This window comes from Ornithorhynchus anatinus, chromosome 14 (assembly GCF_004115215.2).
Source record: "Ornithorhynchus anatinus isolate Pmale09 chromosome 14, mOrnAna1.pri.v4, whole genome shotgun sequence".
NCBI lineage: Eukaryota > Metazoa > Chordata > Mammalia > Monotremata > Ornithorhynchidae > Ornithorhynchus > Ornithorhynchus anatinus.
This window is the reverse complement of record NC_041741.1, coordinates 23085105-23352333: the sequence shown is the minus strand read 5'-3', so window position 1 is coordinate 23352333 and position 267229 is coordinate 23085105. Positions and strand designations below refer to the sequence as shown.

Below are 267229 nucleotides of genomic sequence, written 5' to 3'. Positions count from 1 at the left end.
CGGCTTCCTCCTCTCGCCCCGTTGCCGCTTCCGCACTATCCCTCCTCCCCCCCCACCTCCTTCCCCTCCTTCGAAGCCCATATCATTCGCCTCTACCACCCACTCCAGTTACTTGTCGCCGTCATCTACCGCCCTCCCGGTCCCACCTCCGACTTCTTCAACCACCTTGACCCCTTTCTCACCTTCCTTCTCTCTGCCCACTCTGATCCTTGGAGACTTCAACATCCATACGGATGTACCCGACGACTCCTCTGCCGCCCGCCTGCTATCCCTCCTCGACTCTGCCGACCTCCTCCTCCACCATACCGCGCCCACTCACCGACTCGGTCACACCCTTGATCTCGTCATCTCCTACCGCTGCACTATCTCCTCACTCACCGACTCTGAAATCCCTCTCTCTGACCATAACCTTCTCACCTGCCTCATCTCTCACACTCCCTCCCCCTGCAAGTCTTCGCTACTGCCCCACAGAGACCTCCGCTCTCTCGATCCCATCCGTCTTTCCAATAGCATCTCTCCTCACCTTGCCGCCCTGTCCTCTCTTCCCACTCTCGACGAGCGGGTCTCCACTCTCAACTCCACCCTCTCTACTCATCTCGACTCTCTCGCCCCCCTTTCCCTCCGCCGCTCTCACTCCACTCACCCACAGCCCTGGATCACCTCCTCCATCCGCCTCCTACGCTCCTATGCTTGAGCTGCTGAGCGCTGCTGGCGAAAGTCCAAGCACCGAGCTGACCTCACACACTTCAAATTTATCCTTTCCTGCCTTAACTCTGCCCTCTCCTCCGCCAGGCAAAGCTTCTTCTCCTCCCTCATCGACACCCATGCCCGTCACCCCCGCCGATTGTTCCGGACCTTTAACTCTCTCCTTAGGCCCCCTGTTCCTCCCCCTCCCCCATCTCTCACCCCCAATGATCTGGCCACCTATTTCCTCACGAAAATCAACACGATCAGGTCTGAGCTCCCCAAAGTCACCCCTCCGCCTCTCCCCTCCCCCCCAACAACCCCCTCCCCTACTTTCCCATCCTTCCCTGCAGTATCCTCAGAGGAGATCTCCTCCCTCCTCGCAAGTGCCACCCCCTCCACCTGCGCCTCGGACCCCATTCCCTCTCACCTTCTTAAAACCATCGCCCCTGCCCTCCTCCCTTCCTTAACTTCTATTTTTAACCACTCAATCTCCAAGGGCTCCTTCCCCTCTGCCTTCAAACATGCCCACGTCTCCCCCATTCTTAAAAAACCCGCTCTTGACCCCACTTCCCCCTCCAGTTATCATCCTATCTCCCTACTACCCTTCCTTTCCAAAATCCTAGAACGAGTCGTCTACAATCGATGCCTAGAATTCCTTAACTCCCATTCTCTCCTAGACCCCCTCCAATCTGGCTTCCGTCCCCTCCACTCTACCGAGACTGCTCTCTCTAAGGTCACCCATGACCTCCTTCTTGCCAAATCCAATGGCTCCTACTCCATTCTGATCCTCCTTGACCTCTCTGCTGCCTTTGACACTGTCGACCATCCCCTCCTCCTCCATACCTTATCTCACCTTGGCTTCACGGACTCTGTCCTCTCCTGGTTCTCCTCTTACCTCTCTGGCCGATCATTCTCGGTCTCCTTCGCTGGAGCCTCCTCCCCCTCCCATCCTTTAACTGTTGGAGTTTCTCAAGGGTCAGTTCTTGGCCCTCGTCTGTTCTCCATTTACACTCACTCCCTCGGTGAACTCATCCGCTCTCACGGCTTTGACTACCATCTCTACGCAGATGACACGCAGATCTACATCTCCGCCCCTGTCCTCTCTCCCTCCCTTCAGGCTCGCATCTCCTCCTGCCTCCGGGACGTCTCCACCTGGATGTCGGCCCGCCACCTAAAACTCAACATGAGCAAGACTGAGCTCCTCATCTTCCCTCCCAAACCCGGTCCTCTCCCAGACTTCTCTATCACCGTGGATGGCACGACCATCCTTCCCGTCTCTCGGGCCCGCAATCTCGGTGTCATCCTTGACTCGTCCCTCTCGTTCACCCCACACATCCTATCCGTTACCAAGACCTGCCGGTTTCACCTCTACAATATCGCCAAGATCCGCCCTTTCCTCTCCACCCAAACGGCTACCTTACTATTACGGGCTCTCGTTATATCCCGGCTAGACTACTGTGTCAGCCTTCTCTCTGACCTCCCTTCCTCCTCTCTCGCCCCGCTCCGGTCTATTCTTCACTCCGCTGCCCGGCTCATCTTCCTGCAGAAACGATGCGGGCATGTCACTCCCCTTCTTAAACAACTCCAGTGGTTGCCTATCGACCTCCGCTCCAAACAAAAACTCCTCACTCTAGGCTTCAAGGCTCTCCGTCACCTTGCCCCTTCCTACCTCTCCTCCCTTCTCTCTTTCTACCGCCCACCCCGCACGCTCCGCTCCTCTGCCGCCCACCTCCTCACCGTCCCTCGGTCTCGCCTATCCCGCCGTCGACCCCCGGGTCACGTCCTCCCGCGGTCCTGGAACGCCCTCCCTCCTCACCTCTGCCAAACTGATTCTCTTTCCCTCTTCAAAACCCTACTTAAAAATCACCTCCTCCAAGAGGCATTCCCAGACTGAGCTCCTCTTCCCCCTCTACTCCCTCTGCCATCCCCCCTTTACCTCTCCGCAGCTAAAGCCTCATTTTCCCCTTTTCCCTCTGCTCCTCCACCTCTCCCTTCCCATCCCCACAGCACTGTACTCGTCCGCTCAACTGTATATATTTTCGTTACCCTATTTATTTTGTTAATGAATTGTACATCGCCTTGATTCTATTTAGTTGCCATTGTTTTTACGAGATGTTCTTCCCCTTGACGCTGTTTAGTGCCATCGTTCTTGTCTGTCCGTCTCCCCCGATTAGACTGTAAGCCCGTCAAACGGCAGGGACTGTCTCTATCTGTTGCCGACTTGTTCATTCCAAGCGCTTAGTACAGTGCTCTGCACATAGTAAGCGCTCAATAAATACTATTGAATGAATAAATACTATTGAATTTACAATCCTCTACACTATAAGCTCCTTGTAGACAGGGAATGTATCTATGAACTCTGTTACCTTGTACTCCTTAAAGCACATATTACAGTACTCTGCACACAGTAAACACTCCATAAATACCATTGATTGATTGATGTTAAAGTCTGTCGCTCCCATAATAATTATGACTATTATGATTTCTATTTCTCAGACAGTGAAAAAGGAGTTTATAAAAAGCATATAGGAAAGAAAGGCTGTTCATTTAGAGTTAGGGAGGAGTTCATTTTGTCAGAATGATCAAGGTGAAGTGTTAAAGTCAATGGATTAAAACATTTTTTGTACTCAGGGCTCAGTAAATAGGACTGACTGATTGATATTTGATCAGTATTGAATTGCCTTTCTGTCTCTCGCCATTTCCAGATACCCCAGACTAATTATCATTATGGTATTCATTAAGTGCTTACTATGTGCCAAGCACTGTTCTAAGCACTGGAGTAGATACAAGTTAATCAGGTCATCCCACGTGGGGCTCACAACCTTAATCCTCATTTTACAGATGAGGTAACTGAGGCACAGAGAAGTTGGGGGCTTGCCCAAGGTCACACAGTAGACAAATGCTGGAGCCAGGATTAGAACCCATGTCCTCTGACTCCCAAGCCCGTACTCTTGCCACTAAGCCACACTGCTTCTCTAAATCAGACTAAATCATTAGGAAATTGGCTTTCATTATTCTAGACTTAAGTATTGAAATAGCTCCACTTAACCTAATATCCAAAGTGATTAATCATACACTCCGATGAGAAAAGAATCTTCAGATTTTAAATCAACTTAGATGCAAGGTTCCCTAACCAATGCAAACATTCCCCAGCCTGATTTAGGTTCCTGCAGGCTGCAAATGCACTCTAATTACTATTGCTAAATTGAGAAGCAACAGAGACACAGCCTTTTGCTTCATAGAGAACAAATTTAAATTAGACATAGTTCATCATAACTGAAAGAAGAGATGGAATAGGTTCCTGTTCAGGTAATAGGTCCAAAGAAAAAGCAATCCATGGTTCAATGCCAATCCATTAGTGTCCTTCACTGTCTGACCACTGGTCACTCTCCACAGACTAATGGAATGGCTGCCCCAATGCTGTGGAGAGTGGAGGGAGGTGCTGTTTCCAATGAGGTCTGACTGCACGGCTGTCCATTTCCTGGCTTTGTTTTCTTTCATTTCTGCACACGATACCTGAAAGGCCAGTGTTCCTAAGGGATTACCAGGTTTACTCACAAAATTGTTCCACTTTTTGGCAACCCCATAAGAGAAGAAGAGCATCTGTGGAGGGGAATTAAGTCCAGCAATAAGGCACCGAGGCTGTATTAAGCCACAGACCACCACTCTCCCCACCTTCAGATGCCTTCATAAAATATTTCCTTCAAAAGGTGGAAATTTCCTACTCCCTTCTATATCACCTATGCACTTGGTTCTCTACCCTTTAAATATCCCACCCTCAGCACCTATGAACATATCCATAATATATTTTAAGGTCCCTCTCCCACTCTAAACTGTAAGCTCCGTTTGGGCAGGGAAAGTATCTACCAACTCTGATGTTACCACCCTCTCCCGAGTGCTTTCCACAGTGTTACGCATGCAGTAAGCACTCAAATATTATGGACTGATTGAGTACAATACCATTGATAGTCATAGACCCTGCCCTTGAGGAGTTTACAATCTAATGGGGAAGATAGACAATAAATAAATTGCAGATTAGGGAAGCTGCAGAGTACAAGTTCTTTGGGACTAGTGGTCAGGGGAGTTTAAGATGGCTTAAAGGGTACAGACCCAATTGCCAAGTGATGCAGAAAGTAGGGGAATAGGAGAAATTAAGGCTTTATCTGGAATGGCTTCCTGGAGATATGATTTAAGTAATGTTGGTATTTGTTATGCGCTTACTATGTGCAGAGCACTGTTCTAAGCGCTGGGGTAGACACAAGGGAATCAGGTTGTCCCACGTGGGACTCACAGTCTTAATCCCCATTTTACAGATGAGGTAACTGAGGCACAGAGAAGTTAAGTGACTTGCCCAGAGTCACACAGCTGACAAATGGCAGAGCCAGGATTTGAACCCATGAACTCTGACTCCAAAGTCCGTGCTCTTTCCCCTGAGCCACGCTGCTTCTCTAGAGCTAGGAAGGTGGAGAGTGTGGTGATCTGTCACATATTCACTCAATTGTATTTATTGAGCACTTACTGTGTGCGAAGCACTGTATTAAGTGCGTGAGAGAGAGTATGCTTAGAACAGTGCTTGGCACATGGTAAACGCTTAACCAATATCATTATTATTATGATGTAACAATAAATGGACACAATCCAAAGGGGGAAGGAGCTCCAGGCATTTCCCTAATCCAGTCAGGATACGAGTGTTGTGAGTTCAAGGGAGAGTTTTTTGTTTTGTTTTTTATTTTTCATAATAGGGTAGATATGGACATGTTTGAAAGCAGTGAGGAAGGCCCTTTGGAAAGTGAGTTGTTAAAGATAGTGGTCAGAGAGGGAAGAAGGGAGGGAACAAGTATTAAAATAAGATGTGAAGGGATGGGGTTGGAGGCTCTGAGGCCAGGGTTAAATTTTGAAAGAAGACAGGAGTTTTCCTCTTGAGATACTGCTGGAAAAGTTGGGAGATTTGAAGGTTAAAAAAAAAAAAAAAAAAAGGAAAAAAGAACCATAAGATGGTACTAGATGTTGCTTCTCTTGCTTCTATTACCCTGTCCCAACTACAGCATAAAATACACCCTTAATGAATTATGGCAATTCTCCCCTCTCCTTTCATTCATTCTGTCATTTATTGAGTGCTTACAGTGTGCAGAGCACTGTATTAAGTGCTTGGGAGAGTACAAAAGAACAGTCAACAGACATTCACTGCTCACAGTGAGCTTGCAGTCTAGAGAGAGAGACAGACATTAATATGAAGAAATGAATCACAGTTATGTACATAAGTGCTGTGGGGCTGGGAGGGGGGACAAACAAAGGGAGCAGGTCAGGGCAACATATAAAGGAGTGGGAGAAGAGAAAAGGGAAAGAGAAAAGAAGACCCCTTGGAGAAGATATGCCTTCAAGTGGAGGAGAATAATTGTTGGATTGAGGAGAGAGGGCATTCCAAGCCAGAGGCAGGATGTGGGCAAAGTGTCAGTCCGAGATAGACGCGATCGAGGTACAATGAGAATATTGGCGTTAGAGGAATGAAGTGTGTGGGCTGAGTTGTAGTAGAAGAGTAGTGAGGTGAGGTAGGAGGGGTCAAGGTGATTGAGTCCTTTAAAGCTGATGGTAAGAAGTGTGTTTGACGTGGAGATGGATAGGCAACCATGGAGGTTCTTAAGTGGTGAAACACGGACTGATCGTTTTTATAAAAAAGTGATGGAGGCAGCAAAGTGAAGTATGGACTGGAGTAGAGGAGAGACTGGAGTAGGCAGTTTGGATGGAGAGAAAGGGGGAGGATTTTAGCATTGTTATGAAGGAGGAACCGACAGGATTACCTGAGATTGAAAGAGAGAGAAGTCAAAGAAAACATCAAGGTTATGGGCTCGTGAAACAGGAAGTATGGTGGTGCTGTCTACATTGATGGGAAAGTCAGGGAAAGGGCAGGGTTTGAGTGGAAAGATAAGGAGTTCTGCTTTGGACATGTTAAGCTTGAGGTGATAGGAGGACATTCAAGTAGAGATGACTTGAAGGCAGAAGGAAATGTGAGACTGCAAAGAGGGAGAGAGATCAGGTCTGGAGATGTAGATTTGGGTATCATCCACATAGAGGTGGTGGTTGAAGTCATGGGAGCAAATGAGTTCTCCAAGGGAGTGGGTGTAGATGGAGAATAGAAGGGGACCTAGAACTGAACCTTGAGGGACCCCTCCAGTTAGGGGGTGGAAGGCAGAAGAGGAACCCACAAAAGTGACTGAGAATGATAGGCCAGAAAGATAGGAGAACCAGGAGAGGACATTGTCAGTGAAACCAAGGTTGGGTAATGTTTCCAGGCAAAGGGGATGGTTGACAGTGTCAAAAGCAGCAGAGAGGCCAAGGAGGATTAGGATGGAGTAGAGGCCGTTGGATTTGGCGAGAAGGAGGTCATTGGTGACTTTTGAGAGGGCAGTTTGTGTGGGTGAAGAGGTTGGTAGCCAGATTGAAGAAGGATAAGGAGAGAACTGGAGAGGAATTTGAAACAGTGTATGTACACAATTTGCTCAAGGAACAGTAGGAGGGAGATGGGGCGATAAATGGAGGGAGAGATGGGGGTAAAGGGAGGGTTTTGAAGCCACTGGAAAGCAAACGGTTGAAGATGGCTGTTAGGGAGGGGGCACGTGTTTTGATAAGATACGAAAGAATGGGGTCAAATGCACAGGTGGAGGAAGTGGGACCTTCCTATCCTAGTGTCTCCACTTCCTATCCTAGGCTTTGCTTGTATCCATGAGCCTGGATCCATGGCCTTCTGTGCCCTAATCCTACCTCCTACCCCTGCTTACAGAGAGATAAGCTTGTATTTCTTCCTCAGAACTCACAATAGAGGTAGGGGAGGATTGTGCAGTCGGGGCAAACTGTGTGAGTGAATATGATATTTGTCCACATTTGTTTGGAGCTAGTGGATGAGAATTCTAGAGGGGTGTGGGGGGAGTCTTCCTTTGAAGTGTGGTGGTGCTGCGGTCCATTTCCTGGCCTTCATCTTCTCTCACTGCCCGTGAATGATACTTGAAAGGCCACTGTTCCCCTGGCAGTTATTTGTTGCACATCTGTTTCAAAGGGTGGGACCGTTTTTGATCCGGATCCAGTCTTATTTTTAAAACAAGATATTGGCCTTGTCTTCCAGAGAGGGCCATGTGGAAAATTCACAGAGTGGAATTTGAGATGAAATTCAGCAGCAGGGGATGCAGCTTGGGTCACAGCATTGCTACAAGAAAGAGCACAGGCCAGGGAATCAGAGGACCTGGGTTCTAATTCCAGTTCCACTTATCTGCTGGGTGATTTGGGGCAAGTCACTTAACTTCTCTGTGCCTCAGTTCCCTCATCTGCAAAATAGGGATTCAGTACCTCTTCTCCTTCCTACTCACTCTATAACCCCTATGTGGGACCTGATTATCCTCTATCTACCCCAGATCTTAGTATATTGCTTGGCATAACAAACATGTAAATACCATCATAATCCAGAATTTCTGACTCCTCAAAGTCTATTAGACATCAGTATGCTTCAAAATAAGATATTTTACATTAACACAACTTGGGCCCACAGGCTTATAAACTGAGAAAAAAAAAGTTAACATAACTATTTTTGATTATAGGGTATTTGTTAAGTGCTTACTATGTGCAGAACACTGTTCTAAGCACTGAGGTAGACACAGGGGAATCAGGTTGACCCACGTGGGGCTCACAGTCATAATCCCCATTTTACAGGTGAGGTAACTGAGGCACAGAGAAGTTAAGTGACTTGCCCACAGTCACACAGCTGAAAAGTGGCAGAGCCGGGATTCGATCCCATGACCTGACTCCAAAGCCGGTGCTCTTTCCACTGAGCCACACTGCTTCTCAGACTATGGGGTAGTAAGAAAGATAATAAAAATTTCCTGTAGGTCAGAACAGTGTGATTTGCATGACAATCAAGTTCTTGTCTTCCCAGGTTGTCTGGGTTTCCTAATAATTCTATTTGGCAAAAGCAACCAAACCCTCATGGAACCACCTCCTGCTACCCAGCTGGGAGGAGCCCTTCTAAGATTCCCCAAGAGTGACAAGTGAGGAGCCATGAATGAGCAGAGGCTTATCATCATTATCAATGGTATTTATTGAGCACTTACTGGGTACAGTGCACTTACAGTACAACAAAGTATGTAGACATTCATCTGTAAAGTGGGGACGGAGACTGAGTCCCATGTGGAACAAGGACTCTGTTCAAATCAGTTTGCTTGTAACTGCTTTAGTGCCCAACACATAGTAGTTGCTTAATACCACACATTCCCTGCCCACAGTGAGTTTACAGTCTAAAGAGCTATTTAAAGGGACACTGATGATCCCCCAGTCTCACTCTGTGTTCTGCACACAGTAAGCATTCAATAAATACGATTGACAGTGCTGAGGACTTTGACCCATGGCTGGCTGCCTATCAGGGATGAAAGCTTGCCTTAACCTTTCCTTCATCAGATCTGACATTAGGCCGCTTGAAAACATAGCTCTCCTGGGCTCTCCTGGGCTGAGTTATCTGCTACAATAGTGGGAACTGTCTGTTTACACACACAGCTGCTTAAATATACATCAACATTTCCCTTTTCTTTCTGGAAGATTTCCCCCTATGTCCAGGCTCAGACCTGGCTCAGGTCTGCTGGACATATTCCTTCTTCTTTTGGCTTTAACGGTATTTGTTAAGTGCTTACTAAGTGCTGGGAACTGTATTAAGCACTGGGCTGGATGCAAGCTAATCAGGTTGGACAGAGTCCCTGTCCCACATGGGATTTGCAGTCTTAATCCCCATTTTACAGCTGAGCTAACTGAGGCACAGAGTAGTGAAGTGAAGTGACCCATTCAAGGTCACACAGCAGACAGGTGGTGAAAATGGGATTAGAATATAAGTCCTTCTGAGTCCCAGGGCTGTGCTCTTGCCACATCTTAGTCTCTAATTCCTCAATGTTACATCTTCCTCCCTTTTGAAACTTCTCCCTAAAATGGCCACACCACCCTCTTTGGATGAGGAGAAAGCTGGGGCCTTAGTCCCTGCTGTGCAGAAAACTCATTAGTAATATAAACTATTTTCCATTTTGGTTTTTTTTCCCCCAGAACAAATGCTGTCCCCCAAATTTGCTGCATAAAGGCAGAAGCTAGAGTGCCTACTGGGAAATCCAGCACTACCTATAGATCCATCTCCTTTTCCAGTGCTTAGTAAAGCCAAAGTATTACTTCTACTGTATTAAGATGTTTATTAGCAGGTCATATCAAAGATGGGGGTACAGCAGGCAAGCAAACATGAGCAGGGGCATGGTATTTGGGTTATTTCAAAATCAGTGAATCAGAAAAGGGCACATAGACACTCTCTTCACTGTCCTTTCTCTTGCCATGTAGTTTTGGCAGTGGTCAGGCAACATGAGATGGGCGGGGGGTGGGGAGGGTGATCTTGTTTAGCCTGCCTGGGACCCATTCTTTACTCTCACCAACTCAACCTGCTTAAGCAGCAGCATGGCCTAGTGGAGAGTGCACAGGGCCCAGAATCAGAAGGACCTGGGTTCTAATCCCAGCTCTGACAATCATGTGCTTTGTGACCTTGGTCAAGTCACTTAACTTTTATGTGCCTCAGTTTCCTCAACTGTAAAATGGGGGTACCTGTTCCCCCTCCTACTTAGACTGTGAGCCCCAAGCCAGACAGTCTCTGACCTAATCTTGTACCTACCCCATCACTTAGAACAGTATTTGACACATAAGCACTTTAACATTTAAATAATAATAATAATAATACTGTCAGTCTTCTCATGGCATGCTGGCCCTCTGGAAAAATTAGTGGTATCTGACACTGTGAATTACAATCCCTGAGCTCCATGGTTACTTCACTGCCAGGGCTGTGGTAGGATTCCTGGGGAGAGTGGAGGAACAGCCTAGTTACCCTGATTGCCTAATCATTAAAGCAGTTAAAGAAATAAGACAGAATTTGCTTTAAAGTATTTTGATTTGATTTGTGATGTTGTTGAGGGGGAATGAACTGATCAAAAAAAGGACTTGAGATGAGACACCTTCCTGCCACTAAACATCAGAACCCAGGCCATGGGGGAAGAGAGGAGTGATCACACACCAGGGCTTTCCCAGCTCAGGGGAGAAGCCACCTGCCCCACAGTTTAGGCTCCGAAACAAGTCTGAGGAAAAGCTGTTCTCCCTCCGTCTCAGCCCCCTGGCCTGGCCCCCGAATCGTTCCCCGGCTCCTGAGGAATCCTGTCTGTCTTCCCCACGGTAGAACCAAGCCTACAGCTATTGTCATCCTGGCCCAGGAGCCCACAGAGATGATGGTATCCTGGAACCACTGCTGAGGCGGATGGAGGCCCAGAGGGCAGACAGCCACTGTGACCCTGTTCCCAGCTAGGCCTGAGAGGTCTCCACTCACTTAAACAGGAAAGAACAGGCCTGGGAGTCAGAAGGACCTGGGCTCTAATCCCAGATCTGCCACTTGTCTGCTTTGTGACCTGGGGCAAGTCACTTCACTGGGCCTCAGTTACCTCATCTGTAAAATGGGAATTAAGACTAGGAGCCCTGTATGAGAGGGACTGTGACCAACCTGATTAGCTCATAGCTACTCCAGCACTTATAGTGCTTGACTCATAGTAAGCATTCAAATACCACCATAGTTATTAAGCAACACCAGCAAGTGGAATACTGTGGAGTGAGCAGGCTGAGCATCAGGAGCTAACAGTTCTTCTCCACTGGATAGAGTCCATAAGTCATAACTGGGCTACTCGCTAAGCACCTGTGTGTCAAACACTGTACTAAGAGTTGGGATGGATACAAGATCATCAAGTTGATGATCATCATCAGTGCCTGTCCCAAAAGGGGCTCACAGTCTAGAGGAGCAGAACAGGTACTAGATCCCCATTTAATGGATGAGGAAACTGAGGCACCGAGAATTAAAGTAATTTGCCCAAGGTCACAGAGCAGGCAAGTGGCAGACCCTGCTTTAGAACCAGGTCCTTTGACCACCAGCATGCACAAAAATAATCTCAAACGGTAATACTCCTGGCCGGCGGGCACTCAGAGATGGTCGGGGGAAGGCCATCAGGCTGTTGGGCAGCAACTGCAGTCTCGCAGCCCCGGGAAAAGTCTCAGAGACAGGGGCTTCTCAGTTTACGAGTCACAGGTGCAAGTAGGAGCTCAGCTTCATCTCCGTTGATTAGTCAGATGAAATGCCCTGAAATGATGGGCTACACAGTTGCAGCTTCCTAACAACCAGCCAGTGCAGCCTACAGAGGCCTAGTGAGGGAGAAGAGCCTAGTGGAGCCATACCTCCTGTTCTGTGGCCTTCCAGATTACCTTTCAGCCCCTTCCCAGCACAACATTGCTATTACGCTATTAGAAAAAGCAGCATGACATAGTGAATAAAGTACAGCCCTGGGAGTCAGAAAGTCATGGGTTCTAATCTCAGCTCTGCCACTTGTCTGCTGCATGACCTTGGGTCGACTCCCGGCTCCGCCACTTTTTAGCTGTGTGACTGTGGGCAAGTCACTTCACTTCTCTGTGCCTCAGTTCCCTCATCTGTAAAATGGGGATTAACTGTGAGCCTCACCTGATTACCCTGTATCTCCCCCAGCGATTAGAACAGTGCTCTGCACATAGTAAGCACTTAACAAATACCAATGTTATTATTTCACTTCTCTGGACCTCAGTTACCTCATCTGTATAATGGAGATTGAGACAGTCTCATATGAAACAGGGACTGTATCCAACTCCATTTGTCTCCACCCCAAAGCTTAGTACAGTGACTGGCACATAGTAAGTACTTAACTAATGCCATTGTTAGTATTAGGGACCCACTGCCATCATCTTCAGGGCTCCTCACCAGGTTCACCCTTATGCTCAGGTAAGTCACTTCACTTCTCTCAACCTCAGTTACTTCATCTGGAAAATGGGGATTAAGACTGAGCACCCAATGAGGGACAGGGACTGTGTCCAACCCATCTCCTAGTACAGTGCCTGGCACCTAGTAAGCACTTACTACTAATACCACAATTATTATTTCTCCCCCTCTAGAATGAATGCTCACTGGGGGCTAGAATGTGTCTGCTAAGGTGGACTCTCCCAAATGCTTAGTACAGGGCTCTGCACACAGTAAGTGCTCAATAAATACAGTTGACTGACAATGTTGGCACCATGTTGTCCTGTGTGCAATAGACTAGTGGGAGGAAAATTGAAGGCATGGAAGCTTTATTATTATTATGGTATTTGTTAAGTGCTATGTGCCAAGCACTGTTCTAAGTGCTGGGGTAGATACAGGTTGTCCCATGTGGGACTCATGGTTTTAATCCCATTTTACAGATGAGGTAACTGAGGCATAGAGAAGTTAAGTGACTGGTCCAAGATCACACAGACAAGTGGCCGAGGTAGGATTAAAACCTACATCCTGACTCCCAGGCCCGTACGCTTTCCACTATGTTAACCATGGTGCAGAGGGTTTTACGCCAGAGCTTTGTCACTGGAGATTAAGGAACAGATCGAAGTTGTATTGTGAAGGAGCCATGATAGGCATTGGTGGCAGATCAGCTCAGTGACATATCACATCAGAATTGGGGGAGGTGAAGATAATCCTGGCAATTACACTGAAACACCAAAAAGAGTAGGAAGGAGTAGGGAGAGGGAAAAGGCAACAAGGGTCAAAAGAACTACATATACTTGGGGACTCTTTGCCTAAATCCTATCCAATGACCACCAATGACCACCACCACACTTGAAAAAATCAGAGTTGAATGCAAGGAAGGGTAAAGGAACACAATTATTTGATTAAAAAGAGTGCTCTGCACACAGTAAGTGGTTAATGAATATCATTGATGACTCAGGTTACCTGCTATTATAATTATGATATTTAAGCACTTACCATGTGTCAGACACTGTACTAAGCACAGGAGTGGATACAAGATAGAGTTGGAGAGAGTCCCTGTCCCACATAAGGCTCACAGTCTTGATCCTCATTTTACAGATAGGCTCAGAGAAATTAAGTGGCGTGCCTAAAGGCACACAGCAGACAAATGACAAGAATTGAGATTAAAACCCAGGTCCTCAGACTTACAGGCTTAGACTCTTTCCATTAGGCCACACTGCTTCCTCTGCTCAGAATTGTGGTATTCATTAAGCATATAGTTAGTGCTTAATACTACTGATGAAAATGATCATGATTATGGTTTTATTTTCTTTACTCTCATTCAGTGTAAATCAGGTAGGTAATGCCACTAGTCTCTCCAACCAATGCTTAGGAGAAGCAGCATGGTGTATTGGATAGAGCCCGGGCCTGGGATTCAGAAGATCATGGGTTCTAATTCCAGCTCCCACCACTTGTCTGCTGTGTGACCTTGGGACAAGTCACGTTGCTTCTCAGGGCTTCAGTTCCCACCTGTAAAATGGGGATTGAGACTGTGAGTCCCATCAAACAAAAAAACTCTCCACTATTGGCTTCAAAGCTCTCCATCACCTTACCCCCTCTTACATCACCTCCCTTCTCTCTTTCTACAGTCCAGCCCACACCCCTCTGCTCCTCTGGTGTTAGTCTTCTCACTGTGCCTCATTCCTGCCTGTCTCACCATCGACCCCTGGCCCACGTCATACCTCTGGCCCTCCCTCCTCACATCAGCCAAACTAGCTCACTTCCCCCCTTCAAAGCCCTACTGAAATCTCACCCCCTCCAGGAGGCCTTCCGAGACTAAGCCTCCCTTTTCCTCTGCTCCCCTCGCTCTACGCCCCAAAGGACTTGTCTGTATGTACATATTTATTATAATTATATTTTTATGAATGATGAGTGTATCTATAGTTCTCTTTATAATGATGCCACTGATGCCTATTTACTTGTTTTGATGTGTCTCCCCACTTCTAGATTGAGAGCCTGTTGTGGGCAAATATTATCTTTATTCATTGCCGAAGTGAGATTTCCAAGCATTTAATACAATGCCTGGCACGTAGTAAGCACTTAATACCATTATTATTACTGTTATTAACAGAGTTGGTAGACATGTTCCCACCCAACAATGAATAGGGAGCTTCCTATATTCAGTGCTTCCCAGAGGAAAAGAAAGGTTATGGAGAATGGCAGGATCCCATTGGTTACCACAGCCAGAATCACTGTTTAATCAGTATTACAGTTGGAGAGAATACTAACAAATATAAAAGTTTACAGAATTATAATTTGCTGAGACTGAAAGCTTCAGTTGCAAAGCTCAACAACCTAATTACAAACATCGCTCATCAAATGTTTCTCCACATAAACTATAAACTTCAGACTTTTACTAGGAGGAAGAGAATGGAAAATGCTTAGACTATATATAATAACCCCATTTAGCTCAGTTTAACATCATTTTTGACCACAGGTATTGCTTAAGCAAAGAGAAACTGAACTCACCACATGGAGAACTTCTTCAATTGACTCAAATCAGGCCAGATTACGGAGCAGGAAAGCAGACCCTGGGAGGAGTCAGAACTGTACACCAGGTAGAAGTTTCTCCCAGAGTAATTCCTGAAGAAAAATTCCCAGGCAGGAGGGAGTAAAACTCTTCCACTACAGCCAAGGGAGGAAAACTCTCCACAGAATACCCCAGTACCTTTTGGGAGATAAAGACAAACCAGTTCCTTTATAGCCTAGATTCCATAACCTTTCTTATCATCCCCTTTTCTGCAATTCTTCTGCCAGCTTTTTAGTGAGGCCTGGTTGAAGAGCTTTTAAAGCATACTGCTTTAGATGTGACTTCACTACCTCCCACCTGCCTTGCTTTTATCACAGGGAGTAAATTAACGAACAACTCAGCCCAGCTGATCAAATTAAAACAATACAGAGAGAAGAATGAGGAATGAAAGTGAAGCCTGAAACATACATAGGCAGAAGACACTTGTCAAAAAGTGAGGCAGAAGTAGGGTCACTTGATCTTCTAGTTGCTTAACATTTGTCAACAGAATGAGGCTCTGGGTTTATTAAGTTAATATTGGTTATTTTACCATCAATGTCTTGTGCCTGTTACTTTAAATATCATCCTTTGCAGTGCAACTGGGGCTTAGAACTGAGAGAGGAACTGAGTAAGGCCAGCTGAGGATGAAGTGTGATTTCTACTTAGTGTCAAAATCAAAATGTCCTGATGTGGCATACTCAAAAGAAAGTACCACAACCTGAAGGAGTTCTGGTGTTGCAGATGATCAATTTTAAAAACAAGAAGTGGTTTCTTCAAGATCATTTGATTTTTCCAATATAGTCTTGGCTTTAAAAATCAAGATTTACTTTCTCTAGGCCATAAAAAAATTCCTTAAAACACCCCTGTTTTTTTCTCTTTCCAAGCCAATGAACTAACCTAAATTTTCTATCTTATCCCTGTTCTCTTTCTAAATGTGCCATGAGCGTAAATCATCATAGTGACAGCAAACGGACAATTATTTTCTCTATTCTATCTACGTATGTTTATATTTTTTCTGCTGCTAAAACTGCACAGTTGTTTTTCAGATTATCATCTTTCTCTGTAATGTAAAATTCAATAAATGAAAAGTTTCTTTTTAATGCCTTTCCATAGGGAAATCTTCCTTATGTTTTTAACAATTTTTTTCCATGAAAATATTCATGTCTCCCAGAACAAAGGGCTTCCAACAACAGCATACTGAGTCTGTAAATCTATGTAGATGTGAAATTATCCAGTCTGTTTCAGGATAAATAAAAATTGATCATTTTTTATCCCCAAGTATTTATTTACCTCTAGCTACCCAGGAGGGGTTTTTAATTCAACCAGCCAAAGGAGAATTTATTCTGCTGCCAGAAAATCCAATAACTGAAGGTGCGATACATTAATATTCATTATAGGAAAAAATGAACAAAACGGACATTATTCCAGGGAAAGGGTGTAGGATGAAAGTTATAAATAGGAATGCCAGCTATGTTCTAACCCTGAAAGTAGAATAAATACCTCTTGTCCTACTAATGCTGCAGTTGAGTCAAAAATATGTGAAACAATTACCCTAATTACTTCCAATTTTCATTAGGAAAACTCTTAGTCAAGCAACCATTTACTGAGCACTGGAATTACTGTGTAGGTGACAGGTCCACGTCTAGGATAAGCAGAACCAAGAGTACTGTGCAGAAGGAGCTCCTGCTTTCTTAGTATACCACCCCCGAGAGCATCCTAGCAGCATAGCTGGACTTTCTGGAGTTCTGGCCTTGGTCCCCTCCCTCTGCCTGCTATCACAGAGCTCTGGGGGCTTTTTTGCAGGACTGGAGAATAGGTGAAGTGACTGTGAAGTACTTAAAATATGGGCAGGGGGGAATTGGCTTCTTTGGTATTGGAAATAGAGGAGGAGAGAGTAGAGCTAGGATTAGATATGAGGAAGAAGAGGAGGTGGAGGAGGAGCAGGAGAAGCAGAAGGAGGAAGAGGAGGCTGGTTGAGGGCAGTAGTAAGATGATAATAAGACACATATTTTTTCTATATTCCCAAGCACCTAGAACAGAGCCAGGAACAAGATAGTGCTCACCTAGTACAGTGCTCTGTACACAGTAAGTAGTTAACAAATACAATTGATTCCTTAACTGATATTATTAACAGTAATAATAATAATGTTCACTACAGTGAGCACCCTCCTTACTGTCTTAAGGGCAAACTCCTCCTTGCCTTCATTTTTAATCTCTAGCTTTCCATCTAATCGGTTAAAATTAGATTAGAGAAGCAGCGTGGCTCAGTGGAAAGAGTCTGGGCTTTGGAGTCAGAGGTCATGAGTTAGAATCCCAACTCTGCCACTTGTCAACTGTGTGACTGTGGGCAAGTCACTTAACTTCTCTGTCCCTCAGTTCCCTCATCTGTAAAATGGGGATGAAGACTGTGAGCCCCACGTGGGACAACCTGATTCCCCTGTGTCTACCCCAGCGCTTAGAACAGTGCTCTGCACATAGTAAGTGCTTAACAAATACCAACATTATTATTATTATTATTATTAAAACTAATATTGGTATTGCCCATTCAGCCAACATCATATTTTTTGAACACTTACTGTGCAAAGAACACTGTCCTAAGCACTGGGAGAGTACAGCAGAGCAGGTAAAAACAATATCTGCCCCCGAGAAGTTTTCCATCTAATGGGGCAGTCACAGTCACTAAATAATTTTAGATACAAGAAGGTAAAGGAAAAATGTAGGCGAGTAAATGCTTCAGTAGTCTGGGGTGTAAATTGATATCTGCAGACGTGTTCCTGGACAGTGTAGAGGCAGAAGGGTGTAGTTAGTTCGGAAGTGAGAGTTAAGAGGAGAAAACCTGGGGAGAAGGAGGGAAGAAGCAGAGATGAATCTGAAAATAAACTTTGGTTTGGAAGATGGAGACAAAGCCCCATTGTGCTGCTTCTGCCCCAGGCTTATGGAAGCATTAACCCTGCTAATGACTAATATCAGAGACACAAAGAAAATACCAAGGATGGCAACATTGAAGGCCATATTGATGCAGAGGTGAAATCAAAGAATCAAAAGAGACGGAGGAATCTTATTCCTGCAGCTGACTCCTTCCAAGGAACCATGTTTCCCAGAATTTTCTGGAAGATCAGGCACCCTCTGGCAGGAATTGGGTTAGACCAGTCAATATACTGGAAAGAGCTTTTAAATTCAGCACTTCTACTCTACTTCTCATTTGCTTTCCCATACATTCTAACATACAGTCTGTGACTTCCTTCCTCTTTATTGTCAGCTTGTAGATTCACACATTTGGGGGCAAGAAAGTTTGTGCGTTCGTAGAATTACATGTATTTATGGAATTTTGATACTGCATTTAAGGAAGTATATATAATTAGAGAAGTGTAAACATGTGAATCTAATCTGTCTTTCCTCTCCCTCTCTCTACAAAGTTTATTAAACTCTCAATCTTTTTTCCTGATAAATCAAAATAGGGGATGCTAAAATATATAATCCCAATCAAGAACAAAAATCAGACATGCTGTATAGGCCCATCAAAGAAAAAAACAAGATTAAAATCTCCAACTAGGACATGGTTGAGGGTTTCATGAAGACTCCAATGACCACAGCTAAACTAGATACCCAAACAAGACAAGGATGAGATCAAAGGGATTTAATCTGTACCACAGATTGGAAAAGAGCACAGTTGAAAATACCAAAGTCAAGGGTTCAAAAAGTAATCTTTAAAACGGATGAGGTTCAAGACTGCCAGGATCGAGCTAATGTTGGATCACTAGAAAGCTGGTTTACCAAATGGCTGGAAACAGAAATTAGTTTAAAATAACCCTCAAGAAATTAGCCCTAGCCTCAGGTAAAGCTTAAGGTGTGATACCTACTTTACCACATGGGAATCTCTTCTGACTGGTTTTCAGGGCAGCATTCAGGCAGTCAATGCACATCACAGCAAGGGAAAAATTAATCCCAAATTGAATCCGCTGCTTTCTCCCAGATTCTCCCTCAGAAGAACTGAGCCCTACCCCAGAGGTCTCCCAAGACCTCAGTAGTTTCTCGGAAATGGAGGAAAAACTTGAGCTTACATGAGGTTTGTAGTCCATCAATCATCACACTTACTGAATGTTTACTGCATGCACAGCACTGCATTAAACACTTAGGAGAGCACAATTTGCTTCCTTACTTCTATCCTTGAAATTCTCTTGCCAGGCCTGTTTAGGATTTTAAGCACCTTCCACTGGCTGTGGCCTTGTGCTCTAACAGACTAAAGTCCTGTGCCTCCATCTTCTTTGGCAGGTTAAAAATAGTTGGAACATGGCCACATGGTGTAATGGCTAGCATTCTGGTCTCTGAATTCAGCAATCTGAGTTCAAATATCTGTGGGACTTTAAGTTTTTGAGAAGCTGCATGGGTTAGTGGATAGAGCATGGACCTGGGAGTCATGGATTCTAACCCCAGCTCGGCCACTTGTCTGCTGTGTGACCCTGGGCAAGTCACTTCAGTTCCCGGGCCTCAGTTACCTCATCTGTAAAATGGGAATTCAGTCAGTGAGCCCCACTTAGGACAGAGACCATGTCCAACTCTATTTGCTTGTATCCACTCCAGCGCTTACTACAGTGTCTGGCACAGAGTAAGCGCTTAACAAATACCACAATTATTATTATTATTATTGTTATACTGCTGAGAAGCAGCATGGCTTAGTGCGCTGAGCTCGGGCCTGGGAGTCAGAAGGTTGTGGGGTCTAATCCCAGATCTTCCACTCGTCAGCTATATGACCTTGGCCAAGTCACTTCCCTTCTCTGGGCCTCAGTTACCTCATCTATAAAAAGAGGATTGAGACAGTGAGCCCCACATGGACAGGGACTGTGTCCATCCCTACTGGCTTGTATCCAACCCAATGCTTAGTACAGTGCCTGGCACATGGTAAGTGCTTAACAAATACCACAATTATTATTAAAATTATTTCAGGGCTCTACACCCAGTAAGCACTTTATTAAATACTACTGGCCCCCAGGGAATGCACCTTTACAACCATGAGAAATACTCCCCAATTTAGTAGCCACAGAGTCAAATCAAGGAATAGTACAGAGGCTCATCTTGCCTCCCAGTGCTACTTTCACACTGTGTCATCCCCTCCATCCCTCGCCTTCCCTTCAGTCAACCAACCAATCAATCAATGTTCCCTTTTTGAAATAGGAATCAGGTCTGTTTCAATACTCTTGTTACCTTTCTCCAGTTCTGGGTAGAGTTATTTACCCAAAGTAAGCCCTTAACCAATATCACCAGTAGCTTGGTAGTGGCGTGGAGGAGGGTAGAGAGAGAAATTAATGATAATAATTATGGTATTTGTCAAGTGCTTACTCTATGACAAACACTGTTCTAAGGGCTGGAGTAGATACAGGTTAATCATGATGAACACAGTCACCTGTCCCACATGGATTCAGAGTCTAAATAAGGAAGAAGAGGAATTGAACCCCCATTTTACAATCAGGTGGATCCCACTGTGTGGGGTTCAAAGAATACTGCAACACAATTAGGCCACCAGCATCAAAACCAAGCTCAGCTCATCACACCCTGACTGGGCAGGACATGTGAGGAGAATAGGGAGTAAAGTCATTGTCAGTAAACAAACTTGCCTCTCCTACCTGTAATTCATTTTAGTGTCTGTCTCCCCTGCTAAATTGCAAGGTCCTTGAGGAGAGGGATTTATGTCTACCAACCCTATTGTACTGTACCCTCCAAAGCACTTAATACCATGTTCTGCCCACAGTAAGTGATCAATAAATACCATCAGTTGAACTCCTATTTTAGAGGTGATAGATTTCCCTTGGTTTCCTTTCTAAATCTGCAAGAGTAAACCTAAAGCTAGACCTCCACTAGCCAGTAAGGGTCATAAATAGCATCTCTGCTACAGGCAGGTCCTGAAATTCCAGATCTTTACAAATAGCTAAAATAACACTGGAATGCATGCAAAGATTGAAACCCAAATAAGCAATGGACACACCGAAAACCTGGATGCATTATACAGATTCAGAGCATGACTACGCTTGGGATCCATTCAATTCTGCTCAGAGTGGGAATGTGTGGGAATGTCCTGAACAGGTGCCCCTTTTCAGGGAGGTACATAGTTCCTGATCTGCCAACCTAACAAACACAATCAGGCAGAATATGAGGAAACAAGTGAGAAGTACTTCATTATTGAGAGATTGCTACCCCTAGAAACTGCAGGAATCTTTTTGAATTGAGAAAGCAGCATGGTCTAGTGACAAGAGCACAAGCCTGGGAGTCAGCAGGACCTGGGTTTTAATCCCAACTCTGACCCTTGTCTGCTGTGTGACCTTCGGCAAGTCACTTCACTCCTCTGCACCTCAATCACCTCACCTGGAAAATGGGATTAAGACTGTGAGCCCCATGTGGGAGATGGACTGTGTGCAACCCGATTTTCAATTATTACTAAGTGCCGTCGAGTCGTTTCTGTTCCATAGCGAGTCCACGGATATACTTTCTCCAGAACATCTTGTCCTCTGCCAGAGTCTAATGGTTCTTCCGTTATTGTTGTTATGGTCTCTATCCATCTAGCTGCCAGTCTGCCTCTTCCACACTTTCCCCGGACTTCTCCTAGCATTAGTGTCTTCTCCAGAGTACAGCTGCTTTTACCTCAGCATTCTGCCTGAATCTGTATACTGTGCCTGGCACATACTAAGAACTAAGCAAATACCATTAAGGAAAAAAAACTGGATTGCTGGAACTAAAGCTCCAGCAACCCATGCTCTTCACAGAGCAATAGCATCCACCTTGGACCTGCAGGGTTTTCATAACTGATGAACTGGTGAACTCTTGAACCCAAACCATATTGATCACCACATCACCATCACACCAACTATAATGATCAATATTATCAATATTGAACCATATTGATCATTATCAATCAGTAAATCAATCAGTGGTATTTATTGAGTGCTTACTGGATGCAGAGCCCTGTACTAACCCCTGGAGAGAGTACATTACAACAGAATCAGTAGACATGTTTTCTGCCCACAGTGAGCTTACAGCCTACAGAAAGAAATGATGAGGGGTAGGGAGGGAGAAGAGAAAGAGGAGGAGGAGGAGGAAGAGGAGAAAGAAGAGGGGGAGGAAGGAAAAAGCGGAGGAGGACAAAGAAGAGGAGGAAGAATTCTGGATGCAGTGCTGTCCATCCTCAGCTCTTGTGGAGTGGAGCTCCTTGTAGCAGGAAAAGTGATTTGTGCTTCAGCTGTTTCATTATTATTATTATATTTAAGTGCTTACTATGTGCCTAAATCCCACCTCCCAAGATCACCAAACCTAGCAACTAGCATGACCTCATCTTAGTTTTCACTTCAACATTCATTTCAACACTGAGAAGCAGTGTGTTCTAGTGGATAGAGCCTGGGCCTGGGAGTCAGAAGGACCTGGGTTCTAATCCTGGCTCCGCAACTTGTCTGCTGTGCATGGTCTTGGGCAAGTCACCTCACTTCTCTGGGCCTCAGTTACTTCATCTGGAAAATGGGGATTAAGACTCTGAGCCCCATGTGGGACTTGGAATGTGTCCAAACTGATTAGCTTACATCTACCCCAGAGCTTAGTACAATGATAAAAGCTTAACAAATACCAAAATAAAAATCTAAAGTTGAAATAAAAGGGGGGAAAAAAATCACCTTGGCATAATTAAATAATGAAGAGAAGTTAGTCAGTCAATCATATTTATTGATCACTTAAGCACTTGGGAGAGTACTACATAAGACACATTCCCTGATCACAATGAGCTTAAAGTCTAGCAAAATGATCATTTCAGGAGTGACTGGTTTTTCCCTCTTTTCATGACCATGAGCCCCAAATGAGACATGGACTGTGTCCAACGTGATTAGCCTGTACCTATGCCATCACTTAGTACAGTGACTGGTACACAGTAAGCACTTAACAAATTCCATAATTATTATTATTATCTTTCATGAAGCACTCAGGACCAGAGTGTGCTCCAAAGGGCCAGAAGAAATGATACAAAGATGCATCTAAGACCAAGCTCCAAACATGCTCCCTTGCTTGGTAATAATTATAATAATAATAATAACTGTGTTATTTCTTAAGCACTTAATATGCACCAGGCACTGTACTAAATACTAGGGTGGATAAGAGCAAATTGAGTTGGACACAGTCCCTGTCCCACATGGGGCCTCTTAGTCTTAATTCCCACTTTGCAGATGAGGTAACTGAGTCACAGAGAGATCCACAGAAGACAAATCATGGAGCCAGGTTTAGAACCCAGATCCTTCTGACTCCCAGGCCCATGTTCTATCCACTACGCAACATTGCCTGGGTCCTTGCAGCTCAGGACAGATGTAGCAAAGGAGAAATGAGGTAGGTGAGAGGTGGTCAAACTAGCTAGTGCTGGCCTCTTGTTCACAGGCTGTTCCTCAGGGAAGCACCATGGCGTACTGGATAGAGCACAGACTTGGAAGTCAGAAGGTCAGGAGTTCTAATCCCAGTCCTGTCATTTGTCTGCTGTGTGACCTTGGGCCAGTCACTTCACTTCTTTGGCCTTCAGTTACCTCATCTATAAAATGGGGGTAGAAACTGTGAGCCCAACAACAACGATTTGCTTGTATCCACCTCAGCACTTAGTACAGTGCCTGGCACATGGTAAGTGCTTAACAAATGTAATTTATTTTCCTCCTCCCCTGGCGTCCCTGCACAGCTGCAGCACAGAGGTGAAGATTAGTGTGGTCACTGAAACCATGCAAGTAGATGAGAACCCTGAGAAGGGAGTGTAAAGGAAAAGTACAAATTGGCTAGAACTAAATCTGAGAAGCAGCATGGCCTAATGGAAAGAGTACAGGTCTGGGTGCCAGAGGGCCTCAGATCTAATTGAGGCTCCACCATTTGCCTGCTGTGTGACCTTGGACAAGTCATGTGCCTGTGCCTCAGTTTCTTCATCTGTAAAATGAGGGTTCAATGCCTGCTCTCCCTCTTCCTCAGACTGTGAGCCCACGTGGAACAGGGACTCTGGCTGTGTCCAACCTGATTGTCTTATATCTTGTATCTACCCTAGAGCTTAGTACATAATAAGTGCTTAACAAATGTAAAAATAATAATTATACTTTGCAGGACATCCGCCAGTGAAAGGGGAATTGGAGAAAGAAACCCAGCAAAGGAGACCAAGAAAGAATAATCAAGGAATATATAGGATGAAAATCAGGAGACTACTGTCTGTGAAAACCAGAGCTGGAGAGTTTCTAAGTGCGAAGATAGTGAATCCTGTTGAAAGTGGCAGGATCATTAAGGAAGACCAGGACAAAGAAAAGTTGTGAGATTTGACAGTGGAAACTTTAGTGAGTGCAGGTACCTTGGTAAGTTCAGTCTCAGGAGAAAAAATAGGGAGAAATTTAGATCGAAAGGGGTTTAGAAGAGTTGGCAGAGTTGAGGTAGAAGATTCAGAATCAGATTCTTCAAGCGAGAAGGGGAGGGAGCAGGCGGGTGATGCTTTTGTGCAGTTTGCAGCTCCGAGTGAAGTGCAGAGTCAAGAAAGGAATGTACTCTCAAAAGAGAAAAGTCCCAAAGTGCATCCGTTATTCCACAGAGCTAAGGTTTTAGGACTTCCCTCACAGTTTGGCAAAAATTCTCAAGTTACTGTCTAGCAATTGTTAAATGGAGCCCTTACTCGAAATCCACCAGCTGTGCCCCATTGGCTTTGACAGAGAGAAGTCACTCTATGATAAGTGAGACTGCTCAGTAAGGCACAATAATACAACCTCCCTTTAAGAAAAAATGAAAGGAACCTCTTTGTTCTTTTTCCTCTGTGCTTAAAATTCGCAGCGAGAAATATTTCCAAACCAGTGGGTGTCACGTTTTGTGTTTTTTTTTTTCCGAGCATTGTAAGACATTCCTAAGACTAAGGTGGAAGAGTGAGCATTTATGAATATAAATGGAAAAATATGACTGAATTATTCATTCAAGCATTTTCTTGTAATAATAGTTTTGTATTTAATGGCATAGAATTATTTAGTAGTAGTAATGATAATTATGGTATTTCCTAAGGGCTAATTATGTGCTAAGTACTAGAATAAGCACTAAGATAGAAGATTATCAGATTGCACACAGTCCCTGTCCTACATGGTGCTCACAGTCTGAGGGGGAGGGAGAAGAGGTATTTAATTCCCATTTAACAGATGAGGAAACTGGGGCACAGAGAAGGCGAGTGACTCATCCAAAGTCACCCAGCAGGCAAATGGCAGAATCTTGATTAGAACCTAGGCTCATGTTCTTTCAACTAGACCACTTGGCTTCCCATAGTAATAAAAGTAGCAGTAGTATTTTATCGTATGTGTGAAGTGCTTACTATGTGTTAGGCACTGCACTAAGCACTGGGTAGATACAAGCTAATAAGGTTGGACACCATCCCTATCCAACATGGGGCTCACAGTCTTAATCTCGATTTTACAGAAGAGGTGTCTGAGGCACAGAGAGGTGAATGACTTGCCCAAGGTCACATAGCAGGCAAGTGGCAGAGCTTACTATGGATCCAAGCACTTAGTACAGTGCTCTGCACGTAGTAAGTGCTCAATAAATACAATTGAATGAATGAAGTAGAAGTAGCACTGATATTTATTGACCAACTAGGCGCAATGCACTATTCTAAACACTTGGGAAAGTACAACGAAGCAAGAGACACATTCTCTGCCTACAAGGTGACTTGTCTTGTCGTATGCCGGCAAGTCGTTTCCGACCCATAGTGACTCCTTGGGCTCATCTCTCCCAGAACGCCCCGCTCTCCATCTGCAATCGTTCCAGTAGTGGATCCAGAGAGTTTTCTTGGTAAAACTCTGGAAGTGGCTTACCATTGCTTCCTTCTGCACAGTAAAGTCGAGTCTCCACCCTCGAATCTCTCCCTTGCCACTGCTGCCTGGCACAGGTGAGTTTCCAGTTGTAGCAGATGACCTTCCACCCGCTAGCCACTGACCCAGCTAGGAATGGAATGGGTAGGCCTCTGCTTGACTCTCCCTCCCATAGCCAAGACTGGTAGAGGACTGGAAACTTTCCAGGTGCAATCCTGAGTGGGTCACAAGGATATACTCTCCCTCTAATAATAATAATGATAATAATGTTGGTATTTGTTAAGCACTTACTATGTGCCGAGCACTGTTCTAAGCGCTGGGGGAGATACAGGGTAATCACGTTGTCCCACGTGAGGCTCACAGTTGATCCCCATTTTACAGATGAGGTAAGTGAGGCACAGAGAATCAAAGTTACTTGCCCACAGTCACCTAGCTGACAAGGGGTGGAGCCGGGATTCGAACTCATGAGCTCTGACTCCCAAGCCCGGGCTCTTGCCACTGAGCCACGGGAGTATCATTATTTAATACAGAATAACACCTAAATTATGCCCCCATAAAGGGGGCCTATCTTATGTTTAAAGACTTCCAGAGCAGATGATGGATGACTTCTCTCAGGAATTCATCCCAATTCATCAGAAAATTTTTCCCTTTGGCCAACTAGCCCAAATATCTCCTGAAATTCTTTCCTTTGTTCATCTGGCCCAAACATCTCCTGCTACGATTTGCTTCCTGTTCCCCTGGTTCTGGGGTTAATGGACATGAAGAATACCTCCTAGAACTATGTGACCCCTCTCCATTATCTTTTCTAGTCTACACCATTCCTTCTCTCCTCATCTTCTTAGGGGCTCTTTCTTAACCTTCTGTAGACTGCAAACTCATTATGAGCAGGGAACGTGTCTGCTAATTCTCTGTATATGGTATTTTCCCAAGCCCTTAGTACAGTGCTATGCACATAGTGAGTGCTTAATAAATTCGATTGATTCATTGATTAACTCTTTAAACACTTTCGTGACATCTGAACCCTCTTCAAATTTTCCAGGTGCCCCATTTGTAGAAACCATTGTTCAGGGGAAGCATAAGTGGAACAAAAATCAGGAAGTAAAAAAGTGGGTTGTTTGTTGACATTTTAAGGGCTGTTTATCATCAACATTACACAATCACCTAGACAATTGAACCTGGGTGCTACAGTATATCAAGATAATTTCTTCCATTATACTTCTTCTCATCTCATTCTGCTCAAATCTCTCATCAGCTTAGGTATTTTTACTTCCATTTTCTCTTCCTCAATTCATTTTCAAGCATTAAAAAAAATTTGGCTAATGGTATAGATTCAGCTCGAGAACCAAATCCCAGGAACAGTCTTCTGAAAGCTTCAAGAATGTATTACTCCTTTTGAGACATGAAGCATCATGGCTCAGTGGAAAGAGCCTGGGCTTAGGAGTCAGAGGTCATGGGTTCTAATCCCGACTCTCCCACCTGTCAGCTGTGTGACGTTGGGCAAGTTATTTAACTTCTCTGGGACTCAGTTCCTTCATCTGTAAAATGGGGATTAAGACTGTGAGCCTCATGTGGGACAACCTGACTACCTTGTATCTCCCCCAGCACTTAGAAGAGTGCTTGGCACATAGTAAGCCCTTAACAAATACCAACATTATTATCATTATTATTATTATTGTGCCACACACACACACAAAGTTCCCTTACATCGGAAGGGTTACTAGTGCTTATTATGTTCATTAGCAAAGATAACTCTGGTCTAATCAGGTTTCTAATTCATATGTAGAAATCAACCCTCAGAAATTAATATGTTGCCTTGCAATTATTCAAACCCCCATAATCGGATTTGTCTTTAATTATATTTTCAAAAAGAGATCAAATTGGAAAGTGATAGGTAATCTTGTCAGGTCCAGGGCATTCTTGACTTAAGAACAAAACAGCATTCCTCCAATTTTTTTTTAAAAAAAACCCTTTTGGATCATGTTTTAGAGAGGCAGACAGTACAAACCTAAAAAGGTTGCTTAAGAGTCCCTGTTTTGCTCAATTTCTTCTCTCTGATTGCATGTTGGGTTGAATTAAAGCTAAAATTCTGCCATGGGTTGGAGTAAGAGAGCAGATGTAAAACTATCAGGAGCAAACTGGCAACAAATGTCACCTCTGCTGATATAATAAAACGATTTATTGGTTCAAGGTTCTTCTCGGTTAGTAAATATAAAGAGATAAAATAAAATGGGCTCACTTTCTAAGAACTTGGATACCATTTTTCAAACCCCCAAGCAGAACTGGTGAAGGCTACACTTAATTGGTACTTTATCATTGCTTCTCCTTCTTACTGCAACGTCATTATGATGGAAATCTGGAGGCGCAAAACTGCAGGGCCAGAATCGTCGTTTTTTGGTTGTTAAAAATGATTGAGAGCTGGCTTTGTCGGGGGCTAACATCCGGTCTTATTTGAAGGCTGGTAATGTGGGCAGTGATTCCCAATTGACCCAGCATGGAACTGCTGCCACATCCGCTCCTCTAATTGGCATCGCGGCGGAGAATTGCTGTCCTTTGTTTTCTCTGGGCTGCGTGAGGAATTGGAAAGATAAAACACCTTCATGACAGCCTGCATTTATCAGAAAGGAGGTAAACAAAGTGAACCCAAACCAGTTCTTCCAAGGAGAAATGACAATGATGCTTTTTTTTTGCTGCTATGCTTTTTAAATAAGTAGAACAAACAGAAATCTGAACATCTTGGGCAGGGAGGGGTGGGGCTGAAAGGAAGGGGAAAGGGAGAGGAAAAAGAAGCTGGGACAGAGAAAGGGGGAGGGGGAGAGAGAGAAGGCGAATGGAGAAAGGAGGTGGGGCAGGGAAGAAAAAAGGAGAAAAACTGGGGTGGCTCTAGGGGCTGTGGACCATCGGTCTGGGGTGGTGGGGGCAACCGTGCCCCCTCCTTTCCTCCTCCAGACCTTGCGGGGAATACCTCTCCCAGCTCACTTGACCTCTTCCAGCAAGTGAGATGGACATATGGCCCAGCTCATCATTTTGTTCTCTAGGTTTTTAGGTCCCCCTCATCAGCAGTCAGTCAGTTAATCAATCAATCGACAATCAGTGATATTCACTGGGTACTTTCTATGTGCCGAGCATTTGGGAAAGTGCAGTACAATGGAGTTCATTCATTCAGTCATTCAATCGTATTTATTGAGCACTTACTGTGGGCAGAGCACTGTACTAAGCACTTGGAGAGTACAGTTCATCAACCAAGAGAGAAAATCCCTGCCCACAACGGGCTCACAGTCTAGAAGGGAGTTGGAGTTGGTAAACCAGATCCCTGTCCACAAGGAGCTGATGAGCTACGTAAGCCATTTTAAGCCTATCATGAACAATGCTTACATTACACTTGGAATGACGGATCCGGTTGCCCCTGAGCCTGTAGGGTGGACTTTGGACACCACTAGGTTTAATTCTCAACTATTTGGTAGTTGGATGTGGTGGGTCCATTTCATTCCAGGCACAATACCATTCCTTTCCTCTTTTTCTAGAAATAGCAAACTCCAAATCAGTAAGTAACAAATTATGATGTTCTCATTAACTTTATTAGCTTGACAGTAGTATACAACTACTTAAACTTGGTGCTGATTCCACCCATTTGTCCATTACACTTGCGCATGACATATCTTTTTTACATCCTCAGGTGAAAAAAATTACCTGTTTATTTATCTATTTAATGTCGGTTTCCCTGGCTAGTTTGTAAGCTCCTTGTGGGCAGAAATCATATCCACAAACTCTGTTGTTCTCTCTTTATACAGTCTTGTCTTGTCTTATGCCATTGAGTCGTCTCAGATCCATAGTAACACCATGGACACATCTCTCCCAGAATGCCCCACCTCCATCTGCAATCGTTCTGGTAGTGTATCCATAGAGCTTTCTAGGTCAAAATACAGAAGCCTCGAGTCTCGCAAGCCTCAAAATAAACTCGAGTCTCCGCCCTCGACTCTGTCCCATGCCACTGCTGCCCAGCACAAGTGAGTTTAACTTGTAGCAGATTTTCTGCCACTTGCTAGCCACTGGCCAAGCTAGGAATGGAATGGATCTGCCTCAGTTTGACTCTCCCTCCCATAATCAAGACTGGTAGAGTACCGGAAACTCTCCAGGTGCAACCCTGAGAGGGGCTACATACAATAGGAGCATCATAAGTGATTGACTGCCTGTCTTTTCCCCACCATTCAGTTTTTGTTTGGAAAGTGAAACCAAAATGTTTATATGAGATAACCTTATTTTATTTTACTCTTCTTGGGGAATTATTTTCTAACGATGCAAGTCCAGAGACATTGCTTAACACTATACGATGAACACTCGCAAAATGCTTTGAAAGGCGTAAAACACACATAGCATATCACCATTGTCAAAATATCAAAGAAATGAACAACAGTGGAGAAAAATGACTGCAAGCAACTTTGACATTTAGCATCGCTGTTAATGCGCATATTGTTTTCAGTTTTATTAAAATCTCCCAGTCAGGCATTGGAAAATATGTGCTATAGGGAACTTATTTCTGGACTTTATCAAAGCCACCTCACAATTAGTTGCAAACCATTATTCCTTCCTTTGAAATTCACTATAATAAGACTATTCAGAAACAGCCCTGATAGTCATGAGAATGTAATGTAAAATTTCAAAAAGCTCTCTTTTAATTGCAAATAAGGAAAAAAGATTCTTTTGGAAAGGTCAAATAAATTAATGTTCCCTCTGGAAATTCTTCTATCCTTGGATGGCTGGCAAGGATTCCCACCACCCTTCCATCACCCACTGATGGATGGGTGCATGGATGGATGGATGGTTGGATATATGGACCCTAGAGTCTCTTACACTTTCCAGCATCCATACAGCTCCTTCTTCCTGGATAGCAATCATGGTGCCATCATGGAATTAAGTTAAGGATCTGCATTGGCAGAAATCCGCCATCATTATCATTATTATAATTTCATCTTCACTGTATTTATTAAGCATTTACTATGTGTCAAGTGCTGTTCTAAGCTCTGGGGTAGATGCAAGTTAATCAGATTGGATACGTCCCTCCTTCCAGTGGGATTTACAGTCTAAGTAAGAGGGAGAACAGGTACTGAATCCCCATTTTACAGTTGAGGAAACTGAGGCACAGAAAAGTTAAGTCACTTGCCCAAGATCACTTAGCAGGCAAGTGGCAGAGTTGGGATTAGAACCTCAGCCTACGTTCTTTCCACTAAGCCATGCTACTTCACATTAGCTATCATTTTATTCAGTCTTAAGAAAACAGTGGTTGGGTCTAATTCAGAATTCTGATGGTTTTCCATCTCACAGAAGGGTTTCTCCTGCAATTAATCAAGAATAAACAGCTACTTCTCCTTGACTAAGTTACAACATGATGAATAATTCCTGCCGCCTTATTGTTCACTCTATGTTTTGTCAAAATTAATGGTCCCAGCAATATAGAGTACCAAAGAGATTTTTTTCAGCCTTTTTTATTATGACCACCAGGAAAAAGCAAGTAGGACCTTCTGTCTTGTAGTTTGTGAGAGACTCTTCGGCAGAGAATCCCAGGAAGTAACCATCCTTTGCTCAGCTAAGAGTGAATGGGATCTATATCCTTGCCAGCAACTGGAATGCCCAACTGAGCTAAGTTGAAACACTAGAACCATAAGAAGAAAGAAGCAACTGTCTACGTTGGGCATACCCAAGAATACCCTCCTCACAATATGTACTCCCCAGAAATATGTCTGCTTCTAACTTGCTGATGCACCAAAGTGCCCGCAGCTTCGCCCCTGAAGTTACCATCACTTGCTGCAGGGAGATCAGTTTCCTCCCCTCCCTTTGCACCTCTCCCTTCCCCATTTCAAAAAACGTTTCTGCTCTCCTCCCCAGCTCCAGCCCCCTCCCTCTGTCTCCTCTCCCACACTGCAGTATTTTCAAGCCAGGGAAGTCTGCAGTGCCACTGCCAAGTCACCATCTTACCACAATTTGAGAAACACATCGCAGGTGTATTGTGGAGTTCCCCTTTACTTTCCAGAGCATTAGAGGTGATAAGGAACCTCTGAAATATTTCCCTCTCCACATTAGTTTGGTTTGTGCATTTCCCAAGCCTGCTTCTATAGCAGCTCTTCATTCATTCAATCGTACTTACTGAACGCTTACTGTGTGCAGAGCACTGTACTAATAGCTCGGGAAAGTCCAATGCAGCAATATAGCAATACAGCTCTTAACTGTTTTCCCTCTCTACATCGTCACTGCCATCAATTGTTGAGCACCGACTATTTGTCGAGTACTGGAGGAGGAGTTGGCCTTCATTGTGAGGACGACACTGCCTACCAGGAGACGGCATCTGGGAGCCATCTTTGAGAAGACTACACGCCTGGGAGTCAGAGGACCTTGGTTCTAAACCAGGTCCACCACATACCTTCATATATTCAGTTATAATTATTGAGTGCGTACTGTGTGCCGAGCACTGTCCTAAGTGCTTGTGAGGGTACACTATAACCGGCTGTGTGACCTTGGGCAAGTCAGCTAACCTTGCTGCACCTAAGGTCCATTATCTGTAAAATGGGGTTTCAATGACCACTTTCCCTCCTACTTAGACTGGGAACCCCAGGTGGGACCTTACTATGTTGTATCTACCCCACTTCTTAGAGCAGGGCTTGGCACCATAAGGAGCTGTATGGATGCTGGAAACTGTAAGAGATTCTAGGGCCCATATATCCATCCAGCCATCCATCATTGGGTGATGGAAGGGTGGCAGGAATCTTTACCTGCCATTCAAGGACAGAAGAATTTCCAGAAGGAACATTAATTTATTTGAACTTTTCAAATAATTATCATTATTATTGTTAGATTTGCTTAAACACTTGAATTTTTGTCCATAAAAAAACCACAGTGCATCTTTTCTGGCCTCTGCCTTTCAAGGGAGCATTGCCTCGAGACCTATGGCTAAAAGGGACAAGATGTTGTCATATTGGCAGCAGGGCCTGATGTGACAGTCAATCGAGATAACCTATCCTTAACTCAGTCAATTGTATTTATTAAGTGCTTGCTGTGTGCAGAGCACTGTACTAAGCACTTGGGAGAGTGCAATATAACAATATAACTGGTGCACTCCCTGCTCACAACAAGCTTACAGTCTAGAGGGGGAGACAGACATTAAGATAAAGAAATAAATTACAGATCAGTATATAAGTGCTGTAGGGCTGGGAGGGGGATGAATAAAGGGAGCAAGTCAGGGCGAGGCAGAAAGGAGTGGGAGAAGAGGCAAGGAGGGCTTAGTCAGGGAAAGCCTCTTGGAGGAGATGGGCTTTCAACTCCCCCAGGGAAACAGGATGACATGCATTTACTTATGGCTGGTCCCTGCCAAAGGGAAAACTCATCAGCATGAGTGACATCCACTCAACCACAGGCAAGAAAGGTAGGTTACAAGAGGAGAAGCTAGCTAGATGATGGAGGAGAGCCACCTTAGAGAGTTAGTTGGGAAGATGCACCCATGAGGACCAGCAGCAAAGGTCACCCTTCATCCAGAAATGCTTATCTCATTCATCCCACATTGTGAACCCTGTCCATTTTGCCTTCACAGAGTCACTAAAATCCACCCATTCCTCTTCATCCAAACTGCTACTACGTTGATCCAAGCACTTATTCTCTCCCAACTCAATTACTGCATCTGCCTTCTGGCTGACCTCCCAGCCTCCTCTCTCTCCCCTTTCCGTTCATACTTCACTCTGATGCCCAAATCATTTCCCCAAAAAATGTTCAATCCATGTCTCTCCTCTCCTCAAGAACCTCCGGTGGTTGCCCATCCACCTCCACAGAGAACAGAAGCTCCTGACCGTTGACTTGAAAGTACTCGATCAGTTTTCTCCACCTTATCTTACCTCGCTGATTTCCTATTGCAACCCAGCCTGCACACTGCAACACCAAACTACTCATTCACCTTGGTCTTACCTACCTCACCGCCAACCCCTTGGGCACATCCTCCTTCTGCCCTGGAATTCCCTCCTCCTGCATATATGACAGAACACCACTTTTCTGTCCTTCAAAGGTTTCTTAAAATCACATCTACAAGGGGTCTTCCTTGACTTAAACCTCATTCCCCCCACTTATTTTCTCTTCTGCTTCGCCTATGCATTTGGATCCATACTCTTTAAACAGTTGATATTCACTCCACTCTCAGCTCCATAGTACTTATATACATGTCTGTAATGTATTTTATCTGTCTCCTCCTCAACATTGTAAGCTCCTTGTGTGAAGGGAACTCATCTATCTACTGTCTTGTATTGAAATCTCCCATGTGATTAGTACAGTGCTCTTCACAAAGTAAGCATTCAATAACTATCAGTGACTGATTGATTGACTGAAGGCTGTTGTTTTACTACTGTTTTTCATCATCAGTCAATTAAAGGTATTATTTGAGCACTTACTGGGTGCAGAGCACTGGAGTAAGTGCTTGAAAGAATACAACACGGGAGATTTGGTAGATATGTTCCCTGCCCACAAGGAGTTTACAGTCAACAGACACATAAGGAAAAGTTATACAAAAGACAATGATAAATAGGACAAGAGCAGTGGGATTCCTTTGCAGGCTCCTCCTCCCTCTCCCATCTACTAACTTTAGGGGTTCCTCAAGGGTCAGTTCTTGGCCCTCTTCTGTTCTTCATTTATACTCACTCCCTTGGTGAACTCATTTGCTCCCACGGCTTCAGTGATCATCTCTATGCAGATGACACCCAAATCTACATCTCCTCCCCTGTTCTCTCCTCCTCCCTTCAGGCTCAAATCTCCTCCTGCCTCCAGAACTTCTCCACCTGGATGTCTGCCTGCCACCTAAAACTCAACATGTCCAAAATTGAGTGCCTTATCTTCGCTCCCAAGCCACGTCCCCTCCCTGACTTCCTTATCACTGTGGATGGCACGACCATCCTTCTCATCTCACAGGCCCTCAACCTCGATGTCATCCTTGACTCAACTCTCTCATTCACCCCACACATCCAATTTGTCACCAGCGCCTGCCGGTCTCACCTTTACAATATTGCCAAGATCCACTCTTTCCTCTCCATCCAAACGGCTATCGTGCTGGTACAAATTCTCATAATATCCTGGCTGGATTATTGTGTCAGCCTTCTCTCTGATCTCCCTTCCTCCTGCCTCTCCCCATCCAGTCTATTCTTCATTCCGCTGCCCAGATCATCTTCCTCCAGAAACGCTCTGGGCACGTCGCTCCCCTCCTTAAAAACCTCCAGTGGTTGCCTATCAACCTCCGCACGAAACAAAAACTCCTCACTCTGGGCTTCAAAACTCTCCATCCCCTTGCCCCCTCCTACCTCACCTCCCTTCTCTCTTTCTACTGCCCACCCCGCACGCTCCGCTCCTCTGCTGCTCCCCTCTTCACCATCCCCCGTTCACGCCTATCCCACCGTCGACCTCTGGCCCACATTCATTCATTCATTCAAGAGTATTTATTGAGCGCTTACTGTGTGCAGAGCACTGTACTAAGCTCTTGGAATGTACAAATTGGCAACAGATAGAGACAGTCCATGCCCATTCACGGGCTTACAGTTTAATCGGGGGAGACAGACAGACAAAAGCAATAGCAATAAATAGAACCAAGGGGATGTACATCTCATTAAAACAATAGCAATAAATAGAATCAAGGGGATGTACATCTCATTAACAAAATAAAGAGGGTAATAAAAATATATACAAATGAGTGGACGAGCACAGTGCTGAGGGGAGGGGAAGGGAGAGGGGTAGGAGTAGAGGGAAAGGGGGGGAAAGGAGGGCTTAGCTGAGGGGAGGTGAAGTGGGGGGTAGAGAGACAGCAGAGGGAGCAGAGGGAAAAAGGGAAACTCCATCTGGGAAGGCCTCTTGGAGGAGGTGAGCTCTCAGTAGGGCTTTGAAGAGGAGAAGAGAATTAGTTTGGCGGAGGTGAGGAGGGAGGGCATTCCAGGACAGCGGGAGGACATGGCCCAGGGGTCGTCGGCGGGAGAGGTGTGAACGGGGGACAGTGAGGAGGTGGGCAGCAGAGGAGCGGAGCCTAAGGGGTGGGCAGTAGAAAGAGAGAAGGGAGGAGAGGTAGGAGGGGGCAAGGTGATGGAGAGCCTTGTAGCCTAGAGTGAGAAATTTTTGTTTTGTGCGGAGGTTGATAGGCAACCACTGGAGGATTTTAAGGAGGGGAATGACATGCCCAGAGCATTTCTGCAGGAAGATGATCCAGGCAAGGGAATGAAAAATAGAATGGAGTGGGGAGAGACACGAGGAAGGAAGATCAGAGAGAAGGCTGACACAATAATCCAGCTGGGATATTATGAGAGCCTGTACCAGTAAGGTAGCTGTTTGGGTGGAGAGGAAAGGGCAGATCTTGGCGATATTATAAAGGTGAGACCGGCTGGTCTAGGTGACGGATTGGATATGTGGGGTGAATGAGAGAGCCGAGTCAAAGATGACACTGACATTGTGGGCCTGAGAGACGGGAAGGATGGTTGTACCATCCACAGTGATAGGGAAGTCAGGAAGAAGACATGGCTTGGGAGGGAAGATAAGGAGCTCAGTTTTGGAAACGTTGAGTTTTAGGTGGCGGGCACACATCCAGGTAGAGACGTCCTGGAGGCAGGAGGAGATACGAGCCTGAAGGGAGGGGGAGAGGACAGGGGCAGAGATTTGGGTGTCATCGGCATAGAGATGATAGTCGAAGCCATGAGAGCGAATGAGTTCACCAAGGGAGTGAGTGTAGATAGAGAACAGAAGAGGTCCAAGAACTGACCCTTGAGGAACCCCAACAGTTAGAGGATGGGAGGGGGAGGAGGAGGCCGTGAAGGAGACCGAGAATGAACGACCAGAAAGATAAGAGGAGAACCGGGAGAGTATGGAGTCCGTGAAGCCAAGGTGAGATAAGGTGTGGAGAAGGGGATGGTCTACGGTGTCAAAGGCAGCTGAGAGGTCAAGGAGGATTAGGATAGAGTAGGAGCCATTGGATTTGGCAAGAAGGAGGTCATGGATGACCTTTGAGAGAGCAGTCTTGGTAGAGTGGAGGGGACGGAAGCCAGATTGGAGGGGGTCCAGGAGAGAATGGGAGTTAAGGAATTCTAGGCAGCGAGTGTAGACGACTCATTGTAGGAGCTTGGAGAGGAAGGGTAGTAGGGAGATAGGGCGATAACTGGAAGGGGAGGTGGGGTCGAGAGAGGGTTTTTCTAGGATGGGGGAGACATGGGCATGGCCTACCGCTGTCCTGGAATGCCCTCCCCCCTCCCTCCTCCCAACTAACTCTCTTCCCCTCTCCAAAACCCTACTGAGAGCTTACCTCCTCCAAGAGGCCTTCCCAGACTGAGCTACCCCTTTTCCCTCTGCTCCCACTGCTCCCTCTCTGCCCTCAGCCCTCTGCTCCTCCCTCTTCCCCCTTTACCTCCCCTCAGCTAAGCCCCCTTTCCCTCTGCTCCTCCCCCTCCCCTCCCCCTCCCCTCAGCACTGTGCTCATTTGTATATATTTTTATTACCCTATTTATTTTGCTAATGAGGCGTACATCCTCTTGATTCTATCTATCGTGATTATGTTGTCTTGGTTTTGTCCGTCTGTGTTCCCCAATTAGACTGTGAGCCCGTCATTGGGCAGGGATTGTCTCCATCTGCTGTTGAATTGTACATTCCAAGTGCTTAGTACAGTGCTCTGCACATAGTAAGCACTCAATAAATACTATTGAATGAATGAATGAATTTCAGCTCCTCACAGCTCAGACCAACAGTCAGAGAAGTCACAGCCACAGAAACAGGGGTGACCTTCCTATTGTTCTAAAAGTTGAGAAAGACTCCGTCCCACCACTGCTGCTTGAGTCGTTTCCAGGCTGGAGCAGGAGCCGATGGGAATCCTGGTGGCCTTGGGAAGGGTCAGCTTTTCTCTCATGCCCCAGAGATTGCAGAGGGAGTTAAATAACCCCTTATCAGACAGGATAACTTGCCCACTGTGCCACACTTTCTCAAATATTCTTAGAGTTTAAGTGCCCATCTACTAATGCAGAATGAACCAGTAGTTCTAGCAGGAAAATGAGCCTATTGTACATTTTAGAAGCTTAAAGGCCAAAAAACAAAGACTACTCAGGGATACTTTCAATTATTTATATTTGAATATTTAGAGATTTAGAGAGATTTAGAGACCTCAGGCCCTGATCTCTCTCCCTCTCCGTAGTCTCACATCTCTTCCTGTCTTCAGGACATCTCTACTGGTGTGTTCTGTTGTCAACTCAAACTTAACATGTCCAAAACAGAACTTCTTATCTTCCCACCCAAACCCTGTCCTCCCCGTGACTTTCCCATCACTCCAGAGAGCAACACCCTCCTCCCTGTCTCACAAGCCTGTAACCTTGGCCTTAACCTTGACTCCTCTCTCTCATTCAGGCCACGTATTCAGTGTATCACTAAACCTTGTCGTTTCAACCTTCACAACGTTGATAAAATCTGCCCTTCCTTCTCCATACAAACTACCACATTAATCCAAGTATTTATTCCATCCTGCCTTGATTACTATATCAGCCTCGTTTCAGCTCTCCTTGCCATTAGTCTCTCCCCACTCCAGTCCATAATTTACTCAGCTACCCAAATCATTTTTCTACAAAAACATTCAGTAGATTTTTCCCCAGTCTTCAAGAACCTCCAGCGGTTGCCCATCCACCTCCACATCATACAGAAACTCCTCACTATTGACTTTGAGGTACTCAATCATCTTTCCCCCCTCCTACCTTACCTCGCTACTCTCCTACTACAACCCAGCCTGGAACACTTCACTCTTCTAATGCCAACCTACTCAATGTACCTCGATCTTGTCTATGTCAGCGCTGACCTGTCGCCCACGTTCTGCCTCTGGCCTGGAATGCCCTCCCTTTTCATATCCACCAGACAATTACTCTCCCTACCCTTAAAGCCTTATTGAAGGTACCTCCTCAAAGAGGCCTTTCCCTAAGCCCTCCTTTCCTCTTCTCCCACTCTGTTTTTCGTTGCCCTGATTTGCTCCCTTTATTCACCCACTACTCTAGCCCCACAGCACTTATGTAGATAACCATAATTTATTTATGTATATTGTCTGTCTCCCCTTTAGACTGCAAGCCCACTGTGGGAAGGGAGTATGTCTGTTATACTGTTATATTGTACACTCCCAAGAGCTAGTACAGTGCTCTGCATACTCCATGTACTCAATAAATATGTCTCACTGATTCTAAAGATGCAAAGAAAAAACAGCTGTATAAATCCTCCCATCTTTCTGTGTGCATGTATGTGTGTGTGTGTGTATTCTTCTGAATTAAACAATTTTCTAAGGAGCTCACATCATTCCAATCTTATTTCTGCAACTAAATCCCCTTTTACACTCCTAAGTGCTAAGCATTTTTAAAGATGCTTCCAACATCTATTCTGGCCTATACAATGCCTTTAGAAATGTCTGTAATTTGATTAATATAGAACAATTTCAGGATGAGAGCCTGAATGGCTTGATTAGGAATCACTGATAGTCTAGAGTGAATTATTGTTAATGATTTATTAGCAGTTGCTGCTGACGCAAAAGGAGTTCCTGTTGCAACTGAATGAAATTATATGGGAAATTGCTTTTCTATGGAAAACTAGATAAACTTGCATAATGGGAATACTTTATTGAAGTAATTTATACCCAGAGAATGACCCAAAAGATAATTAAATTTATCACTCTCTCAACATCTAATCATGCTTATTTTTCATTTTCGTAACTAAATTGACCAACCTTATAGCCACAAAAATCCATAATTGTGTTTCTCAGTGATTCAGCATCTGCTACTAGTAAGTCTATTACATTATTGACCAAGTATTCTCTTCACTAGCTTATAAATCTTCTGGAATTTTGGAAATCAAGCAATTTTATTATTCTAATTCAATAAATAATGTTTCATGTTCAAGTTTCCTTTTTTTCTTCACTTTGGATCCCTTGTCAAGAAGTCATGCCTTCCAAAATGATCTATTTGATGAGCTAAAGGGAGGGAATTGAAGGGTGCTGTTCTTTCCTAGCATGGGAGTGGCATTCTTGCAAACCCCCCAGAAAAGAAACATTCCCTTTATGTCCTCACGATTGGCTGCAAGGCTCTCCTCCATCTGGCCTCACTTATCCGGCCTCCCTCGAGGAAGCAGCATGGTGCAGGGAATAGAGCACGGGCCTGAGAGTCAAAAGGTCATGGGTTCTAATTCCGGTTCCACCCCTTGTATGCTGTGTGACCTTGGGCAATTCACTTCACTTCTCTGGGCTTCGGTTACCTGATCTGTAAAATGGGGATTGAGATTGTGAGCCCATGTGGAACAAGCCCAGTCTTTGTCATAGGCCCAGACTAAGCCCCCTTTTTCCTCAGCTCCCTCTCCCCTCCTCGACTGGCTCCCTTTGCCCTTCTCCTCATCTCCCTGCCCCACAGCACTTATCTATATATGTACATATCTATAAGTCTATTTATATTGATGCCTGTTTACTTGTTTTGATGTCTGTCTCCCCACTTCTAGACTGGCAGCCTGCTGTGAGCAGGGATTGTTTCTCTTTATTGCTGAATTGTACTTTCCAAGCACTTAATACAGTGCTCTGCATACAGCAATCACTCAATAAATATAATTGAATGAATTGAATGAATGAAAAGGACTGTTTCCAACCCGATTTGCTGGTATCTTCTCCAATGGTTAGTATAGTGCCTGGTACATAGTAAGCACTTAACAAATACTGTTATAATTATTATTATTATTACCTATTATTACCTATCTGCTCTCTTCACCCGCTATTCCTCAAGGCAGTGGAGCTAATGCTGCCATTACATTCTAGCCAGAACTTGACGCATATATTACATTCTAGCCAGAACTTGACACGTATACCCGCTTTATGGCCAAACTGAGTGTACTCTAACAACCAGCACTGGGGTATGCCCAAGAGCTTCACTGGGAACATTAAAATGTGTAATTTAAATTACTTCTACCTCCCTTAGATGATAATAATACTAATAATTGTGGTGCTTGTTAAGTGCTTACTATGTGCCAAGCACTATACTAAGCACTAGGGTAGATACAAGATCATCAGATCAGATGCCTATCCCATATGGGGCTCATGGTCTCTGTCAGAGGGAGAACAGGTATTAAATCCCCTTTTGACACACAAGGAAACTGGGGCACAGAGAAGTAAAATGACCTGCCCAAGGTCACACAGCAAGCAGTGGAAGGCAGGATTAGACACCAATCCTCTGAGTCCTAGGCCCAGGCTCTGTCCACTAGAACAAGCTGCTTCCACGTGGCCTAGTGGAAAGGACCTTGCAAACCTGGTGTGGGACAGAGATTGTGTCTGATCTGGTTATCTTGCATCTACCCCAGTGCTTAACACATAGGAAGGGCTTAAAAATGACATAATTATTACTATTACTGTCCAATGAGACAAGGATGAAGAAAATAGTCAGCTCATCGTCAGGAAAACTGTCAGAAAGAATGTGGTGCCAGTATCCCATCAGGCTCCCAGACCAAACTGAAGGCCTACAAATTGCTGTGAGACAAAGATCTGCCACAAGCACAAGTGATTCCTATTGCAGTTTTGCGGCAACATCCCTTGCGGACCACAGTCAACATCCAAAGACAAGACAGGATGCCAATCAACGCGATCCTAGAGCAAAGTCAGTCCACTGAAGCTACCCTCACCGGAACACGGTTCTGAAGAGTGGGATAGAAAGCTACCCGAACAGCTGCTGGGAGGAAACCAGAAACCAGGAGGAGGAAAGGAAACACTCCTTAGAAAGATTCTAAAAAAACAAAATCTTAGGCAACACTGCATCTCAGCTGAAAACTAGAAGACAAATGTCACGGACAGACCAGTTGAGGAACACTGCAATCCAGAAAGGAGCAGAAGCTTTAAAAGGATCATGACACTAAAGGGCTGGAAACTGCAAACACAACTGCACTACAAAGGGTAGGCTTAGAGTGTGAACAGTGTGTTCAGGACTCCGGTCCTTCATTAGCCTTTCCAGACCCACCAGAATCTCTAAATGGATTTCACAATCAGTACAGTCATCTTCAAAAGTGAATCATTTTGGGGGGAGGGAAGAGTTTCTTAGAAGATTTCTTTGTGCAAAATGAGAGTCCCTTATTTTCTTCATACAGACTGCACCCTCTGCCCCTTAAGTTAACCAATTCTGCCCTTTAAATTAGACAAATGTATTATTTTATACACCAGAATATTCTGGGCACATGAACTATATCAGGGCATTGTGAATGCAGTGGGAAGGTATCTGAAAGGCACTTCCCAGAGGCATTTGTGAGCTGAGTTCCACCTCAAGTAATTTCAGATAGTAAATCCCAGATTTTCCAGGCTCCTCATAACCCACCCCTCCCTCAAAGACCCAGTGTCCTAGGTCCACTGAAGAATCACTCCTATAGATGGGACAGGCCTGGGGAGACAAGGAAACTCCTATCCTCTGTCTAGGCTGAGAGTGAGGAAGCAGCGTGTGGAAAGAGCACTGATCTGCGAGTCAGAAGACCTGGGTTCGATTGCCAGCTCCACCATTCATCTCTTCTGTGACCTTGGGCAAGTCACTTGACTTTGGAGTGCCTCAGTTCCCTATCTGAAAAAATGGGGTTCTAATGCCCATTCACCCTCCTACTCCAGATTCTATTAACAGTCATCAACCGCCGCCCTCGCCCCCAGTCCTCACCTCCAACTCTTTGGACCATTTTGATCTCTTTCTCACATTATTTCTCTCTCTCCATCTCTGTAGTGATTCTCGGAGACTTTAATATCCACATAGATGTTCCCGATGACCCTTCTGCTGCCCGCTCTCTATCACTCCTCAACTCCAATGACCTCCTGCTCCACCCTAGCTCGCCCACTCATCAACTTGAACACATACGCGATCTCATCATCTCTAGTCACTGCATAATCGTTACCCTCACCAAATCTGAATTCCCTCTATCTGACCACAACCTCCTCACCTGTCTTCCCTCTCATACACCTCCTCCCCACAAATCTGTGCTGTTCCCCCACAGACACCTTCGATCTTTTGACCCCATCCAATTTTCTCAACTCATCATATCTCATTTAGCCTCCATACCCAAACTATCTTCCCTTGATGACGAAATTGACACTCTCAACACCACCCTCTCTACCAAACTAAACTCATACGCTCCCCTAACCCTTCATATATCTCGTATCACTAACCCCCACCCCTGAATCACCTCCACGGTCTGCTTTCTTTTCTCTTGTGCACGAGCCGCAGAGCACTCCTGCCAGAAATCAAGATATCAGGGCAACTTCATCCACTTCAAGTTTATCCGTGCATGCTTTAATTCTGCCCTCTCCTCCGCCCAGCAGAATTATTTCTTCATCTTTATTGGACACCTATGTCCACTGCCCTTAGCAGTTATTCCAGATGTTTAACTCCCTCCCCAAACCCCCTGTTACTTTAACTCCCCCATCTCTTGACCCCAGTAACCTGGCCATCTACTTTATTGAGAAAATTGAAACTATCTGGTGGGATCTCCTTAAAATCTCCCCTGCCCCTCCCCACCCCTCCCCACTCCTGCCCCTTCTTCAATACTTCCTTTTCTTCCAGCAGTACCTCATGAGGTGATCTCCTGCCCTTCTCTCAATATCCACTCCCTCCACTGGCATATCCAATCCCATCTCTTCACATTTTATCGAAAGACTTGCCCCCTCCCTTTCTCCCTCCCTAAAAGCCATCTTCAACTGTTTGCTCTCCAATGTCTTCTTCCCCATTACTTTCAAACATGCCCATTTCTCCCTATCCTAAAAAAACCCTCCTTTATCCCCCCAGCTCCCTCCAATTATCAGGCCATCTCCCTCCTACCAAGCTTCTAACATTCTCTTCTCCAAACTCCTTGAGTGAGTTGTTTACACCCACTGTCTCAAATTATTTTCCTCCAAGTTTCTCCAGAAACAGAAACTGTCCTCTCAAAAGTCACGAGTGATCTCCTTCATGCTAAATCCAACAGCTTCTACTCCATCATAATCCTCCATGATCTCTCAGCTGCTTTCAACACTGTCAACCACCCCCTTCATCTGGAAAAATCCAAACTTAGCTTCACTCAGACTTTTTCCTAGTTTTCCTATCTTTCTGGCTATTCATTCTCAGTCTGTTTTGCAGACTCCTCCTCTGCCTCCCACCCCCTAACTGGGGGGGGGGGGGGTGTCCCTCAAGTTTCAGTTCCAGGTTCCCATCTATTCTCCAAATACACCCACTCCCTTGGAGAACTCATTCACTCACATGACTTCAACTACTACCTCTGTGCAGATGATTCCCAAATCTATATCTCCAGCTCTGATTTCTCTTCCTCGCTGCAGTTTCACATCTTCTCCTGCCTTCAAGACATCTCCATTTGGATGTCCTGCCACCACCTCAAACTAAACATGTCCAAAACAGAGCTCCTTATCTTCCCACGCAAACCCTGTCTTTCTCCTGACTTCCTCATTACTGTAGATGGCATCACCACCCTTCCTTTCTCACAAGCCTCTAACCTTGGTGTTATCCTTGACTCTTCTCTCTCATTCAATCCACATATTCAATACATCACTAATTCCTGTCGGTTCCACCTTCAGAACAACGTTAAAATCCACCCTTTCCTCTTTATCCAAACTGCTACCATGTTAATACAATCACTCATCCTACCCCATCTAGATTACTGTATCAGCTTCCTGTCTCTCCCCATTCCAGTCCATATGTCCCTCTACTGCACTTAGAACAGTGCTCTGCACATAGTAAGCGCTTAACAAATACCAACATTGTTGTTGTTGTCTATCTCACTGCCGACCTCGTGGCCACATCCCGCCTCTCACCTTAAACACCTTCCCTTTTCATATTACCCTCCGGCCCACCCTTCAAAGCCTTACTGAAGGCACACCTTCTCCTGAAGGCCTTCCCTGACTAAGCCCTCTTTTCCTTTTCTTCCACTCTCTTCTACATCACCCCGACTTGCTCCCTTTATTCCTCCTCCTGCCCAACCCCACAGCAAATGTATATGTATAGCGCAATTTATTTCTGTATATTAATGTCTGTCTCTCTCTAGACTGTAAGTTCATTGTAGACTGGGAATGTGTCTGTTATGTTTTTATATTATACTCTCCCAAGTGCTTAGTACAGTGCTCTTCATCCAGTAAGTGCTCAATAAATATGATTGATTGATTTATGGATTAATACTTGGACTGTGAGCCCCATGTGGGATAATGAGAAGCAGCGTGGCTCAGTGGAAAGAGCATGGGCTTGGAAGTCAGAGGACGTGGGTTCTAATCCTGAATCGTCCATTTGCTGTGTGACCTTGGGCAAGCCACTTAACTTCTCTGTGGCTCAGTCACCTCATCTGTAAAATGGGGATTAAGACTGTGTCTCACGTGGGACAACCTGATTACCTTGCATCTACCCCAGGGCTTAGAACAGTGCTTGGCACATAGTAAGCCCTTAACAAATACCAAAATTATTCTCATTATTACTATCTGATTATCTTGTATGTAATTCAGTGCTTAGTACAGTGCCTGAGGGTGAAGATCATGGGCTGCCTTGGGGAATATCACCAGGAAACATTTGTCTCTGGCATGTCCTTAATTGTTGAAATGTAAGTTTTCAAAATGAATCCACTAACAGTTTCTGCTACATTCCTCCCTCTTTGAGATCACGGATAGTATCTAATGGATTGATTTGAGTGTCTGTCTCCCCACCTGGACTGTAAACTCTTCAAGATTGGGGAATCTTGTCTAACTCTATTGTACTTTCCCTACTTTGTATTTTGAATCTAGTCCAATACTTAGTTCAGTGTTTGGCACTTAGTTAGTGCTTAACATATATTATTATTATAGTTGTTGTTGTTGTTAAGGAAAAAGGTCTGGGAGCCACTACGCAGATTTTAAGCTAACCTTTCCTGGACAAAATTGAGGGGGTGGGGTGTGTGTATGTGTGTAGATAAAATAAATGTTTTAAAAAATGATGGCTTGCGGGAACAGAAACTAACGAAATGTGCTCTAGCTCAGCTGCAGCATACTCTCTAGTTTACATGTATGCAGAGTTAAGCTTTTATTTAACTTTTGCTCTGAGCCACTCAACGGCCCATAAACAATTTTAGCAGGGGAATGGTAATAATGGTGCTATTTTGGCAGTCTAGCCAAAAAGGTAACAGAGCTCTGGGAATGATGAGCTTCTGAGGAATTAGCCTTTAAGGACTAACAGTCAGTGTTCTAAATCACAGTTCCTAGGAGATTCTGACCAATTTTAAGCCCTGAGAGAGGAGGAGGGTGATTCCAGTTAATTAGTCAACCATAGGTATTGAGTAAACCATAGATACAGAGTACTAAACTGGGTGCTACTGGACCAACAAAGGAAGAAGATTTGATCACTGCTCTCTGGGATTAAAAATTAACCCTGATATTTGGCACAAATCGGTCCCCATAAGCAATAAGCCAAGTAATTATTTTCTTCATATCTTCAGTGCAGCTTTATATAATGCTTATTGAACAATACATACTTTATTTTTGTAGACTTTTTTGAGCTATTTTATAGCGTGGAACCCTGCTCATAATAGAGACAATAAATCCTTGTTTCATGGAGATTATAAAATTAATTAAAATGGGATAAAATAAATGACAAACAAAAATTTCATAGAAAATAACTTGTCTGCACTGCTGAAACAAAGTCTAATGACATATTTTAAATACAAACAGTTTGGTTATTTGGATTATTATTAGATTCAGTTCAATTATTCTTCTTACATTCTGCTATACTTCCTGACTCTAATGTCATATCTTACCAACATCCTGCCCCTAGCCTAGAACGACTTCCCTTTTCATATCTGACAATTACTCTCCCTACCTTCAAAGCCTTAGTGAAAGCACATCTCCTACAAGAGGCCTTCCCTGCATAAGCCCTCATTTCCTCTTTTCCCAATCTCTCTGCTTCACCACCAAATCCCTCAGCCCCACAGCACTTTAGTACATATCCATGGTTTATTGATATACATTAATGTCCATCTCTCCCTCAAGCTTGGACTGAGCGCTTACTTGGGAGAGTACAGTATAAGAGAGTTGGTAGAAATATTCCCTGCCCACAGTGAGCTTACAGTCTAGAGGGTCTTTGAAGGTGGAAAGAGTGGTGGGCTGCCATGTATGGAGGAGGAGGGAGTTTCAGGCTAGGAGGAGGGCGTGGAAAAAGGGTCAGCGGCAAAGTAGATGAAATTGGGGCTATCTGTTGCCGAACTGTACATTCCAATTGCTTAGTACAGTGCTTTGCACATAGTAAACACTCAATAAATACTATTGAATGAATGAATTGGGGTAAAGTAAGTAAGCTGGCGCTAGAGGAGCAGACTGTGCTGGCTGTCTATAGTAGGAGATCAGTTAGGTAAGGTAGGAGGGGGCGAGCTGATTGAATGCTTTAAAGTCAATGGTAAGGAGTTTCTGTTTGATGTAAAGGTAGATGGGAAGCCACTGAAAGTTCTCGAGGAATGAGAATACATGGACTGAACTATTTTTAGAGAAATAATCCATGCAGCAGAGTGACATATGGATTAGGGTGGGGTGAAACGGGGGGCAGAGAGGTCAGCAAGACGGCAGATGCAGTAGTCACGGGGGGACAGGATAAGTGGTTGGATCAATATAGTAGCAGTTTGGATGGAGAAGAAAGGGTGGATTTTAGTGAAATTGTGACTCGATGATTGATTGACAATCAATCAATGAATGGTATTTATTGAGCACTTATTGTTTGCAGAGCACCGTACTAGGCACCTGATAGAGTACAATGCCATAAAGTTGGGAGACATGATCCCTGCCCTCAAGGAATTTACAGTCTTGAGGGGGAGACAGACGTTAAAGTAAATTGCAGATAGAGGAAGCAGCAGAATGTAAAGATATGCACATAATACTTTGGGGGTAGGAGGTGAGGTGAACATCAAAGTGGTTAAGGGGTACAGACCCAAGTGCATACGGGAAGCAGAAAAGAGGGCCAGTAGGATGGAGAAATGAGAGGATGGTCAGGAAAGGCTTATTGGAGGAGAAGCTATTTTAGTAGTAACTTGAATCTACCCCATTGCTTAAAATAGTAAAAATCCGAGCAGTTTAGTTTGGCTATACCGAGGAATTCCAGTATTCAAACTCAATCACCTTGCCCCCTCTTACCTTACCTCGCTGATTTCCTACTGCAACCCAGAACATTCACATCCCTCCTCTAACAGCAACTTACTCACCATCCCTCCATCTCTTCTATCTCCCCGCCAACCCAACGTCCAGGAACTGCCTCTGGCCAGGAACTCCCTACCCCTTCATATTTGACAGACCACCACTCTCCCCCTCCATCAAAGACTTATTCCCGGAGTAAGGCCTCATTTCCCCTACTCCCTCTCCCTTATGCATCACCTAAGCACTTGGATTTTTACCCCCCGCCTCGACTAAGCATCACAGCATACTGTATTTATCTTGTCTTATGCTGCTGAATTGTTTCCCACCCACAGCAACAACATGAACTCGTCTCTCCCAGAACGCCCCACCTCCATCTGCATTCGTTCTGGTAGTGGATCCATGGAGCTTTCTTGGGAAAAATACAGAAGTGGTTTACCACTGCCCTCTTCCACACATTAAACTTGAGTCTCCACCCTAGACTGTCTCCCATGCCGCTGCTGTCCAGCACAGGTGAGTTTTGACTTGTAACAGATTGCCTTCCACTCGCTAGCCACTGGCCAAGCTAGGAATGGAATGGGTAGGCCTCTGTCTGATTCTCCCTCCCGTAACCAAGACTGGTAGAGTACTGGAAATTCTCCAGGTGCCATCCTGAGAGGGTAGCACATTATGTACCTATCCAAAATTTACATTAATGTCCGGTCTCCCCATGTAGATGTGTAAGCTCCTTGCGTGCAGGAAACTCGTCTATCAACTCTGTTATAATGTACTCTCCTAAGCACTTAGTACAGTGCTCTGCACACAGCAAGTGCATGATAAATACAATTGACTGAATGACTGATTGAGTCAATCTCTGAGGTCTTTTCCCTGTTCTTCTATCACCACTATTCACTCATTCAATCATATTTATTGAGTGTTTCCTGTGTGAAGAGCACTGTAATAAGCACTTGGGAGAGTACAACACAACAATAAACGGACACGTTCCCTGCCCACAAGAAGCTTACATTCGAGAGGGTGTCACCACCACCACCAGTACAATTCCACTTAACCAGCCCCATCCCTGACCCACTTCCAATGAGTTTCTGGTGACACTCTCCAAAAGAACTCCAGAGGACTGAGGTGCCAAATGAAGATAAATCTTGAACATCTCTTTTCCTGTCTGAGGATCATAACTCTGTGGAGCTTTGAGTCCTGTTAACTTACAACCTAAAAGAGCAGAAGATAGGTGATTAATAATAAGAAAGAAGAGAAAGAAGAAGAAAAAGGAGGAGGAGGAAGAGGAAGATGAGGAGGAGGATAAGAGCACTTAAGTGCTTAAGAACACTGTTCGAAGCATTGGAAGACATAAGTTAATCTGTTTGGAAGCAGTACCTGTCCCACATGGGGTTCATAGTCTTCACCCCTATTTTACAGATGAGGTTACTGAGGCACAGAGAAGTTAAATGACTTGCCCAAGGTTACACAGCAGACACGTGGTAGAGCTGGGGTTAAACCCAGGTCCTTCTGACTCCCAGACCCATGCTCTATCCACTAAGGCACACTGTTTCTACTAAGCTATATATATGATAAAAAAGGGCTAACCTTGCTAGAGAAACAACAGCTTTAAAAGAACTGACAAGTCCTAGTCTAAATGACCATTGGCTCCCCTCCCCTCCTAGTACATGAGCTCCTCCCTCATTTATTTATACGTGCCAGCTAATAATTGCATTATTAATAGTGATAATAGTGTTAAGTCCTTACTATGTGCCAAGCACTATAATAAGCACTGGGGTAGATTCAAGATATTCAGCAGTCTGCCAATCTTTCATTCAATTCAGTCATATTCATTGATTGCTTCCTGTGTGCAGAGCCCACTTGGGAGAGCACAATAGAACAATAAACAGATGCATTCCCTGCCCACAAAGACCTTACATCTGCAGTTCCTTTCTCAGCCTTCAGCTTCCAACACCTGTATTCTCCAACAGGATCAAAAGAAACCCAGATTAACTATTTTCACCCCCAAATCCGTCCATTCCATGAATCTGTATATATATATAGAGAGAGAGAGTTTAGAGATGTTGGAGAGCTGAAGACAGAGGAAATATATATATTTATTTAATTACATTTTTATAATGTATTCAATTATATAATTATAATCAAATAAATAGATTTATTTAATTATATTTATATGATTTATTTAATTATATATTTATTACACATTATAATATATTATAATGTATAATATATTATTTACATGATTTATTTAATTATTTATTTAATTGTTTATCATTAAATAATGTTGAATTATGCATATAATTTATTTAATTATATATTATATTATATAATTATATATTATAATTATATATATTTCCTCTGTCTTCAGCTCTCCAACATCTCTCACCCCAAATATTCCTCTGGATTGTTTCTTTTCCATGCCAGGCATTTTCCCTTTACCAGAATGATTATTGGCGGAATTAACTAAGCATTCTGAAAGAACTAACGGTCAGGTGTTGTGCCCTTTAACCTCTGTAGAACCCAGGGCTTCTTTCTACTTGTGTCCTTTAGCCAGCTCTTTATGCACTCCTGAACCCTGTTTTCCAAAAAGGAAAGAAAAACAAACAGTAGCCAGAGGGACCTGAGAGGAGTGAGTCTGGGAGTTCACCTCAGAAAACTGAGGGGGTCGATAGCTGATGTTGTCACTGTGGTGAGGACAGCTACGCTTGTCAGAATTCAGAACAACCAGTGAAGTATCCATGTGGGCTACAGAGAGGTCGTGGGAAGACACATCCCCTCCAAGAGGCCTTCCCAGACTAAGCCCCACTTTTCTTTATCTCCCACTCCCTTCTGCATCGCCCTGACTTGCTTGTTCTCTTTGTTCTTCCCCTCCTCAAAGTCCCACAGCTCTTTTGTATATATCTGTAATTTTATTTATTTGTATTGATGTCTGTTTATTTATATTGATGTCTGTGCCCCCTGCCCGCTAGACTGTGAGCTCATTGTGGGCAGGGATTGTCACCGTTTACTATTGTATCATACTTTCCCAAATGTGTAGTAAATTGCTCTGAACTCAGTAAGTACTTAATAAATGTGAGTGAATGAATGAATGAATGAACAGTAATCTGATCACACTCACCTTCCTGAAGTCCAGGCAGAACTTTCTGGACCAGACCAGTTTATGGCCCAGCACCACGGAGATCTTGACTTGCCAATGGCCTCATTATGTCAAGGTCAAGCACCTTACCAATTTCTCTTTTAATATCTGCTGAAACCTTTCCTTTTGCTCCCTATGGGGATGATTTGATTAACTAATCAGTTAACCAATCGATCATATTTATTGAGTGCTTACTGTGTGCAGCGGACAGTACTAATCACTATGGAGGGTTGGTAGACATGGGTCAGTGGAAAGAGCCCGGGCTTGGGAGTCAGAGGCCATGGGTTCGAATCCCAGCTCTGCCGCTTGTCAGCTGTGTGACTGTGAGCAAGTCACTTCACTTCTCTGTGCCTCAGTTACCTCATCTGTAAAATGGGGATTAACTGTGAGCCTCACATGGGACAACCTGATTACCCTGTGTCTACCCCAGCGCTTAGAACAGTGCTCTGCACATAGTAAGCGCTTAACAAATACCAATATAGAGAAGCAGCATGGGCTCAGTGGAAAGAGCACGGGCTTTGGAGTCAGAGGTCATGGGTTCGAATCCCTGATCCGCCACTTGTCAGCTGTGTGACTGTGGGCAAGTCACTTAACTTCTCTGTGCCTCAGTTACCTCATCTGTAAAATGGGGATTAAGACTGTGAGCCCCACGTGGGACAACCTGATTCCCTTGTGTCTACCCCAGCGCTTAGAACAGTGCTCTGCACATAGTAAGCGCTTAACAAATACCAACATTATTATTATTATTATTAGACCTGTTCTTTAATAATAATTATTATGGTACTTGTTAAGTGCTCACTATGTGCCAAGCACTGTTCTAAGAACTGGGTAAGATACGAGTTAATCAGGTTGGACACGGTCCCTGTCCCACATTGTGTTCACGCTTTAATCCCTGTTTTACAGGTGAAGGAACCGAGGCTCAGAGAAGTGAAGTGAGGTCACACAAGGTCACGCAGCAGACAATTGGCGGAGTAAGGTTTAGAACCCAGGTCCTTCAGACTCCCGACTCAAAGCCAGGCTGTTCTTGCTTACGGTCTAGAGGGAGAGACAGACATTAAAATAAATTATGGATAGGGACATAGGTACTGTGGGACTGAGGGAAATGAAGAGTACAAATCCAGATGCAAGGGCGACACAGAAGGGAGAGGGAGTACGGGAAATGAGGGCTATGTTGGGGAAGATCTCTTGGAGGAGATGTGATTTTAATAAGGCTTTGAAGGTGGGGAGAGTAATGTAGTTGGTTGATTAGACTCTCAGGTCCCAGTCCAATTCTGGGTCGGGTTGGTTCTTCCCCTGACTCGGAGGGGGGGGGAGAGGGGGGCAAAATAACCATTCAAATTCAAGCCTCCTAACAGGACTCCTTAACTCCTCTGACCACTGTAGTCAGGAGAAGCACCTCAGGCATCTCCTCTTCCCCCTCCCTCAGGGTACTGGTGAGTGGTGAAAGGATTAACTTTCTGAGGCTGTGTCCTTTAACCCCTAAAGAATCTTATTTAATCATTAACCCAGGCCTATTCCTACCTCGTTCCCTAAGCCAGGCCATTACTCTCTGGCATTCAGGTTGCCACCAAGTCCTTTTCCTCTGCAGCATTTTCCAAATCCACTCCTGCCTCTCCACCCACACAACCATTCCCCTGGATCAATCCCCTGGAGCCATCTCCCAACTAGAGCACTGCATTCGCTTTCCTCCCCCACCTCCCTGCCTCCAGCCTCTCTTCCCTTCAGTCCACTTTAACTAGAATGGGCTGATGGAAGCAACTGTCAAAAAATGGCACTCGCCTTCACCAGGCCATATCGTGTCACCCAACAATCACCCTTCACCCCTGTGTATTTCATCAGTTTTTCAGATTCCACTCATTTATTCACATATTTTGTTCATTTTTCGTGTTTAGTATTTGCAAAGCACTGTACTAAAAGCTTTAGAGACGTCAATATAACAGAGTTGGTAGAATCACCTACCTCTTACCTCACCTGGATACTCTCCTACTATAACCCAATCCACACATTTCACTCCTCTAATGCCAACCTTCTCACTGTACTTTGATCTCGTCTACCTTGCCCCCATCTCTCGACCACATCCTGTCTCTGGCCTGAAACGCCTTCCCTCTTCATATCTGACAGACTTTTACTTTCCCCTTCTTCAAAGTTTTATCACACTCACCTCCTCACTGTCCCCCGTTCACGCCTATCCCACCGTCGACCTCTGGCCCACATCCTACCGCTGTCTTGAAACGCCCTCCCTCCTCACCTCCGCCAAACTAACTCTCTTCCCCTCTTCAAAGCCCTACTGAGAGCTCACCTCCTTAGCCTTCCCTGACTAAGCCCTCCTTTCCCCTTGCCCTACTCCTTTCTCCACCGCATTGGCTTGCTCCCTTTATTCATCACCCTCCTAGCCCCACAGCACTTATGTAATTTATTCATATTTATTAATGTCTACCTCCCCTGCTAGACTGTAAGCTCATTGTGAGCAGGGAATGTGCCTGTTGTATTGTTCTATTGTACTCTCCCAAACACTTAGTACAGTGCTCTGCACACAATAAGCGCTCAGTAAATACAATTGACTGATTTATTGACCGACGGACACATTCCCTGACCACAACAAACTTACTGGCTTCTCATTCTCAGTAATCTGATATCTATGTTTTCCCTCTGATTATTTGTAAATTATTTGGATTAATGTTTTTTCTCATTCATTGGATTTTGACTTCCTTGAGAACACTGGAATGCCCTCCCTCTTCATATACAACAGACAGTTACTCTTCTCCATTCTCAGCCTTACTGAAGGTATAACTTCTATCTTTAACCACTCACTCTCCAATAGCTTCTTCCCCTCTGCCTTCAAACATGCCCATGTCTCCCCAATCCTAAAAAAACCCTATCTCGACCCCACCTCCCCTTTCAGTTATCGCCCTATCTCCCTCCTACCCTTCCTTTCCAAACTGCTAGAACGAGTCGCCTACACTTGCTGCCTTGAATTCCTCAACTCCAACTCTCTCCAGGACCCCCTCCAATCTGGTTTCCGTTCCCTCCACTCTTCTGAGACTGCTCTCTCAAAGGTCACCCGTGACCTCTGTCTTGCCAAATCCAATGGCTCCTATTCTATCCTAATCCTCCTCGACCTCTCAGCTATCTTTGACACTATCGACCATCCCCTTCTCCTCCACACCTTATCTCACCTTGGCTTCACGGACTCCATCCTCTCCTGGTTTTCCTCTTATCTTTCTGGCCGTTCATTCTCGGTCTCCGTGGGCTCCTCCTCCCCCTCCCATCCTCTAACTGTAGGGGTCCCTCAAGGGTCAGTTCTTGGCCCTCTTCTTTTCTCCATCTACACTCACTCCCTCGGTGAACTCATTCGCTACCATGGCTTCAACTATCATCTCTATGCAAATGACACCCAAATCTACATCTCCTCCCCTATTCTCTCCTCCTCCCTTCAGGCTCGTATCTCCTCCTGCCTCCAGGACGTCTCCACCTGGATGTCTGCCCACCACCTAAAACTCAACATGTCTAAAACTGAGCTCCTTATCTTCCCTCCCAAGCCCTGTCCTCTACTTGACTTCCCTGTCACTGTGGACGGTACGACCATCCTTCCCGTCTCTCAAGCCCGCAGCCTTGGTGTCATCCTTGACTCAGCTCTCTCCTCCATCCCACACAACCAATCTGTTACCAATACCTGCTGGTCTCCCCTTTATAATATCGCCAAGATCCGCCCTTTGCTCTCCATCTAAACGGCTATCTTACTGGTACAAGTTCTCATAATATCCCGACTGGATTATTGTGTCAGCCTTCTCTCTGATCTCCCTTCCTCCTGTCTCTCCGTGCTCCAGTCTATTCTTCATTCCGCTGCCCAGATCATCGTCCTGCAGAAATGCTCTAGGCATGTCACTCCGCTCCTTAAAATCCTCCAGTGGTTGCCCATCAAACCCACATGAAACGAACACTTCTCACTCTGGGCTTCAAAGCTCTCCATCACCTTGCCCCCTCTTACCTCTCCTCCCTTCTCTCTTTCTACTGTCCACCCCGCATGCTCCGCTCCTCTGCCACTCACCTCTTCACTGTCCCCCGTTCACACCTATCCCACCGTCGACCTCTGGCCCACATTCTACCGCTGTCTTGAAACGCCCTCCTTCCTCACCTCCGCCAAACTAACTCTCTTCCCCTCTTCAAAGCCCTACTGAGAGCTCACCTCCTCCAAGAGACCTTCCCCGACTGAGCTTCCCCTTTTCCCTCTGCTCCCTCAGCTCCCTCTCTGCTCCCCCTCCACCTTCTGCTCCCTCCCCCCTTTTCCCCTTCACCTCCCCTCTGCTCCCCCCTTTTTCTCTGCTCCTCCCCCCTCCCTTTCCCTCCCCTCAGCACTGTGCTCATTTGTATATATTTTTATTACCCTATTTATTTTGTTAATGAGGTGTACATCCCCTTGATTCTATTTATCTTGATTAAGTTGTCTTGTTTTTGTCTGTCTGTCTCCCCCGATTAGACTGTAAACCCATCAATGGGCAGAGATTGTCTCTATCTGTTGCCAAATGGTACATTCCAAGCGATTAGTACAGTTCTCTGCATATAGTAAGCACTCAGTAAATACTATTGAATGAATGAATCAATGAATCTTCTCAAAGAGGCCTCCCCTGACTAAACCCTCATTTCCTCTTCTCCTACTCCCTTCTGAGTCCCCCGATTTGCTCCCTTTATTCACCCACCCACAGGGCTCAGACCTTCTATCTCTATTGTACACACAGTAATCTGCACATAAAATAAATGCTATTGATTATTCAATTGAGATGACCCCTGATGACCCCTCTATGATTTATTTCCCTGTGTTTTAAATTAATCAAATGTTTTTATTGAGCACCTACTGGGTACAGAACACTGTACATCAAAGCAGCAGTAATCAATCGTATTTTTTGAGTGCTTCCTGTGTGCAGGACACTGTATTAATTGCTTGGGAGAGTAAAATACGACAATATAACAGACACATTCCCTGCCCACAACAAGCTTACAAGTCTAGAGGAGTAAAGGTATTTATCGAAAACTGGCTGGGTTGCAATGCATTCAGCCCTTAGGAAAATACAGCAGGAATAAAACACCTTCCCTGTCCACTAGGAGCTTACATTTTAAGTGCTTGGGATAGAAAAATAGAGGCAAAAATAACAAAAGATTGGGCAGTGTCTGTGGAACTCAGCCCCTGTACTTGAATTCTTCTCCAAGAACTCTCAATTAATTCCCACCTAGCACCGAGCCCAACAATTGCTAGGTTACTTGTCCAGTCAGATACCTCTTCTACACTGATCCACCAAGGGGTTTTGGGAATGATAAATGGCTAACGACATCAGGGAAGCTAACCAACAGAAGACTGTGGTCTTGGTCAACATCTGGACTGGGATCCAAAGTGACAAGAAGAACTGAATGATCTCATTTGCCTCAATGAAACAAATGGCCCAAGAGTGTTGCTTTCCTCTCCATTCCATTGACAGATTTTTCTAGTCAACTATATTTGTGTTAGAAATACATCCACCAACTCTCGTGCTGTTGGCCTTTGGAGGCGTATCTCAAGTGTTCCAGCCTGGAGGGAGGCCCATATGTGAACATACGTGCCTGCTCTCATGACCCCAAAAGCACACCTGCCTCCCAGGGGCCATTACCATTTACAATCAACTTTGGCATCAGCCAGTATGGAGGAAGGTACCCATGAGATGGAGGAGCGCAGATAATAACTATAATAATAATTGTGGTATTTATTAAGTGCTTACTATGTGCCAAGCACTGTGCCAAGCACTGGAGTACATACCAGGTAATCAGGTTGGACACAGTCCCTGTCCCACATGGGGCTCACAGCCTTAAACCCCATTTTACAGATGAGGTAACTGAGGCCCATGAAGTGACTAGCACAAGGTCACACAGCAGACAAATGGCAGAGCTAGGTTAGACACCACATCTTCTGACTCCCAGGGCCATGCTCTTTTCACTAGTCCTGTGCCCTCTCAACCTCCCATCCTCCCTGCCGTGGCTGCTACTTCTGTTCCCAGGGCCACCTCAAACAAAAGTGGCAAGGAGGATGGCCGGTTTTGGCAGGAATATTGTGCCCCAGGTTCAGTTTAGCCTGGGGGTGACTCAGAATCAACCAGGCGAATGTAGCAGTTGATGGATGGTGACTTTGCACCACCTTTGCCAACCTGCAAGAGGAGAAGGGCATCTTTTCCTCAACCCCTCTGTCCCCTGCTTCCCTAAATCCCTGGTTCGGAGATGTTCAGATAGTTCCAGAAACATTGGTTTGCAGACATTGCCAATTTCAATTTGCAAGGCAGTTTTCCACTGAGAACAGGGGACCATACTTTTTCCCAGGGAAGGAAAGGAATGTGGCTGCAGGAGGAGAGATAGGAGCACATAGCGATATTCCCTTTAGGGGCCTCATCCATTCTATTCATGAAACGGTAGGGTTCGCGTTCATCCAATTGGTAGTTGCTATTTGCTTTAGAAATGTAGCCTCAGTTCAAATAAACAGCATAAGCTTCTTTATTTTCTTGGCCTTTCCTCCCTATTAGCTCTAGTGTTATTTTTATCGATATGTTTCATTTCTATTGAACTGATTTTAAAGCCCAGTCAGGGATTGGATAGTAGAAAGGAAAAAGGGAAGGTGGCAATAGGTTTACTCTAATAGTTCATTATTTAATAAGAAAAATGATTGTAAATAATAATAATAATAATCGTGGTATTTGCTAAACGTTTACTGTGTGCTAAGCACTGTATAAAGCACTGGGGTAGATACAAGGTAATCAGATCCAACATGGGGCTCACAGTCTAAGTAGGAGGGATCCCAGGTATTGAATTCCCATTTTGCAGATGAGGGATCTGAGGAACTGAGGGAACTGAGAAGTGAAGTAATTTGACCAAGGTCCCCCAGCAGACAAGTGGCAAAGTCAGTATTAGAATCCAGGATCTCTGATACCCAGTCCCGTGCTCTTTCCACTACACCACAATTGCTCCTCTGTGTATCTTAGAAGGCCTTTCCTGGTAAGCACCAACCGCAATAAATCTGCATCGTGTTCATAGTTCAAATGTATGGAATAATTTAAATCTGGCTTCGTTCTTATTCCAGCGTTAATTCAAAACATGTCAAACAGGGATGAGGACTAAGAAGGAGATGAAAGCAGAAAATCAGATGAACTGGGAATTTGGTTTACAAATATCCTGCAATAAATGAGGCAGAAAAGAAGAGGGATACAGGCCATAAGACTATGTTATTGAATTGCCAGAAAAAGAATGCTTTAAGGCATGACGATTTCAATCAGTGGAATTTATTGAGGGCTTGCTCTGGGCAGAACACTGTAATAATATTAACAATAATTATGGTATTTGTTACGTGCTTACTACGTGCCAGACACTGTACTTTAGCGCTGTACTAAGCACTCAGGAGAGTATGCTAGAATTAGGTGATGGACATAATCTCTGCCTTGGAGAAATTTACAGACCAGTGAGGGAGAAGTCTCCGCTTCTACTCCTAAAGTCTTACCCCTCCCCTACCCCTAAGAAACATTTGGGAGTGGAAATATTTCTTTAGCTTCACTCACGAATTCAGAATTTGGTCATTTTCTGGTACCCACATTTCTGGGTTTTCATTCCTTCCCTGTTTCAGCTAGTGCCTCCTCTTCTGTGATTCCTCTTGGGACCTTGGGTTGTCACCCCCTGTGATAGGGGAAGGGCCATTTAATGTTTAATGTTGGTATTTGTTAAGCACTTACTATGTGCAGAGCACTGTTCTAAGCGCTGGGGTAGCTACAGGGTCATCAGGTTGTCCCCTGTGGGGCTCACAGTCTTCATCCCCATTTTATAGATGAGGTAACTGAGGCACAGAGAAGTGAAGTGACTTGCCCACAGTCACACAGCTGACAAGTGACAGAGCCAAGGTTCGAACCCATGACCTCTGACTCCCAAGCCCGTGCTTTTTCCACTGAGCCACGCTGCTTCTCTATGGGTAAACAGCAATGAGGCTTTGGGCTGGCCAGAGAGCTGGGATTAGCAGCCTGGCCTAGTGGATAGAGAATGGGCCTGGGAGTCCGAAGGACCCAGGTTCTAATCCTGGCTCCGCCACTTGTCTGCTTTGGGTCCTTGGGCAAGTCACTTAACTTCTCTGGGCCTCAGTTCTGTCATCTGTAAAATGGGGATTAAGACCGGGAACCCAATGTGGGACAGGGATTATGTCCAACTTGATTAATTTGTAGCTACCACAGCACTTAGAATAGTACCTGGCACAAAGTAAACATTTAAATACCACAATTATTATTAGCCAGCCTTGCCCCATGGCTTGGAGCCCAGAAGGAACCGAGAAAAATGGCATCGCTTAGTGTAAAGAGCATGGATTTGGGAGTCAGAGGACTTCCATTCGATCCCAGCTCTGCCACTTGTCAGCTGGGAGAACTTAGGCAAGTCACCTAATTTCTCTGCACCTCAGTTACCTCATCTATAAAATGGGGATTAAGACTGGGAGTTCTAGGTGGGACATGGACTGAGTCCAAGCTGATTATCTTGTATCTACTCCAGTGCTTAGAACAGCGCCTGGCACATAGTGAGCATTTAACCAATATCATAAAAAGCAAAAAACCAAAGAACTTATCTGTGCCTCAATCCCTTCATCTAAGAAATGGAGAATAAAACTGTGGTGAACCTTGTATATGGAACATATTCAACCCGATGTTTTCATATCTACCCCAGCACTTAGTACAGTTCCTGACATGTAGTAAGTGCCTAACAAATCTCAGGAGCAGGAGGAGGAAAAGGTGGAAAAGGGTACATCATTATTGCTACTCTTTTTTTTTTTTGCTTTCCTAGGAAAGAAGAAGGGAAGAGATAGGGTTGCTAACTGGCAGGTAAACTCTTGGGCTATCAGTAAAAAGGACCAAAAATCGGTCCTGTCCATACAACCCATACAATGATTCGATTCTGTCAATGATCCTCTTCTCCTTAATTCAAATATACTCTCCTGAGTGCTTGGTACAGGGCTAAATACAGTGCCTGGCACACAGTAAGCACTTCACAAATACTATGATTATTGTTATTACTATAGTGCTCTGCCCAGAACCAGCCCTCAAGAAATTTCATTGATCGAACTTATTCATGCCTTAAAGAAGCAGTATGGTTTAGTGGAAAGAGCATGGGCTGGGGAGTCAGAGGTCGTGGGTTCTAATCCCTGCTCTGCCACTTGGCACCTGTGTGACTTGGGGCAAGTCGCTTAATTAACTTCTCTGGGCCTCAGTGACCTCATCTGTAAAATGGGGATTAAGACGGTGAGCTCCACATGGGACAACCTGATTACCTTGTATCTACCCTGGCACTCAGAACAGAGCTTGGCATATAGTAAGTGCTTAACAAATACCATCATCATCATCATCCTGGAAAAATTATCCAACCTCAATTTCACTGACACTGTCCTCTCCTGGTTCTTCTGCTAACTTTCTGGCCTCTAATTCTCAATCTCTTTCAGGGACTCCTCCTCTGCCTTCCACCCCCTAACTGTGAGGGTCCCTCAAGGTTCAGTTCTGGGTCCCCTTCTATTCTCTGTCTACACCCACTCCCTTGGTGAACTGATTCTGTCACATGGTTTCAACTACCACCTCTTTGCAGATGATACCCAAATGTACATCTCTGCCCTGATCTCTCTCCCTCTCTGCAGTCTTGCATTTTGCTTGGCACTTAGTAAGGGCTTAACAAATACCATCATTATTATTATTATTATTATTATTTCCTCCTGGCTTCAACACATCTGTACTTGGATGCCCTGCCATCACCTCAAACTTAACATGTCCGAAACAGAACTTCTTAGCTTCCCACCCAAAGCCTTTCCTCCCACTGAATTTTTCATCACTGTAGACGGCACCACCATCCTCCCTGTCTCACAAGCCCGGAAACTTGGCACTATCCTTCAACTCCTCTTTCTCACTCAACTCACATATTCAATCCATCATTAAATCCTGTCGGTTTAACCTCCACAGCATCCCTAAAAATCCACCCTCTTCTCTCCATCTACTCTTAATCCAATCAGTTATCCTATCCCCGCTGGATTACCGTCAGCCTCCTCTCCTACCTCCCTGCCACCTACCTCTCCCCACTGAGGACCAGAATTTACTCTGATGCGCAGATCATTTTTCTACATTCGGTAGAAACATTCAGTCCATGTTTCCCCCTTCCTCAAGAACCTCCAATGGTTGTCCATCCACCTCCGCATCAAACAGAAACTTCTCACCACTGGCTTGAAAGCACTCAATTATCTCACCCGCTCCTACCTCAATTGGCTACTCTGGGGGGAATAGTGTTTGTTAAGGGCTTACTATATGCCAGGGACTGTACTAAACGTTGGGGTGCATACAAGCAAATCAGGCTGGACACAGTCCCTGTCCCACATGGGGCTCACATTCTCAATCTCCATTTTACAGATGAGGTAACTGAGTCCCTGAGAAGGAAGTGACTTGCCCAAGGCCACAAAGCAGACAAGTGGCGGATCTGGGATTAGAACCCATGACCTTCTGATTCCCAAGTCAGTGCTCTAGCCACTACTCCATGCTGCTTCCTCTACTCTCCTACTACTCGGCTCCTCTAATGCTAACTTTTTCACTTGATTCTATTTATTGCCATTGTTCTTGTCTGTCTGTCTCCCCTGATTAGACTGTAAGCCCATCACAGGGCAAGGACTGTCTCTATCTGTTACCAATTTGTACACTCCAAGTGCTTAGTACAGTGCTCTGCACATAGTAAGTGCTCAATAAATACTATTGAATGAATGAATGAATGAACTGTACCTCGATCTCGCCTTTCTCGCCACCAATATCTTGCCCATGTCCAGCCTCTGTCCCGGAATGCCCTTCCTCTCCAATATCACACAATTACTCTCCTCTCATCTCAAAGTCTTACTGAAGGCACATCTCCTCCAAAAGGCCTTCTCTGATTAAGCCCTTCTTTCTTCTTCTCCCACTCACCCTGACTTGCTCCCTTTATTCATCCCCCGCTCCTATCCCCACAGCACTTAGGTATATATCTGTAATTCATCTATTTATATTAATGTCTGTCTCCCCCTCTAGACTGTAAGCTCATTGCAGGCAGCGAATCTGTCTGTTTATTGTTACATCATTCTCTTCCAAGGGCTTAGTGCAGTGCTTTGAACACAGTTAGTGCTCAATAAATAGGATTGACTGACTGATCCCAGTGTCAATGACTATGGCCAGGTCCTGCACAGGGGTCATGAAAAGAGGAATCCCATTTGTTCCACACCGGGGCCCAGAAGCTCAGCTTCTCAGGGGAAAAAGTGTCTTCCTGCAGATTCCTGAGCAGAACCCTGTGCAGAGCCCTGTGCTTAGTCCTGTCCTGGACCATGAGCAGAGCTCGTTCTGAGCCTTGTACTGAGCCTGTACTGAGCTCTGTAATAAGCCTGTGCTGAGCCCTGTGCAGAGCCCCTTTGTGAGTCCTGTGCAGAGCCCTGTGCTGAGTCTCCGTTGAGCCCTGTGCAGCTAAATTTTCAATCTCTCAGATTAAATGATAATAACAATAATGTTGGTATTTGTTAAGCGCTTACTATGTGCAGAGCACTGTTCTAAGCACTGGGGTAGATAATGAGGTACAGGGTACATCACAGGGTAATGAGGTTGTCCCACATGAGGCTCACAGTTAATCCCCATTTTACAGATGAGGTAACTGAGGCACAGAGAAGTGAAGTGACTTGCCCACAGTCACACAGCTAAGTGGCAGATCAGGGATTCGAACCCATGATCTCTGACTCCCAAGCCTGGGCTCTTTCCACTGAGCCATGCTGCTTCTCAAATGAAATACCTGGCAGATAAATGTCAGAAAAAGCTATTCTTAGTCCAAGGTGCCTAAGGTGTCTCCCTGATGACATTAGGCACTTTGAAAGGAACATCAAAACTTTGAGCTTGGCCTCTACTGAGTGCAGAGCACTTGTAAACTTGGGAAACAAGTTTTACAGCAGAGATGTCCAACCCCATCACCCACAAGGAGTAACAATCTTGTAGGACTGTTATCCTTCCTTGTCTTTTGCAGACCACTAGAAGACCCTGTAATGCATTGTTTGACTGTCAACTCCTGTGTTTATAAATCAAGAGATCTTCAGTTTATTTCTGACCCCTCTGAATACATGTTAATACTGTTTGAAGGTTTTTTTTTCCATTTTTAACTGATTTATAATCAATCAATTATAGTCAAACCTCGTGGGCAGAGAACATGCCTACCGACTCCGCTGTATTATACTTTCCCAAGCCAGTGTACAGTGTTTGGCATACAGTAAATGCTCAATAAATACTATTGATTGATCAACTATGGCATTCACTATGCAGACTACAAAACACTAAAGATCAAAAAAGGCCCCCAAGGGTTTTCCAGAGCTGTTGCTCTTCCTAAACTGTGAAATTTATTTCCAGGGAGTGAAATGGGAAAATTGGGTTCAGACAGAGCTACCAAGTGTGTGTTCTAATCAGGATGTCTGTGGATTATAAATCAATTTTAAAAAAGGGAAAAAAACCCTCAAACAGAATTAACATGTGTTCAAAGGGGTCAAAAGTAAAATGAAGATCTCTTTGTTTATAAACACATATTAGAGAAAGGCCATTGAAAATTAGAGATCCTTTGGCCTCTCCTCAATATTACTGTTAGGTTGGCAAGAAGTCTGTAAAGACGTTCACTTATAAATGGCCTTGAATCCCATAAATGAAGATTACATTCACTTCTTGTGGGCATTTATCATAAATAAATGTCTCTTAATTATAGTACTGTGAGTCTCATGTGGGACATGGACTGTGTCCAACCAAATTATCTTGTATGTACCACAGTGCTCAGTACAGTGCCTGGCACACAGTGCTGAAGAAATACCACTTTTTTTAAAAAAGCAGTCTAAGAACTTCAACACAGGTGAAGGTTGCACTAATATAAATATCGAGAAGGATGAGAGGACAGGGGTGGGGAGGGGGAAGAAGTAGGAGATAGCATCTGTGACAGAAGGGACACTTAGTACAGTGCTCTGCACACAGTAAGTTCTCAAAAAACACGATTGAATGAATGAATGAATGAATGAACACTTTCAGTGATTTGTGTTTATAGCTGTACTTCCTGGTTCTATTTTTTGGTTGCATCATTCACATTACTCAAAAATAACTAGACTATCAGAAGTGTGATTTATCTTGGAATAACTCCAGAGTAGAATCTCCCTTAATAATCACAAAGATTTAGGAAAACCTTAGCAATCCAAAGTGAACAGTTTGAGCTACAAAAAGGACACCCATGTCGAAATCAAGAACCACATCTGCAAATGTTACCGTTTTAGCTTATGTGGTCCAAATTATTTATATTCGCGAGAACATTAGCAGAGTTTGGAAGCACCGGCCCTCCTGAGTGCTACGTGGACAGTTGTTAAATCCTGATTGAGATGTGGAAAAGTTATTTCTGTTTTGTAAAAGCCAGCTCGAAGATTAGCCAAGTGAGAATAAGGGAGGTTTTTGCTTTAACATGCTCTAGAAAACTCCTCTGTTTTCTACTGCAGCATTAGCCAGCTGCTGTCCCTGAAATAAGATAAAGAAGTTCTGTGTTTATATTAACCCTCATCTGATACAGTGTTTTGTTTAGAAAAAGAGAAGTGGGAGAAAATAATAGAGATTTTTGTATATTCCAAACCCCAAATAAACCCCCGTGGAGAATGAAAACCTTTGTTCAACGCAACTCTGGTCCAAGAGGACAGAACTAATTGCACAGCCTTATATAACAATGAAATTCCTAACCTTTGGCTGCAAGGAACTCCAGCAGCTCGCTTCCTCTTGTTTGTTAGCTCTCTTCTCCCACTACACCCCAGCTCGCCCTCTTCCTTCCTCCCATGCTGAGCTATTTACTGAGCCTCCTACTCAACCCTTCTGCTTCTAATCCACTCCTCCTGCCTCTCTTCTGGCCTGAAACTCCCTCTCTGATTGCATTTGGCAGCCTACAGTTCTCCTCATTTTCAAAACCCTTCTGAACTCACTTTTCCAAGAGGCTTTTTCCGATTGAGTTTCTCTTTCCCAGATTGGGTCCATCTACCACCCGCCCTTAGCATTTATGAACATTTTGACATATCAATTTTCGCTTATTTATTACCGTTTACTATTCATGCTTTCAACAATCATCGTGTTTCGGGAATGGCACTGTGAATTTCATATCTTTTTAGATTTAGATGTCTGTGAGAGCAGGGAGCACATCTCTTAGTGGTACTCGCCCAAGTGATTAATACAATGCTCTGCACAGAGAAGATGCTCGATAAATACTACTGATTAATCAGCTCATTAAGAGGAGTCCTGGAGAATTAAAGGGAGGATAGACAGCAGTCAGCTTTAAGGGTGAAACAAGGAAGAAATACCACAAAGCATTCACAATGTTTCAGTCTTAAAATTATCTTTGGTATTTTTAACCTGCAACTTAACTTACTGTATTTCCATTTTGTTTAATCGATCAACTACAAGTAGCCCATAAACATCTTCTGTGGGAAGAGCACTCTACAGAGTGCTTGGGAGAGTATAATGGAGTGAAGACATAATCCCTGACCTCGTGAGTCTTACAGAAGCAGCATGGCACAGTGGATACAGCACAGAAGTGGAAGTCAGAAGGTCATGGGTTCTACTCCTGGCTCCGCCACTTGCCTATTTTGTGGCCTTAGGCAAGTCACTTCATTTTTCTGAGCCTCAGTTACCTCATCTGTAAGATGGGGATCAAGACTGTGAGCGCCACATGCAACAGGGACTGGGTCCAACCCAATTTGCCTGTATCCACCCCAGCGCTTAGTAACAGTGTTTGAGAAACAATAAGCCCTTAACAAATACCACAATTATTATTATTATTACAATCTTGTGGGGGAGATGGACACAAAATAAATTACAGATAGGAAGAAGAGACTAGAAAGATGGATAAGTGAAGGAAGATGTAGTTGAATAAATGCGTAAATAGCAGAGTCTACGTAAATGGGTCTGCAAAAGTGTTATGGGGCTGAGTGGGAAGGCATGACTGGAGAGAAGAAAAATTAATCAGGGAAGGCCTCCTGAAGGAGGTGGGATTTTAGAAGGGCTTTCCGTTTGGGGAGAGCTGTGACATGGCAGACTTAAAAGGGAAAGGAGTAGCAGGCAGAAGGAAAGACTCAGTCGATCAAAGGTACTTATTGAGTGTTCACTGTGTGCAGAGCGCTATTTTCAGTGCTTGGGAAAGTACAATACAATAGAGTTGGTAGATGCAATCCTTACCCTGAAGCAGCTTGCCTTGGTGGAAAGAGCCCGGGCCCGGAAGTCAGAGGCCTGGGCTTTAATCCTAGCTCCGCTACCTGTCTGCTGTGTGACCTTGGGCACATCACTAAACGTCTCTGTGCCGCAGTTTCCTATGCTCCTCTGGACTGTCAACTCGTTGTGGGCAGGGATCATGTTTACCAACTCTATTAGATTGTACCCTCCTAAGTGACTAGTATAGGGCTCCACACACAGGAAGTGCTTAATAAATATCATTGATTGATTGATTGACTGATGTCCTCAACTGCAAAGTGGAGATTCCCAGACTCAGCCTCCTTTTCTTCATCTCCCCCTCCCTTCCATGTTACCTAGACTCATTCCCTTTGCCGTTCCCCCCCTCCCAGACCCACAGCATTTATGTATTTATGCATATGTGTATATGTGTATATCTAGACTTCTATTTATTTATATTGCTGCCTGCTTACTTGTTTTGATGTCTGTCTTCCCTCTTCAAGACTGTAAACCCGGTGTGGGCAGGGATTGTCTCTCTTTATTGCTGACTTGTACTTTCCAAGCGCTTAGTACAGTGTTCTGCATACAGTAAGCGCTCAGTAAATACGATTGAATGAATGAATGAAGTCAATATCTGTTCTCCCTCTTATTTCGACTGCTAGCCCCACGTGGGAGAGGGACTATGTCCAACCTGATTGATTTGTATCTATCCCAGGATTTAGAACAGTGCTCGACACATAGTAAGCACCTTCTTTAAAACGATATTTGCTATGCACTTTTTATGTGTCAGGCGTTGTACTAAGCGCTGGGGTATATACAAGATACAAGATATCAGGCTGGACACAGTCCCTGTCCCACATAGGGCTCATTGTCTTAATCCCCATTTTACAGATGAGGTAACTGAGGCAAAGGAAAAGTTAAGTAACTTGACCAAAGTCACTCAGCAGACAAGTGGTGGAAGTAGAATTAGAACCCGGGTCCTTCTGCCTCCAAGTCCCATGCTCTATCTACTAGGCCACACATAATAAATACCATAAAAAAGGAGTTTACAGAACGTGAGCAAAAAGTCAGAGAGAAAGTAGACTTGAGAATGAGTCACAGGGAGTTGCTTAATTAAGAGAGGAACAAAGAGGGTGAGTTGGGGTGTAGTGGGAGGAGACAGTAGATAAGTAAGAGGGAGAGAACTGATGGAATGCCTCAAAGTGGATGGTTAGGAAATTCTGCTTCGTGTGGTGAGAAATGGGGAGCCACTGAAAGGCTTTTGGGAGTGGAAAGATGGATATGGAATGACCAGGGCAGCAGAATGGACTGGAGTTGGAAGTGAGTGGAGGTAAGAAGACCAGTGAGGAGACTGACGGGAAACAGATGAACAACTGGACCAGGGGCTTGATGTCATGTGAGCTTTCTGAGGGCAGAAAACACATCAGCCAACTCTGTCGTAGTGTACTCTCCCAAACACTTAGTACAGTACCCAGCACATCGTAAGCACTCATAAATATCACTGATGATGACAGAAGAATCATTGCTCAGTCGGGAAGACTTCAGAATTGAGAAGCTAAATAGAAACTCCAGGAGGAGAAAGAGAGGAGATTTTTTCCAAAAGAAATCAGATATTGGGCAACTTTCCTTTCTTACTGCTGTTGCACCTTGGTGAAGGTACTGGTAATAACAATGATGACACGATAATAATGGTGGTATTTGTTACGCACTCGTTATGTACTAAGCACTCTTCTAAGTGCTGAGGTAGATCCAAGATAATCAGGTCGGACTCCCTTGAACACCACATCACTGTGCGAAAAGACCAAGCTACAATGATTGTCTTCTAAACTGCAAGACCCTAGACTGTCGTCCAGACTCCTAAATTCACTGTGAGCAGCGAACATGTCTACCATCTTGTTATGTTGTACTCTCCCATACACTCCGTACAATGTTCTGCCCACAGTAAGCGCTCAATAAATACCATCGATCGCCTTTGGCAACACAATTAGCATGTCTTTCTGAAAAGAACATTGGATTGTCCTCGTTTAATAGCACTGCCAAATAAATTCCAGGGTTTCATCTGTGGTTTGCTTCCACTAAGTTGGGGTTTAATTCAGGGTGTGAGTGAAATAAAACATGTCAGGAACTAATACCGATGACTCAGTAGGTGGCAAACTTCTCTCTGAGATACAGCATACTACTCTGTATTCCCTTAATGCCTACATCACGTTAAGCACTGTGCATTTCAGCCCAAACCGCTTGGGCTCTTTATCCAGTGAACTAGTAAAATGATATCTTTAGGTTCCTTATGGCCAGTTCCTTATTGCTACTGTTTCTTCTAGGACCCCAGGCATTTTTATACAAGTAGGAGAATAGAGGTTGATGCTACTGACAGCACGGCATATTATCTCCTTTTTAACTTCCCCACCGGAGTCATCACAGTGGGCTGTTCCTGGGGAACGATCCTCTGTACTGTATTTCCCCAGAGATGGCTGCATTACGGTGGTGGGAAAAATCAAATTTCCATCCTAATATCGCAAGGCAGTATGGAATTAAAGTGTTTCTGTAAAGTCAGGTATTCAGGTTTTTGGTTTTGTTGGGTTTTTTTGAGAAAGCTTCCCTTTCAGAAACAGAAGGTTGCCGAGTCCCAAAAGCTGGAAAACAGACCACAGAGGGTTTGGGGAAAAGGAAAGCCAGATACATGCTTTCTCAGTGAAGTTCTCTTATTAAAAATGAGTTTTAGTTTGCTTTTTCCCCCAGATTTCTACCTCCGAAGTCATATTATTCACATCTGCGGGGGGAGTTGAGGGAGTAGGGATGGGGTCTGCCTCCTCGGCTAATGGTGCAGGATTATTTAGCTGAAGGAAATTCAATGTGGGTTCAAGACTGAGGAGAGCGGCATTTTCTGCTAAAAAACACTGATTAAAACTCAGAATTTCATCTCCTTCTGATGGCCTCCACTGTCGGGTCAAATGGGGGCATTTGGCTAAATGGCTGGATCTTCCGGCCACCCTTAATTTTTGTATTAAATTTATATATGCATGTATTTATTTCAGGGCAAAGGAAGGCAGATGGGAACAGAGTTAGGGAGGGGGAGGGAACAAGGTGAAGTGACAGAAGAAAGGATGGGAATGTGCTGCAGTAGGGTGGATGGAAGAGGAAAACGATATCTTTTTTGAGGGATCATAAAAGCTTTTCGGAATCCCGCCACCAACGCAAGTTCTCTCTCAAGCCTGGCCCTCCCTTTCCCCTCATAGTCGACAGCCCGTCACTCTCCTCACTTTCGAAACCCTCCTAAAATCACATCTCTTCCAAAATGCCTTCCCCGACTAAGCCCCTATTTCATCAGTTGTGTCTATTGAGCATTTACCGTGTGCAGAGCACTGTACTAAGCGCATCGAGTGCTTGAGAGAGTACAACAGAGTTTGTGGACATGCTCCCTGCCCACCAAGAGTTTACCATCTATCATCAGTCTCCTCCGGTGGGTTCACTATGCATTTAGCCGGGTACCCCTTAAGGACTTTAATACTCCCCCCAGCCCACAGCACTTCCGTCCAAATCCTTTTATTCTATTTCCCCTCCCCTGAATATATTGAAGTGTCTGTCTCCCTATGTAGACTGCAATCTCCTTGTGGGCAGGGAGCATGTCTACAAACTCTGTCGTACGCATTTTCCCAAGCATTTAGTGCAGTGCTCTGTATCTGGAAAGTGCTCAAAAAATATGATTGAATGACAGTTTCATCGATTGACTGGTTCTGAAAGCAAAGTGTGCACCTGGATTGGTCTCCTGCTCGGTGATCAGGGATGGAGGGGTAGGAAGGTCACTGGGGGCGTGGAGCTGAGAGAGTGACCTAGGGAGGAGGGTGACTTGGAGGTGGAGAGCTGGGGGGGTGGGGGAGGGGAGACTGGTGGAATGGGGGGGTGGATAGGGGGTGATTGGGGGACAGGGGGAGGTTGGGGGCAGAGGGCCACTGGGGGAATGGGGAGAGGTTGGGTGGGGGGGGTTGAGGGGGACTAGGGGACAGGAGGAGGTGACCGGGGCTACAGGGGGGTGACTGGGGGATGTGGAGACGTTGAGGGGTGGAGGGTGACTGGGGAGGGATGGAGGGTGCCCAGGGGATGGGAGTGAAGAAGGGGTGACCTGGGGGTGACTGGAGACCAGGGAAGGCTGGGGGAGTGTAGGGTAACCTGGGGGGGGGGCGGGGGGGGAGGGAGGCTCGGATTGGGGGTGCCCAGGGGATGGGAATGATGAGCGTGGCTCAGTGGAAAGAGCCTGGGCTTGGGAGCCAGAGGTCATGGGTTCGTATCCCAGCTCTGCCACTTGTCAGCTGTGTGACTGTGGGCAAGTCACTTCACTTGAGTTCACTGCCTCAGTTCCCTCAGATGTAAAATGGGGATTAAGACTGTGAGCCTCATGTGGGACAACCTGATTACCCTGTATCTACCCCAGCGCTTAGAACAGTGCTCTGCACATAGTAAGCGCTTAACAAATACCAACATTATTATTATTATGAGGAGGTGACAGGGGACCAGGGAAGGTTGGAGGGGGGTGGAGGGTGATTGGGGATGAGGGGCGCCCAGGGGATGGGAATTATGAGGGGATGGGAGTGATGAGGAGGGGACTGGGGACCAGGGAAGGTTGGTGGGGGGAGGGTGATGATTGAGGGTGGGGGGCGCCCAAGGGATGGGAGTGATGAAGGGGTGACGGGGGGTTGCCTAGGGACCAGGGAAGGTTGAGGGGGTGGAGGGTGATTGAGGATGGGGGGGCGCCCAGGGGATGGGAGTGATGAGGAGGTGGACCGGGGACCAGGGAAGGTTGAGGGGTTGGAGGGTGACTGGGGATGGGGGGAGGTGAGGGGCGGAGGGGGGTGAGCAGGGGGACGGGGATGTGGGGGTCCCACATGGGGGGGTGTGCCTGGTGGGGGGGGCTGCGAGCGGGGCGGACGGGGGCTAACCGGGAGACGGAGGGAGGTCGGTTGTGGGGGGAGGCCGGGACGAGGCGGTGGGGTGGAGGGGCCCGGGCGGTGGCCCGAGGACGGGAGAGCCCGGGGGGGTGGGCGGGAGGGGCGGTCGGTCTGCGCCAGGGCCCCGCCCCGGGCCCGGCCCGCCCTTTAAACGGGGTCCGGCCCCCCGACACCGTCGTCCTCACCCTCCTCCCCATCGACGCCGCCTGCTCCGCTCCTGCCCTGTCCGGTCCTTTCCTGCCCGGGCAATCGGGTGAGTGGCAGCCGCTTCTAGCTCCCCGCGACCCCCGCACCTCCCGCCTCTCCCCCCCCCCCCCATCCTGCCCCTCCGGGTATCTCTTTGCCCCCCGATCCCGCCCGCCGGGTCCCCTCCTCCGGCCTTCCGTGGCCGTCCGGGCCGGGCTCACCCCGGGGGGAGGAGGTCACACGGAGGGGGCTGGGGTCACACCGGTGTGGGTGGGTGGGTGGGGGGGTGACACCGGGGCACCGTCCGCCGCATCCTCCTCCGCAGCGGGGGCCAAAAGGGAGAGAATCCCCCGGGGTCCCTCGGCCCCATCCCCACCTCCCCCTGCCGAAGCCCCCGCCCCAAAGCCGCGGGCGCCGACCGGTCCCTGCCCTCCACCCGGAGCCGCCAGCGCACCCCGGTCCCGGGGGGAGAGAAGAGGAGAGGAGAGGAGGGTCTTAGCCCCGATGACCCCCGAGGCTGTCTCCAGGGGACCCCCACCCCACCCCAGGGGGGTCGCCGAGCTGAGCCGACCCCCGCCCCGGGCTCAGTCCTGCCGCTCCGGGCCAAACCGGGGCTTGCCCAGACCCCCAGGGCCACTAACCACCCCCCCCCCCCGAACAGTGCTTGGCGCTTAGTACAGTGCTTGGCACAGAGAAAGGGCTGAACCAATACCATCATTATTAGTAGCCTTTCCGGCCCCCACACCCGGCCCTCTGCGTGGGGCCTAGGACAAAGCCCTCCCTGCGTTGCCTCTGCCCTTCTTATTAAACTTTCTTTCCGGGGGGGTCTTGGCATCCCCTCGAGCCTGTCTACCCACTGTGTTCCACTGGACTCTCCCCGACGCTTAGCACAGTGCCCCGCACCCAATAAGGGCTCGGTAGATAACCGTCGATGGATTGGCCGGTCTGTACTCGGCCACCACCCATTCCATGCTGTCTATTTCTGGTTCTGAAACTCAAGCAGAGTTGTTCATGGACTATCTGCAGACTTCGGGGAAGCCCGTTGTTGGGTAGAGATTGTCTCTATTTGCTGCCGAATTGTACTTCCCAAGCGCTCATTACAGTGTCCTGTACACAGTGGGCGCGCAGTAAGTATGACTGAATAAATGAAAGAATGAATGGATGGATGGATGGAAATCACTCACACTGGGGGAAGTCATTTGAATCGTTTCCAAAACCATTTAAATGGTCGGTTTTGTTAATGCTGTTAAGCGTTGACCGAGGGGCAGGCACTGCCCTAAATACAGCAGTAGATACAAGATAGATTGGACTCAGTTTCTGTATCACGTGAGGTTCCCAGTCTCAACCCCCATTTTGCAGAATGAAGGTACCTGAAGCACAGGGAAGTTAAGGGATTTGCCCAAGGCCGCCCAACAGACAAGTGGCGGAGGTGAGTGGAGAACCCAGGTCCTCTGACTCCTAGGCTCATGATCTTTCCACAGGCCATGTTGCTGTCAATCGAGTAGTTGTCGAGAAGAAGCTTAGGTTTGGTACCAGACTGTCGAAGCTGAGCAGGTAGTCAGAATAATAAAATTATGCTATTTTTTTAAAAAAGAAAATAATCATGACTGCAGTTGCAAGGATTAATACTTTAAACTAGTGCCTAAATATATTCCAGATAGATTTTTTTTCTTTTTAAGACTCAATTTTCAGGCTAGAATATGGTAAATCTGCCTTGGAAGTGTTTATTAATAATAATAATAATAATGTTAGTATTTGTTAAGCGCTTACTTTGTGCAGAGCACTGTTCTAAGCACTGGGGTAGATACGGGATGATCAGGTTGTCCCATGTGGGGCTCACAGTTTTAATCCCCATTTTACAGATGAGGTAACTGAGGCACAGAGAAGTGAAGTGACTTGCCCACAGTCACACAGCTGACAAGTGGCAGATCTGGGATTCGAACCCATGACCTCTGATTCCCAAGCCCGGGCTCTTGCCACTGAGCCACGCTTCTTCTCTTAAAATTCTTAAATTCTTAAAATCCAGATGGCTATAAAGATACAGCTTTGTGCTGCTCAAAGTGGAGTTGAAGAAGTGTGGCCTAGTGGAGAGAGCATGGGCTCAGGGAGTCAGAAGGACCTGGGTTCTAATCCCAACTCTGCCACTTGTCTGTTGTATGACCTTGAACAAGTCACTTCACTTCTCTATGCTTCATTTACCCCATCTACAAAATGGGAATGAGCCCCATGTGGGACAGGGACCATGTCCAACCTGTAACTTGTAGCAACCCCAGTTCTAAGAACAGTACTTGACATATATTAATAATAATGTTGGTATTTGTTAAGCGCTTACTATGTGCAGAGCACTGTTCTAAGCACTGGGGTAGAACAGGGGAGTCAGGTTGTCCCACGTGGGGCTCACAGTCTTAATCCCCATTTTACAGATGAGGTAACTGAGGCACAGAGAAGTTAAGTGACTTGCCCACATATAGTAAGCGCTTAACAAGAACCATAATTATTATCATTGTTTTATTTCGAGTCGAGTGAGGTACTGGGAAGAGGGGACTAGAGTGTTAAGAGTTGGGTGTGAAATGGGTTAAACTGGGAAAAATGAGAGGTTCCTGTAGAGAGGAGAAACAAACTCTTTTTAGCTCAGAAAGTAGCAAAGGAGCAAACTTTTTAGTTGGTCTTCAAAGCACTTAGTACCGCGCTCTGCACCCAATAAATACGATTGAATGAATGAATATAAATCGGTACTCACCGAGCAACGTGGATATTTATTCATGGTTTGGGTGATTTCTGCAGGATTTGATTAGGCTTGCATTAAAGGTGCTCAACGTTTGGGAATCTGGCTGTAGTCTCAGAGTTAAGTGGGCTGTACCAGGTGGAGAATTATGCGCCCTACATTCAAAGTTTTTACTCCAAACCATTTTAAATAACTTTTATAGATAAAGTTTGAAAGCTGGCAGATTTACAATTGAGTCTACCCAGGCTAAGACTTCCCTTAGACTGTGAGTCCTCCAGTCAGTCAATCGTATTTATTGAATACTTACTGTCTGCAGAGCACTGTATTAAGCACTTGAGAGAGTACAATATAATGGAGTTGGTAGACACATACCCAGCCCACAATGAGTTTAAAGTCTGTCATTTCTCTCAGAGCTTAGTGCAGGGCTCGGCATGTAAGCACTTAATTCATTCAATCGTATTTATTGAGCGCTTACTGTGCGCAATAATAGTAATAATAATGTTGTGTGCTTGGGAAGTTAATGAATACTATTACTACTAAATAGTACTTTCTTTTGTCAGGTGAGTTAACCCCGCATTCTCTTTCCCTGGGGCAAACCTCACTTTCAACTAGGCAAATCTTCAAAGTCTTATAACTTGGCATTTTGGAGTAATAATAATAATCCTGGCATTTGTACGCTCTTGCTCTGTGCCAGGCACTGTACTTAGCATTGGGGTGGATATAAGCAGATCGGGTTAAACGCAGTCCCTGTCCCACATGGGGCTCACAGTCTTAATCCCCACTTTACAGATGAGGTGACCGAGGCACAGAGAAGTGAAGTGACTTTCCCAGGGTCACACAGCAGACAAATGGCAGAGCCGAAATTAGAACCCTGGCTCCTGGTCCTCCTGGCTCCCAGGCCCATGCTCTTTCCACTAGGCCACGCTGCTTTTGGTGTCTCAAGAACGCATACAAGGAAACCTAATGTAACGCTGAGGTAGATTGCGTTAAATGCAACGTTTGTTCAGGACAATGAAAATAAATTCTTTTTCCATTAGAATCCAGGAAACAAGCTTGAACTTGACTTACTTTCTGAGTTGCATAAAAGTGAGCCATTTTTCCTCCTCTGGCCAATCTGTAAATTAATGCACAAGGATTTGGGAAAGGCACCAGACCTAGATTGCTGAGTTGCTAGCTGAGAATCCGGTTTATCATGATTGATGTCAGCTGCTGGGGGGGGGACGGGGAGGAGGGGAGGGGGGGAGGGGGGGGCGGAGCACAGCCAAACTCTTGTGCAAAATGTGCGTTTTCAGTGCACTGTTTCACAGCAATGCCAAGAATGACAAAAATGGCAACTCAAAATATTAGCTATTGCTAAACCATGAAGAGTCAGTAGTGGGGAGGTTTTGGGGGTTTTTTTAAATAAAAAAGAGAAGGAATTGTTAGTTCCTAAAGAAAACAGTGCTGTGAAAGGAACTATTTGAACACACGATTGTATGATGTTAAATAAACAGTGCTGGAAGCCTTAACATTCGCTTACTAAAAATTCTGTGGATTTGAGGTTAATCTACCAGGTTTCTTGGAGGGGGTTTTGTGCACTCTGCCAAGCCATTTCCCCACTTTACCTCTCAAAGGATGAAGCTTTTGACATTTTTAGAGAATATTCTCTAGTTAAAGAAAAGCCTGCCTGCAAGGAAGGTGTTTTATTAAACAAATTAGTGTTCAAATTACTGAACTGAATGTCTAGTAAACTGTAGTGAATTTAATCAGAAGCTTATATGGAATGGAAAAAAAAATTAAACTGAGGAAAATAGCTGGTCAGTGAACCAAATATACTGAACAACCAGGTGTTCACGGTGCCAGGTTGGGTTTTTAAAACACAATTGAAAAATCGACATGAGAATGTCACGAACGCCTTTTCAGCTGAGACAAACCTGATTTTAACCTCAGAACATTCCAAAAAGTCGAAGGTGACATTCCCATTTTAAAAACCAGAGAAAGAGTGGCCTGGAGAGTTCGATTGTCTGAAATCCTTGGATCAGGGTTCTTGAGGATTAAGAGGAATAAATAAATAGGAATTCATTATATTGAAATTAAAGTGCTTCATCATTAGTTTCTTTGGTTGACTCTCCCTTCTGGCAGCCTAGCATAAAGTAGAGTAAGGGATTATTGCATCCATAGTAGTAAAATATTAAACTAAATTCAGAAAATCAAGATGTCCCAGATAACCAAACAAAATTCAGATTAGTTTTGATGATCTTGGATGGATAATTTGGTTTCCTTCCATTTTTCCAAACTAGCACTGTTTAGCTAATAAATATTCAGATAATGGCTAATCAGCATTCCAAGCTGTAGCTTGGGGAATAACCAAGGGAATTAGGGAAATAACCATTCCAACTAATTTTTTTCTTATGAAGCTGAGTAATAATACTTTTACATCAGTGACAGGGTTTAAGAAAACAAACTTTATTTTAACAATCCACTGAGAAGCAGAGTGGCCTAGTGAAGACAGCATGGGCCTGGGAGTCACAGGGTCTGGGTTCCAATGTGACACATCTCTGCTTTATGACCTCGGGCAAGTCACTTACCTTCTCTGTGCCTCATCTGTAAAAATGGGCATGAAGACTGTGGGAGATGGATTAGGCCCAACCTGTCTTGTGTATTTACCCCAGTGGTTAGCACAGTGCCTGGAACTTAGTAAAAGATAAATACAATTTAAAAAAAAGTGACAGTAGGCACCCAATCAATCAATCACTTGTGTTTATTGACATTTATTGTGTGCTGAGCACTTCGGAAAGTACAATAATAATAATAATAATAATGTTGGTATTTGTTAAGCGCTTACTATGTGCAGAGCACTGTTCTAAGTGCTGGGGTAGACACAGGGGAATCAGGTTGTCCCACGTAGGGCTCACAGTCTTCATCCCCATTTTACAGATGAGGTAACTGAGGCACAGAGAAGTGAGAACTGAGAACTGAGAACTGAGGCACACAGACAATACAATAGAGGCTTTTTTTAATGGTATTTGTTAAGCGCTTAGCTATGTGCCAGGCACTGTACTAAGCTCTGGGGTGGGATACAAGCAGAAGCTAGAAGCTCCCTGCACATGTAGAGTTTATTGTTAATTGAAAAATAGCATACCTTTTGTCTACTTCTGACCTAAGAACTCACTCGCCAAGTGGTTTGTTTCTGAGGAAGCCGGTTGGTATTGGCATTTGCAAGGAATTCCCCAATGACAGCAATCCAGACTGAGCGGCTGTTGATTCACTTAGTGCCTCAGCCTCATGCCAGTGAAGCAGCCCCACTCGGAATCGTCCGTCCATCGTCACCTCCAGATTCCAAGGATGAAAAGAGAGCCATTTGGGAGCCTCTGGAAGCTTAGCCGACCTAAATTTCCTAGAGCGAGATGACCTGGGAGTCAGGGTAAAATCAATACAGGGAATAGTCAGAGCCAGGGCATGTAGTTTAGCATCAAGGCATTTGGCAACTTGCAGTGATGAAGCTTCCTTCCAAGCACAGACAGCAGAGCACCAGTGTTTTGCAAGAAGAAAGTTTACAGTTTCAAAAGAACAAATTCAAGTTGTTAGATTTGGATCCTTTTGTGGATAATAATCATAATAATGATGGCATTTGTTAAGTGCTTACTATGTGCAAAGCACTGTTCTAAGTGCTAGGGAGGATACAAGATGATCAGGTTGTCCCACGTGGGGCTCACAGTCTTAATCCCCAATTTACAGATGAGGTAACTGAGGCATAGAGAATTTAAGTGACTTGCCCGAAGTCACATAGCTGACAAGTGGCTGAGCTGGGATAATGATCATATGGTAACAAATACCAAGTTTAGTAACCTTTCTCAGGTTGAGTATTTCTGAAGTTGAAATGTATTTCAGGTGACTCAGTGGCTCAGTTAGCTCCATTCCAGCAAAGATGTAGAGGGGGGTGTTTTAGCGGCTAGGGGACAATCTCGTTGGTGGGAGGGCAGGGGGTGGGGGTGATGAGGGAGGATTAGTAAAGCTAACCATTACTCTAAAATCCCCCCAAATTGGAGAATTCACAATATAATAATAATAATAATGTTGGTATTTGTTAAGCGTTTACTATGTGCCGAGCACTGTTCTAAGCGCTGGGGGAGATACAGGGTAATCAGGTTGTCCCACGTGAGGCTCACAGTCATAATCCCCATTTTACAGATGAAGGAACTGAGGCCCAGAGAAGTGAAGTGACTTGCCCACAGTCACACAGCTGACAAGTGGCAGAGCTGGGATTCGAACCCATGACCTCTGAGTCCAAAGCCCGGGCTCTTTCCACTCAGCCACGCTGCTGGGATTGCTTTCTCTTGGGCTATACAAAGTGGAAAACTGGGGAAGACCTGCCTCAGCCAGTCAATCGTATTTATTGAGCGCTTCCTGTAAGTAGAGCACTGTACTAGATGCTTACTGTCCCCCCCCCACCATCCACTTTCCAAGCCTTATTGAAGGCTCATCTCCTCCACGAGGCCTTCCCTGACTGAGCCCTCCTTTCCTCTTCTCTCCCACATCACCCTGACTTGCTCCTTTTATTCGTTCCCCCCTCCTAGCCCCACAGCACTTATGTACATATCTGTAACATTTATATTAATATCTGTCTCCCTCTCTAGACTGTAAGCTCTTTGTGGGCAGGGCTCAATAAATACAACTGAATGAATAGAGAGTGCAGGAAAACAATAAACGGACCCATTCCTTGCCCACAAGCTTACAGTCAGGGAGTTGGGGAGTTACCTCCTCTCAGTCTGCCCTTTACCAGCCATTCCTTTTGATAGCAATACAGTCTGCCCCAGGTGACTTTTGTCCAGTGAAATGGGGGTAATCCCAACCTTTCATGATGTGCAGTTTTACTGAGTTTTACTCTTAGAATTAGGGAATGTTCTCCCAACGGTGCACGGCGTTCTGGATATAGCGCACGGCCGCATGGGAAGAAACAGCTGAACGACGCCCGTACGATGTGTGAGGTTTCCTGATGGTGGGATTCTTCGAGACTGCACCCCCTACACGTGTCCAGGGCTTTCCTGCTCTCTTCCCAGAGGGGTTCAAACAGTCAGTGCTAGGCACTGTATTAAGTTCTTGGAAGAGAACAGCAGCAGTGGAACCTAGTGGAAAAGACCTGGGCCTGGGAGTTGGGGTGCCTGGGTTCTAATCCTAACTCTACCACTGTGTGCTATGCGGCCTCGGGCAAGTCACGTAAGGCTGTACTTCCATTTCCTCTTCTGTAAAATAAGAACTTAATACCTGTTTTCTCTCCTTCTTAGGCTGCCCATGTCCATGTGGGACAGGGATGGTGTCTGACATGATTGTCTTTTATCTACCCCAATGCTTAGTACAGGCCTGGGTACATAAGTGCTTAGCAATTACCACAATTATTGTTGCTAACAGCACCAAGATACACATTCCCTTCCCTCAAGGAACTTAAAATTTAGCGGAGCATAGAGATGAAAATTATTTCCAAATAGTGAAAGCAGGAGGAAGAATAAGGATGCAGCAGGAAGTAATACAGGCATCTCTGGATGGCCAAGCTGAATATTGTTGTAAAGCTGTTTTATTGGACTTTCCCATACGCTTAGTACAGCGCTCTGCTGGAATTTGGTATTTGTTAAGCACTTACTATGTGCAGAGCACTGTTCTAAGTGCTGGGGTAGATACAGGGTAATCGGGTTGTCCCACGTGAGGCTCACAGTCTTAATCCCCATTTTACAGATGAGATGACTGAGGCACAGAGAAGTGAAGTGACTTGCCCACAGACACACAGCTGACAAGTGGCAGAGCTGGGATTTGAACCCATGACCTCTGACTCCAAAGCCCAGGCTCTTTCCACTGAGCCCCGCTGCTTCCCACAGTAAGCACTTAATACGATTGAATGAATAATTAAAGGCACAAATCAAGATATGCACATGTACTTTGTGCTGGGGGTAGGAAAAGAATATTGGGGAGTGACTGCATCTACCAATCTACTGCATTGTATTTTCTCAAGTGTTTAGTACAGTGCTCAGAAGTAGCTTGGGCCTGGGAGTCTGAAGACCTACTGTCCAAGGCACTGTACTAAATGCTGGGGTAGAGACATGGTAATTCATTCAATCATATTTATTGAGTACTTACTGTGTGCAGAGTACACAGGTGCTCTGAGGTGCTTGAGAGAGTAAAATAGAACAATAAACAGCCATCTTCCTTGCTTACAGTGAGCTAATCAGATTGGACAAAATCCATGGCCCACTTGGGGCTCAGAGTTTCATCCTAATTTTACAGATGGGGTAACTGAGGCACAGAGTTAAGTGACTTGCCCAAGGTCACACAGCAGGTAAATGGTGGAGCCAGTAGTAGAACCTAGGTCCCCTGACTCCCAGGCCCGTGGTCTTTACAGTAGGCCATGCTGTTTCCCTGGATTTTAATCCCAGCTCTGCCAGTTGGTTGCTGTGTGACCTTTGGCCTTTGAGAAGCAGGGTGGTCTAGTGGATAGAGCACAGGCCTGGGAGACAGAGGGACTGCATTCTACCCCAGCTCCACTGCTTGTCTGTCGTGTGATCTTGGGCAAGTCACTTCACTTCTCTGTGCCTCAGTTACCTCATCTGTAAAATGGGGATTAAAACTGTGAGCCCCATGTAGGACTGAGCCCAACCTAATTAACTTGTGCTTAACATGTAGTATGTGCCTGGCACATAATATGCACTTAAATACCAAAATTATTATTATCATTACTTCTAGTAATAATTATGGTATTTTTTAATTGTTTACTTTGTGCTAGGCACTGTTCTACACACTGGGGTAGATATGAGATAATGGGGTTGGACACAGTCCGTGTCCCACATAAAGCTCACAGTCTTAATCCCCATTTTACCGATGAGGGAATTGAGGCCCAGAAAAATGAAGTGACTTGCCCAAGGTCACACAGCAGACAAATGGCAGAGCTGGAATTAAAACCCATGACCTTCTGACCTCCAACCCTGTGCTCTGTCCACTAGACCATGCTGCTTCTTCTATGCCTCCATTTCCTCAATTGTAAAATGGGAATTAAATACCTGTTCCCCTTCCAGTTAGATTGTGAGCCCCATATGGGACAGGGACTGTGTCCGACCTGTGTCCAACTGTGTCACAAGTTAATGACTACCCCAGCGCTCAGAACAGTGCTTGACATATAGTAAGCACTTCATAAGTACGATGATAATAATCATAACAAAATTTGGAAGGGCTAAGGGTAGAAGCTGGATGGATGTGATTGGGGTGTTGTGAATTAGTAGAGGAAGCTTTTCTAGAGGATATGGGATTTTAAGAGGGTTTTGGAGATGGGAAAGAGGGGGTGGGGAGGAGGGATAACAGGGTAAATAAGGGGCCGGAGGCCAGACAGCTGAGGGAAGGTGATTTGTGCAGGAGCCAAAAGTGCCAACTGGGGAGTAGCTGGGAAGAGAGTCAACATCAATCAATCAGTCATATTTACTGAGTGCTTACTGTCTGTACGGCACTGTACTAACCGCTTGGGAGAGTACAGTGCAACAGAGTTGGTAGATGAGTTCCCTGCCATATATAAGATAAAGTGAGTGGGAGCCTTGAAGCCAATGGTGAGGAGTTTCTGCTTGATGTGAAGGGAGGTGGGCAGGCGGCGGAGGGGTCTGAGGAGTGGCAAGATGGGTGCTGAGCCGTGCTTCAGAAAGTTGATTGGGACAGAGGTGTGGAGCTAGACTGAAAGCGAGGGAACCTATGAAGAGGCAGAGGTCTAATTGTGATGTGACCCAAGAGCTTGAACGGAAACGGTACTTGGGTTGGAGTCAAGGAAGGGGCCATCCTGGAAATGTTATGGAGACTTGGAAAGGTTTATTAATAATAATAATTGTAGTATTTGCTCAGTGCTTACTATATGCCAAGTCCTGGGGTAGATACAAGGTCATCACGTTGAACACAGACCCTCTCCCTCTAGGGATTCACAGTCTAAGTAAGAGGGCATCCAGGGATTGAGCCCCCGTTTTACAGATGAGGGAACTGAGGCACAAAGAAGTGAAGTGGCTCACCCAAGGTCACCCAGTGGCAAAGTGGCAGAGCTGGGATTAGAATCCAGGGAAGCAGTGTGGCCTAGTGGAAACAGCACAGGCCTGGGAGCCAGAAGACCTGGGTTCTAATCCTGGCTCCACTACTTTATCTACTAGACCACGCTGCTTCTCTGTGCTTTAGTTAATCCATCTGTAAAATTAGGATTAAAGCTGTAAGCCCTATGAGAGACAGGGACTGTATCTAATGGCGCGCTGCTCCAGTTGCTTTAGTAATTGATTGGATGGGATGGCAGAAAGACGGTGAATAGCGTCACAAACTCGGGGGAGCAGGAGGGTGGGGGTGTGATTGACAATAAAAGCAAGTTAGGAGAAGGACTGGTTGTGACAGAAGGAGAGAAAATTTGGGGCAAATCGAGTTAGAGCGGTTGGCGGGACATCCGCTCAGGACTCTCCACCCAGCGGCCATCCCCAACATTCACTAGGATTAGCTCGGTGGGGCAGTTGTCACTGATGGGTTTCGCTGAGATTTATTTAGCCGAGAAGCAGCGTGACCTAGTGGCAAGAGCCCGTGCTTGGGCGTCAGAGGACGTGAGTTCTAATCCTGGCTCTGCCACTTGTCTGCCGTGTGACCTTGGGCAAGTCACTTCGTTTCTCTGTGCCCTCAGTTACCTCATCTGGAAAACGGGGGTGAAGACTGAGCCTCAAGTGGGACGACCTGATTACTTTGTATCTACACCACTGCTTGGCACATAGTAAACACTTCACAAATACCATAATCATTATTATTATTATTATTTGCCACCTAGTGAGTCTGATGGCTGGGAAAGAAGCAGGCTTACCATACAGAACATTCCCTTTGGCAGGTAATAAGCAGAGCAGAGGGGAGGTAAGAGAGCTGGCTGGGGCAAGGAGCACACACAAACACACTTCCTCCTCCTACCCACCCCTCCATCTCCCAAGACTTTGTCCCCAGTCTTACCTTTGTCATGCATGGCAACCTCCCCTTCTGGCTGAATGGTCTCTGAGGCCCACCCCACCACCCTGTTTTCAGTCCTAATTGTCTGTCTCCTCTAAGGGCAAAGCCTCCCAGGCCTCTTTCCTTTCTACCCCCAGGGCAGGCTGTTGCTGGTTGATGGGAGGCTTTCCGCCTTCTGGCAGCGGCTCCAGAGATCGGCTGGGCCATCACTTCCCTGAGGGCTCCGCTAGCTTCTGCATTTCAGGATTCCAGGCACTCTTATTAAGAATAATAATAATAATAGTATTCATTCATTTGTACTTATTGAGCTCTTACTATGTGCTAAGCACTGTACTGAGCGCTTGAGAGAGTACAGTGTAATAATAATTATTGTTAAGGGCTTACTATGTGCCAGGCACTATATTAAGTGCTGGGATGGATACAAGCAAATCGGGTTGGTCCCATGTGGGGTTAACAGTCTCAATCCCCATTTTACAGATGAGATAACTGAGCACAGAGAAGTGAAGTGACTTGCCCAAGGTCATATAGACAAGTGGCAGGGCTGGGATTAGAACCCACGACCTTTGACTCCCAGGCCCATGGTCTATCCATCACACCATTCTGCTCCTCATAGATACATTCCCTGCCCACAATGAGTTCACAGCTTAGAGGGGGAGACAGACATTAATATACATAAATTAATAAATAAATGACAGGTAATATATAGATCTATACATATGTGCTGCGAGTGTTGCGAGGATGTTAGGGAGGATGAATGAAGGGAGCAAGTTGAAGCGGCATGGCCTAGTGTCAAGATCACGGGCTTGGGAGTCAGAGGATGTGGCTTCTAATCCCGGATCTGCCGCTTGTTTGCTGCGTGACCTTGAGCATGTCACTTAACTACTCGGTGCCTCAGTTACCTCATCTGTAAATTGGGGATTAAGACTGTGAGTCCTAAGTGTGACAACCTGATTACCTTGTATCTACCCCAGCACTTAGAACAGAGCTCGGCACATAGTAATAACAAATACTATTATTATTATTAAGTCAGGGGGACGCAGAAGGGAGTGGGAGAAGAGGAGAGGAGGGCTTAGTCAGGGAAGGCCTCCTGAAAGAGATGTGCTTTCAATAAGGCTTTGAAGTAGGGGACAACAATTAACTGTCTGATATGAGGAGGGAGGGCACGTTCCAGACCGGAGGTAGGATATGAAGGAGAGGTCGGTGGCCGAGATAGAGGAGAGCACAGTGAGAAGGTTGGTATTAGAGGCGTGAAGTGTGCAGACTGGGTTGTAGGAGAGTAGGGAGGTGAGGTAAGAGGGCGCAAGGTGATTAAGTGCTTTAAAGCGGATGGTCAGTTTTTGTTTGATGCAAAAGGGGATGGGCAACCACTGGAATTTCTTGAGGAGTGGAGAAATCTCGTCTGAACATTTCCGAAGGAAAACGATCCGGGCAGCAGAGCGGAGTATGGACTGGAGTGGGGAGAAGCAAGAGGAAGGGAACTCAGCAAGAAGGCTGATACAATATTGAAGGCGGGATAGGATAAGTGCTTGCATTAATGCGGAAGCAGTTTGGATAGAGAGGAAGGGGTGGATTTTAGCAGTGTTGTGAAGGTAGAAATGACAGGATTTAGTGATGACTTGAATAGTGGTATTTGTTAAGCGCTTACTATGTGCCAAGCACTGTACTAAGCACTGGAGTAGATTGAAGATCATCTGGTCTGTTATATTGTACTCTCCCAAGTACTTGGTAATAACTGTGGTATTTGTTAAGTGCTTACTATGTGCCAAGCACTATTCTAAGCACTGGGGTAGAACAAGGTAATCAGGTTGGACACACTCCCTGTCCCACATGGGGTTCCCAGTCATAATTTGCACACAGTAAACACTCTCAATAAATTCGACTGAATGATTGAATGAATGGTCCCAAAGTAGGAGGGAAAACAGCAATCAATCAATCATGTTTTTTGAGCACTTACTGTGTGCAGAACCCTGTTCTAAGCATTTAGAGAGTACAATATAACAGACACATTCCCTGCCCACCATGAACTTACAGTCTAGAGAATGTTCTAATGGGAAGAGCACGTGCCTGGGAGTCAGAGGACCAGGGTTCTAATCCTTGCTTTGCCAACTGCTTGCTGTGTGACCTTGGATAAGCCACTTAACTGCCCTATGCCTCAGTTTCCTCAACTGTAAAATAGGGATTGAATACCTATTCTCCCTCCTACCTAGACCGTGAGCCCCATGGGGGAAAGGGACCGTGTCCTAACCTACCAAGTACCTATCCAGCACATAGAATGGTATTTGACACATAAGTGCTTAACAAATGCCATTTTTTAAAAAAAACAAACAGGTCTCCAAGCCTCATTTTACATATGAGGGAACTGAGACACAGAAGTAAAGTGATTCATTTATTCAAGGTCACAACAGGTAAATGGTGGAGCTGGGATTAGAACCCAGGTCCTTGGACTCCCAGGCTCTTTCCACTAAGCCACACGCTTCAGGCACTGTTTCTCAGGTGTTGGCAGTGGCTGGGCTGGGGGACTGGTGTTGGTGAAATCTCGGGCAGAGAGGGCAGCCTGCTCCCCCAAACACACAAGTCCACTCAGGCACACACAGAGACATACACACACACACACCCTCCCTGGAGCTGCCTGCAGCCTTGGAGGCTGAAGGCAATGTGGGGTTTTCATCTAGCTGGAGAGGATCCTGAGATTGTGAGAAAGTGGGAGATTGGGTACTTAAGCCTTGTGAGTGTAGGAGGAAAACCGGGGGGGTACTTTCTCGATGGAAACCAAGGGTTAAAAGTGTTTGCAGGAGGACAGAAGGGACCAGAGAAGGGAAGGAAAGGGTGGAAAGCTAATAGCTCAATGCTGTGCATATAGAAAGCGCCTCAATAAATACCACCGTTTCATAGCACAGCAGCCCACGGCCTCGGGGCAGAGTAAAACTAGGGGCAGCTTCTTCTATTATCCTCTCCATGGGCTCACCATAGTGCTTTTATACTTTGAATTAATCGACAGGCTGTAGTCAAAAAAAAAATCCCATGTGGACGTGAGAAAGGTGTCTATCTCCAACAGATGGGGTGATAGCCAGAGTGGGTGGGGGGAGTGGAGGCTTTTTTAGGAGAGGAGAGGAGTGGGCATGTTTGAAGGCCGAGGGGAAAGAACCAGTTGAAGACAGTAGTCCGGGAGGGAAGAAGAGTGGGAGCGAGTGTTTTTATTAATTATGAATCAGGGCTGAGGTCTGGGGCTTCCCTTCTTCTTCCGCCAAGCTCTGCTATGTGGGCTGCAAGGGAAAGTGTGAGGCTGGCTGAGTCCAGTCTGCAGCCAGCTGGGTTTGGCCGAAGAAGTCTCTGGTGGTGGGAAATGGCGGGGGGAGAGCCATTTTGGAGTGAATAGCATTAAGGGAGTAGAAGTGTTTTTAGGAGGTGAGAATGGATGGGGTCAGAGCCATAGGTCAAGGGGTTAGGTTTAGCAGTGCCCTGACTGCCCTCCCCCTCCTATTTAGGCACTCTCCTCTCCCACTACACCCCAGCTCGTGCTCATCATTCTTTCTCAAAATAAGCTACTCATTGGATCTTGCTCTCATCTCTCCCCCTGTTGCCCTCTTGCTCATACCTTCCCTCCCTTCTGGAATTCTCTCCCACTTCACATTCACCTACTTTTTCCCCCACCCCTTCTCATTCATTCATTCATTCATTCAATTGTATTTATTGAGCGCTTACTCTGTGCAGAGCACCACCCATTTCCTCTGTGATGGGAGGGTCCCGATCAGCCGAGCTCCAGAGAAAGGATTGGTCTCCTGGTCTCCGCGCTTGATTCTGATATCTGGTGGTCAGGGTTGGCAGGTGACCTGAAACAATTAAAACCAGATTTGGTTGGCGTCTTTCTGGGCTGGGATTAATCCCAGTGTCAGCTGGAGTGGAATTTTCAGCAGGAACCCTCCCAACCCACCCTACCTGCCCCCCCAATCACATCTCTCCCCTCCTACAGAGTCACCCAAAAGCTCATTCCTGCAAGAGTCATCCTCCTGCCTCATCCCAGCGGCCCCCTCAGTCTTTGGGTTCAATCAGTCAGTCAATCCATCGTATTTATTGGATACTTCCAGTGTGCAGAGCATCTATTTGTTATTTATTGCCTGTGATTTTCATCAATTGGTTATATTCTCTTACCTCTGACATGTGTGGCGATTTGTCTTTATTTATGGTATTTATTAAACACATTCTATGTGCCAGGCACTGTACTAAGCACTGGGGTAGATACAAGCTAATCAGGTTGGATACAGTCCATGTCCCCACATCACGCTCACAGTCTCAGTCCCCATTTTGCAGATGAGGTAACTGAGGCACAGGGAAGCAAAGTGACTCAAGATCACACAGCAGGCAAGTGGAGGAGCCATAATTAGAACCCAGGTCTTTCTGACTCCCTGACCCATGCTTTTTCCACTAGGTCATGCCGTTTCCCTGTCTTCTTCTACTGTTTGCACCCCAAGTACCCTGTACCAATCTCTGCACACATGTGGTCAATCCCCTTGATGCTGGGGATGATCAGTCAATTAATCAATGGTATTTACTGAGTGCTGATTGTGTGCAGAGCACTGAACTGTTAGGGAGAGTACAATACAATAGAGTTCGTAGACATTTTCCCTGCCCACAGCAAGTTTACAGTATAGAGGAGGTTGACTGACTTTTTTTTTTTTACCACTTTGGGCTTCTTTGGGTAGAAGATGGGCTAGTGAATGTTTTAAGGTTTTTGGGTTTTTTTAATGCCTTATTTACAAAACTAACCTTCCAGAATTATGTATACGGAAATAACTATTTTATCATGTTTCAACTGGGAGGAGAGTTAAAATCACTGATTCTTCACAACAGAAGGATGATTAGGTAATTAAATCTCTAATTTTTATTCAGAAATCCACCAAACTTTCACATCTGCTAAATGAGTGGAGCCTAAAATCAATCAATGGTATTTATTGAACATCTACTGTGTCCAGCACACTGTACTAAGCACTTGGTTGATACGTTGGAGTAGGTAGGCAGATCCCTCTCCACAAGGAGTGTCAAGTGTCAGGGCTTGTCAAAGGGACAATTCCCTCTTGGACACAGTTTGTTTGACTTTCATCAATACAATCTCAGGACTTGGGAAGCATAAAATATTTTAAATTGTCTCCATCTGTAAGGGTGTTTGTTGCTGGTATACATGCAACTGAGCTAGTGATTGGTCCAAATGTCCTTTTTCAAAATTCTCATCGGGAAAATTTAAAACATGTTTTACTAAAACAATGCCATGTTTTCATGTAACCCAGGAAATACATCAGGGTATACATTATAAAAGAATCTGGCATCACAAAAATGGACTAAACATTAATCAGTTCCTCACCCCACCCCAAAAGTGTGCTTTGTAAAACTGTAGTATCCCATTAGCAAGTATTTAAAGGCTAAGTAACCACTTCCACCTTTCCCCAAGCTTTTTTTTAAAAAATGTTTGGCTCTGAAGAATTTCCCGAGTAATGGTTTGTTTTTTATGCCTGTAGGGCCTTGCTGTTCTACAGAATTCAGGCCTTTGTGTTATGGAAACAATCCTGCACAACACAGGGATCACGTGGATATCTGGCAGGAACAAATGCTGAAAAAAGTGTTTGCTTTTTTTTTTTTAAAGATATTTCAATCCGTTACACTGTAACTTGTAACTAAAAGTCCTTTAATCCGTTCTCCGTTTCCTGCCTTTTCTCCCGCTTCACCCAGTATTAAGTATATACTTTCTCCACAGAGGAGCATAATTAGCACCATACTTCCTCTGGTGCTGAAATGCATAGGCAAGATCCATGCCATTTTGTTACCACTTCCAACGGATGGCAAATGAATCTTCTGCAATTTCAGGCCCCACACCCCACTTCCCAGAATGGAGTCATCTTCTCCTCACCCACCATTTCCCCCTCTCGGGACTCGTGCCCCAGTTTAAAAACCACAGAACAGTCCATAGCATAAAATGAAATACTAAGCCAAAGACCCCTTGGGTCTTTTGTTTAGATCACCTCACACCAAAGTTCTCGAAAACAAAATTAATGCCATTTTTCCTTTCTCTAGTCAGCATGCCCAACTGGGGTGGAGGAAACCCATGTGGGGCTTGTGGAAGGACGGTGTACCATGCTGAAGAGGTGCAGTGTGATGGGAGAAGTTTTCACAAGTGTTGCTTTCTGTGCAGTAAGTATTGCAATGTAGCTGCCCGATTCAGGCTAAGTTTATACTTTTTTTTGGTTTCCCTTTAGTAGTCCTGGTGGGTTTGCTCTAATTAGTGTCTGTGTGTCTTCAAATACCCAGAAAAAGCCTTGTTTTCCTGCACCTTTCCGCCTGAAGAGCTCTAGAAACATTGGATATCTGAGGAGCCCTGGCCTGGGTTACTTGGATGAGTGATCCTTCCAAGGGGCCTGGTCGTTGCCCGGGGGGGGGGGGGGGGGGGGGGGGGGGGGGGAGAGGGTGGTGTTTGCAGCTCCCCTGAGGCCTTGATTAGCAAATGGATACAACTCACTGGTCAATCTGGGAGTTTTCCCTAGTTGATCCCTTTCTCCCATCAGTAAACAGTTCCCCCTCTGCCTCTCTTTCTTCTACAGAAAGCTAAGCAGTGGCCCTTTCTGGTTAGCTCAGGCGCATTCATTCAATTATACTTACTGTGTGCGCAGCACTATACAGCACCGTGCTTTGACACAGTAAAAACTCAATAAATATCATTGATGATGTTGACTTGACACATCTTGGGCTTCACCCGATACATAAAATGACAGTAATTCTTCCACCAAGAGACCCATTTCCAAGTTGCTTAGTTTACAAACTGCGAATTTGGTTCAACTAAATCTCCGCAGAGAGTCTGATATTTTTCTGAGTTGGGAAAAACCTTGGGTAAAGAGGAACTAGACTTTCTTTAGGATAGAGGAAATTCCAGTTGTCCCACTCTGGCACCGGGGAGCTCCGTTTTTCTCAGAATTGACCAAAGTTGCATAAAGGAAACAGTACTGGGACCAAATGTGATGACTTCTCAACTTTCACGTAAGATGAAGATCTGGAAAAGGCTTAGGGCAGGAAAGTGGTTAAAGAAGAATGTGCCCTCCCACAGAACAGTACGGGGAAACGGAATTCAGATGCTAAACCAATTGACAGTTTCTAGACAAAATCATCCTAACCGCTCAAGATTGTGGTTTCAAATGCAAACGGGGCGCTCAGAATCGTGACTCAGGTTATAGTCACCATTTATTAGCTAGCAGCTGGGGGCGGCTTGAAGCAACGCAAAAGACTCCTGGGCTCTGGGATTGGAATGCTGGATTTTTATTTGCAATTTGACCCTCAGACTTGTGGAATTTTAGGCGAGTCTTTCCGCGATGCCTGTTTTTCTGCTTGTAAGTGGGAATGCTCTGTGGTGATGCTCACCTCACTTCTGGCCTCCTTTCCCCTGGATTTGCCCCTTCTAACCCACACTCTCTATGTAGACCAACCCCACCCTGGGCACTGTGGGAGGGTGGAAAATCTTGTCACTCTGCAGGTAGATGCTGGCACCCAAGGGGCTCTCCCAAGACAGTGGTGGTCCTGGGGCAGGCCACCGCCTTGGGTGGCTAGGAGGAGTTTCAGTTGCATAGCTCTGGGTTTGGAAACCTCACATGATCTCGAGGGGCTGAGGAGGAGCGGTGCTAGATATCAGGCTCTGGGAGGAATCCCAAGAGCCCACTGTTCTTCCCAGAATAATCCCAGCACAAACCGCCATGGACGTCTGTCAACCAAAGCAGCCCCTCCGCGGCCCACCCGAGCCAATCCACCTGGCCGTCTCGGAGAAGGCCGAAACTGTCATGGGCGTGGGGAACTAAGGGGACTGCGAATCAGTGTAGCCTAGTGGAAAGAGCACTGATCTGGGGGTCAGAGGACCTGGGTTCTAATCCCAATTCTGCCACTTGCCTGCTGTATGTATGATCTTGGGCAAGCCACTTAATTGAATGATGATATTTGTGATGTGTATTAAATGCCTACTGTGTGCACACTAATGTCTAAGCACTGGGGTAGATATAATAAAAATAGATCTGGGCACAATTCCCGTCCCACATGGGGCTCGCAGTCTGAGGCACTTCTCTGTGCCTCAATTTCCTCATCTGTCAACTGGGAATTCACTAGCTGTATTTCCTCATATGGGTCGCAGACTACTCGACGGGATAAGACAAGACTTCCTCATACTCAAACTGTGAGCCTCCGGTGAGACACGGACTGTGTCCAACCTGATTATCTTTTTTTGTACCCCAGTGGTTGCCCATAGGATGTGCTTTGGAAATAGCACAATTACTATTATATGGGGCTCAACACGTCTGTCAGAGCCCACCACCCCACGGCTAAGCCCTCGTCTAGATGATGGCCCTGTACCCAGCCACCTCTGGGAAGGATTTCTTGTTTTTTTGGACGGACATCATGCCACACTTTTAGTTCACCTGCTTTCCAGCTGTCGGAGAAGTGCACCTGATGAGTCATTTGAATTCTAAGCTTGCCTCTTCTGGGCATTCGAAGTTTCCATAACTGTAACAGCAAGCTCCTCTGCAAGAACTGGAATGGAAAAAAAATCCTGAAGAGGAATTTTTTTTCTTGTTCCATCATTTTGAGGATTCAATTAGTCCAACCAGTGCTTGTGACACTTGACATTTGCAGTTAATTGTGTGGGTTGTCTCTGTTCTGGGGAAAAATGGTCCCTTCATAACAGTTTTTAAAGCCGTCTGTTTTTCCCCTCATTCAGTGGTGTGCCGGAAAAACTTAGACAGTACCACAGTAGCAATTCATGATGAAGAGGTATACTGTAAGTCTTGCTACGGAAAAAAATACGGGCCCAAGGGTTATGGCTACGGACAAGGAGCTGGCACCCTTAATATGGACCGGGGCGAACGGCTGGGCATCAAGCCTGAGAAGTAAGTCGGAGCCGGGGCTGGGTGTATTCATGGGTGGTGGTGGTGGATAATGGTAATAATGATGGTATCTGTTAAGTGCTTACTTTGTGTCAGGCACTGTTCTAAACACTGGGGTAGATAAAAGCTAATTAGGTTGCATACAGTCCCTCTCACAGATAGGGCTCAAAGTCTTAATCTCCATTTCACAGATGAGGGAACTGAGGTACAGAGAAGTGAACTGACTTGCCCAAGGTCCCAGAGCAGACAAGTGGCAGAGCTGGGATTAGAACCCAGGTCCCTCTGACTCCCTCTATGCAGACCTCATTTTTAATCCATTAGTAACATTCAAATGAATGGTTTTTCTTCTCCCCTAAATTTCCCAGAGACTTCTAGCTGTACTTTTCTTTTTTGGAAAAAAGGAAATCTAAATTCCCATGACCTTGCTTCTCCATTTGTTGTTTTTTTAACCCTGTCGTTTACTGTTGCGCTCTTTTGAATCCTCTTCAGGTTCTTCCATCTCAGTCTTACACTGAAGAGGTGTGAGAATAGGGTTGGCTCGGATACAGCCAGATGGCACACCTACTTGATTTGCCCAGAGACAAATTTCTGATTCTGTTTAGCTCCTGGCCACCCTTGGCTCCAAGATGCTTTTCCTCTTCATTCCCATGTAAATACCAGCCACTCCACCTGGCCACTGTTCAACCTACTTTTCCTCTGAAAGGATTTGACTAGGGAATTTCATTCTATTTGCCTATGGCCTTCTCCAATTTATAACCGTCAAGCCAAACTCTCCAAGGGGCCTAGTCAGTCCTCAAAAAACCCCCAAAACCCCAGAAAACAATGATTTAGCTGTTGTAGCTCTTCAACCACAATATAATCTCAGTGCATTTCCACTAAAAATAGAAAATTGACATCGTATCTACTTTGATTAGTGTCCTGAAAGAGTGGTGCAAACACCATGTCAAAATAAGGCAATGTCTTCATTTTAATAATCTCCCCCAAACTGGAAACAATTAATTTAAATTAAACAATTAATTTAAATTAAATGATTTAAAGATGCTTTTACTAGGAAAATAATGGAAACTAGTTCCATATAATAGGAATGCTGCAGTCTTACGCTTACTGTTCTGGGAATAGTATCCTCCCTTTTAGTTTTTTATGGTACTCCCTAAAAGTATTTTCTTAATCCTAAACTGTTTATGTATTTTACTTGTTCTAGCTTGTAAATAGTTAGCCAGTGGTTTCATTTTCAAATAGCCCTAGTAGTAAAACTAATTGTTTGAATTACCATAAACTCCTAATCATATTCACTCACACCATTATTCCTAATCGTCCGCATGTTCACAGGGTACAAAGTAAACTTTTGAAACACATCATGCCTTCTAGTAGGAGCATACATTTGTCGTTCATAGTAAACGGGAGTAGGGACCTGTCGGGTTATTCTATTGCGTTCCAACCCCAAAGCCACAAAAATGATCTCCTTTCCTAGCCTGACTGTGACTTTACTTCTAAACCACATCTTGACTGTGGCTCAGATCAGACAACGAGATCCCAACAGAGTTTCTCTATCTTCTAGGTAAATTAAAACCCCCATTCTTGGGGAAGGAGACTGCCTCTAGTGATAAGTGGGTGATTGACTCTAGGTTGATCTAGAGCCTCTGGGTTAGGAAGATGAAGATACTGGCCATTTGATTTTTGGATTAGTGACTTAAATGAATGGTAGTTCTCATCTGAGTCCTTTTTTTATTTTCATGGGTATTTGTTCAGCTCTTACTCTGTGCTTACAAATCTTCACTACCCATTGGGGTAGAGTTACGAGCTATTTTCATTATAAGGTATCCAGCAAGGATACCATTCTGCCTTGTATTGAACACGGGGGTTGGACATCCTGGAAGCAGCGTGACCCAGTGAATAGAGTCTGGGCCTGGGAGTCGGAGGACCTGGGTTCTAATTCCAGCTCTACTATCTGCCTGCTGTGTGACCATGGCACACTTAGCCTCAGTTCCCTCATCTGCAAAATGGGGATTCGATAACTGTTCTCCCTCCTACTTATTCAGCGAGCCTCATGTGGGACCCAGCTCTTAAAATGTGCTTAGCACATAGTAAGCACTTAACAAATGCCATTAATAGAATAGCATTTTTATTAGTAGTATTATTTTTACCCTGTCCTAGCCTGATGAGTTTACTTCCTTGGAAAACCTGAAGAGTGTGTGTGTGTGATTTTCTCCCTCTCTTCCTTAGCGTACAACCTCACAGACCTACCACAAGTCCAAATGCTTCCAAGTTTGCCCAGAAATTTGGAGGGGCTGAAAAATGTTCTCGATGCGGGGATTCTGTGTATGCTGCTGAGAAAGTAATAGGAGCCGGAAAGGTAAGGCACTTTGTAAAATTTTACTTCTTGTTTCCTAATTTGAATATGTGTAAATAACAAATATTTTTATATGCTTGAAAATGTTTAATTTTAAGGGCTTCACAATCTAGAAGTTTCCTTCAAAGTAAGTGGGATGGGGTAGGAATAGAACCAAAAATGTGGGTAGTGGTGGGAGAAAAGTATGTAATGTTGAGAACTTAGCTTTCTAGTGACGTACCAGGGTAAAAATGCCAAAGATGTGTCCAACATGATCATCTTAAATCTACCCCGGCACTTAGTACAGTGCTTGACACAGATGTGTCCAAGAGGGAATGGTAGCCCCAAACGCCTGGAGAAATAATGTCTGAGACATAGTGAGAAAATTCTAGATTTGAGCTCATTGTGCAAATCATTGTACAGGGATGGTGTCACATTTGATGACCTTGCACTTAGCTCCGGTCTTGGCATAAGTAAATGTTCTATCTCTTGGGAATGATTTATGACCAGAAAGTGCTCTAGTCAGCCTTGCAAAATACTTGTAGGCATTCCATGGAATTTCCCCCACGGTTACCACCTTTATTTTTTTCACCATAAGATTTTGGGGTAATCAAATAAATTGGCTACCGAGAAACGTTGGCCTTTCCACCCAAAATGGGTGACCTAGGGTCTAGCTTCCACGCATATCCCTATAGAAAGACTTATGTTCTCCATCTCCATGGCGGTTGTGTCCTGGATCCAAATGTTTGGAAGGTACTACTCTAGAGGAAAAGAATATTCTGTAAATCAAGCCAGAGACTGCCATGACTATTGTATCGGGAATCAATCAATACTATTTAGTGAGCATTTACTCTGCACAGAACACTGCACTAAACACTTGGGAGAGAATAGTAGAGTTAGACGACACAATTCCCTACTCTCAAAGAGTTTACAATCTAGAGGGGAAGACAGACACTAAGGTCAGTTACAGATATGTCAGTAAAGTCTAGAGGACTTTTAAGCTCATTGTGGACAGTAAACATGTCTGCTAATTCTGTTGTTTTGTGCTCTCCCAAGTACTCAGTACAGTGCTCTGCACATAGTAAATGCTCAGTAAATACTAATTGGTTGATTGATATGAGGAAAGACTAGAATTTAAAGCAATGTATTTAAATGCAGTGGGAGGGAAGGGCAGGAGGAAGTACAGTATTGTAATACAGAGCTTTGCAAAGAGTAATTTATCAACAAATATAAGTGATTTGGGGGGGTGGGGGAAGATGTGCTTGGATATGGGCCAAGTGGATTAACCAGAGAATACCAGTCAATTGCCCCATTCCAGCCCTCTCATAACCAACACTTGGTTCCATTTCCTTATAAAATCGACAAATCTTTGAACTAGACAACTGAATATTTCTTTTCTCTAGCCTTGGCATAAAAATTGTTTCCGATGTGCCAAATGCGGCAAGAGCCTGGAGTCTACTACTCTGACCGAAAAAGAAGGGGAAATCTATTGTAAAGGTAAAAACCGTCCCCCTGCCTTGTGTTTTACCAACAGGGAGCCTATCACTAATCTCTTCAGTTCCCAGCTTTAATGCCACAATAAAGGGTAATTTCTCCATGACCAAATTGGAAGGAAATGGAAAAGGGGTCCCTTCATTTGGTCTGTAACAGGCCTCTGTGCTTTTAAATGCTAGTCCCAGAATTAGCAGAAACACTCATTTCTCGCCTATCCCGCCGTCGACCCCTGGGCCACGTCCTCCCGCGGTCCTGGAACGCCCTCCCTTATCACCTCCGCCAAACCGATTCCCTTCCCCTCTTCAAAACCCTACTTAAAACTCACCTCCTCCAAGAGGCCTTCCCAGACTGAGCTCCTCTTCTCCCTCTACTCCCTCTACCACCCCCCCTTCACCTCTCTGCAGCTAAACCCTCTTTTCCCCCTTTCCCTCTGCTCCTCCCCCGTCCCTTCCCATCCCCTCAGCACTGTACTCGTCCGCTCAACTGTATATATTTCCATTACCCTATTTATTTTGTTAATAAAATGTACATCGCCTTGATTCTATTTAGTTGCCATTGTTTTTACGAGATGTTCTTCCCCTTGACTCTATTTATTGCCATTGTTCTTGTCTGTCTGTCTCCCCCTATTAGACTGTAAGCCCGTCAAACGGCAGGGACTGTCTCTATCTGTTGCCGACTTGTTCATTCCAAGCGCTTAGTACAGTGCTCTGCACATAGTAAGCGCTCAATAAATACTATTGAATGAACTCGTCTAATTCCTGTATAAAGCAAAAAATTTCTTTAAAAAATGTATTTTCATTAATTCATGTGGAATTGTCTTATCTGCAATTCACTAGAACAAAGATCTGAGTGTTGGCCTTGGAATTCATTCACTCATTCATTCATTCACTCATTTATTGAGCGCTTAATTCATTCAATAGTATTTATTGAGCGCTTACTATGTGCAGAGCACTGTACTAAGCGCTTGGAATGAACAAGTCGGCAACAGATAGAGACAGTCCCTGCCGTTTGACGGGCTTACAGTCTAATCGGGGGAGACAGACAGACAAGAACAATGGCAATAAATAGAGTCAAGGGGAAGAACATCTCGTAATGTGTGCAGAGCACTGTACTAAGCGCTTGGAAAGTACAACACGGCAACAGATAGAGGCAATCCCTAACCAACAACAGGCTCACAGTCTAGAAGGGCGACAGATGGACTAGGGCATGTGTGAATAACATTAGCTCATGGACAGGTTAGCTTGCAAGCGTCTCTTAGCACTATTTCTCAGCTGTGTCTAGGAGAGGGTAAGTGAGAGTCTGTAAAGTTTTAAAAAATACTTGGTACAGGCTCTGCCCTGGAGCACATTGGCTCCTGCAAGTAAGAGCTGGGGAGGAGGATCCAAGTGGGGGAAGAGGAGATAAAGAGAACAGCTTGGCCTAGTGGAAAGATCACAGGCTGAGGAGTTGGGTTCAAATCCTGCTCTTTCAGTTGCCTGCTGTGTGACCACAGGCAAGTCTCAACTGCTCTGTGCCTCAATTTGCTTCCCTGCAAAAGGCGAATTCATTGCCTGTTCTTCCTCAGATGTAGATTGAGAATTCCATGTGGGACAAGGACGGTGTCCAACCTGATTAACTTGTACCTACCCCAGGGCTTGAACAGGGCTTTACACAAAGTAAGACTAATAATAATTAAAATAACATCCCACGCTGATGGAGGGGAGAGGCTCGGCTTTTGTTTCGTTTCATCATCAACCACCTCTTTAGCCCCTGTATCCCTGTGTTTCGCGCTCTCTCACACTCTCATATCCCTTCTCTCCCCTCCCACCCCCTCACCCTCTTTTTTTCTTCCTGGCATCATTTCTCATGTTTTATCAGTCCTCCTTCCCCAAATCTGGCCCTCTGAGTGGGATGAGGGAATGATGTCTTGTGTTGCGGGGAGGCCCCTGGATCTCCCACTGTCTCAGGAATGGTGTTTTGGAGGTTTCCTGGGTCTGAAGGAAGACCCAAGGATCCCTAAATATACAACCAGCTTCCTGTCCCTTCCTGCCTGAACCTATTTACTAGTATTTATCAGCAGTCAGAAGATTGGAGGGCTGGCTTCCCCTGACCTGTGGTGCTATTTTTGTTTGTTTGCTCGATGTGAGGCTTTCCCTTTCACTGCCTTGCTGTCATCTCACCAAATTCCCTTCCTCTCTTCCAGGCTGCTACGCAAAGAACTTTGGACCGAAAGGATTCGGCTACGGCCAGGGAGCTGGGGCACTTGTCCACGCACAATAAGGGAACGAAACAGCAGCTAGCGTCACCCTGGCCGGCTTTCTTCACATCGAGACACAGATGATCTCTTGTCACTAAACTACTGTGAAACTATAGCCAGCATTTGTGTACTGTATCGTTAAAGGCCCCTACAGAGCCCGACCTCTCGGAAAACGAAAACGTCGCCGCCTTGCTTCAAAATGAACACCCCATGTATCTAGGTTATGTAGTATTGCTGTAGCGTATTAAGTCATTTCTTCTAAATAAAGTTTCATATAGGTCCTTGCCTTGTTTTTCATTCTCACTCACTTTTTATAACACCGACCGTGGAGCCCGTTGATACCAATTCCATGATTCTGTTGGCAAGAGAAATGAAAAGCTTTGAAAGAAATTCCAGTCACTGGCAAAGGCCTTTTAACTCTCTTGTTCTGGGAGAGATGGGGAGGCTGTGAAATGGCCACTAGAGGCTGTTTACTAGCAGCTAATAATAGTGATGGTATTTATGTGTTTAATATGTGTCAAGCACTGTTCTAAGGGCTGGGGTAGTTACAAGCTAATAGGGTTGGGCACAGTCCCTATACCACATGGGGCTCACAGCCTTAATCCCCACTTTACAGATAAGGGAACCGAGGCCCACGGAAGTGAAGTGACTTGTCCAAGGTTACACAGCAGACAAGTGGTGGGGGCAGGATTAGAACCCAGGGCCCTCTGACTCCCAGGCCCATCTCTATCCACTAGGCCATACTGCTTCCCCATGTAAAATGTCAGCTACTATGGTTGAACATTTTTTTAAAATGGTATATCAAAATAAATAAATGTATTTATTGAGCGCTTACTGTGTACAAAGCCCGTTCCTAAGCACTTGGGAGAGTGTAATGCAACAACAAGCACACATTCCCTGCTCACAACGAGCTCACAGTCTAGAGAAGGAAACAGACATTAACTTACACAAATACCAAGCACTGTACTAAGCGCTGGGGTAGGTACAAGCTAACCGTGTTGGACACGGTCCATGTCATTCATTCAAATTTATGAGCACTTACTGTGTGCAGAGCACTGTACTAAGTGCTTGGGAAAGCTTGGGAAACAACAATAAATGTAAACTCATTCTCTGCCCACAATAAGCTTAGAGTCTGGGGGAGGGGAGACTGCCATCAATACAAATAAATACATGAGAGACAGTGCAGTGGAGCTGAGAGGGGAAAACAACAGAGAGCAAGTCAGGGCGATGCAGAAGGGAGTGGGAGATGAGGAAAGGGGCGGCTTAGTCGGGGAAGGCATCTTGGAGGAGATGGGCCCTCAATTAGGCTTTGAAGGTGCGGAGAGTCAGTGTCAGATTTGAGGAGGGAGGGGGTTCCAGGCCATTGGAAAACATTCCAGGATGGAGGCCAGGAGTGGGTGGTGAGACGGAGACTGAGGCACAGTGAGAAGGTTACCACTAGAGGAGTCAAGTGTGTGGGCTGCCTCCTTGCCCGCCTCTGCCTGTCTTCCTGCCTTGACAGCTTTCCTCCTCCCTGCCTGCCTCTCCACCTCCCCACTTACCTCCCTACCCCCCACCTCCCTCTCTCCCTCGCATCTCCCACCTTCCTGCCTCATCTCCCACCTTCCTGCTGGCCTCCCCCACCCCTGACTCCCAGCCCTGCTTCAGCAGCCACGCCCCGTGGCCGGCTGACACAATTTACCGCCCCTTAGTCCCCAAGGCTCCTCCTTAGGCCAGGTAGGAGCTGACTGTCCACCAGGTGAGTTTGCGTCCCTCTAGACCAGATATTAACGGTGGGATCTGTTAGGCTCTTACTATGCACCAAGCACTATACTAGGCACCCGGGTAAATACAAGATAATCAAGTCGGGTACAGTCCATGTCCCACATGTTTGAAGCCCTTCTGGAGGTCTTAATAATAGTAATAATAATAATGGTAATATAACAGTGGTATTTGTTGATTGCTTAATATTGCCAAACACTGTGCTGAGCACTGGGGTGGACAGACTATAAACAGATTGGACATAGAGCCTATCCCACCCAGCACAAACCGTCTAAGGGCTCCCCTTGAACACTGTAAGCTTCTTGTGGGCAGGGATTACGTCTGACCAACTCTCATATTTTCCCAAGTGCTTAGTCCAGTGCTCTGCACAGAGCAAGAACTCAATAAATACTGCTTGGGGAAAAAAAATGACCAGGCATTTGATCATCAAGCGTATTTACTGAGCACTTACTGTGGGCAGAATACTATACCAACCGCTTGGGAGAGTACAAAACAACAGAGTTGGTAAACATATTCCCTGCCCTCAATGAGCTTGCAGTCCAGACAGGGAGACAGATATTAATATAAACTACAGACAGGTACCTAAGTGTAATGGAGCTGAGGGAGGAGTGAATAAAGGGAGCAAATAGAAGTGATGCAGAAGGGAGTGGGAGAGGAGGAAAGGAGGGCTTAATCAGGGAAGGCCTCTTGGAGGAGATGTGCCCTTAATAAGGCTTTGAAGGCGGGGAGAATGATCTAAAAGAATAATAATAATAATAATGGTTTTTGTTAAGCATTTACTATGTGCTAAGCACTTGGGGTAGGTACAAAGTTATCAAGTTGTCTCACATTGGGCTCACAGTCTTAATCCACATTTTACAGATGAGGCACAGAGAAGTTAAGTGGTTTGCCCAAGGTCACACAGCTGACAAGTGGCGGAGCCGGAATTAGAACCCATGTCCTCTGACTCCTAAGCCGCTGCTCTTTCCACTACGCCATGCTGCTGCTTCTGTCGGATATGAAGAGGGAGGGCGTTCCAGGTCAGAGGCAGGACATGAGCGAGAGGTAGGGGTAAGTTAGACGAGATCAATCTCATTTTACAGATGAGGAAACCGAGACATGTCAAGGAACTTGTTACATGCTTGTTTTCTATTCTATGCTTGCTAGTTCTTTCTGAAGTCAAGAGGTGGCAGGAATTTTTTTTGAAAAAGCTATAGCTGCTTTTAAGGTTTTTATGCATCCCAATCACTTTGGATGATAGTGTTAATAAATTGCAAACTCCTCGAGGGCAGGGATCATATTCAACTACTGGCTGGTACCCTCCCAAACAGCATGGCTCAGTGGAAAGAGTACGGGCTTGGGAGTCAGAGTTCATGGGTTCAAAACCCGGCTCCGCCACTTGTCAGCTGTGTGACTGTGGGCAAGTCACTTATCTTCTCTGTGCCTCAGTTACCTCATCTGTAAAATGGGGAATAAGACTGTGAGCTTCATGTGGACAACCTGATTACCCTGTATCTACCCTAGCACTTAGAACAGTGCTCTGCACAGAGTAAGCGCTTAACAAATACCAACATTATTATTAGTACAGTGCTCTGCCAAGAGTTAGTGCTCAAAAAATGCCATGGATTGATGGATGGTGGCACCCTTTAAATTTCCGGTAAAGATGGGGTCCTTTGCAGGGGTTTCTCACTGTTCTCTGCCTTGCACACTACCAGGTGCTGAGGGGGCAGGGGGCAGGCGAGGGGTGTCTTAGATGTTCCCTGGGTGCAGCACAGAGGGCAACCTGGACTCTAATCCCAGCTCTGTCACTTCATTCAGTCATGTTTATTGAGCACTTACTGTGCGCAGAACATTGCACTAAGCGCTTGGAAAATACAATACAGCAGTAGAGAGAGAGAATCCCGGCCCACAACGGACTTACAGGCCTGCTGGGTGACCTTAGGCAAGTCACTAAACTTCTCAGTGACTTCTCAGGAGAAGCAGCGTGGCTTAGTGGAAAGAGCAAGGGCTTGGGAGTCAGAGGTCATGGGTTTTAATCCTGCCTCTGCCACTTTTCTGCTGGGTGACTTTGAACAAGTCATTTAACTTCTCTGTGCCTCAGTTAACGCATCTATAAAATGGAGACTGAGACTGGGAGCCCCATGTGGGACAACCTAATTACCTTGTATCTACCCTCCCGCTTAGAACAGTGTTTGGCACATAGTAAGCACTTGACAAGTACCATCATCATTATTATTGGTTTCCTCATTTGTTAAATGGGGATTCAATACCTGTTCTCCCACCTGCTTAATAATAAAAATAATAATAGTGGTATTTGTTAAGCACTTACTATGTGCCAGTCACTTTGCTTCTCTGTGCCTCAGTTCCCTCATCTGTAAAATGGGGATGAAGACTGTGATCCCCACGTGGGACAACCTGATCACCTTGTATCCTCCCCAGAGCTAAGAACAATGCTTTGCACATAGTAAGCGCTTAATAAATGCCATCATTATTATCATTATTATTACTAAGCACTGGAGTAGAAACAAGCAAATCAGGTTGGACTCATTACCTGTCCCACGTGGGGCTCACAATTTCAACCCCATTATACAGATGATGTAACTGAGGCACAAAGAAGTGAAGTGACTAGCCCAAGGTCACACAGCAGACAAGTGGATCTGAGATTAAGACTGTAAGCCCCATGTGGGACAGAGACTTTGCCTGTTCTGATTATATTGTACCTTTCCCAACATTTAGTACAGTGCTTGACAGACAATAAGCCCTTAACAAATGTGATAATCATTATTTCCACCTGCTGTGTTGACTACCATTGTGGAGAGCCACCATGCTCAACTCACCTATTGAACCAGCTGTTAAAGGCGGTCAGAAAAGCAAACAAAAACAGACTTGCATTCTGTTCTAGCTCAGCACCAAGCAAGCTGTCATTGAGGACTAAATCAGAACATAATAACAATAATATTTATGCTATCTGTTAAGTGCCAGGCACTATGTTAAGTGCTGGGGTAGATATAAGATAATCAGGTCCCACATGGGGCTCACAGTCTAAGTAGATGGGGGAACAGGTATTGAATCCCCATTTTACAGATGAGGGAACTGAGGCACAGAGAAGGTAAGTGACTTGCCCAAGATCACAGAGCAGGCAAGTGGCAGAGCCAGAAAAGAACCCAGGTCCCCTGCCAGACATCAGTAGAAATAAGTAAATAAACAAGCAAGGTTTGTGGACTCCTCAGGCCAGCATGCTGAAGCGATGAGATATTAACCAAACAGTCCTGCCTGAACAAGACTTTCTAAAGATGGCCACTGTGCTCGTGCAGAATCCTAGCCAATCCTCGGTTCTCTCTGGGTTAAATTAGAGTGTATTTTCCCAAGCTTTAGTATGGTGATCTGCACACAGAAAGCGCTTAATAAATATAATTGATTGGTTGTGGGTGCTGATAACCATCTTAAGGTTTCTTCCTGCAATTCCCCTCTTCCTACTGCTAACATCCGCGACTAGACTGTAAGCTCCTAGTAGACAGGGATCATATCTTCTTGTATTTGTAGTCTTTTGAGCTTAGTACAGTCGCCTGCTCACAGTACTGTCTCAGTATTTACTACTGATGCCTCCTGCTGCTGCCTGAGGTAAAAACACCTCTGCCACAGTTCATTTTTAATTTAAGCCTCTCAGGATTTCTTTCCCTTCAGCTCCTCTCCCCTCACCCTTTTGGTGATGTAGAGTCAGTTTCTGGACGCTTCTTCTTTGCACAGTCCTCTTCCACAACTGAACAGCTTCACAGATGGCTAAGTGGCCTGTCCTGGACTCGGTGCAGTATCTGGCTACTTACTATTCCTGATTCCGCTGCTGGCTCGCTGTGTGCCCAGAGCCCACTGGTGACGATGGAAACACTTCCCCACCTTTCATTCTCTCTGGAAATAGCCAAACTCAAATACAGTTAAATGGTCAGGTCCTGCCTTTTCTAGGCTGTGTCCAATCTGACTCAATCGTATCTACCCTGGCGCATGCCTGGCCATAGTAAGAGGTTAAAACAAACCAGATTTATTATTATTATCATTGTTGGACTCAGGTGTCAGAGATTGGTATTAATTCACATCTGGCTTTGGGCCCGTGACCTTGACTGACTCTCTGAACGATATAGTCATATATATATGACTCTACTCCAACATTTGGATCTGTCTCAGTTCCAAATTCCATTCCTCCATTTTCCTCTAGCCTAAAACATTTCCCCTTTTCTATCTCGGGCCAGATATCCTGAGGGTGTCTTCCCCTTCCATCACAACACACGTATCTTTGAATCTCAAACTGGCTTAGCTTGGGCTTCAGGATGATGTGAACTCAGGCCGTGTCAATTTGGATCTGGGCAAGCAGCTGGCTGTCTGGTTAGAAGTCTTGGAGCAAGGCCCAGGGTTACTCTTATTGGCTACAGCAGAATGAAACCCCCCTCTTTCCTCCCCCGCATCCCCAAACTTCAGTTCCTGAGCCAGTGAACACACCAATACAACACGATATAATAATAATGATAATAATGATGGTATTTAAGTGCCTATTATGTGCCAAGCACTGTTCTAAGCGCTGGGGTAGATACAAGTTAATCAGGGTGGACACAGACCCAGTCCCACATGGGGCTCACAGTCTAAGTAGGAGGGAGTAGGATTTCACAAACAATTCCCATGCCTGGAGGAGCCAAATACTTCTGAGCTCTGCTCTGCTACTCTGCCAGGGTGTCACATAACAGCCTCGTTAAAACCTTGTCGGGATCACCGTAACCATGAAGCGGTTTTATTAAATGAGTATTCAGCTATCCCAGAGAGCAGGATACGGTTACTTAAAAGAGATAAATTAATTTTTTTCCAATCATATACCACCACAATAAATATTCTAGATTCCTCGGGAATATGAGGTTTACTATTAAACTAGTCTTTGTTCTTTAAGACTATTCCTCTGCTATTGTTTCTCAACTCCCTGGCGTCAGAGCCCCCAAATCCCTAGCCAACTTTACTTCAGATGGCTATAAATTACCCGTCCCATGGGTAATTCCAGACCCTTACAAATTCTTTTGACAAACACATTACAAAAATAAACAGCCATCCAGACTATATACATGTGACCGTACACTCACTTTGAACTCTGAGAACTATCAGATTTTCTCTGGCCAATAGTAAACATAACATTCTCTTTCTTCCTTCTCTGGATTGCATCCTAACTGGTTTCAATCCGAACTTCAGGGACTCACAGACATCATAAAACACTAAACTCATTACCACAAACGAGATCCTTTCCCATTGTCAATTAACACTTGAAGACCTCCAGAAACTTCTGCAAGGGAGTTTGACCCAAGGTTTCTGTAAGGGAGATCTGCTAGGTTGACAAGTACACAGTTTAAGGGATGCTGTGGGTTTGAGCATGGGACTGTACAGTGCTCTGCACACAGTAAGTGCTCAAATACGACTGAATGAATGAATGGCTGGGAGCCAGAAGGACTGGGTTCTAGGTTCTAATCCCAGTTCCACCACTTGCCTGCTATGCAACCTAGGGCCACATCACAACTTCTCTACGCCTCAGTTACCTCATCTTTAAAAATGGGGGTGGAGACTGTGTGCCTCATGTGAATCTGTCCCAGTGCTTAGTACACTGGCTGGTACCTTATAAGTGTTTAATAAATGCCATTAAAAGAAAAGCAAAGGTGTAAATATGAAAGACTCCTTTAACTTTGCTGGTAGTTCACATTCACAGACCTAGAGATCACACTCAGTTGAGTTAGATATCTTTGGAACACACATCAAAAATATATTTGCCTGTCAATTCAAAAGGCAACTTGCAAGAGTGTTTCCCTTTTCACATTTTAGCTTTTACACAAACAGGATATTTGACACAGAATTACACAACTAAAAAACATATGTATGTCGCTCCAGTTACACACCAACCACGCCTAAAATGCAACAGTACCCTCCAAATGTATTATGGTACAGATTCCGTTTAGATGTATTGAAGAATTCATCTTGGTTCAGACCATCGAAATGACACTGGCAGGACATAAAGATGACAGGCTGCGATCACCCTTGCCTTTATACCTCCTTAGTCAAACCCAAAATCTGTCAATTTACCCCAGTAAATCGAGGCACAGTATAGTAGAATTCCGGGTTTTGTATGGTAACTTCCTTCTTTCCTTATATTTAGGATATTTTAGCCAGACATAAATACAGAGCAATTAAATCCCACCTCTCAGGCCTCCCAAGCCTGCCCAATATCGTTGTAATGTCTCTTCAGATGTGAAGCCCTAGGTCTTTCAGGTCGACTACTGCCAAGTCCTTCTTCCCAGGATTTTGGGGGGCCAGGGAGCGAGTCAGGCATATGTGTCCCAAGTTTTGGGAGGTGTAGGGTCATGCCAGGGAACCCGTGTCCATCTGGAGTCTTCTCTGTGAGACCCAAGTCATTTTCCCTGGCAGTTTACAGTGGAAATCATCTTGGGCCAGGAGCTAGCTCCCTGAGGTCCTAAAACATCTTACCTCCTTTTCCCATCTTCCTGTTCCTCTGTTGTCCTTCCTTCTTTTCCTGCTCTTCCACCACCTCCTGCTTCCCTCTCATGGGTGGAGCAGCGTTTGAGAGGCCGGTGTGGAGAGGGGATAGGAAACCTGAATGCACACATGCATTAAGCCCAGGGCGCCCCTCTCCCCGCCCCCATTCTAACCTTGATTAGAACTTGAGGCTCTGAGGATGGACACCCCCTCCCAACCCCCGCAGGCTCCAGATCCCACAGGTAACAAAAGGAGTCTTGGAATGGAGGCACATCCAGGAGGAGGAATCAGGCCTCAGTCCACATCTACTCCAGCACGCTCTTCAAATGTGCAGGACGGCTACCCTTTCCCTCTCCCATGCAGGGAAGCGTCCATCGCGCAGCCTCATTTAATAGCATTTATTGAGCGCTTATTGTGTGCAGAGCACTGTACTAAGGGCTTGGGAGAGTAAAATACAACAATAGACACAATCCCTGCCCACAATGAGCTTGGAGTCCAGAAGGGAGACAAGACATTCATATACGTAAATAAATAATAGATCTGTACTTAAGTGCTGTGGAACTGGTTGGGGGCGCAGGGATGAAGTCAGGGTGACAGAAGGGAATAGGAGAAGAGGAAAGGAGGGCTTACTCAGGAAAGGCCTCTTGGAGGAGACTGGTAAGCAGAGCTGAGGAAGCAGCTGCGGGATCCCACTCTGACTCTTGGAAACAAGGAAACAATCCAGTCACAGCAACAGGGGTACAGTGAGCCTGCAATATAGAAAGTTGGGGAGCCCCTTGGCCACCATACCTGCTGGTCTCCAGCGGCTTTTCTAGGATGCTCGGGCTCCTCTTGTGGTGGTGTCCAGCTTCCCCCAAATCAATCAATATTTACTGAGTGCTTGTCTTATGCCGTCGAGTCGCACAGCGACATCTCTCAGAATGCCCCGCTCTCCCTCTGCAATTGTTCTGTTAGTATATCCATAGAGTTTTCTTCGCCAAAATAAAGAAGTGGTTTACCATTGCCTTCTTCCACGCAGTAAACGTCAGTCTCCGTCCTCGACTCTCTCCCATGCCACTGCTGCCCAGCACGGGTGAGTTTTGACTTGTAGCAGATTGTTTTCTACTCGCTAGCCACTGGTCAAGCTGGAAATGGAGTGGATAAGCCTCTGCTTGACTCTCCCTCCCATAGCTGAGACTGGTAGAGGACTGGAAACTCTCCAGGTTCAATCCTGAGAGTCGACTGAGTGCTTACTGCTCGCAATTATTGAAGCAACATGGCCTAATGGATAGAACACGGGTCTGGGAGTCAGAAGAACGTGGGCTCTAATCCCAGCTCCACCACCGTCTGCTGTGTGATCTTGGTCAAGTCACATCACTTCTCTGGGCCTCCGTTCCCTCCTCTGGGCCTCTGTTCCCCTCATCTGTAAAATGGGGATTAAGACTGTGATCCCCATGTGTGACAGGGACCGTGTCCAATGTGATTAGCTTGTATTTTCCCCAGTGCTTGAAACAGTGCTTGGCACATAGTAAGTTGTGAACAAATATCATCATCGCCATCATCATCCTCACTGCAGAGCACTGTACTAAGTGTTTGGAAGAGCACAATACAATCAGCAGTCATGATGGCCACTGTCAAGGGGAGACTAGATGGGAGTTAGACATTAAAAGGTTGTGGAAATGGCAGACTATAATAATAATGTTGGTATTTGTTAAGCGCTTACTGTGTGCCGAGCACTGTTCTAAGCGCTGGGGTAGACACAGGGGAATCAGGTTGTCCCACGTGGGGCTCACAGTCTTAATCCCCATTTTACAGATGAGGTAACTGAGGCACCGAGAAGTTAAGTGACTTGCCCAAAGTCACACAGCTGACAACTGGCCGAGCTGGAATTCGAACCCATGACCTCTGACTCCAAAGCCCGTGCTCTCTCTACTGAGCCACGCTACTTCTCAAGGACTATAAGGATATGTATAGGTAAGGAGGCCAGTGTGGGCCATGCTAAAAACCCTCCCTGTATCACTCAGGCCAGGCAGATTCATTCATTCAATTGTATTTATTGAGCACTTACTTTACTAAGCGCTTGGGAGAGTACAATATAATAATAATGGTGCTTCAAGCGCTTACTGCCTGCCAGGCACTGTACTAAGCACAGGGGTGGATGTGAGCAATTTGGGTTAGCACAGTTCCTGTCCCACGTGGGGCTCACAATCTCAACCTTCACTTTACACACAAGGTAACTGAGGCCCGGAGAAGTGAAGTGACTTGCCCAGAGTCACACAGCAGACAAGTGGAGGAGTCTGAATTAGAACCCATGACCTTCTGACTCCCAAGCCCATGCTCTATCCATTACGCCATGCTGCTTCTCATAACAGTAGACACACTCCCTGCACACAAATAATAATATTGGTATTTGTTAAGCGCTTAGTATGTGCCAAGCACTGTTCTAAGCGCTGGGGTAGATACAAGGTAATCAGGTAGTCCCACGTAGGGCTGATAGTCTTTGTCCCTATTTTACAGATGAGGTAACTGAGGCACAGAGAAGTGATTTGCCCAAGGTCACACAGCTGACAAGCGGCGGAGCTGGGATTAGAACTCACAACCGCTGACTCCCAAGCCCGTGCTCTTTCCACTGAGCCACGCTGCTTCTCTAAAGAGCTCAAAACACTTTTAGCAGTGACATCCCTTTAAGAGTCAGCCAGGTAGGCTGGAGCTGGGGCTGGGCCTAGGGGTAGGCAGACAGCATTTTCCCCACACGACCTAGATGCCCTGCCCGGTTCCAGGGCTGTGCTGGACCAGAAAGCCGGGGGGCGAGGGTGACACCGCGGGCAGAGTCCAGAGTCCAGAGTCTGGCCAGGGTGGCGAGGTGTTACCAAGCACAAGAATTGGCTCCCACCCTGGCTACCTTCACACTCGCTGGGGATGAGCCCGTGACTCCCTCCAATTAGAAGCAACACTGGCCAGGCCTAGTGGGTGGAGCACGGGTCTGGGAATCTGGTTCTCATCTGGGTTCTAATCCAGGCTCCGCCACTTGTCTACTGTGTTACCTTGGGCAAGTCACTGCACTTCTCTGCCTCAGCTACCTCATCTGTAAAATGGGGATTAAGACTGTGAGCCCCATGTGGGACATGGACTACATCCAGTCCCATCAGCTTGTATCTACCCCAGCACTTAATACAGTGCCTGGCGCATAGTAAATGCTTAACAAATACCATTGTAAAAAAAAGATCCTCACTGCCCAAGTGCCTTTTCCCTAAAGTAAGGTCCCCTTCACGCCCATCTTCTTCACAGCACTGAGAGTTGTAAGGAGGCTGTTGTGCAAGCATAGGGTTGGGGGGAGCAGGAGGCCTCCCCAACTCTCTATAGAGCAGCGTTTTCCCTTCTGACAGCATGCAGGCACAACGCCACCTTAGTATGGAGTTGCTTCAGTCTCTCAAGTGATGGTCAGAATAGTGGTAGATTTGCAATTACTGTCTGAAGTGGTGCAGCTGGGGGCACCCCTCTCCTCTACCCTCCCCCACCCCCACCACACACAGACCTCACGACTCACGGCTTCATCTTGCAGAAATGGCTTCCAGATCCTCTGGGCTCCCACATCGCAGCCAATCACCCAGGTGATCCTGCCCCAGGGCAGATTTATATTGTACAAAAGTGAAATAAGCCATTCCAGTGCTGCTTCTGGAGGGAGGGTCTGCCCCTTTTCAGCACCTTCTGGTTAACTGGTAGGGGGAATGAGACACCCCACCTCTACGGAGGTGGGGCCCCCCAATCCCCAGGTGCTGTTGCCTGCTGGGCGGTATGGCGTTGGGAACCTGGGATATCAAATTTGGACCAGAGGGAAAACCAGTCAGAGTAGTCGAGGCAGAGTAGATCTAAGGGATAGAGCCAGGTGGAGGGGAGCTTTTTGCCAACCTTTCCTAAATGAACGATTTCTGGGCTGGTATTGCCAGTCAACCCTTCCAGGTGCTGGGATTTTCAAGAATTAGTGTCTCTTTGGTCAAAAACTCTATTTTCTGCCACATCATCCACCTTTAACCCCCATCCTCTAACAAATCTGCCACTTTCCCCGCTTGAAGTCACTTATCAATCCATCAAGAGTATCTATTGAGTGCTTACTGTGAACGGAGCACTGTACTACGTGTTTGGGAGAGTATAACATGGTTGGTAGACATAGTCTGTGTCCACAACAAGCTTACAGCCTGGAGAGGGAGACAATGATTAATATTCGGCAGCACATATACTAAAATTGGAACGATACAGAGAAGATTAGCATGGCCCCTGCACAAGGATGACACGCAAATTCGTGAAGCGTTCCATTTTTTTCTATTTACTGCTATTGTTTTAATGAGCTGTACATCACCTTGATTCTATTTATTGCTATTGTTTTTGTCTGTCTCCCCTGATTAGATTGTAAGCCCGTCAAAGGGCAGGGACTGTCTCTATCTGTTGCCGATTTGTACATTCCAAGTGGTTGGTACAGTGCTCTGCACATAGTAAGCACTCAATAAATACTAGTGAATGAATGAATAAGTGCTATGGGGCCTAGGGTGGGCTAAATATCAAGTGCCCAGAGGTTACAGATCTAAGTACTCAGACTAGACAGAAGGGAGGAGTCGGGGGAAAGAGGGTTTAATCGGGGAAGGTCTCTTTATTGGGGGAGATGTGAACTTAATAAGGCTCTGAAGGTGGGGAGAGTGTCTGACATATATGGAGGAGAAGGGAGTTCCAGGCCAGAGGGAGGAAGTGGAAAAGGGGTCAGTGGTGAGTTAGACAAGATCAGGGAACAGTGGGCAAGCTGACACTAAAGGAGTGAAGTGTGCAGTCTGGGCTGTAATAGATCAGCGAGCTAAGGTAGGAGGGGCTGAGCTGATTGAGTGCTTTAAAGCCGATGGCCAGGAGTTTCTGAGAATGTGAAGGTGGATGGGCATCTATCAGATCAGGATGGGGAAACATGGACTGAACTTTTTTTAGAAAAATGATCCGTGCAGCAGAGTGAAGGATGAACTGCAGCGGTGAGACAGGAGGCAGAGAGGTTAGCAAGGAGGCAGATGGCAGAAGTCTAAGGGGGATAGGATAAAAGAGAGAAGTCTCTTAAGAGTTCTCTCTGTGACCTACATTACCAACTGAGGATTTTTACAGGTTTGGATCAGTGAAGGAATTTTTCAAGGCCTCTCCACCCCCACCAAGGAATCCCTTCTTCCCACTCCGGCCCGGTTCCGGCCGGCTCTCACGGTCCATCCTGCTCTTAACCTTTTAACCCGTCAGAGATGAAGAAAAGTTTTACCACCGTTTTAAATAAAATATATTTTAATTGCATAGTAAGGGTATCTCTAAGCACTGTGCTAACAGCTGGGGTAAATACAAGATCATCAGATCAGACAGAGTTGACAATGAATACTATAACATAATGATTGTGGTATTTGGTAAACTCTTACTCTGTGTGAAACACTGTACTAAGCGCTGGGGCGGATCAAAGATCATCAGGTGGCTTCATTTAGAATCACTCAGGATGGGAGATTTCTAACCCCACAGCTGCTGATGGAGCTACATGGATTTCTGAAAGAGATTTTTAGGTGACATCACACTAAAGAACAAGACACCACTACTATTAAGAGTCAATATTTATTCTGATTAATAACTTACAAAAATTGGACAGATTTAATTTATCTAAGGAGAGCTAATTTATTAAACATTTTACAGGGTTTTTTTCTTTCCACAATGCAACACAACAAGATCTTGACAGTAGTAAAATAATACTTGGCACAGTTATAAATAAAGGAAATACAAAACCAAAATATCCATAGCTTACAATGTAGTGATGCTGTTTTGTGCATATTAATATTTCAAATAAAACTAGGTGGGCACAAAAGAAAATAAAACCAAAAAAAAAAAAACCTGCAAAGAAACAGCACATGTTTAGGGCTGAGACAAAATTCCTATTTCTTATAAAAAGTCCAATTAAGTTGACTTGGACTACTCTCCAGCTGGATCGATTTCACACAAACTGACGGTAAACTGCTGCGTAGTTGGCCCTTGCTTTTCTGATAGTTTCAGAATTTGAGATCTCACTGTACTGTGAAATGGAGAACATTAAATATGAGCCTGGTTTGCCCTATTTTCCAGGAAGCTCTCACTCCGCTGGGATTTTTTTTTTCCTATTTCAGTGAAACAACCGCTTCTATATTCCTTTGCACTCAGAGAAATGTGTACCATCTAGGAAGGACAGGGTGACAACACCTTCATCAGAAACTGGGGCAAACTGGGTTCGATATATACATCGGGTACGCATAATGCATATATCTTCCCAACTACTGGTAAAAATGGGATCAGATGCTTCAGGTGAACCGACAAATATAAAATGTTTAAATAAATTTTGCAATTAAAAAATAACTTGAATTAAAAAAATTTCCAGGCCGCCCTCCCCCGACTCGCCCTCCCCCCTCCCACTCCCTTCCCCCCCGCCCGCAATTTGCATCAAAAATACAGTAGCAGAAGCATTTTCGGTTCAAATAGCCAATTGTTTGATATTCAGTCCAGGACAAAAATGGCACAGATCTCTTGCCACCACTCCACCCACGGTCTCTCGTTCAAAAAATAAAGTACTGTATGTCAATGTCAAAACTTCCCAATATGCAAACATTTGAGTAACATGAAGTTTATATTTCGGCAAGTCTTGATATCTTGAACTTGCAAACTATGCATGTGAGCTGGGATCAAAGAAAAAGCTAAAAAAAAAAAAAATGGCTACTTGCAAATACTGAAAGTCAACTATATACAGATTCACTGCTCCTCTTACTAAGGCAAGGGGTGGGAATACCACTGGATTGCTTTAATACCTGTAACCTGAATATTACAGGGAATGCTAACTTTGCCAAGCATCAGACATGCAGTGAACTTGCAGGATATAATTAATGCCTATTAACAGCAATACCGAACATCACTAAAAGCTTATTAGATACCTTCCTACTCTTTTTTGGTTGGATCAAACAAAATGAGCAGCTTTAAATACACTAACACACACACACTCACAGAGAGAAAACTATTTGATAAATTATTTATGTACAGATACACATTCTTTACACTGGTCTAGGATCTGTTTCCAGCCTTCCTCCCTCCCCGATCCCCGGCCACTCTCACAGGTTTCTCGAACCACTTTGCTACTGCACTTGAGGGGACAAAACCGAGCCCCAGTCACTCTGTAAACAATAGTTAAAAGAAGCAGTGAGCAGTTCCCCGTGGGTAGAGGGTGAAAAGAATGAAATAAAAATATTATCAGTGCAATCATAATGTGACAACAAAAAGCCGTTCTGGAATGTGATCTCAGGTAGCTTTTTCGGAAGTTCAAAACATATTCACACTGTGAAAATGTGAAAAGCCAAAATAGCCCATTAGCTAGTCTCTGTTCACATGTGCTATTTACAGGAATCATGCTCCACCTAAAGTTGAGGGCCTCAATTTTGTCATTGCTTTTTGCAGTTATAACGAAAACTCAGATTTAGATTACGGAACACTTTCCCATTCGTTTCTTTCGTTCCGCCAAAGCAATTTGCCTCACAAATGGCATCTCCACTCATTCTGCATTAGAATGAATTCTCTCCTGAATTTCTGTACGTTGCTGATTCAAAATAGCCAATTAAATTCTTACTTATTATTCACCGGGCAGCATTTGCTAGTGTTGTGGCTACATGACGGAGGCGCAACGCCCTTGGCCAGGGATTTGAAATTTCAAAGAAAAATCTGACTCACTGAACGCTCATGCAAACATTATCAAACCATACAACCTCCAAGGTTAATAGTTATTTCACCATACTAGAGACATATCAGCACTATAACAGCTGATAACCATAAAAAATAGGCAGCACGTTTCTTGTGAACATATTCTATTCCAGTACTCTTCAAGAATACGTTTGAGTGGATTCCTAGTAAAAACCATATACTTTATGTTACAGTATTGAAATGCACACCTTAAAAATGTACATAATACTACAGTTTGTCCATTCAAGACCACGCTACAGGAACAAAATGCAATACAGTTAACATTTGACAGTGTTTACCCCCAATTTTTGTCACTGGTGTTATACTTCCAGTAAGCAAAATGTGACTATTTGGATAACTTGGGGCTTTTTTGTGAAAGGAATTATGACAAAAATAAAACAACCGAATATGCTGTGCACAGTCCCCACATTAAGAAGTTTTAAAATCCCCTTTTGGATCTATCTCGGCATCAGACGTGGCAGTGTGTTCTGTCCATGTAGGCTTCTGTTAAGAAAACTGATGAAGGGAAAGTATCGTAAGAGTCATATAAGCCTTACAATAGCATGCTATCATTCAAAGGTGTGGATTTGAGGGAGAAAAAGAGAGAGAGAGAGAGACGGACAGACAGACACATTTTTCAGGCACCACTCAAATATGATATGCTCACAGGAAAAGGTGGTGCTACACAAGTTGGTAGCCTGATCCTGAAATTTGGTCGTATTCTATTGTATACTGCCTTGTCCAGTCCACAATAACAGGACGAAAGAGGCCACAGCATCTGAATTCAAAGAAGTCTATAATGTTCCTTATGCAGCCGTGGCTATAAAAAAAAAAAGAGAGAGAACCATTTTAGTATGATGATTTATCGTGACAGAAACATCTGATTAAGTACCAAGATTTGGTCTTTTAACTTAGTGCTTTAAGCTAAAACACTACGATACAACAGGGGACATCTGTTACCTGCCCCCAAGGAACTTGGACTGAGGATATTTTCACGTGAGAAACGTACAAGCCGGGTCCCAAACTGTAGCGGGACAATTAGCAGTTTCATAATTAATTTACAAATTAGATGACATATTTAGCAGGATAACAGTAGTTTAGGAAATGCTTTACAGCTAGCTTCCCCAGATTGGGGAATGAAATGGAACAAATATCAAAAAAAAGCTTAAATCACAGCTTCATTATCCATCAGCTTGAGTTACTGAACGAATTCCTTCAGAATGAAGAAACAGAAAGGAGAAACCCAAAGTTATCACAGGCAGAACTGGGAGGATAACAGTAAAAGTAATAGTAATAGTAAAAGTAAAGTAATAGTAAAAAAAAAAATTGCAGCTTTTATTGAGCAGCTACTTGAACTATGAAAACTACTGTATTTGTTCCTAATTCTTTGAGAGACTAGAAGACTTTATATAAGCTAACCTTAATTAGAGAGGGAATTTCAGTCCAGTTCTCCTAGTAACCAAGTATAATATTGTTCTGAAAAAAAGGCTCCCCTCAGAGTGCAAAACTCTCTAACAGGAAACGGGGCTCATTCACAGTAACTTACTTGAATGGGCTTTCAATAGATGTTGTTGTAACTTTAAAGTGTTTGTATCGTCTGGCATTCATCCTTTCGTTTGTAGTTATACCTAAACATGATATCTGAAATAGCAGAAAAGCAACAAACATTATTTCACTGAAAATTTCATAGGAGAAACAAAAGAAGTGAAAGAGAGAAATAAGCTGTTTAGAAATGTATTACTTGAGTGTTTTAAAGTGGATCTGACCATGATATTTAGAGATTTTTCACCTAGCAAAAGGACTAGTGTGAATTTGCTAACTGAAGAATTTTCACGCAATTCAAATCTGATATTTCGAGCCAATTCAAAATAAAGTGTCAGGACCGAGGCTCACCTATCATTCCTGATTGGAAACTCTAACATCTCAGAATATGTAATACTGAATACGTTAATGCCAAGCAAAGCTGAAGGCTCACTTTTTCCCTTTTGAATTTGAAACCAGAACAACTAAAAAGTCCCATATTAATAATTTAGGACTTGAGAAGGTCTCATGATACAAATAAGAATTACTCTCTCATACCTGATACATCTGACACATGAGCAAAACCGCCACCCACATGAAGTGGAAAACACTGTTCAGAAACATCCAAAACATCCAAGGGGAACAAGTGGCAATTTGAGTAATGTAGGTCCAAAATCCATCTTTTGTATATGTTGTTGCACAGTGGATTCCCCAGTCTGTAAGAAGAACAAAAGGAAAGAAAAGATTCTGACTTTAATTACTAGTATTTATTTGCATCTCTTCTGCCATTAAAATAGCCTGACACTTTCTTGGAAGAATCAGTCTTAAGGCCGGCTAGAAAACGGGAGGTTTTCTTATTGCTCCTTTGAATTAAATCACAGAGTTGAAGCACTGCTTAATATTAATTTTAATAATGGTGAATATATCTGGTTGTGCTATCACTTAGAACTGAAGTAAGTTTGCTTTTAGAAGTGAAGTTGTTTTGTACTCACAAGAAATACACCCATAAATCATCCAGCAGATCATGAAGAGTAAAAAGAACAGGTAGCCCATAAAGTATCGATGGTTGCCGGCTCCTAAGAGAAAAACCCAAAACAATCACTTTATCATGTGAGAAACAGTCTTCCTTGGAGCAGCATGCTAATTTCCTCATGGTATATGCTAGGAGTAGTAATGTTCTTCACTGATTGTGCATTGTTTTCAGTGCCTGGAAAGTACGGAATAAAGAAGGTACATGTTTCCTGCTAATTAAGGAGCTTCCCCTCGAATTGGAGAAACAAACATGGCGATCGTTACCAAGACAGTACTCGGAACGAATAACTGGATGTATAAACGAATACGCATATATACACACAGATTTTGAGGATGCGTATAAAAAAATGCATTAGCAGTAGGAGCAGTGGCTGGTGGATATATACAACTTGGGGCATTGGGAATAGGCAATAGTTTTTCCCAGGATCCCGGGTTGGACGGAATTGGAATAAGCCAGAGTTTGGATAGCCAATATTCCTCAGAGAAGAAGGACAATGTGGTCCAGAGCCGAGGTTAAATACAGAAGAGAGACGATTTAAGTCAGGCTGGTGGGGAAGGTAAACAAGTTGGGGAGTGGGAAGAGAGCACAAAAGTGACAAGCAGGCGGGGGGTGGGGGACAGACCCCTGGCCCACGCCCTGCCTCTGGCCTGGAACGTCCTCCCTCTCAAATCTGACAATGATTCTCCACCACTTCAAAGCCTTATTAAAGGTACATGTCCTCCAAGAGGCCTTCCTGACTAAGCCCCTCTCCTTTCCTCTTCTCACATTCCCTTCTCAGTCACCCTGACCTGCTCCCTTTTTCTTCCCCCTTCCCAGCCCCACAACCCTTAGGTACATATCTGTGATTTATTTATTTATACTGAAGTCTGTGTCCCCAGCTCTTAAAAAAAAAAAAAAATGTTGGTATTTGTTAAGCGCTTACTATGTGCCGAGCACTGTTCTAAGCGCTGGGGTAGACACAGGGGAATCAGGTTGTCCCACGTGGGCCTCACAGTCTTAATCCCCATTTTGCAGATGAGGTAACTGAGGCACCGAGAAGTTAAGTGACTTGCCCAAAGTCACACAGCTGACAAGTGGCCGAGCCGGAATTTGAACCCATGACCTCTGACTCCAAAGCCCATGCTTTTTCCGCTGAGCCACGCTGAGCTTGTTATGGGCAGAGAATGTGTCTGTTTATTATTGTAGTCTACTCTCCCAAGCACTTAGTCCAGTGCTCTGCACACAGTAAGTGCTCAAGAAATACGACTGAATGAATGAATACGACTGACTGAATGGACCAAATGATGGGAGAAGAGAGACGGGTCCAGGACAAGAAAAGATGAGGTAACAGAAAGAGGAGGAAATGGATTAGGAGGCAAAGTGAGTAGAAGAGAATCTTCTGTGCAGACTGACTTACACCCTCACTACTTAAGCACTCACTCATCTACATACCATATTTTCATTTTCCTTTTCTTCCTATCTGAAATTTATTTTATCTGTATCCAAACCCTGAGGGTAGAGGCTGTGCCTTTTAGTTCTGCTATACTCTCCCAAACATTTGGTACAGGATTCTGTACATCATGGGTTGGTGGCGAGACAGAAGAAATTGAGGTACAGTGAACAGGTTAACAGCACTGGGGGAGCGAAGTATGTGGTCTGAGTTGTTGAAGAAAATCAGAGAAGTAAGGAAAGAAAAGGAAAGACGATCAGTTGAGGTCGGACATCATGGCGTAGCGGACAGAACCCAGGCCTGGGAGTCAGAAGGTCATGGGTTCTAATTCCAGCTCTGACATTTGTCTGCTGTATGACCTTGGGCAAGTCACTTCACAACTGTGCCTCAGCTACCTCATCTGTAAAATGGGGATTGAGATTGTGAACCCCACGTGGGAAAGGGACTGCGTCCAAACTGATTTCCTTGTATCTGCCTCATGCTTAGTAAAATGCCTGGCACATAGTAAGCACTTAACAAATACCATTATTATTATTAAAGCCTTTGGTAAGGAATTTCAGTTTGATGTGGAGGTGGATGGACAACCACTAGAGGTTCTTGAGGACTGGGGAAACATGGACTGAACATTTTTGTAGAAAAATGATCCGGGCAACAGAGTGAAGAATAGACTGGACTGGGGAGAGACAGAGTGCAGGGAGATCAGCAAGGAGGCTGATGCAGCAGGCGAGGAGAGTTAGGATAAGTGCTTCGATCAGTGAGGTAGCAGTTTGGGTGGAGAGAGAAAGGTAGTTTTAGCTTTGTTGCAAAGGCAGAACCAAAAGTATCTAGTGACCAACGGAGTATGTGGGCTGATTTAGAGAGAGAAGTTGAGGATAAGGCCAAGCGTATGGGCTTGTGAGACAGGGAGGAGGGTGGTGCTAACTACAGTGATGGGAAAGTCAGAGACAGAACAGGATTTGGATGGGAAGATGAGGAATTCTGTTATGGACATGTTAAATTTGAGGTGTCAGTGGGACATCCAAGTACAGAAATGTTCTAAAGGCAGAAGGAAATATAAGCTGAAGAAGGGGGTGATCAGAACTGGAGTTGTAGATTTGGGAATGATCTGCACAGAGATGGTAGTTGAAGCCATGGGAGCGAAAGAGTTCTCCAAGGGAATGGGTGTAGATGGAAAATAGAAGGAGACCCAGAACTTGGTCTGGAAGGACTCCCACAGTTAGAGGAGGTGGGACAGAGGCTGGGAAAGACACTGAGAATGAGTTGTCGGAGACACAGGTGGAGAACCAGGAGAGGACACTGTCAATGAAGCCAAAGTTGGACAATATTTCCAGAAGGAGGTGGTCCACAGTGTCATGTATACCAACTCTATTGTGAGTTCCCAAACTCTAAGTATGGTGTTCTGCACTCAATAAATATCACTGACTCTTTGACTAATTGACGGCACTGAGGCACTCAATACGCACAATTAATTTACTGAAGATAAGCTAGAAGATGGTGAGAGGGGAATAAGACAAGGTGAGATAGGGAAAAGAGGATGAGAGGAGCTAAGAAAACATGAAGTGTACCTAAGCAGAAAAGGAAAGACACAAGAAAAGGAGCAACAGAGACGAAGAAATCAAAGCAGAGGAAAGGGAAAAAAGTGAGAGGGGAAGATGAGAAATGATTAAAATACAGGGAGTCTCATGGGTTCTGCTCTCGTACAATTATATTATTTTGCAATAATATTTTTCAAGACAAGTTCACTTGTTTGGAAATTAGAATAAGATCTCATAATCGTTTTTCTTCATGATACTGTGACTAACCGTGGAGACACCTGCATGAGAAAATGAACGGTCTTAATGGTCCTAAACACTCGTGAGATATAATACGAAAATTCAATTCTGCGTTACTTGGAATATTTTTGCTACAATAATTTGACTTCCATTTGTTTAATTTCAAATAAATCTACGTTTAGGTAATCAATTAAAAGAACACTTACCTACACAGTTTCCCACCCAAGGGCAATGATGATCAAATTTTGCTATACAGCGATTGCATACACCACAGTGTTTCGACCTCACTGGCTTTCGTATCTGGTAAAAGACGGAGAACAACGGTGTGATTACAGATCTCCAGGATTAAAGTGCAAACCCTAGCAATTTATTGAAAACCACACAGGTATTTTTTGTGGATTTTAGGTCCCAAAATCAAGAGTTTCAAATGATAAAAAGTATAAATATATTAATTAATCAGTACCCTGGAATTCAAGCTTCCAAAAATTTGAGGGATAAAGAGAGAAACCTATTTGAGAAATCAGCTATGAAAGACCAAAAAACTACCATGAATATAAACCCTTATTAGTTAACAGCAAAAATATCATTTCTGTTGGGGGAAGAAAATAAACTTTACCACAGTGACTACCTAACAATGAAGTCTGTAAAATTTGTTCATTCTGCTTAAAATGGTGTGCAGAGGGTAGGGTATAGAATCATAAACTGATTAATTTGCAAAATAGAATAAAAATTGTTTATCTCCATGCTGTCCTTAAAAATGACCAATCTTGCAACAAAATATGTTCACAGCTGTTTCTCTTTACTTGCCTCCCAAGACCTGAATTTAAGGTTCATCATTTCTCCTGCTGGAGTTCATGATCATACCTAAGAAAGTGGAAGAAAAGGCTCAGATTTTAGATTCAAGTGATATCACTGACTCACTTAGGACAAACCCAAACCCCATTATTCAGATCTTGATAGGCAAGAAAGAATTACATTTTCAAATGGCTTTGAAATGTGAAAGGTGATGGAGTCTCCAGTTTTTAAAAAACTCTACCGGGAGAAGCAGCGTGGCCTTGTAGAAAAAGAGCCCGGGCTTGGAAGTCAGAGGACCCTGGGTTCTAAACCCAGCTTCACTGCTTAGCTGCTGTGTGACCTTGAGCAAATGTCTTCACTTCTCTGGGCCTCAGGTCCCTCATCTGCAATATGGGACTTACATCCTACTCCTTGTTGCCTAGATTGGGAGTCTCATGTGGACAGGGACTATGTCCAACCTAATTTTCTTGAAACTATCCCAGCTCTTTGTAGAGTGCTTGGTAGAGAGTAAGCACTTACCAAATACCACCATTATTAGAAGCAGTTTTTGTGGGTTCTACTTCTATCCCGGCCCGGAAGACTAGGCTCCCTCTCAAGGCAGCAGGGATGGTGCTTGGGGATCCACTCATCCCTTGGGGCTGTCATGACCAACACCATTGCTTCCCTTCTGTTTGAACAGTTCTTGTGTGTCAGAGAAATGTGATTAGAAGAGACCAGGGCAGCTAGAGCCATGACCAGAATCCCAGCTGGAGCCTGTGAGGACTGTTCCATGGAGAATCTGAGTGTGTGGAATGGATGAAGAAGAGATTCTCTTCTCTGCAGTTCAGGGGAGAGACAGGCAGAAGGTTACCAACTGGTCTATCACAGACGAGGAGTAACCAGGCCAACTCCATCCATCTCTTATTCCAAACTCCCAACACCTCATAATCCCCCCGGAAATGGAACGGAGGAAACAACGAGCAAGGATCGGAAGATGGAAGAGGAGCGGGGATAGACTCCCCACCTCATTAGTTAGACGGTGGAAGATCTGGGAGCCATGCAATCCTCCCCAGTCAAGGAAGGGGCAGACGCAGGACAGAGGGGTATGAAACTGATCGAAATGATTGCCTCAGTCTGCCTCTACAAATCTGCCTGTTTGCTCTCTCCCACTGAAAGAGCAGGGAAGGGCACCCAAGCGAGGCAGTGCCTGGTAGAAAATACTGAAGGACTGGTTTGGGTTTAGAGGGGCAAAGAGGGTGTGACTGAATTCCAACCCTTTAGAAGCCGCTTCCAGCCCCCAGCCACAGCATAGCTCGGCCCCTGCAAGAAACCGGACTTTAAGACTCTCATTTTAAAGCAGCCATCCAGTTTTGCCCATTAGGATGAACTGCATCATACTGCTCTAGGACCCATTTGAAGGGTTCTTTTTTAAGGTGTGGGGAAAAGAAATTGAGGGGAGGGAGGGTCAGGAACTGTTTTTCATTCCAGTATCAAAGGCTTATTTTGAAATAGCAGCATCAAACAAAGACAGGCTATGTGCTAGAGGATAACCAACCAACCAAACCACCAACCCCAGTCCCAGAAAAACACTTCTCCCCTAACGACGGTAGGGAACTTTGCAGGGGGGGAAAAAAGGAAATAATTTACTGGGTGCAGGGAGTTAGTTTAACTGAGGTAGGAAGGGAAAATGGAAAGGGAGGGAAAGGAATGAAGGATTTAATCATGGCTGTGGTGAACTTTTTCCCTAGACTAAAAGGCTGTGACTTGTAAATTGTTATGGCAGAATACAGGGAATTGTCTTCCACAGATAGGAAATGTAACAGTTTCATCATCATAGCTGTCTGCTAAAAGTCTATCCTGTCTCTCCTTTCAGATTCAGTCCTCCAATTCTACCTTCGAACTATATTCTGCTGGGTGATTCTCTTTTTAGAATTCTTTCATCCATCTTCTTCTTCTTCCCATTTGATTCTCAATTTCTATTACCTAACCTTCCTGCTTTGTAAAGAGCAAAGTGGCAGAAGCTTAACTTAAAAGTCTTCCTGTCACAGACTCAAAAGGAGGAAGACCTATCTCCCTCTGTCACATGTGCTCGCCTCCTTTCTAGTGTCATGTGGACTTGTTACTGGGCTACTTCTCAATATTTCAAGAGAAGCAGGATGGCCTAGCATATATAAGGAATGACTGGGAGTCAGAAGGACCTATGTTCTAATCCCAGTTACACCACTTTGCTGTGAGGCTTTAGGCAAATCACTTCTCTCTGCCTCAGTTACCTCATTTGTAAGCTCCACATGGGACAAGGACTGTGTCCAACCTGATTATCTTGTATCTACCTCAGTGCTGAGTACAGTGCCTAGGACAGAATAAGGGCTTAACATGAACTGTTCATTTGCTTCATTTGCTTCATTGCTTCATTTGCTATAGCTGCTTTAGGAGCCAAAAAGTTTCTTTTGATTTTGGAACCATCAATAATTATGTGAGTCTGGCAAAAAAATGCCCGCTTTCTAATTATGCCCCTCGTAACCAAAATAATGCCCAAAATATAGTAGTGCCATAGATCTTGCAATGTTCTAGTGAAAATCAGAAAACTTTGCAACACAAATGTAGAGCGGAGGTTAGCAGAAGAGTACTGGATGCTGATTCATTTGGAGTAGATTAATGATTTTTTTTTAAAATAAGTAACTTTAAAAGACAGTTTTCACACCACCACCTGGATCTTCTACCTCTCTTGCCAAGATACGTGTGCAATTTAGGTTTTTTAAGAGTATGCATGTTTATATTGCATGTTTATATTGTACACTACTCACTATAAAACAAATGGAGAGATCAATTTCCAATATTCAATAATCGTATTTTTACAGAAGAGGAAATGGTATAAGGAGATTTACTGGCCAAGGGCAATAAAATAGACTGAAGAACTACTAGAACATTGGATCTAAGCCAGAACACAGGATTCCATTAGGTATGCTTAAACTTAGCCAAAAAAGACCATGGTTTAAGAAAAAAAAAAGAAAAATATAAATGCAAAGTCATAACTTTTCCCACTAACGTGAAAAAAAATTCTGCCACTATCAACTTCACTCTTCTTATTAACTTGATAAGAGTAAAATGAAAAATAGGTGTCTAGGTGGAGGTTAAAAGCTTTTACACTATAAAATGGAAAGTTCCAGATATACGATGGCAAGAAAGGGTTGTTCTTGCCAACGGGTATTTAGGAATAAAACAACTATTTCTGCAGAACGGTCTTATAAATAATTAAAAGGTAATTATGTTTTTGTAGACAGAACAATATTGCCACTATACAATTGTCACTATACAATAAAACAAAAAGGGCTGGTTATAAATTACAAAAAATTAAATCGCTTGTGTTAACCACTAAAGCCTCAGAGAAAATGGGCACATTTTCTCCTAAAATTCAAGAAAAAAATCCAATTAGTACTATGGTTTGACAAAACGAATGCATTAAGTGACTAAGTAAGGACATTAATGTTTTGTTAAAATCATGTTCAAGTATTACAGTGTGTTAACATGGGGAAGGATGAGACAAAAACTAAGTTTAAAAAAACACTCAATTTTCATTATAGTCATGACAAATTGGTGCTTGAGATTTCATGATAAAATTCTGTTGTACTAAATGTGCCAATAAGAAGAGGGAAATTATTATCTTGTTGCATACTAACACATTCGGTAGCAACAAGCATTTGATTTGGGGGTATTTTAAAGTTTAGGTAGAACAACACAGGTTAGTTTTTGCAAAACCTGCATTCCCTTTTCATACTGATATTACAACAGTAAGTACAGTGAGAGCAATTTTTTTTTTCAGAAAAACATGATCAATGACATGATCGCAAAGTCCCTTCAACAAATATCTATGCACAATAATAACAATTTTACTCATTATTCCTTCTGGAAGAATCGAAAATTACATTAAGTAACTTTCCTAGGCTAATTCTTGGTTTAGAAGAAGAAACCACCACAAGTGATAGCATATTGAGGTAAAATACATAAAAACAATTTGGTACAGTCTAAATCAAATGTGATTTGAGAAAATTTTTTCCATTGAGTTTACTTTTTAAAATCACCTTTAAAGGGTATATTACAACATTCCTTAGTTTAAAATTTTCAAAAGCTATAGAACACATCTCATTTAAAGATTTTAAAAACAACAGTTATGCATTTACTCTTTATACAGAAAGTAAAGAAAAAATAGGAATACTACCAAACAGGTACTGCAGAATATACTGAGGTCCAGGCTTCCTGTCTCTGCAAGTTCAACTATCGTCTTTGGAAAGAAAGAGAATTAACCTTAATTAATTGTCTCAGAAAAAAAACAGCTGTTTTCTATCTGATAATGAGGGTTCACCCACCCAAGTGCCAGATCATCTGAATCTGCCTTTATCAAGTGGAGACTTTTTTTGTACTGCAACAAAACTTCCTGCTCAAAATGAGTTAGATTCTTTGTTCTACCCACCTCTCTACTCTTCAGTTAGCCCGTGAAGAGAAGCATTTCATTTCTTGGCCTACAAGTTACATGTGCTCATTTGTACATATTTCTATTATCCTATTTATTTTGTTAATGAGGTGTACATCCCCTTGATTCTATTTACCGTGATTATGTTGTCTTGTTTTTGTCCATCTGTGTCCCCAATTAGACTGTAAGCCCGTAAATGGGCAGGGATTGTCTCTCTCTGTTGCCGAACTGTACATTCCAAGCACTTAGTACAGTGCTCTGCAAATAGTAAGTGCTCAAAAATACTACTGAATGAATGATACTTAAAAATTTCACATCCCCAAGACATTATAATCAAAGAGCTAAGGTGTCCACTGGAGAACTCAGAGTACAAGAACTCTGCTAGTTACTTGGGCCTTTTGAGATACATATGCTTGGGGATTTTAAGACACAATAAATGTTTCCAAGCAACATCACAGTTGGGCCCGCTGTAGCCCTGCACCTTAGATTCAACATCTAACACTCCTACCCACGACATTTTCATCGGCTCTTTACAAATATCCCAGAGATGATCCCAGACACGTCAGAGTGAAGCTTAATTGCAAATCAGTGGCAGAATGTGCTTCTGAATTAGATCTCACGGAACTCTGTACAGAAATCCACTGCTTGGACAACCACATGGCCAATTTTCTTTTTTTTTTTTTTGAGAGTTAATCACAACCTTGGAAAGATCCAACGTTCAGTATAGTGCCTGGCACAAAGTGAGTGCTTAACAAACACCATTATTATTATTATTATTTTTCTGGAGCAGAATTCCAGAACCAAGATGATCATCTAAGTAGGATCAGCAAGCGGCTCCAAAAACTAGCACCAGAAATCTCAATCATATTTTCTGGTAACAAGTCTACATGTCCAAAACGGTGTTGTGGTCAGTGGGTCGGAGGCTAGCGTGTACGGCTCTGCCAGTTTTTCCCAAAGGACAAAGCGAAAACGGAGTGTTCCCTGAAGGCAGGGACACTGTCTACCAGCTGTAACTTACATTCTTTGATTAACTGATCATGTCTGAAAGACTCAAATTAAATTTGAAAACTGGGGCCATTTACCTTAACTGGAAAGTGACTTCCCCAAAAGGGCCATCATTTCTATTCTTCATTCATCTGGGCCACCTGAAAGCTACGCCTGGCTCTCTTCTACCATGCAACACTACAGCTCTCCCCATCCTCACAAACCTTCTGAAAAGCATCTCCTCCTTCTACAGCTTATATACCCTCAGCTATCACTTCAGCACCCGACACCACACCACCTAAACTCTTGGGTACTTCCAAATTCCTGAAGCACTTCAGTTCATCTTACCCACAAATCTCACATAACTATCCCCTTTCCTTTTCTTCATTCCAAAATGGTTTTGAGTGTCTGCCTTTCCCGCTGGACTGGAAATTTGTTGAGGGCAGGCATCATGGCTACTTTGCTAATGTTCTCTCCCAAGTGCTTAGTAAAGTGTTCTGCGCACAGGAGGCACTCAATAAATGGTACTGATTGACTAAGAGTTAATCTGGAGGTCACAAGAATGAGCTGTGCAAGAATTTGGTAGTAGCTTTTATTCTTGTTTTTCGGAACATGTCAATGGATGCCTCCTGACCCTGCTATTAGATATCTGCCCCATAACTCTGTCTTGCCCATTTAAAGACTAGATGTCTTTGAGGACACAGAGATCCCCCATTTTTATGCCACAAGCAACTTGAGGAATTTAGTGTCCAGAACATTAGACTGTGAATTGTTGTAGGCAGAAAATGTGTCCACCAACTCTGTAGTACTATACACTCCCAAGCGCTCAGTACAGTGCTCAGGACACAGAAAATACTCAATAAATACCACTGGTTGATTGATGACATCATCTTAAAGAATATTTTAGTTACCTTCTTCTTTTGCTCTTCTGTAGCCTTGATAATTCCTGGATCGGATTTCCAGGATTTTCCAAAATTGTAGAAAAGTGCAACACTGTTAGCAAGGAATGGAAGATGAATGAATAGAAAATTAAGATGTGTGTAAAGTTAAGGAATATAAGGAAACTGAAAAAGAAAATAGTATTAATATTTTGTTCTTTGTGAAACTCTTTCAATCCAGAAAGAAACCCAGGAAAACCCAAAATAGTGCTTCAACTATATTAACCATCAACATGAAATTAGTAGAGAGTGAAATGTTTTAATTTTAAAAACTGCCTCACTTGAAAATAAAAACAAGACCATTTTCCTTCTTGACACATAAATATGTTTTCCATACTATTATAGTAAAAACATAATTATAAGAAAATAGAGTTTTCTTGTATAACTTTAATCACCTACATTTCTAAATTAAGAACATTACAAACATGGGATCTGCTGAAGCATTTCAGAGCTGTTCTGATCCTTTTCACCAAACTGGAAGGAACCTGTTTAATGAATGAGCTTATGAGATCCTGTTCATTTTTGACAGAACTATCATTTCAAGCTATCTTGAGAGTAACAGGTCGCATGAGAGATCTGCACTGGCAATTTTTACATGCAGACACTAAAAATTCTGAGATACATATATATGGTAGAAGGCATTCATTCATTCATTCAATCGTATTTATTGAGTGCTTACTGTATGCACAGTGCCGTACTAAGTGCTCAGAAGAGTACGATACAACAATAGGCACATTCCCTGCCCATAACAAGCTTACAGTCTAGAGGGACTGTCTAGTGCTTCCAAAATAAACAAGATGAAACAGTCATTTGTGGCTTTATACGAATTCCTATGAAAATATTCATTCATTCAATCGTATTTATTGAGGCCTTACTGTGTGCAGAACATTGTACTTAAGCACTTGGGAAGCATCTTCCCTACCTTTTTAAACTTTCCAGGTCTTTCCCACTTTTGACTCATTTCTTTTGTCCCAAATTTCTCAAACTCAAAATGGACCCAGGGCTTTCTAGCTGCTTGGGCACACACCCTACTAAAATTATTTGGGAAGCAAACTCAGTGTAGGTGTGAAAATGCTAAACTGTAGTTACGTACAGAGGGCCAGAATTCTACACTGTCCACGGATCCGGCCACCCACAGTGTAATTTTCATGACGTATAAAGGGAAGAAGAGCTGGATACATGAGAACGAATGTTTTGCCCAGTCTCCGCTCAACCCGTCTCAACTCTGATTTACAATTATTGAGGTGACAAATTCTACCTCTGCTCTAATATGTACATATATACATAACAAGAGCAGCATGGTCTAATGGAAAAAGCAGGGGCCTGGGAGTCAGAGGACCTGGGTCCTAATCCCGGCTTTGCCACTTGTCTGCTCTGGGACCCTAGGCAAGTTGTTTCTGTTGGCCTCAGTTACTTCATCTGTAAAATGGGGATGAGGACTATGAGTCCTATGTGGGACTGGGGCTGTGTCCAACCTGATTATCTTCTCTCTCCTTTTATGCAAGCACATAAGCACTTAAATACCGTAACGACAAAACCAAACCAGCTCTTTTACCTTGCACCCTTACAATACCTTCTGAGTTAGTTCAGCATTTTCACCTCCTTTCGCCACATACTGAAACTAGGTCACAAATATCAAACGTCAGAGTGAAGCTTAATCGCAAATCAGTGGCAGAGTGTGCTTCTGAATTAGATCTCATGGAACTTTGTACAGAAATCCACTGCTTGGACAACCACATGGCCAATTTTCTTTTTTTTTTGAGAGTTAATCACAACCTTGGAAAGATCCAGCATTCGGTACAGTGCCTGGCACAAAGTGAGCGCTTAACAAACACCATTATTATTATTATTTTTCTGGAGCAGAATTCCAAAACCAAGTTGATCTGAAGGCAGAGATAATGTCCACCAACTAAATTGCACCCTCTCAAAGGCTCAGTACAGGGCTCTGCACACAGTAAGCGCACAATCAATCAATGGCAGAGCACTTTTCTAAGCACTTGGGAAAGTACAATGTAATAGAGTTGGTAGATGCAATCACTGCTCACAAGGAGCTCAGTCTACAATCTACTCAATAAATATCCATTGATTCATTGATTGATTTTAACTAGGTTGCATGGGCCATAAGCCTAGCTATAAAACTACTCACTGACTTCTTGTTTTAGACATATCTTCTCTCCCATAAACGAGCCAAACTTCAGCGATCTGCCATAAGGGATTTCAGTGTTTCATCACGTTTGCCAGGATTATCCTGTCCTGCCCTTTCTCTCTCAGTCGGGAACCTACTACAGGAAAGAGGGTGGCGAGCCAGCCAATTGACTGGGTGGAAAAATGCCCTGTGAGCTCACTGTAGGCAGTGATTGTCACTCTTTATTGCTGCACTGTACTTTCCCAAGTGCTTAGTACAGTGCTCTGCACATAGTAAGTGCTTAATAAATACGACTGAATGAATGCATCAACTGGTCTTGCCAAGTTTCGCGCAATCTATCTGATTCCACATTCTTTGTTAAATCAATCAATTAGTGGTATTTACTGTGTGCAGAGCCCTGGCCTAAACACTTGGGAGAATACAATATAATGGAGTTAGCACTTTCCCTGCCCACAATGAGCTCAGAGTCTAGAGGGCGAGAATTGTTAAAGAAACAGTTTAAACCAATGAGTCACAGAGAATGGCAGAATCTGCGGACATCCCTTTTTTCCAGGGGAGGGGCAAGAATTCCCTGTCTGAGGGAGAGGACAAACGGCTGCAGTGGTGGATAAACTAGTAAAGACTACGGGGCAAACAACCTTTGTGGCCCTAAAATGACTACCCCAGGAGACCTTTCGCTAGGCTGCTTCTGACCTAGTCTCGGGGCCGCCTGGTGCCATTTTGGCAGCATCTAAGTGACCATGACGGTAACACTGGAATGGGGAATGAGTGGCGGGAGCGACCAACGTTCCGTCCTCTCCAATACCCCGAGGGACCTTTCATAGCTCCAACTTGGCCCCTGTGGCTCCTAGCTCTACTACTGGGCATTTTTCTACTCAGTCAATCAGCTGCTCGCCACCCTCTTTCCTGTAGTAGGTTCCAAACTGAAAGAGTAAAGACAGGAGAGGATAATCCTGGTGAACAAGATAAAACACTGAAATCCCTTACGGCAGCTGGTTTATGAGGGAGAAGATAAGTCTAAAAGGAGAGAAATGCTCGTTTCCAGACCAGACCACGGTCCAGTTGACCTGGTAGCATTTTGCCTCCATCAGAGATGACAGAATGCTTGGGGAAACAATGTGATATTTGCTTTCCTGGAAAGATCCTAATGTGGAGAGGAATCTTGGGGGCAGAGGCCCTGGCTGTCACTGGGTAAAGCGGTTTCCTCTGCTAAGGAGGCTTAGTAGAAGAGCAGTGTGGCCTAGTGGCAAGAGCTCGGGCCTGGGTGACAGATAATCTGGAGTCTAATCCCAGCTCAGCCACTTGCCCACTGTTTGGCCTTGGGAAAGGTCTGTCATCCGAAAATGAATCTCCCCACCTTCAAAGCCTGAAGGCTCATCTCCTCGAAGAGGCCTTTTCTAAGTCTTCCTTTCTCCCACTCCCTACTGTGTCACCCTGACCTGCTCTCTTTATTCTTCCCCGCTACCAACCGCACATCACTTATGTACATATCTGTAATTTATTTATTCATATTAGTGTCTGTCTCTCCCTCTAGACGGTAAACTTGCTGTGGGCAGGGAATGTGCCTGTTTATTGTTATATTTGTACTCTCCCAAGCACTTTGTATAGTGTCCTGAACACAGAAAGCGCTCAATTAACACAGCTGAGTGAATGAATGAAAGCCACTTAATAATAATAATAATCATCATCTTGGTATTTGTTAAGCGCTTACTATGTGCAGAGCACTGTTCTAAGCACTGGGGGAGATACAGGGTAATCACGTTGTCCCACGTGAGGCTCACAGTTAATCCCCATTTTACAGATGAGGGAACTGAGGCACAGAGAAGTGAAGTGACTTGCCCACAGTCACACAGCTGACAAGTGGCAGAGCTGGGAGTCGAACTCATGACCTCTGACTCCGAAGCCCAGGCTCTTTTCCACTGAGCCACACTGCTTCCCAATAATAATGTTGGTATTTGTTAAGCGCTTACTATGTGCAGAGCACTGTTCTAAGCGCTGGGGTAGACACAGGGGAATCAGGTTGTCCCACGTGGGGCTCACAGTCTTAATCCCCATTTTACAGATGAGGTAACTGAGGCACAGAGAAGTGAAGTGACTTGCCCACAGTCACACAGCTGACAAGTGGCACAGCGGGGATTCAAACCCATGACCTCTCACTCCAAAGCCCGGGCTCTTTCCACTGAGCCACGCTGCAGAGCTTAAACTTCTCTGTGCCTGAGTCAGTTTGCTCCTCTGTGAAATGGAGACTCAATACCCGTTTTCCTTCCTCCTTAAACTGTGGGACAGAGACTGCATCTGACCTGATTACCTTACATCTAAACAGTGCTTAATACAGTTTTGGCACACAGTGACTGCATAAAAAATATCCTATTCCACTGCGAGTATTGTCGATTGAGATACGAAGAAACTGGGCTAGGCGTCATGACCCCAAGGTTGGAATCCCAGCTCTGCCACTAAGCTACTCTGTGACCTTGAACAAATCACTTAACCTCTCTGGGCTTCAGTTGCCTCTTCTGAAAACCGGCATTAAGAAATCATCACAATCGAGTCCCAGCTCTGCCACTGACCTACTGGGTGTCCTTGGGTAAATCACATAACATCCCCGGGACTCAGATTCCTCCTCTGTAAAACGGGGTTAAAGACTGTATCACTTTGAGCATTCATTTAAAATGGTAGATAGACCTTTATCCTCCTCAATTCTAGGCATTCAAAAAAAATAACAACGAAACCTAAAGCAAACAGGATTTTCATCTACTCGCAAATGGCAAAGGGCATTCTGAGTGCTAACAGATGGGAACAGAGCCTTGGAACCGGGGAAAACTGCTGCACTCATGCGGAGTTTGACTTTGTCCAAGACGGTTACAATGACATTAACTTTCAGGTCCGTTGAATGTCTTTCTCCACAGGCTCTCTGAATTCCATGTCATATCATTTCACCGACACCTAATTTTAACTAATCAAATTCAGGGGCATTTTGCTTTTATTATTCTTTTGTGCTAACTGCATTAGGAAATTAACTGGTGCAAAACAAAAACAAACACATTTGTATTTGAAAATTCCTAAAATAGACATCTGCTCCAAATAGAAAATATTCAATTGAAATGGTTAAAGGATTCATTCCAAATTGCCAAACGTCATGTCTAGACAGCTAAATAAAGAGAAGAGAAAACATACTTTTTCTGTTAGTGAAATAGTTCTGTGGCTTTACATTTTTTTTAGCTTTATATTTTCCTACCAATGTACATTTTACTAAAAATCTACATTTAGACCACCTAAACATTCTCAATTAGGTAACAAAAGTGAAGCTCTTCTCAACTATGGCAAAATTTAAAAGTTGAAACTACGTTCAGGGAACAAACTTAGATAATATAAAAATATTTTTAAAATTTAAAAGTTGAAACTACGTTCAGGGAACAAACTTAGATAATATAAAAATATTTTTAAAATTGTAGCATTTGTTAACTGCGTACTAGGAACTAAATTCTGTACGAGGCGATGGGGTAGATGTATGAATCGGATTGGATCAAGTCCCTGTCCAACCTCTTTGAGGAAAGTGATCTCGTCTACCAACTCTATTGTAATGTACGCTACCAAGTGCTTAGTACAGTGCTCTGCACACAGTAAGCACTCATCAAATAGAACTTCTTAGATGACTGATGTACCTAAAAAAAGTATTGCAAGCCCCATGGTTTAGAGGAAAGAGCAGACAGCTGAGAGTCAAGACACCTGGGTTAATAATAATAATAATGTTGGTATTTGTTAAGCGCTTACTATGTGCAGAGCACTGTCCTAAGCGCTGGGGGAGACACGGGGGAATCAGGTTGTCCCACATGGGGCTCACAGTCTTAATCCCCATTTTACAGATGAGGTAACTGAGGCCCAGAGAAGTTAAGTGACTTGCCCACAGTCACACAGCTGACAAGTGACAGAGCTGGGATTCGAACTCATGACCTCTGACTCCAAAGCCCATGCTCTTTCCACTGAGCCACGCTGCTTCTCTGTCTCAGCTCTGCTGAGAACTTCAGGAAGTCACAATCTCAAGGTGCTTCAGTTTCTTCAACTGCCTCCCTCTCTACTAGCACTTAGAACAGTGCTTGGCACGTAGTATATGCTTAACAAATACAATTATTATTATTACCTCACAGGGATGTTGAAAGGATAAAATAAGCACATGAAAACCAGGTAAATAGCACACACTGGTGGAATTAAGGGAAGCAGTGTGGCCCAGTGGAAAGAGCATGGGCCTGGGAGTCAGAGGACCTGGGTTCTAATTCCGCCGATGCCACTCGCCTGCTGTGTGTGACCTTGGATAAGTCACTTCACTTCTCTAGACCTTGGTTTCCTCAATCGTAAAATGGGAATTCACTGCTTGGTCTCCCTGCTACTTAGACTGTGAGCCTCATGTGAGACTGGATCCAATCTGATGAAGTTATAGCTATCTCAGCTCTTACAGTAAGGACTACATGGCCTTAATCAAGAATACAGAATATGACACACCAGATTAAATCACAGAAATACATACATTTTAACTGCATTAGGCTTGCATAGACAATTTGCTCTTTGTACAGATTCTCTGGATGATCCACAATATGTGTCAATTTTTGTGTGGTACCCAAGAGAGTACACTTTAATATCTTTTGATGGTGATGAATTTCACAGAAATATCTAACTCTTTATGTCTGTGGTACAAAACACAGTGAACTATACGCTCCACTGGCAAAATGGATTTCCCAGAGAAAATCCTCTACTTTAACTCCCTTGCAGCTCAGCCTAAATCTGCTAGGTACAAAGTCCGAATCGGCCCTGACTCTTGGCATTCTCTTGATTAGCGCTAGTTGGACCAGCTGGACTTGTAAAGGGGAAAAAGAGAGTCCATGTAAGCACAGTGTGAACTTCCTAATTTTCGGGCGAAATAAGGGCCTACAGCTGTCTGAGTGTTCCTGGAAATAATACCATCAGTGGATGCAAGGCCTTTGAGTTTAAACCAGGCCAACTGCGGGGCAGCACTAGAGTTGCCTGGCTGTCTAGGGGGTATGAGTCAGCTTGCCCTACTCCAAATCCAATCTGCTTTCCAGAGCCGGCCCGTTGAATGGTCCAAATCAAGGCAGTGATCCGCCCAGTGAAGGCAGAAGCCTAAATGAGTCACCCTCTTTCGTTCTGGATATGTGACATCTCCCGAAGAAGAGAACAGCAGAAAACACAAAGACTAATTTTTGAAGAAACGGGATTTCTGGCAAAAAAAAGACCTCAAGGAAGAGAGGATATATCTGTAATTTGATGCTGAACTTCTGTTTAAAGATGCCTTCAGGGACAGCTGATCTAACTGTCCAACTTTCACCTTGCTTCCATCATCTTGATTAATTTATCAATTCAAATACACTGCTTTTTTAAATTTTTAGTAGGCAAGGCGATCTAAGAAACCAGCCTAAACTTACTCTGATTTCTATAATTCACTTGGTTTGCATTCTTTAATCTTTAACTACATGAAGACTATAAAACAGAGAGGCTTAATATAAGTAGTACAAAAGAGTGGCTAAAATGATGAAGATGAACAGAATTTGGTTATGAAATTTGAAAACCAAATAAAAGTTAGAGTAATTAGTTTTGGTTCCCGAAATTCTCTCCAAAGAATTTCATCCAAAGAAGAATCGTACAAGAAAGAGAGGAACCAATTCAGTACTTTTAGATTTCTGGGAAGTTCTCTCCTACTTCTCTTTTCCAAAATACAGGAATTTAGTCATGAGCTCCACGAGGGATAGGGACTATGATCAGTCTAATTCACTTGTATCTACCTCAGCACTTAGAACAGTGTTTAACACATAGTAAAAGCTTAATACCATGAAAAACCCAACTCAGGAATAATAACTTTATAATTTACACAGTCCTTATGTCTTGTATCTGCAGTTTGGTTCTAATTTTTCTTCAAATTTTGGTGTAAAATATCAAAGCTGTATGATGACATTTTCTGCAATAACATTTTTAAAGTAAATATTCAGGGTAATTTAAATAAATGCCCAACGTCTCAAATTATGGTTCCGATTCCAAGGATTCCCCTATTTAACTGTCCAAAATAATGACCACACCTAAAGAGAAATGAATAACCATGAGACAACAGGAAGCTAAGTGACAATGACAAGAACATTCTTCTAGAAAGGAGAACATGCGTTGTCCATGAACTGGCCAGGTTTGAAGTCAGCATCAGAACACTGAGTGAAATAAGACAACTTGTTGCCAAGAAGCTCTTAGAGGCAGGAGCTTCACGCATAGACTGTGAGCCCGTTACTGGGCAGGGATTGTCTCTATCTGTTGCCAAATTGCACATTCCAAGTGCTTAGTACTCTGTGCTCTGCACATAGTAAGTGCTCAATAAATACTATTGAATGAATGAATTTAGTGAGCTATAATTCCTCTTGTTAAAATAAAACCAAATGCTCTTTCAACCACAGATACCATCAAATGAAGTCTCCAGGAATTTGGCAATTGCAATAATTCACTTCTCATTTTGAAAACACTGAAAGCAAATGAAAACAAGCTCCTATGCACAAATATCAGATTTTTCAGAATAACCTGCAAATCCAAATTATTAATGGTCCAACTAAAAATGGACCCTAATATTTCACTTTGCTGACATACAACGGTTATTTCCCAAGCAAAGTATTTTGAGACACACACAGCCATGTTTTAGGTCTTAAATTAAATATAACTTGATAATACAGTAAGTAGACTTCAAATGAAGAAGAGGGATGGCAACAATCAAAATACCAATCTCTTGGAATTAAGCTAACCAAATAGACACAGTCTTAGAACATACATTACATGAAGTCATACTTAAAGTGAAAAGTTACCTCCATTTTTCAATTCTTCTCAGCTATTCAAAGTTACCTAAGCTCCTGGCTTCCCCCTTTCAATTATCTTTCTAAAATGTCCACTTGGGACACAGTTCTTCCCTACTCAAAACTCTCAATGGCTCGCCATCATCTTTAGCATAAAACAATAGCTCCTCATTATCAATGTTTCAAAATCCTCTCTAAATGGGCCTCCTGATATCTAGTTGCCCATTTACCTCTGCTATATCCCATGCCGGGACACACGCTTCGTCTATTCTTCCCAAGTGAATCTTGTAACCGTTCTTTGTTCTCAACTCTCCCTCATACCCCATCTGTTCACACCCTCTTCCCCTTAGCTGTGTCCAACCATGTGTTCAAAACTCTTCTAAAAAGTCACTTCTTCCATGAGACTTCCCTGATTAATCCCTCAACCACTCTTGACACCACACCATTAGCTCCTGTTGAAGGACTTTAGGGACGCCTCTATTGATTGATGTGGTCTCAGTAATGACATTCAGGACCAATAGCATTCCAATGCCTTGGATAAAATAAAAGCTTTTCCTTTCACCTATGGATTTCACCCATTTTATTTATCAGCGCACATCCGCCTTGGTTCTGCAGGTTGCTCCCTTTGCATGGCTGACTGAACAGCAATTCACAAACAGAGCAAACTAAATCATTCTAAGGAATGGATTAGAGAACATCTTTCTCAAATACAAAACTCTAAATCCAATTAAGGTGAGGGCGAGTAATGAAATCTGTCTGGTACACTAAAATCACGTTGGAACCTTATTACACATTTCAGATAGATGAGGTAATGAAAAACAAGAGGATCTATTTTATTCTTATTGGGCCCATACTAAACATTCTAGTAAAATCATTTTGATGCCTAATGCACCCTCAATGAGCAGTTTCTATTTCCAACTACACTAATGGTCAGAAGGAGGTTGAAAAATCTGCTCTAACTATGAATTTCACCCGATATCACTTTACTCATACCATAAAGAAAAGTAATCATTTAAAGCTGTCCAAACAGGAATTTTTGCCCTAGCTCCATTCTCTAACTCATATTTCAAAAAATAGAATCGCCACATTAATTTCTTTTGCCAATAAAACAGCGGGGCAATTTGCCTAAAAGAACACTCTAAAATAATTCTGACATCCTAATACTGGGGAAGCCAAATGCAATCTATTAAAATGAGATTGTGTGAGTATGGATAAATCTCCTTACAACAGAATACCTTTCAAAATATACCTTAGGTCAGCATGGTACAATCACAGTTCTGTGGGTTGCAAGCCCACAGGCTCTCTGTGGTTACTCGCAAACCCCCAAGGTTGTCCGCTTAGTCCGAGCCCAAAGGATCCTTTTCTTTCTATCCTGCTGCACCCAGCTGTGTGCCAAGGATGTGAGAGAAACCCGCTTGGCTCCAGGGAGCTCGTTTTCTGAGCAAGGGAGCCTTCCGCATTTGCATTTTAAAATGAGGCTGGAGTCCAGAATCCCAAGCCACATCCTTCAAGTGGTTTCTGGAAGCCGCGTGGCCAAGGCCTCTGGATGAGGCAAGGGCTCGGAGTGGGTGGAGCTAGGGTCCAGCAGGCACTGGGGTAGCCATGACAGAGCTCCCTGCCTCTGCTCCCAGCAACTAGTAACATCCACAGGCTCAACCACCCAGAGGCAACTTGTTTTACGAGAGGCAGTTTCGAAGGGTTACAAGGAATTAATAAAACTCCAGTTTCATTATTGTACATTACTGTTCCTATTAGATTTCTTCAAGAACTCAGAGGCTACATTATTCTACTGGATTGAATGTCGGAGGTTTTGAAGAAAAGAGTGGTGCTAGTAAACAAACAAACAAAAAGAGGACAAAGAAACCCAATTCCCTCCCTGAAAGCCAGCTTGAACTACTCATTCTGTAATGGTTCTTTCCCTTCTGCTTTCAAATATGCCCACATATCCCCATTCCTAAAAAAAAATGCCTCCCTTAACACCACTGCGCCCTCCAGTTATCACCCCAGCTCTTTCCTACCATTTCTTTCTTTTCTTTCTAAACTCTTCACTTTTTTTTTTTTTACACCCGCCTCCTCCACTCCAACTCTATCCTTGACCCTCTGCGATCTCCTTCTTAACTAATTCTACAGACTCCCTTCTAGACTTCTCAGCAGCCTTAGACACTGTGGAGACCACCCCCTCTGGAAACACCACTAATCTTCACTGACATTGTCCTCTTGGTTCTCTTACCTCTCTGGCCCCTCCTTCTTGGTCTTTTCTGCTGGTTCCTCTTCTGCCTCCCAAACACTAATTGGGAAGGTTTTGGGGGGGTGGGGGGGATGTCGGGGAGATGGACGTCTTTCACGGCTCAGGTCTGGGTCCTCTTCTATTTTCCATTTACACCCTCTCTTTTGGAGAACTCATTCACTCCCATGGTTTCAACTACCAACTCACTGCACAAGACTTCCAAATCTAGCTCTCCTCTTCTCTACAATCACACCTTTCCTCCCATCTTCAGGAAACCTCTACTTGGATGGGCTGCCAACACTTCAAACTTAATATGTGCAAAACCAATCTCTTCCTCTTCCCAGCCAAACCTGCCCCTCCCCCTGCCAGACTTTCCCATCACTGTTGACACCACCACCCTCCTCCCTGTCTCACAGGTGCGCAACCTTGACATAATCTCTCCCCATCAACCCACATATTCACTGGGTCACCATATTATGTCTGTTCTATCGCCACAGCATCTCCAGGATCCGCCCCTCCCTCGCCATCCAAACCGCTACCATGTTGGTCCAAGGACTTGTCACATTCAACCTCAACTTCTGCATCACCCTCTGTGCTGACTTTCCCGCCTCTGGCCTCGCCCCTCTCCCGTCCATACTTCACTCTACTGCCTGGATCGTTTTTCTAAACAAATGTTCAGTCCACAACTTCCCCCTGCTCAAGTGACTCCAATGGCTATCCATCTAAACCATCAGTTTTAAGACAATCGATGAACTCTCTCCTTTCTATCCATCCTTGCTCCTCTCTCACTCTAACCCAGTTAGCACACTTTGGTCCTCTAACATCAACCTAACCAATATCCTGCAGTCTCATCTCTCTTGACGTCAACCTCTTGCTCACACTTTCCCTTCTGACTGGAACTCCCTTCCCCGTCACTTCTGACAGATACTTCACTCTCTAATTATACAGCTTTTCCTGACTAATCTCTCATTTCCCTACTCTGTTCTTCCCTCCTTCTGCCATCAACTTTGCACTTAAGTCTGCACTCTCTCAATAGTTTGAGACCTTAAGTTCGGTGTAGGCAGGGACTGTTTTTTATTGCTGAATTCTACTTTCCAAATGTTTAGTACAATGCTCTGCATACAGTAAGTGCTCAATAAATACAACTGAATGAAAACTCATCTCACTCCCTCTGCACTTAAATATATATCTTTTGATTCCTCTACCTGTAATTCATTTTCGTATTGGTCAACTCCACTAGATTGTAAATTCCTCAAAGTCAGGGATTTCCCAACAGCTTAGAACAGTGCTCTGCACGTAGAAAATGCAGAACACAGTCCACTGATTGATGACTACGCACAGTTTGATTCTGAAAAAGGTCACAGTTACTATCCTTGTATAGTTACTTTAGTGAACTTCATGCTTTTCATTCTTATTTATTCAAGTTTACATTAAGCAGTTACATTTCAGAATTAATTGATAAGGAGGAAAAGATCTACTGACTAAAGAGACATAGATCTATACTCTGAAAAACTTTAAAAATTTAATTCAGTTAACTTGAAAAGATCAACAGATGGTTATTTGTATTTGTTTTTAAAAATAAATATTAAAAGGAGCTCTCAGTAAGGACCCATCAGTTTGGATGGCAAGGTCCTATGTCTTTAATTAATCTCTGGTGAACAGTGAGCAGAGTGCCCTAAGTAGGAGAAGCAGCGTGGCTTAGTGAAAGAGGCCAGGATTGGGAGTCAGAGGTCGTGGGTTCTAATTCAGTTTCTTCCACTTGTCAGCTGTGTGACTGGGCAAGTCACTTAACTACTTTAGGCCTCATCTGTAAAATTGGGGTGAAGACTATGAGCCCCACATGGGATACCCTGATTTCCTTGTATCTACCCAAGCACTTACAGCAGTGCTTTGCACATAGTAAGCACTTAACAAATGCCATCCAATACTTTCAAAAAGGAATTTGGTTTCTATCGTAAGAACTTTTAAGACATTCCCTATTATACATTTGCCTAACTGGTGATTCGTGTACCTGAAATTGTTAGCCTTCCTGATTTTGTCAATTTATATAGCACAAATAGGGCACAGCTGGAGGCCGATCCATTTCAAGGCAACAATCTGTCCCGGGGACGGTGGGGAACTCCTCTCCCTGCCCAAGATGTTCAAGGTCCTGAAATACCCTTTCAGAACACACGAGGAAAACTCCATCCATTCTGGGGTGACCAATATTCAGAGATAGGAATATGAAATCATACCACCCCTGAGTCAGACTAGTGATATCCAGTATTTGATTTCTGACAACAGCCCCCCAAAAGCACACCATGGTTGCTCTCTTGGATAACCATCCCAGTGGTTCTATTTTCACAGAGTGACCTAATGGAAAGAGCACTGGCCTGGGATTCTGAAGCCCTGGGTTCTAATGCCGGCTCCAGCACTTATCTGGTGTGTGACCTGGGGCAAGCCACTTAACTTCTCTGGGCCTCAGAATCCTCATCTGTAAAATGGAGATTAAGACAGTGAGCCCCATGTGGGATATGCCCACGCCCGGCTGTGTTCTTGAAGAACCCGGTACGGAAAACTTGCACGATCCAATTCACGCCTTGGCTGACCTGAAGCACACACAACCAGGTCTTCTGACGCGGCATGACGTTCTTTCTCTCCAGAGGGATGCATGCTTTTGGAAGGCGTCCCCTAATTCTTCCATCTTATTCTAGCCAAAACACACAGTGAAAACAGATGCAGGACTGACTTGGTTGCAGTTCCTTGAATTTATTCAAACCTTTCTTGAATCTGAGAATGTATTGGCCCAATATAACTGCCAATGCAGCAAATTCCACAGTCTTCCCAGCGGCTGGTTAATGGAGCTTTTCTTTTGTTTGTAAGCTACCTCCTTCAAGCTTCAGTGACTTTCTCAGTCTTCTTTTTTTTCCAGTGAAGAGTTCCAATCTTTCTGATCTAGTCTCATCAGGAACCCTTTCCATCCCTCCCCTTGGCAGATGTCATCTATATCTTCGCTGGCTCTGCCATGTCCTTCCTGTGACATGGCGGCCAGAATTGCACGCAGTGTTTCAAGTTCTAGAGTATCTCAGTTTTATCAAGAGGCAGAGCTACGCTTTTTGTTTTGGTTTCTAGCCCCTTCCTAATGATACCCAGCATTTCTTAAGCCTTTTCTTCCCACCTCATCGGCCCAGAGATTTGAGAGAAAGTCAACAGTGACTCCCACATCTCTTTCCCGAGCATGATTGCTCACAGCTCACCACGGAGGTGTAATGTGAATTTGTCTTCCCTGGGTAAATTACTTTATGTTTGCTTACAACCAAGTTTACCTGATATTTTTCACCCTACTCACTTGGCTTTTTGAAGTATTCCTAACTTTTACTCCCCAGGGCCTAGAAATGCCGGCCATCCAATCAACACCAACATTAATGCGATGCCGATGTAATGGCAGAACTAATATTCATTGGCTTTTACCTTGTGCAGATCATGGTACGAGTGCTGGGGAAGAAAACCAAGGTGGCTTTAAGTCATGGATGTGCTGTCAACTTTCTGACCTTCCCTCCCAGCCTCTCCCTGAGCTCTTACAGAATTAAAGAAGTGAAGTTAAAACGTACCGTATTAAATGTGCCCTACTTCTTGGAAGAAAGGACAATGTTGAGTTTATAGAATATCTGGGGCATTGTTAACAAGCTTAATTCCTTACAGAGCTTATCTGATGCTTAACAAAATCCCACCTTTCAAAACACATTCCTGATTATCTTGTATTTCTCCCCGGGCTTGGGACACAATAAATGCTTAATACATAACATTAATGTTAAATATCGTTTCCTGTAAATATGAGCATTCCCCTAAAAAATTTTAATTTTTTTCAGGAATTATTTGGAGATCATAACCGTAACAAACAACAAGCATGGAAAATTTCAGAGGAAATTCAGAATACCATGAAATAAAGGATATCATTCCAAAACCAGAAGAACCACGTCACATACATCCAGAATTTGGTAGCTAAATATATTCCAAGTGGTAGTGCGCTGTGCATTGAATGATCAAAAAATGATCTGGAAAACAAAATAAATTGCAGATAATTTAAAAGCATTATACAAGTAGATAGCATCTGATTTACATACTAGAATTATGTTCAGAGCGACTGCTAAATGTTTCTCTTTGAATATACATTTTGTTGTCGTTTCTCAGCTGGATGCCAAACAATACTCCCAATTGCTACTTTGTTGAAAACGCCCTAAAACATCCCCTGTCCTTTCCACAGGACCTGACCGACAACCCAAGGAGAGAAAACATTGCGACTCTTGGGCCAGGCTGAGACCAGGGAGAAGTTCTGTGAGTCACAATGGAATGAGTCTACTAGCTCCAAATACTTGGCATTTATTAAGCTATGTAAAATTTGGTCTAACACAGAATTTACTAATGCAACACTGTATTAGCAAGCTGTTTATTGGATTTTTCAGACTTGATCCATCATAATAAAAACTGGCTCAGTAACTGGAAACAAAGCAACCAAATAAGATAAAACAGTCGCATATCTAATTGTCATACATGCATGTCACAGACTCATCTCAATAAACCAAATGCCGTCAAAGCCGACAAAAATACCCTTGGTTTTACCTAAGAACTACCTCTAACCTTTGGAAGTTGGACCTCACATTATAGTCATTATGACTGAGCTCTTCCAGGTTGTCTCAATTCCTGTTCATTTCATGTTATTCTTATTACTTTGAATTTTGTTCTTTCAATTGGTTCAACTCACTCTTACCTAGAATTTGGTACAGGCCTGGGCTTCAGTAAATCTTTTATATTACAATGGGGGCAGTATCAAAAGAATATAGCTGAGTAAATATCTGATTACCCCAAAGAGGTATTCTCTGTTTGGAAATGATTGCGATTTTCCCTACAATGTTCCTTTGTAATACCTGTTGTGAACTGAATATTTAGCTTACAGGTAGGCAGCCAGTTTTTGCATATACATTATTCTCTGATACTGGGACTCCTGAAGAGATTTAGTAAATAAAGCCTGGGATACTTAAATGCAAACTGAATGTAAACCAGTTCCAAACTACTCTACACATTTGGCATTCTTCAAATTCCAGAGGCAGCCTGGAACGCTATTAGGGGATTTTAATTCTCAGGATGCCTACTGCAAAACCACACTGAGAATGAACTCCATAAATAATCCCCAAACCTGATTTCCACATATGTAGTTGTCCCTTGGCATTCAAGGATTCGTCTGTTCACAGTTGACTGAGCCCATATTGATGGCACTGGTCCACGGCCCCACCCCTGCTGTCCCTTTGGTAGCCAGCAGCCACAGCTCTGCCCCGTGGCCGGCCGGTTAGCCACTCTCACCCCCGCCAAAAAGCCTGGACAGCTGCAAGTTGCACAATAAGCTTTCTAGTGCAGTTGCCATCGGGCAGACGGCTTTTATGATTTGTCTAACCGATCCCCCACCAATACTGAGGGAGTGGTTTCAATCTCTCTCTAGCCTCAATCTGGGCGCCTGCAGCTAGCTCACTGGGCAGCGAATCACTTGCAAAATTGACTTGAATCTCATCCATGTCATTCTACCTTTCCATCATCTAATGAGGCTATTACTGAGGAGGGAAATGGCAATGAGGCAATAAGGACAGTTACAAAATGCCACTTGGATTTTCTTCAGACTGATAACCAGCCTCTGAGGGTTAATTACTTGATTTTGGTTGGCTCTGCTTTTGATTTTCTTATAATATGCTAGGCCACAAGGAACACTCATGAAAGCAAAATCCAGAGATACTTAATAACTCCGCAGAGGATGTAGGAAGCAAAGCTTAACGTTAATCATTAGTGGCTCTATGACTCCGGGGAAAACAAAATCGGCAAGGGGCACAGCGACAGCAACATGACAGCCCTTTCGGCACCCGGAAACACAAATACGCGCATCGATGGGAATGGTCCTTGGCCTGTGGACCAGACACCACTCATCATACATCCATCGAGACTGAATATGGCACACACCACCAACACTGGTTCAGGGAAAATGATGAAATGATTGAAAAACTACTTGCATCACCTACTCCTCCCATGTCCTCATGAACAAAACAATGGGTATCCCCACAAAAAACTGTGAGGCAATAAGCAGAGCAAGCTAAAGAATATATAACAGCGGTGGGGTGCCAAGGTGGTGAATCAAAGTGGTAATAACTGTAGTATTTGTTAAGCAGTTACTACGTGCTAAGCACTGAATAAGCAATGGCAGATACAAGATAATCAAGTCCCCTGTGGGGCTCTCAGTCTATGTAAGAAGGAAAACAGGACTGAAGCCCCATTTTGCAGATGATGGAACTGGGGCACAGAGATGCTGAGGGACTTGCACAAGGTCACACAGTAGGCAGATGGTGGAGTCAAAATTAGAACTCCAGGTCCTCTGAGTCCCAGGCCCGTGCTCTTTCCACTAGGCCACACTGCTTCTCCGAAGCAGCTTCTCTCTCATGAAGAAGCTGTAAAGCCCAGCAACATGTAATCACAGCACCCGCTGAGGAACAAAAAAGAACACACCTTCATTGGTGATAAAGATGGAATCTTGCAGAGAGCAGAAATACTTCAACTGTTTTCTAAAATGATTTATTTATTCACATTAATGTCTGTCTTCCCCTCTAGACTGTAAGATCACTGTGGATGGGGAATGCATCTGTTTACAGTTATATTCTATTCTCCCAAGCACTTAGTACAGTGCTTTGCACATGGTAAGGGCTCAATAAATACGACTGAATTGAATGAACCTGCCATCCCCCATCAAAGATAAGGCATTAGGGAGCAAAATATGAAGATATGGATGACTGCAGCTCCAACTTCTAACAAAGTCACTATGGCAGTGAGAGCAAAGAACAGAGATATAAGATGGGTCTGACTGCATCTCTGCCGAAATCTATAATCAAAGACTATTCCTCAAAATATGGAACTGTGAAGAAATGCCATAGGACCTCGAAGATACCACCAAAACCCCAATCATCAAGAAAAAAAGTTAAAGAGCTTTATTAAGGAATCTACTGGGGTGCCTCATTGCTCTCTACTCTCAGTGAAAAATTAAGCCAAATTCCTCTGGACAGATTTTGAAAGAAAATTATTTACATTTAGAGAACATTTACATTCTTTAGAGAAGCAGCGTGGCTCAGTGGAAAGAGCCCGGGCTTTGGAGTCAGAGGTCATGGGTTCAAATCCTGGCTCTACCACTTGTTAGCTGTGTGACTATGGGCAAGTCACTTCACTTCTTTGTGCCTCAGTTACCTCATCTGTAAAATGGGGATTAACTGTGAGCCTCATGAGGGACAACCTGGTTACCCTGTATCTCCCCTAGCGCTTAGAACAGTGCTCTGCACATAGTAAGCGCTTAACAAATACCAACATTATTATTATTATTTATATCCTCCAGAACTGCAAAATGGCCTCAGGCAAAAATTCAGTCTCATCAAACATGGTCTTTGCAGCCTGAATGTTTTTGTAGAAAAATGATTCAGGCAGCAGAGTGAAGTCTGGACTGGAGTGGGAGAGGCAGGGTGGAAACGGATGCAACAGTAAAGGCAGGTATTATAAGGGCTTGGATCAGCATAGTAGCAGTTTGGATGGAGAGGAAGGGGTGGATTTAAGCAATACGCTGAAGGTAGACAGATTGGAGACAGACTGAATATGTGGGTTGAATGAGAAAGATGAAGCAAAGATAAAGCCAGAGTTTCAGACTTGTGCATCAGGCAGGACAGTGATGTTTTCTACAGTGTTGGGAAAGACAAGGGGAGGACGGTGTTTGGGTTGGGAGATGGGTTCTGTTTTGGGCATGTTAGGTTTGAGGGGTCAGTGAGACACCCAAATTCAGATGTCCTGAAGGCAGGAGGAAATGCGAGACTGCAGAGAAGGAGAGAGGTCAGGGCTGGAGATGTAGATTTGGGAATCATCCATGTAGACTATTTTCCAGCAAGAGTACAGGGAGCTGCCTTGGACCCTTCCAGTAATAAGAACAATGAGATTTTATTTCTATTTTGTTTCTGAAGTAAAGAGGAGTCTTGCCTTTCTTGTTTAAGATGGTGGTAATCATAAGGATGGTATTTTTAAAACACTATGTGCCAAATACTGTACTAAGCACTGGGGTAGATACAAGTTAATCACGTTGAACTCTGTCCTTGCAATGGTGACACTGATCAGTAGTATTTATTCAATGCTTACTGTCTGCAGAGTGCTCTACTAAGCACTTAGGAGGGTATAAGAGTTGTGGACCTGTTCCTGCCCACAAAGAGTTTACAGTCTAGAGATATCTTTGAACTCCTACAGCTTCTCCTCAGTATTCTATACGCTGAAAACAAGCCTAAGGCATATGACCAGTATAATCCCTTCTCCTTAATCTTAGGATGTTAATATCGTGACATTCTTCATGACTTTAGGGTGGTGATGTCATATAATATAGTCATGTGTCAAAGGCCACATGACTTTATCTTGTCTATCCGGCCACTGATCCCTTGCCCAAGTCCTCTATTTGGCCCAGAATCCCTTCCCACTTGATATGAGTCAGTTCCCCACTTTCTCCACCTTCAAAGCCCTATTAAAATCACATCTCCTCCAAGATGCCTTCCCTGGCTAAACCCTCAATTCCCCTACTCCCTCTCCCTTCTGCATTGTTTATGCACCTGGATCTGTACCTTCAAGCACTTGCTAATCACCCCACCCTTGGCCCCAGAGCCCTTATGTACATATTGTAATTTATTTTAATGTCTGCTTCTCCCTCTAAATAGTAAGCTCTTTGTGGGCAGGGAATGCGCCTACCGACTCTACTCTACTGTACTCTTCCAAATGCTTAGTACAGGGCTCTGCACACAGTAAAGGCTCAATAAATGCCACAGTTGATGAGTTTCTTCAGACTGTCTGTGATGAAAGAGCCATCTCTATCCTCTGCAGTGCATGAATCCATCTTCTCACCCAAACCCTGTCCTCCCTCTGACTTTCCCATCACTGCTGACAGTCCCACCATCCTCCCTGTCTTACAAGCCCTATCCTTGGCAACATCATTAACTCATCTCTCTTAACCACGCATATCCTGGCACTTATCGTATCCCGCTTCAACTACTGCATCAGCCTCTTCACTGACTTCTGCCTCCAGCCTCTAGGCTCTCCAGCCCATGCTTCACTCTGTTGCCCACAATACTTGTCCAAAACATTGTGTTGCATAGTGCTCTGCACACAGTAAGTGCTCAATAAATACAACTGAATGAATGCATCTTCCCATTTCTTACAAATATCCACTGGTCGCCTATCTAAGTTCCAGCATTGGGCAGAAACTTCTCACCACAGGTTTTAGTGGAAAGAGCGTGGGCTTGGGAGTCAGAGGTTGTGGGTTCTAATCCAGGCTCCGCCACTGGTCAGCTGTGTGACTGTGAGCAAGTCACTTAACTTCTCTGTGCCTCAGTTACCTCATCTGGTAAAATGGGGATTAAGACTGTGAGCCCCACGATTGCCTGATTGCTTGTATCTACCCCAGTGCTTAGAACAAAGCTTAGCACATACTATGTGTTTAACAAATGCCATCATTATTATTACTATCATTATTATTATTATTAAGAAACTAGATCAGCTCTCTTCCTCTTACCTATCTTTGCACCTCCCCCATTACAACACAGCCCGCACACTTTGCTCTTCTAACACCAACCTACTTTCTGTGCCTCAGTCTCAACTCTCCCGCCGTCAATCTCAATCCCTTGCTCATGCCTTCCTTCCTGCCTGGAACTCTAGAAGCGGCATGGCCTAGTGGATAGAACATGGGCCTGGGAGACAGAAGGATCTGAGTTCTAATCCTAGTTCCGCCACGTGCCTGCTGTGTGACCTTGGGCAAGTCACTTCACTTCTCTAGGCCTCAGTCGCCTCATCTGTAAAGTGGGGATTGAGACTGTGAGCCTCATGTGGGACAGGGACCGTGTCCGACCTGATTAGCTTGTATCTACCCAAGTGCTTAGTACAGTGCTTGCAAGAGACTGACACAGTGGACAGAGCATGGCCCTGGGAGTCAGAAGGTCATGGGTTCTAATCCCAGCTTTGCCACTTGTCTGCTGTGTGGCCTTGGGCAAGTCACTTCACTTTTCTGTGCTTCAGTTACCCAATCTGTAAAATGGGGATTAAGGTTGGGGGTGCCCCATGTAGGAAAGGGACTTTGTCCAACCTGATTTACTTGTATCTACCCCAATGCTTAGTATAGTGGCTGGCCCACTGTAAGCACTTAACAAATACCAGAACAAAAATAACAACAAAACTCTCCCACCCTTCATATTTGACAGACAACCATTATTCTCATTTGCAAAGTTCTATTAGGATCATCTCTCTCCTAGGAAACCTTTCCTGAGTACTCTCTCTCATCTACCCATTCTATTCTCCCTCCTTTCACCCAAGCACTTTGGTACTCACTCACCCCTTATACTCTACTGCTTCTCCTACCTGTAATTTATTTAAATGTCTCTTTCCCCCTTTAGACTGCAATCTCTTCGAGAGCAGGAATCATGTCTACCTACTTTACTGTACACTCTCCCAGGTGCTTAATACAGTGATCTACACACATTAAGTGCTCAATAAATACAACTGATTGACAGAGTGATTTGGGACCTTCAAGAAAGAATGTACAGAAATCCTTGGTTTGGATCTGTTTGATCAGCTTAGGTATAGATGTTGTCAATTATGGCATCCCACAATTAAACCACTACGATCTTCAATGAAATAAGCCTTTAATAATCATCCTGTCTCTCACAATCAGGAGGAACTTCAAGGTATCCAAAAAATCATTTCAGGCTCCCAGGCAATAGTACTGCTCTCCCTGATTTCCTAACTTGTGGTTCCTGACACTCTCTGGCTACAGAAAAAGTTAATGATGGACAAAGACATGCCCAATACTGTAATAGAAAGGGTGACTTTCTTGAAAAGCTTCACTTGCACTATTTACATATACATTTAATTTACATTAAATACAAATAAAGGAGCCAGTGTGTTATTTTAGAAGTAGGTGGGTTAAATTATATTATAGCAAGATCACACTTTACAAAACCATGCTGAGATTTACATGAAGTGGTTCAGGGTTATAGTTATTTGTCCATTTATCTAAAGATGACAATGACCTTTAGCTGGAATAATCATAAAATGCTTATCTTAATGAGCTACTCTTCTGATACCTAAATAAGCAAAATTCTAAACTAATTGCCAGCTGTCCTGGATACTGTTTATATAAATCAAAACTTTAAAACCACACTTTCTCTCAATGAAAGCACCCTTCTAAATAAGGATTTCTTCTAGCTTACCAGAGTATCTTTAAAACGAGTCAGCTTTTCAAATAATATTTATTAAAAATCCAACAAGTTTACCCCAAAATTGATCAATTAAGTTTCATCTTTTATCAATTTTGTGTTTAAGATCTAGAATGTGAATCAATTTCTTCTAGAACAGTGCTTTACATCTAGCCTAGCTTTATTAAAATAGCTTTATAAATATAACCCTTTAATTTGTGACACACATTGCCTCAAACAAATTTCTTAAAAAAAAAATACAAAACATGCAAGCTTTTGTGTTTTCTATCAGAAGAAGCTTTCCTTCGTGTATAGATTAAAAAAGAATTGCATGGAAAAAAAGCACTTACTTTGAAAGAAACTGTACCATAGCCCAAACGCCACCATACAGTAGCCCTTTAATGAGCCAAGAATCAATATCTAGGTCTGCTATAAACCCAACAAGCCAAATAACTAGGAAAGGAGTTCCTAGCATTACCTTCTGCCGAAATTCCTGCACAGAAAGAAATATTTAGGTTATCTATTTCAGCATTTTTAAACAAATTAATGTACAGCTACTTGGGGCCCAAGTGGCCATCAGACAGGCAGGCTATGACCAACATGACTGGGAAAAGGGATACGTTTGGTTCGTTCAGTCCCACCGCAGGATTGGACAGATGAACTTTCTCGGACAGAGCCCCACCTCCAGGAGCTGGTAGAAGCAATGCTAATAATAATCATAGTAATCATGATGATGGTATTTAAGTGCTTACTATGTGCCAAGCACTCTTCTAAACGCTGTGACGCAGCACTGCTTCCAATACCCTGTGTTGATCTAGATGGGGGAGAAAATAGCAAATGTGACAACTGATGCAGTCACCGCCATATTCTCTGACCATAAGGATATCTGCCTGGCTCCAGACAGAAATTACAAATAATTAGCCAAAGCACACACTGAAGCCTGTCAGAAAATTGGTCTGCTAAATCAGGGAAAGGGGTGAAAAAAGGGAAGACAGGGAAAAGAGGGAAAAGGAGAAGGAAATCTTCTTTACCGGGTTTTCATAATAAGTATTTCTAATACAAAAAAAACTTCTTACCTAAACGCTTTGAGAGTTGAAATGGCATTTCCCAAGTCATTGCTCACATATTTCTACAAGTCAACTCTACTTACAGATTTAGTATTGAATATTTTAGATTACCACACATCAGGAGACATCATTTAACCTCTGTTAAACAGATTTTACTATATAATCCAATGTGCATCCTCTAAATTATTAATTGAGCCATTTTATCTTAATAGCACCAGATTCGGTTGTACAGACTCGACAAATATGTCATTATTGAATTTAATCAATTTGGAGCTAACCACAATAAAATAATTACTAAAGGAATATTCCAGTGTAATATTTTCTGTCTAGATAACAGGCTTTATTTGAGAATAAACAACTTTAGAGCGTATATTAATCTAACTTCAAAGGTAAAGAAAGGCATCAAAACACTTGTCATACATCATAACGGAGCTACTAAATAATTAGGATGTGCATTTATTGGGGGGGGGGGGAGAAGCTAATAACTGACTTCAAGCATCTTTTAAAGCTCATGATTACATTTTAGTGTTTTTTTTTATGAAAGCTCTTTGTGGGCAGGGAATGTGTCTACCAAGTCTGTTGTACTGTACTCCCCCAAGGGCTCAGTACAGTGCTTTGCACACATTAAACATACAACAAAAATCATTAATTGATGGACAGCTCAACTACCTTTTGTCATTCACAGTAATTAATGCTAAGGCACCTGGTGAATTCATAGCTTTACAATGTCTAAATCTTAGCTTTGGCATAAAGGCTCTATATCAGAATGAGAACAATGACCACACACATACAATTGATAAACAAAAACTAATCATCAGCACCAGTTAACCAAGGAAATTCCAGATTCTTCACAGTGTGGGAAGAAGCAAAATGTTCAAGAAAACAAATATAATAGATTGATAACACTTTTTTAAAGTGATCAGCTTCTCAGATAATGTACTCTAAATGAAATAGAGATTCTATCAACAGCTGTGGAGATACTGACAACTCATCACACATATGAGCTGTACTAAAAAACTGGTTTAAGAATCCATTTTCATTCTGCCATGGTTAACTTAAATGTTTTTCCTCATTTTCACTGAAAAAATTCCCTTAATTTGTAAAATAAAAATTTGAGGCTTTTCTTTTTTGGGGGAGGGGTTTAAGCTTGATTTTTTAAAAATGACTTCAGGAAATTTAAATTTTGCCTATTAAATCCTGGGGACTTCATGAGGGTTTAATTCTCTTTTTTTCCTTCAACAAAAGGATTCAGGTACTTAATTTGGGACAAAAATAGTGAATGGCCTAAATATCCAAACCATATTTATAAAATGCCATGGTGGACACTGAGCTAGCCATTTTTTCCACTTGGTTGAGCAACTCCACTGAGCGGAAACATGAGTATAAAATGACTGACAAGATGACAGAGAAACAGATGCTGCATGAAATGTGTCAATAGGTCAATCACAAACACGGAGAAGACACTCTTTTAGGATCGCTGAAGCAAAATTTCAAATGATGAGATACAACTGTGAATGTCAGAAAAGCTGCGGTTAATCATAAATGACTTTCTGCAAGCTTGTCAGAGGCAGGGAATGTATCTGCTAATTCTGTTGTATTGTACTCTTCTAAGTGCTTAGAACGATGTTCTGCACATAGTAGGTGTTGAATAAATGCAATTGATTGAACAAAGCTATTGGGGAAAACTCCTTATACTCTCTCTCATTTTGAATTTCAAGACAATTTCTGGGTTTCTGAGTGGCCACTATTAAATAGCTACCATGCTATTTAACCCATATGGGAAACCATAATGAAATTTAAAATTGCTATATTTAAAACACGCTAACTCAGCACTTGCCAATTATTTGTAATGACTTAAAAACCGATATATAGAGAAATGGTTCATATTCTAGATAACGAACCATTTTCTCACAGTGTCTAAATTGCGCTCTGGGAGTAAATCTGGCATTTTTGGAAGCTGAATGAACACTTTCAGACCACTAGGATACAATTTAGTAAATTACAGCATCCGTATCCTCTCTCACAGCTACTATTAAGAGCTCAGTTTTCTTTCCCTGAAGTCCGAATAATAAATCTGCTCTTAGTGCTGGCAATTTTGCTGGTCAAAGAGAAAAAAAATTACTCCTCAGCAACTGACATAATGAAGAGTAACAAACTAGGAACTTCCAGAAGTTGCATTAACGCTTTCGGGCCAATATGTCACCTAATATAGTAATGCACTTGTGAAAAAGTTAATGGAGGGAAGTATGAGGTAACAGATAACTATTTATTGATTTACCCAAAGGGGCTTATTATTTACATTAATTTCCACACTCTTTTAGCTAGTTCCTTGTGGGCAAGGCATGCGTCTCGTACTTCCTTTGTACTTTCCCTACTATTATAGTTTCATTCATAGAGAAACATTTACGGCATATAGTCTAGGCTGCCCTCTGAAACTGTAAGCTTTATCTAGGGCAGGAAAAGTTGAATTTTCCCAAGTACAGAGAATCATGTTGAGGGCAAAAAAATTATTCAATGAATCTAATGACAATAGGTCATTCATTAGTGTTAAACAGAAAAAGTAAATACACTTTTTCAAGAATCACACCTTACCTGCCCAGCCCTATCAAGACCAGTACTCCTTAGGGCCCACAGAAAAATGAGTTCTTGAATTGAACTATTTAACTGTCTGCTTGAGAACATAATATCCCACCACCAGGGAACTGAGTTCCTCTTTATAAATTTTATAACGAAATCAAGGGGACCTTTGGGTTGGTAAATTTTAATCATCAGTATCACGAAGGAAATAGAATAGAATTCTCTACGAAGTGTTAGATTCCCAAATCAACTGACAATTTTCAGAGCTCACCATTGTACTCGCAACGGTTGCTACACAGGAAAAGAAGACCTCTTGCCTCCATGATATCTCCCTTTGGCTGTCCCACCAGCACCTCCAAGTAAGGATGTCGAAAATTTAGACTGTTTCTTGTGATATCCTTATAGTTTGCTTACATCCTACTCTATTTGCTGTCCACTCCATTAGATTGTTAGTGCTTGGAGGGCAGTAGGTATAAATGGCAATAATAACGGTATTTATTAAGCCCTTCCTATGTGTCAAGCACTATTCTAAATGCTGGGGTTGATACAAGTTAATCAGTGGGACACTGTCCCCATCCCATAGAGGGCTCACACTCATAGGAGGGAGAAAAGGTATTGGAAAACCATTTTACAGATGAGGGAACTGAGACACAGAAACACTAAGTGACTTGCCCAAGGTCACACAGTTGATGGAGCCCATGGCCCACCTACTCCCAAGCCCATGCTCTTTCCACTAGGCGACCTGTGGCTTGCTTCTGTTGTTCCCCACCAAGTGCCTCGCGTTCAATGCCTTGTAAACAGCACTCAATAAATAGCACTGATGATGACGCTGATGAGGAAAAATCTTTTCATTCCCATCTCCAAAACAAGGACTAGATGCCTCACAGTAACAGGGGAAATGGTCATTCTACTTTGTAACAGTCAACCAGGCGTGGATTTGGGAAATCCTACTAAGGCTATCTCAGTTCATTTTGAGAGAAATGCTTTTAACTGCCTTTAATTTGCATTCATCTTCCAAAAGATCCACTTTCATGGCTTTGAAATTAATACACAAATCTTAATTTTTACCTTATCAGCTTTCAGCTTTTTGAGGAAAGATGGATTGTCATACCCCTTTGCTTGTCTTGCCTCCTGTAAATGGTTGATCATCCAAACGTTTTTTCTCTGTTTTGCCAAATCAAGTGGTGATTCTCCCTGATTTTAACACAGAATGACAGAAATTATGAATGCACACTCACCTACATTTTTGCTTTTCAGTTCCATACTTCATAGGATACCAACAATTAAAAATAACAACAACGAAGGCTCTAATATGTTTAGTTTTTAGCCTCAGTACATCACTCATACTCTCCAATCTTAAAAGTTATTTGACTCCTGTAGATTACTTGTTTTCATCACCCTGCCCCTGCCCTCGTGGATTACTTTTCTAAGAATAGAATTTTCTAAGAATCAGTAGTTTTGGGGGGAATTCTGCAGAATAATTCCACATGAGTTCTGGATGCTCATTTCAATAATATCACCTTAATAAAATTCATTTTTTCCCTTAGACTTTGAATTGTATTGGTGAACAAATCAAAAAGTAGGCCTTAATGTTTGCTGGATCGCATATCATGTTAGCTATGCTTACTCCCTAGTTATTTCTCATTCTAGAAGGAGGTCACAAGAGCTAGGAAATAATTTCTTAAAAAATTAAGTCATGAAAAACATTTCTCACAATTTAGTTTCACAGCAGAGGCATCCTTAGTCTATGAAGGAAAAGGTCAAAAAAGGAGAAATGCTAGAGATTGGGTGAGACTGGATATAGATCTGACCTATATCATATTCTTTCACCCATTCTAGAAATGTCCGAAACCAGCAAAACCGAAAATTTGGTTTCATTCTGTAACCGGAAACCTCACTGAGATGAAGTAGAGGGGTCACAGGCTGCAGACTTTCAACTCTTCTTAACCCCTCAAAAGAGACGACTGTGAATGAACAGGACCCTATGGGGTAAAGGAGGGAAGAGAGAACCAATTCCAGATTTGCCCAATACCAATTCCTACCACTCATCCTTTCCTGGCAAAGGCAATTGCTTCCTTTCATAAAGCCTGATTTCAGGTTTAATTTTACACCATTTACCCACTCTTTTTCTAAACAAAAAAGAAACCCAAAATATCGGTTTCCTCAAAACCCTACACTCAGTGAAGTTTCCTCCAACACAAATGTAACTTATGAGGTTGTCCTCAGGATAAGAAAGAAACACTGGGAAAAATTAAAACAAAGCCATACCAACCCCAAAAAGCAATTCATTGCCTAGGAATGGAAATGTGATCTAATGGAGGGGTGAGGTCTAGTGATAAAACTGACCAGCCATCAAATCACTTAGCTGGGTTGGAGCTAAGCTAGTTTAGGCTTCTGAAGATATGCATATTTTATTTGAAAATAACACCTTGCCTCTTCCAATTCCAGATACTCAGGTTCAGAACCAGCTAATTAATCCAAACCATAAAGATTACCTGTGGCAAAGCAATCCCTTTGGGGCACAACTCCCAGAGAAAATCCTGCAGTTGCCTCGGATTCCAGCTGAGGATCCCTTCCACTAGAGGACCATGTGACACTTAGGGATTGCCTAGATAAAGAGATTGAGGGATCTTTTAAGAAATCTTTCATCTAGTCCTCTCATCCCCTTGCTTCTTTATGAGTTCCTTGCTGCCAGGGGTGTGGATGAACATTTTATAATTTGAGAACTAAACTGAACTCACAGATCACAATTAATGTTTTCATTTCTCTCCATGATTTAGTGGGGGAGGATGATTTGTCTGGATACAATGAAACTTAGAGTAAAGATTAGTTTTCAAGTATTTTAGCCAGAAAAGTGTGGTGGTTATTATAATTTATCTGTAGGATTTTGGCCAAGTGGCAGCCATTTCATTTTTACACCACAGAAAAATTCTTCTCTGGAGACCTTCAAGGACAGGCTCTTACAACATAACTGAAAGTACTCTCCCTTAATGGATGCCATGTAACTAACCCCGTGTCCACTTAATACATTCAGAGTTTTGTAATTCATATTCTAACACAACCTAAAAAGCCTGTCTCCTTAGCTTATTCAGAAAGGAAAAACTGGAAGAATGTTAAGCAAAATTGGAAAGTATTCCCTACCATTCTTTGAAAGGGAAAGACTAATTGACTTGCATTTTTCCCTTTGGTTTTAAAAATTCAAGTAGAGACAATTTTACATCAAATCTGAAATGCCTCAAGTTTTGACTTCACTAATTTCAAAATAGCTATCGGACTAGAGTATTAATCACCAACCTATCTATTTTAGTCCAGTGCCTTGCACACAGTAAGCGCTCAATAAATATGATTGAATGAACGAACTTGGGGGTCATATGATCTTACTATTAAGGTGGACCCATAGTTTTCCATTATCAGGCTCAGGCTTACCTTTTAAAGGGCCCTGGATTTGAATCATAGTTTAGAGTTTGCAAAGACAGAAAAGGAATACAATTTCCTGTTTAGATTAGTTTAATACAGTTACAACTCCTCAGGCAACTAAGAAAGATATGAAATTTTTAGGAAGACTGAACTCAGTTTCTTCAAGGAAAGGTAACGTTCTTATTGAAGGAAAAAAGCCCAAATATAAATTGAGTTTAAAAACATTTTAGACTTAAAATTAATTATTTGAACCTGGCCATAGAACAGAAAATTGACCTCTAAGAAAAATCAACCAGGCTTTCTGCAACTTCATTTTTATGCTCACAAAGGAATTTTTTGTTGTTGCTTTATTTAAAAACAAAAAACTCCACTTTCTCCCCAAATGAAGACAAAAATCACCCTTTAGTTTTTTGAATCTTCAAAAGGCTACATATTGCCTGGGCAACTCAAATTCTTCAGAAAACAGAGCAAACTTGTTTCAGATTGAGAAGCAGCATGGCGTAGTGGATAGAGCACTGGCCTGGGAGTCAGAAGGTCATGGGTTCCAAACCCGGCTCCTCCACTTGTCTGCTCTGTGACCTTGGGCAAGTCACTTCACTTCTCTGGGCCTCAGTTACCACCTCTGTAAAATGGGGATCAAGACTGTGAGCCCCACGTGGGCCAAGGGACTGTGTCCAATCCGATTTGCCTGTATCCACCCCAGAGCTTAGTATAGTGTCCGGCTCGTAGTAAGCGCTTAACAAATACCATAATTATTATTAGATACATATAAAAATTTAAATGTCCTTATATTAGCATTCCAGAGATAGTAGACTGAACAGTGAACTCAAATCAATCAACTGATTCAATGACTGAGCACTTACTATGTGCAGAACACTGTACTAAGTTCTTGGGAGAGTACAATAAGACAGAATTGGTGACATGATTCTTGCCCACAACGAATGGGTGGCATTTCCAATGACTAGAAAGTATCCAGATTTAAGACCAAATTATGCATGGTCTTAGCAGCATTAAACAACAAAAAGGGAAAGATGAAGTATTCACTTTAGGTGAAAGCGTTTCTACTTGTGAAATCATTTATCCTGTTTATTAAAAGAATTGCTCATTTATTCTATTTCTCCATTCCTGCTTTTGTACTGTATAAAAGTGTTTTTTTCATTTTTTAAAGTTTTTCCTCCACTCTAATCTTAAGGAGTGGAAAATAAGGTCAGGAAAATCAAATACCCTTTCCTGGAAGTACACATCTCTAATTTAATGTCTATTATCTGTAATATTTACCCATCAAGACTGGTGAAAAACAATTTGGTAGGAAATCAATATTTCTTAACTTAAATGGGCCAAGAATATAATATACGGATAAAAATAACATGGCTATTCCAGGTATTATTAAATTAAATATACTCTGGACTATTTTGCTTCTCACTGAAGGCTTCAAGCTTTGAAACTACTGAAACGGGCTGTCACTCAGCCTGGTAGGAGAGGTTGTCTTCAATTAGCCATATTTAGTGGGAATTCTTACTCTACCAGTTTTGGTTTTTTCCTCATTCTGATGAGACCAAAGTAACAAAGTAACCACAGTAACAAAAAAATGAGTTACTCTTTCCCTATAACTATTTGTTTCAGTAGGACAAAACTGCCCCAAGGCCTACCTTTTGAATACCAGTTAAAAAAATGTTTTCCAGCACAAATGGAGACATGTTAAAAAAAAAAAACCCATCTAAATTCTATTCAGCTCAATCCTGAAGTGTTAATAATCAAAGGCAAAAAAATCATTTTTATCTCCCGAGTCAATGCTGACAAATGGGCTTGAAAAGCACATTTTTTTCAATCCTAGCTCGTCTGCTACAATGTTGGGTTCTTCCTGAGGCAAAAAGGTGGAAGCTAAAATAAGTGTCTCCTATTTTCAAACAATAATATTCTACGGGCCATTTTGTTCCCCGCTTTTTCTTCATCCCCGGTGCTCAAAACTGAAATGAAAAATCACTAAGATTATGGCAGCCCATATAAACAGATGCAGGGTTGTATCCTACATACTATTTCTCACGTATTATTTCAACAAAGGTCAGGTTCTAGCAGCACATTAACGGCGAAAAGTATTTTAAATTTGGAGAAATGCGACTATCCATTTGCATTCATTTTTATCTGTGGTTCTCTTTAATTATTTTCCTTATAGCTGTTCAGTGCATAGCTAAACTAGCTTATCCTCCTTGGCTACAAAGAACTAAATAGGGAGTAAGCATAACTCATGAGAACATGAGAGAGACTATGATCCAGCAGTTGCCACAGCCAATATCCTGACTGGCTATTTTAGGTTGATGGAGTTCTCTTTATATGGCTGGAATTGTGTAGTGTTCGTATCTCTTAGCAAACTAAAACGTGATTCAGAAAATAACCCTGGAAGCAGTCCATATTAGGGATTTTTTTTTGCTGAGGACAAACTTATTTTACGAACTCTCAGTACTAAAGGATGGAGTAATGTTTATGAGTCTGAAGCCAAAGACGGATCACAAAGTCTGAGTCTGAATCACAAAGACGGAGCAACTCAAATGAAACTAGAGTTGTGGGGTGTACAGCAGAAGAACTACCTGACACCTAAAGCAACACTTGTACAACCAAAATCTGAGATTTAAATTATAATGCAATCAACAGCAAAGGAAGGCATTATCAGAGTTCCTAAAGGACAAGCTTTCTTACAATTTTAGCTGAACTTTGTTTTTTATCGAACCGGCCCTAAGAGAAAAAAGGGCTCTTAAACACTGCGAGTGGTGTACTGCATTTTCTAATTAATTTACTTTTACTACCTGAAGTGGTCCAAACTCTCACTCTTAAAAAAAAAAACAAAAAAAAACAACAAGTGGGAGGACAAAGGAATCAAGAAATAGACATATCTTTGGAAGCAGCGTGGCATAGTGGCTAGACCACGGGCCTGGAAGTCAGAAGGTCGTGAGTTCTAATCCCAGCTCTGCCACTTTGCTGTGTGACCTCAGGCAAGTCACTTCTCTGGGCCTCAGTTATCTCATCTGTAAAATGGGGATTAAGACGGTGAGCCCCACATGGGACAACCTGATTATCCTATATCTATGCCAGTGCTTAAAACAGTGCTTGGCACATAGTAAGCGCTTAAGAAATACCATAATTATTATAATATCTTGGATATGATTTAAACAAGTGCTTTTTTAGCTATCCTATAACCACCTCTCCAAGAAAACTTTTAAAACCCTACACATTTAAAAATGAAAAATGTAATTCCCTCAGCTGAGAGCTTCACAGAACTAATAGGATAAGAACTAATAGGAATGAGGTCTGTCGGACAATGACTTCAACATTTCCGAAGAAATTGGAAACTGAAACTCAAACCTACTAAGCACAAACACACACGCACATCTATAGAACCCTAAATTTTGTTCAAGACAGGATGCGTAAATTTTTGGATTTCCAATAAATGCCACATGTCGCTTTTTACCTTAATATTCTGGGCATCAACATTAGCTCCGGCATCTAAGAGAAGGCTAATGACTGTAGTATTTCCTGCTAGCACTGCCCAGTGTAGGGCAGTATTCTTGTGATACTTGTCACCGAGATTAACTGAAACATTAAACGTTAACAGCAATCGAGTTGGGTCCACACTAAAAAAGAAAGAAATTGAGTTAGATTAACAGTAAAAATGATATCCATGGCAAATTGGCCTTGGCAGAGACTAAATTTTTTTTTTTTTTAAATGTAATTACCCCAGCCTACTCAAAACGTAGGCAACCAAAACAAGCACTCTGGCTGAAACCTATAGGCAGCATCAACTGAAGTGATACTTTTAAGGGTAAGAAAGTTACAGATTTCAGGTAAACTTTTACCTGAATTTAGAATTCCGGTTTGCCCGTGTCCTCTCCCTCTACCTTCCCCTCCCTCCTCCTCTTCTCTCTCTCTCATACCCACCCCTACCCCTATCCCACTCCCGACTTTCTAGTTAACTTCCACTTCCCTCATTTGTCCTTTGGAAAACCATGATTCAGACAACCAGCAATGTCTGGGCTCCAATTATTTCAAATTACTGAGGTTGCCCTTGGATTCCCAAAATGCACGGGGCCAAAGAAACATCAGAAAAAAGAAAATTTTCCCCTATTTCATTTAGAAGTTGCTGAAAGAAGAAAATGCCAAGAGCGTTGTGTCCATAGGAAAAGGAACAAGATAGTATTAGTGAAGATGCTTTTGTAAAGTTTTATGTGTAGAAGAACATACCTGTGGGTCCTATATGCTGCCCACATTAAAGGGGTCATTCCATTCTGATCCATCATATCTACATCCTGATAAAAAGAAAACAGGCCATGTACTGAAAATGTTTCAACGTTTATTCAGTTTATGTGTAGGAAATTGAGTCATATTTATTTGCAAATTCATTATCTGCAGAAAATAAAGTATCGTGGAAAAATGTGTGATCTCTCTTTATTTTCATGGAAATTTCTTTATCATCAAATTATTATTATTCATTATCCTATTATTTCTCACTTTCACTTGTTTTTAACATTATGTCTCTAGTATATTTTGCTTTTCCATATTTCTTGGCTTTTTCATATCCCTGATAATTTTATTAAATATTTCATTTACTGTCCTGTAGCATAATTTTGGGATTATTTTTGTAAGGCAAAATTTCATGATAAAAGTTAATTGCAAAAAACTTTGTTGGAAGTCTTAGAGACCTTATTTTCTAGGCAGCTTAAAAATAAGAACAGGAAGGACTGATACTGAATTTACAGCACATGATAATGATAATACTAATTATGGTATTTGTTAAGCATTTACTACTTGCCAAGCACTGTAACAAGCACGGGCTAGATAGAGGATAATCAGGTGCCACATGAAGTTCGCAGTCCTCACAGGAGGGGGAACAGGTATCGAATCCCTATTTTGGGGGTGAGGGAACTGAGGCACAGTGAAGTGAAGTGACTTGCCCAAGGTATACCTGCAAGTAAGTAGTGTAGCAGGGATTAGGAGTCCGGTCCTCTGACTTCCAGGCGGGTGTTTTTTCCACTAGGCCATACTGCTTCAAGTCACATACCGCCCTGACTACTCAATCAGCCATCTCGTTGACCTCTCTGCCTCCTGTCTCTCCTCTCTCCAATCCTTATTTCACTCTACTGCCCAAGTCATTTTTTTTTAAAAACAACTCAATACGTACTTCCCCACTCCTCAAAACCTTCCAAAAGTTACCCATCCCCTTCCACATCAAATGCAAACTCCTCACCACTGGTTTTAAGACACTCAATCATCTCTCCCCATCCTACCTTACCTCACTGATCTCCTTCTACAACCTAACTGCACACTTCACTCTGCTATTTCCAACCTACTCTCTGTACCTTGATTTTGTCCGTCCCGCCGACCCGCTGCCCTCAACCTCCCTCTGGCCTGGAACCCCCTCTCCTTCACAGCCCGACAGCCCACTGCTCTCCTCGATGTTAACGCCCTCCTAAAATCACATTTCCTCCATGAGGTTTTCCCTGCCTACCCCACCTCCACGCTGCATCGCCTATAAACTGAGGCTACCAAATCTATTGTCTTGTACTTTCCCAAATGCTCGGCACGGTGCCTCCACCCTGGAAGTCCTCGGTAAAAAAACACCGATTGATGGATCGACTGTCTTCGCTGCCATATTCATTTAATCGTATTTACTGAGTTCTTCCTATACGCACAGCACTGTACTAAATGCTTGGAAAGTACAATATAGCATTAAAGAGAGATAATACCTGCCCTCAACGGGATCACAGTGTTGACTAGCCTGTTCCGATTCTAGGTGCTTAAGAGTGATGCATCTCCCCTCCTACGACCCTGATCACTCTCACTCACTGTCCCCTTACTGCTCCAGAACCTCCGCACCCTGCTGCTTGAATTCCTGCATGTGGGAAAGTGCTGCATTCCAAGAGGCAGCTGGTGACAGATCTTCCCCCTACCAGGTTGTCACTCCTGCCACCTGACTCCTTCATCCGAGCACTTCCACCCAACCGGGCATCCGGCGGCTGGGACCGGAAAGGAAAACCGAGGGGAGCCACACTCACGGCCCCCGCAACTGGCTGCCAGGTGCTTCCCACAAAACCTCCTCTGGGACACCCCAGGAGAAACTCCAGGAAGTGGCTGCTGCTCTCCTGTTGCTTCTTTGCTCTGTCTTGGGAAGTATGGGCTGGGGCCTTGGAGGAATTTCTCAGTGAGTCAGTGAGTGAAGATGGGGGATGATGGGGGAGAAGCAGAGGAGCGGGAGGATGAGGAAAGCAGAGGAAAGAAGTATTTATTATGTGCTTACTATGTGTAGAACACTGTACTAAGCGCTGGGAGAAAAGGAAATCAATTCTTCTCTCCTTCTGCTGCCCTCTCCATCCTTTCGCCACCCTGTAGATTCCCCTCTTGCCGTAGAATTTGTACGAAACCATAAGGCTATCTTGATCAACTGTTAACACACTCACCCACTTCATTTGCTGTCTCCAGTCCCAAAAGCACATCCCCAGATTTCCACAAATCCCAGTACACTCACTTCACGGCAGAGGTGGGGGAATCCCTGGGGAAAAAGGAGAGCCTGAGTTTCTCCCCGGCCCCTCCAGATTGGATCTCTGCTTTCACTGCTTCCCTCCCTAAATGCCAAGAGCCTTGGGACCACATCCCTCAGAGCAAACAGGTGGCATATTTACATACTCATCCAAACCAATATACACTCAGGTAGACTATCAGTCAATCAATTAATGGCATTTATTGAGTGCTTACTATGCTCAGACCACTGTACCGAGCGCTTGGGATCCTACAACAGACTAGTATGCAGGAGCTCTGTTTCCGCCAAACCCCACGTTAAGATAAACGTGTCCTAAAGTATGCTCCCCTTCACTGGCAGCACCCACATGAGCACAAGCCGTTCTTCCCACCGCAATCACATTCCATCCAGTTAGATGTGGCTTTTTGGTAGAGCACTCCCTATTCCTCTCCCGCCGTGCGTTCTGAAACGCTGACTAAAATCACTTGCTATGGAAGAACTGGCTGCATGTTCATACTTTCTCCCACGTAGTCACATACACAAACACCCACGAGCGAATTTCCATATATACGTAAGTTTTCTTCAAACGTACGTAATGAACATTGACATTCGTGGGCTCAGAGGAGCACGTTTCCACCCAGAGACTTAAACCACAGTATGAACATGGAGGGAGATGCATGCAAATACTCTCAAAATAGCCGTGCACAGCAGAACGACTTGCAGGCCGAGACGGGAATTCAGGAGGACAGTACCAGAGGATGTGAGTACAAAGAAAGAACAAAATCAATCAATGGGACTTATCGAGTGGCTATGATGCGCCGAGCCCTGTACGGACAGCTTGGGAAAGTACAATAAAACAGAGTTGGCAGAGGCGAGCTCTGCCCACGGTCTACAAGGGGAGACAAAAAGAAGGGTGCCACGTCTTCGCCCGCTCCAGCTGTTTCTGGGCCCACACGGATCCAGCCCAGACCGTCTCCTCCTACTGCCTCCGCTGCCCCCTACAGGGGCCGGGGTCTTCCCAAAGTCACTCAACTTCTGTGACTTGGTTTTCTCACCTAGAAACCGGGGTGTGTGTGGTGGGGTGGATAAACCTTCTCCCTCCCCCTTGGGTCCAATCTGACTGTACTGCATCTGCTCCTATGCTTAGTAAGCGGCATGCCCCTTAGCAAGCGCTTCACAAATAGCACTTTTATCATTATCCCGGAGGCGTCGCCCCAGAATGGGAGGGGATCCCTCTCTCCTGAAGCTGGCTATTCTCCACATTTGGAGAGAGGGGTCCAAAAGCCTCTTTGCTGGTTCAATCGATGGTGTTCACTGAGCGCTTACTGCATGCAGGACACTGTACTATCCGCTTGGGAGAGTCCATTACAGAAGAATTGTAGGCATGTCCCCTGCCCATAAGAAAGGTAAGAAGAGAAATGAATAAAAAAAGGGAAAACAGTGAGAAGGAATGAGGAATACTCTATCTATGGGAGGGAACGGGTACCCTCCCAAGCACTTGGTTCAAGAAACACCACTGAATGATTAATGTAACCTGAACAAAGACTGGGGATTTCTGCTAGGGGGAGACCAGCACACATTAATTAACGTGAGCTACAGCACCATCTGCTGTTCCTTTCTATCCATTTTAACCAAGAATACACATTTTTCACATTAATTAACAGCTAAGACCACCCGCCTAAAACATGAACCTAAAGGGCTAAATTATGACCCTGCCAGAACTGCCCACCTATGACAGAGGGGGTACTATCTCTTCCAATGCCACGTTCATTTAAAATTTCTGAAAGCTCCATAAAATTGAATGACTTACTATCTACGGTCCTATTTAAAATGATTAGATAGAAGAATTATTTGCTCGGGTTCCAAAGCTGCTTACCGTATTACACAATCTAGGTAGGATTAAAATTGACTTAAACTGCTGAACTATATCAGACTAAAATAGTTTAGTTTCGCAAGCTAGAATAAGTTTAATTAACTCCTTCATTAGGCAAGTGGGGAGCATTAACTCTTTCAGAAATCCAGGCAGGATATTTACCGCACTGGTGCAGCTCTTCCCCGTAAACCACAGATCGAGTTTCCCGCAATAATTGGCCAGTTTGTGTTTAACGTTAAGTAATCTAAAGAGGCTCATTATTAAAAGCTTAATGCCAGTTGACGGTAAGCTCCTTGTGTCTGCCAACTCTGCTGTGTTTTACTCTTCCAAGCGCTTATTAAATTGCTCTGCACACAGCAGGCACTCCATAAATACCACGGTTTGATCAACTGCATCCGTCTTACAAACAAAATATTTTCTCTAGAGAATTTTTTGGATCGTGTGCTGGATTTAAGAAAAGCAAAAAATGCACACCCAGGAAAAGCCCCAGAGATATGGGCTGCAAGAAATGACCAACACTTCAACGTTCTATTTCTCCTGCGTTTCAGGTGCTCTGACCTGTATATTGGGTAAAACACCGATACCAACGGGAAGGTGCTGTGGACAACAATCCATTAAGGACTGAGACATTCTCAATAGGGCATGCGAATACATCCACCGTCGTTCTGGATAAGAGGATCCCGTGCCCCCGAGATTAACGAGGGGTGAAATGGCAGCTGCTCAGATGGGAAGCAGCATGGCATAGTGACTAAAGCTCAGGCCTGGGAGTCAGAAGGTCATGGGTTCTAATTCTGGTTCTGCCACTGGTCTGCTCTGTGACCGCAGGCGAGTCACTTGGTTTCTCTGTGCCTCAGTTACCTCATCTGTAAAATGGGGATTGAGACTGCAAGCCCCACGTGGGACAGGAACTACATCCAACCCGATTTGCTTGTATCTACCCCAGCGCTTCGTACAGTGCCAGACACATAGTAAGCACTTAAATACCACGTTATTATTATTATTATGGCTGTGGGAGCAACAATTCCTTCTGCACCTTGGGCGTATCAGAATAGCCCTTTCCATCTGTTCACGCTCTTTTCCGTGTTCCCACTTGGTATTGGATCTTCCCAAAGGTTCTGGACCAAGAGAGGTCCGCCACTTCTGAGTCCTGCATCCTACACTGATCTATCGATCAATCAACGATATCATTACTGGGTGCTGAGTACCAAACTAAGTGCTTGGAAGGGTACAAGAATGTTTGGAAGGGTACAAGAAGCCAAGCACTTATCCTTGCCGCCTTGATTACCTTATCAGCCTCCTTGCTGACCTCTCTGCCTCCTGTCTCTCTCCACTCCAGTCCACACTTCACCCTGCTGCCCAGATCATTTTTCTAAAAAAAACAAAACAAACCCCCCACAACTTTCAGGCCATGTTTCCCCACTCCTCAAGAACCTCCAGTGGTTGCCCATCAACCCCTGCATCAAAAAGAAACTCCTCAGCATCAGCTTTGAAGCAATCATCTTGCCACCTACCTCACCTTGCTCCTCTACTACAACCCAGCCCGCACACTCCGCTCTTCTAATGCCAATCTTTTCACTGTACCTCGATTTTGTCGCCTATTTCTCACCCACGTCCTGCCTCTGGCCTGGAATGCCCTCCCTCTTCATACTTTCCCCATCTTCAAAGCCTTACTAAAGGCACACCTCCTCCAAGAGGCCTTCCCTGACTAAACCCTTCCACTCCCTCCTGCGTCTTGCTCCCTTTATTCATCCCCCCTCCTAGCCCCAGAGAAGTTATGTACATATCTCTAATTTTATATTGTCTGTCTCCCCCTCTAGACTGGAAACCCATTGTGGACAGGGAATGAGTCGGTTATAGTGTTGCATTGTACTCTCCCAAGAGTTTAGTACAGTGCTCTGCATGCAGTTAAGTGCTCAATAAAATACAACTGATTGACTAGAATTGATGGAAGACATGCACTGAAGGGAAGAAGAAGAGGGTGGGGAAATGAAGTTAGTCGGGGAAAGCCTTTTGGAGGAGATATGATTTTAGTAGGGTTTTGAAGATGAGAAAAGTGGTGGTGTGTTAGATACAGAGGATGGGGGAAGGGGTTGGAGGCGAGACGAAACTGAGGTAGAGTGAATAGGCTGGCATTAGAGGAGCGAAGTGTGTGAGCTGGGTTGTAGAAGATTAATAATCTTAACTAATGGTATTTATTAAGTTCCAAGCACTCTACTAAGAGGTAGGAGAGAAACAAGGCAAATAGGATAGACTCCTTGTCCCACTTGGGTCCCCCAGTCTAAGTAGGAAAGAAGTAGGAACTAATCCCCATTTTACAGATGAGGAAACGCTAAGATAAGTGACTTGTCCAAGGTCACACTGCAGGCAAGTGGCAGAACTGGAATTAAGATGTCAGTTCCACTGATTCCCAGGAACCATGTTCTTTCCACTAGGCCACACTACCTCTCTAAGCAAGCTGCTTCCCTACCTACAATTACCTTAGCAAGATAAGCGAAGAGGTGGAGAATGACTGTCTTGAGGCCAATGGTAAGGATTCTCTGCTTGAAGCAAAGATGGATGAAGAGCAGCGTGGATTAAAAGAAAGAGCACAGGTCTAATAGTCACAGGACCTGGGTTCTAATCGCAGGTCTCTCCTGCGGGTGTGACCACGGGCGAGTTACTTTATTTCTCTGTGCCTCAGTTTCCTCATCTGTAAAATAGGGATTCACTATCTGTTCTCCCTTCTCTTTAGACTTTGAGCCCCAGGTGGGACAGGGACCGCATCATCTCGTATCCGACCGTGTTTAGTACAGTGCTTATGAAAGAGTAAACACTTAAATACCACTGTCATCATCACGGATGGGCGAGCAGTGGGGGTTTCTGAGCAACAGGGAGACAAGGACAGAATGCTGTTAAAGTAAAATGATCTGGGCAAACTGAATGAAGCAGTACAGATGGGAGTGGGGAAGAGACAGGGTGGTCAGCGAGGAGGCTGCTGTACTAGTTGAGGGGGGTAAAATAAGTGCTTAGTTCAGTCTTGGTTCAGTTAGTCTGTATCTACCCCAGCGCTTAGAACAGTGTTTGACACAAAGTAACCGCTTAAATATCATCTAGAGGAGACAGATGAATAAATGAATATAAATAAATTATGAATATCAATCAGTGGTATTTATTGAGTGCTTACTATCTGCAGAGCACCATACTGAGCGTTTGGGAGGATATCATTCAGCAGAAATAACAGACACGTTCCCTGCCCTTATGTATGTATGTACCGTGGGGCCGTGAGGGGGCTGAATGCCTGGTACAAATCCATGGGCAAGGGAGACAGACGAAGCGCACAAGTCCACTTCCTTTCCCCTGGAAAGCTTATCTAAACTTGGTTTCACTGACACAGTTCTCTCCTGCTTCCTTTTTGACTTCTCTGGCTGATCCTTCTCCACGTGTTTCGCTGGCTCTTCCTCCACTTCTTGGCACCGGCCCAGGCCCCCTTCTCTTCTGACTCTCCCCTTGCCACCAGGACATCTCTACATAGATGTTCTAGTAATGTTTTCAATGGATTCGATCTCTCCAAAACTGAACCCTAGATTCTCCCCGGCCAGACTGGAAACTCCTTGACAGCAGGGATTGTTCTCTACCAACTGTACTGTACTCGGGGAAGCGGCGTGGCGTAGTGGATAGAGCGCGGGACTGGGAGTAAGAAGGTCATGGATTCTAATCCCGACTCCACCACTTGTCTGCTGAATGACCTTGGGGAAGTCACTTAACTTCTCTGTACCTCAGTTACCTCATCTGTAAAATGGGAATTAAGACTGTGAGCCCCAAGGGGGGAAGGGGCTGTGTCCCACCTGATTAGCTTATATCTACCCCAGTGCTTAGAATAGCGAGTGCTTAACAAATATCATTATTATCACTCTCCCAAGTGCTCTGCCCATAGTTAGTGCTCAAAAAATACACTGAACAGACTGAATTCCTCATCTTCCCTCCAAAATCCTCTCCTCCATCCGGCTGTCCCCTCACTACTGAAAATATCACTACCTTCCCAGTCTCTGAAAACTCTCTTTCAACTTTCCTATTCAGTTGGTCACCAAATTCTGTCAGTTTTTCCTCCACATCATCTCTCACATCTGACTCCTCCACTTCTTCTTCATCCAAAAGGCCACTACCTTGGTCCAGGGACTTGTCATATCCTAGCTTGACTATACCAAATCATCAACCTATTTACCCCCAACCCTCTGGCCTCTCCTTACCGTACTTCATCATTTCCCTAAATTATCATTCTGCCTAAGGCTTCCCCGCTGTTCAGACATCTTCAACGGTTACCCATTCCTCACTACATCACATAGAAACTCCTGGAAGGTGTGTTAATGAGAGTACTGAAGTGCTGTTATCATTATTTTATAAATGCCTCCACATCTGTAATGTATCGAAAGACATCTCTCCTTTTCAGTGGTGTTTCGGCAGAGGAAATTTACACTTTTTAGGCTACAAAGAACAGGACCAAACTGAGGGCAGCTTAGAGTTTGGCTCTGTCTCTCTTCGGTCTCGGTGTTACACTGAGAATTCCTGTTTGCGTCTTAGCTTCCACCAACAGGCTTCCGTCAGCGTCCCTTGGATGGCATCCCTATGGTTCTTCATAGCATTGACGATGCCTTTCCCGTTGGAGCAGTGTGGTCTAATGGCAAGAGCATGGGCCAGGGAGTCAGAGGACTTGGGTGACCTTCCCAGTTTCACCATTAGCATGCTGGGTGACCTTGGGCAAGTCACGGCTTCTCTGGGAATCAATTCCCTCATCCGTAAAATGGGCATCCAATACCTGCTCTCCTCCTACTTAGTCTTTGAGCCCCGTGTAGTACAGTGAGCCTGGCCTGATTACCTTGTATCTTCCCCACGACCCAGTACAGAACCTGGCACATAGGAAGAGCTTAACAAATACTACAATCCTTATCTTGGAGTCATGCGGAGCAAACCAATCCCGGTGCTTTCTTTCCTCTGGCACCCTCTGGAACTTTAAGAGCTGCCCGGCAGAACAATATCTTATCGGTGGTCACGCTGGAAAAGGCAGATAAGTTTCTCGGAGCTAACGAGGGTGCTTCACTGTTGCTATGAAGTTTCCGATAGGTGTTATCTGACATTAAGTCTCACGGGGGTTTGGACACCATTTTCACAGGGGTTGTTTTCTGAGTTTATCTCGTACATTTTCAGAGCACGAAGAGAGGATAGGGTCTAATATTTCTTGACGGGACACAAAATGATACCAGACACTTAAGACCGAGAGAGTCCTTTGAAGTTTTTCATTAAAAAAATGCATTCTTAGCTTTGATTTTACCTGTCCCTTTGCTATTAGATAAGCAACAATTGAGGTATGTCCGAACTGGGCAGCCAGGTGGATACAGCTACACCCTTCCCCATCAATTAATGATGGATCTGCACCATATTTCATCAGCTGCACAACCATGGAAAGGTGGCCCTGCCTGAAACATTAACAGAAAAACACACACACACACAGAAACTCTGAGCAGCTAGTTCATTTTAACATCCAATCTTTTCAAATTAGAAATAAATACTACGTGGATTTTTAAGAAATACACGGAGCCAACCGAACTGGATTGTCAGAGTCGGAGCAGTTATAACTTCAAGACCTCTCTTGAGAACTGATGGATAATGGGGACGTTCTTCAATGGAAGAACTAATTCTTCTAAAGTTACAATTAAATTAACATAGTTTTCACTTTTAACTGGACCCAAGTGAGAAATGTCTAAGCACTCTCCAAGATAATGAGGAACTACAAGGTTTTTTCCAAAAGAATATTCAGTCTGAGAAATTAAATCAGTTCCATAGTGATGACAAATAAAATCCAGGAAGACTGCTTCTCAGGGGACCATTTGGAATAAAAATAGAGATGGACTTCCAATGCTGAAACAGAAAATGATTCTCTTATCTGAACATAAGCTCTGTGGAAATTTGTATACGATTGCACAGGGAAGTAGTGTGGCCAAGTGGAAAGTGCATGGGCCTTGGAGTTGGAAGATCTGAGTTCTAATCCTGTACTATTTGCTGTTGTGTGACCTTGGGCAAGTGACTTCACTTCTCTGAGCCTCAGTTACCTCATCTGTAAAATGGGGTTTAAGACTGTGAGCCCCACCTGGGACAGGGACTGGGCCCACGTGATTATCTACTCCAAACCTTAGTATGGTGCATGGCACAAAGTAAGTGCTTAACAAAAAAAAAAAAAAAAGAAAAGAAAAGATTCCCACTTGTATGTATAACATCGGATAGATGAAGCTAACAAATGTGTTCCAAGTCTTAACTATCATCCCCTCCTATTTGTCTTCTTTCTTTTCCAGTCATAATAGGGATCCCTCCTCTACACTTCCATCTCCTAGAGTCAGAGGGTATGCACCAAATAACCTGGCAGACCAAAGCAGCCTTTCGTTTTTGGAAAAAAAAAACAAACAAAAAACCAGAATCTATATCTTACAGAAGCAAAAATTCCAAGAGCTGCAAACTAATTTCAGTAGGAGGAGACAGAATGCTTTGAAGAGCCAAGCTTTAACAGCTACTTCTCCTAGTGGCGGGGAGAAGATGCTATTGCTTCACCAACCACTTGCTTGCCAGCAGCCAGGCTCACAGTGGGGAGTCACAGTCTTGTGCTAAGAAGCAGAGAGAAGATACACACTGAAGGGCAAATTAGCTTTTACAAATCTGAACAGAACATGTGGCTGACTTTGAAGCTCTCATCAGTGACTAGGCTTCCCAGAATTTCAGGGACTGAGACAGGGTTCGTTTTTATCATGGTATTTGTTAAACGCTTACTCCGTGTAAAGCACTCTTCTAAGCACTGGGGTAGATGCAATCTGCTTGGACTAAGTCTCTGCCCCACATGGGGCTCACAGTTTAAGTGTAAGGGAAAAACAAGTACTGAATCCCCGTTTTACAGTTGAGGAAATTGAGGTGCAGAGAAGGGACTTGCCCAGGGGTCACAGAGCAGGCAAGTAGTGGAGCTGGGATTAGAGCCCAAGTCTTTTTTTTCTTGATCAAATTACTATGTTCCCTGGTGTAGATACAAGCTAATCAAGTTGGACACAGTCCACATCCCACATAGGGCTCTAAGTCTGAAGTGCCATTCTACAGAGGTGACTGAGGCCCAGAAAAGTGAAGTGACACGTCCAAGGTCACAGGGCAGACAAGTGGCAGAGATGGGATTAGAACCCAGGTCCTTCCGACACCCAGATGAGCGCTCTAGCCACTGGGCCACGCGGCTTCGGTGCCACGAATGACTGGTGAGCATCCCAACTCGGGATGACGCTGGTGGGGGAAGGAAATGCCAAGAGATGAAGATGACCCCTGCGGTCAGGAAGCGTTAGCCTGTCTTCTATTTTTATTATGCTCGGCACCCAGTACACCTCCCGCCGAGAATACCGGGAAATTCTCAGCCCTGAGACTTCGGGATGGATTGAATACACCACCTCGCTGTCTTGCCCCTGCCGGTTATATTCCTACTGGGGCAGAGAGGGCAAGTATGCGGGCAGGTGCGGCGCATCACCAACGGCCGGCAGAGGTTTTTTAATATGCAGGACCGACCCATTTGTGGCTGCCGTGACTGCGATGTAGTGTGGACGCTGTGTCCTAAGGGGACGGCCACGGTAGCCACAGCGCTCGCCGTCACCCAAGTTAGCCGGTAACTTTTCGGAATATACGTTGGGCCACTCTGGAATACCCTGCATGGCTTTTCACCCAGAGAACTTCACCAACCATGGCACAGCTCCTGCAGGCACAATCCTCCTTTCAGAGCCAGGATTGGAACTCAGGTCTCTGGGCTCCCCCAACTACACTCTTTCCACTGGACCGGGAGTAGAGTTGGCCAGAGGGATATAGGTAGGGAGCAGGAGGAGGAAGAGAGTTTATGGTTTCTTCTTTACTGCTTTCCAGCCTACATTGAACTCACATTACCTAGGAAGAGGGAAAAACACCTCGATTTGGATAAATAATCCACAGTGTGGTTCATTTGTCCCGGGAAATTCCAAAGTGAACTATATATGTCTTCTCCAGCTTTTCTTTAGAGTATCAATTTAATTCTTCCACAGAGCCACAAACATTTCAGAACTTTTTTTTAAAGGAAACATTAAAGGAAATACATAAAAGATTAAAGAAGTGGGTTTAAACCTTGTGGCCCAGTGAAGTGGTGTGGAATTTAAGTCTCCTCCAAGTTGATCCACAATAGCCCCTTTTGATATGTAGTACCTATAAAACAAAACAAAAAATTGAAATAATACAGACGATACAGTACCGAGTAAAAAATGCACCTTTCAGTGCTGCATTAAACAGAAATTCCTTACCATTGCTCAGCTCCCCCTTCTTCCCCAACCTGGCTGGTTTCCTACTAAAACCCAAATTGCACACTCTGCTTCTCTAACACTAACCTACTCTGTGTACCTTGATCTCATCTGTTAATTCCACCACCGACACCTTGTCCATCTTCTCCCTTGGGCCTGGAACTCCTTCCCCCTTCATATCTGACAGTCCACCAGTCTTCTCACCTCCAAAACCCTCCTAAATTCAGATCTTCTCCAAGACGCCTTCTCAGACTAAGCCCTTTAATTCCCCAATCCACCTTCCCTCTGTGTCGACTACAAACTTGGCTGTGTACCCCTTACGCACTTTGCTACTTACTGCAGTCCCAAAATACTTATGTAAATATTCTTAGATTCTAATAAGAAGAAGGATTGTGGTATTTGTTAAGCGCTTACTACGTGCCGGGCACCGTACTAAGCACCGGGGTGGATACAAGCAAATTGGGTTGGACATAGTCCCTGTCCCACATGGGACTCACAGTTTCAATATCAATTTTACAGCTGATGTAACTGAGGCACTGAGAAGTGAAATGACTTGCTCAAGGCCACAGAGCAATAACAGGATTAGAACCATGACCTTCTGACTCCCAAGCCTGTGCCCTATCCGCTACGTCACGCTGTTTTCCCTACTCTTCCATTTCCCCCCATTCCTAATGTAATTTGATATCCGTCTACCCTGTAGACTGCAAACTTACCGTGGGCAGCGATCGTATCTCCCAACTCTGTTGCATTGTGTACTCTTTCAAGTGTTTAGGACAGTGCTCGGTAAGCGCTCACTAAATACCACTGATTGATGCACGGCTCCATGGTTATCCTTGGTGAAACATGGAGCCATCAAGTGAATGACCAGAGATTGACCATCTGGTCATTATCTGGGCACCGGGGTATTCCCAACCTCCCACGAAGGATGCGTCCATACGCATACCCAGGCTCAGAACCCTTTTTTTAGTGTCTGTCTCACACAGCTTGAATTGTAAACTTCCTGAGGGCAGGGACTGGGTCTCAGTTGTACTCTCTGCTTGGTACAGGACTCAGCCCACAGAAGCAGCTCAGTGGGTACTACTGATTGGCATCTACTGAAGTCCCTCCAGACTCTAAGCTTGTTGTGGGCAGGGGACGTCCCTGCCAACTCTGCTGAACTGTACTCTCCCAAGTGCTTAGTACACTAAGAGAAGCACTTAGTACACTTAGAGAAGTGGATTGGCTTAGTGGAAAGAGCACGGGCTTGGAAGTCAGGGGCTGTGAGTCTTAATCCCGGCTCCACCACTTGCCAGTTCTGTGATTTTGGCAAGTCACTTAGCTTTTCTGTGCCTCAGTTACCTCATCTGTAAAATGGGGATTAAGGCTGTGAGCCCCATGTGAGACAACCTGGTTACCTTGATTACCAAGAACAGTGCTTGCCACATAGTAAGCACTTAACAAATACCATCATTTTTAAATTTTTTTAATGGCACTTACAGGGCCTGGTTTCTTCCTACCTTTACCGGCTCAGGCAACTGCTGTTCTGAGTACCTTCCTCTTCTCATTCACCCGCTCCGGCAGCCCGTCTATTCCAATGGCTTTGGCCACCACTTCTACGTGAGTTGGTTCCCAAATTGCAAGCGCTCAAAAAATACGACTCGGTGAATGAAATCTCTCTCTCCCGGCCCTGATCTTCACCCTCCTCTGTAACCTTGCATCTCCCCAGATCATTTCCATAGCAATACCCTGCCAGCACCTCAACATCAAAATATTTAAAACTGAGTTTCTGATCGTCCCTCCCAGACATTCTGAGTCTCAGAAGGGAAGTAACATGGAAAGAACACGAGCCTGGGAGTTAAGGAACCTAGGCTCCAATCCAGGCTCTGCCACTTGCCTGCTGTGACACCTCGGGCAAGTCGCTTAACTTCTCTGGGTCTCGTGGAAAACAGGGATTAAATATTTGTTCTGCTTCCCAATTAAGACTGTGAGCCCCACATAGGGAGGGGCGTTCTCTGATCCAACTGTATCGTATCTGCTTGGCACATAGCATGCAAAATACCACATCATCTTCATCATCATCATTATCAGTAAGCTCAAAACTTTGAACTTCCCCATTATTTCTCACCTTTTTTTGGGTCACTGCTGTGACAAACCTGTCACAAAATCCTGCTTTTTTTTTCCCTCCACATTCCCTACATCTGTCCCTTCCTCTCTAGCCCAACAGCCATGACCTTGGTCCAAGAGCTCCTCACATCACAGTTGGACTGCTGAGTCAGGCTCCTTACTGGTCTTCCTGTCTCCAGCTTAGACTTCACCCTCCACAGCTCTCAGTATCTTTCAAACACCTCGTTCTCCACACGTTTCTGCTCTCCCAAAACCTTCAAGTTCCCCATTCCCCTCCGGCTGAAGCAGAAACACCCGATTGCTAGTTTTAAGAGACTCCATCAGCTCTCTAATTTATCATCATCTCTCTTCTCCCATCACACTCCAGCTCGCACTCTGCGTTTCTCATGAGAACCGTTCCTTGTTCTCACCTCTCGTCCTGCCAACCTCTTTCGCGAGTCCTCCTGGCAGCTTGGAGCTCCTCCTTCAAATCTATTAGACCACAGCTCTCCACCCTTTCAAATCCTTTTTTCTGAAGAGCCCACCTCCTCCAGGAGCTATTCCTTCAGTAAACTCCCCCTTTCCGAGTCACACCCTCCCAGGCACTACCCTCTTCTGTTTACACACTTTGGCCCTTTCTCAATACATTAACGTACTTACTTACCTCTTTATCCTACCATATTTACCAAAAAAAACTGTAATGTTTTGTGTCTGGCTTGTGCCTGTCTTCCTGTGATACGGGGGGGGGGTATATCTTTAACGCAGGTGTACCCTCCAAAGCACTTAGCACAATGTTCCGCACCTAGCAGATGCTCAATAAACACTACTGATTGATTTCTGACCTTCCCGGAGCATCCACCTCCACTGCGAGCACAGCAAAAACAGACCTATTAGCCCTGGCAGAAGCAAATAAAGAAAGAAGTTCCAGCTACCGTCAGCTCTGCCATTGAGGCCCCGGGATCATGACTTCACATCAAGTCCACATTGGCACTGCCCACTGAGATGGAGCTAGGGAGAGGGTCACATCAATGGCATTATACATACACAGGTGTATAAGCTCCATGGAGGCAGTAAGTTCATTTAATAATGTTATTTGCTAAGCACTTATTATGTGCCAAGTACTATAAGCACTGGGAGAGATACAAGATAATCAGGTCAGAGAGTCCCTGTCCCCCACGGGGCTCACAGTCTTTAGTCAGAGGCAGGAGGATCCAACCCCCTTTTCTAGATGAAGAAACGGAGGCTGACAAGTGACTTACCCAAGGTCACGCAGCAGGTAAGTGACGACAGAGTCAGAATGAGAACCCAGGTCCTCTGACACCCTTCCCACTAGGCCCCATTTTTATGCAAAGATATTTTATGTAGCTAAAGGAGCTAACACTCCTCTTATTTATTTATTTATTTATTTATTTTTAGTTTAAATTTCAGGGAGGCTGTCTTGCCCACTGGAAGGAGTCTGGGTCTGGGAGTTAGACCTGGGTTCTAAACTCAGTTCTCAATTTTCCCACTGGCTGAGTGAACTTGGAAAAATAAATTAATCAAACTTTCTGAGACTCACTTTTCTCATCTGCAAAATGGGAATCAGACACCTGTTTTTGCCAGCCCCTCGGCTGTGCACCTAATGATGTGATTATCTCATAACTACCCTGGCGCTAAGGACAATGCTCAATAACTAGTGAGTACTAAAAGCCACATTTAATTTATAATATTTGATTTAATGCATTAAAAGCTTATTAGACTCTCCTGTAAATCCTATAAATAAATTTGATTGAGGAGCATCTTAATAGGTCTTAAGTTTCCACCAGATTTAAAGAATGAACCTGATCCTGCCAGAGCTTAATTATCCCCACAGAGTTACTGGGGCACTCTGCAGAAAAAAAATTAATTTTCAAATCACTAATGTGGTCCCCTAGCGTAGGGATCTTCCATGTTCTTTTAGAAACCCAAATTCTGCAGCCTCAGGTTTTCACCTTAATTATCTACCCTTTGACCCCTTGAGATAGATTTTTCTCTCCAACAGGCACCGCTCTCTTTTCTCAGATTTCCCTCACATCAAGTTCTCCCTCACACCAAACCCTACTTCTGGCAATAACAAAAGTCTTTTTTTTCCACCTACTAGAGCTGTTGTGCTCCCAAAATCACCAAAGCCTCCGAGACACTTTTCAAATATCTTAGAGCCCTGCTTGAAAAAATCTCCACCCAGCTATCTGAAAGATGAATACTTTTCCCCACCTGCTTAATTTTCTACCGAGGAACTTTAGGCACTCCAATAATCAGGTTCAATAGGATGCTTTAAACACGTAATGTTCACCATGTCTTCTTGGTGCGGTTATTTTCAGTTTCATAATGCATCACGCAGCTATTAACAGTGCTATGGTTTAGTTCAAAATTCAGATAAATGAACAAGTGGTGCTCTTGTGGCTCTAGAATTCCAAACGACTTATCTGAACTTTCCACTGGGTGATGACAGTAATGACAATAATAGTGTCACTTATTAAAAGGGGGGAGGAGGGGAGGAGGGGAGGCAGTCCTCCCCAGGCCCTTTCTCCTGTTCCATGCAATTTTTCACAGAGAGGAAATCCTAGGCCCTAAACCAGGAGAGGCTCTCCTCCCTTAGCCTCCCACCCCTTCATCGCTCCCCCGTCCATCCTCGGCATCTACCCTCCCCACATGGGACAACCTGATTACCTTCTATCTACCCCAGTGCTTAGAACAGTGCTTGGCACATAGTAAACCCTTAACAAATGCCATCATTATTATTATCTAGTTACATAAGCATATCTTTATTTGAATGCTCATTTGTATGCCCAATGACTTATTACATTACTTCACCCTGATATACTTCAAATGTTCTCCACCCACACCCCTTGCAACTTGTTTTTGCCTCTCCCTTTAGAGTGCAAGCTTCTCAAGGGCAGGGAACACGGGGACTGCTTCTGTTGTACTCTCCTTTGCAGTTCTTTCAGTACTCTGTGCTCAGCGTATGTCTGGTAAATGTTGTTGAAAAATAGAGGATGTTACCTGGGGGGCAGTCCCTGAACCATAAAATTTGGACTGTTCTCCAAAAGCCTGCGGAGCCCTTTTAAAGGACCACGGTTGGGGGGGAGAATCCTAGCATGGCATTTATTAAGTGCTTATTGTGTGCTATGCCCTGTGGATTATCAGTGGGGTGTAGGGCTCCGAGGCAGGTGCCTCACTGGCAAGGGGGCGAATCCCACCTGGAATGTGGCCAGCCTAAAAGATCTCACTTCATCTGTCAGGTAGCTAACGCTTCCCTTTTAATAATAATAATAATAATGTTGGTATTTGTTAAGCGCTTACTATGTGCCGAGCACTGTTCTAAGCGCTGGGGTAGACATAGGGGAATCAGGTTGTCCCACGTGGGGCTCACAGTCTTAATCCCCATTTTACAGATGAGGGAACTGAGGCACAGAGAAGTTAAGTGACTTGCCCACAGTCACACAGCCGACAAGTGGCAGAGCTGAGATTCGAACTCATGAGCCCTGACTCCAAAGCCTGTGCTCTTTCCACTGAGCCACGCTGCTTCTCCAAGCAGCTGCTTCTTCTTTTACAGATGGGGAAACTGGCACACAGAGAGGGTAAGTGACCTGCCTGAGGTCACCCAGCAGGCCAGCGTCAGAGCTGGAACTAGAACCCAGATCTGCCACAAGCCCCCGGCCAGATCCGAACCCGTGAAAGATGTATGATGCCGGATTACAGGATGGGACGCCGGCTGCAACAGGGATGGATGCTGTGTTCTGTGCAGGATTGCCGTCTGGCCGCTCACGCCTGATTCCGAGTTGGTGGCTGTGCTGACTTGGGCTCTGTCATTTTTCTGCTGCAAAGTGGGACCTGAGCAGACCCACGGTTCTGAATGGAGGGAAGGGGTAAATCGTACTCGGAAAGACCCTCTCTCATACCTTGCCCAATCCCTCTTCTCCTCCCTACCCCTTCTTCCTAGGTCACTGGCCCCCATTTCACTCACTCCCCCTCTAGACTGTAAGCTCACTGTGGGCAAGGGAATTGTGTCTGCTTATTGTTGTTGTGCACTCTCCCACCCACTTAGTAGAGTGTTCTGCACACAGAAAGTGCTCAACAAATAAAACTAAGTCCATACTCTGGGCTAAGCAGTAGAGTTGATGAATGACAATCGGATTAGACTTTAAATGTAAAGCTTGAGGACTAGGAATAGAATTCACAGCACTCTTCCAAAACAGTCATGATGGAATAAGAAGCATTCCTTACTCTGATTAAGCTGGGAAGAAAAATTGTATTGTATGCCTGTGACGGTCCAAACTAGGCTGGCCTGACACAAAACTGTTTACTCTTCAGGGGAGATCTTGTTTCGCAGGAGGTGTCAACCCCTGACCCAGTGACATTAGCTGTAGTAGAGGGGAAGATGTGGGCAAGGGGAGGTGGGGAAGAAACTCCAGAGCCATGAGACACCAGAGTTAATTTTCAGGACTCAAGGGGACCGGGCTTTGGAGCTGGTGTTGGCCGAGAAAGCTGAACTACCAAGGGGTAGTTGTTAAAGAACGTCTAGCTGGGTGTTCCAGAGGGTGGCAAACTCTGGGATGAGTCAGGGGCAAGTGTCAGGTCAAGGAGAGGAGCTTATTCCTGGACCTGGTTTAATATTTAACATAAATATTTAATATTTATTTGCTATTGTTTTAATGAGATGTTCATCCCCTCGATTCTATTTATTGCTATAGTTCTTGTCTGTCCGTCGCCCCCGAATAGACTGTAAACCCGTCAAAGGGCAGGGCCTGTCTCTATCTGTTACTGATTTGTACATTCCAAACGCTTAGTACAGTGCTCTGCACAGAGTAAGCGCTCAATAAATACTAATGAATGAATGAATATTCAGTTTCAAGAACACTGCTGCTCTCAAAATCCTTTAAGTAAAACTGGTTATCTATTGACAATCAAAGAGTAAGAATAATATTTACGGTATTCGTTAAGCGCTTACTATGTGCCAAGCACTATTCTAAGCACTGGGGTAGATACAAGGTAGTCAGGTTGTCCCACAAAGGGCTCCCTCCCAGTCTTGATCCCCTTTTTACAGATGAGGTAACTGAGGCCCAGAGAAGTGAAGTGACTTGCCCAAGATCACACTGCAGACAAGTGGCGGAGTCCACTCGTGTGCTCCGGGTGCCGTCACGGGGAGGCGAGGGACCACTGGTGGACATCAGGCTTTCCTGCAAACTTCAGCAGTCAACCATTAGGCGTGGGACCTAACTGAACCCCAGATGCTTTCCTTGTCTTTTAGGGATTCCATATCTATAAGTCACGGGATGGGGACAATAAACAACTGGGGCAATTTTGAGGTGCACTAGCGTACACTCCAAGAGAGGCCTTGGCCCAGCTGACAGAGCTGAGAGCATGAGGTCCTTCGGGCTCTAACTGCATGTCCAGTCTCAAAAGTGACTGAAAATATCACAGTACCATCTTCCTCGTCTCAAGCCTAAGGAGTCCGTTCTGCAGCGGCAGGTCCGCAGTGTTAACTGCTAATCTGGGGACCCCCAAGATTACGATCCACCCCCAAGAGGTCTCCCTAGGACTTTGGAATTCTGGAATTTGGAATCCTCCAGAGAGTCTGGGGAAGCCCCCTTCCTCAGCTCTAAGCGGGAATAGCCGAGTCCCCGGAACCCCTCAGAATGCATCTTCCCCTCCCCAGAATCCACCCCCAGGCTTGATTCAGTCTTTCTTGGACCCGCCTCCTCATCCGTTCCTAGAAACGTCTAGGACCTATAACAGGAGCTGCTGACTCGAAGATTTCCACTCTGCAGGCAACCACCCTCCACCCAACTGACAAAGATTGACTTATATGTGCTTTTGAGAAGGAAAATCTCAAGAAGTCTTTTAAAGGTGGAAATATGGGTGCTGTTCACTATACTAAATACTACTACTACTAAGACATTAATTATCTATGCACCTGATCGGACAGAACGGAAAATGACCGGGAGAGAACAATCTGCCGAAGACACGGGGGGAGGACCTTCCGCTGACCCAGTGGGAAGCCACAGTGCAGAGAGGCCTCCCCACGGGCTAGCTCTGCAACCCACCCACGCACCCTGGGACAAAATAGCTTGCTCGGATGTGAGTCCCCTACCCTCCGCACGGCTGACTACCACAAGACAAATCCACAGTAACACCAAGAAAACCCACAGGGGTTCTTCCGGAGATGAACGTTGATAACTCTTTCTCCTCCAAGGGTTGTCATGGCCCCTTCTTCCCAAGTCTGCATTACTGTGAGAACAACTCATACTGCAGAATGACTGACGACATTATGAATTAGTCATTTTGCGGAAGACTTCCCTCTGGTAGTCTCGGTCTGAAGCCTGTTGGGTTTCCAGGCTTTCCTCTTGTTTTTCTTCTCCTTCAACAGACTGCTTTGATTCGCTCTCTCTTTCCCCACCACTTCTCTTGCCAATCTGGGCACGGAATCTGCAGCCGGGAGTTTGGTTGACTTTTCAGTCTGTGGCTCCGGCTATTACATCTGATCACATGCTTCCATCCCAAAACCGTCAGGCCCGAATAAAACGCTAACCTGCTAATTCCCGAGACGCAGAGTAACGGGTTAGTGGTGGCGGTTAAAGTTACAAACATCTAAGGAAGGAGGCAGGGGAAGGTAGGGCTAGGCTGTCACATCTCAGCAACGGGGAGGGGACGAGGCTACACTCGGGCATACGATGGGATTCTTGGTGCCAAAGACCCATCCCACACACATTTTTGACTGGAATTTTCTACCAAAGAGCAGATATGGCGATCCAAATGTAAGCAGCAGAGAATTTTTGATTCTCGATTTACAAAAGCCCCTTTCAGGTGTGGCAGAGGGAGGACAAAATGGCGGCACTACACTGGGCCACTCCTTTTAACACCAGAGTGCTGAGGCCCTCTGACTCTGAGGGAAATTGCCTAGGTCTCACACCATCTGGGCTTCCAGCAACCCCTTCTCCAGCATGGTAGGAGGAGGAAGAAATGGCAGCAGGAGGCTGAGCTCAGAGCCCACTGCCCTACAGAGACACTGCACAGCCCCCACCCACTCTCTGCACCCAGTAGCCCCTTCTTCCACATGGCAGAGGATGATACAGAGGCAAGCAATGAGATGCCTGACCTATTGGAAAGAGCACGGGCCCGGGAGTCAGGCAACCTGGGTTCTAATCCTAGCTCTACTGCTCGTCTTCTGTGTAACCTGGGCAACTCACTTCACTTCTCTGTGCCTCAGTTTCCTTGTTGGTGAAATGGGATTAATAATAATAATTGTGGTATTTGTTAAGCGCTTACTATGGGCCAGGTCTTGTAGTAAGTGGTAGGGTAGTTATAAGACAATTGGGTTGGAGCTAACCCACAATGGACTCACAGTCTTAATCCCCATTTTACAGATGGGGTAACTGAGGCCCAGAGAAGTGAAATGACTTGCCCAAGGTCACAAAGCAGACAAGCAGCAGACCCGGGATTAGAACCCAGATCCTTCTGACTCCCAGTCTTGTGCTCCATTCACTGGCCATATTGCTTCCCAATACATGTTCTCCCTCTTACTAAGACTGTGAGTCCTATATGGGATGGGGGACTGTGTCCAGTCTGATTATCTTTTATCTTCCCCAACACTAAGTACAGCATTTGGCACGAAATAAGCGTTCAATAAATACCCAACTATTATTATTGGCTATGCTTTTCCAACTTTTAAAATGCTGGGAAGCCTATGAGTGCAGCTATAACAGTTTATTCATTCAACAGTATTTACTGAGCGCTTACTATGTGCAGAGCACTGTACTAAGCACTTGGAATGTACAAATCGGTAACAGAGACAGTCGCTGCCCTTTAACGGGCTTACAGTCTAATCAAGTTTACAAACATATAGAGGAGGACACTCTGAGCCTGAAGCCTCAGTGAGTTCCTACAGAGCTTGGGCAGGGCCTAGTTCACACGTGGGTCAGGTCTGGGGTCTTCAGGCCCACACCAGCCTCCTCCTCCTCCTCCTCCTTCTTCAACATGCACAACTTGAGAGACGCTGCTGAAGGTTTGTGACCAAAGACTATTTACCTAGATCAATGGAGAGTTTTAGGACACCAACCTCCAAGACCTAATTCTTTTACTGGTCTTGACATTGTGCTCTTGGTCTGTTGATTCTGCTGCCTGTTGTTCTTGGCGATACAGTCTTACTGTTGTCTTTACCTGCTTATCCCCACCCCGATTCTGAGTCCCAGAAACTCCACCTCACCTCTTCCGTTTGTGCCTACTACAGAGTTTAGCACAGTGCTCGGCATAGTGCTAAACATACTCTACTGTTCATCAGCAGACAAGCAGGTGGCGACCAAATCGCCCTACCTGAAACTGATTTTAGTATCCGTCTTCCCCGCTAGACCGTAAACCTCTCTGGGGCATGGATCAGGTCTATTAACTTTATTGTACTCTCCTGAGAACTTAATACAGTGCTCCGCACAGAGAAAACCCTTGGAAAATATTATTGATTGATGAAGATATTTCAGTTGGCTTAAGCACCCAGGTGTTTTTCTATCCAGAGAAATTAAAACAATTCACCTCGAGGGAACAAAAGCAAAGGTCAAAAAGTACTTCTTTAGAGCCCATAGCTACATAACCCAATTTGTGGGCTAATCTGGGACCATGCAGGGTTTTCCACAAGGTGGCAGAATTAGCTGGAAAATTACATGAGGAAACAAAGAAAAGTTCAATCAATTAATTCATCACTCATACTTTTTGAGCACTTACTGTGTGCAGAGCGCTTGAGAAAGTTCAATATAACAATAAACAGACACATTCCCTGCCCAAAACGAGCTTACAGTCTAAACGTTACACGTTAAGCTAAAACAGCTGATGGGATGCAACCGGCTTTTGGAGGTGGAACTCTTAATTGTTTTGAGGACTCCCTTAAAGACCTATGAATAATTGTCGGCCACCTGCCTGCAGTGGTGGGCTGTCAAAAGTATATGGGAAAAAATCTAAAACTGGATTACAGATGTCCGTGTAACTTCACATCCGAATTCGTTTTTCACTTCAAGCCTGCAACCGGGCAGAACTGAAAATCAAAGGTCCATGACTTAGGGGAGGAAGGCAACTTAATCCAACTGAAATATCACAATTTAAGGCACCAAATCTTTATGAAGTAAATAAATGTTAGAATTTGAGGCTCTATTTGCACTATATGGCATTTCTCTTTCCATTAGACATCGATGATCATAAAAAGAAGACTTATCAAAATACGAAGGTATTCTCCAAAAAAGGAAATACGTACTTGACTAGGTCTATCCGGTTATTGATAGCCGCCCAGTGCAGAAGTGTAACGTTTTCTTTGTCTGGTTGTCGTACATCATAACCTGCCTCCACCAACTCTCTACAACGTTCATATATTCCATATCTGAAAGAAAATAGAAAAGTCAGTGAGGCACATACTATTAAAACACTTTACATATATAAAATGCCTAACAGCTTTACGATTACTACAGCATTTCTTAATAAGGCAGAGCTTGGCAAACTGTTTGAATTCCAAGTATCATAAAAATATTCAAACAGTAAAAATGCAAAGTACTGGAGAGCCTTCAAATACTTCCACAAGTTGATTAATCCCCCCAAGTCAATGTTTTACCCTTCTATCTTCAGAATCCTCTCTAGGGCTCACTAAGAAAATCTTTTTCTCTTCTCATTCAACATTTCAAAAGGATGAGTTGTCACCCTATCATTTCTGCTTGCATGCTCAATGTGTGTGCAATTATGCATTGCTCTCCTACTAGATAACCAGCCAGCTACAGAATTCCTTATGTAGTGGTCACTCCCATGGTCCCGGAGGCTTTTGGCATAGGGACTCGATGGTAGCTGACTATACTAGGCATGTGGCGAAATACAGAAAGAAAAAGTGACACGTTCCCTGCCCAAAAGGAGCCTAAAGTCTAGGAAGGTGTTCCTTCTCACTTGCTAACGTGGGGCCTCGGTGCCTAGTTAACTATTTCTACTCTAAAGCGAGGCCCTGATGGACACTCAGAAAAGACGAAAGATATTCAGAAACGCTCTCATTTCCACCTTGGTATTTTGAAGAACTACTCTACCCATTCTTCTTTTGGACACACGCTCTCCAACCCGGCAGAAATGCATCAGGGGATTTCTTATATGTATCTTTGGACCCTTTTCTTTAGCTTATTACTTTGCAGGTAGGAAAGTCCTGCCATGCTCCCCTGCTCTGTTAGCATCCATTCTGAGTCTCTGCACTGCTTATCCTACTGGAGACCTCCTCCTTGTCCTGAGCTTCTGTACAGGGGGGCACCAGGAGGGGAAGGAATGCGGGGGCTGAGGTGACTGTCCCAGGAGCGCGGTGGTTGCATGAGCTCAAAGCCCGTTTGTCTGAAGCCGTCTAGGTGTTGAAACAACTAAATAGAAATATACAAATAACTAAATGATCATGTTAGGGACAGGGGAGCATACAAGTGGCAGCTGAAGTCATTTCCTCTTCTGTAAGCATGTCAGAGTCTCAATTCCCACTTTAAAGATGAGGTAACTGAGGCACAGAGTAGTGGAGTGACTTGCCAAGGTCATACAGCAGACAGGTGACAGACGGCATTAGAACACATGACCTCCTGACTCCCAGGCCCAAGCTCTACCTGCTACACCATGCTGCTTCTCCATTGATTGCTTGATTGATCAGTTTCCAATGTACTTGACCTAGTTCTGGAAGTAGTCATCCCAGAAAAACCCTAGCCACAATAAGGCTAAGTGGGGTGGGGGAGAGCAGAAGGGGTGTAGAAGGTAGAGGAGTCAAATATGAACCGCTCTGCCCAGGATCTCAAAACGACTTGCTTCATTTCTGATGAACAGGAGCAGACCGAAAACATTTTTATCATTATTAGCAGTATTATTATGGCGTTTGCTAAGTGCTTACTCTGTATCAAGCACTGTTCTAAGAGCTGAGGTAAATATAAATTCATCAGGTTGGACAAAGTCTCTGTCCCACATGAGGGTCACAGTTTAAGCGGATGGGAGAAAACACATCTTATAGTTGAGGAAACCATGGCACAGAGAAGCCCCAAGGTCACACAACAAGCAATTGGCAGAGCCGGAATTACAACCCACATCCGATGAGTCCCAGGCCCTTGCTCTTTCCACTAGGCACGCTGCTTCTCAAACACATACAAGAAAATTGTAAGTCAGTCAATGGTATTTACTGAGCACTATCTCTGTGCAGAACACTATAACTAAGCACTTGGGAAATCACAGAACAGCAGAGTTTGTAGATATGATCCCTGCCCATACGGGGTTTACAGTCTACGGGAGGAGACAGACATTAAAATCCCCAATTAGACTGTAAGCCCGTCAATGGGCAGGGACTGTCTCTATCTGTTGCCGATTTGTACATTCCAAGCGCTTAGTACAGTGCTCTGCACATAGTAAGCGCTCAATAAATACTACTGAATTAAAAAAAATTACAGATAGGGAAAGTAATAGAATACAAGGGTATGGACATAAATACTATAGGGCTAGGGAGAATGTCAAAATGCTTGAGGGGTAGCCAGGCAAGGGCATAGGTGATACAGAGAGGAGGGCGGGAAGGGGAAATAAGGGCTTAGTCAGGGAAGGCCTCTTGGAGGAGATGGGATTTTTAAGAGGGCTCTGAAGGTGGGGGAAGCAATGGTCTGTCAGATAGGCAAGGGAGGAAGTTCCAGGCCAGAGGGAAGATGTGGGCTAGGGGTTGGTGGCGGGATAGACAAGATCGAGGTATAGAGAGAAGGGTGGTATTAGAGGAGCCAAGTCTGAGAGCTGGTTGAAGTAGCAAATCAGTGAGGTAAGACAGGTGGGGGCAAGGGAGCTGAGTGCCTTAAAGCCAACGGTAAGGAATTACTGTTCGATGCAGACGTGAATGGGCAACCCCTGGAGGCTCCTGAGGAGTGGGCGATAAGGAGTGATTGATTTCTCGGAAAAATGATCCTGGACAGGGGAGAGACAAGAGAGGGGGAGATGAGCGAGTTGGCTGGTTCGGGACTCAAGGCGGGATATGATACGTGCTCGGATCAGAGCGGACAGAGACGGAAGGATGGATTCTGGGGATGTCAAGAAACCAAAGGGATTTAGTGACAGACTAAATGTGTGGGTTGAGATGAGCTAGGAGATGAGGCTAATGCCAAGGTCACGGGCTTGTGAGACAGGAAGGTTAGCTGGATGGGCTACAGTGATGGGAAAGGCACTCCTCTGCCTCCCATCCTCTAAGTATACGTGCAACTCGGGGTTCAGTTCGGGCCTCTGCCTCTTCTCCCGTTAACCTACTCCCTCGTGGAGCTCATCCGCGCTCACACACTCAACTACCATCTCTAATTCCCTTAAACGGACCTCTCTCTCCTTCTCTGCAATCTGCACCTCCTCCTGCCTCCAGGACATGTCTGGCTGGATGGTCTATCAGCACCTCAAGCTCAATGTGGCCAAAACTGAGCTCACCTTCCCGTCAAATCCTTTCCTCCACCTAAATTTCCTATTGGTATCACCGCCGTAGTCAGTCACCAAATCCTCTCGGTTCCTCCTTTGCGTCGCCAGAATCCACCGCTTCCTCTCCCTCCCGATTACCAGTGTTGGTCTGGGGACTTGTCATATCCCAACTTAACTACCGATTCAGCCTTCTCACGTCGCTCTCTGACTCCAGATTCTTCCCTCTCTTTAGTCCATACTTCCCTCTGCTACCTGGATCACCTTTCTGAAATATTTTGCACACGTCTGCCTACTTCTCAATGACTGTCCATTCATTCCTCACCACACCAAGCAGAAATTCCTGACTGTTAAAGCACTCTATCAGCTTTCTCCCTCCTACCTATCCTTGCTCCTCTCCCACTATACCTTAACTCAACCACTTCATTCCTCTCAAGCCAACTTACCCGACCTCATTCTCATTTCTCCATCAACCTCCAAGCTCATATCCATCTCTTCTGCTGGAACTTCCTCCTCCACATCTGGCACAACACCGGTCTCTCCTTACTCCATCCCCTCCTGAGATCACACCTCCTCCAGGAGGTCTTCCCTTATATATCCCTGATCTCCACACCCTATCACCCACCCTACTGTTACTTAAGCAGCTCGCACAGTGTAGTGGAAAGAGCACAGGCCTGGGAGTCAGAAGGTCATTGGATCTAATCCTGGCTTCACTACTGGTCTGCTGTATGACTTTGGGCAAGTCACAACTTCCCTGTGCCTCGGTTACCTCATCTGTATCCTACCTGATTAACTTCTATCTACCCCAGTGCTTAGAAAAGTGCTTGGCTCAGAATAAGCACTTAAGAAGCATAATTATTGCTACTACTGAGCACTTCCACATCACCTGAGTACTTGGATGCTCACCCCTGCCCCCCCAGGGAACTTATGTACATATCTTATCTGTGTGCAGAACACCATACTAGGCGCTTGAAAGAGTACAACAGAGTTGGTAGACATGTTCCCTCTCCCAAGGAGCTTACAGTCTAGAGCGCTTAAATCCATATTCTAATACTCTGACAGTTCTCCTATTTATCATTTATCTTAATGTTTATCTCCTCCTCCAGACTGTGAGCCCCTTAGGGCCAGGGATCCTGTCAACCGACTCACACTGTACTCTCCCAAGAAGCGCTTAGTACAATATTCTGTAAATACCACTGATAACAAACTCAATTACTTCCCCTTTCCTGTAATTTAGTGTTCATTTCCCCTCACTAGGTTGGAAACTCTTTGATGAAAGGGGTTATGGCTATTAACTATGTTGTACTCTCTCAAGTGGTTAGGACAGTGCTTTTTCTCAGAATAAGTACTCCATAAATACTTTCGACTGATCGGTCAATCCCTCTACTGCTTTTGATACCATGGACCACTCCGTCCTCCTCCAAACACCGTCAGGATTGTGTTGTGCCGTACGGCGGTAACCTGCTTCACCACCTACCTCTCTGGCTGGTTCTTCTTGGTTTGACTCACTGGGTCCTCCTCTTCCTTCTTACTCTGGGTGACCCTCAATGTCCCTCCACCTTCTCCCTCCTACACCTCCTCTAAGAAGCCTTCCCCCTTTACCCAGCTCGCTTTTCCTGCTACACTATCTATGCACTTGGCTCTGTGACCTCTGGGCGTTTGATATTCACCTCACCCTCAGCCCTACATTACTTATGTACATATCCCAAAATTATATTTTACATATTATTTATTTCTATTACTGTGTGTCTCTAGACTGAAAGCTCTTTGTGGGCAGAGAATGTGGCTGCTGATTTTGCTGTGCTGTGCTCTTCCAAGCATATAGTCAGCACTCAATAAATACCACTGACTGCCTGAAGTCCCCTGCTCCTGATCTGGGTCTTCTACTCTTCTCCTTTTACACTCTCTATTTAGGGAGTTCATTCTCTCTCATTTTCACAAACATGTTATGCAAATAACTCCCGAATGTATAATAATTGTATCTGTTATGGCTAAGTGCCAGGAACTGTACTGAGCACTGGGGTAAATACAAGCTAATCAGTTTGGACACAGTCCCTGTCCCATATACAGTGCACTCTTAATCCCCATTTTAAAGATGAGGTAAATATGGCAGAGAAGGTTAAGTGACTTGCCCACTGTCACACAGCAGGCAACAGGCAGAGCCAGGATTAGAAACTAGGTCCTCTGACTCCCAGGCCCAGGCTCTTTCCAGCACTAGGCCATGCTGATTCCCAGACCTGGAATTCTACATCTCTTCTTGCCTCCAGGATATCTCCCACATGGATGTTCTGTCAACACCTCAAACAACACATCTATCACCAGAACTCCTGATCTTTGCCACCAAACGCCCTCCTCCCCCTAATATTCCCATCACATTCGACATCATCATGACCATCCTTCCTGTCCCAGAAGACCGGAATAGCGGAGTCTTTCTGGATTCTTCACTATCGTTCAACTCTCACATTCAGTCTACTGCCAGATCCTGTCAGCTTTTTCTGCTCCTTCCTGATACAAGCTCTGGTCTTGCCATGGCCAGATCATTTCACTAGCCTCCACACAGATCTCCCAGTCTCCAGACTCTCCTCCTAATAATAAATAATTGTAGCATGTTAAATACCTGCTGTATACTCAGCATTGTACTAAGCACTCAGACTATAATCAGGTCAGACACGGTCTTTGCCCCATGTGGGACTCACAGTCTAAGAGGGAGGAAGAACAGGAGCTGAATCCCCATTTTACTAATGAAGAACGGAAGCACAGAAGTCAAGTGACTTGCCCAAGGTCAAACTGCAAAGCCGAGATTTGAACCCCTGTTCCCCGATTCCCAAACCCATGCTCTTTCCACTGGGCCAGATTTCTTTTCCAATACATACCTCATGCTGCTACACTCATTCATTCAATTGTATATATTGAGTGCTTACTGTGTGCAGAGCACTGTACTAAGCGCTTGGGAAAGTACAACACAACAATAAAGAGCGACATTCCCCGCCCACATTGAGCTTACTGTCCAGAGGCAGGGAGACAGCATGGATCATCTTCCTCAAGCAATGCTGGGCCCACCTGTCTCCTCTAGGCAAAACCCTCCACTGGTTTTGAGGGTGTCCCAGCGTCAAACCAAAACTCTTCACAATCGCCTTTGAGGCTCTCCATGATGTGGGCCCACCTCATCCTTATCATTATCACTACTATATTTATTAAGCAGTTACTATGTGTCAAGCACTATTTTAAAATTTGCGGTAGATAAAAATGAATCTTGTTGGGCACAGTCCATGTCCCACATGAGGCTCACACTCTAAACAGGAGGGAGAACGGACACTGAATTTCCATTTTAGAGACGAGGAAACTGAGGCCCAGAGAAATTTAAGTGACTCGCCCAGCAAGCAAGTGATAGAGCTGGGATTAGAATCCAGGGCCTCTGACTCCCAGACCTGAGCTCATTCTTCTAAGCCACAATGCTTCTTGGCTATCTGCTCTCTTCACCCACTATTTCTCATGACCCCTAGATTTGTAGATATTTTTTATGTTTGTCTCCGTGATTAGAGGGTGAGCTCCTTGTGGGCAGGGAACATGTCGCTTCTTTATTCTAGACCTCCCAAGGGCCTACTTTCAGTACGAAGGGGGCATTCAACAAACGCTTCTCCTGCTATGTTCTGAACCTGAGACATCAGCCAATGATATTTATTGAGTGTCTACTATGTGTCGAGCACTGTGCTAAGCACTTGGTGAGACAGAATGAAAAATTCAGAGTCTACAGCGTCAACCCGTTAATTAAAAAACCAAAAGGGTGACTAAACTTCCTTTAAACGTGCAAGCAGTCCAGCGCTGATTCTGGCTCCGATCAGGCAGTCGCTGGAAAATCAGATGCACACATTTCAAGGTCCTTTCTCTATTTTAGCTTTATCTCCCTCAGCGGGATATATGTGAAGCTACGACAAACAGAGAACATTTACATCTATATTTAACGCACTTCCGTCCCACGCCTCCTCGACATCCCGGCAGCAGGGGATGGAAGAAGCAGTCTGAGCTCAAATCCAGCTACGTTTGGCCCTTGGTCAGCCAGCCCTAAGTCCTAAAGCCTCGGATCCCACATGCCGTGGCTGCGGGCAGGGGGAGCTGAGCTCCGACGGAGAGAAGCTCTAGTGTGTAGGGGATAGGAAACGAGAAAACAGAGTAATTTAGGAAGTTGGACTTGGCCTGGGTCACCCTGAAGAACAACGAGGGACTTTTTCAGGAGGGAAAGGAAAGGCAGTGTGGCCTACCTGACCCTAAGCTTCCTCCACTCTGCCGAGCAGGGCCTGCAATCTCACACTTGGATCTGTGCCCCCGAGGTACTTTGATTTCACCTTCACCCTTACCTCAGTTACGCACCTATCCCTATATTTCCGTTGCCGTCCCTCTGTGTGCTCTATTTTCCTGTCAGCCTCCCCTATCACATTATCAACTCCTAGTGGGCAAGAGTTGAATCTACCAACTCAGCTATACTCTCCCAAATGCTCAATACGGACATCGGTATCCCTGCCTCCTGTCTCTGGCCACTCCAGTCGATACTTCACTCTTTTTCCTGGATCATTTACCCAAAAACAAAAACGAAACAAAAAAACCCCCTAAATGCTCAGTCCATGATCTCCCTTCTTTTCAAAAACCTCCAGTGGTTGCCCACCCACCTCCACCTTATACTGAAATGCCTCACCACTGACTTGAAGATGCTCTTTTAGCTCTCTCCCTCCTACCTTTTCTCATTAGTCTACTACAAACCAATCTGCATATTTCAATCCTCTGATTCCAACTTATTCTCTGTATCACAGCCTCATCTATCCCACAGCCAACCCTTTGCCTGTATCTTCCTCTGGCCTAGAACTCCCTCCCCGACTTCACACCTGACAGACTACCATTCCCCCTACCTTCAGAGCCGTCTTAAAAATCACACCTCCTCCCTTAAGCCCACATTTCCCCTATTTCCCCTCCCTTTTGTATCACCTTTAAACTTGGATCCTTTAAGCAGTTGCTATTCATCCCATCCTCAGCCCCCCAGCACTTACCTACCTAATCTTGATCTTATTTTAGTGCCTATATCCCTCTCTCGATTGTAAGCTCCTTGTGGGCAGAAATGTACCCACTAAATCTCTTGTATAGTACTCTCCCAAGTGCTTAATACTCAGCACACAGCAGGACTCAAAAAATGCCACTGACAGTGCAGGAGAAGAGAGGAGAGGCAATAGATGGCTATTCCTTTGCCCAAGTGGCTGTCTGGTCCAGGGGCTGGTGAGGCCTAGTGGAAAGAGCACAGGCCCGGGAGCCAGATGATTTGGGTTCCAATCCCAGCTCTGTCAAATGCTCTGCCAATTGCTTTCTGTGTGACCTTAGGCAAGTCACGTAAATTCTCTGCGCCCTCAGTTTCCTCGACTGTAAAATAGGAATTCAATACCCATTCTCCCTCCTACTTCAGACCGTGAGCCCCTTGTGGGACAGGGATTGCGACTGACCTAATTGATTTGTACCTACCCCAGGGTCTTGAACAGTGTTTGACACAAAGTACTTAACAAGTACCATACAACAAATAGGACTAAGCTGGTCCTCTCAGCCTGGGGAAAGGACAGAGAAGAGTGTGAATCCACCCCTGGAGCTCACGACCCGCCTTCGCCAAGCCATTTTGGCCTTTGCTCCATTCTGGAGGGATTCAGCAGAAAATGGCAGACAGGACCCCAAAGGGCAAAAGGCAGTGCCCAGTCCCAAGGAAACCCAGGCCAGAGGTGGGACATAGGCAAAGGAACTCCCTCCTCCTTCATGTCTGATGGACGATGGTTCTTCTCACCTTCGAAGTCTTTAAAATAACGGCAAATCTCCTCCAAGGGGCCTTTTCCAACTAAATCCTCATTTCCCCTACTCTCTCTCCCCCCACATCACCTTTCCACTCGGTTCTGTACCCTCAAGGCCCTTGATATTCATCCTCATCCGTCCTCAGCCCCGCGGTACTTAACTGCATAGCCGTAATTTATTTTAATGTCTGTTTCCCACTTTAGACTGCAAGCTCCTTGTGGATGGTGAATGCGTCTATCAACTCAGCTGGGTGGCGCCTTCCCAAGGACTTAGTTCAGTCCTCTCCAGAAGCAGCATGACCTAAAACCAACAGCACAAGCCTGGGACTCAAAGGACCTGGGTTCTACTCTTGGCTCTGCTACTTATCTACTGTGGGACCTCGGTTAAGTCACTTGACTTCTCTATGCCTCAGTTCCCTCATCTGTAAAATGGGATTAAATCCTGCTCCCTCCTACCAAGACAGTGAGCCCTACGCAGGACGGTGACGGTGTCCAACCTGATAGTCTTATAGCTATCCCAGTACTTGGCACACAGTAAGCACTTAAATACCATAACAAAGAGACTGGTCAATTGAATGCCATTCCTTGAAGAAGGAAAAGGGGTGGGGGGAAGAGTCCCCTACTGTGGCTGAGAAACTGCCTGCCTGTTCCCAGCATGGTTTGTGCAGGCTGGGCCAGGTTTAAAAGTCGCCACTCTTCAGATCCTCTTACCTTCCAGCTGACTGGGTCATATGGTAACTGCAGCCTCGTCTGCCCGCACACCGTCAGCCCCACCGTCCACCGTGGGCAGGGAAACCCCTGCCGGCTCCCGGAATGTTCTGTTTGCCGGCCACGCTGGCTCCTCAGGAACCGGCCCCGAGGAGGAGGAGGACAGCAGAGCCCGCAGCATGAAGCCTCCTTAAAACCTCTGGAAAGCTGGTGGCCACGGTAGCCGCTGCTGTGGCTTCGGGTATGCTGGGGACTCTGAGCCACGAGGAGCCTGAAGTTCTGCTCCTCCAGCCACAGCTCCCTACTGACCTTTGTATCTATTTTGTGCGTTGTATATTTGAGCTGATCTCCTATGCTGTTTTGCTGTTTGCCTGTTTCATTTCTCCCGGTGTGTCTGCCTCCAGTCCTCCCCCTGACTTCCACCATCTATATTCCTAGATTGGGAGCCCCTTAAAAGACAGGGTCCGTGTTTACATTCCACTTCTGTATCCTATCCCAGCTCTTAGGACAGAGCTCTTTACACAGTAAGCCCTCACTACCACTGAACAGGAGACAATTGGGTCAATTTAAGCTTGGTTCTGTGGTTAAAATCACAAGAAATTAAGGCAAATTTTATTCAAAGTCAATGCGTATGACAAGCCCTCCATCCCATCACATACACATAGGTTGCAGAACAAAAACTATCTAGTGAGCACTTACTGTGTAGCTTTGACGATGTCCCAAGCACTGTAATCGTCAACGTGGGTTTTGCGTCCAAGGGATTCATTGTATCCGAGGTTATAGTGGCTTTGAGGCTTGATTTCCTACAGAAGAGAATCTTATACAGTGACCAAGTTTTACAACTGAGAGAAATCACCTGCAAAAATGGAAATACTTAGCGCCTATGCTGAGGTAATGGGAAAGAGAGACAGCATGGCCTGGTGGATAGAGCATGGGCCTGGGGCTCAGAAGGACCTGGGTTCTAATCCTGGCTCCACCACTTGCCTGCTGTGCGACCGTGGGCCGGGACCGTTCTTGGCTTCTGGGGCCGGAGAAGAGATGGGAGGAGGTAAGGGAGCAGAGCCAGAAGCTGCCAGCCCCTTCTTGGCCAGGGAGGCCAAAGAGAGGGCTGGAAGAGGGGAGCTGGGCACCCCCATTAGTGTGGTGGGAGACTCAGACATGGGAAGGGGGGAACCTGCCTCGGTTACCTCAAAAATGGGGATTAAAACTGTGAGCCCCATATGGTTCATGGACTGTGGCCTATCTGATTAGCCTTTATCTACCCAGTGCTTAGTACAGTGCCTGGCACATAGTAAGCACTTAAATGAATACCATTAAAAAAAGCGGGGGGGTTGATTCACGGTCAAAGTTAGTAAAGTCACTGAAGCTAAAACCCATGTTTTCATCCTACAATCAGGATATAAGAAAAAGGGAGTATTAGTGGTCGTTCTTCCCACAACACAAGTCTGCTCTGGACATTATTTTTTTAGAGCACTTACTGGGTGCACTAGGCGCCTGGAAGAATATATTACAACAGTGTTGGTGGACACAATTCCTCTCCAGAGGGAGCTTACGGTCTACAGGGGGAGACAGACACTGGGGGAAATGCTAGAATATAAGGATAGTTACTTAAGTAATCTGGGGTTGGTGTGATCTTCAAAGTGCTTAAGGGATATAACACCTCCCAAATTGGTGCAAGTGGCTAGGTATACGAAGATATTGTTAGGTGGGTGGATGTGTGCCTGGCAAGCTTCACAATGCTTCCGCCTGTCTCAGTACCACCCTGGGTCTCCTTCGTGTTTATGCGACTTTGTAATAGTTTCAGCGTAATAATGAGAAGCAAAGGTATAAAGAGTGGATGTAATGACATAGGAATTTTGAGAAAAATGTCAATCACGGTAGTATGCGGCAATCCGTTACCTTCTTACACACGATCAGTAAAACAATCTTCCCATCACATGAAGTTCTTCACAAGGACAACTACCGGGCAGTAGTCAAAATAACTATTATACACCAGTCTTTCGATGAACAGTACTGATGGAGTAAGCACTTGAAAAAGTACAAGTATATTTGGCCCTCCCTTCTTCCATCCCTGACCATCATACCTTCAATCGTTCACTTTCCAATGGCTCCTTTCCGTATGTTTTCACACATGCCCACATAGCTTCTATCTAAAAATTTTTAAAAAAATTTAAAAAACCCTCCTTCCATCTAACAGCCCCATCTCCCTTCTACCCTTTCTTTCCAAACACTTCACACAAGCTGTTTACACTCTTTGCATCCAGTTTCCTCTTTTTCAGCTTCTTCCTTGAACCACTACTAAATTCAATTCCAGGTCCATCTACAGTTGTCCATCTACACCCACTCCCTTGGAAAACTCTTTCGCTCGCATGGCTTCAATTACCATCTCTATGTGGATGATTCCCAAACCTACCCCTCCAGCCCTAATCTCTCTATTTGGATGTCCCGCTGACACCCTCTTGATATGTCCAAAATAAAATTCCTCATCTTCCCATCCAAACCCTTTCCTCCCCTATGACTTTCCCATCACCGTAGACAGCACCCCACCTCCCTGTCTCACAAGCCTGTAACCTTGGCGTTATCCTCGACTCACCTCTCACCTTCAACCCACATATTCAATCTGTGACCAAATCTTGTCAGTTCAACCTTCACACCATGGCTAAAATCCAGGCTTTCCTCTCCATCCAAACTGCTACTATGGTAATCCAAGCACTTAAGTACTACAACTTCTTTGTTGACCTCCTTGCCTCCAGTCGCTCCCCAATCCATTCGATACTTCACTCTGCTGCCCATATCATTTTTCTACAAAATCCTTCAGTCCACATTTCCCCTCTAAATCAAGAACCTCCAAAAGTTGTTCATCCACCTCTGCAGCAAACAGAAACTCTTTACCATCAGCTTTAAGGCATTCAATCACCTTGTTCCCTCCTACCTTACCTCTCTAATTTCCTACAAGCCAGCCCACACATTATTCTAATACCAACCTACTCATTCAATCAATCAATTGCATTTATTGAGCGCTTTTTGTATGCAGGGCACTGTACTAAGCACTTGAGAGAGTTAAACAACAAAGCAGACGCATTCACTGCCCATAACAAGTTTACAGTCTAGAAGGGGATAGAGACATTAACATAAATCAGATTGGAGAGGGGCGAGAAGAGGAACTTGAGACAGCAGGTGTAGATAACTTGCTCAAGGAGTTTGGAAAGGAATGGTGGGAGGGAGATGGGGTGGTAACGGAGGGAGCCTTGGGGTCAAGGGAGGGTTTTTTTAGGATAGGGAAGAATTGAGCATGTTTGAAAGCAGTGGGGAAGAAGCCACTGGAGATCGAACAGTTGAAGATGGCGGTCGGGGAAGGAAGAAGACAGCAGGAAAGCACTTGGATAAGATGCAAAGGGATGGGGTCGGATGCTCAAGGGGTGGATTTTGAGAAAAGACAGAAGAACTCCTCTTGAGAAACTGCTGGGAAAAATAGGAGAGTTGAAGAAGGAGCAGGAGATGGGAAGGACTGGGGAGGGACAGGGGAGATTTTACAGAGATCACACCTGAGAGTTTCAATTTTCTCAGTAAGTCAGTAGCCAGGTCATGGGTTCGGGGAGGAGAGGGGGTTTGAGAAGTGAGTGAAACCTGGAGTAACTGGTGAGGGCAACTGGCATGGGGGTCGATAAGGAGGGAGAAATTATTTTGCTGGGGAGAGGAGAGGGCAGAGTTAAGGCACATAATCTACTTGCGGTGGACAAGATCGGGTTGATATCTATTTAATTCTATCTCACTGCCGACTCCCCGTCCACATCTGGCACTGGCCTGGATCTTCATCTCCCTCCATATCAACAAATGGTCACTTTCCCCACCTTCAAATCATCTTTAAAATCCCAATTCCTCCAGCAGGCCTTCCCCAACTAAGCCCTCACTTCTTTTCCCACTCCCTTCTGGATCACCCTTGGATTTGATGTGCATCCTTTATTCACCCCACCCTCAGCCTCACAGCACTTATGAGTAGATCCGTAATTTATTTATATTAATGTCCGTCTCCCCCTCTGACAATAAGCTCACCGTGGTCAGGGAATGTGTTCACCAACTCTGTTATATTGCACTCTCCCAAATGCTTAGTACAGTTCTCTACATACATTCAACACTCAATAAATATGATTGATACAGTTTGACTTCCACCACCTCCACTCCCCTAAAATTGCTCTAAGTTCACCAAAAACCTCCTTCGGTGGATTTTACTCCATCCTCAACTTCAACAGCCTTTGACATCATGGACCACCCCCTTCTCCTAGAAATCCTATCTCATCTTGGCTTCACTAACACTTCCCTAATAATAATAATAATTATGGTACTTGCTAAGCACTTACTATGTGCCAAACACTGTTCTAAGCGCTAGGGTAGATACAAGTTTATCAGGTTGGACAAAGTCCCTGTCCCACATGGGGCTCAAACTTTTAATCCCTATTTTGCAGATGTGGGAACTGAGGCTCAGGGAAGTTAAGTGACTTGCTCAAGGTCACACAGCGGACATATGGCGGAACCGGGATTAGAACCCATGAACTTCTGACTCCCCGGCCCATGCTCTATCCACTAAGCCACAGTGCTTCCCTCTCCTGGTTCTCCTAACTCTGTAGCCCCTCCTCCTCGGTCTCTTATGTTGGTTCTTCCTTTGCTTCCCACCCCCTAAATGTGGGAGTTCTTCACAGCTCAGTTCTGGGTCCCTTCTCATTTATACTCACTCTTTGAGGAGCTCATTTTACCCAATGGCTTCAACTACCATCTCTATGCTAATGACCGCCAAATCTACCTTTCCAGTCCTGACATCTCTCCTCTACAATTGCATATTTCCTCCTGCCTTGAGGACATCTCCAACTGGATGTCCTGCCAACACCTCAAATTCAACACATCCAAAACCAAATCCCCTTTCTTCCCAAACTCTCTCCTCCCCACAGCTTTTCCATAACTCTTGGCAGCCCCTCCCTCCCCCAGACCGTCATCACCCTCCCTGTCTCACAGCTTTGGCATTATCCTTGATTCCTTTCCCTCCTTCAACCTACATATTCAGTCACCCAATCTTCCTATCTCCGCAACATCTCCTTTCCGAACAGATTGTTCTCCGGCTGATCCAGGCGCTTGTCATATCCCAGCTTGATTACTGCATGAGCTTCTTCGGTGACCTCCCTCTCCAGCCCACATTCCACTCTACTGCCCATATCGATTTTCTAAAAAAGTCACCCTGCACATATCTCCCCACTTCTCGAGTCCCCTCCAGTGGCTCCTCCTATTCATTACCAAATCAAGAAATAACTCTTCTCCATCAGCTTTAAGGCACTCAATCGGTTCTCTCTCTCAATGATCCTCCCACCACTCTGACTTCAGCCGGGCCCAAAGACTTCATTCAGCCCTTCCATCCCATCCCCACTTTACCAACCTACTCACTCCGCCTCTCTCTCGCCTTTGACCCATTGCTCATGCCCTCCCTTGGACCTGGCACCCTCTCTCCCTAGGTTCAAAGCCCAGCTAAAAACTCTTCTCCTCCAGGAAGCCTTCCCTGACTGATCCCTCACGCCCCCACCCTACGTTCTCTCCCTACCGCAGTCCTATTCCCATCCCCAGCACTTATATATTCTTATAATTGCTTCTCCCCAGTAATTAATTTTAATGTCTGCCATCGGACCCCATTCTCTCAATGATCCCAAGATCTGAGGCCAAGTGTAGTGTAGTGTAGTAGACGAGGAGCCAGGGAGACAGAGCTGGGAATGCCTTAGAGCCGGTGGTCAGGTGTTTCTGCTTGATATGGACAGGAGTGATCAACCCCGGGAAAGGGTTTGGGAGTAAGTTCCTTGGTGTCATTATCCAAAAAACTTAGAGAACTGCACGGCCATGATCCAGTTTAACCTCAATGCCATTTCCTAGTATAATATTGAACATACCCAGAAAATCACCCCAAGATGTAATAGAATTTAACAGCAATAGAACTCAGCAAAGATGAATGTTTTCTGATGACAGTAAACAAAGTTGATAACATCTCTTCTAAAAGAATGCTAAGAAAGCAAGTCCACTGATGACAAACCTGCTTAAATATCATGGAGGGGAACTTAAATGATTTGCATACGAACTGAGGGAAGGGTTGGTTACTTTGCACTATCTGAAAACAAGATAATGATTGCAATGGGGATGTAATTAGGACCACGCATGGGGAAAGATCACAGCAGAAAATACAAAGCCAATATCTGGAAGGTAACACACCCAGTCACTCCACTGTTACCAATGTCGAGAAGCAGTGTGGCCTGGTGGAAAGCGCGTGGGCCTGGGAGTCGGGAGGCCTGGGATCTTGCCTGCAGCCTTGGGTAACTTGCTTCACTTCTCTGGGCCTCAGTTTCTTCATCTGCAAAATGGTGATTCAACACCTGCTCTCCCTCCTACTTGGACTGGGAGTCCCGTATGGGACAAGGACCGTGACTGCCCTGATTATCTTGAATCTGCACCACTGCTTAGTACAGTGCTTGGAACACAGAAAGCACTTCAATAGCACAATAATTAGTCACTGGAGCTTAAAACTGCCAGGGCCAAGAGGAGTAACCCACAACCCTACTTCACTTCTACAGCAAGCTTCCTCTACTTCTGTGCATGAGCTGTGGAAAACCAGACACTGGGCTGACGTCATCCATCTCACTCATCCTCACCTGCTTTCATTCTGCTCTCTGCTCTGCCCGGCAACATTATTTCTGCATCTCACTGCCTGTGCCAGCTGTTTCAGACATTTAACTCCCACTTCAAGCCAAATCCCCCCCGAATCCCATCTCTTCCCCCACTGACCTGACCATGTAAAATCGAAGCAGTCAGGCATGACCTCCCTAAAATCTCTCCGAACTTTTCCAGTCCCTCCCTTCTTCTGCCCCTTCTTTGACTCTCCCATCTTTCCCAGCAGTATCTCAAGAGATCTCCTGCCTCCTCTTAAAATCTATCCCCTCCACCTGCACCTTTAACCCCAGCCCTTCACACCTTATCAAAATCAATCATATCTATTGAGCACTTACTATGTGCAGAGCACTGTGTTAAGGACTTGTCCCCTCCCTGACCACTATCTTCGACTGTTCACTCTTCAATGGCTTCTTTCTCGATGCTTTCAAACATGCACGTCTCCCCTAACCTAAAAAAAACCTTAACCCCACAGGTCCCTCAAGTTAGCACCTCAGCTTCCTCCTACCACTCCTCTTCAAACTCTTTGAGCAAGTTGTCAAATCCTGCTGCCTCAATCCATTAATCAACCATATTTACTGAGCACTTCCTGGGTGCAGAACACTGAACTAGGTGTTTGGGAGGGTACAATATAACAGAGTTGGTAGACATGATCCCTGCCCACAAGGAGTTTACAGTCAAGCGAAGGAGACAGATATTAAAATAAATTATGGATATGTACATAAGTGCCGTGGGGCTGAAGGTGGGGTGAATAAAGGATATAAATCGAAGTATAAGGCGATGCAGGAGGGAGAAGAGGAAATGAAGGCTTAGTCAGGAAAGGCCTCTTGGCGGAAATGTGATTTTAATAAGGCTTTGAGGGTGGGGAGTGTGATGGTCTATCAGATATAAAGAGGGAGGGTGTTCCAGGTCAGAGGGAGGGTGTGGGCCAAGGGATGGCAACGAGTCAGAAAAGATCAAGGTACAGTGAGTAGGTTGGCACTAGAGGAGTGAAATGTGTGGGATGGGTTGTAGTATCAATGAGGAAACAAAAAGAGGGAGTAAAGTGATTGAGTGTTTTACAAAAAATCAACGATAAGGAGTTTCTGTTTGGGGTAGAGATGGATAAGTAGCCACTGGGAGTTCCTGAGGAGTGGAAAATGAGGATTGAACATTTTTATAGAAAAATGGTCCACGTAGCACAGTGAAACACAGACTACAGTCCATACTTCATTTCCACTGGTCCAATTTTCTCCTTGACATCCTCCAAACTGGCTTTTACCCTCTTCACTCTCCCGTCTGTGTCACCTATGCATTCTATACCCTATACCCTTTAGGAGACTAGTGGTACTCATCCCACACTCATTTAGGTTCATACCTGTACTTTATTTTTAACATCTGTCTCCCCTTCCAGACTCCAGGCTTCTTGGGAGCCGGGAACATGTCTACTAACTCTATTGCACTGCATTCTCCCACATGCTTAGTACATTGTTCTGCCTGCACTAAGTGCTCAATAAATGCTTTTGATTAATTAAAAAAGCCAAATGCCAGACTATATGCTGGGCTTGGCCAAAAGGCTGGGGAGAGCCTCCTCCCAAAAATGAAACTTTTGAACACCTGTTGTGCAAAGAGCCAAGCGTGGCTCAGTGGAAAGAGCCCGGGCTTGGGAGTCAGAAGTCCTTGGTTCTAATTCCGGCTCCGCTGCTTGTCAGCTGTGTGACCTTGGTCAAGTCACTTCACTTCTCTGGGCCTCAGTTACCTCATCGGTAAAATGAGGATGAAGACTGTGAGCCCTACGTGGGACAACCTGATTACCTTGCATCTACCCCAGCACTCAGAACAGTGCTTGGTATATAGAGTAAGCACTTAAAAAATACCAACATTATTATTATTATTAAATTACATTTAATGTAGTCTGCTTCATTGTTTAGATTTAATTATAAAATAATAATGACGATAACAATGAAGAGAAGCAGCGTGGCTCAGTGGAAAGAGCCCAGGCTTGGGAGTCAGAGGTCATGGGTTTGAATCCCGGCTCTGCCACTTGTCAGCTGTGTGACTGTGAGCAAGGCACTTCACTTCTCGATGCCTCAGTGACCTCATCTGTAAAATGGGGATTAAGATTGTGAGCCTTACGTGGGACAGCCTGATTAGCCTGTATCTATCTACCCCAGCGTTTAGAACAGTGCTCTGCACATAGTAAGCGCTTAACAACCACCAACATTACAATAATAATAATGAAGAGGGGGACTGAGGAAAGGAGGGAGAAGGGATAGGTGGAGGGAGGGAAGAAGACACCAAGATCTTCTTGTCTCATTCTGCCTGGGAAGGTAATAAGGGGGTGCCACTGTTATCAAGCATCCGCTCTGGCACATTATGCAGACTCATTAAAAGGTGGTAGGTGTTTCTCTTCATTCAAGTTGTAGACTAATATTTTGCTGGCACTGGGCTGCAGGGGAAGAGGTGTTGGAGACGTGGTTGGGAATGGGAGACAGGGACCGGGACAGAGGTGAAGCACTGAATGTTTCGGAGAAGAAAAGGCAACCGGCAGCTCTAAAACAAAAGCAGTTTGCTTAACTGCTTTTTTGTTTTGTTTTTGAGGGGAGGAAGTTTGGCTGTGGGGAAAGAGGAGGGAGGCCACTGCTGGAAATGTAATGTCTGCTTCCTGTCAGAAGAGGAAGGACCTGCACAATTCTAACCCTGAAACTCCACCCCAAGTCTTGCCCAGTTTAGCAACCCGAGGGGGTAATACAGCAGTTCTCGCTCTCCCTGCTCCCCCCAGCCCTGGATCTCACTGTGTGCGGGCAGTGTCTGGTACAGGCTCTTGCCCCTGTCCTCCCCGACTGGCCCCCGGCCCCCGGGGTAGCGGTCGGTCCCCATCGCTACCTGGTGTGGCTCACTCACCCTGGCACTTCTTGAAGATTACAGTGGAAGTGGGTGGGCAGGCTGTGTAGATGGCAATGGGCAGAGGGCAGACAGACAGAGGGCAAGGAGGTGCTGCCATCTTGGCTCTCCCTCAGCCCCTTCCCAACCCAAAGGGGTGTCAAGGGACAGCTACCTCCCGCCCAAAACGTTTTGAAGGCAAATCGAATATCACCACCATGGGTGCCAAGTCCACAGAGAAGAAAGCTTCCACTAAATGGATGCCTGTGCTTGACAGCCATCTGATACAGCTCCTGAGCCGTAGGTTCCCGAACCCCTGCTCTAGTACATCCCCAAAACTAGCAAAGTGGTCAAACGCATTTCTCTTCCTCCCGCTGAACCCAGGAAGAGGTTAGGTGGAAATGCATTTACCCCATCTGGAGCTCTCCCCGCAGGGAGCAAACTGGAGATCCCTTACCGCCTAGAGGAGCAGTGTGGCTTAATGGAAAGAGCATGGGCTTGGGAGTCGGAGGTCGGGGGTTCTAATCCCGGCTCCGCCACTTATCAGGGGTGTAAATTTGGGCACGTCACAACTTCTCTGGGCCTCAGTCACCTCATCTGTAAACTGGGGATTAAGACTGTGAGCCCGTGGGACAACCTGATTACCTTGTATCTCCCCCAACGCTTAGAGCAGTGCTTGGCACAGGGTAAGCACTTAACAAATACCATCATCATTATTATTACGGGAAGCCCCCAGCTGTTGGGCTTTCCCTCCACTCTGCCCTCGGGAGTATTTGGGTTCTCCCCGCCTCCAAGGAGAGGAGGAGGAGGCAGGGGAGGCTTTCACATCACTGGCAGAGAGCCCGGCCCCTTTCCAGAATGCTCCAAGATTCTGGTGCGGAGGTTATGCCACCGACAGGCCTCTGACCTGGCTGCCCCACCCCAGGCCTAACACCTGAGGAAATGACACCACTCCCGGACTCCCCAAAGGAAAGAGTTTACATTCTTAGGAAGGACTGTGTATGACCAGAAAAGAGGTTAAAACTTAATTAAAATTCAGTTTATCCAGTAATTTTTTTTTTTAAATCAGTGTTTAACTTATTTGCATCAGAAAACAAGGTTACACCACTCCAAAAAAAAAAAAAATCCAATCACAAAAATAAAAATTTCTTTCATCTTCTAGCTATTTCTGAGTAAGGCTGACATTTTTAAATGCTTCCCAAAGTGATCTAACAGGTCTGTGTCTGCAAGGCCAGCCTGTCTCTCTGCTGTATGCTCACCTCACCCTCTAGACTCTATGCTTGTTGTAGACAGAAAATGTGTCTGTTATATTGTTCTACTCTCCTAAGCGCTTAGTACAATGTTCTGCACACAGTAAGCACTCAATATATATGACTGACTGACTGATTCTACTTGGCCCTTTCCCAGGCTCTTCAAAGCAAAAGTCAAATGTGCTTCTCTTACTGGAAAAAATGCCCTGATTTCTTCTCGCCCTGTTCTTTTGACCAGCCCAGTTTTTTGTTGTTGCTGGTTTTTTTTAATGGTATTTTGTTAGGCGCTTATTATGTACCAGACGCTAAACTAAGCATTGGGGTAGACACAAGATAATTGGGTTGGATGCAATCCCTGTCCCATATAGGACTCACGATCTTAATCCCCATTATACAGACGAGGTAACTGACAACAATCGTATTTACTGAACGCCCACTGTGCGCACAGCACTGTACTAAGCGCTTGAGAGAGTACAACAGAACATTCCCCCCACACCAGTCTAGAGGGCACAGAGGTACAGAGAAGTTAAAGGACTTGCTCAAGGTCACCCACCAGACAAATGATAGAGCCTACTTCCACCCCCTTCCACCCCCATGGAAGTACTCGATTGGACTCCCCCAAGAACTTACAAGTACAGTGCTTTGCACAGCGTAAGCACTCAAATACCACAGACTGATGGACTTGCACTATCCTTCCTGTCTCACAAGCCTGTAACCTTGGCATTATTCTTGACTCCTCTGTCTCATTCAGCCCACCTATTCAATCCATCACCAAATCCTGTCGGTCCCACCTTCACAACATCGCTAAAATCTACCCTTTCCTCTCCATCCAAAATGTTATCACGTTGATACAATCACTCATCCTATCCCAGCTGGATGACTGCATCAGCCTCCTTGCTGACCTCCCGGCCTCCTGTCTCTCCCCAAACCAGTCCACACTCTGCTGCCCAAATCATTTTTCTACAGAAGCGTTCAGGAAATGTCATCTCACTCCTCAAAACGCTCCAGTGGTTGCCCATCCACCTTGACATTAAACAGAAACTCCTCACCATTGGTTTTAAAGCTCTCCATCACCTTATCCCCTCCTACCTCACCTGACTACTCTCCTTCTACAGCCCAGCCAGCACACTTCGCTCCGCTAATGCTAACCTTCTCATTGTGCCTCGTTCTCGCCTGTCTCCGGACAGCCGACCCCTGGCCCAAGGCCTGGAACGCCCTTCCTCCTCAAATCCGACAGACTCTCCCCTCCTTCAAAGCCTTATTGAAGGCACGTTCCTCCAAGAGGCTGTCCCAGATTAAGCCATTTCCTCTTCTCCCTCTCCCTTGTGTGTCACCCAAACTTGCTCCCTTTGTTCTTCCTCTCTCTCCCAGCCCCACAGTACTTATGCACGTAACTGTAATTTATACATTTGTATTGATATCTCTCTCTTTCAATAGTATTTATTCAATTCAATAGTATTTATTGAGCTCTTACTATGTGCAGAGCACTGTACTAAGCGCTTGGGATGAACAAGTCGGCAACAGATAGAGACAGTCCCTGCCGTTTGACGGGCTTACGGTCTAATCGGGGGAGACGGACAGACAAGAACGATGGCAATAAACAGCGTCAAGGGGAAGAACATCTCGTAAAAACCGATGGCAACTAAATAGAATCGAGGCGATGTACAATTCATTAACAAAATAAATAGGGTAACGAAAATATATACAGTTGAGCGGACGAGTACAGTGCTGTGGGGATGGGAAGGGAGAGGTGGAGGAGCAGAGGGAAAAGGGGAAAATGAGGCTTTAGCTGCGGAGAGGTAAAGGGGGGATGGCAGAGGGAGTAGAGGGGGAAGAGGAGCTCAGTCTGGGAACGCCTCTTGGAGGAGGTGATTTTTAAGTAGGGTTTTGAAGAGGGAAAGAGAATCAGTTTGGCGGAGGTGAGGAGGGAGGGCGTTCCAGGACCGCGGGAGGACGTGACCCGGGGGTCGACGGCGGGATAGGCGAGACCGAGGGATGGCGAGGAGGTGGGCGGCAGAGGAGCGGAGCGTGCGGGGTGGGCGGTAGAAAGATAGAAGGGAGGAGAGGTAGGAAGGGGCAAGGTGATGGAGAGCCTTGAAGCCTAGAGTGAGGAGTTTTTGTTTGGAGCGGAGGTCGATAGGCAACCACTGCAGTTGTTTAAGAAGGGGAGTGACATGCCCAGATCGTTTCTGCGGGAAGATGAGCCGGGCAGCGGAGTGAAGAATAGACCGGAGTGGGGCGAGAGAGGAGGAAGGGAGGTCAGAGAGAAGGCTGACACAGTAGTCTAGCCGGGATATAACGAGAGCCCGTAATAGTAAGGTAGCCGTTTGGGTGGAGAGGAAAGGGCGGATCTTGGCGATATTGTAGAGGTGAAACCGGCAGGTCTCGGTAACGGATAGGATGTGTGGGGTGAACGAGAGGGACGAGTCAAGGATGACACCGAGATTGCGGGCCCGAGAGACGGGAGGGATGGTCGTGCCATCCACGGTGATGGAGAAGTCTGGGAGAGGACCGGGTTCGGGAGGGAAGATGAGGAGCTCAGTCTCGCTCATGTTGAGTTTTAGGTGGCGGGTCGACATCCAGGTGGAGACGTCCCGGAGGCAGGAGGAGATGCGAGCCTGAAGGGAGGGGGACAGGACAGGGGCGGAGATGTAGATCTGCGTGTCATCTGCGTAGAGATGGTAGTCAAAGCCGTGAGAGCGGATGAGTTCACCGAGGGAGTGAGTGTAAATGGAGAACAGAGAGGGCCAAGAACTGACCCTTGAGGAACTCCAACAGTTAAAGGATGGGAGGGGGAGGAGGCTCCAGCGAAGGAGACCGAGAATGACCGGCCAGAGAGGTAAGAGAAGAACCAGGAGAGGACAGAGTCCGTGAAGCCAAGGTGAGATAAGGTATGGAGGAGGAGGGGATGGTCGACAGTGTCAAAGGCAGCAGAGAGGTCAAGGAGGATCAGAATGGAGTAGGAGCCATTGGATTTGGCAAGAAGGAGGTCACGGGTGACCTTAGAGAGAGCAGTCTCGGTAGAGTGGAGGGGACGGAAGCCAGATTGGAGGGGGTCTGGGAGAGAATGGGAGTTAAGGAATTCTAGGCATCGATTGTAGACGACTCGTTCTAGGATTTTGGAAAGGAAGGGTAGTAGGGAGATAGGACGATAACTGGAGGGGGAAGTGGGGTCAAGAGCGGGTTTTTTAAGAATGGGGGAGACGTGGGCATGTTTGAAGGCAGAGGGGAAGGAGCCCTTGGAGATTGAGTGGTTAAAAATAGAAGTTAAGGAAGGGAGGAGGGCAGGGGCGATGGTTTTAAGAAGGTGAGAGGGAATGGGGTCCGAGGCGCAGGTGGAGGGGGTGGCACTTGCAAGGAGGGAGGAGATCTCCTCTGAGGATACTGCAGGGAAGGATGGGAAAGTAGGGGAGGGGGTTGGTAGGGGGGAGGGGAGAGGCGGAGGGGTGACTTTGGGGAGCTCAGACCTGATCGTGTTGATTTTCGTGAGGAAATAGGTGGCCAGATCATTGGGGGTGAGAGATGGGGGAGGGGGAGTCTCTGCCTCTAGACTATAAACCCCCTGTGGGCAGCGAATGTGTCTGATTACTGGACTCTCCCAAGCACTCAGTTGAGTGCTCTGCACACAGTAAGGGCTCAATAAATAGCACTGAATGAACAAACTTGCCCAAGGTCACCCAGTAGACACATGGCAGAGCCAGGATTAGAGCCCATGACCTTCTGACTCGCAGGCCAGTGCTCTATCCACTGTGCCATGCTGTTTCTAACTTGCATCTACCTTAGCGCTTAGTAAAGTGCCTGGCACATAGTAAACACTTAAATCAGTTCTTCTACAGGGACTTGTATTCTAAACGTTAAACTCCTGGAGGACAAAGATGTCTTCAAGGAACAATGCAGCAAATGGGGGAGTCCTCAGACTCAGTCCCAATTTTCAGGAACCGTTTGGGCTGCAAGCAGAAATGTTATTTATAGGAATAATGTTGTAAACAGGGGATTGGTTTCCATATCAAATCCAAATACCCTTTTTCTACCAAAATTACCCAGAAGCGTGTACTCCGTTCAGGGCTCTGAACACAGAAGGGGGTTAATAAACATTATAACAAATACTACATCAACTCATTAGCTGCAGATAATAGAGCCGTACCAATGTATCTCTCCTGAATCAGTGACGATCCACGATAAGGAAGGCGACCTGTACTTCACCACACGTCAGAACGATGCGGCGTTCCCCCCATCCCGTCCAATGGCGGCTCCCCTGGGCAGTGGGACAGCAGTCCCAGCCAGGACCACAGGCTCTCTCTCGTCTCTTACGCTCTTTCAACTGGCTTCCTTCTCCTCCTCCTAGTGGGGCCTTTTTAGATGATTTGTCCCCTTAGAGAAGCAGCATGACAGAGGGGAAGGAGCACGTCTGGGAGTCAGAGAACCTGAATTCTAACCCTGGCTCTGCCACTTGCTTGCTGCGTGACCTTGGGCAAGTCACTTCACTTCCCTCTGCCTATTTCCTCATCCGTACAAGAGGGCTTAATCACCTGTTCTCCTTTCTACTTAGACACGGGACAGGGACTATTATAACTATCCCCTGTGGTGCCTGTGTGCCCCCTGCCCTCCAGCCTGGTTCAACAAAGGAGTGCCACTTAATGATGTTTTTGTTGGGAAGTCAAAACAGACACTGCAAAACTGAAACAGGATGCAAATGAAGAAACCGTGTGAATGCCATCCATCTGAATGTCAAGATTTTAAGTCAAGGACTTCCTGTAATACAATGGTCCTGTTGGTACAGGAAACAGTGACAACATTTCCTAGTATACACTCTGAATAAATATACTATGAATATTTATTCATATTAATGTCGGTCTCCCGCTCTGGACTATAATGGGCAGGGAAGATGTCTGCTAGTGTCTGCTAATTCTGTTGTACCGTACTCTCCCAAATGCTTAGTATAGTCTTCTGGACGTAGTAAGCACTCAATAAATATCACTGATTGACTGGTTGATTAAACGGGCAGCAGGGCCTACTGGAAAGAGCTGGGGCCTGGATTTCAGAAGGCCAAACTTTGCCACTGGCCTGCTGTGGGGCTTTGGTAAGTCATTTAACCTTGCCTCCTATGTCCAATGGGAGAAGCAGCATAGCTCGGTGGAAAGAAGACGTGGCTTGGGAGTCAGAGGACATGGGTTCTAATCCCGGCTCCGCCTCTTGTCTGTTGTGCCACCTTCTCACTCTAGGCTTCAAGGCTCTCCATCACCTTGCCCCCTCCTACCTCTCCTCCCTTCTCTTTCCACTGCCCACCCCGCTCCTCTGCCGCCCACCTCCTCACCGTTCCCCGTTCTCGCCTATCCCGCCGTCGACCCCTGGGCCACGTCCTCCCGCGGTCCTGGAACGCCCTCTCTCCTCACCTCCGCCAAACTGACTGTCTTCCCCTCTTCAGAACCCTACTTAAAGCTCACCTCCTCTAAGAGGCCTTCCCAGACTGAGCTCCCCTTTTCCCTCTGCTCCCTCTACGCCCCCTTCACCTCTCCACAGCTAAACCCTCTTCTCCCCCCATTTCCCTCTGCTCTTCCCCCTCTCCCTTCCCATCCCCTCAGCACTGTACTTGTCCACTCAACTGTATATATTTTCATTACCCTATTTATTTTGTTAATGAAATGTACATCGCCTTGATTCTATTTATTTGCTATTGTTTTAATGAGATGTTCATCCCCTTGATTCTATTTATTGCTATTATTCTTGTCTGTCCGTCTCCCCCGACTAGACTGTAAGCCTGTCAAAGGGCAAGGACTGTCTCTGTTACCGATTTGTACATTCCAAGCGCTTAGGACAGTTCTCTGCACATAGTAAGCGCTCAATAAATACTATTGAATGAATGAACTTTGGGCAAGCCACAGTGGGCCAAATGTTATTGTCAAAAAACACTGTGTTTATGTTGATAGTTTTTAGGCCATTTTGGATATTAAGGACTTGGTTAAAATTAATATCCTTTGGATTGCTCCTTTTGAAAGAAAACCCAAAGTTGCAACTGAAGAGTGGCAAATTTAATCTGGTTTCCTTTTCTTCAGGCTCTTCCCATTATTAGCATTATTATTTGATAAATGTGAACTTCTCTGTGCCTCAGTGGCCTCATCTGTGAAACAGGGACAAAGACTGTAAACCCCATTGGGACAGCCTGACCATCTTCTATCTACCCCGGCACTTAGAACAGTGCTTGACACAAAGCAAGTGCTTACATATACCATAATTATTATTATTAGAAGACAGCCTCTCTTCCCAACTCTTAATCTATAATCTTTATCAAGTGCCTACTGTATGCAGAGCGCTTCGGGGCGTATGATAGCGACAAAAGACAGGATCCTGGCCATCAAAAAGCTGGTGGGGAGATGGGCACAAATGAATTACCCCTTGCCCACATCCTCCTTCTGGCCTGGAACTCCTTCACATTCAACAAACCAGCACTTTCCCCATCTTCATATATTACTAAAATCAAACATCCTCCAAGAGGCCTGCCCTGAATAAGCCCTCAATTTCCCTCTGGGTTGCCTATGCACTTTGATCTGTACCCTTAAAGCACTTGATATTCACCCCCCCTCAGCCCCACAGCACTTATCCTGTCATTTACTTTAATATCTGTTTCCCGTTGTACAGTGCGACCTTCTGGTGGGCAAGAAGTGTGACTACCAACTCTACTGTATTGTGTTTTCTCAAGTGCTTAGTACGGTGCTCTGCCCACAGTAAGCACTCAGATATGTTGACTGATAAGAGGAGAAAAAAAATGGATTCATAGATAAATGGGGGCTTAAATAATTGGATATGTCAGTATGGACAGAAGCACTACTGGTGGATGTAAATCCAGAAGGGCAGAGCTGGCACTGAAAGGCTGAGATAGTAGTTAGGGGGTATGACCTGGGGAGAGGAAATATTAATCAGGGAAGACTTTGGGAAAGAGAAGGGATTTCAGAAGGGATTTGAAAATGAGGAGAGGCAGACTCGGGCAGATTTAAAGGGCACAGGGAGTTTAAAATGGGAAGAAAGAGTCAGCAAGGGGTCACAGGCAATAGAGATGAGAAAGACACAATTAGTATGCTTGTGCGAAAGGTATGAAGATGCAAGCTGGAGTGCAGTGGGAAAAGAGAGTAGGTAAGACAGAGAGCAGAACTGATGGACTGCTTTAAAGTCAATGGGCAGGAGTTTCCGTCTGATGTGGCGAACAGCAGGTAAACATTGCAGGCGAGTGAGGAGATGTGAGCAAAATGACAACTTAGAAAAACGATCAGGATGGCAGAGTGCGCTATGTAAGGAGGCGGACACAGCAGTCAACTCAGGATAAGACATGAGCCTGGCCCGGCAATGGCCTTCTGGATCAGGAGGAAGTGGTGGATCCGGAAAATGTTGTCAAGAAATAGCAGTTGGGAAGCAGGTGACCTCCTGTGGCAAGAACGCGGGCCTGGGGGGACGTGGATTCTAATCCCTGCTCTGCTACTTGCCTCCTGCGTGACCCTTAGGCAAGTCAGAACTTCTCTAGGCCTCAGTTTCCTCACCTGTAAAATGGGTATTCAATACCTGTTCACCCTACCATTTTGACAATGAACCCACTGGGGGACAGGGACTGGGTCTAATCTGATATACCCTCCCTAGTGCTTAGAATAGGTAAATATCACAATGATTATCATCACTGTGATGATGAATGAACACAAAATAATGCACAGGGGAAAAATAATCAACAGAGATTATCGACAGATGTTCACCCTCCTCACCTTCAAACCTTTTTAACATCACGTCTCTTCCAAGAGGCCTCTCCCAACTAAGCTCTCGAGTCCTCTTCTCCCTCTCCCTTTTGTGTCACCCCTGCACTTGGACTGGCATCCTCCATGCAACCTACCAAAGCACTTATGAACATATCCAGAATGTATTCGCATAAATGTCTGACTCCCTATCAACGCACTTGAGAGACCAGAATACAACAGAGTTGGCAGACACATTCCCTGCCCACGAGGACCATAACGTCTAGAGGTGGCGGCAAAATAAATTATGGGTATGTACTTAAGTCTTGTGGGACTGAGAGTATGGTGAATATCAGTGCTTAAAAGACACAAATCCAAGTCCATAGGCACTTCAGCGCTTAGAACAGAGCTTGTCACATAGTAAGCGCTTAAAATACCATAATTATTATTATTATAATGCAGAAAGGAGAGAGAATAGGGAAAATGTTTTTTATCAATGTTTTTATTGAGTGTTTACTATATGCAGAGCCCTATAATAAACCCTTGGGAGAATACAATACAACAGAATTAGCAGACATTCGCTGCCCACAAAAGACGTATAGTCTGGGGGGTGGGGAGCCAGACGTTAATATAAATAATTTATGATGCATAATTTAAAGATACGTGCATAAGTGCTGTAGGGTCGGGGTGAATATCAAATGTCCAAAAGTCACAGATGCAAGTGCATAGGTGACGCAGAAGGGAGAGCGAGTTGGGGAAAAGACGGCTTAATCGGGAAAGGCCCCTTGGAGAGGATGTGACCTTAATAATGTTTTGCAGTTGGAGAGAGTGGTGGACTGGCATATATGGAAGGGGAGGGAGTTCCAGGTCAGGGGGAAGAGATGGGAAAGGGGTCAGCGGCCAGCACAGTGAGTAAGCTGGCAGTGGAGGAGCAGAGTGTGTGGGCTCGGCCGTAGCAGGAGATCAGTGAGGGGAGATAGAGTGGGGCAAGATGATTGAGTGCCTTAAAGCCAATGGTAAGGAATATCTGTTTGGTGCAGAAGAAAATGAGCAGACACTGGAGGTTCTTGAGAAGTGGGGAGACATGGACCGAACATTGATGTGAATAAATGATCAGTGCAGCAGAGTGAAGTCTGGATTAGAGTGGGGAGAGATAAGAGGCCGAGAGGGCAGCAGGGAGGTCGCTGCAGTAGTCAAGGCGGAAGAGGACAAGTGCTTGTATCAGCACAGTAGCAGTTTGGATGGAGAGGGAAGGGCAGATTTTAGCAGTATGGTGAAGGTAGAGCCGACAGGATGTGGTGACAGATTGAATGTGTGGGTGGAATGAAGGAGATGAATCGAGGTCAATGCCAAGGTTACAGGCTTGCGAGATAGGGAGGATACTGGTGATGACTACACAGATGGGCAAGATGAGGAAGGGTAAGGTTTGGGTGGGAAGATAAGGAGTTCAGTTTTGGACATGTCCAATTTGAGGCGTCAGCAGGACATCCGAGTTAGATGCATCTCGAAGGCAGGAGGAAATGTGAGATTGCAAGGAAGGAGAGAGGTCAGGGCTGGAGATGTAGATTGGGGAATCATCTGCACAGAGATGGGAACTGAAGCCATGGGAGCAAATGAGTTCTCTGAGGGGGGTGGGTTTAGAAGGAGAATTAAGGGGACCTAGAACTGAGCCTTGAGGAACCCATACTGTCAGAGGGTGGGAGGCAGAGGAGGAGCCAGCCAAAGAGACTGAGAAGGAGCAGTCAGGGAGATAAGAGGAGAACTGAGAGAGTATCATTGAATCCAAGGTTGGATACGGTTTCAAGGAGAAGGGAGTGCTCTACAGTGTCAAAGGCGGCTGAGAGATATAGGAGAGATAGGATGGAGAGGAGGCCATTAGATTTGGCAAGAAGGAGGTCACTGGTTACTTTAGAAAGAGCTGCACCTGTGGAGTGAAGGGGCGGAAGCCAGATTGGAGGGGATCTAAGAGGCAACTGGAGGAGATCATTGCCACATGGGCTTGGGATCTCTGCTCCCTTGGAGGTGAGCTCCGGACCGCCAGGCCCCTTGTTCCCGACTGAATCGGCCGCCACATGGACTCGGGAGCTCCCCTCCCTTGCAGCGGAGCCTTGCACCCCCCGGCCCCTATTCCCAGCAAGCCCTTCGGCTGTCGATCGCTAACTCAGCCGTGCCGCCACCACCTCTCCCAGAAACCGCGCCTTGGACCGCCCGGACCCGCACCCGCTTGAACCTTTCGCAACCCGGACCTCCGCACCCCCTCTCAAGGACTCTGACACTAAGGATCGCCCACCCCCATCCCTGCAGACCCCCCAGCCACCAGCTCCCATTCTGCTCCCCTGCTCGCCCCTGGGGACACTGTGTTCCCCTGGGGATATTGTGCTCCCCTGCTTGGCTCTGGGGACATTGTGTCCTCCTGCTCGGGGCTGGGGACATTGTGCTCCCCAACCGCCCCTCCCCCACTCTGCCCGAAGCGGCCATTTTGGGAAGCCCTCACTCCCTCTTCTCCCTTGAGGTGATTCATCTCACCTGCCCCGGACGATGATGTCCTTGTTCTCACCATGTTACCTTACCTTAGCCACCTCCTACACCCGCAACCCACCCCGGACATCCTCAGGGCCCCCGCCGCCGCCTCAGAGACATTTGGACATGAGTCCCGGGACTCTCCTTGCCGCTAGCCTTTTGACCTTGATTTTGATCAGGCCGACCCTTAGTCAAGTCGACCCCAACCCTGGTCATCACCCACTTATTAACACTTTTCTATTGTATCATATTGTATCATATTACTATATTACCGATTTCGCATGTTATCATTAATTGTTGTCAGTGCTGTCACCTACCTACCTGACCTCACCATGTCCTTCCACGCCCCCCTCCTCCCTCCTGCCCCTCCCAATCCTCCCCTTCCCCTTCTCCTCTCTCACCCAGCTTTTTCCCACTCTCTCCTCTGCCTCCTCCCCTCTCCCCTGCCCTAGAGCCCACTTTACCAGCGCCACCCCTCTTCTCCCTCCGCCTACGCTCCCCCTCACCAAACCCCCTCCCTCCCACGCTCCCTCCTTCCCTCTTCCCCACCCACGCCCCATCCCAGTCCTCCTGTCCCACCGCCACCCCTCCTCCCCCTCCCCCCATCCAGGGCCCCGCCACCTCGTTCCCATCCAAACCCTCCCCTCCCCCCGCTTCCCCCTTGCACCCACAGCTACTTTCAAGTGTGGCCTCTGGAACTTCCACTCCATTACAGGTAAACTACCTTTCATCCATGACCTTTTCCTTTCCCGCTCTCTCCTCCTCCTCGCCCTTACGGAAATCTGGCTCACTTCTGATGACACGGTCTCCGCCGCTGCTCTCTCCAGCGGAGGCCTCTCCTTCTCCCACTCCCCCAGACTCACCGGAAGGGGAGGAGGCGTCGGCTTCCTCCTCTTACCCCATTGCCGCTTCTGCGCTATCCCTCCTCCCCCTTCCCTCTCCTTCCCCTCCTTTGAAGCCCACATCATTCGCCTCTACCACCCCCTCCAGATACTTGTAGCTGTCATCTACTGCCCTCCTGGTCCCACCTCCGACTTCTTTAACCACCTAGATCCCTTTCTCACCTTCCTTCTCTCCTTCTCTCTGCCCACTCTGATCCTCGGAGACTTCAACATCCACATGGATGTACCCGGTGACTCCTCTGCCGCCCGCCTGCTATCCCTCCTCGACTCTGCCGACCTTCTGCTCCACCATACCTCGCCCACTCACCGACTCGGTCACACCCTCAATCTCGTCATCTCCTACCTCTGCACTACCGAAGCAGCATGGCTCAGTGGAAAGAGCACGGGCTTGGGAGTCAGAGGTCATGGGATCGAAGCCCAGCTCTGCCACTTGTCAGCTGTGTGACTGTGAGCAAGTCACTTCACTTCTCTGTGCCTCAGTTACTTCATGTGTAAAATGGGGATTAAGACTGTGAGCCCCACGTGGGACAACCTGATTCCCCTGTGTCTACCCCAGCGCTTAGAACAGTGCTCTGCACATAGTAAGCGCTTAACAAATACCAACATTATTACCTCCTCCCTCACCAACTCTGAAATCCCTCTCTCTGACCATAACCTTCTCACCTGCCTCATCTCTCACACTCCCTCCCCCTGCAAATCTTTGCTACACCCCAACAGAGACCTCTGCTCTCTTGATCCCATCCCTCTCTCCAAAAGCATCTCTCCCCACCTTGCCCCCGTCCTCTCTTCCCACTCTCGATGATCAGGTCACTGCGCTCAACTCCACCCTCTCTATTCATCTCAACTCTCTCGCCCCCCATTTCCCTCCGCCGCTCTCGCTCCACTAACCTACAGCCCCGGGTCACTACCTCTGTCCGCCTCCTACGCTCCTATGATCGAGCTGTCAAGAGCTGCTGGCGATGGTCCAAGCACCGAGCCGACCTTATCCACTTTAAATTTATCCTTTCCTGTCTTAACTCTGCCCTCTCCGCCGCCAGGCAAAACTTCTTCTCCCTTATCGACACCCATGCCCATCACCCCCGCCAATTATTGCGGACCTTTAACTTTCTCCTCAGGCCCCCTGTTTCTCCCCCTCCCCCATCCTTCACCCCTGTTGATCTGGCCACCTACTTCATCACGAAAATTAACACAATCAGGTCTGAGCTCCCCAAAGTCACCACTCCCCCTCCCGCCTCCCCCCCCCAACCCTCTCCCCTACTTTCCCATCCTTCCCTGCAGTATCCTCAGAGAAGATCTCCTCCCTCCTCGCAAGTGCCACCCCCTCCACCTGCGCCTCGGACCCAATTCCCGCTCACCTTATAAAAACCATTGCCCCTGCCCTCCTCCCCTCCTTAACTTCTATCTTGAACCGCTCACTCTCCAATGGCTTCTTCCCCTCTGCCTTCAAACATACCCACGTCTCCCCCATCCTAAAAAAACCCTCTCTCGACCCCACTTCCCCTTCCAGTTACCGCCCTATCTCCCTACTACCCTTCTTTTCCAAGATCCTAGAACGAGTCGTCTACACCACTGCTTACAATTCCTTAGCTCCCATTCTCTCCTGGACCCCCTCCAATCTGGCCTCCATCCCCACCAGTCTACCGAGACTGCTCTCTCTAAGGTCACCCGTGACCTCCTTCTTGCCAAATCCAATGGCTCCTACTCTATTCTAATCCTCCTTGACCTCTCAGCTGCCTTTGACACTGTCGACCATCCCCTTCTCCTCCACATCTTATCTCACCTTGGCTTCACGGACTCCGTCCTCTCCTGGTTCTCCTCTTATCTCTCCGGCCGGTCATTCTCAGTCTCCTTCGCAGGCTCCTCCTCCCCCTCCCATCCTGTAACTGTTGGGGTTCCCCAAGGGTCAGTTCTTGGTCTTCTTCTGTTCTCCATCTACACTCACTCCCTCAGTGCACTCATTCGCTCTCAGGGCTTCAACTATCACCTCTATGCATATGACACATAGATCTACATCTCTGCCCCTGTCCTCTCCCCCTCCCTTCAGGCTCGCATCTCCTCCTGCCTCCAGGACGTCTCTACCTGGATGTCTGCCCACCACCTAAAACTCAACATGAGCAAAACTGAGCTCCTCATCTTCCCTCCCAAGCCCTGTCCTCTCCCTGACATCCCTATCACCGTGGACGGTACGACCAACCTTCCCATCTCTCAGGCCCACAACCTCGATGTCATCTTTGACTCAGCTCTCTTGTTCACCCCACATATCCGATCTGTCACCAAAATCTGCTGGTCTCACCTTTATAATTTGGCCAAGATCCGCCCTTTCCTCTCCACCCAAACGGCTATCTTACTGTTACGGGCTCTCGTAATATCCCGGCTAGATTACTGTGTCAGCCTGCTCTCTGATCTCCCTTCCTCCTCTCTCTCCCCGCTCCGGTCTATTCTTCACTCTGCTGCCCAGCTCATCTTCCTGCAGAAACGATCTGGGCATGTCACTCCCCTTCTTAAATCCTCCAACGGTTGCCTATCAACCTCCGCACAAAACAAAAACTCCTCACTCTAGGCTTCATGGCTCTCCATCACCTTGCCCCTTCCTACCTCTCCTCCCTTCTCTCTTTCTACTGCCCACCCTGCACGCTCCGCTCCTCTGCCGCCCACCTCCTCACCGTCCCTCGGTCTCGCCTATCCCGCCGTCGACCCCTTGGCCACGCCCTCCCACGGTCCTGGAATGCCCTCCCTCCTCACCTCCGCCAAACTAATTCTCTTCCCCTCTTCAAAACCCTACTTACAGCTCAACTCCTCCAAGAGGCCTTCCCAGACTGACCTCCCCTTCTCCCTTTACTCCCTACCGCCCCCCCATCATCTCTCCGCAGCTAAACTTTCTTTTCCCCCCATTTCCCTCTGCTCCTTCCCCTTTCTTCCCATCCCCTCAGCACTGTACTTGTCTGCTTTATTTATTTTGTTAATGAAATGTACATCGCCTTGATTCTATTTATTTGCTATTGTTTTAATGAGATGTTCATCCTCTTGATTCTGTTTATTGCCATTGTTCTTGTCTGTCTGTCTCCCCGATTAGACTGTAAGCCCGTCAAAGGGCAGGGACTGTCTCTATCTGTTACCGATTTGTACATTCCAAGCACTTAGTATAGTGCTCTGCACATAGTAAGCGCTCAATAAATATTATTGAATGTGAGAAGAAATGGAGGCAGTGGATGTAAATGACTCTCTCAAGACGTCTGGAGAGAAATGGTAGGAGGGAGATGGGGTGATAAATGGAGGGAACTGTGGGGGCAAAGGAGGGTTGCTGGTTTTTTTAGGACAGAGGGGATACATAAGCATGTTTTGAAAGCAGTGGGGAACAACTTGTTGGAAAATGAACGGTTAAAGATGGCAGTCCCGGAGGGAAGAAGGGAGAGAGCGAGTTTTAAAAAGGTTTGAGGGGATGGGGTCAGAACCAATGGTGGGGGGGTAGATTTAGAGAGGAGGCGAGAGATTTTGTCTTGAGACTTACCGCAGGGAATACAGGGAGAGTCGAAGAGTGTGGAGGAGGTGAGGTTTTGGGGTGATCATGCCTGCTGGTTTCAGTTTCATTGATGAAGTATGAAACAAGGTCATCAGGGGAAAGAGAGGATGGGGGCAGGAGGGATAGGAGATTTGGGAAGGGAGTTAAGTGTCTGGAACAGCTGGCAAGGGCAGTGGGCACGGGAGTGAATCAGGAAGGAGAAGTATTGTCGTCGGGCAGTGGAGCAGATTAAGAATGTATTTAAGGCGGACGAGGTCAGGGAGATGTCTGGATTTCCTCCAACGGCACTCTGCAGCTCGGGCACAGGAGTGGAGGAAATGGGTTGGGGAGGTGACCTGGGGTTAGTACAGTGCTTTGCACACAGTAAGCGCTCAATAAATATGATGAATAATAAGACCAGTGAAGGGACAGGGGAGCAAGGGAGTTCAGTTCTGGCTTAGTCAGGGAAGAAGATGTGATGTTAATGAAGTAGTGAAGGTTTCTCATCTGCCTAAAGTTTGGGGATTTAAAAAGTCTTTCCATTTTCAATAAAATAAAGGAATTTAGAAGTGACTGAAGGGGATTCTCATGGAAGGAAGAGTTCAGAGGTGGTAGATGTTGAGAAAGAATTAACCTACTACAAATTGCTTCAAGTAGAAAGAAGGCTGTTCTTCAATTTAAGCTGAAACACTACTCCACTGTCAGCACAATCTTCAATTATTCCAGTCTCTGGCAAACACTCAAGACTCACTCAGAAAGCATTAGGGCCCAGTGGAAAGCGCACAGGACTGGAAGGTAGGAGACCCGGTTCTAAACTCAGGCTGCCCACTGCCTGCTATGCCCTCCGAGGCAAGTCACTTCCCCACCCTTTCCTCATCCGTAAAATGGGGCTAGGATAGATTGTGAGCCCCGTGTGGGACAGACACTGAATTTGATCTGACAGCTCTGTAGATACTCCAGTGCTTAGCAAATAGTAAGCACTCAGAAAATGCCATAATACTATTGCAACTCATTTATATTGTAATGATAGGCTCTGAATTACTTAAATGAATGAGGGTTTACTGATGTTCATCGTTGCTGGTTTCTAATGTACAACTCATGGGTCTATGGGAAAACACACCCCTTGATATAAGTATTCCAGGAACGTATCCTGGTTGTTGTATTCCAGGAAGATATCCTGGTTGTTGGGGTAGCAGCAGGACCTAGTGGATAGAGTAGGAGCCTAAGGGTCAGAAGGACCTGGGTTCAAATCCTGACTTGTCTATGTGACCTTGAGCAAGCCGCTTCACTTCCCTGTGCCTCAGTTACTTCATCTGTAAAATGGGGATTAGGACTACGAGTCCCATATGGGACAGGAACTGTGTCCAACCAAATAAGAGTAATAACAATGATGGTATTTCTTAAGCGCTTACTATGTGCCAGGCACTGTGGTAGATACAAGGTAATCAGATTGTCCTACGTGGGGCTCACAGTCTTAATCCCCATTTTACAGATGAGTTAACTGAGGCCCAGACAAGTTAAGTGACTTGCCCAAAGTCACACAGTGGTAGACCTGGGATTAGAACCCACAACCTCTGACTCCCAAGCCCGCGCTCTTTCCACTAAGCCACACTACTTCAAATCACCTTGTACCTACCCCAGCACTTAGAACAGTGTCTGGCACATAGAAAGTGCTTAACAAATACCATAATTATTATTATTATCAAAGTACCATGAGGGTTCCAGTCACTTTTCAAGGTCAAGTGGCCTAGGACTCCACTAGGGCCCTAGCACCTCAACCACATAAAGTCGGGGGTGGGGGAGACTTCCTTGGGGGTTTACGTGAGGGGCCGCTCACCAGGATTTTCCCCAGAAGACAAGCAAAATATCCAGGGTTTAGCTAGCCAGTCCTGCCCCCAAAGGCTGGCTGCGGAGATTTGGAGAAGATCTGGAGAAATGCCGGAACTCGGCCGGGAATGTCCCTGGATCCAGATACACTCTTCAGGGATGCCCCAGATTCCTCGGTTTGGCTTTGGTCTATATATATGTATATATAGACCAAAGCCATATATATATATATATATGTGAAGTCTTGCATCTCTTCAGCCTTGGTGACATCATGCAACTGTTCCTAAGCTTGATTTCTGTTACCTCTCATTGTGGGCAGGGAATGTGTCTATCAACTCTGCTGCACTGTACTCTCCCAAGCACTTCATCCAGTGCTCTCTAAGTGCTCAATAAATACCTTTGAGAATCGATTGCCTGATGCGGGCATGCGCAAGCATCCCTTTTTCGGGGTCAGGAGATCTGCCCGGTGATGATACCTATCTTGCTTCGCTGCACATCGTTTTTGGATTGAGGAGTCGCTATTGATCCAGTCGGATGAGCAACCTCAACCCACCCTGAAAAAGGGTTCGTTCGGGAAGAGTTCTGGGAAGGAGACAGGTGGAGAGGGGCCGCCACGGACCAGCGGACGGCTTCCGGGCCATCGTCTCCCTCTGGACTCCCCGGGCCATCATATCAACCTGCTTCTGACACAATCCTCTTACTCAGTACGGGAAGCAGGATTTTCTCAAAAGGCCAAGACCTCTGGTACTCCCTGGAACAAATTTATGATCCTCCTTTCAAAGGAGCACCACACGCTAATGGCCATCTGGCAGAGTCTGCTCCTAAACCGCACTCTGTGTCCAATTTATATATCACAATACAATCATCGACCTGCTAGGTGGGCTTTTTTCCTACAGTGCTTCCAATCGGAATGTAAACTGCTGTAAGATTCTTAAGGGTGCGCAGCTCTCATTTCATCCAACTGACCCCCAATGGCCAACTCAAATGTATACGCTACTTTCTGTAATCATTTTTAAAGCATAATTTAAAAGCAAAAGGGATTAAGCAGCATGGCCTAGTGGAAAGCCTGAGCCTGGGAGTCAAAGGGCCTTAGTTTTAATACCGGCTCAGTCACTTGGCTGCTATGTAAACTTGGGCAAGTCATTCAACTTTTCTGTGTCTCAGTTCCCTCACCTTTAAAATGGAGATTAAGACTGTGAGCCCCACGTGGGACAGGGACTTTGTCCAATCTGTTTATCTCTATCTACCCCAGTGCTTAGGACAGTACCTGACACAAAATAAGTGCTTGACAAATACCATTTTTTTTTTAAAGGGGGAAAGACCCTTGAAGATGACTGCTGCTTGGGAAATTACATCCATCAGTGCCACTGTAGCTAAAAAAAGCAATCTCTTCCACATGCTAAACACTTCAAGTTATAGGGGTACCGCCAAGGGAATTTAGTGGTATAAACCTATTCAGAATTCAACATCTACAACAATTCAGATTTTTCACAGAAAAAGCAATCATTTAGGGCAGTTAGCAAACCCCTACCACAAGCTATAAACCTGGGAGTGGGTAGGAGGAGGTAAAAGGATCAGACAAGGTCCCTGATCTCCATGGCCGGGGGCCCAGCTGGGCTACAACCTGAGGCTCCTGAGTCCCCTGGCTCATTCCCCGAGGCTGAGCTGCCTCCCCAAATGTAGAAAATGCACAAAGTGGAAAAACAGAGCAACTGCATACAACTGTTTCCAAAGTTCCATCAAAAAACTCAGACTTAGAGAACCCAATTCTTAGAATAATGGGTAGATTAAATGTGATAACTTGGCTGCTACAAAAGCCTTTCAGTGATTTGATCCACTTCCCATCCCCAGCCCCACAATATTTAGTGTACATATTCCTCGACTCTGCCCCTTCCCCCACCTGAAACTGCTGTTAATTTCTGTCTTCCCCAAGATCCATGCAAAGGATCTGTCAACCCAATACATACACACACACACACACACACACACACACACACACTCTCTTTTTTCTCCCTTCTCTCTCTCGAACCCCAAAACCCAGGAGCAAAGATATCTCCACTTGGATGTCCCACTGACACCTCAAACTTTAAGTCCAAAACAGAACTCATCTTCCCTCCCAAACCCTGTCCTCCCCCTGACTTTCCCACCACTGTAGATTGCACTACCAATCCTCCCTGTCTCAAGCCTGTAACCTTGGCATTATCCTCAACTCATCTCTCTCATTCAACCCATAAATTCAACCCGTCACAAATCCTCTCGGTTCTACCTTCCCTGCATCTGTGAAATCTGCCCTTTCTTCTACATATGAACTGCTACCACATTAATCTAATGTTGGTATTTATTAAGCGCTTACTATGTGCCGAGCACTGTTCTAAGCACTGGGGTAGACACAGGGGAATCAGGTTGTCCCACGTGGGGCTCACAGACTTCATCCCCATTTTACAGATGAGGTAACTGAGGCACAGAGAAGTGAAGCGACTTGCCCACAGTCACACAGCTGGCAAGTGGCAGAGCCGGGATTTGAACTCATGACCTCTGACTCCAAAGCCCGGGCTCTTTCCACTGAGCCACGCTGCTTCTCTTATCCTATCCTGCCTTTATATATATATATATAGTTAAGCATTTACTATGTGCTAAGCACTGTGGTAGATACGGGCTAATCAGGTTGGACCCAAGCCACGTCCTATATGGGGAATCACAGTGTTAATCCCCATTTCAGAGATGAGATAACCGAGGCAGAGGTAAATTAAGTGACTTGCCCAAGGTCACACAGGAGACAAGTGGCAGCGCCAGCATTAGAACACAGGTCCTTCTCACACCCAGGCCTATGGTCTATCCACTAGACCACACTGCTCTGACTCCTGAATCAGCCTCCTTGCTGACCTCCCTGCCTCCTGTCTCTCCCCACTCTAATCCACACTTCACTCTGTCTCCCCCGATTAGACTGTAAAACCGTCAAAGGGCAGGGACTTTATCTGTTACCAATTTGTACATTCCAAGTGCTTAGTACAGTGCTCTGCACATAGTAAGTGCTCAATAAATACTACTGAATGAATGAACTCTGCTGTCCAGATGCTTTTTCTACAAAAACAAGGACTGCCGTGTTCTCCCTCTCAGGAACTTCCGGTGGTCGCCTATTTACATCAGGCAGAAACTCCTTACCGTTGGCTTTAAAGCACTCAATCACTTCGCCCCCTCCTATCTCACCTGGCTGAGTTTCTACTACAACCCAGCCCGCTCACTTTGAACACAGTAAACGTTCAGTACATATGAATCACTTATTGACTGAGTGTTGAGTTTAAATTAAGCTGCTTATTGGTTCCCAAGCACTCTGAATAGGGATCTCGTTCTTTCTGGATCACTAAGCTTTCATTCACTCTTTCCAGTTTCACCAAGCCTAAGAAAGAGACCTAAACAACATTTAATTTTGTTTAAAGGATTTGTTAGAAAAAAGGGTATAATGCATTTTAAGTTCAGCTTTTCCATGGGAAAACGCTTTCACATAACTGAATATTATCTAACCAAGACTCTGCCTTTTTTTTGTGTGGGGGGGGGGGGGTGGAGAGGACTGTGAAAACCTGGAATTCTTTCAGAACTCTTTTTAGGGCTACTGCATTCCAATTCCTAATAACAAAAGAAGTACACAGTCTAGGATTTCTTCATTTACCCTCAATTGAGAGACATTTATTTCCTTCTGAGCATTTTCACTCTTCTTGCCCACTACTGCAATAGCTCCCTTTCCAAAAATACACCAATTAAACCTGAAGATTGATGGTGTTTTTTCAGTAGTTCTTATTACTTTGTTCCTGACCAGCATCTTGTGCATCCAATCAAAAGAACACTCAAATGAGCTCTGAACTTGTTTTATTTTCAGTACCACCTGAGAAAGTCGTTTTCCTACTCCTAATGAAATAACTCCTCTGCAAATATATATCTGAGATAGGGTGTATTATTTTAGTGACAACCATTCAACTGCCACATATGTTAATGGCAACAGCTGAATTTTCCTCAGCAGTTTAGCTTTTAAATTAAGGAATTAATCCTATTCATTTTCCACAGCAGATGTGGCTTTTTCTTAAGTAAAAAGTAAACAAGTCTTTAATTGGATCACCGCGTTATCAGTCAGAAGAGTCGTGCAATTCCATACACAGCTGGCAAAATAAGAACCTGTGTTGATAGCTTAATGATATTTTGAAGGAGCTAGCCGAGACTGCCGTTAGAAGAAAAACTGCATTTCAGAATGAAGGGCCTCATCCCTTCATTTTACAGTCAACACTTACAATGCAGGACTTGTGAGAATGGGCGACAGACACAACATAATCAGGGGAAATCCAAATAACCCCAAAATCTCATTTAGCCCTGAGTTTCAACCTCTGCCCACCAAAATTTTCTACAAAATTTCCTCTCCTACTCTTGCATGCCCTCTAGAAGAGACGCTAATAAAGAAATGCCGAAAAGGCAGAGAACTGTCCCAAGAAAGGGATAACCGATTCGACTCTAGTGATTAAAACGCACCTCGTCTCTACTGCTCCAGTGCATCGACAAAGGATTCTTTCCGAGGGTGTCAAAGACGAACATGTAATCGTTGATCCAAAAGCCACTGTGACCTTACAGGCATCTCGGTTGACGGGCAACCCCTTTAGCAACCGGGATCAAGATCACAGCCTGTCCTCTGAGGCATTTGTGGGGCCGGGGGGGGGGGGGGCGCGGCGCAGGGATGACACATTAAGGGGCCGCCAACTCCCACGAAAATGGGTCACAACCGGAGAGCTGAAGGAGATGGGCCCATTTTTGGCTCATGCCCCTTCCCACCCCTCACCACAATTCCAAGAAGCAGTGCCCACTTAGAAGCTGAGAGGGGAGGTGAGTATGGCCTACTGGAAAGAGCCCAGGCCCGGGAGCCAGGAGACCTGGTTTAAATCCCGGCTTCGTCATCTGCCTCCTGTGTGACTTTAGGTAAATTAGTTCACTTCTCTGGGTTTCAGTATTCTCAGCAATACAATGAGGATTCAAAACCCGTTCTCCCTCCCCCTTAGGCAGTGAGCTCCTGTGGAGGACTTGGACCGTTCCTGAACTGATCGTACTGGAGTTACTCCCCTCTTGGTACAAGATATGGATTTAACAAACAGCGCAATTATTACGACAAAGTGTTGGGGTCACTTGCAGACTTCTTTGTAATCTCCCCCTGAAGCCTCACCCCATTTTACCCTTGCCTAGGACCCCAGGACTCTGGGCCAATTGAGCCCCCTTGTGACAGAAGCCTCCAAAGACTAGGTAGCTCGCTCAAAACTTGAACCCTCATCCAGAACTTTTATTCTGTTTCACTGAAAAAACCAAAGAGAATGTTCACAGTACGGTAGGAAGTCAGACAGAGCGAGTCCAACTTGCCTTATTTTGATGGTATTCATTAAGCATTTACGGTGTGCCAAGCACCGTACTAAGCACTGGGGTAGATACACATTAATCAGGCTGGATACAGTCCCTGTCTCACATGGGGCTCACAGTCTAAGTAGGAAGGAGAATTTGGGCAAGTCACTTAAATTCTCCATGCCTCATCTTTAAAATGGAGAATAAGACCATGAGGCTCATGTGGTACAGCACTGTGTCCAACCGGATCATGGGTTCTAAACCTGGCTCCGCCACTTGTCTGCTGCGTGACCTTGGGCAAGTCACTTCACTTCTCTGTGTCTGTTTCCTCACTCGGAAAATGAGGATTGAGACTGTGAGCCCCATGTGGGACCAGGACTGTGTCCAACCCGATTTGCTTGTATCCACCCCAGCGCTTAGTACAGTGCCTGGCACATAGTAAGCACATTATGAATACCATACTTAATATTATCATCTATCCCCCACCAGAGCTTAGTTCAGTATCAGGCATATAATAGGTTATTCGCAAATATACCCTCCAAAAAAACAAAAGAAAAACAAAAAACAGGCACTGAATTTCCATTTTGCAGTTGAGGAAACTGAGGCACAGAGAATTTAAGTGACCTGCGTGCCCAAGGTCACACAGCAGGCAAATGGCCGGGCCGGGATTAGAACCGAGGTCCTCTCACTGCCAGATCCATGCTTATTCCCTAGGCCATGCTGCTTCCCTTTCCTTTCAGGGAACACAGATGGCAGGAGCCACACTGTGGAATCCCGGCACGCCTCTGGCAAAGGGCTCTTGGGGGTCTTCCCGCAAGGCAGCAGTCAGGGTTCGGAGGAACATGAGAATCCAAGTGCGCAGAACAGGCTTCCCGGCCTGGCTCCCGAGGGCTTCACTGGACGCTCTGGTGGTTCCACGATGGTTCTATGGCCGTGTCCTCGCCGACACCACCTTCCCTCCTTTTCCTGCCTCTCCTCTACCTGCTCTTCTCTCCTGACCCAGTCTGGGTGCCATTTATTCATCTCCTTGGAAGCTCTTAGTGAGCCCAGCAAGTATTTATTGAGCATCTCCTGGGTGTGCAACACTCTAGTGGGCTCTTGAGAGAGTAAATCAACCAGTGGTATTTACTGAGCAGCTACATGTGCTAAGCGATTGGGAGAGTACCACAGAACAGAATTAGCAGGCGTGTTCCTGACCCATTCCAAGCTTAGGGTCTAGAGTACAGCATGTCAGAGACGCAGTCCCTGCCCTCAAGGAACTCCAACTCCCAGCTGTACCTCCATCCTGTCTATCTCACTGCCAACCCTTTACCCGCAACCTCCCGCTGGCCTGGACCTCCCTCCCCCTTCATCCTTGACAGTCTTCCTCCAAGAGGCCTCCCCAAGCTAAGCCCTCTGTGCGCTCCTTCAGCACTCATCCTGGCCCCATGGCACTTACGTACAAATCCCAATGCTCTCTTTCCCCCATTTATAATTTATTTCCAAGTCTCCCCATCTAGGCTGTAAACTCCTTGGGGACAGGGATTCTGTCTCCAAACTCTACTGTACTATAATCTCCCAAACACTCAGTACAGTGCTTGGCAATAGTAAGCGCTTAACAAATACCATTATTATTATACAGTAAGCGCTCGGTAAATGCCATCGATCGATATCTTCCCCCTAAAACCGCAATCTTCTATTCCCTCCTCTAACACCTTAATCCTACTCTAACCCTGAGTCAGCTGACAGCATTTTCAGAAAATAGTCTGTACTAGCATGATGAAAATTTCAGCACTCTGATGAAATTCCAAGAATTGTCAAGTGCCGTTGCTTTACCTTAAAAACACCAGAGACAACATTTTAATTGTCTCTACAATTAATTGATTCTGACGATAATTTTACAGGACGAAGAATGACTGTAAATATACTCCTGTGAATGCTAACTTAAACAAAAGGTTTACGACATGGACTTGTAAGATTCTCAATTTATAGTGAATTTACCCTGTAATTAGCGGTCCTTCACTAGGATGTGTAGGAAGTACTTAAAGGTCTCCTCCCTCTAGGCTGTCAACTGGTGGGCAGGGAATGTGTCTCCCAACTGAAGTTTTGTACTCTCTCAAGCGTTCAGTACAGTGCTCTGCACATCTGCCCAATAAATACAATTGACTGTTTATTGGATGCTCCCAGGTACTTAGTACAGGGCACTCTTGATTGGATATTATTACTTCCACTAGTACTAGAGAGCAAAAGTTCACTGCATTACCTACAGTGCCTTACTTGGCAACTTATCCTGAACTTATTTCCAATTGAAGTTGTCAAACAAGTAGGCAATTTCACCACCAAACCTATTTATTTTTTTCCTATTTTCAATTAAACATTTTCCACGTAATGAGGGGGCGATGTGGTGTTCTAAATTTACAGTGCTTTTTAAAAGTAAAAATCAGACTAACACTGGCACTAACAGATGAAAAGCAAATAGTAAGACAAGAAAACAAATAATAATAACAGTAGTTTTTGTTCAGAGCTTATTTTATGCCAAGTATGGTAACGGGCACTGGGACATACACAAGACGTGTGACATGGCTGTCTGATCTAATTATCGCATATCTACCCCACGCTCTGTAGTTTGGCTCAGAGTAAAGACTTAAATACTAGAATTATTTATTATTAGGTCAGACACATCCTTGTCCCTCATGGAGCTCAGAGTGTAAGTAGAAGTCTAAGAAGGAGGGAGAATGTAATCCCCATTTTGCAGATGAGGAAGCTGAGGCACAAAGAAGTCAAGTGACTTTCCCTAGAGCACACAGTACGCAAGTGGCAGAGCAGGGTTTATAATTCAGGCCCTCTGACTCCCAAATATGGGCTCTTCCCACTAAGTCTTGCTGCTTCTCATGCTGCTAAAGCAATTATACTCATCAAGAAAGATGACCAAACAAGAATAGTACCTTAAAAATAAGTACATGTGAAACGGGGGAGAGGGGAGATCCAGCCTGGAGAAATCTATACTCTAGTAAACTCTACAGTTTTGTGGATAATCAACTTCAAGAAACTCCAAACCAGGAGTTCAATAAGGGGAAAGGTGATATTTTCTCAAAATAAACTTTTTAGGAACCAAAGTAGGTGTGCTGATCTATCAGCTCTCTTCGCCTGTTACTCCCCAGAAAAATCTCTTCGGTCTTTCCCAGAAAAATCAATCAATGGAATTTATTAAGTGCTTATTGGGTGCAGAGCACTGTACTAAGCGCTTGGGAGAGTACAATCAGACGTGATAGGATAGAGGGGAAACATTAAAATAAATTATGGACAGGGACATAAATGTTGTGGGGCTGAGGGTGGGGTGAATATTATGTGCTTAAAGGGTACATATCCAAGTGCTTAGGCAATGAAGAAGGGAGAGGGAACGGGAACTGCGAGCTTGGTCACGAAAGGCCTCTTGGAGGAGATGTGATTTTAATAAGGCTTTGAAGGTGGAGGGAGTGTTGGTGGGTCATACAGACAGGGGGAGGGAGTTCCAGGCTGAAAGGAGGACGTGGGCAGGGGGTAGAGTTAGATGAGATCGAGGTTACAGGGAGTGGGCTGCCATTACAGGAATGAAATGAGTGGGATGGGTTGTAGTAGAAAATTAGTGAGGTACGGGAGAAGGGGGCGAGCCGATGGGAGGGCTATAAAGCCAGTGGGAAGGAGTGATATGTCTGGTGTGAACTGCAGACTAATCTACGTATTAAACCAACTCTGTCATACTGTGCTCTCCCAAGCGGGTAGTACAGTGTAGTACAGAGTGCTCAATAAATACAATTGATTGATGTGGAGGTGGCTGGGCAACCACTGGAGGTTTCTGAGGTGCCTCATTCATGCTGTTCCCCTGGCTGTGTTTCTCACTTCTCCCTTTTCTGACAGACCACAGCTCTCCCCGTGTTAAAATCCCACCTCCTCCCAACCAGCTCTGTTCAAAAAATTCTCCAATAACCCAAGCAGCATCCCCTCCCCAGCCACCTCTAGCACATCTGTAATTATCGATTGCCATCCCAGCACTTGTGGATATGATTATTCAATTGTTCATTATTCTACTCACAAATACTTCTCTCTGCCTCGCCCATAAAAAGGCACGTTCTCTGTGGGAGGAAACATGTCTCTTCATTCTGCTGTACAGAAACTCTGTAGGGTTTCTCTCAATCAGTTCTCCCATTCCTAACTTACCTCACTGGTCGTCTACTATATATAACCCAGGCCACACACTTTGCTCCTCTAATGCCACCCGACTCACTGTACCTCAGTCTCATCGATCTTGCTACTGAAATCTTTCCCACATCCTCCCTCTGGCCTGGAAATTCCCTCCTCCTTCACTCTTCCCACCTTCAAAGCCCTCTTAAATAACACATCTCCTCCAAGAAACTCTCCCTAAGCCCTCGTTTCCCCAATCTGCCCTCCCCCTGCATCGCCTGGCTCCCCCACTTGTCTGGCGTGTGACCTCGGGTGAGTCACTTCACTTTCGTACCTCACCTCTCAAATGGGGATTAAGACTGTGAGTCCCATGTGGAACAGGGACTGTGTCCCACCTGATGATTCTCTATCTACCCAGTGCTTAGAACAGTGTTTGACACATAGGAAGTGCTTAACAAATACCATCATCATTATTCTGTCACCTCCGCTTTTGGTTGGGCAGCCGTTTAAACCCTGTGACACTCACCCCAGCCCCAAATCACTTACATACAGATCCTTACATCCCGTTTCCCCGGTCCGTAATTTATTTTAAAGTCCGTTTCCCCCCATGGACTGTAAACTCCTTATGGGCAGGGACTCTGTCTTGCGGGCAGGGTACACGGCTACCAACTCTGCTGTACTGAACTCTCCCAGGCGCTTAGTACTGTGCTGTGCATGCAGTAAGAGCTCAATAAATGAGATGGTTGGTGGGCCTTTCAAGTTCACACAGACCAAGGAGGGAAACCAACCACCAGACAGGCTTGAGGCAGCAGGGTTTCTGGGCTCTCTGCATCTTCTCCACTGCCAGTTCCAAGAGGAGCACCGCGTTTCGGTGACAGCAACCGGCCTCAGTAGAGTCAGATCTCGCTATGGGTAAAGCCAAATCCAGACCCCAAAGATCCGCCGCCCAGCCCGGCTAGAGGGAGGGCTGAAAGTGGCCCAGACAGCAAGCGACCCCCTAGTTCATATCTTACACAGTGAACTAAACCTCTACTGCATAATATGCATCAGCGCTTAGCACAGAGCTTGGCACATCATAAGCGCGTAACAAATACTGTCATTATTATTATTATTATTTGCTCTCTATTGGCTTCTCAGAGCTATTTCAGGTATTGACAAGCAGATTAAAAAAACCGATCTGCTGGGGATCTTGTTAACCTTAGCCGTTTCCCCTTCCTTCCTAAGTTGCCTTGGTGCAATTAAGACCAATAAAAGTGTTCCCGCTAACAGTCCCCAGATTCACACTCCTGGATGTGAGAGGCAGTTTGTCCTCTACTAAAAAATCCCACTGAGGACCCTCCAACCCCAGGTCTGATGATACAATCTTTGTGTTTGTTATTCCTGAGTTAAAATAATGCGGCTGGACAACGCTGCCAAACTTATCAGTGGTGCTTACTGAGCGTTTAGCGGGTGCACAGCACTGTCCTAAGTGCTTAGGAGAGATACAATACAACAGGGTTGGTAGACACATTCCCTGCCCACAAAGAGCTAATTCTCTCTACCATTTGTGTTAAAACCCACTGGAGAACCTTGAAAAGGACATTCTCTTTAATCTAATTATCAAAAGTAGAAAGAAGATGACCCACCACAGCACTGACATCACGATATTACTTTAGACATTCAGGGGATTTTACTGGTGTCTCCACACCTAGGGAACAAAGAGCCAGTAGCCACATACTGGCCATTTAATTTAAATATTTATGGAATACACTAGGCATTACAAATATGATTATAAGAATAGCCTTTGCAACTAGACTTGGATCAGAGACATATTCAAAATGCTTTCTATGAAGCAATCTGAGACACAGTGTGGCCTAGTAGAAAGACCATGGGCCCAAGACTCAGGCCCTGGATTTTAATCCAAGCTCCGCCACCCATCTGCTGTGTGACCTTGGACAAGTCACAGCACTTATCTGGGCCTCAGTTTCTTCAACTGTAAAATGGGGATTCAATATCTGCTCTCTGTCCTAGACTGTGAGCCTCACGTGGGATCTGATTATCTTGTATCTACCCCAGCGCTGAATACAGTCTACACTTAAGTACCCAAATTATTATTAATTATTACTTCAATCACCCACCTTCAGTTGGAAGCCCACTTTGGCTGCCCCATAGAGCACGAAGCACTTAGCTACCACTTAAAAACAAGGTAAATCAAACCTTTTTTATATATTTGCTAAGTGCTTCCTGAGTCCCAAACATGGTACTAAGTGCTGGGACAGATACAAGGGTGGACTGGCCCACGTGGGGCTCACAGTCTTAATCTCCATTTTACAGATGAGGTAACTGAGGCCCAGGGAAGTGAGGTGAGTCGTTGAAGGACACACAGCACACAGAGAGGCAGCGTGGTTTAGTAGAGAGTCCTGGCTTGAGAGTCCTAGGACGTGGGTTCTAATCCCGGCTCCGCCACCTGTCCGCCGGGTGCCCTTGGGCACGTCGCTTCCCTACTCTGTGCCCTCATCTGTAAAATAGGGTTTAAAAGTTTGCGTTTGGAAGCAGCGTGGCTCAGCGGAAAGAGCACGGGCTTTGGAGTCAGAGGTCATGGGTTCGAATCCCGACTCGGCCACTTGTCAGCTGTGTGACTGTGGGCAAGTCACTTAACTTCTCGGTGCCTCAGTTCCCTCATCTGTAAAATGGGGATGAAGACTGTGAGCCCCACGTGGGACAACCTGATTCCCCTGTGTCTACCCCAGCGCTTAGAACAGTGCTCGGCACATAGTAAGCACTTAAATACCAACGTTAGTATTATTATTATTAAAAGTGTGAGCCCCACGGGGGACAACCTGATTGCCCTGTGTTCACCGCAGCACTGAAGAAGCGCACTTAGCACGTAGTCAGCGCTTAATAGATTCTGTTGCCGAATCGTTCACTCCAAGCGCTTAGTAAGCGCTCAGTAAATGCTACTGAATGAACAAACAAATACCACCCTTATTATTGTTATTATTACTGAGTGGTGGGGGCGAGACGACACAGCCGCTCCTTCCGACTCCCAGGTTCGTGCTCTACCCGCTGGGCCAGGTTGCCTCTCCTCTTTAATATTTCTACTGCGCTGTAAAAGAAAATTGCTTAACGGGACAACAAGTTCCACTCAACAACCGCGGAGAGCTCCGGGGCCTAGTGAGGATGACCAATATCGAGGGGGGTTGCTTTTAGCCCTGACTCTCGGTCAAAGCGACTTGTAGAGCTCTGCCTCCCGCACCGGGGAGGCGGATTCATCCCTTCAATTGTATTTACTGAGCGCTTACTATGGGCAGAGCACTGGCCTAAGCGCTTGGAACGGACAAAGCGGCAACAGGGACAGTCCCTGCCCACTGATGGGCTTACCGTCTAATCAGGGGAGACAGACAAAATCAATAGCAATAAATAGGATCGGGGGATGGACAGCTCATTAAAACAACAATAAATAGAATCAAGGTGATGTGCATCTCATTAACAAAATAAATAGGGTAATGAAAATAGAGAGAGTTGAGCGGACGAGTACAGTGCGGAGGGGAGGGGGGAAGGAGCAGAGGGAAAGGGGGGGAAAGAGGGCTTAGCTGAGGGGAGGTGAAGGAGGGGTAGAGGGGGAGCAGAGGGAAAAGGGGGAGCTCAGGAGGATGGGGACGACCCAGGGGTAACCTTGAGAAGGGGTCGCCCCCGGGCTCCTTGTGCGGGGAGGACCACGGCCGCTCCGGGACAAAGCCTGGGCCCAAAGGCTCCCTCCAAGGAGGGGGTGGGGGTCGCTCAAAGGAGCCCGGAGCGTCTCCCCCGAGCGAGAGGCCTAAGCGGTCGGCCCCAAGGACCCCGCCCGGGAATGGAAACAAACGAGCCGTGGGGGCAACGAGGAGGAGCAGGAGGAAGAAGAGGAGGAGGAGGAGGAGGAGAAGGAGGAGGAGGAAAAGGAGGAGGAGGAGGAGGAGGAGGAGGAGGAGGAGGAGGAGGAGGAGGAGAGGCCCCGCCCGCAGCCGCCGCCGCCGGGCAGCCACGGGCCGGAGGCCGGAGTCCGGCCCCCGGGAGGGAGCTGGCTGGCGAAGGGCAGGGCCCGTGCTCGCTCGGTCCCGGGCACAGCGGCCCGCACCCGAGGAGGGCTCGGCCGGGGCCGCCCTGCCGTCGGTTCCCGGGCCGGGGCTCCCGCTCCCCAGCGGCCCGGCGGGAGGTCCCGGTTACCGAGGGGCCCGGACAGGACCGGACAGGGCCCCCGGCCCGCTGTCCCCTCCCCCGCGCCCGGGCCTCGCCCCCCGCGGGAAGGGAGGCGGGAGGCGGGAGGCGGAAGGCGAGGAGCGTGGCGGGGGGACGGGGGACGGGGGGGGGGGAGCCTCACCTCGGGGTGCAGAATGGGGACGCAGCCCGCTTCTTTCTCGTACTCATCCAGGCCGTCCGCCATCTTGGTGTTAAATCCCTCCCCGCGCGGCATGCCGGGAGACAACGCTCCACGCTCGGCCCAGCGAGGTCGGGGGCCGCGGGGGAGGGGGGGGGCGCGTCTCTCTGCCCGCCGGCCGGCGCGCGCGCGTTTGCGTGCGCGAGCCCGGACCCTGGGGCCCGTTAGAGCGGGCGCGAGGGCGGGGGGGTGGCGCGCGAGGCCGAGGGAGCGCGAGGGGCCCGAGGGGGCGGGCGCGAGGCCGAGGGAGCGCGAGCGGGCCCCGCCCCCGGGGTGGGGGCTGGCGCGCGGCGGGGCGCGCGGGCTGGGCGGTGGGGGCCGTTGCGGAGGGCGGCAGCCCGGCCCTCCCTCCCTCCCTCCCTCCCTCGGCCTCATTCATTCAGTCGTATTTATTGAGCGCTTACGATGTGCAGAGCACTGGACTAAGCGCTTCGAGTGTACAGATCGGTAACAGAGACAGTCCCTGCCCTTTGACGGGCTTCCAGTCTAGTCGGGGAAGACAGACAAAAGCAATAGTAATAAATCGAGTCAAGGGGAAGAACATCTCATTAAAACAATAGCAAATAAATTGAATCAAGGTGCTGTACATCTCATTAATAATAACAATGTTGGTATTTGTTAAGCGCTTACTATGTGCAGGGCACTGTTCTAAGCGCTGGGGGAGAGAGAGGGGAATCAGGTTGTCCCACGTGGGGCTCACAGTCTTCATCCCCCTTTTACAGATGAGGGAACTGAGGCACAGAGAAGTGAAGTGGCTTGCCCACAGTCACACAGCTGACAAGTGGCAGAGCCGGGAGTCGAACTCATGACCTCTGACTCCGAAGCCCAGGCTCTTTCCACTGAGCCACGCTGCTTCTCATTAACACAATAAATAGAGTAAGGAAGATATATCCAGCCTCCTCACTCGCTCCCTTTATTCGCCCCCGTGGCGCTCACGTACACATCTGTAATCCCGATTCCCCCGTGTCTACCCCAGCGCTCAGAACAGTGCTCGGCACATAGTAAGCGCTTAACAAATACCACCATTATTATTATTATTATTATTAATCATGGACGTTATGGTCCCTCTCCCCCTCTAATGATCATGTCGGTATTTGTTAAGCGCTTAGTATGTGCAGAGCACTGTTCTAAGCGCTGGGGGAGATACAGGCTCATCAGGTTGTCCCACATGGGGCTCACAGATAATCCCCATTTTACAGATGAGGGAACTGAGAGAAGTGAGGGAACTTAGAGAAACAGTGTGGCTCGGTGGAAAGAGCACAGGCTTGGGAGTCAGAGGTCATGGGTTCGAATCCCTATTCTGCCACTTGTCAGCTGTGTGACTGTGGGCAAGTCACTTAACTTCTCTGTGCCTCAGTTACCTCATCTGTAAAATGGGGATTAAGACTGTGAGCCCCACGTGGGACAACCTGATCCCCCTGTATCTACCCCAGCGCTTAGAACAGTGCTCTGCACATAGAAAGCGCTTAACAAATACCAACCTTAACTGAGGCACAGAGAATGTACAAATCTGTTACCGATTTGTCCATTCCAAGCGCTTAGTGCAGTGCTCGGCACAGAGTAAGCGCTCAATAAATACTATTGAATGAATGAATGAATGAGAAGTGAAGTGACTTGCCCAAGGTCACACAGCTGACAAGTGCAGCGTGGCTCAGTGGAAAGACCACGGGCGTGGGAGTCAGCGGTCATGGGTTCGAATTCCGACTCCACCACTTGTCAGCTGGGTGACTGTGGGCAAGTCACTTAACTTCTCTGTGCCTCAGTTCCCTCATCTGTAAAATGGGGATTAAAACTGCAAGCGCCACGTGGGACAACCTGATCACCCTATATCTCCCCCAGCACTTAGAACAGTACTCTGCACATAGTAAGCGCTTAACAAATACCAACATTATTGGCAGAACCGGGATTCAAACCCATGACCTCTGACTCCCAAGACCGGGCTTTTGCCACTGAGCCATGCTGCTTCTCTAGACTGTAAACTGACTGTGGACGGGGAGCGTGTCTGTTGACTGTTGTGCTGTCCTCTCCCAAGTGCTCAGTACAGGCTTAGGAGTCAGAGGTCATGGGTTCGAATCCCGGCCCCACCACCTGTCAGCTGTGTGACTTTGGGTAAGTCACTTCACTTCTCGGTGCCTCAGTTACCTCATCTGTAAAATGCGTATTAACTGTGAGCCCCACTTGGGCAACCTGATTACCCTGTATCTCCCCCAGCGCTTAGAGCAGTGCTCCGCACATAGTAAGCGCTTAACAAATACCAACATTTTTATTATTATTACAGTGCTCTGCACACAGTGAGTGCTCAATAAGCACGATTGAACCAATGAAGCCCAGCGAGACTGTGAGCCCGCTGTGGGCGGGGATTGTCTCTCTCTTCTTCAGTTGTCCTCTCCTAAACTGCTTAGAGAAGCAGCGTGACTCAGTGGCAAAAGCCCGGGCTTAGGCGTCAGAGGTCATGGGTTCGAATGCCGGCTCTGCCACTTGTCAGCTGTGTGACTGTGGGCAAGTCACTTCACTTCTCTGGGCCTCAGTTACCTCATCTGTAGAATGGGGATGAAGACTGTGAGCCCCACGTGGCTCACCTGACAACCTGATTACCCTGTATCTACCCCAGCGCTTAGAACAGTACTCTGCACATAGTAAGCACTTAACAAATACCAACATCATTATTATTAGGACAGTGCACACGAAGCAGTGTGACTCAGTGGAAAGAGCCCGGGCTCGGGAGTCAGAGGTTGTGGGTTCTAATCCCGACTCCGCCGCTTCTCTGCTGTGTGACTTTGGGCAAGTCACTTCACTTCTCTGGGCCTCAGTTCCCTCATCTGGAAAATGGGGCTGAAGACTGTGAGCCCCACGTGGGACAACCTGATCGCCTTGTATCCCTTCCAGCACTTAGAACCGTACTTTGCATAAAATAAGCACTTAACAAATGCCATCATTAAGTACGATTGAACCAATGGAGCCCGGAGCCCAGCGAGACTGTGAGCCCGTTGTGGGCAGGGATTGTCTCTCTGTCACTGAATTGTACCTTCCCAGGTGCTTACTACAGTGCTCTGCACACACTAAGCGTCCCATCCCCACAGCACTGTACCCGTCCGCTCAACTGTATATATTTTCGTTACCCTATTTATTTTGTTAATGAATTGTACATCGCCTTGATTCTATTTAGTTGCCATTGTTTTTATGAGATGTTCTTCCCCTTGACGCTGTTTAGTGCCATTGTTCTTGTCTGTCCGTCTCCCCCGATTAGACTGTAAGCCCGTCAAACGGCAGGGACTGTCTCTATCTGTTGCCGACTTGTTCATCCCAAGCGCTTAGTACAGTGCTCTGCACATAGTAAGCGCTCAATAAATACTATTGAATGAATGAATGAATGAATAAATACGACTGAATGAAGTCGTGGCAGCGTGGGAAGCGGGGTCGGGGGAGGATGGTGGCAGTGTCCTGCGGAGGCCCGGCGGGACGCTGCGGACGGCTTCCCCGGGGAGGGCCCGGCCCTGGCGGGAGATGAGCTTCCCACTCTCTCTGACCGCAGAACCACCTTATCGAGGCCGGACGAGGCCTCCCGGGCCCTTTAGACTGGAAGCTCGTTGTGGGCAGGGAATGTGTCTCTTTATTGTTATATTGGACTCTCCCAAGCGCTTAGTACAATGCTCTGCCCACAGTGAGTGTTCAATAAAAACAATTGAATGAATTGAACACAAGTCCTGGTGGCGACCCAAGAGAGAGAAGGGGCAGGCGCTTTGACCTATGCCGGAGAAAGAAGACTCTGATCCCCCTCCACCAGCCGACTCCTCCATCATCACACCAGCCAGAGGGGCGACTTGGGGTCCCAGGGGAGAAGCCCCCAAGATGGGGCACCCTGCCCCTCAGTCCAGAGGGCCAGATCCTCCCTTGGACAAACCAGAGAAGACCTCAATCAGGAAACCCATGGGGACCGACAGTGTCACACATTGAGCTTCTTAGTCACCAATCCAAACCATCATAAGTATTATTTGTTGAGCACCCAGTAGGTGTAAACCAGTAAGAGTAAACGAGAAGCTCTCCACCCTGGAGGACGGCTACTATTAGAGGGAAGGTCCTCGAGATCGGGAATCGGCTTTTTTTGTCATATGCTCCCAAGGTCTAGGACTAAAAGTGCTTCGCACATAGTAAACACTTAAATATCATCGTTATTATTATTATTATTCTTTGGTTCAAAGATGCTGCTGAAGAGAATGTATATACCCCGTGCTTTTGAGAAATATACAAACACTTGCCCACTCTGACCATGAAATTTACAATGGTGCACCCTGGCTATTCAAGTGAGTGTTCCTCAAAATAGGGATAGAGGAGGAGGGAAAAAAAGGATGTCCTAAAGCTGGGAAGACACGCGCTCCTGTTATTTTGGCAGGCCTGGAGACTGTAGTATGCTCCTTGTGGGCAGGGATTGCCTCTACCAACTCTGTTGTACTTTCCCAATCAATCAATGATATGTATTGAGCCTTTATGTGCAGAATACTGTACTAAGCGCTTGGGAGAGTACAGTGCAACAGCGCAGACATGATTCCTGCCCCAGTGAATTTACAATCGAAGGCGATAAAATAGGAAACTATTTGCTAAGCGCTGGGGTAGATGCGAGATAGGTTGGACCCAGCCCCGCTGTTCCCTCATCTGTTTGCTAAGTCTACTCAGGAGGGCTTTGTTATGTTTGCAGGTGGCTGAGTAGAGGGGGCGGGAGACTTTGTTATACCTTGTGGATACTGGTAGAAAAGCAAAAGAAAAGGGAACCTAAAGAACACTGATCAGTGCTCTGAACTCGAGGGGATGCTCCGTAAATACCGATGACTTTCTGATAGATGAATGCTTTTGGAGCTATAGAGAATTCAGGGAGATAAAGCAGGAGTAAACCATGGCCTCAAAACAGTCCAAGGGTTGGTTGTAGATGGGTGTGCCCGGCTACTCAAAGCCCTGCCCCCAAAATATGGTTGAATGCTGTCCTGATCCCTCTCGTTCACCAGAAGGAGCAAACGTCTTGTGAATATTGCACCACCACCCCCATCTTCAAAACCTAAAAATCACATCTCCTGGCTTCAGTCAATAATCAATGGCATTTATTGAATCTTTACCGTGTGCTGAGCATTGTACTAAGCACTCGGGAGAATACAACACAATGGAGTTGGTTAACACGTCCCCTGCCCACAAGGAGCTTATAAGCCTCACTGACACTGTACTCTCCTGGTTCTCCTATCGCTCTGATGGTTCCTCACTCTCTTGTGGGCTTCTCCTCTGCCTCCCACCCTCTGACAGTGGGAGGTCCCTCCAGGCTCAGTCCTGGGTCTCCTATTCTCCAATTCCATGCACTTCCTTGGAGAACTCATTTGCTCTCCTGGCTTCAACTATCATCTTTAGGCAGATGATTACTAAATTTACCTCTCCAGCCCTGACATCTCTCTTCTGCAGTCTCCCGTGTCCTCCTGCCTTCAGGGCATCCCTCCCAGGATGTGCTGCTGACACCTCAAATGAAACGTGTCCCAAACAGAACTCCTTATCTTCTCACCCAAACCCTGTCCTCCCCCATCTTACCCATCACTCTAGACAATACCGTTATCCTCCCTACCTCATAAGCCCGTAGCCTTGCTGTCGTCCTCAACTCATCTCCCTCATACAACCCACGTATCCAATCGGTCTCCAAATCCTGTCAATAATAGCTCCACCTCATAGCTCAAATCTCCATCCAAACTGCTACTACGCTGTTCTAAGCACGTATCCCATCCCACCTTGACCTCTGCATCAGCCTTCTCGCTGACCTTCCCGCCTCCTGTCTTTCCTCATTCCAGGCCACATTCTACTACGCAGATCATTTTTCTAAAAAACAGCTCAGACCACATCTCCCCACTCCTCAAGAAACTCCAGCGGTTGCCCCTCCACCTCTGCATCAAACAGAAACTCTTTGCCAACGGCTTTAAAGAGCCCAGTCAGCTCAGCCCATCCTAATTTACCTCGCTGATCTCCTTCAGCCCTGCCTGCACACTTTGCTCCTCTAGCAGCAACTTGCTCATTGTGCCCCTCTCTCGTCTATCTTGCCGCTGCCCTTTTTCCTCCCTCTGGCCTCCCTTCCCTCTCCAAATAAGCCAGACCACTACTCTCCCCTCCTTCAAAGCCTTATTACAGTCACATCTCCTCCAAGAGGCCTTCCCTGACTAAGCCCTCATTTCCACTACCTGCCCAAGAATGTGAGAACATTTTTTTAAAATAATAATGGCATTTGCTAAGCACTGTACTAAGTACTGAGGTAGATAGACTAAAAGCAGATGGTACACAGGCCCTGTCCCCCGCGGGGCTTGCAGTCTAAGAGGGAGACAGTTTTTCCCCATTTTTACAGATGAGGATATTAACTCCCAGAGACAATTAAGTGACTTGCCCAAAGTCACATGGCAGGAGGAATCAGGATTAGGACCCAGGTCTCCTGGTTCTCAGGCACCTTCTTTTCCAGCAATAGCCTATGTATTTCCCCCCTTATTCTTTGTCACGGATCGACTTCCAGCTTTCGATTTTAAAAGGAAAATTTCTCAAAACAGATGACAGGGCAACATATTCCTTAAAGCAAAATACAGGGCAACATTTTCCTTAAAGCAAAATTCTAGCGTTCATTGTACTATATAATCTTGTTTTCCCCTTGTTCGATTGTCAGCGGATAACAGGGAGCTTTGAATCACCCCTCCCTCTCTCCCTGGCCCAGCATCCCTTCATAATCCAGAATAGGTTCTTGCTTTACAATTCAGGCTCTGTTTCCTCTGGCTAAAAAACACCTGTTCTATCAACCTTTACTCATTTCCTACTTCTCTTAGGAGTCCTCTCTGAGATCTCCATGCTTCCCATAAATCACGGAGGCCAGGAATGAAAGTGGACGCCATCTCGGTGGATGGAAGGCATGACTCCTACTTCCTGCTCCACGCCATAAAATCTCAGCTCCCTAGAAGAATACATTTTCATTCTGTAACGATCACTGACATATTTTACTGTCGTATGAGAGAAAATGATATAGGGTGGACCCAATAGCGTACTTCATATCAAAGAGGAATTCAAATGTAATAACAGGGGGAAACACAGAAGTTAAGGATTTTCAAAAGACTTTTCAATCATTCTAAGCACAGTCATTTTGTTACCATTCCAAGCATTGCCTCTTTGTCCCATCTTCCAAAATTTGAAATATAATAACACTTTTCATGGCCAGGAGATACACTTCTTAAAAATCATCCAGATCTGAAAACAATACCTTAAATAACGTATCCCTAGAAATGATGAAATGATAAAAATTATGGTATTTGTAAAGGGCTTACTATGTGCCAAGCACTGAGCTGGTCACCGATAATTGGATCAGAAATTGAATGCTCTCTTGGAGCCAGACTATATTACGACTGGATCAATCGATCCACCGGTGGTATTTATTGAGCGCTTACTGTGCTCCGTACTAAGCACAATACAGTTGGTAGATAAGACTCCTGACCTCAAGGAGCAAATGCGTCCATCTGGAAATGAAATGGGGTCATCATCTCTCTGAGTCTGCCTCAGAGGGATTAAACATGGGAATTTATTGAGCCCTCACCATGTGCGGAGCAGTGCTTGGGAGATTACAACTCTGACAGGGTTGGCAGACATGTGCCCTGCTGCCCACAGTGAACTGATAGTCTAGAGGTGTCGGCTGAACTGGGCTGGGTTGAGCTCCTTACAGAAAACGGAGCACGCTGCCTGCCGGGCTCTAAAAGAGGTCTTGACCCACGTCAGCCAGACGAGGAGGGACGTGGCGGAGCCTACAGTTTTGCTCTCTTTTTCCTTACCGCAGGTCCTTGTTGAGATTCTGGAGAAAGAGGAGGAGGCAGAAACTGTGAGTAGCCCAGTGGGAAAGGGAGTGAGTGGTAATGTTAGGAGAAAGCAAAGATTGAGATGGAAGCAGCTGCCAAATCACCTTTGCAGAGCGATATCGGTGAGGCTGAGGAACAGTCTGAACTCATCTCCAGTTTTCTGTTTCTCTCTCTCCCCTCCCACCACCCTCCTTGCCGGTGAAGTGACAGCAATTCCATTAATATGCTACCAAAATGACCTGGAAATGTTGGATCTCCCTTAGGCCGTGAGCCCCCTGTAAGACATGGACTGTGCCCAACCTGATTAACTTCTTTCGACCCCAGTGCTTAGTACAGTGCCTAGCCCAGAGTAAGAGCTTAACAAATACTATAATAATAATAATGATAATAGCAATTATCTCAGAACTCTGTTCTTTCACATTCTCCCCAATTCCCATACCGACCATCTGCTGCCCCATATTATAAGAAAGCAAACTACTCAAAAACAAACAGAATTTTAATTTTAGCTTGCAAAGCATCATGAAAGAAAATTAGTATTCATGGGAAACAGTGGCTGCAAATTTCTATTTACATAATGTGATTAGATTCTCTATGTGTCAAAGAAGGTTATTCCTCCCTTTCCCTTGCTCCTCTGACCAGCCCCCCTCCCCCCCCCCCACGAAGGGAGGAGACGTTGATCTGAATTATTACTCCCAAACTGCAGGGGTAAGCAGAAGGAAGATCAGCCAATCAATTGATTATGTTTATTGAGTATTTACTGTGTGCAGACCGCTGTGCTAAATGGTCAGGAGAGTACAGTACAGGGTAGAAGGAAAAAAGCAGAAAAGGAAGAAAGACGCATTTAAATTTGAACCAAACCCTAGAGAGGTCATAGGACCTATAGGGACATATTAATGCGGAGAGATAGAGTCACAGAAACACAGAGAGGGACACAAAGACATAGACATCGGGAGAGCTTTGCTAGACTATGCTACATTACAGTCAGTCTTTGGTGGGAGCTGTGTGTTTCCAAACATCCAAACAGAGAAGCAGCGTGGCTTAGTGGAAAGAGCATGGATTTGGGAGTCAGAAGTCGTGAGTTCTAATCCCGACTCCGCCACTTGTCAGCTGTGTGACTTTGGGCAAGTCACTTCATTTCTCTGTGCCTCGGTTACCTCGTCTGTAAAATGAGGATTAAGACTGGGAGCCCCACGTGGGACAACCTGATTACCTTGTATCTACACCGGTGCTTAGAACAGTGCTTGGCACATAGTAAGAGCTTAACAAATAACATCATCATTATTATTATTATTATTATTATCCAGAGATCCTGTTGGAAATTGGCCAGGAAATCACAGCAGAGAGGAGGAACTACATTTCCTGGGAAGCGCAGGGGCCGACTCTCTCTAATAATAGTAGTTTTTGTTAAGTGCTAACTATGTACCAGGCACTCTGCTAAGCGCTGGATTGGATACAAGCAAATCGGGTTAGACAGTCCCTATCCCATGTGGGGCTCACAGTCTCAATCCCCATTTGACAGAAGAGGTCACTGAGGCACAGAGAAGTGAAATGACTTGCCCAAGATCACACAGCAAACAAGTGGTGGAGCCGGGATTAGAACCCCTACCTACCCCCTGGTACCTCAATAAGGGGTGATCATGGATGAAACCAAGTCCTCAGAGTTCTCAGGGTTGTAAGGGAGATACAGAGAGAGGAGAGGGCCTACTCAAAATCTTGGTCTTTTTACCCCTGGTGCTGGAGGGGTGAGATGCTTCACTGGTCCCACACAGTTAGAAGGCTCTATCATCTGATTAACTTGATGGGCTTCTGAAGTATGTGCAGAAAACTGTACTAAGTGCTTGGGAGAGGACAGTACAACAGAGTAGGTGTAAGTGATCTCTGCCGACAAGGGGTTTTAGTCTGTTAAGCATTTATAAGATGATACGTAGTCCCGGACAGACTATGTCCGGGACCCACATCGGGCTAATGGTCTATAGATAGTTATTAAGGTATTTAATAAGCACTTTCTAAGTACCAAACACTGTGCTGGGGGAGACAGAAAATAATCAGAACAGGCACACAGTTTCTGTCTTACAATGGGCTCACAATCGAAGATGAGGGAGAAAGGTATCGCACTTCATTTGAAGTAATGTATTTGGGGGATTCCCGGTTTAAATCTTAGTCTCTGTGGGTTTCAATCTGTATTTGATTTACCTTCTTGAATTCTTTTCAATTATATCTCTAATTAAAATATTATTTGTTAACAGACCTGTGGGGCCAAAGCTTTACGATTCTTTTTCCATTCTGGATTTTGGTCAGATTTCCCATCTTCATTATTATTTTTGAATGCTTGGTTTGGTGAAGAGCTCCTGTGACTCCTCATTCTAGGGGAGAAGCAGCGGGTCTCTAATTCATCATGGGCCTGGGAAGTGGAGGAACCAGGTTCTAATTCCAACTCTGCCACTTGTCTGCTCTGTGTGACCTTGGGCAAGTCACTTAACCTCCCTGAGCCTCTGTTACCTCAACTGTAAAATAATAGTAATAATAATAACTGTGATATTTGTTAAGTGCTTACTATGTGCCAGCCACTGTACTAAGTGCTGGGGTGGATATAAACAAATGGCCCTGTCCCACGTGGGGCAAATCTGTACAGTCTCAAACCCCACTGTACAGATGAGGTAACTGAGGCACAGAGAAGTGAAGCAACTTGCCCAAGGTCACACAGCAGACAGGTGGCAGAGCTCTGAGCCCTTTGTGGGACAGGGACTGTGCCCAATCCAATTATCTAGTTTCTACCCCAGTATTTAGTACAGTGCCTGGCACATTGTATGCATTGAGCAAATACCAGTTATTATTAGGAGTTTCAGCGAGGTGGTCGTTTCCTTTCAAAATATGTGAATTTTGCCAACTTCTTTCTGTTCCCTTCCTCTTCTTGGCTCTCCCAGGACTCCTGTCCTTCTTGAAAACTTCAGCTCTTTTAACAAGTATACTTTCCAACCCATACCCTTCCCTGATGGTCTATTATTAACATATCATTTAAAACTTCTCATCCTAGCTGACCTTTAAGCACCTTGGGACAGAGGTCAAGGGAACTGAGTTTGGTGGAGAGGGTGGTATTGAAGACTTGGACTTTTGCAGTACTTAGTCTGTGAGCTTCATGTGAGACAAGGACCGTGTCCAACCTAATTAACCTGTATCTACCCCAGCACTTAACAGATACCATTTTGTTAAAAAAGAATGGGTTTGAAAGAGAGCCCAGAAGGGATGGGATAATTTGGGACATATTGGAAGTTTACATATTTGAAGGCTCTATAGAAAGAAGAAGACAGTTTGTTTTGTGAATGAAGGGAAGCCTTCCTTGCCTGCTGGAACTCCCTCTTCTCAGGAGGTAGTCTGCTGGTCTCCCCAACTTCAAAGCCCTACTACAATTTCACCTCTTCCAGGAAGCCTTCCCTGTTTGAGCTCCCATATGCTCATCCTGTTTGTTCCCCCGACTGCCAAGGACAAGGTAGTAGAGTGATGGGGAAACTTTGGCAAGTTCTCTCCTAGTGATATCCATTTCAGCAATCGAGTAGTCGGCCAGGTCATCGGGAGCTAGAAAGGGAGAGTGGGAAATGGGCAGAGTGGGAAACAAACTTTTCAAGCAAGAATAGTGGTGGTAGATGCGAGGGGACAGAAAAAGAGGCATCATAGAGCCGGGCGTCAGTGGGAGAAGGAAGCAGAAGGAGACTTAGTGCTGCATGCTTGGAGAATGGTTTTTCAGTGCAAAGGTGTGTGAAAGGAGATCTTGAGACATTCGTGGACTTCCAGATTATTTTGGAGAGATGGGGAGTCTTCCAGAGAAATGTAAAGTAGGGAGGAGTGAAAAAACTAGACTGGATTGTTTGAGGCAGAGTGTCAGACTACTCTGTCCACCCTCAGTTCGCTGTTCCTTATTCTGGGAGCTTAGAAGAGTAAAATGATCCCAGCCATCTAATTCCGCATGGCTACTTCCCCTTATTCACTCTCCCCTGTGTCATCTAAGCACTTGGATATGTACCCCTTAAGCACTCGTTATTCACCCTAGTTCCTCTGTACTGATATACATATCCTTACACTCCGCTGTTTCCCCTCGCTGCTATTTATTTCATTATGTTTCCCCCCGTGGAAATCTCTCTGGGGGCAGGGTTCATGTCTACCATCTCTATTGTCTTGTTCTTCCAGTGCTAAGTTACAGTGTTCTGCACACAATAAGGACATAATCAATATGAATGATTGATTGGCGACCCCCAGGTCTACATGATGTACTAAGACGAGAAGGGCTTAAACTCAAATGCAAGTGAAATAGCAGTAATCAATTGACCGATCATTCAATCGTTTCCACCAAGTGCTTACTGTGTGCCTGTGGAATTCAAGTGTTCAATACTCTAAAAATTTCACAATACCAAATTTGTGTGAGAAGATCCACAGGATTTATTTCTGAATGCTGCTGATAATAACAATTGGGTTATTTGTTGGGTGCTTTCTACATTGTAAGCACAAGGCGATCACCCACTCCCTTGGAGAACTCATTTGCTCCCGTGGCTTCAGCTTCCACCTCTCTGCAGATGATACCCAAATCGACATCTCCAGCCCTGATCTCTCTCACTCTCTCCAGTCTCGCATCTCCTCCTGCCTTCAAGACATCTCTACTTGGATGGCCTCCCATCGTCTCAGCTTAACACCTCCAAAACAAAACTCCTTATCCAAATCATTCATTCATTCATTCAATAGTATTTATTGAGCGCTTACTATGTGCAGAGCACTGTACTAAGCGCTTGGGATGAACAAGTCGGCAACAGATAGAGACAGTCCCTGCCGTTTGACGGGCTTACGGTCTAATCGGGGGAGACGGACAGACAAGAACAATGGCAATAAACAGCGTCAAGGGGAAGAACATCTCGTAAAAACAATGGCAACTAAATAGAATCGAGGCGATGTACAATTCATTAACAAAATAAATAGGGTAACGAAAATATATACAGTTGAGCGGACGGGTACAGTGCTGTGGGGATGGGAAGGGAGAGGTGGAGGAGCAGAGGGAAAAGGGGAAAATGAGGCTTTAGCTGCGGAGAGGTAAAGGGGGGATGGCAGAGGGAGTAGAGGGGGAAGAGGAGCTCAGTCTGGGAACGCCTCTTGGAGGAGGTGATTTTTAAGTAGGGTTTTGAAGAGGGAAAGAGAATCAGTTTGGCGGAGGTGAGGAGGGAGGGCGTTCCAGGACCGCGGGAGGACGTGACCCAGGGGTCGACGGCGGGATAGGCGAGACCGAGGGACGGTGAGGAGGTGGGCGGCAGAGGAGCGGAGCGTGCGGGGTGGGCGGTAGAAAGAGAGAAGGGAGGAGAGGTAGGAAGGGGCAAGGTGATGGAGAGCCTTGAAGCCTAGAGTGAGGAGTTTTTGTTTGGAGCGGAGGTCGATAGGCAACCACTGGAGTTGTTTAAGAAGGGGAGTGACATGCCCAGATCGTTTCTGCAGGAAGATGAGCCGGGCAGCGGAGTGAAGAATAGACCGGAGCGGGGCGAGAGAGGAGGAAGGGAGGTCAGAGAGAAGGCTGACACAGTAGTCTAGCCGGGATATAACGAGAGCCCGTAATAGTAAGGTAGCCGTTTGGGTGGAGAGGAAAGGGCGGATCTTGGCGATATTGTAGAGGTGAAACCGGCAGGTCTTGGTAACGGATAGGATGTGTGGGGTGAACGAGAGGGACGAGTCAAGGATGACACCGAGATTGCGGGCCTGAGAGACGGGAAGGATGGTCGTGCCATCCACGGTGATAGAGAAGTCTGGGAGAGGACCGGGTTTGGGAGGGAAGATGAGGAGCTCAGTCTTGCTCATGTTGAGTTTTAGGTGGCGGGCCGACATCCAGGTGGAGACGTCCTGGAGGCAGGAGGAGATGCGAGCCTGCCCTCTCCCTGACTTTGCCATCACTGTCTCACCACCATCATTCTTGTCTCACAAGCCTGTAACCTTGGCGTTTTCCTTGACACCAGACTGTGAGCCTCACATGGGACAACCTGACTACCCCATATCTACCCCAGCGCTTAGAACAGTGCTCTGCACATAGTAAGCACTTAACAAATGCCAACTTTATCATTATTACTATTATTATTATTCAACCCACATAATCAATCCATCATCAAATCCTGTCGGTCCCACCTTCACAACATCGCTAAACTCGGCCCTTTCCTCTTCATCCAAACTGCTACTACGTTAATACAATCACTCATCCTATCTCACCTGGATTACTGCATCAGCCTCCTTGCTGACCTCCCAGCCTCCTGTCTCTCCCCACACCAGTCCATACTTCACTCTGCTGCCTGGAACATTTTTCTACAGAGACACTCAAGGACACGTTTCCGCATTCCTCAAGAAACTTCAGTGGTTGCCCATCCACCTCGGCACTAAACAAAAACTCCTCACCATTGGCTTTAAAGCTCTCCACCACCTTGCCCCCTCCTACCTCACCTGGCTACTCTCCTTCTACAACCCAGCCTGCACACTTCGCGCCTCTAATGCTAACCTTTTCACTGTGCTGCGATCTGGTCTATCTCACCACTGACCCTTTGCCCACATTCTGCCTCTGGCCTGGATCACCCTCCCTCCTCAAATCTGGCAGACAATTACTCTCCCCCCTCTTCAAAGCCTTACTGAAGGCACATCTCTTGCAAGAGGACTTCCCAGACTAAACCTCCCTTTCCTCTTCTCCCACTCCCTGACTTGTTCCCTTATTTCATCCTCCTTCCCAGCCCCACAGCACTTATGTACTTACAGAGATGTATTTACTTATATTAATGTCTGTCTCACCCCCTAGACTGTAAATCAATGTGGGCAGGGAATTTGTATGTTTATTGATGTACTGTACGCTCCCAAGCACTTAATACAGTTAATAATAATAATGGTGGTATTTTTAAGCACTTACTATGTGCCAGGCACTGTTCTAAGCGCTTGGGTAGATACAAAGTAATCAGGTTGTCCCACATAGGGCTCACAGTCTTCATCCCCATTTGACAGATGAGGGAACTGAAGCACAGAGAAGTTAAGTGACTTGCCCAAGGTCACACAGCTGACAAGCGGTGGAACTGGGATTAGAACCCATGACCTCTGACTCCCAAGCCCAGGCTCTTTCCACTGAGCCACACTGCTTCTAGTTCTCTGCACACAGTAAGTGCTCAATCAATACAATTGAATGAATGAATGAATGAATGAATGAATGAGTGAATCAGGTTGGACACAGCCCCTGTCCTACATGGGCTTACAGTCTAAAAGGGAGGGAGAACAGGTATTGAATCTTCCTTTTAACCAATGAGGAAACTGAGGCACAAAACAGTGAAGTGACTTGCCAAGGTCACATAGCAGACAAGTGGTGGAGCCTGGTTTAGAATCCAGGTTCCCTGATTCCCAGGCCCCGGGTGCTCATTCCATTACGGCACGTAAAAGACCTTTGAGGTCATCCTATGCGGTCATCCTCTCATCACGGCACCTGTCTGTCATTGCATAATAACAAGCGGATGAGATTTCAACTCTAGATCAGTGACATACTTTCCAGGGGCCGACCCAAATAGTTCATTTGTTATCTAGTTATTAGTGCACCATCGACTGCCTGTCACCACACGGCATATATTGGAACCGGGCTCAATTAGCTGGGGTATAAATATTTTATTTCTGAAATAACTGATTCCCCATTAATTTCTTGCGGACCATCTAATGTGTAGTGGCCTTCAGACTCTTTGATGCATTTCCATTGAACATTACCTGATTGATGGCTTTTTATTCCTCCGGCGGAAGCTGTGCCATAAAATTTTAATCCTACTTATTTCCTAGAAATAATACTTTGCTCTTATAAAACAACTTCCTATTTAGCTCAGAGTTGTATAACTGCTGGTAATGATCTTTCTCTAAGACCCACTGTCATGGAGACTTCTTAGGGGCAGGGAAGACCGATCTTTCTGGGTTAATTGAGAATCATGATCCGCTCAAGTTGAAGCAAACCCTTCTGATCTTGGGCCAGCCCTACCAGGCACATTCAAACACAGACAGTACCCGCTTGGGAAGGAAAAATTCAATCGATTGCATTTATTGAGCCCTTACTCAGTGCAAAGCACTGTACTAGGTGCTTGATTTCCCTTTGACAAAACTGCTGCTGAAAATGCTGAAAAATGAATTTTAGGATACCCATATTTACTTGCATACTTGCCTCAATTTGTCCATAGTTTTTGCAAACCAAGTGGTCTAGTGGAATGAGCCTAGGACTGGGTCTCCATGAGGCAGGGGTCCTAATCCGGGCTCTACCATGTGCCTGCTATGTGGCTATTATTATTATTATTGTTACTATCATCATAATTGCCATTATTATTGTGTTTGTTTAGCACTTATTATGTGTGAAGCACTTCTAAACACAGGGGTAGATACAAATTAATCAGATTGGACACAGTCCCTGTCCCACATGGGGCTCACAGTCTAAGTAGGAGGGAGAAGGATTTAATCCCCATTTTACAGATGGGGTAACTGAAACATAGACAGGTTAAGTGACTTGCCTAAGGTCACACAGCAGACATGTAGCAGAGCTAGGATTAGAATCCAGGTCTTCTGACTCCCAAGCCCATGCTCCAACCATTAGGCCACACTTCTTGATTTAGTAAGTACAATGCACACAGTAAGTACAAAATATTATTGCAACTACTTACTGTCTCGGTGCCTCAATTTCCTCATCTGTAAAATGGGGATTAAATGCTTGTTCTCCCTCCTTCTTAGACTGTGATAAGTACTGTGTTTGAACTGACTGCACTGTATCTATCCCAGCTCTTACCGCAGTCCTTCAAAAATAACAAGAGCACAACTATTATCGTTATTATTATTGCAACCCCAAAATAAGGGAGGGGCTAGCATACTGGGAATTAAATATGGCAATTAAGGGAGCAGCAGACAAAAGAAGGAAAAAAGGACGGGAGAAGGAAGAAGGTGAGATCAAATCTCTGACTTCTCTGCCATCTCCCAAGTGCCACAAAGAATAGGCATTCAATGAATTATGGTAGTTCCCCTGTCCTTCTCCTCTCCCAAACCCAGAGAGTGTTTCTTTTAAAGAAGAAACTCCCCTCTCTGAAGCAAACCTACCCATCTCCTAAGCCATACTGCTCCCTCCCCTCTTCCTGTCCCGAAGCACCCACATTTTTTCAGGGTTATCGTGTTCTGATCTTTCTTCCCCTCCTATCCCCATGCACTGCCCTCGCTGCTTATGATCACCAGTAGGTCGTTCAATAAATAATCCTTTATTCCTCCTCAAAACCAGGTGTCTAAATCGAAGTCACAGTCTAAGTAGGAGGGGGTAGGATTTAATCCGCATTTTATAGATGGGGTACACGAGAAGTTAAGTGATGCTGTGGAGGCAATTTTGAGAATAAATATGGTCAACTCCTTTTTTCTTAATCGGTTTGGTTGCTTTTTGTGGAATCCTAAGGCTGGATGAAAGGTGAAAACTTACCTACAGCTCCACTTTTTCTCTTCATTAGCAGCAGCAGCAGCATCAATAGCATTTACTGAGCACCTCCTGGGGTGTGAAGAATATTCTAAGAGTTTGGGAAAGTACACAAAAAACAAGACACACATTCATACTGCTCTCCAGAATCTAACAATCGAATAGGATGGATAGATAAAAATTATTTATAAATTGTGAGGAGGGGGTGAAGAACAAGTATAAACAGGAACTAGTTCAACAAAAGCAGGATGAAATAACAAGAGCAGTAATAATAATATTTATTATGTGCTTACTAGGTGCAGAACACTGTTCTAAGTACTGGAAAAGAATACACAGGTGGGAATTAGACATGACCTCAATTAATTAATTCATTCAATTAACTTTATTGGACACTTACTGTGTGCAGAGCACTGTAATAAGCGCTTGGGAAAGTACAATAGAGCAATAAAGAGAGACAATCCCTGCCCACAACGAGATCATGGTCTAGAGGTCCCAGTCCCTCGCAGAGGGCTGAAAACCTGATTGTTTCAGGATGAAAAGGAAAGGAAACTTGGATGCAGTGAAACGAAAAGAAAATCTGCTTAGTTTGCAGTGTGAGGGTTTAAAGCTAGAAGATCTAATGGAAAAATTCCCAAGAGTGACTCTGATTCCCAAGGTTTTTTAGTGAGATGGTAAGGACTGAGGATGCAAATGAAGAGTTGAATAGCTGAGGAAGCAAATGAAAATCTGCATTTTTGCATGAAGCATTGAGAGTAGAAATACAATCTAAACATCCTAAGGCTGGTGGTGTGTTGGTGAGGCAAGTGGAACCCTCAGGTAAGATCCCCGTTGAAGCTCCAATCCATATGAAACTCCAGTCACCATCTCACTAAGAAACTTGGGACTCAGATTCACTCTGGGGAATTTTTCCACTACTTCTCCTAACCTTAAACCCTCACACTGCCAACTAAGCAATTTCCTTTTCATTTCATTGGCTCCAAGTTTCCTTTACTATTTATCCTGAAGCCATCCCCGTGATTTTATTCACAGTCGTCTCCGGAGAGGTGTAGTGTAGAAAACAAGCCAGCAGCAGCTCATTCCAACGTCAAGTTCCTTTATTTTCACTCCCTCCTGGGAGATCTCGATCAATCAGTGGTATTTAGTTAGAGTTAACAGGCTACTGAGCACTTTACTGAGCATTCGGGAGCATACAACAGAGTTGGGAGATATTTTCCCTGCCCACAATGAGCTTCTCAGCACAGGTCTATCTTCCCCTTTAGACCTTAAGCTCACTGTGGGCAGGGAATGTGTCTGTTTGTTGTTATATTGTATTCTCCCAAGTGCTCAATACGGTGTTTTGCACACTATAAGTGCTCAGTCAATATAACTAAATTGAATGAACATCTGCGGGACCACACACTGAGCAATAGAAGTGATGGCCGCTGTCTCGTTCATCTTCCCACAACCCCTAACTTTTCCACTACCAAGAAAGCCCTGGTGCACAAATCCTTCCTGGCCTGTCACTGGTTGTTAGGCTGGACGTCCAGTCCCACAGCTTAACAGTGGTCGTCGTCACCAAAGCCCGCCACTCCTCACGGGGCTCACCAAGGCCTGCCATCTTGAGGTCTTTTCTATCCAGTGGTTGGGAACCAGGGCTAGTCATGCTGGGAAGGGACTAGGCTCAAGGCCGGACTCTGCCCGACTCCAGACTGGTGGGCCCTGGTCGCTGTGGGGCTGAACCCTAGGGTCTAGCATCAGGAGGTTGGGGGTGAAGGTGGAAGAGGAGAGTAGGGCTGGGCATCGTGGCGGAAGAAGGGCGGCCACCCTGCTCGTTTGGTGCGAACTCTCCATCTCCTCCAAATGGCGTTCTGGGGACAGGGAGGGAGGTCGGGGTCCAAGCTCCACTCATCCACGACTATCAGGACAAACGGGGCCGGGCCAGGGGAGGGCAGGGAGCCTCAGCCAGAGTGGGTCTGATATCTCTGAGGGGAGGGGGCATGGGATGTCAGCCCCACAATAATAACAATGATACGAACAAGGATAATAATAATAACAATATTTGTTAAGTGCTTATGATGTGCCAAGCACTGGGCTAGATAAAAAGTTGGACACAGTTCTTGTCCCACATGAGACTCACGGTCCAAAGGGTAGATATGGGATCCCCATTTTATAGACGAGGTAACCGAGGCCCAGAGAAGTTTGCCGAAAGTCACGCAGCCGGTCAGTGGCCGCCCCCATGATTGGGGTGGCCCAAGTTGCCCAGAGGGTGAACACACCCACTCCCACCCTCACCCCTTGACCCAGGCCTCGGAAGATCCGGAAAGCCCCCTTTTCTCCTCTTCTCCCACCCACTGCCCTGGGCAGCCCTGTGGCTAGGATCAACTTCCAACCCACAGTGTAGATTGACGGTTGGGGGGCGTGTTAGCAAGACCATAAACGGACTGGAGCCAGACTCCCCTGCCAAGAGTCCTTTGGAATATTCTGGAAGAGGATTGGTTTTTGCCCAGCAGGGGCCGGAGCTGATCTCCAGCAGAAGCTGAGCTAGGGAAGTTTTTCAGCTGGGAAAGATGCTGCCCCTCTGACTTCTGTCCTGAGATCCAGCTAGAACCATTTGCATCCGGGAATGCCTTTTTCTGCTGAGAATCTAGAGCTGAAGTAAAAAAAGTTTAATGTGGGTTAAATTTCAGCATGAGCATAATTTGCAGATTCACTTAAAGCCAGTTTCTCAGTTTTCCCCCGGCAGAACTCTCAGCCAACCAGCACATGGCAAATCCCAGACAGATCTCGAAGTTGGCTGCCATCCTTTACCCTTCAAGAACTATAAATACTATCTTGCAAACCTCTCCATTAGTATGTCTGTAATGATCTTCTCTTTTGTGCTACGAGTTAAATCCTGTTTTCCATCTTGCCTGATTTGAGGATTTGGTTTAATTCTGGTCAAATTTTAAATCGCTTCCCTTGATATCTTTCGATACAGGACAGCTAGTTTTGGTCCTGGTTTATGACTATACAGCAACACAATCCCAAACTTGATACAAGGAAATGAAAACTTCTTTAGAACCTTGGAAAAACCACGTGACTGAGTGGATAGAGCATGGGCTGGGAGTCAGAAGGACCTGGGTTCCAAACCCAGCTTTGCCACTTGTCTGCTTTATAATCTTGGGTAAGTCATTTAACTTCTCTATGCCTCAGCTACCTCATCTGTAAAATGGGAATGAGGACTGTGAGCCGCTCGTGCCAGGAACCAACAGCCCTGGATCACCTCCACAATCTGCCTCCTTCGCTCTTGCTCACAAGCTGCAAAATCTAGATATCAGGCTGACTTTGCCCACTTCAAGTTTATCCTTGCATGCTTTAAAACTGCCCTCTCCTCTGCCTGGAAAAATTATTTCTCCACCCTTATTGACACCCATGCCCATCACCCTCACCAGTTGTTCCAGACGTTCAACTCCCTCCCCAAATCCCCAATGGCCTAGCCACCTATTTTATTGAGAAAATTGACACTATCAAGCGTGATCTCCCTAAAATCTCCCCTATCCCTTCCCAGCCCCTCCCCCGACCTGTCCCTTTTCCAAGTATCTCTAGAGGAGACACTTCTCTCAAAATCCACCTTTTCCACCCGCACAACCAACCCCATTCCTTCACACCTTATCAAAACACTTGCCCTTCCCTTCTTCCCTTAGTCATCTTCAACTGTTTGCTCTCCAATGACTTCTTCCCACTGCTTTCAAACATGTCCATGTTTACCCCAGCACTTGTAGAGTGCCTAACACAAATTAAGAACTTAACAAATACCATAAAACAACAGAGTGTTGTTAGACCACAAACAACCCTCTTCTGTATTATCCCATCACCCCTTTTCCTCCATTTCTCCATTCCCAGTTTAAGCCCACACATCTAGCCTCAAGTGCTACCTTCTGCTCCTTTTGGTTTATTCATTCAATCAATCAGTGGCATTCTGGGGGCACTTAGTATGTTTGGAGCACTGTTCTAAGCATTTGAGAGAGTACAGTATGAGAGAAATTAGCAGACACATTCCCTTTCCATAATGATCTTACAGTCTAGAGAAGCAGCAAGAAGGAGAACGTTTCCCAAATATTAATCAGCTCAGGTCACTCAAAGGCTAGACGATGGAGGTCGTCTCAACTCCTACTCCCCTGCAGCAAACTGAGACCCCTCTGCTGCTCTGGGTGGAGGCATTATGATGACAACACCGCAATGATGCCATCAGGCAGAATCACATGTCTGGAAGTCTGTTGTAGGCGTGGAACATGTCTACCAACTCTGTTGAACTGCACTCTCCCAAGCGCTTATTATAGTGTTCTACCCAGTAAGCGCTCAATAAATACCACCGATGATGATGATAATCCCCTGAGTCGTGGCTCAAGTGAGGAGCCTCGCAATCTTCAGTTAACGTGGCCCTGGTCTTACCTTCACATTTTGACTAGTTTCTAATAATAATAATAATGTTGGTATTTGTTAAGCACTTATTATGTGCCGAGCACTGTTCTAAGCACTGAGGTAATAATAATAATGTTGGTATTTGTTAAGTGCTTACTATGTGCAGAGCACTGTTCTAAGCGCTGGGGTAGACACAGGGTAATCAGGTTGTCCCACGTAAAGCTCACAGTCTTCATCCTCATTTTACAGATGAGGTAACTGAGGCACAGAGAAGCTAAGTGACTTGCCCACAGTCACACAGCTGAGAAGTGGCAGAGCCGGGATTTGAACCCATGACCTCAGACTCCCAAGCCCGGGTTCGATACAGGGTAATCAGGTTGTCCCACATGAAGCTCACAGTCTTAATCCCCATTTTACAGATGAGGTGACTGAGGCATGGAGAAGTGAAGTGACTTGCCCATAGTCACACAGCTGACAGGTGGCGGAGCTAGGATTAGAAGCTGTGATCTTTGACTCCTAAGCCCATGATCTTTCCACTGAGCCACGCTGCTTCTGAATGCTATGCTATTCTACGCAATTCTATGCTTTGAAAAGCCTCTTCCAGCAGGGCAGGTTCAAATTAAATCAAATGCAGAGGACAAATCCAGTCAAATTCTCACAGGGGCCAAATAATAGCTCAGCAAATAACGATTCATGAGTAAGTCTGTCATTTTCTTTCAGAAGGTCTGGGAGAGGCGGTCACTGAGAGCAAGCAAATCTGCATTCACTAGCGTAACAAGGGCTAGCCACTAGAAAAATTTACCATTTTACCACTTTATTTTGAGATGCCTTTTCTTGGGGGTTTAATTTTTTTTTCCCATTAACACTTGCCAACCTGAAACATAAGTCTTGGCAAGTTGAGCAAGGAGAGTATGGGCCCACAGCAGCAGTAAACGAAATCCCCAACAACGATATTATGTGAAACGGCGGTGTGCGTGATGGTGGGAAAAGACTTTAAAGGATGTTTCCTTGATGACTGCAGTTGGAAACAGGGTTTTCAATTTGAAATGAAACTGTGGATTTCCTAAACATCCGTTTTGCTAACACCAAAATATGAATGTACTAAATATGAGATCTGATCACATTTCGCCCAAATCAGGGCGGAATAATTCTCAACTTTCTTTATCAGGCGGAGCCAAGACCATTGTTCTTAATTATGCCATGTAAGAACCTTCCTTCCCTATTTGATACTTTCAAAATTTACACAGGACACTGCCCTCCCTTTCCAGGTAGGAAACGATTAAGGCTCTGCAAACTCAGTATCACCTCTCAGGGTCGCACCTGGAGAGTTTCCATTACTCTACCAGTCTCGACTATGGGAGGGAGGTGTCAAGCAGAGGCCTGCCCATTCCATTCCATTCCTAGCTTGGGCAGTGGCTAGCGAGTGGAAGGCAATCTGCTACAAGTCAAAACTCACCTGTGCCGGGCAGCAGTGGCAAGGGAGAGAGTCGAGGGCAGGGCCTCAAGTTTACTGTGCAGAAGGAGGTGATGGTAAACAGCTTCCGTATTTTTATCAAGAAAACTCTACGGATGCACTACCAGAGCGATTGCAGATGGAGGTGGTGCATTCTGGGAGAGATGTGTCTATGGCATAGCTATGGGTCGGACACGACTCAACAGCATAAGACAACGATCACAACAAACCCTATCCAGAACTTGGGGTTAGAGTGCCATGAATCTTCTTTCTGACTTTTGAAACTGCTCGAGGCATTTTCTTTTTCAAATAAAACTGTACAATTGTTCCAGGAGAGATAAACTTCTTTTAATTTTATATTCATTCATTCTTTCGTTCAGTAGTATTTTTTGAGTGCTTACTGTGTGCAGAGCACCGTCTTGAGTGCTTGGAAAGTACAATTCATCTGGTTAAGCTAAACGAGAAAGACTATTCTTGATAAATACTTTCCAAGTAGTACTTTGAGATAAACTGTGATGTGTCTATGTGTTTAAATATTTTACAAGTAATTATTGAAAATAAATCACATGGCTCTCTTACAACGTGAGGGTTGCAGTTAATAATAATAATGGTATTTGTTAAACGCTTACTCTGTGCCAGGCACTCTTCTAAGCACTGGGGTAGATCCAAGGTAATCAGGTTGTCCCATGGGGGTCTCACAGTCTTAATCCACATTTTACAGATGAGGTAATTGAAGCCCAGAGAAGTGAAGTGTCTTGCTCAAAGTCACAAAGCTGACAAGTGGTGGAACCCACGACCTCTGACTCCCAAGCCCGTGCTCTTTCCACTAAACCATGCTGCAGTTCTTGCTGAACCTGGGGTTATGGAAAAAATAACTTTAGAGTAACCATTATTTCAATGGGAATTAATGGTTTATGGCTAGGTAGTTCAAAGATCGTGCCAGAACTGACGTACAAACTCCTATATTGTTATGTCAACCACTATAAGAGCACTTACCACACTTGTAAGTCATTGATAGTTTACTGTTGAGCCTACCGTATTATTATTATGTCAACCATATAAGAATACTTAACACACTTGTCGGTCGTTAATATTTTATTGTTTAGCAAACTTTAAAGTGGATAAAACACAACGAAACTCATGGTACCGTATGGTACAGTACAATGATATAGAGGCAGAGGCCAAGAAACATAGCAGTTTCGAGTCAAAATGATGCAGCAAAAGAGAGATGAGGCCAGCAGGCCTTAGGCTTCGCTCGCCTGGGACCTCCACTCATTTTGGAGGGCCCTTATGAATACATCCTGCAGCGTAATTAACTCTGGTAATTATCCTCTCTTCCTACAGAAGTAGCATGGCCTATGGAAAGAGCAGAGGCCTGGGAGTCTGAGGGCCTGGGTTCTAATCCCAGCTCTTTCCCTCCTCTGCTGTGTGTACTTGGGCAAATCACTTAACGTCTCTGTTCCTCAGTTTCCTAATTTGTAAAATTGGGATCCAGTACCCGTTCTCCCTACTACTTGAGACCCTGTGAGCTTCCTCGCTACTTGACAGGGTATATGTCACACCTGATTAACTTGTATCTACCCCAGTGCTCAGAAGAGTGCTTCACATCTAATATATGCTTAAATATTATCATAAGTATTATTATTATTATTCCTTGACCAGAATCATAAATGTGTGCACAAACACTGCTTTCTAGACCAATCTTATGGATGTGTTCTACTTGAACAGATTTGCACTGAGGAATGGACTGTTTCAATCAAACAACCAATCCAGTGGTATTTTTTGAGTGCTTACAGTGTGCAGAACATTGTACTTAGCTCTTGGGAGAGTTCAGCAAAGTCAGTAGACACAATTCCTGCCCTCAAGGACCTTATTATCTATTTTACAATAATACCGTAATTATTATTATATTACTCCCTACTCTTCTATCTCTTTTTAATGGTATTTGTTATGCACTTACTACGTGCCAGGCACTGTTCTAAGCACTGTGCCGTCGAGTCGTTTCCAATTCATGGAGACTCTGTGAATACCCTTTCTCTAGAACGCTCTGTTCTCTGTCTTTCTAACAGTTCTTCCGTTATCGTTGTTATGGTCTCTATCCATCTAGCTGCTGGTCTGCCTCTTCCCCATTTTTCCTGGACTTTTCCTAGCATTAGTGTCTTCTCCAGAGAATTAATCTTCCTCATTATGTGTCCAAAATATGTTAAGCTGATTCATTTGGCCTTCCAAAGACCACTTTGGTTTAATTTGCTCCAAGATCCATTCATTTGTTTTTTAGGCCATCCCGTGGTATTCGCAAAAGCCTTCTCCAACACCACATTTCAAAAGAATCAATGTTCTTTCTATCCTGCTTTTTCACCGATCAGCTTTCAGGTCCATATATTGCCACTGGAAACACCAAACACCATAGAGTTGAGCACTGGAGTAGATATAAGGTAATCAGGTTGGACACAGTCCATGTCATACATGAAGCTCACATCACTTTATATCTTATTGGAGTAATAAAAACATGTATTCTAGCAGCACTGGTTATGTCCCATCATAGTAGCAGCCTTAGTATTTATTAAGCTCTTACTGTGTGCAGAGCACTGTACTGGGCAAGATACACAGGTAGAAATTAGACATGCCCCCATCCCTCCAGAGGGCTTATAGTCACCGAAAACCTTGTGATTCTTTTGCCCTTTACATCCCTTTCCCTTTCACCAATCAATCAATGATCATCTATCATATCCTTTTTCCTGCATGTACCTTAGTGACAGCTTTGTGTTTTCCTTTCTGCTCCAGGACATCTAACCTGTTTCCAAGTCCACATTGTTCTTCTTCAGTTATAAAGTCCTTACCTGCTCCTTTATTTCTATTTGTATATCCTCAGGTTATTTTTTGCTGTTCTCCTCCCCTTCTCCACCCGTCTCCAGCCTCTCTCTGATTCAGATTATTTTACAAAAATGTCAGTCTATCCGTCTCACTCAACCAATCACTCAGTAGTATTTATTGAACACTTACTCCATGTAGATAGACTGAGGCACAAAAGAGAAATTGGCTCTGGGCCAGTTTTAATCTTCCTTTTCTGTATTCAACACATCACTACTTTATGGCAAACATCTGAAAGAACTTTATTTCTCTTTTCTAAGGGAATTTCTATTTAACCAGTAGTAAAATAGTCTCACAATGAGGAAGCAGTGTGACCCAGTGGAAATAGCCCGGGTCTGGGAATCAGAGAACCCCTGGGTTTAAATCCCATCTCTACCACTTGTCTGCCATGTGACCTTGGGCAAGTCGTTTAACTTCTTTGTGCCTCAGGTCCCTCATCTGCAAAATGGAGATTCAGTACCCGATCTTCCTCCTACTTAGACCGTGGAAACAGAAACAACATGGCCTAGTGGCAAGAACACGGGTTTAGTAGTCTGAGGACGCAGGTTCTAATCCCAGTTCCACCACTTGTCTGCTGGGTGACCTTTGGCAAGTCACTTCACTTCTCTGGGCCTCATTTACCTCATCTGTAAAATGGGGATTAGGACTGTGAGCCCCATGTGGGACTACCTGATTTCCTTGCATCTATGCCAGCTCTTAGAACAGTGCTTGGCACGTAGTAAGCGCTTAACAAATACCATTCTTCTTATTATTATTATCTCGTATCTACCCCAGCACTTAGTACAGTGCCTGGCACAGAGTAAGCTCTTCACAAATGCCACAGTTAATGTCATTGTTAAGGCAAGGAAGAAACGAAAGCATACCGGTTGTGGCTTGAATACTGAGGAACGTTTTCTAATGTAGGTTGCTGACAACCTCTTTGGAAAAATCCATATGAGTGGCCGGCTCATCGTCAACCCCAACCACACCCACAGCACCTCTCTGCTTGTGATCGAATAACCATGTGAGTACAGTAGCATGCTCTGGACTTGCTAGCCCTTCCTTTTGTTCAACAAACCAACCCATTTGGAAGAATAACAATTATTATATCTAATTGGTATCTATAATTATGTTCCAAGCAATGTACTAAATGCTGGGGGAAAAACAAGATAATAAGGTCAGATGCAACCCCTGCCCCTCATGGGTTTCCCAGTTTAAGTAGGAAGGAGAACGGGTATGGCATCCCCATTTTACAGACAAGGAGGCCCAGGGATGCTAAGTGACTTGCCCAAGGTCACACAGCAGACAAGAGGAGGATCTTGGATTAGTACCCAGGTCCTCTGACTACCAGGCCTGTGCTCTTTCCACTGGGCCCCGCAGCTTGCCATATATTTCCAGGTCTTGTCAAGGGCAACTGCTGGCAAGTGTCCACCATGAAGAATAAGTTCTTCGGGTTCCTTATTTTTGCCCTGCTGCTATTCAAGATTTGAAAAATACTTGAGCGAATGAATTGAGCAGTGATTTCCATCCATCCTTTTGGAAGGAAAGAATTGATGACGTAAAAAGGCACAGAAGCTAAAATTTTGTCATATTTAAAATATTTCTTTTGGTTACACTGATATTCCCCAGCAGTGCTGTGAAATGTTTTTCTGAAAACCCTTCTAAATGCTCTTTTTAAGTGCGAGAGTGTGCCTGTTGAAACATTTAATTATTTCTCTAAAAGTATAATTTGGTTTTCAGCAAAAATCTCCCAAAACATCCTCAAAAGAGATGAAAACATAATGTGGAAGGCATTCTGCTGGGAAGGAATTCCTGAATTTTGTCTGGCTTTGGTATGAAACACAGGAATTGAATGGCGGTTCTGCCACGATGGTCCGTCTTGGCTCTGAGCTAACTCGATAATTACCCAGTTTTCTCATCTCTAAAGTGGTGATTAATAACACCGTTTCTGTTAAAAGAATAACCTGAGAATTATCACTGGTTGAGTGTTTGAAATCAAGTGTTTGCTGAGAGATTACTATGTTTAAATAGCACTGGGTATAGGTACCATAAGGTATTGACTCCACCTTCAAGGTGTGAGGGTGAGGACAGCCATCTCCACCATGATTTTAGCTTTAGCCAGGAACTAAGCCTTCGGGGCCAGGCAGGCAGCTCTATCTAGCCAACCCCAAGCCACAGAGCTGGTAAGGGATCAAAGATGAAGCCAAGATGGTCATCCCACTTGCTTTTTTAAAGGCATTTTCCCAGGCACTGTACTAAGTATTAAGGTAGATACAAGCTAATCGGGTTGGACACAGTCCATGTGCCACATGGGGCTCACAGTCTTAATCCTCATTTTACAGATGAGATAACTGAGGCACAGGGAAAAGAGGCGACTTGCTCAAGGTCACACAGCAGACAAGTGGCAGAACCGGAATTAGAACCCAGGTCCTTCTGACTCTCCAGTTCATGCTCTTTCCAGCAGGCCACTTTTGCCCTCGATCAGCAGGCTTTGGTCACCACTTCCCCCTCTACCTGGCACAGTTTTCCTCTCCCTCACAGGACTGTCCCTCCCATCCCCTGCCGTACAGGCTGGTGAGAGCAAGGCTACTCAGCCTGCACTGCTCGTCCACAGGCCAGAGGCTGATGTTGCAAGTCTGAGGCCCTGAGGAATCCCCTCTTTATAACCACTGCTCTGACGAGGGAAGATCTCTCTAAAACAAAGCATCTCCCCCGTAGACCCTAAGCTCCTTCTGGGCAGGGATCGTGTCTGCCAGCTCTTGGTATTATACTTTCCCAAGAACTTAGTACAGTGTTCAGTACAGAATAAGCACTAATTAAATGCCCCCATAAGCCTCGCCCAGAGCTGGGATATCGGCTCCACATCCGGACTCACGCAATGCAAGTTATCCCGTCCTTGTAACTTGCTCTCTTCCTCAGCCACAGACCCAGTGAGAAGGTGTGTGATATGGAAGTGCCACTTGTAACTGGTGAAAGAATGACCCAGAACAAATTAAAAACCTGAAAAGGCTCCCTTTCTGCAATTCATCCATTCATCCATTCAATCGGACTTACTGAGCGCTTACTGTGTGCAGAGCACTCTACTAAGCGCTTGGAAAGTACAATTCAGCAATAAAAAGAGACAATCCCTGCCCACACCGGGTTTACAATCTAGAAGGGGGAGACAGACATCAAAATAGGTAAACAGGTATCAACAGCATCAATATAAATAGAATTATAGAAATATACACATCTGGTATATAAATATAGACATATATATTTATAAACATATATAATATATTATAGATTATATTATAGATTATATTATAGATTATTTATATAATATATATTTATATATACATACATATTTATAAAATATATAATATATAAACAGGCATTAATATAAATAAATAGAATTATAGATATGTATATATACTCAAGTGTTGTGGGGCAGGGAGGGGAGGTAGAGCAAAGAGAGTGAGTCGGGGTGATGGGGAGGGGAAGGGGAGCTGAGGAAAAGGGGCGCTTAGTCTAGGAAGGCCTCTTGGAGGAGGTGGGCCTTCAATAGGGCTTTGAGGGGGGAAATGTGATTGTTTGGAGGATTTTTTGCCTGCAATTCACGAGACAGGAAACCGGGAGAAACAAACTTTCCCAGAATCCCCCTCTTCTGGATTAGGCCACTTTGACACTGTAAGCCTGTGAAGATAAACGTACACCACACTTCTGTGCTTTCTATCTGCAGGACCTGACACTAGCTTGGTATCGTCCAGTGCTTAGAACAGTGCTCGGCACACAGTAAGCACATAACAAATACCAGCATTATTATCTTCCTCTTGATATTGCAAACTTGCCGAAGCTTCTGCTCAAGAAGAGCCACCCTTTTCTGATTGCTACATGCCAGACCAGTATGTCTGCTTGTCATTGCCTCACACCAAAATAAAAAAAAAAACCACCCACCCTGCATTGCTTGAGGGTATGCTTTGCTGTATTCTTAAAACATTTGCCTGATGTGCCTTGTTTCAGCTTGCCACTCAGCATCTGGGTGTATCTTCTTCAATCATCCACGCAACCTGTCCTGTCCAGCGAAGCTGGATTGCAACGAGCAGAGAACCTTCTAGGATGAAGGTGCTGGTAATTCCATCTGCCTGACTCCCAAGAAACTAGTACATTCATTCCTTCAATCAGATCTATTGAGTGCTTACTGTGTGTAGAGCACCTGTACTAAGTGCTTGGGAGAGGACAGTACAATGATAAACAGGCACATTCCCTGCCCACAACGAGCTTAGAGTCTAGAGAGGGGGAGACAGACATCAATATAAATACATAAATGACAGATGTGCACATAAAGGCTGTGGGACTGGGAAGGGAGAAAAACAAAGAGAGCAAGTCAGGGTGATGCAGAAAGGAGTGGGAGAAGAGGAAAGGGGGAGCTTGGTCTGGGAAGGCCTCTTAGAGGAGATATCCCTAAATCAAGTTTTGAAGCGGGGGAGAGTCATTGTCAGATTTGAGGAGGGAGGGGGTTCCAGGTCAGAGGCAGGATGTGGGCTAGGGATCGGTGGCAAGATAGGCAAGAAGGAGGCACAGTAAGAAGGTCAGCATTAGAGGAGTGAAGTGTGTGGGCTAGGTTGTAGTAGGAGATTAGTGAGATGAGGTACGAGTGGGCAAGGTGGTGGAGTTCTTTAAAGCAAATGGTGAGGAGTTTTTGTTTGATACAGAGGTGGATGAGTAACCATTAGAGTTTTTCGAAGAGTGGGGAATCATGTCCTGAATGTTTCTGTAGAGAAATGATGGACTGGAGTGGGGAGAGACGGGAGGCTGGGAGGTCAGCAAGGAGGCTGATGCTGTCATCCAGGAGGGATAGGATGAGTGGCTGCATTAACATGGTAGCAGTTTGGATGGAGAAGAATTGGCAGATTTTAGCGATGTTGTGAAGGTGGGACTGACAGGGTTTAGCGTTGGATTGAATACTTGAGTTGAATGAGAGAGAGGAGTCAAGGATAACACTGAGGTTACGGGCTTGTGAGGCAGGAAGGATGGAGGCCCCATCTTGACACGAGGACATCCAAGTAGAGATGTCTTGAAGACAGGAGGAAATGCGATACTGCAGAGAGGGAGAGAGATCAAGACAGGCGATGTAGACTTGGGTTTCTTCCACATAGAGGTGGTAGTTCATTCATTCATTCATTCATTCTTTCAATAGTATTTATTGAACGTTTACTATGTGCAGAGCACTGTACTAAGTGCTTGGAATGTACAATTCGGCAACAGATAGATAGAGTCCCTGCCCAATGACAGGCTCACAGTCTAACTGGGGGAGACAGACAAAAATAAGACAACATAATCATGATAAATAGAATCAAGGGGATGTACACCTCATTAACAAAATAAATAGGGTAATAAAAATATATACAAATGAGCACAGTGCTGAGGGGAGGGGAAAGGAGAGGGAAGGAGCAGAGGGCGGAGGGGGAACAGAGAGGGAGCAGAGGAAGCAGAGGGAAAAGGGGTAGCTCAGTCTGGGAAGGCCTCTTGGAGGAGGTGAGCTCTCAGTAGGGCTTTGAAAGGGAAAGAGAGTTAGTTTGGAGGAGGTGAGGAGGGAGGAGGGAGGGCATTCCAGGTCAGCAGTAGGACGTGGGCCAGACGTCAACGGCGGGATAGGCGTGAGGGGGACGGTGAGGAGGTGAGCGGCAGAGGAGCGGAGCATGCGGGGAGGGCGGTAGAAAGAGAGAAGGGAGGTGAG

The 267229-nt window shown here is 45.2% G+C and overlaps 2 protein-coding genes and 5 non-coding genes across 7 annotated transcripts; 3 read left to right on the top strand and 4 right to left on the bottom strand.

Annotated features, from left to right (window-relative positions):
• Window positions 1-26008: 26008 nt before the first annotated feature.
• On the bottom strand, window positions 26009-26146 carry LOC114816792. The gene has a single exon (XR_003764600.1). It is a non-coding gene; the product is annotated as a small nucleolar RNA SNORA7 (small nucleolar RNA).
• Window positions 26147-29934: 3788 nt separating this feature from the next.
• Window positions 29935-30072, bottom strand: LOC114816779. The gene has a single exon (XR_003764587.1). It is a non-coding gene; the product is annotated as a small nucleolar RNA SNORA7 (small nucleolar RNA).
• An 18501-nt stretch (window positions 30073-48573) lies between these two features.
• Window positions 48574-48711, bottom strand: LOC114816838. Its single transcript, XR_003764644.1, has one exon. It is a non-coding gene; the product is annotated as a small nucleolar RNA SNORA7 (small nucleolar RNA).
• A 22798-nt stretch (window positions 48712-71509) lies between these two features.
• Window positions 71510-98480, top strand: CSRP2 (cysteine and glycine rich protein 2). Its single transcript, XM_029079532.2, has 6 exons — window positions 71510-71615; window positions 89301-89417; window positions 91975-92143; window positions 94364-94493; window positions 95873-95966; window positions 98146-98480. Exons 2-6 carry the CDS (start codon window positions 89306-89308, stop codon window positions 98220-98222), a joined length of 582 nt encoding a protein of 193 aa, XP_028935365.1. The 5' UTR covers window positions 71510-71615; window positions 89301-89305; the 3' UTR covers window positions 98223-98480.
• Window positions 98481-110642: 12162 nt separating this feature from the next.
• Window positions 110643-110751, top strand: LOC114816867. Its single transcript, XR_003764672.1, has one exon. It is a non-coding gene; the product is annotated as a U6 spliceosomal RNA (small nuclear RNA).
• A 2157-nt stretch (window positions 110752-112908) lies between these two features.
• ZDHHC17 (zinc finger DHHC-type palmitoyltransferase 17) lies at window positions 112909-235595 on the bottom strand. The gene is made up of 17 exons (XM_029078952.2): window positions 235467-235595; window positions 195058-195161; window positions 184668-184790; window positions 173160-173237; window positions 170323-170467; window positions 160873-160937; window positions 160103-160265; window positions 154291-154416; window positions 149929-150071; window positions 142242-142342; window positions 127076-127200; window positions 124929-124991; window positions 120145-120238; window positions 116697-116780; window positions 116263-116420; window positions 115730-115824; window positions 112909-115003 (listed from the first exon to the last, which is right to left on the bottom strand). The coding sequence occupies exons 1-17, from the start codon at window positions 235557-235559 to the stop codon at window positions 114865-114867; spliced, it is 1899 nt and encodes a 632-aa protein (XP_028934785.1). The 5' UTR covers window positions 235560-235595; the 3' UTR covers window positions 112909-114864.
• Window positions 235596-258509: 22914 nt separating this feature from the next.
• Window positions 258510-258653, top strand: LOC114816866. The gene has a single exon (XR_003764670.1). It is a non-coding gene; the product is annotated as a small nucleolar RNA SNORA7 (small nucleolar RNA).
• Window positions 258654-267229: the final 8576 nt, after the last annotated feature.

Bases quoted from the DNA above. Each gene is read 5' to 3' on its own strand.
- CSRP2 (XM_029079532.2), top strand. From the start codon at position 89,306: ATGCCCAACTGGGGTGGAGGAAACCCATGTGGGGCTTGTGGAAGGACG. The intron at 89,418-91,974 runs GTAAGTATTGCA...CCCCTCATTCAG, and splicing joins CAAGTGTTGCTTTCTGTGCA to TGGTGTGCCGGAAAAACTTA. The intron at 94,494-95,872 runs GTAAGGCACTTT...TCTTTTCTCTAG, and splicing joins AAGTAATAGGAGCCGGAAAG to CCTTGGCATAAAAATTGTTT.
- ZDHHC17 (XM_029078952.2), bottom strand. From the start codon at position 235,559: ATGCCGCGCGGGGAGGGATTTAACACCAAGATGGCGGACGGCCTGGAT. The intron at 154,417-160,102 runs GTAAAAAGCGAC...TGTTAAAATCAG, and splicing joins TTGATGCCCAGAATATTAAG to GGAGAATCACCACTTGATTT. The intron at 115,004-115,729 runs GTAAGTTACTGT...TTTTTTTTATAG, and splicing joins TCTATTGAAAGCCCATTCAA to CCACGGCTGCATAAGGAACA.